At 38.1% G+C, this 288,358-nt stretch overlaps 1 protein-coding gene and 1 long non-coding RNA gene across 6 annotated transcripts; one reads left to right on the forward strand and one right to left on the reverse strand.

Moving 5' to 3' along the window:
* Positions 1–5,569: 5,569 nt before the first annotated feature.
* HIVEP1 (HIVEP zinc finger 1) lies at positions 5,570–147,015 on the reverse strand. 5 transcript variants are annotated; one of them, XM_058555256.1, is made up of 9 exons: positions 146,937–147,015; positions 140,019–140,161; positions 72,653–72,706; positions 38,758–44,726; positions 35,254–35,387; positions 34,357–34,532; positions 29,794–29,895; positions 8,999–9,510; positions 5,570–7,309 (listed from the first exon to the last, which is right to left on the reverse strand). In XM_058555256.1, exons 2-9 carry the CDS (start codon positions 140,056–140,058, stop codon positions 6,131–6,133), a joined length of 8,166 nt encoding a protein of 2,721 aa, XP_058411239.1. In that variant the 5' UTR covers positions 140,059–140,161; positions 146,937–147,015; the 3' UTR covers positions 5,570–6,130. The 5 variants fall into 5 exon arrangements, with proteins under 5 accessions (XP_058411239.1, XP_058411240.1, XP_058411241.1 ...); XM_058555257.1 differs by lacking the exon at positions 146,937–147,015 and adding an exon at positions 143,723–143,896; XM_058555258.1 differs by lacking the exon at positions 146,937–147,015 and adding an exon at positions 143,192–143,683.
* Positions 147,016–232,726: 85,711 nt separating this feature from the next.
* On the forward strand, positions 232,727–233,280 carry LOC131413511 (uncharacterized). Its single transcript, XR_009221956.1, has 2 exons — positions 232,727–232,870; positions 233,019–233,280. It is a non-coding gene; the product is annotated as an uncharacterized LOC131413511 (long non-coding RNA).
* The last annotated feature ends 55,078 nt before the right edge of the window (positions 233,281–288,358 follow it).

A 288,358-nucleotide genomic window follows, 5' to 3' on the forward strand; every position in this document is an offset into this window, starting at 1 on the left:
TTATTCTTCAGAGTGTGGAAATAAGCCCTTAATTTCTAATTAACTCTAAGGCATTACAGAATGAGATAGCTCTATCTTCTCAGAGAAAAAAAGCAAAGTAATAAGAAAACTTTGGTTATTTGTCAAGAGGACTTTTTATTTTAATTTAAAAAAGGCCAAACTACAAAATGAGCAAACTTTGAGAGAAACGTCCGCTTTGTCCTTCTCCCTGATATTAGAATGTGGGTGGATCACTGACCCGAGTCTTGGGCTCTTCTCAGCCACCTCTAGGTTTTTCCAGAGCAGATCTGGTCCCCAGCACCCAAGCTCTTGGAAGTGGTGTTCTTTCAGAACTCACTTCAGAATTAAGTGGAGGGAAGAGAAGTTAAGTATTTCCCCCTCTGACTGATCCTGATATAGCTTAAAGGATTAATGTGAATAATACTAGAATAATTAACCTCAGTCTCCCTTGAAGATAAATGTTCCTCCATATTTATGTCTGATTATTATGCAAATATGAATTTTAGTTTCTGAGCCATGAATCCCCACTAGCTGCTTGCTGTGAGGATAATCCTGGTTCTACACAAAAATTAATGGAGACGTGGAATTTCCCTCACAATAGCCCACCCTTTTTTTTTCATAATCCTTGAACTCTCTCTCCCCTACTGGAAAAACAACATTATTATTATTCTTTGTTATTATTCATTATGATTATTTTTTATTATTTCTGCTGCTGTGACTCTCCTGAAGCACTTTCTTGGCTCTCATAAGGAGCCATCCAGGTTGTCCCGCCTCCCAGCCCTCTCATAGAGGCCGTTCTCCAGGCTTGGCCTCCATGGCCTGATGGCTTTGAAATGTGCTCATTCGTCTCTGTCTTCTTCAAGCTTGGAGACCAGAAGTCCCGGTTACGAAGGATACTCCCATGATGCTCTGTTCAGGAGGGAATAGAGCGTGGCTATCTTTTACCTGGCTCTAAATAATGTATTTCTAATACCCTCAAGCTGACGCTTTGGCGGCGGTGGGGGCGGGGGAGGAGTTGAAGATGGAACATATTGAGCTTTGTATAAATGAAGCTACTACAATTTTTAATACAGTTTAATTTTCCAACACAAGTGCCAGAGCATCTGTTTTCCTGTTAAATTTTGTCTTATATTCAGCCCATGTCTCCAGTTGGTCAGATCTTCTTGGACGCTGATCCTCATCTATTTGGATCATCAACAAATGTCTCCTATAATTTTATTGAGTCCACCAATTAAAGAGAAAAGATACTGTGGCCAGCTTGGTAATGGATAATTTGTGTTTGCCTTCCATGCTCCCTGCATTACTTCCTTTTCCTCCTCATTTTTGCTGCCCTGTTATTGCCACCCCTGCCCCCAAATTATTAGCACAGTAAAGAAATGACACTCCTTTTCCTGCATGACTCTGACCCACTGAGTGCCTTCTCACATGAAGAGCCCACACAGTTCTAATCATCTTTAACTCCATCCCTTGTTCTCCATAACATTAACATGGCTTTTTCAGATGCTTGCTATATCCCCCCGATGTTGTTTATTCCCTTTGCCTCATGCTTCCTGCGCCATTACTTATGTGTAACGCTGTTGTGTCATACAATCCTGGTTTCAAATACCAGCTCCTGCACCTGCATGGCGAAGATTCAAAACATTGTGAGATGCAGGCTCCTTTTCTATAAAATGGGAGAATAATACCTGCCTTGAAGGACTAAATGAGATTATAAATGACACATAGTAGGGATAAATATTAGTTCTGCTCCATGTCCCTTCTCTCTGTAATGTCCTTCCCACATCAAAGTCCCTTCAAGCCAAGCTTAAATGCCACATGCTCCATAAGACGTTCCCTGATCAACTCAACCAGGAGCTCTTCCTCGTTTGCACTACTACTGCACTTGGTTGTACCACTTTTATGCCTCTTAAGATACTTTGCATCTTGTTGCACTTACTCTTCTACCAGAATTTAAGCTCCAAGAGGGTAAACACCATTTAATTTGTATATCCAAAGTGCTTTCTATATTGTTGGTGCTAAATAAATACTTGTTAAAGTCTGAGTGAATCCTCTCTCTTCCACTTAGACTGGTTCCCTGGCACAATTTTAAATAACATGTTTATCTCAGTTTTCATTACTCAGTTTTCATTGCTCTTTTTGTTCTACTGCTTAGCATCATCTCTATTCTAAAGTCCCAAATCCCATACCTCCTTCAAAATACAGCAATCCCTGACATACACAAATTGTTCTTTAATTACTTAAGACAATAACTTTCTTAACTCTTGAAACATTTGTAGTCTGGTATGTGGTCTAGTATTGTTCTCTAGTTTATATGGCCTGAGTCTTAAGCAGGCATGCTCCTTCAGGATAGAAAGCGTGCCTTCTAATTTCTCTCGTATCTTGCATAGTACAGTAGTTGGTTGGTACTTAAGGCATTACTGGAATTTGGATGCCTGAGAGTCTTCTTCAGGCCCACTCGATTCAGAGGACAGGGAACATCTAAGGCAGGTTATGTCTCTGCTTTAACTCTTATGCCTATAGTACCTTGCATCAAACCTTGTATATGCAAGGTTCTAGATGAACCCAATATATGTAGGTAAGAGCCTCATGATTTTCAGATTAAACATTTGTAGAGAAAAGTATTTTACTCTTCTTGTTTTAAATTTGTTCTCTCCATTTTTTTTTGTTAATGACAAGTGATTTACTATCATTCAAATATTACATATATATGCACATATATATATATATAAAATGACCTTCACTGAATATTAAGTCTCCAAAGTCATGGGAAGTTAGTTTGGGAGAAGATTGTGTTTTAGGGAGATTTAATATCCTGTGTTTAGAATTTATAGATGGTTTTGAAGCAAAATTACTCTAATGGAAGTCACCTTTTTGCTGTTGCTTAAACATGATCTCAAAACGTACTGTCAAAAACAGAAAAGCCAGGAAGAGAATTGATGTTATATTTTGACCTGAGCACGCATCAAGAAATATTAACTATCTTGACAGTCTTCCAACAAAAATAATGATAAACTCCATCATTTAAAATTCAGGTCAGAGATAAACTAATAAGAAAAGTGTTACTTATACTGTTTCTTGACAGGAAAGTCATGGCTGTACTATGAAAAAAAAATGTCTCTAGATTAAATGTTATCAGTTAATCATCATTCTGAAAGAAAGAATTATCATTGAAGCCTAAAGTTTGGGGAATGAAAGTAACTCACTTGGGTGGCATTGATTTATGTTAACTCATAACAAATGTTCATAAAACAGATATACTGTTTTTTGTTTTTTTTTGTGTGAGGAAGATCAGCCCTAAGCTAACATCCGTTGCCAAACCTCCTCTGTTTGCTGAGGAAGATTGGCCCTGGGCTAACACCTGCGCCCATTTTCCTACGGGACGCCACCACAGGATGGCCTGACAAGCGGTGTATAAATCCATGAACAGGATCTGAACCCCCGAACCCAGGCTTCTGAGGTGGAGTGTGCGAACTTAAGCACTACACCACTGGTCAGCCCCCAGATATACTAATCTTTGAAAAGTAGAAAAATGACCTTTGGTTCTTTAGCTATTTCCAACACTTCTGATGGTGACATTGCAGTGGATTCACAGAAGATATTGAAATTGTTTCACATTACACTTTTCACCTGTTTTGCCAATAACTCATCAAAGAGATTTGCTATGTCATTGCACTCTAGTTCTCCACCGACCTGGGTCTTCACGACAGCACAACAGAATCCAAGTCAAAGGGAATCTCACCAGCTCTCTGAATTACACCACTTGTGAGTCATTTGTATTTGAGAATAACAGTGCTCCTTGGGAAAAGACGACTTGGGAGAAACAGTTCAAAATTATTCCTTTATATTTTGTTCATGTACCACATTAAGGTCAGTAATATTAAAGGAATGTATATAATGTAATGAATCTTGAAAAGTCAAGAGTACAAACTAGCTTAAGGTATATTATAGGTTTATGAAATTTTCAAGGGAGCATCCAAGCATATAATATTTAGTATTTGGTCAAATGTAGGAATTCTTCAAATTAAGAAAATTCTATCTGTACAAACTAAAAAATCTCAATGTTGAAATTATGAGCATTACTTCTGAATTTAGAGAAGTCATATATACCTAAAATATGATTGTGGAATATGTTTATTATACTGCTTTAACATTTTAGGCCATAAAAGTATAATATAAAGGTATGACACAAAGTTAAAACTCACAGGGGATGGCCCAGTGGCTAGCAGTTAAGTTCATGTGTTCCGCTTCGGCAGCCTGGGGTTCGCCGGTTTGAATCCTGGGCCTGGACCTACTCACCGTCCATCAAGCCATGCTGAGGCATCGTGCCACATAGAACTAGAAGGGTCTACAACTAGGATATACAACTATGTAATGGGGCTTTGAGATTGGCCCTGAGCTAACATCTGTTGCCAATCTTGCTCAAAAAAAAAAAAAAACTTACTAATTTTGAGAAATTTGATAATGAACCTCAGTTTCAGCAATTATATTGATAGAGCAATGTAATTCTTACAAAGAAGTTTCCAGAATGTTTTTCAGATCTTAGAATATAAAATGTAGTTTTATTATCTTTGAGAATTTTGTTACTTTCATCTGTGGGGAAGTGTAAACATAAATTGAAGCATGCATCCACAGCATTGCAGAGCCATCAGAGCCTCCGAGAGATCACAATTTAGACTCGGACACACAGGCCAAGATAGCAGGGGTCTTTCCCAAAGTCACAGACATGAAGGAGGGGCTGGCTAGTAGTGGGTCTCCAAACTCCTTAGAACACTTCCCCATGCTCTGTTGCCTCACCAGCTTCACATCCCTGCAATCTTCACGAAGCAGGCCTTTAAATATGGGAATACATCGCCTTAATGATGTGCTAAATGTTAAAATCCCAACACTAAAACATTTGCTCACCAATCTAGCACCTACAATGCTTAGGTAACAATGCAAATCAGTGCAGTGGTAATTCTGCCCCCCCCCCGCCCCATTTTTCTGAATGAGTAAGGACAGTTAAGCCTCCCACAACAGGAAGTACTCATTTCTGAAGAGAGCCACGTAAGTAATTTAGAAGTCTGGATTTGCTTCTTCTGTAAATCTTCGACCCTCTGTGGTTTGGGCCTGGACAGAGCTTCTCTGGGGGTAACAAGTAGGACTGAGGGAAAGGAGAGCCCGAGGCTCGCGAACAGGCCTGGGCGAGGAGCCTGAGGCACGGGTTCATGGGCCTCACCCGAGCCAAGCTCTCAGGGTGATTGTCTTGTAACCTATTTCACATTGACCGGAAACCGTCATCCCCACATTTAGGAACTTCCCCATTTCAGGCTGGATGCTACATCTACTTACAGAAAGTATTCTTAAACACTGAATCTTCTATGTTAATAGGTACAAAATTACTCCTCACAAATAAGAAAAATAGGTCTCTCAGTTGTATGGATTTCAGGGAGATTCACATGGTAGTAACATCACTACAGCCCCCGTTTCTCAAAAATAAAGGAGGGGGTGAGTGTGGAGGAAGGTGGGCTAGTTTCTGAATGCAGGTCAGTGACCACTAGATTATAGAAAGAAGGCACAACTAAAGCAATGGTAAAGTCAGTAAACAATATTTTACTGAAACATTTCATAACACAGAAAATCTGTCTGAAGTGTAAAGTTACTGTCTTACACAAGAAGGACAGACCCATTTTCAAAGACTAATACGAATACAATAAATATGGAGTATACATACTAATTTATACACAGAAACTCTGCCCCACAGCCATAAAAATTTATTTAACAGTGCAACATATAATTTAATCATTTGATTTATTTGACAGGTTTTTCTCACTAAACACAAATAACTACCTAGTTTTCATATACATATATAATATATATATTTTATGTATATAGATATTCAACAATCTGTACAGTTTCTAAACATAAAACTCCTAAAAGGCACAATTGTCTATACAACATGTACAAAAATGGCTGGAGCTGACACAAAACAACAATTATTGGTCAAAAGTTCATGATTGCACAAAGATTAGTTATGAGTTCATGTCAGAAAAATGTGCTTTAAGGAAAGGAGGGTTTTCAAAAAAACCTTTAAGTGTTATATAAAAAAAACCAAAAACCAAAAACCAAAACAACTCTAAAAAATAAAAAGCCACTAGGTTGCTATCACAAGCCTGTCTTCGTCGTCGTCACTGCTCACGTCACTGAACTGAGTAGCGGCCTGCCTCCGGGGCAGTGCTGTGGGCCTGGGCCCCTGTCTGTCTGGAGAGAGAGTCTGTGGGCCTGAGGGCTCTGTGGAAGCTTCTGGCCGTGCCTTCAGCAGAGGCTCTGACATGGATGCTGGTTTGCCCTGGACAGAAGGGAGTTCATGCTTGAGCTTCACATGATTTACTGAGGTGGCCTTCCCTGTGTCCATTTGACTCGAGCCATCAAGCCTTGCATGGTCTCTTGAAGGGGCAGGTGGATCTAGAACTTTTTTTGCATTTTCCCTCTGGACTTGAGGTGACCCCTGAGGAGACGCGGTCCTGCTGCCCTGATTCGCGATGGCCACGGAAGTCTGCTTGGGTGGCGCCTCACGCGCTCTGCTTCGGGAAGCTGGTACTTCGGGAGCTCCCTGTGCATCAACGGTTACTTGACTAACCGAGGGAATTAAAGTAGGCAACGCTATGTTCAAGATCTGGAGGCCTGGAATGTGAGCCTGAGGGGTGGGACTGCTCTGTGAGGAAGGGTTTGCAGTCAAAACCTGCAGTCCAACAGCATTTAGAGCGAGGCCTGGCGGGTGTACCTGCGGGGCAATGTTTGCATTGGCCAGGCCTAAAATATTGACGGTTTCCATGCTCAGTGATGGAAGTGGCTGCAGGCCCGGGGTACTTAGGTTCTGAAGGCCTGGCACACGGATTTGGCCAATGGGGATACATGGCACAACACTGCTTAATTCAGCCACTCCAGGGGGATTTGTAGTGCCAGAAACTTCTGTGATCGTATCCCCAGGAGTGCCCACGGTTTGGTGAATGACATTGACAGCAGGAATCGTTAGCTGCATTGGCCCAGCCTGAATGGGTACAAATGTGGAATATGTGAGGCCGGCAGGTACCACATGGATTCCCCCGACTGGAACCATATTATAAGGTGTCCTTGACTGCTGTTGGGAATGCAGAGGAAGGTGGCTAAACAAATGAGTCTGGGGAGAAGGCAGGCCTGGAGCTGGCTGGAGAGTTATTTGCTGCTTCTGTTCTTGAGTGTCAGGCTGAGGCGAGCCCACTGAAGGAAGCCCCACCGCTGTCTGAGGGCTGCGCTCGGCTGCAGGAGGAGGAAGTCTTGCAGATGAGGCGTTCTAAAGAACAAGAGAGAACAATCCTTTTATAGCAGAGCTTTCTTAGTCACGGAGCTAAAACGCTCGCCTAAAATCTATTCTTCCTAATGAGGTAAAAGTATGTACGTTTGTATTTTATAAAAATCATAAGCTTGCCAAAAACTGTTATTTTGATTTTAAGAAATACATTTCCAATTAAAAATCAACTACCTCTTTAATCTATTTTCTAGTACAAACAACAGCAACACATTTTGTATAGTACTTTGCATTTTTCAAACAAATTTCCTGGATATCGTCTTATTTATACTAAAATTAACCCTGAGAGGTGGCCATAATTATATTCTTCTTCTGTTGTTCTTATTGCTGGCACTACCAGCTCCATCCTATTTTAGAGATTAGAAGTTACTGAGAAAGTGAGATATTAGTTGGCTATGAGTATCAACTCAACTGGAAAAGTTGACTGGAGGATTAGTCATGTATGAAATAAAGTCTTGTCATTAATAAAAAGATCTGCAGTAGTTCATTTGTTCATTCATAAGTTTATAAAATATCTACTGAAAACCAGATTCCCAGGCATGGCAGGTATTTTGAGAAAGAGAAGCTTCAAGCACAGGTGATCAACACGAAAGTAATGAAATGTTATGAGTAGGGCTAAATCTTGCTAATCCTCTCCTCCACCTAAGATTATCAGCTAAATATTAACTTTTTCTTGATAATACCTGTATTATAGAGCTACATTAATTTATATACTAATTTAACTTAAATATTAATATAATTTAAGTATTAATGTAATTTAACTAAATTATATTCATTTAGGATAGTCTCTAGAAATCCAAGCTTTCATAGTCTTTTTATTTTTCTCCAGTGTTACCTAGCAAACCAAAACATGCCACCTTTAGAAATAAATCCTACTGCGATCATCAATACACACTAGAGGTGAGAGGACTGTCAATGAGAGAAGAACATGTTCCTCACAGAAGTGAACGTTCATTCCTCATGAGCCCACCAGGGTGAAAGCCGGCGAGCACGCACAGTGCATTTAGGGTGACTTTCAGGAGGGAGGTCCGTGTCTGGCCCTGTGCTAGTTCCTGGGCAGGAAGCTTTCCCAAGCTGCCAGAGCAATTTGATCATTCAAGCAAAGGGAGCTTCTTGATACATTTTTTGGGTCACATTAACTTTGCCATAGAAACTGGTAGTTGTCTTGCCGACAGGGACAAAATGCAAAATGTTGGGATAATCTAGTGCAGACCCATCCTAGCAACGCCAGCGGAAAACAACTCAGAGTAAGCTGTGGGATAAAGAAGCCCCAAAATCCAGGTTCTCAATTGGCACATATATATTTTTTTATTTCAAGATTAAAAATAAAAAGCAGGGGCCGGCCCGGTGGCACAAGCGGTTAAGTGCGCGCGCTCCACTGAGGCGGTCCAGGGTTCGCCGGTTTGGATCCCGGGCGCACACTGACGCACCACTTGTCAGGCCATGCTGTGGTGGCGTCCCATATAAAGTGGAGGAAGATGGGCACGGATGTTAGCTCAGGGCCAGTCTTCCTCAGCAAAAAGAGGAGGATTGGCCCGGGATCCAAACCCGGGCCGCCAGTAGTGGAGTGCACGCACTTAACCGCTAAGCCACGGGGCCGGCCCTAAGCATCTTATTTTCTTAAGCCACTAGGTTCCCCATATTTAATAGGTTAAACAACAACAAACCATGTACCTGTGTTAAAGCCACAGCCTTTCCTGCCATAGAACTTCTCAGAATTTCTTCTGATTCAGGGCAATCTACAGACATCTGATGACACGGGGACCTGGGGGCAGCTTCAAGGGACCTAGAAGAGCCCATGGGAGCAGCCGTCTGATCTTCATCTTTCGAGGCAGCCTGCCTGGTCTTCACTGGAGACTCCGCCCTCTTGCCGTAGTCTGACTGCACTGTGCTCAGTACAGTCATCTTGGTGGGCAGCGCCCTGGGCAGAATGTCCATCGGGTCCGCGTGCACCCCAGAGAAGCAGTCGGGAATCCTGACGTCCTCATCAGCACTCACGGAGTCCTGCAGGCTGCTTCTAGACGGAAGATGCTGCGGGCTGGCTGTGATGGAGGGAGCTGCTGACAGGACTGACTCAGCCTGGCTGTCTTCATCGTCATCTTCGTTTTCATTATCGTCCTCATCTGCACCATCAGATTCGTCAAGATCATATCCAGACCGATCGTAACTGAATCTTTGTTTTTCATCTAACAGAAACAACCAAGAAGGTATGTTACAGAATGTTTTGCAAGTGGACAAATGCAATCTTGTATTTTTTATAAGCTTGGCAATACTGTGAGAAATATAAAAGACAAAGACTCGACCCATAAAAACCCACAATTTAGTTCAGTAGAAGGACATGGGGAAGAATACCAATTAGTCTACCAGGAATTCAGAGAAGTGAGGTGCTGACAGAGAGTGGTATGGCCAGGGCAGGCTTTGTAACGATGGGGAACATGAAATGAGCCTCAGAAGAGTAGACAGGCAGAAGGTAATACGTAAAGAAAATCAGAAATAAAGCCCTCAAATATTAGACTCATAAAGTCCCCAAAAGAAGACTAAACTATATAAAAAAAAATTTAACAAAGTGTTCAACACAACTCTTTTCCTGAACTTACTTCTTTGCATCTCCCTACTGAAGAAATTAAAACAAAAACAAAAAACTGATAGCATTTTGCATTTATAAGCAAAATAACTTTCCTTAATACTTGAATAATATTTTAGACATGTTTCCACTGTCCTCTGAGTAGTAATATTCTCTAATATTTAAGCCTCCTTCTATTATTTTTTTTACTAAGAGAGGTGCTAAATTTTCCCATCACCTTTTTCTATGATGATTCAACCCACTCCTTACAGGAAGGGGAACACTACCCACAAGTCATTCATATCAGCCTCATAACGTCATGTGCGAGTATGTTTAACAAGGAATATTCAAGACTATCCAGGGAATAGTTTCAAAATTCTCATAAGCTCGTGTGGAACTGGGTTTAAAACCTTATCTATTCAAAATCTTGCAAAATTAGAGGCTCTTTCCCTTGAAAACTAATAAATTTTATAAAGTTAAATGGGGGAGGAAACATCTACCTCAATTCCTTCTCATGGAGCTATAACGAAGAAGACATCAGACCACGTTCAGCTTAGCTGTGATACATTCTGCATTTACACGTATTTTTTGAAGAGAAAAAACGTAAATAGAGAAATAAGCAATAGGTATATTTCCTGGCTCTCCCAAATGGTCTGTATATTAATTTATTTTACTACTCTTTCGATTTTACAAAGGTAAGTCCTTAGAGAAAAGTCTCACGGAATCAACACTAAAACATTTCAGAGTGATTACTTCTAGGAGATGGAATGAACTAGAACTTTTATGTTTATCTTGAGCACATGTTACTTCTAAACATTCAAAGATAAAACATATGCATTTAGGTTCCTTTAATATGTAATTTCATAAGTTTTTCTCCTTAAGGGTTCTACTATTTCGTTGTAAAATAATAAATAAAATACTATCAATTTATTGAATTAGGAAATGTAGGAAAAAAAGGGAAAGTAAAAAAAAAAAAAAACAAAAATAGAAGAAACTGGATGACTAGGAGGAACAGGTTACTGGAGAGGGAGGATGATTTCATCAGAGAGGAGACCTGCTGCAAAGTCTAACTAGGATGAAATGTGCTTTACCTTAAAAACTATTACTTTTTTAAAAAGAAAAGTGTGCCTAACTTTAAATTTACAACTTTTTCCAAACCCATCATAAAGCTGAGATCCCAGACACTCAAATAACTCTGAGCAGAGACAGTGTCTGTAGGAAGAGAGGAGACACAAGCTTGCGTCATCTGGAGTAGATGCAACAGAACACTGGTCAGAAGAGTTCAGCTAAATAGTTGACGGATTGGCTAGAGCCAAATGTGGGCTGGCAGGATTGTGTGAATCCTCTGGGCTACACTCTCTTGCAGGCTCTATGACATGAGCCCCGCCCAAGCACTCACAGAAAAGAGTACTAAGTGTCCACTGTGGTCCAGATCTAGGGGACAGGAGCGGAAGCTACATAGGAGAGGCAAGGAATTCCACCTGGATCCACGTGCCCTCTCTCTACCAAGAACAAAAACCTTAACCTGTGAAGGGGAGGGCAACAAGCACAACTGCCCTCAGGACCCTGGTGAAAACTCATTGCAGTGGGGAAAGGGAACAAACAGGAGATTAAACACAATCTACTCCTTGAGAAGAGACAAGATTACCAGCTGAGTCCAGCACAACAGCTGAGGGAGGAGCAGGAGAACGAGAGGGCCGTAGCCCAGCAACCTAAGGACACGGTACACAGGTACACAGAGAAGACAGGCTGACTCAGAACAGAGGTGGCATCCCACCCGCCTCCTCACCGCCTACGGCCAAGCTAAAGAGCTTTACATGACAGGTAACAGCAAAATACTTCTGGGAGAGGAACAGAAGAACAAGAATGTGTAGAGCAACACTCACTGAGGAACAGTACAAAGGGAAGACTGAAAACTAGAACTGATCAGGCATTGCTCTCGTAATCCATCCTCTACTCCAAACACAAGGTATCTTTACTGGAAACTGAAGCCTCTGGTGCACTGAGGTAGCCATGGCAACATCTCTCTCAAACCCAGTCCAATTTCTAACTAGAAAAACTCTAACTCCCACACTAAAGGCCTAGAGGAAGAAGAGGTGAGCCCATTACCAGGCACAAAAACGATTTACATTATCTCTACTGTCTTACATGAGATGTCCAGCTTTCCACAAAAATTACAAGGTATTAAAAAAAGCAAGGAAAAAAAACATACTCAGAAGAGAAAAAGCAATCAGAACCAGTCAGACATGACACAGATGTTAGAACTGTCAGAGAATTTAAAATAATTATGATTAATATGTTAAAGGCTCTAATGGGAAAGGTGGACAACATACAATATCAAGTGGAAATTTCAGTTGAGAGATGGAAACTATGAAAAGAACAAAATAAAATGCTACAAATAAAAAAACACAGTAACGACGACAAGAAAACTGTCAAACCCAGAATTCTATGCCCATTAAATCATTTTCAAAGAAGGAGAAATACAGACTGTCTTAGCAAAACAAAAACTGAGGGAATTCATTGCCAGCAGACCTACTTGATAATAAAGGAAGCTCTTTAGGTAGAGAGAATATGGTATCAGAGGAGAACTTGGATCTACATCAAATAATGAAGAGCATCAGAAACAGAAGGTAATAAATAAAGGTAGAATTATTTTTAAAAATTTTTAATCACTTGCTCTAAAAGATAACTGAATGTCTACAGAAAAACAGTAACAACCTACCGTGTTTTTATAGCATATGTAAACATAAATGGTACAACAACAGTAGCACAAAGGATGGAAAGGAGGAATTGTGAATATACTGTTATAAAGTCTTTATGCTACATGTAAAGCAATGTAATATTATTGAAAGGAGACAACTGAAATTTTTAAAAAGGTATAAATAACAAGTCAATAGAGGAGAAAAAATAGAATCATAAAAAATGCTCAATTAAGGCATAAAAAGAAGAAAACATAAAATGAAACAAATAGAAAACAGCTGGCAAGATGGCAGATTTTATTCCAACTACATGAATAATAACATTAAAAGAAATGGTCTAACATATGAATTAGAAGAGAGAGATTGCTACACTGGATAAAAAAGCAAGTCCCAAATACTGTTTACAAGAAACCAATTTTAAATAAATATACAAATAGATTGAAAGTAAAGTCTGGATAAAGATATACCTTAAATCATTAACTAAAATATAGCTAGAAAAACTATACTAATATCAGACAAAGTAGATTTTAGAACAAAAAATATTATCAAGGATAAACAGGGGGGCTGGCCCTGTGGCGTAGCAGTTAAGAGTGCACGCTCTGCTGCTGGTGGCCCGGGGTTCGGATCCCGGGCACACACCGACGCACCGCTTGTCAGGCCATGCTGTGGCGGCGTCCCACATAAAGTGGAGGAAGATAGGCACGGATATTAGCCCACGGCCAATCTTCCTCAGCAAAAAGAGGAGGATCGGCATGGATGTTAGCTCAGAGCTGATCTTGCTCACCAAAAAAAAAAAAAAGATAAACAGGAACATTACATAATGACAAATGGGTTAACTCTCTATGAACATATAACAATCCTAAACATGCAGCAACTAAACCAGAGTTTCAAAATAAACGAGGCTAATAGTGAAAACAGTAATAAACAAATTCACAATTATAATTGATAACTTCAACACTCCACTCTCAGTAATTGATGGAACAAGTATATGGAGCATCAGTAAGAACACAGAACACATGAAAACACCATCAGCCACCTAGACCTGACAGTTATAGAATATTCCACCCAACGACACCAGAATATACTTTCCTTATAAGTGTACATGGAATATTCACCAATATACACCATCTTCTGAGCTACAAAACCAATCTCAACAAACTTAAATGAGTAGAAATCATATAGAGTACGTTTTTGGACGAAAACAGAATTAAACTAGAAATCAATAACTAGAAGATATCTGAAAAATCCCCAAATATTTCAGAATTAAGTAACATATTTCTAAATAACACATGGATCAAGGAGAAAGTTTCAAAGAAAAGCTAGAAATATTTTGAACTGGACAAAAATTAAAATATAACATTCAAAATTTGTGGGATGTAGCTAAAGCAGTGGTTAGTGGGAAATTTACTGTACCAAACACTTATATTAGAAAAGAATAAAGGTCTCAAGTAAATAATTTAAGTTCTCATCTTTAGAAATTAGAAAAAGAAAATAAAACTAAACCCAAAGCAAGGAGTAGGAAGGAAGTAATAAAGATGAGAACAGAAATAATGACACTGACAAAGGAAAAACAGAGAAAGTCAATGAAACCAAATCTGTTTAAAAAAAAAAAAAAATCAATAAAATTGATAAGTTTCTAGTAATACTGGCCAAGAAAAAAAGGAGAGAAGATATAAATTGCCAATATTAGGAAAGAAAGAGGGGCTATCACCACAGACCCCATAGAAAATAAAAGGACGATAAGAAAATCTATGAAAAATTCTATGCCCTACCAATAAACAACCGGAATTCAAAATTAAAAATACAATACTATTAAAAATAGCACCAAAAGAATGAAATACTTAGGTACAAATTTTAAAATGTGCAGGATCTGTATGTTCAAAACTACAAAGCAGTGGCTAAAGAAATCAAAGATGGGAAATAAATGAAGAGATATACCATATTCATAGATTGGAAGTCTTGATATTAAGACAGCATTCCTCCTCAGTTCACCTATAGATATAATACAGTTCCATTAAAAATGTCACAAGCATTTTGCATATATTGACAACTTGATTCTAAAATTTCTATGGAAAAGAACAGAAACTAGAATAGCCAAAACAGTTTTGAAAAAGGAGAAAAGTTGAAGAACTCACACTAAAGACTGTGAATGGACCTACAGGATGAACAGATCAGAAGAGAGGGCGCAGAGATAAAATCCCCACAGATGCAGTTAGCTAAATTTTGACAAAGGCAATTCCATGAAAAGGATAATCTTTGCAAACAAATGGACATCCAGACACCAAAAAAAGTATACTGACACATACTTTATACCTTATATAAATAATAACTCAGAACAGATTATAGACCTAAAGGTAAAATCCAAAACTACAAAACTTCTTGAAGAAAACTGTAGAAAACCTGTGTGACTTCGGATTAGACAGATTTCTTACATATGACACTAAAAGAAAAATCAATAAAAGAAAAAATTGATAAACTGGAGTTCATAATATTAAACTTTTTCTCTAACAAACACACTGCAAAAGAGAACAATAAGACATGCCATAGGCTGGGAGAAAACATCTACAAATCACACTTCTGACAAATTATATCCGGAAGATATAAAAAACTATCAAAAATTCAACAATAAGAAAACAAACAATCAATCTTAAAAAATGGGCAAAAGTTCTGGACACTTCACCAAAGAAGACATCTGGAAAGCAAATAGCACAGGAAAAGATGTTCAATGTCATCAATCACTAGGGGAATGCAAATTAAAACCACAATGAAATACCACTACATATCTATTAGATATTTAAAAAAAACTCTGCTGGCAAGGTTACAGAACAACTGGGCTCTCATACACTGCTGGTGGGAATGTAAAATGGTATAGACACTGTGAAAAACAGTTTGACAGTTTCTTACAAAGCTAAATGTACACCAGCCATATGACCCAGAGATTCTACTCCTAGTATCAAACCCTGGAGAAATGGAAATTTACATGCACATAAAAACCTGTACATGAATGTTTATACCAACTTTATTCATAATTGCCAAAAACTGAAAGCAACCCAGACATCCTTCAACAGGTCAGTGGAGAACAAACTCTGACACATCAATACAATGGAATACTATGCAGCAATAGAAAGGAATGAACTATTGACTCACACAACGACAAGGATGACTCTTACATGAATTTTGCTAAGCGAGAGAAGCCAGACCCCAAAAGCTACTTATTCTATGATTCCTTTCATGATACTCTGGAAAAGGCAAAATTATAGGGAGGAAAAGAGATCAGTGGTTGCTGGGGGCTGTTGGGTGGGAGGAGCTGTTGTCTGCAAAGGAGTGGCACAGGGGAATTTTGGGGGTGAAGGAACTGTTCTGTATAGAACTATGAGGTGAACATACAATTCTATGTATTTGTCAAAAACCACAGAACTGTACACCCTAAAGTGAATTTTATTGTATGTAAATAAAAACATAATCCAGCAGGATGTAGGGGGATCTGAGATGGAGTGCAAGCTGAGACAGAAGACTCTACCTGAAGTACAAATGAACCACATAACCACACTGAAGGGGACAGAGCAAAGGTCCCCCCCTACATAACCTTAACAAAGGGGTTCTTACCAGACACTGTGAAGGCTAAAGACAAAAGAACTGTACATAAACCTTGTACTGTAATTGGAAAAGTGTTGTTCACAGGTGGGTTAGGATTTCTGAAACTAGTTTATTTGTATACTAGAGTTGAACAAATATGTAAACATAATGTATATAAGACTCAAGTTTCTCACTGTAGGTGAAAGAAAAAAGGAAATGGAGAAGGCTAGAATAAACTTCGTGGTGCTGGACTGGAAGTGGAATTATCAGTATGGACTCATGTTCTCATTTATATATATGACATCAGTGTGTGTGTATACATGTATATACATACACATACACAAACAGATACAGAAATAAATACAGATGTGTGTGCATGTATGAGTTAGCACACACACATTAGATTTTCTAGCTCTATCCAATGAGGGGCTAGAAGCAGTATCAATGAATCCACTACCTAGCAGCTAGATCTTGGTTTCTAAATAACCATTCTCCAGTAAAGGGAACCAGGGTCATTAGAGACATGGTTGATTCCAGGGCTGGAACATCTTGGGGTGCCAGAAAGCAAGGAACTGCTTATGAGAACTTGAGCTACACAATAAATGATGATTGTATTGGATTATAACCCAAAGAATAAAATATATATCCTTGAGTCCATACTAATGTAAATGAGTGAATGGATGAATGAATGAATGGAGAAATGGTAACTTCTCCTTGCAGAAAAATTTCAATTAACAAATTAGAACACCACATTAATACTTACCACAGGCAAGACCCGTCAATGTATAAACAAGATATCCGCATAATTTCAAAGTATCTCCCACAAACATTTATAAAGGCAACAACAGTAAGTACAGTAGAATAGCCCTGGCAGATACCACCTTAGCCAAGTAATGCAGGCTAAGAGGACCAATATACATACTGATCTAATGTACCCCTGATATGACACACTAAGAAAAGCACATCATCCTATGGCACCTTCCCAATAACGCACAACCTCAATCCAATTATGAGCGTCTATCAGAAAACCCCAAGTTGAGCAACATTCTACAAAATAACTATCAGTACTCTCTAGAAGTGTCAAGGTCATGAAAGAAAGACCGAAGAACTCATTAGAAGAGCTAAAGAGCCATGGCGACTAAGTGTAATGTGGGATCACGAAGGAGATCCTGGGACAGAAAAAGGACGTGCACGGAAAAATTGGCGAAATCTGAGTGAGTTCTGTACTTTAGTTAGTAATATTGAACTGAAGTTCATTTCTTAGTGCTGACACGTGTTCTATGGTTATGTAAGATTCTAACATCGGGGAAGCTGGGGGAAGAGTACACGGGAACTCGCTCTACTAGTTTTGCAACTTTCTCGTAAGACTAAAACAATCTTTTAAAAATAGCATTAAAAAAAACCTATCTGCCAATGCTATTTTATTCTATTGACACCAATATCCACCTTCCCACTGTTCTTATACTCATCAAGACTTCTCTGTCCGATAAACAATAGGAAAGGAAAAAAATCGCTTAATAGAAAATTATTAATTCTTGAAACCAATTCCAACACTTCTCTTGGTTAATTTAAAAGCCCAAGAAATTTCTCCTAAATATACCCTAACCTATATATATGTTTTAAATTTTTACCACCTAAAATTGTTTTTATCTTGTATCTCATACTTATTTCTGCATTTCTTATTCAATTATGCATATGATGACTAAATGGCTTTACTCTGGTCCTGGCCATCTAGACTCTAAGAGAATCTGCCTTAGCACCATACACAGACCAATACTATTTGATCATAACCAAAACAAGGATTAATTAAGGACTTGACTTTTTCTCAATGATTCAAAAAAATGAAAAATACAGGTAATTATTTTAAAGTGTGGAGCCCACAGCTCTCAAGTGTCAGAGCGGAGACTGAAACCCAGCTTTGTCTGCCTCCCGAGTTTGTGCTAAACATTCCACATTATGCCAAATGTCATATTTAAAAAAATCTAACCGTAGAATGATCTGAAAGAAGGTCAACAATGAATTATAGTCAATGAACTAACTTATAAATATGCATGAGTTGAAATGTTTATAAGTACAGACATTAGAAGCTTCATATAATGATTATGAATAGAATATATAAAATGCAATGCTCAAGAAGAACATAAACTAGTAACTGAACCTTTTTAATTTCACAACAAATACACTGCATTTTATAGTAACTACAGAAGTTTAAGAATAATTAGTTATACTATATATCTTCTAAATTTTTTACCATATATATAAATTTTCAGTGTATGCAATTATATGAAGGATTTAAAAAGAACATTATATATTTTTTAATGGGGAAGGGGATAAAACTATTTAGCTCCTTTTAAATCTGATTTTGCCTTGATCATACCAGATTTCAGATCAAGGTTGGTAGTATGCGTGGGAAGACACACAGTGTGGCTTCCCTGGACCTTCCTTTCTCCCTGGACAGAGCCACCTGCCCACAGCTTGGAGAAGCCTTAAGAAGGGCTGGGATTCCTTTCTGTTGTGTTCCTTCCCCAAGATAAGGAAAGAATAATGTTTATCTCTCTGTATGCATTGTGTCTGGAAACTCCTGAAGGGGAAGACCACTATCAAAGTCTGAAAACCAGAAAATGAATTTTGAATCATTATATATTTGTTAAATTGGTTGATATTCTAGGGTGACAGAAAAAAAGATAAAATGGATAGCTGGCAAGGGCATCCTTTTACACATCCACAGCACCAAAACAAAGCCCAAACAACTCTGCTCTGTTTGGATTCATGCTAACAAGAGTCCTTTCATATTACTTTGCTGTCCCCTTAACCCCTAACCCAGAAAGAAGACTATTACTGAATCAGAAGTTGTGTTGATAGAAGATCCAGAAAGGAAAAGTGACTTGTCTCTGATCACCAGCCAGCAAGGACGAGAACACAGACTCATTAACTACTCCAAAAACTTACCATCTATGACTTTGTGATAGTGCTCACTTCACTAAAGCATGTTACTTAACATAATAACTACTACAGTACTATTCTGTGCACGTATTATCTCGGGGGTTGGCAAACTACAGCTGCTGGCCACATGTAGCTTACGGCCTGCTTTTGTAAATAAAGTTTTCTTGAACACAGCCAGCTCATTCCTTTACATACTGTCTATGGCCGCTGTTGTGCTATAACCAGAGAGTTAGGTTGTCAGGACAAAGACTGTATGGCCCACAAAGCCTGAAATATTTACCATCAGGCCCTTTACAGAAAGTGTGCCAACTTCTATGCTCTATTGTCATGTTTAACCCTAACATCCACTCTGTGACAGATTTGCTATCGATCCCATCTTACATGAGGAAGTTAAGAAACTTACACATGGCTAGCAAGCATCAAAGCCAGAATTTGGAAAGAGGTTTTTATGCATTTAGGAATCCTGTCATTATTCCCATAAGATATACTGACTTTTTACTATTATGTTACAATTGTTCTTTCCTTAGTGTGTACAAGATAGACTGTAATACTCCAGGAAGGTAAAGCTGTGGCTTTCCCCATGCATCTCCCAGGGACTCTAGAACAGATAAGGAATCCATACTTGCTTAATGAATTCATAAATAAACGACCCTTAAAAGTTCTATTAAATTTATGTCCTCCTAGACACATTCCCCACTCATTATAAATACATTTTTCCAATGCCCAGTAAAATTTTACATAAGCACAAAACTAATTCCCTTATTTTCTGTGAACTTAAATTCAAGAGGGAAAAAAGAGGTATGTAATGCAGCAATACTGTCTTTCAAAGGTAAATGTTTCAATAAACTTATGTCAAACAACTTCCCTAACGACGTATTTCAAAAGTCTCTCAGATCAGTTGGGTGAACTGCCCTCCCACTGCTGCCAGGCAGCGCCCCCTGCTGGAAGAGGCGGGTTCACGAAGACGGCGCCCGGGAACTCCTCAAGACGGCTCCGCTGGGAGGGCAGCCCCGGTCACCCCAGGTCACAGGATTACAACATTCTGTTGTTGTTGTAGTTCGTCTGTTTTTGTTTTTCTCACGTTTAGAAATTTTACTCTGAAATCCAGACAAACAACAACATGGGAAAATTTTTTTTAAAGCATGCTACTACTGCAGTAATAGTTTTTTGTCTCTGATTTTTTTAAAAGATGAAAAGATCATTAAGAATATAATGGGCCAGAGTTTAACGTTTGTTACCTTTAGGAAGTAAACCAAAAGACTGTCATATCCAGTCGTTCATTAACGCGATTAACACTGTTTTAAATACGAATGCTAAGACCTATTATGGTTTCATATTATGCACGGAAATTTTTCTTAAAAGGAGTAATACTGTTTTCTATAAAAATCGCAGGGACAAAAACATATACTACAGGTTTCATTTAGAAAGAATTTCATTTACAAAAATTCACTTATTTTTAAGGGTAAATGTGATACAGGTTTTAAATCCTGTGATCTAACATCATCTTCTTACACACATTATCCTAAATACTTAAACTCCAAGAAGAATAATGTTTCTAGTCACACTTTGCCATAGTAAATGGTTCCCCCAGTTTGGCAGTTGAGGGCACATATTAACATTCCTAGCGTTGAAGTCCAGCATTCTGTTGACAAAAACATTCTTTGGATCAAGGCATGAAAAGTAAATAGCTGGCAGCACGATTTTTGACACAAAAGGTGAAAATGAGAAAGTACTCACTAACACCCCAAGAATACAGGGACAAATTCCTGAGACTATGTAATGTTGCATGGCAAGAATGCAAGGGCATGTGCAGCTGGGCTGGAGGGATTAGACTTTTCATGAGCACATACTATAATTACAGCTTGAGTTGCTAGTTTTAAACTAAATGGAAACTTATTTTAAATGCCAAATGTCCAAAGAGTAATGGCTGGCTTGGAAAAATTCATAATTCCTTCTGCCTAATTCAAAACAAACGTTTCCCAACATCGCTAAGTTTACTCCATTTGAAAACCAGAATAAGAATTCATCTGCTAAAGATAAAATGGGTAGCCATACAGCCTGCTGTTGCTAAGGGTAGTGAAGAATTAAAAAGATCTTAGGGTCTCCTGGGCTTTGGTCCTGCGTCATCCCATCTTCACATTGACCTTTAATCAGCCTCTTTCTCAACCAAGGGAACATGCACATTACGCTAGGCAATGACATTCTGGGTATTGTGTGGTTGGTATAGGAGAGAACAGGTTTAGGATCCTGAAAAAAAGAAAAGATAGAAGATAATGCCAGGAAAAGAAACACTCAAGTTACGTAGGAATAAATCTGGAGTAAACTTTTGGGGAAAACACACAAAACAAGCAGACATAAGGGAATAACTAAATATAAACATAGCATAAAACGACTTGGACTTTTCCCAGGAAGCTGTAACTGACCAAAACATTACCAAATGGTGATGATGATTAAAAAATAAATATTATGATGGGATACTCTGTAGTAACACTGTCTGGCCTTTAGTGAGCATTTAATAAATTTTGTTGAATGAATGAAAGCTCAGAGATGATATTTCTTGGTAATGAGTATGTGTGTACTACAGAAAAGCTCAATTAAATGACCAAGTCTCCAAATTTGTCCTAGAAACCTAAAAACACTATCCTTAGCTTTCTGGGTGCTATTCTGCACAGTCTGGCTGGAGTTGGATTTAGAATCAGGTCTTCCATGTAACACCCTTGTGGTTTCTCCTTTTCTTTAAAAAGATTTACTCCATTTTCCAGATGTCTGAGATAATCAACACATAAATATATGTAGCACATTCTTGCATATCCTGTTAGCACTGATTGTTTACATATATGTGACTTTCATAGAAGTGTGCTGAATCTAATAGTCCTTCTTAAGGACTCCTCTACTGACATAACTACCACACTGTGGATATGAAATATGAAGTGTGACTATCAAAACCACTTAGGAATTTTATTCGGTATCTAGAGAAGGCAATGTCACACATTTTCACGCTGATCAAGACCTGATTTTTTAAAGTACCGGTTTCCTAAAAGACATGTGGCTCCTGAATTTGGCTACTTATTTTTCTTTAGTCACTGTATAATTTAGGCATCTGTAATCTATTAACATTCTTAAATGACAAATTTCAACTGTGTTTAGGAAAACCTAGGTGACAAAGGATATTCAGCTAATAGTTTCCTTGGTTATTTCAGACTTTCACTTTTCACAGAGCTAGACCAGATGTCCCTCAATAACGACAGTTGTGAAGGCATAATGAAAGGCATCTGGAAAGCCACTGTAATCACTACCTTTGGAATAAAGATAAGAAAGCTAACTGCTGTGGCACCTTACTGCTGGCCAAACCTTAGCATTTTTGTGGATTTTTATTATAGACGTGCAGCAAATGGAATCCCAGTGTGCTTTCTAGCAGTGTACCGTGCAGCAGATTTAATATCAGATTTATGTTAGATAAGAATATGAGAAATGATATCAAGACCTCCCGGATGCCACAAAAGCATTTGATAAAACTGTTCACCATTAAAGGGAAAATACAGCAAGTTATGTGTAAAAAGACCCTAACATTACACAATACAATTTTATCACTTATTTTTCATTTACTTGGCCAGGAAAATGAAGAATACACTGTTAGGCAGTAATCGCGAGATGGGTAGAGGATCTTCTGTGGCAGCTAAAATCTCAGCAGGAACCACTGCGACGAGCCTGATCCCTAAGAGGGGGAGACTGCCCTGTGTGAGCAGGGAGGTCAGGAGACTCCACAGCACAAGGAGGAAGCAGGGAAGAGAACAGAGCACACAAGATCATTCAACACCAACCAGCCTCTGGACTCCTGAGCTTCAGCCTACTAGCAGATGGACACTTCAAAACTTAAAACTGTGATACCTGAAAATATTTATTCTCCTTCCTAATTTTCTAAAAGTCAGCCACTTCATCTAATACTAATAAATGCCTAATAATTTGTATTTTTCCTTGGAAAATGAAATCGATAGTAAAATGAAACACTTCATAACACACACTGCTCCTCCTTCTAACATCCTTACGGAATTGACACGGGCAGGGTTTTAAATACAGACAGAAACGTTAAAGTAAACAAATTAAGTCCTTATCTCTTTTATGATAGTCTATTCTATGGGGAAAATTCTATACCGTAGTGATGCTGGCTCAGAGTAGAAATTAATCCCAGGGGAAATAATGCTCCCTAATTTAATAAACGAAGAGCAAGATTTCTAAATTAGTCATTATACATTCATACATATACATACAAAATTGAATGTCGCAAGGGAAAAATTGTACCAGACTTTCCACCCAAATTTGCAAACTCCACCTGGTGGAGAATGAGGAATACTGAAGTACTCCATTCATAAAAACATCCTTGCAGAAAAAGATTTTTGCTATGATATTATTTATTACTATTGTTGCTGAATAGGACCATCTACTTAATGAAATCATGGTTTTTTTTGGTTATTATTCTCTAAATTCCTATTACAAAATAAAACAGCAGCAGCAGGAAACAAACGAACAAAAAAACATCTCAGCAATGAAAATTCCAGGGTCACAGATTAAAAGCCCTATTGTATTTTGTTTCCTTGTTTCAACAATATTTGAGAAAATAATCCAGATTAAAAGACAGATGTATATGGGCCTAAAGAGGTGACGGCTTTAAATAACTTTAGACAATTAAAAAAGAAATCAGACTTTCTTAATCAAAGGAACACTATATATATCATGGAATGCTTAGAATAAAAATATTAGAAAAATCATATCTAAGAACTAATGGTTTTCAAGTGTCAAAACATCAAGAAATTAGCATGAACTGCCACAGCAGAGACTCTGATTACATCCAAGCGTGAGTATAGTTTAAACCTAGAACGACTGCTTCCCATGCTAACACTCCCTTGCACAGTATGACCTGTCCACCCGCCCCCTCCCAGGTGTGCGCCCTGTCCAACTCTCTTATCCTGTCCCAATTACCCTATTTCTCTCTCCCAACCTCTGGGCTTTTGTCCAAACAACTCCTTCGGTCCAGAATGCTTTGCCCCTCCCACAATACTTTTTCAAATAAATCAATGTATGGATAAATAAATCCCTTCTCTTTCTTCTGGGATACCCACAGCCATCCTTCTACAACCAACCAGGCCATGACCGCTCCTTCCCTGATCCCAGCCCCGGGAAGTGACCCCTGCCAGTCTGAGCTCCCTCCAACCCCACAGCCATGGGCAGGGAGCTCCTGAGGGCAGTGGGCATGCAGATGTTGAATAGTTGTCGAAGTGCAAAATAAATAAAGAATGGATCAAAAAGAGAATAACCTCTTCTTTCCTGGAACTACTGAAAAATAGAACAGATCTTTACCAATCTGAAGAGATCAGCAATGAGGAGGAAAAAATGGAACAGTCAGGTAATTTAACTTCTAGTCTTCTGATCCAATGACCAATAAATAACAAATCAAAAAACAAATGCCATCCTCACTTTAACAGTACCGATATTGGCCTTGGTCATATCCTGTAAACACTATCTATAGGTAAAGGCATTAAATATTGTATTATAGCTACCATTTGATTTTAGTGAAGAAATTAGAGAATATACCAAATTCCAAAAATAATAATATTGAATTACTTCCTGACAGATTATAGGTCATTTTTTTCTAGTCATTCATTCAATCAACAACTATTTACTACCTACTACTTGCTAGGGACAATCCTAAGGACCTGGAGATAGAGCAGTAAACACAATAAAATTCTGTCCTTATGTTTTATTTTCTAGTTGGAAGAAACGGAAAATTAACAAATACACACACACACACACACACACACACACACACACACGTCTAGTGGTGATAAGCGATATCAGGAAAAATAAAGCAGGATAAAGGGGTGTAAGTAATGCTGGCAGTAAGAGAGTGAGGTGCTTTTTTTAATAGGAAGGTTCCAGAAGGCCTCACTGAGATGGTGACGTTTGAGTGGAGTGCTGAACGAGATGATGGGAGATGTGGTGCAGTCTCTGGTGGAGGGCTTTCCAAAGAGAGGAAAGAGGTGTAGAGGCCCTGAGACAGGGGCCTGCTGGGTATGTTCAGTAAAGAGCAAGGAGGAGGGCGTGGCTGTAGCTGAGGGAGCAAAGGAGAAAGGGGTGGAGACGCGTTCCAGAGAGGTGGTGGTGAGGAAGGGTGAGCGGGCCTGAGTGCTCACAGAGTATGCAGACCAGCACTCTAAATTAGAGACAGGAGACGGCTAGAGGGTTTTAAGCGAAGTAGTGATATACTTTTTAAAAATCCGCTTTGGCTGCAGTGTTGAAAACAGTCTGTAAAGGGCAAGAGGTTGAGCTGCAGAGAGCAGTCAGGGGCTTCTCCTACAAGCAAGTTAGCAGCTTTGCCCAGGATGGGTGGCAGAGGTGGTTAAAAGTATGTGAACTCGGAACACATTTTGAAGGAAGAGCCAAAAGATTTTACCGGTGGATTGCAGGCAAAATGAGGGCCTCAAGGATGACTTGAAGATTTTTGGTCTAGAAGCTGGAAGGATGTGAGAAGATTATAGGTTTCTTAGAAGTAAGGGTAAATCGGTTTGGGGCACATCAAACTTGAGATGCCTACTAGACACCCAAGTGGAGAGGGTGAGGAGGCAGATGGATATGCAAGTGTGGAGTGAATATGGGAATCATGCCCACATGGATGGTAATTAAAGTCAAAAGACTGGACGAGATTACCGGGAGTACAGATAGAAGAGATTAGACACCACAGCCCTGGGGGACTACATTTAGAGGCTGGGGAGATACGGAGGAGCCAGCAAAGGAGGCTGAAAAGGAACAGCCAGTATATTCCAGGCTAGTGTTAGACTAGAAAAGAGTACACCCTCCAGACACACAGCATCATATGCAGGTTTCTAGGCTTTCCCCCCTACACGCATGGACATTTGAAGAACTGCTAAGCAAGATCCCATCTCTTAACTATGATCAATTTAATGGAGTAAAACTTCTTTTTAAAGAATAATAAGACCCAAACTTAAGATAGTGATCAATAAAACACAAATAAAGACAGTAGACTATTACCCATCAAACTGGCCAAAAATTAGATTCTTAAAATATTCGTTATGGTTAATGATGTGCAGACATGGAAAGTCTCTTCTAGAGAACAATTTAAAATTATAAAGCAAAATTAATTTTCTAGGTATCTATACAAGGTGGGGTTGTTCATGCAAATTTAAAATATAAACATAACAAAACCACATTCTATACATGGATATAAGCACATATGTTAAACAAATGGAAAGGAAAACCCCTGAATGCAGTTAGTGTTTTCCTCCTGGAGGCAGTGGCTGGCAGTGGTGGGTAAGAGAAATTACACCCAATGAGGAATGCCTTACTTAGCTTGTGTTTTCAAAAACACATTGAACTTATGAAAAAGACTTGAACCAAATGTGAGAAAATTTTTACAATCATGAACTCTGGTGTGATGTATGAGTGCATGTAATAAGATTCTTTGTATCTTTTTTATTTAAAAAAAAAGTATTTTTTAAAGCAGAAAAGAGAATAATAAAAGGAAAACAAGACTGTTTACTTAAAAGAACAAATTTTGACTACATTTTTACCTGTATTCCAAGCCTATAATAAAGAAAAAGTAGAGGAATATATTTTGTTGGCATATTAATAAAGAATGATCAGGTCTCTAGCATGACACAGCACTTGGCAAGATCCACCTATATGCTATAATTTACTATTCAATCAAAACGGTGAAAAAAACTTTGAGTACACTACCCATTAATACAGTAATTTTAAAAAATTAAACTGAAAGAACTACAGGAAAAACTACCTAGTTTTATCAGAAGATCTAATGTGAACAGGGAATTAAGCTATCAAGCATGAGTTATAATCAAAGACATGCTTCAAGTGCTTCTGGAATGAGATAAGAAATACATAAAAGAATGGATAGATAGGAAAGTCCATCAGTCAACCAGCCAATCTAAACACTACATGATAATTAATGGAATCTGCAATTAATTCTCCCATGCAAATTGAGGATATACAAGTACTACTTTCCCATAACAATTTAGGGGACTCTACAGACATTTTAGTTAATTTTTATAAGACTCATCTCTTGAAGAAGTAAAACATACAAGAATGTATATTATAATAATAATACCTTTTACATTTACACATTTTCCAGACATCGGTATTTTATATTGTAACCTCTACTTTGTGCCTTTTCTAGTCTGTGGGTAATAAATATACTTGCTGAAACTGTTACTCATTTTTCCTAGCTTTTTACTTCTGAATTGCTCAACTTAAGAGCACAAGGTAAATAAATAATAAAGAGGGATTTTTCCTGCACTTACATAGTTACGGTAGTTAATTTACTGCATGATTACTAAGAGTAGAAGATAAATCAAACAAACTGTTTATATTAGAAGTGAATTATAGATAAACTAATTTTATTAAATGCGTGTCTTTAAACAAAGACACCAACGCAGAATTCAATTCCTAGCAATTAAAAAATCAGCTTTTATATGTGGAATCTAAAAACAAAAACCAAACAGAAACAAACTCATAGAAAAAGAGATCAGATTTGTGGTTACCACAAGTGGACAGTGAGGGGTGCAGGGACTTGGACAAAAGTGGTCCAAAGGTACAAACTCCCAATTACAAGATAAATAAGTCCTAAGGCTGTAATGCACAGCGTGATGACTATAGGTAACAATGCTGTGTGAGATAAAGGAAAGTTGTTATGAGAGAAAATCCTAAGAGTTTTCATCACCAGGAAAAAAATTTTTTTTTGCTGTTTCTTTTTATTGTATCTATATGAGATGATAGATATAACTAAACTTATTGCGGCAATCTTTTCACAATATATGTTAAGTCAAACCATTATACTGTACACCTTAAACCTATACAGTGATGTATGTCAATTATATCTCAATAAAACTGGAAAAGAAAATCAGCTTTTTTTGTGTGTGTGAGGAAGATCAGCTCTGGGCTAACATCCACGCCAATCCTCCTCTTTTTGCTGAAGGAGACTGGCCCTGGACTAACATCCATGCCCATCTTCCTCTACTCTACATGGGACGCTGCCACAGCATGGCCTGACAAGCGGTGCATCAGATCCGAACCCGGGTTGCCAGCAGCGGAGCGTGTGCACTTAACCACTACACCACAGGGCCGGCCCCCCAAAAAATCAGTTTTAAATACATACATTCCTACAACAAAAAAGTTACACATACGTTAATGTGATATGTATTGTTAAATCCTGATAATGTCATCTTCAATATGTATCAAAACATCAAATTGCCTATAAAACATTAAAAAGCTCCTTATTGTCCTAAATTTCTTTTGATTAGCTTTTCCTTCTATTAAGAATTCATCAGTTTATTCCCCCAACAAAGTTAAAGGCAGTCCTTTCCTTGTGCTTAAAATACTGAATCATATCAACTGTACCGCTTAAGATGTGAGTCACTGGTCTAGCACATTTAGAAATAAATTCAGGCTGATTCATTTAGTGTGTTACTGGTTGTCAGGTGGAATTAAATGAATTTGATTTTTTACCTATATTTTCAATGACGTCCTCACCATTTTCTCCTTTGAAATTTTCTCTACATCAAACTAATGCGTATTAAGTAAAATACAGCAAGTAGGTAAATGTCTAACTTAGGGCATTTTTCAAAAAAAGCAGAACAACTTTTTTTTTTTTTAACTTATCTCTTTTGTTGATAAATTCTTGGGTTTAAAAAAACATCTTACAAAAAGATAATTCTATTCTCTGATTGTCAGAACAGATAAAGAGACTTTCCCTCAAAATTGGTTAGAAATAAACGCTTTTATTTGTTGAATTAACATCGTTAAGAAAACAACTGGTTAACATTTTCAAAATAACAAACATTTTGGAAAAGCAGACAAATGTTTTATTCCACAAATATTTCCAGAGCAGCTGCTATGTGCAAGGCACTGTGCTGAGGGCTGTGGGTAAAGCGAATATTACTCAGCCATGGATTCTGCTCATAATATGCTTAAGAATGTCAGTGGCAACGCAAGGTAAGCATGTAAATAATCACAAAATAAGGCAAAGTGATTCAATATTTCCAGAGAGAAAAACTATAAAATACTAGAGAAGTTCAGAGAAGGGAAAAATTGCTTCCTGCAAGTGGTGCGGGAAGAGACAATCAGAGAAGGCTTCACGACAGCAGTGGATTTGAGCTAGATCTCAAAGGAAAGTAAGATTTCGACCAGGGAGTCACATTTGTGTGGGGATTGAGGGCAGGGGTTTTAAGGGAGGGCTGTATAGGTAGAGAGCCGAATCAGTGTCATGTAAGCAGGAAATTCAAGCATTAGGGTAGGTGAAAGAAAGAAATGAGAAGGGTGAAGACTAGGTAGGCACCAGATTACAAAGGATTCTGAGGATGTAAGATCAAGCGGCTCATATTTTATCTGACAGGCAAATGGAAACCAATGAAAGACTCGGAGCAGAGGAGTAGTGTGATCAGACATGCTTCAGGAAGACTAACTTAAGATCAGTGGGGACAGAAGGGCAGGAAGGAAGACAAATTAGAGATGGGGAAACTGCTTAGGAGTCTATTGCATAGTGAAAATGAGAGGTAATGAAAACAGGAGCTAGGCAGCATCAATGGTAACGGAAAGAAGAGCATGGACGCAAAACAACAGTACATTGTAAACAGCATTTATGAAAATATGGAACAAAGCCTTACCTGATTCTTCTGTATCTTGCTCATCTATTAAACCTACTGAGACGCCTAAATCCACACATTTCTTGCTATGTGTCTTGGACTTCATGTGTTTTGTCAGATTTCCTTAAGGGAAAAGAATGTTTACTAAGCTTACATAGTATTATTTTGCTGTTGCATTTGTCAACACTGGCAAATTTCATTCCGATTTCAAGTGAAAGTACAGATTGTGGTTACACAATTCCAATGACTAAAATTTGGACAAAAGTAAATATCGGTTATCTATATGTTGTAATAATCTTGTTATTTACTAGTAATAATTTCTCTTTTTCAAATCTGCCTCCTCTACCTTAATTAATGTCTACTGTCGCCTTATGTTTTCTATTCCCCAGTTCTTATCTATTTCTTAGAACATTTGATCATACTCCAAGTCCCTTTCCGATTGCACTATGATCTGTCATTCCTGGGGTCAGAATTCTCCACCAGTTGTGTCCGCTGGTTCTCCCTCATAGTACTTTGTTTCCTTGTGCGCTTTTTAGTTTTTATTGCAAGTTTATCTTCAGCAAGATTTCTTCCATGGAGTCTTAAATACTCTGGGTTGTAGAAACATCTCTATGGGTCAGTTTTCTAATTGCTTCTGCCTGAGACCTTAATGGTTTTATTGGTTTCAGACCACTGATTCTGGACCAGTTTTTCAGTTTTGTTTTTTTTTTTCACATGGCATAGGTATATTAGCAGGTAGCTTTTTCCTCACATGGTCCCAAGTCACTGGACAGGAGAGCCAGGCTTATTTCAGAGGCCTCGGACTCTATCCTAGAATTGGCATTAAAACCCCAGGCCTGTGGGCATAAATCTGGCTTTGATGTCTTTATGGACTTTTTTTTTTTTAAATAACCATTCACCACGCTAGCTTAGAGTTTCTTTTATATCTCTGGTACCTAGGAATCTGCCTTTTAAAATTTTGAGCCTGACTTCTATTAAAAACTTCATTTAGTTGTTGTTATATTATAAACAGTATTTCTGCATGTTTGGAACATGAGAAAGAATTTCCTGCATTAATTTCACTTCACTATATTGACTAGAAGTCTCCTAACAGTATCTCTAAAGGCGTGTTTCCCTCTGGTAGCTGGTGTGCCGACCTCTGTAAGTATTACTGGGTTTACTGGGAACCACTGGGCACGCTCGCCCCAAGTGACCACGAATGCAGAGGGAGAGCTCAGATTCATCTGAGGATACCAAGCAGCTTAAGTGGATAATGCCACACACACAAAAAATTGCCGACAAGGAAAAATGATCTCTTTAGAGAAAACAAACTAAATACTGAGTTTAGTGGGTAGGGGCAAACTAGTATTTGAGAATAAGTCTTTAGAAGAGCTAAAAGTGTCTGAACCATTTGTCCAGATTTTGGGCTTGCACTAGCTGAAGGACCTGCAAAATTGCTATATTTACAGAGCCTCAATTCCACTAAAAATGCACTCAGCCCACGGAACTTGTCGCACTTGTTCAAGCCGCTTCTTGTAGTAGATAGTATGCACAGCATCCCAGAGCTTAGCACTTAAGGAGTTCAAGTCTAAGAGGGTGCCAGACCAGATAAAGTCTAATATCCATCAACCCCAGATCTCTGTGATTCTGGAGATAACACCTGGCTTAACGACTTGGTCATGTCTGACATTTACTTTAAGTACACTTAAAAAATAAAGTCTGAAGCAAATACAGCAAATGCTCACAATTATTAAAAGATGATGGGCACAATGGTGTTCATCATACATATCTCTGTTTTTCTGTATGCTTCAAAATTTTCCCATTAAAAAGTTATAAAAAACGGTTTCTCCACCTTAACATGGCTGAAATTTTCACTTATAAGTCAAAACACTTTCAGTACAAGAACAATATTACAAACCAAATTACAAGGCCCACCAATAGTTATCTTTCAAAACGCTTTTGTTTCCTAAATAGACAGTCACAGCAGGTTATTTACTTTCTATGAAGTCAATGTATAATTGTAACTAGGCAAATTTGGGAACATAAGTTTTTAAAAAGCATATTTTCTCATAACTTGAGCTATTACTTATTAACCAACTTCTTAATTTAAAAGAAACAAAACAATTTGCATTTTAAATATGCAAAACGCATATTTTCATTTTGCATATGCATATTTTGCATATTTAAAATGCAAATATCCCCTAGCAATGCTATAAACTTTGTGTATTAATTTAATAAATAAATTTTTCAATAGATTTAATAAAAATTAGTCTAAATCCTCTGGAAAGCATAAGAGATTTTGTTTCTGGGTTTCCATAGCTACATATAGTCTAGCTTTCTGTGATATAAATGGGACTAAGTCCTGCAGAAATGTGAGCTCAATGCATATTTTCTGCTGACTGACCTTTAAAGCAGAATAGTGAAAATAAATCAACTAAAATTATTTTGAAAAGATACCATAAAATAAACTACCAGGACAAATGATGAAGCATTACCATCAGAAGCATCAATTTCTAGCACTACAGATCACTCCTTTGGTAGTATTGTGCATACCCATATTTATACAGCATGCCATGATATCACTCTTTCTTTCTGTTAATAACCAGACACATTCAATAAGAAATAGAGTTGAACTAGCTAGGACAGCAAAGTAAATCAGGGCAGGGCAAAATCTACAGCCTAATCTAAAAACAGGTCTAATGTTATTTAGCTACCTTTAAAAGGTATTATGGAATCTGGTTTACATATATTCACAAAAGGTAGACTTCTACAAGGAAGCTGACCATAAAAAAATAGAACTGTCATGCTGAGAATAGGGAAATACTGAATTTCTAATATTTTCACCAGTCTCCTTAGATAGGGTAGCTTCCTTCAAATAAATATGTATCACATAATTCCAATGAATTATCTGACAAAATAAAAAAATTAATGTAAACTCAGATATGCAACATACTGGAGAAATGAAAGAAATGAAAACTGCTAACACAGAGTGCTCACCTTCCGGGGTTGCTATGCTCTGTCCACCACTTAATAAAGATTTACCTAAAATTTTACATGATGTTGTTCTGAGTTATTTCACTAAGATTAATATTTAGGGATTTATAATATTTTTCTTTGCCAAGAAATCTCTGTAGTTTCATTTGGTTTTCCCTCCTTTCTTGCCTTTATTTTATCAATATAACTTTTAAAATATCCTGATTCTTTTTCTTCCTTCTGTTGAGAAATTCCCATTTCACATTATAACTTGATCTTTTATTTGGTAACATCTTCCGTACTTGGTAATCTTATATTAGTAATATTGGCCATCAAAGCCTTCACACAAGGGCAGGAAAATCATCCTGGAATCCACCCTCCATTTCCAGGAGGAGGTTCTACATCTCAATCACAGAACTTCATAGTTAGTGTTCCTTCTAACTCCTTGGGATTTCTTCAAACTTTTTAGAAATATTCAAGGCTATCTGAAGAACAGTTTCTTGCTTTTTGCTTTTTTCCTACCATTCTTGTTCCAGGTGCTACCGGCATTTAAGGAGAGCTAATTTGAAGCTATTTAGTTGCTACATATTATAACTCTCTTTAAATACCAATAAATAGCCAAAAAATGTAATAAATTTTGCTCAAGAATTAATCTTTAAAACAAAAACTGTTAAGACAACCAATATAATCAAAAAAAGCAAATGTTAAGTCAAAGGGATAAAAATAAAGTAGCTTCTGTAAAAAAATTATCGATTACTGTTTAGACATTGTTCTTTCAAACAGATAATTTTATGGTTACACTGCTTTGTTTTAGAGAGATTCTTACTTTTTAAAGGGTGGTATATGAAATTAAATCTCAAGTAACAAATTTTATATAATGATTCATGAACAAGGAGCCTAATGGAAAAAGCAAACATTTTTTAGTAGTGTATCCATTATATGTAACAGAGAATTTGTGGAGGGTAAGGTTACCTTAACTATAATAAAGGCTTACAGTTTAAATAAAAACATATAAAGAATAAAGAGAGTACTAAATATAATTTTAATGACTAGTTCTGAGTTCTCTTTATAAACATTAAATAATACAAAAGTTAGAAAATTTTTGAAGCTGAAATTCAACAGTATTTGGGTAACAAAAAAAGCATCATGGAAAAGAAAAAGAAATGGCTATGCATGCCTAAAAGTAGATAATAAAACATGAATGTAATCATTATAAGTTTACTGTAGTTATTATTTTAAATTTTTCTTCAGAATTTTAGCACTGAAGTTAATTTACTTGTGATCGTGAAAATTTCTTTTTGTTCTTCAGCCTCAATGTATTTCAAAAATACATTTTTGAAAACGTGTTAGTCATCATGTTATACAACTGTAATTTGGGGAGTAAAATAAAGGGCAGTTGCTCCTTTCAAAATGTTATATTTATTATACACATTCTAAAAGTGTATAATTAAAAACTTTTTCCCAAGAGGTCTAGAAACATATAAAGAAATAAGACCACAACATTGACAAGATGTAATTTATATTAGTCTACTTAAGCTACTGCATCCTTGGTCAAAGAATACGCAAAGTTGGGTCTTAGTTCTACTAACTCAATGCAGATAAAAAGGACCACGAAGCAATGTCATCTCATACCTTTAGTCTTAAAGGAGAAGTTACAGTAAGTGCAGTGGTAGGGGCGGACATCTGTATGGGTTCGTATGTGTTTCTTTAACATACTAGGTTTCTTACAACGTATTCCACATTCTTCACAAATGTACTTTCCTCTTCCCCTGCCTCGGACATATACATACTCTTCATTTGATTTATATCTAATTTAAAGAAAAAAAATGAATAGGGAGATTGGATACTATGTCTTTGAGAAAATATTGACGATTAAAATTCAACCTAAAAAAATAAAACCAGGCACAATTTTTATAGTCCATCAATATAAATTTTATGCACATATGAGTAACAGAATATTCTAGCTTTTCACATGAACACTTAATATTCTAATAGCTAATTCTAATCAAACAACCTTATTCAATACCAGGTTTAATTTAAAAATATCTCCTCTTTCTAAGTCACTGGTTTACAAGTTTTCCTTATTGTTAAATTCAATCACAACAACTCTAAGTATTGAAATATTTCTGAGCTTCACTGTCACTACAATTGGCTTTTACAATTTGTTTTTCTCATAACCAAATACACAAAGACATCAAATAGGCAATGAATTCATCTCTCTTAGAGCAGATTTTCCAAGTCATTCCTTATTGTAAATCAACGTGAAACCCAGGGTTTACTCTGAAAACTTGGTTCTTAGCTGCCTTGTAGGACCTACAGTGTTTCCTAAATAGTTATCTTCTTGATCAAAATGGAATTATTTAACATAATACTAACATATATTTTGCCATGAAGATTCTGTTAATAAGCTGAGAAACCTTGCAACATTTATATAAAATTGGCACTGATAAGTCTTCATTCACATGAAAGCAAATGTACATTTAAAAAGTAAGTTTAAATGTACATTTAAGAAGTAAAATTTGTACTTGCCCTCCATCAAATATTTTAATTCTTCTTGGTTCACTTTTGATTAAGGAATTTTCTTTATCTTGCTCATTGTTAATTTCAGAGGCATCTTTATTGCTGAATTCAACTACTGTGGACTTTTGATTACCTAATGCTCTCTGAAAGGAAAAAAAAAAGAGAAACTAATTTAATAAAACTGAAAACACAAACATGCTAATGTTTCACTTGGAAATTAAAACACGGCAGAGTACAGTGCATATAGTTAACTAAATGAAATGCATTTCAAAGAAGTAACAGGTTTAAAGGTCATTTGCTTTATCTCCTCCCTTATCTTTAATATATCTGCCTACACCATAGCAAACTGATAAATCTTTTGCCATTTTAAACTACCACCACAGTCCACTGATACCCCAAATAAAGGCTTTACAACCTCCCACCCTGGTATTCCATGAATTTAACAGGAACTTCTTTTAATAGACTAAATATTCTATTATATTTGACCAACCACTCAAACTACAGTTTATTTCTTAAAGAGTTTATTCTTTGGAGATGAAAAAGAGCTAGTCACCCCTTTTGATGTAACAATGCCTCATACTCCAGAGAAACATGACTAAACCTCCTTCAACTTTAATGCCCTGTAGTTAAAGCAGCAGCCTCATTTCTCAATACTTTATTCCCCTTTCTCTCATTATTTTAAACCATAATTATGGTTTCTCTCTATATCTTCTCAAAAGTTCCTGAATACTGATAACTATGAGATAGGTCAGCTCAGAAGCTGGGTTTTGGCCTGATAACAATTGAATCTCTAGAAAAAGGTAATGAACGTAGAAATGATAAACAATGTGTGCTTTTCCTACAGAAACATCATAGTAACACCACCTTGTGACTTTATACAAGATTTTAGACAACCACACCCTGCTCAATGAGTTTCCGCACTCCTCACCCATTCCACTTGCACATATCCTTGTGAGGCAGGCAGCACAGGGGGATTATGTACCTCCCAGAGAGGAAGGACTCTCAGGGTTAAGTCACTTTTCCAAGGTCAAGGGTTAATAGCAAACTCCAGTCCTCTGGCCGAATCCAACACAAGGCACAACTTTTCTGATGAAGGGCCTCTTTGTTACAAACCTCCCTTAAAAATTACATCACCAAGTAGACAGCTATTGTACTGAGATGACTTAATATTAGTAAGTGGTAAGAGGGTGTGCGCATCATGGACGGAGGGCCTATGTGGCCTCAGAGAGAATACCCTGGGAAGCCTCTGTCCTTACAAAGCCAGGAGCAAAGAGAAGCTGCTGGCCCAAGTTTCTCAAAAAGGTAGTGTGAAGAGGGAATGACACTGACCCTGAGAGGTAAGAGTGCAACCGTCTCCTTCTCTTTTCTTGGCAAACACATCAGGGTTCTCCACAAGTTGGAATATATACACACACCGTTCCTTGACTTGATCCCTGTAACAGTAATCCTATTTCTTACCTTCTTTTCAGTACCAAATTCCACTTATCTCTCACTCACTCTCTTACTATCAAATCTGGCTTCTATTCACCAAAGTTACCAGTGAGCTAAATGCCAAAATCCTTATCATTTCCTTAGTCTTTATATGCTTGACCGCTCTATGGCATTATATGTTGCTGACACCTCATTTCTCTTAGAAATCCTTTTACTTGGGCATGTATCTGTTCTTTTTCATTCTGAATTATAAATACATTAACATCTGGGTTGTGAGTTAACAGTCAACCCAGTAGAACCCAATCCTCCGTAGCCACTTGTCCATATGACTGAAGTCTCCAGTGACATTAGAACTGCTCAGTCCAGATACCACGTTACCCTCCATCTTTACTTGACCTCTCGGCTTGAACAATTCTAGAAATATCTTCTTCCTTGATCCGTGTGATACCACTTTCTCCTAGTTCTCCTTCTTCCTCTATGAACAATCTCTTTCAGTTTCCTATGTGGACTGTCTTCATCCATTCACCCTTTAGAGAGTAGTGATCCCCAGGATTCACTCTAGACTCTCATCCATCCTTTCCACTTTCCCTGAGGAATCCGATTAATTACACCTATGCACTGAAGAATCTCTACACCTTCCACCTGGAGCTCTCTCCTAGCTCCAAATCTAGATGCATTTCCAGAGGAATTCTACCAAGGCCCTGGTACTGAAGGAGAATAGGCACTTTTCATGGGCACTTTAGGAATATTCATGAAGCTCTGTTTAAATTCGCATGATCAAGTCTCATCTTCCAAGATTCTGATTTAGTAGATCTAGAATAAAGTCTATGCATTTAAAAACTAAATTCTACAAATCGTTTGGATGCACCTCCTTCAATGAGAAAGTATCATGGCCCTCCACCACCATGAGCACTGTTTGGTTTTTACCTACATTTCCAACTTCAAAGTATGTCAGTATTTCAAACCTACAAACACCTTCTAGCCATGATGGACTCCTTGGAGTTCTTTACATGAACTAAGTTCTTTCTCCCTTCCATGTCATCTGGCAGACTATTGAAATTTCTCATTCCTGTTTGCCTGAAAAACCTCTCTCTTTTTTTTTAAGGACTCAGATAAAACATCACCACTTTTGGAATATCTTCCCTGTATCTATACCTCCTCAACCTATAGGCAGTGTTAGAGACCTCCTTCTTTTAGAAGTTGTAGATACTTCTCTTACAATACTAGTACTGTGATATTTTCTTATTGATAAGTATGTATATGTTTATGAAGCTGTATTATGTGCTTGTGAACCTGGAAAGGTCAAGGACTGACTCCACAATTCTGAATGTCCCGAGTCCAACATGACCCCCTACCTATTTATTTATTCTTAGTTACCTAAATGATTTTTCCCATTTTATAAAGCCAACAACTCTGAGACTGATTCCACAAATGACCCCAAGTATAGTTTTATCACCTTACTCTTATAAATCTTGACCAAATCAACTTAATTATCAAGTGTATGAGTTATTTTGTGCATCCTCTCTCTAGTACTAAGATGATTTCTCCTAGCTACCCTGGAAGAGAGCTGGGATCAGCACAGAGAGGGGAGAGCGGTCAGGCCTGATGCATAAGACAAGTATGAATGGCTCTCTGCTTATATTTCAAAATGAAATGTAATAAGCATCAATTATTCACACCTCTGTTTCCCTGCATTAGCAGGGACAAAGCATAAACATAATCTCCTCTCCCTAACAACAACAAAACCTCAATACAAGAGAAAGATGAAGATAAAACCATGATTATCTGTACCATTAAGTAAAGATTTAAATATTCAGCTGAGGGAAAAAAAACTGCTCCTGGAAAGTTATCATTTCGAAAATGTTTCAAGACAGAATCACTGAAAGGACCCCAGGTAACCCTTATCAGCATAACTCCCAGGAAAATTTACCATCCTTTCTTTCAAATAACTACACCCTTAGAAAGCAACACTTGTCATTCAAAATTAAAATACAACTCACAATTAAAAAATCTAAAGCCATCAAGACATGTTAAAACTAGTTTGCACAAACTATTTTTGAAGACAAATGATATCTCAAGTACCTTGCTTAAGTTGCTTTTCCATTTGCTTGAATAGACCAATAAATCTGATCTGGAATGAGTAGTTATCGCTTGACAATATAGTGATTTTCCAGTCGTCTGTTTTGAATTAAGGAGAGAAAGAGCAACTTTTGTAGGCAAACCAAGTGGATTTGGATTATTGGTGCTTACTGTCCAATCAGTGTAGGCTGAAGTTTTCTGGTCATTCTGTAGCAAATGCAATGCCTTCTGTCTCAACAGATAACACCACGTAAAGCTGGTTGTGGTCTTCAGGCTGGGGAAGGACGGCTGCTGTGTGTCTCCAGCATCAAACACTGCAAGAGTGGTGGCTGTAGGCTGACTTTGTTCTCGGACGTTCACTTTGTCACCTTGATTTTTAACCCCTGGAGACTTCTTTTCTTGGTTGTTGTCTACATGTTCCAAAGGAGAAAAGTGAGTATTTTCTGAAGGGGCAGGTGAACTTTTAACTGTAAGAGTTAGGGACGCTGATGACTTGATGTTTTCAAATTCTTGCAATTCTTTTATAGGTTCTATAACCACAGACTTAGAGGGTCCAGAAGACAAGCTATTAGCTGGTAAAACATCTTTCAAATTAATAGCCTTGCTACTAATTTCAGGGTGAGAAAAAATATCCTGTCCCAGTATCACACCTTCGAGGGGCTCTGTGGTACAAACCTGCCTCACTAAAACAGGTTTCTTCTGTTTATGAACTTCATCAGCTCTTGGACTCAATGCTTCCACTGGTCTGATATCTGTTGCACAAACAGCTCCATTTTCATCTTTAGCCCGCTTCTGGTGCTTTTCCATGGCAATGTCTAAACTATTTGCTGGGGAAAGCATCCTTTTACTTGAAGCTGAAGATTCTTGTTGGGGGGAGAGTCTACCAACAGACATTTTCTGAGTTATGGGCAAGGACTCTGATAGAGAAGAATTTTGGCCCACCTCTGAAAACACATTTTCGCAAACAAGTTCTTCCTCTGGGTTTGGCAAAGCATTCTGGTGACCTTTTTGTGATTTTGGCACAGAGTTTTGTTCTTCTCTGACTGGCACCATACTACGATTAGCCTGGCAAATTGGCTGACTGGATAGATCTTGGGTCACTAGGATTTGTGGCAGAGGTGCGACTGTGGCAAAACAGTATGCTGGAACATTACTCTGCAGGTGCACAGGCAGTGTAAATGAAGTTGGCACCTTCGGCACCTGACCACCGACTGGACCGAGCTTCAGTGGTGGCGGAGGACATGAATTAGACATGGCATCTACCAATTTGGTTGGTAATGCTAATGAAGTCGCATGACAGTCAGCCCCAATGGGATCTGAAAGAACTTGCTTTGGCAAAGAATGTACAGGATTGGAAGAGCCAGACTGGGTTGAAGTGAAAACCTGACACTGAAGTTGGTACTTGGGAGCAAAGCAATCCTCACTTTTAGAAGATACACATGAACTGGGACTTGTATCTGGTTTGACACTCTGTGAAGACACTTGCAGAGACATCTGTGTGTTTTGGTGGCTAAGGGGTGCATGGATTTGATTTAACAAATTGATACCAAAAAGCTGTTGAACAGGAAAGATGTTACTAGAGTTGGAATTTGAAGTTTCTGTCTGCAGATGTTTAACTTGAGTCTGGGAGTGCAACGTATTTGTAGGAAACTCAGCTAAAACTGTATTAGTGAGCTGAGGCCCCTGGAATGGCACTGTGTTCACGCTGGGAAGAGCAACAGTTTGGAAAGATGATGGGTTCACAGCAGACAGATAACTCTCTGGAGCTAGGTTTAAAGATATCTGACGTATCAGCGGGCCTCTCCTTCTTTCTAAGAGAGGCACGTGCCCGGGGACCCCCATACCAGAAGGGGATGTTGGAGGCTGCAATTCAACAAGCGGTGTTGTCTGAGGTGAAGTTATGCTTCCACAGTCAAACGATTTACTTCTGAAATCAGAGACCTCCATCGAGGTCTGCATGCAGTTAATCTGTTCTGATGCAGCACGCCTCATTTCCCGGTGAGTTCCAGGAACATTAAGTGTATTAGAGCCAGCTGGAATCATGAGAAACTCTGCTTTATTTAGAAAATCGATTTTGGGGGAAGCCTCAGTTTTAGAAATGTCCTCTACGTCTAACGAAGCTGAGAAACTTGATGTCTGAGATAAACTACTCTCCCGACTTAGACTCCTGGAGAGAGTGGAATCAAAACTTGATTCAGTTGAGGAATGCTCTATCTCAGCAAGACGGAGCCTCTTCTTTTTGGGTGGCAGTTTCTCTGTCGGCAATTTTGACAAGGTTTCACTACGCTGAGGCCAACTGAACTTCTCTGATTTTTCCTGATCGTGGCCTTGTGCTTCGAGGTCCCGATCTGGCTCTTCTGTGACCAGAATTTCTGGGACTTGGATGTTGTGCTGCCGAACAAGTCTTGAGGGCTGTCCTAACACATGTCGTTCACTTGAAATCTTGCTTGACCCATCCTGAAGTTCTCCTCTAAGAGCATCTGACAGTGCGGGCTGGTGAGGATGAGAAGTGCTCCGAGAAGGGGGACCTTCCTCTTGGGAAATTCCTATTACTTTCAGAGACCCAGACTTCACTGTTCTACTCAGCTCCTGGAGAGAAACTGGGGAACCTCCTTCAAAAGACTCAAGCTTGTCAAATGAACTGGGTCTGCTCAGGGAGTTTGTGTGCTGGATGACTGAGATGCCAGTTCCATGTCTCTTCAACTCTATCTTGTCCTGGCCAGCTGAGCTTATCTGTTGTTCCACAATAGTAGACAGCTTTGGATCCACGCTCTGGTCGGAGCCTCTGGCAACAAGCTGAATTTGGGAATTTTGCAACTGGATATTTCTACGCTGCTGGTCACTTGTTATGGCAACATGATGTTTAGATAAACTGGAAGCAGAGCCCAGAGTATTCTGAAAGTGAAGGCCTTCGGAGCTTTTTGGAGATGCTCCACTATCATTCTGCTGAAGTTCATCATCATCTCCAACACTCTTCATTTTCCTCCTTTTTCTTATCTGGGGTGTCTGTTCCCAGACCCCCACGGAACCAGCAACTCTGTAGTGCAGAATCTGAGGTTGAGTACTGCTAGGCAGGGGGCTGTGTTCAGGTTCTCTCATAGTCACCTTTGTTTTTGGTCCGTGTAACTCGGAACAGTAAAATTTCTTATGGTTTTCGAAATTTTCCAGTTTTCTATACCTGTTTCTACAGGTTTCACACTCAAACATTGTCCCTCGCCCTTGATGAGACTTCTTTTTTTCTAAATGTGAGCCTGGTGCCAATGGCTTGTTCCTTGCTGACACAGTTTCACTACTGGCATTGCATCCCTGATAGCTCTCATCCAAGGACTGTCCAGTACCGAGAACATGATTCTCATTTGCTGAAGAGTCTTCTACTGCTGCTTGTCTGACAAGGGTACGCGGATGTCCACTTTGGGGCACTGAAGTGTTAGGTCCTGACACAAAGACATCGTCATAGAAAGCGCCCATTTTGTCATCGAATGACTGACTTCCTCTCAGTGGGTGTGGGGGAGGTATTATGTTCGCAGGTACTGCTGAATAACCTGTGGTGGGCATAGAATTACTTCTTGTAATAGGCAAACAGTCAAGGGAAGGTACAGACAGAAGAAACACTTGCTTTGATTTCTCAGTAGGGGTGAAAGGGGACTTTGGTATATCAGAGCTGGAACTTGTTCTCCGTCCCATTGGTTTTAAATCAAACTGGAAAGAATCTTTAAATATGTATGATTTGGGGGAATCAATACTTCCTCGTCGTGAAAGAGAGGTTCTCCGTGGCTTTACACTATCCAGTTGCTTATCATCTACCAAGGCTTCATTGTCTGAGATAAGCTTTGATATCCGTTCTTCAAGTGTTTTGGTTGCCAAAGGCGGGCGCATCTGACCTGGTAGGAGCAATGCTTTTTCACCTGTTGGCAAAGTAGCAGGCGCTGGTGTACTGATACGAGGTGCAGAGGGCCCATTATTCTTACTTGAGTCTTGTTCCGTAGTGGGTAACGTTCTAGCAAAGGGAGTTGGTGGACTCACTGTTTGATCAGCACTTTCAGAACGTGAAAAGTATCCAGAGTCTGTACTTCCTAAACTTCGAGGACTCAGAAGTTTTCCTTGTTGCTCTTGGGAGTGATCGGTGGCCTGCTGCCTTTGTAGTTGGGCATGCACTGTTCCTGCATGAGATTCTTGTTTTCCTTCTGGCTGACTCATGTCCCCTTTCTGATGGGACTTCTCATCAGTCTCTAGGAAGGACGTCCAGGCTGAAAGTGACAGTACATTGGTTGCCTGAATCTCCTTCTGTTTCTGTGCACTAGAAGGTTCAGGCTTGGAATCTGTAACCTTCGGGCTGTCAACCCTCAAAGGGGACATGCTTATGGGATGGACCACAACTTTTGGCAACTCTGTCACAGCTTGTGATTCTGAAGATTTGTCCTGCAGTGACAAGTCACCGACAACATGATCTGGATTACTTGGAATGGAACTAGATTTTGGTAAAACTTCAGAATTGGATATCATTTTCATTATTTGCACAGGCTGCAGGTCCACGGAGCCCGGGTCATTCTGTCTTTCGTCAGCACCACCCTCCTCATCACTCTCCCCACTGTCTTCTACATCTGAATGGATACTAAGTGCTTTGGGGGACTCGTGTGACAAAAACAAACCACCAGCATCTGGTTGCAAGACGAGACCCAGTTTGATAGTGTGTGCATGGGATTTTTTGTGCTTGTACAGATTACTTTTAGTCTTAAATGAGAATCCGCAGGTCACACAGGGATAGGGTCGCTCTCCGGTGTGGGAGCGGATATGCTTTAGAAGCACGCTAGGCTTTGCACAAGCTCTATTGCAATACTCACAAATATATTTTCCTTGTTTTTTTGGCTTCTGATCTTTCAGAAGAAGATTGCACATTTGTTCTACGCTATGATTAACAACAGAGACGACGGGAGTTGAATTATAAACTGGCCTGGGGGGTGACTGTGTAGAGTGGGCTGGACTTATTGACATGGGTGAAGCAGAATCCATTTGCTGGTTTTGAGGAGTAACCTGAGTTCTACTGGAAGGTGAAGTCAGACCTGCTGATGACGTCACTGCTATATTATAAACTTGTTCAAGTCTGGCGTTCTCTTGATTGTGCAGGTTCGTCAGTGATCTTGTGAAACCCGAACACGCTGGAAGCTGCTGGTTATGTTGGTTAGATTTAGAAACAAAGTGTTCGTGTTGAGTATATGAATGAGAAATTGACTGAACGACTGCTTGCTCATTCTTCTCAGCATCAGACACGTGCACTGTGTGTGAGGTACAAGGAGAAGACTTTGATTCGGCAACAAACTCTGGTGAAGTCTGATTTGGGGCATCCATTGAGCTGTTTTTTAACTGAGAAGGGGGTCGTACAGTTTTATTTGGTCTCAGTTTTTCTATCTTCACTGCACAAGACGAGCCCTTTTGTGACAAGGTGCTCAGTTCTGGCTCCATTGCTTTCAGTAAGACATCAAATGCGGTGCTTGTGTACAAGGAGGAAGCAGGACTACAGTTAGAGGAGATACATTCACTATGGTCCGTCCTGGTTTGACTTGACAAAGAACTAGAGTCACATTTTCCATCTAGCGAATTGAACTTGGCAGGGTCAGAGCCTTCCGATCTCCACCTGCGCAGTTCAGATGGGTGCTGCGGAAACAAGGGCTTCTTTGGGGAGACAGATTCTTCGGATTTAGAGGCCTCGGGAATTATCCCAAGTGTCTCTCCATTTTGTTTGGTAAACTGCTTCCCATTTTTTACAGGACTATGATTCTGTTTCTTGTGAGACTCCGAAGCACTCTGAAGAACAGCGAAAGACGACTCTTCTGTGTTTTGTTTATGTTTTGCCTGAAGAGGATTTCTCAGTGGGGATTTTGGTATTTTTTTCAGGTGATTCTCAGCTACAATCTTTTTTCGTTTCACACCTTTAAGTGCTTCTGAAGTTCCTTTAATACCAGCCTCTAAGATTTCTGTTAAAAAAATAAAAATAAAAAAATTGGTAAAATGGTACACACACCAAAATGCTACAGACACTATTATGAGGGTGTTATGACAACTGAAGAAGGTAGGTTAAAGAACTCCTACTTTGGATAAAACTGCCTTCTAACATTCTGGCAATCTTAAGAATGCTGCCAATCAAAATCTATTGAAACAATCATGCAAAGACCTTAGTTCACATTTCGAGAATGCTGTGTCCTCTCTTGACTCCTCTCTCACCAAGATCCTGGAACCAGATCTGTCAAAACTAAATTTTCCTCCCCCTTCACCCTCAGAGCTGAGAACTCCGTCTGCATAATAGTCTGAGACAGCTGGCCCACAAAGAAGAAAAACCAACCTTTTAATGCAGGGGTGGGGGGAGGGGGGAGTATGTATTTGACTGTCTTATCACATTTAGTATCTTTTAAAGCAAACTTCTCAGCAAGTTTCTAAATAATAGTATTGCTCTAAAATATGCAATACTAATATTCTTATGGGAAAAAAGGGCTACTATATAATAATTTTTAGAGCAAACATATCTCATCCTATCTCAAGATGATCATGAGATATTCATTGGCAGAACCTTGAAGTATTGCTATATTAGCAATTATATCAACGAACAGAAAAATATGAAAGTAAAATAATCCCTGATTTGTGGTTCTTCACCAACAAAATTCAGAAAGTCATAATGTTGTAATGGCCCTCAGTTAAAAAAAAAAGTCACCAATTTAACTGAACAAAATATTCAATGGTGATGTTTCTTTGTCATAAATGATAGGTAGGTAGATAGAGATTATTGCAGGAGAGAAGAGATGGAACCACCTCCATTTCTGGCGGTTGGAAATAAATTAGTATTTATTTATTTATTTACATTTGCTGAGGAAGATTCGCCCTAAGCTAACATCTGTGCTGATCTTCCTCTATTTTGTATGTGGGTCATTGTCAGTGCATGGCTGACAAGTGGTGTAAGTTTGAGCCCAGGATCCAAACCCGAAAACTCGGGCTGCTGAAGTGAAGGGCGCGAACTTAACCACTACACCATGGGGCTGGCCCCTGGAAATAAATTAGCATTTAAATGGCATCAACAACTCACAATCTCTGTCAACTATTATATTTTTGAGCAATAATTACTTGCCATAATTTAGTTTGTTTCCATTTGTTGGATCCTTGGGCACACAAAAATTATTCAAGCTTATATTACTTATTTACAGAAAAGTGAAACACTACTCTGATTCCTCATTATTTTCAAAGAGCTGTTGCAACGTACATATTTGAAATTCATATTAGACCAAAATGTCTACACCATAATAACCATTTTGCATTTATTGAAGATAAAAATTTACATAAAACAAAAAATATTCTAAGCCATCTTGTGACATCAGCTTATGTGCTGTCATATATTAGTTTGATGAAAAAAACACACACTAATCCAACTAAAGACACATTTACCCCCCATAATCAGAAAGGCAAAAAAGAAAAACAAAAAGGAAGGGATCTCATAACTAAAATATTTGAGCTAAAGAATATCAGGAAAAAAGTATCAGTATTGTTGATACCTTTACAAAATAAGGTTGAGCAAATCTTTTATTCTTCAATCCACTCATTTATAAAATGCTGTTTTCCCTCCTCAAGATGAATGTAACAAAGTCATTATGTATTTTATGCCTCTAACTAATTCTATTATGCCTCTAATTAATTCTATCTAGCAAACGGGCAAAATGAAACATGATAATCCTCAGCTAGGGTGAGCAGTTTCCCACTCACTTCCAGAAAGCTTGGAGGGGGTTGTAATAAAAGTAAAAGGCACTAGGCTGTTAAAATAAATATAAAAACAGAAGAGAAACCACTTGGAGGAGCAGGAGTTCCCAACGGCGGTGACTATCAGAGTGGAAACACCAGAGATTTAAAAAGAATCTGTCCATGCCAGGCCCCAACAGGACCTCTGCAACCAGAGCCCTAGTTGGAGTAAATGTTTATTTGTTATGTTTTACATACTTTTTAGAATAGCTTTTATTTTTAGATAAACTTATTTGTAAAAAAACTAAACAATGTCTTACACTCCAAAGAAAAATGCAAAAATTCAACTCACTGGCAGAACACCCAGAAATACCACAGTAAGTTTTAAAAGGATCATTCTATGTACATTCTATTTGTTCCTTTACACAAAAAGAATAAAACGTAACTTTGTACTTAAATGAAAATGAAGCTGAAGTGAAAATAAAGGAATTACTAAATTTAAGATCCATATTTCTTTTATAGAGATACTATTTCCTAAAAACTTCTCTGGAGTTAAGAACTTGAAGAAACATATTATAAATAGATTTTTTTGAATTTTTTGAACTACATGTTTCAATTTTAGATGAAGACTGATTCATCTCTTTTTTGTCAAAGTTTACAACATTTAGATTCTATTTACATAACTGTTTACTCTTAGTTGTCTACTTGAATTTTAACACTTACCTGGTGCTACTACACCAATTCTTTCCTCCGAAACTTTGTACACTCTGCCTTCCGGCAGTGACACTCATGAGGAAGCCGGGCGGCAGCCTGACTCGACAGTTTCCCCTCCTTGGGTGACTGGCCTCTTCTGCCTGTATGTCTGCAAAATTCTTTATTTTTTAAGTGTAATGATATAACTAGGCGTCAGCTCAGAGCTGATCAATGTACAACTTTTAATTTTTTCCTAGAACACAATGACCTTCTTTTTAAGGAGATTAATTTAGTTTATTTCAGAAAACTTATATCTTAAAATATATTTTCTGGTCAATTTTTTCTTTGGGGTGGGCTTCTTTATGGACATCAATTATCTTTATGTTACACCACCCTTATGATAATTTATATTGCTTTCATCTTTTTGTTTTTTTCTTTTGCTTTCTCTAGAATTATCTAAAGCTTTTCTCTTATGTCAATAATTCAATTTTCAGGCCATTAAGTTCCTTACTGTTTCAAATTTATTTATTAGTTTTGGACTGAAGTTGCTTTGTTCTCATTTTGTTCCCTTAGTTCCATATTTCCCATTTCATCTCATTTTATTGTCTCATACTAGGTTTGAGCTCTTGCTTTAATAAATTTAAAAAAATCTCTGTTTCTGGGGTAATATTTTTTTTAAGGCTGAGTTTTTGGTCTGTCTTTTCATATTCTCTCTGCTGTTCTATTGCCTACGGTCATGGGAAATGGCAAAGGGGTGGCAATTAACTGAGAATCTGTTCCTAACAGTCTTTTTCTGAGTTGTGTTCATTCCTCTAAGATTTTGTTGGATCTCCTTTAACACAGTTCACTCTCCTTATTCAATAGATACAGCCCATTCCATCACAGGCGGTTGGATGGGGATGACCCTGGATGTTGGATCCATCTCTAAATTCAAGGACTTTGTTGTTGTTGTTAGGAGGTGGGAGGATGGTTGAGGGTATGAAACAGAGATGTAAAAACAGGGAGGGTACCAGGCACATATGAGATGAACACTGCACTATCATTCCAGAGGTAGAACCAAAGCAAGGTACATGGCTCACTACGGACTGTCACTCTCCCTCCCTTGTTTCTCAAGACGTGGGGTTGGAGTGCACCAAGTGGGTGGCTAAGCCATCTAGGAATTACAGAGAGAAGCCTCCTCTTGGGAACCAATCCCCTGGAGTATGAGGTGGCAGACCCCTGGGTCTTCAGAGAATGATACACCTGGGGTAGTTTTATAACTCATCTTAATCTTGATTAATTTAAAATCTGTCTATTAGAGAGTAACTGGAGTTACTTTCTCCTGCCCCCTCATCTCAGGAAAGAGCACAATCACCACACACTGTGACTCTATCTACAACATCTAGAAGAGTGACCACAGGCCATGGAGTTAAGAGGATGTACAGACCAGAATGCCTCAAAGCAGAAATACAACTGGGGTGGAGGGTAGGAGAGGAGCAGCTGTTTACCATCAGCTCTCATGTTTTTCAATAATTTTAAACGCAATTTCTTGTTACGGTAGACTAAAATGAAAATAAATTAGAAGAAGCAGAGAGAAAGACAGATCATGCAACACGTGGTATAAGACAGCTTAAGGAGGGTGCCTATTTAACATGCTCATTCCCCCAGCCACCAGTGCACAAACCCACCCTCTGCTTCGTATACGGACACTGCTTTATACTTACCACCTTATGATCCCAGAGCTGCTGGTTTTTTACCAATGCTAGGGTTGGACACGCTTGGTGCACATAACCCTCTCTGTGTGAAAGATGAAACACAACCCTCTTTCCTTATGCAGCGAGAACATGCGGTCAGATTGGAAAGGGGGTGAGAAAGCTTCAAAAAAGAAGTCAAGAAACTGCTAAAAATTATATTCTTGTCAGCATTCTACTGGAAATGGCTGACAATCAGGCAGAAACTCTGAGGCACTGACAGGTCAGAAATCCAAATAGAAATTCATTTGACTGATACAAATCACACTGAGGAGAGGGACCAAAATTGACCATGCTGCCACTGTCAGAATCTCTGACTTGTTGGGCTTCATAAAAAACCCAGAGTTCTCCATCAAGTAGGCAGTTGATGACAGCTTGGAAAGATCACAGAGGCCGTTTGAGTGGAGAAAGGCGAAGAGTTAGAGAAATGAGCTGAAGTTCCTAGTTCTCTGCACCTCAGGCACTAGCATTGCATTCTCTAAGGCACAAGCCTAATCCTTATTAGGCTCTTCTATTTTCTAGGGAAGAGCACCAAGGAGTTCAGAAGAGCACCGCCAGCTGGTTTCCAGGATTACTTCTACTTCTGGAGAATAACAGATTAAAAATGAGCAACTTTCCTGGCTCAAGAGAGTATCTGAGTTGCCAGTTAAGTGTAACAAAGAATATTCTCAAGGTTGGTAGTGGGTATGGTAAACTACAACCTAAGAGTATGTTTAAAATCCTGCCTTGATTGAAGGTGAATCTCTTTCAGATTTACTCAGACATATCAGTGTAAAAAACTTTAGATCTCTCTTGGGTCTTGGGGACACAAGGACAACTTGTTTTCTAACAATTGAGAGCATGTTGGGTCAGAGTCAAGAGATCAGAGGCAGGGAGACCACTGAGAAGGCCTCTCAGTAGTTCATGCAAGAGTTAAAATGCAACCTTGAAATCAGGTAGTGACAGTGGGCCTCTTGGGTGGTTCAAAGCAAGAAAGCCTGAGAAAGGGTTGCCAAAGACCCTGCTGAGGGTTCCTGACTTTATCTGGAAGGACTGAGCTAGTTTGGGAAGGGAAAAAAGTCAGCTTACTTTCTACTCCACCAGATCCCAAACTCAATATACATGTGCAGAATTATAAATTGTAGCTGCAAATCCAGGACTAGAAATTTTCAATAGGGAAATGGTTAGGCTAATTATGGCATAGCCACTTAACACAACATTATACATCCACTTAAAATAATTATGAAGATTATGTAGCAATATGAAAATTATGATATATTAAACACACATGCATATTCTTTTCTTTCCCTAGAGAGAAGTCTGGCCTAGAGACACAGACCTGGGAGTACACAGTGAGAGCTGTTTTTGTAAAAGTACATAAAAGATAACCCAGAGAGAATATACAATGGAGAGAGAAGTCTGCCATCAGAAGCTTGGGTGATTCCTATATTTAAGGGTGAGCTAGAAATGAAAAGAACAAGGGATAATAAGCAAGACAAGACAAGTGTCCAGGAAGTCAGGGTTTAGAGACTCTTAAGAAGGGAGATGGGGCCAACAGTGTTAAATATGACATTCAGATAAATAGGACTAAACATGAGAGTGCTGGGTTTGGCGGTCACTGGGACCAGGAGGACATCATTATCTCAGAGAGCAGTTGTCAGTCGGGTCCTGGGGTGAAAGTCGTATCACAAAAGGGTAAGGAGGGAGGGAGGGCATGGCGAAGCACAAGGGCCAGCAAATACAGACCACTTTCCGAGAATCTGGCTGTGAAGGAAAACAGAAAGGCAGGATGTCAGTATCAGGGGCAGAGGAGGCTAGGGGAAGGTTTAAGATAACGGGGGTTGAGTGTGCTTATAAACAGGAAGTAAAGGTCAGCAGAGAGAAAGAGATTGAAAATGCAAGGCAGATAAATAAACACACAATAAAGAACTATACTAGAGGTATAATCAAGGAAGCTACCACGTAGATGTGGGAACAACTCATTTCACTTAGCAAGCAATAGGAAACCACATTTGATTCATCTCTAAGTTCTTCCCATTCCTCATGGAACGCAATTCAAACATCTAACTTAGCCAAAAGACGCGTGGTCACCTGGCTCTGCCTACCTTTCCAACCTCCCTCCATACGACCCTCCCCTTACTCACTGAGCTCCAGCCACACTGGTGAACTTCCGATCCTCCACCAGGCCCATCTCCTTCCTGCCCTAGGACTTTGTACTTGCCATCTCTTGAAAAGCCCTCCCTACTCTCAACTCTTTAAGTGACTGGATCCTTTTCAACCTTTAAATCCTAACAACAATGTTATCTCTGGCCTCTCCTGTCCACCCAACTAAAGCAGATGCCTCCTAGTGCCCACCCTCCCTGCTCATTTCCTTCATAATTATGACCACAATCTAAAATGCCCTATTTATCCACTTACATGTTTTTGTCTACCTTATGATTAGGATATAGGATCTATAAGACCTTGTCTTTATTATTCACCTCTATATAGCCAGCCTTTAATAGGCACTGAAGAAATATTTGCTAATGAAAGAATTCTCCAAGTAAGAGAAAATAAGCTATGAATTTAATATCAGGCAACCTTGATATAATTCATCACATCAGGAAGAATAAATTAGAAATTCACATAACCATTTTGAATAGGGGTGAATGATATTTAATAAAATTCAACATCCATTCCCTATTTTAAAAAATAAAAATACGTGAGTCTGCGTCAGGATGTAGAAACTTGAATACAGTGTTGCTCCCACATTAACAATAAGAAAAAGCCAGAAATATCACAAAAATCAGAACTTCTCTTGAGTCTATCAAAAGCCAAGGTCACACGGCAATCAAACAGCCTGAACTCCAGAGAGGTACCCTGGACTGGCTCACGTGGGGCCGAGCGGGGAGGAAGATGTGGAGGAAGACATGGCAGCCATGCAAATGAGCGAGAAAATATCACCTGACATTGTAACAAACTGTTGGAGGCCGAATGTGCACTGGATTAGCACAGCCTCAGACACGGGGGAGTTCACACTCACTCCCGGGCTCTTTTCTGTGGGCCTCCACGAGGGGCCCTCACAGGGGGCAGGCGGGAGACCAGAGAAAGCAGCCCTCCACGGGCAGGCATGCAGGAGGGGGCCGGCTGCCACTGCAGCACAGGCACAAGGCCACAGGTCCTGCCTAAACACTTCTCCCATATGGCGCAAAGCCTTATGCTTTAAGCTGCTGGGAAAAGAGCGGCAGACATGTCACCCACAGGGTACCCACAGGACACAGGTAAAACCCACTGTGGCTTGGGGAAAGGTAGAAAAGGAAACCTTCTATCCCGGCAGGTAGGAAACTGTCCTGGGACCAAACTTTCATACCAATAAAATGAGAGGTCTGCTACCACGGGAGAGGGGCAGGAAACACTGGAACTGCCTAAGACTGAGGCTGGATCAGTTAACGGAGCAATCCTCACTTACCCCCACTACCAGCCCCGCCCTGAGAAAGAAGCAACAGCAGTCACCGCTGGGAAAGGGGCAAGGAGGTGGAAAGACTCCCGTCCGCACCGATGGACAGGCAGTTGAAGGCTGAGCATGGAGCCCTAACACTGAGAAAACTCCTCCAGATCCTCAGCCCCACTGTAAGCACAAGGAAATGGCAGGCCATCGCTAGAAGAATTAGAGGCCAGTGTGGTACACTGAAGACAAACACAGCAACAACGAAATCCAGACCCAGCCCAAATGCTCAACAGATGGACTCCCCGCCCGATGACCTGACAAAAGAACAGTGCCCATTTCCAGCCATTAAAAACTACGGACCTCAGTATCTACTGTCACACAGAGAATATCCAAAATTCAATAAAAATATAAGACAGATGTGCACACACACATTAAAAAGCAACCCACTGTCAAGACACAAAGAGATCAAAAGAACAAGACTCCAAGACGATCCAGATGTTAGAATTCTCGGACAGGGCATTTAAAATAACTATTATTAATATGTTAAAAGTCCCAGAGGAAAAGGTTGACAACACGCATTCACAAAAGGGAATTTAAGCAGAGAGAGAGAGGGTCAAATGAAAATGATAGAAATAAAAGACAAAGCAACAGAGATAAAGAAAGCCTTTAATAGGCTCATTAAGACTTGACAAAACTAAGGAATCAGTGAACTAACAGATAGGCCAATAAATATTAACCAAGCACAAACACAAGAAGAAAAATAGCATAAAGAAATAACAGTGCATCCAAGAGCCAAACAGCCACACGACACAGGTCTAATGTATTACTGAAATCACAGAAGAAGAAAGAACAGAGTAGTAGAAATAGGTGAAGAAATAATGGCCGAGAGTTTTCCAAAAATAAACAAAGCATAAATCCAAAATGCTTTGAGAACCCTCAAATGGATGAATAAAAATAAGAAAGAATAAGAATAAAGAAGGGAAGAAAAAAATAAGAAATGAAAGTAAAAAGAGAAAGAAAAAGAGAAAAAACACCACATAGACACATCATATTCAAACTGCTGAAAACCAAAGAGAAAATCCTGAAGGCACTCGAAGGATAGAAAATACATTATATACAAAGAATCAAGAATAAAAACTCAAGTTGACTTCTTAACAGAAACTAGGGAGTGACATTTTTACTCTCCTGAAAGAAAAAACAAACTGCTAATCCAGAATTCTACATGGAAAAATAATAGCTTGCAAAACTGAAGGCAAAGCAAAGACTTTACCAGAAAAACAAAGCCAAGAGAATTCATTGCCAGTAGACCTGTACTGAAATGTCAGAACTTTAATTTGGATCTACAAATATAAATGAAGAGCTCTGAAAACGGAAATAATAAAAGGAAATTTTAAAAAGAATTTTAAAAATTTCATCACTTTAAAATACAATGCAGCATAAAGCTGTACTGTCCCATATGATAGTGGGTATAACGGCCCTGACAAATGTCCACACCCTAATCCCCAGAACTTGCGAATACATTACACCTTAGGTGGGGAAGGGGACTCTGTAGATGTGATGAGATTATGGACATTAAAATGGGGAGACTATCCTGGATTATCACAGGACAGCTTCAAATTTAATTAATCGACAGAAAAGGCAAGAGAGATTCGAGGTGTAAGAGACTTGACCTGCCGTTGCTGGCTTTGAAGATGGAGGAGGGAAGCCACCATCCAAGGAATGCAGGTGGATGCTAAAAGCTAGGAATGGCCTTCAATTGACAGCCAGCGAGAACAGGAGGAACTCAGGCCTACAGCTACAGAAATTTAATTCTGCCAATAACCTGAATGAGCAAGGAAAGAGATTCTCCCCTAGAGCTTCCAAAAAGAAACACAGCCCTACTGACACCTTGATTATAGCTCAGTGAGACCATGTCAGGCTTCTGACCTACCAACTTATAAGATAATAAACGTTTTTTAAACTGCTAAATTTATAGTAATTTGTTACACAGCAATAGAAAACAAATACAGGCAGCCACTGGGCACATGTGACCATTTAAATTTTGAAACAAAGTCTGTGGCTCAAAAAAGTTACAAGAACATACAAAGTATGTTCTCTGACAACAATGAAATTAAACAAGAAATAAACAGCAGAAAGATATCTGGAAAATCCCCAAATATTTGGAAATTAAACAACATATTTCTAAATAGCCTAGGGTCAAAGAGGAAGTCACAGGGAAATTAGAAAAATCAAAACAAAACCTTAGTGAACCAGGCAAATATGATAAAGAATATCCACCAGGCCCGTTATATGCAACACAAAATCCAACACTAGAGAAATCTCCTCTGAAGTCTGGGACGACAAAAGGATTGTTGCAATAATCACCATGATTTTTAGTCACTTCTCTAGATGAGCTAGCTAATACAGTAAAAGAACAAAAAGAAATGAAAAACAAATGATGGTAAGGAAAAAAATAGCATTATTTGCTGATAATATAATGGTCTCCCAGAGACCCCAAGAGAAATAATTGAAAATCTACTTTATCTAATAAGAGTTGAGTAACGTGGCTGCCTACCAAAAACATACAAATATCAATCTTTTCACTAATACCAAAAAGAGTTAGTTAGAAAATATAACGTAAAAATACTCTATTTATAACAGTAACAAAAATATAAAAATGCCTAGAGATAAATTTAACACAAAATATTCAAAACATACAGAAAATTAAAACAATTTCAGACATGATTTAAAAAAGGCTTGCAAAATGAAGAAACACACTTGCTCCTGGGAGAGAATCAGTATTCTGAAGATATCAGTTCAGCAATTTTCAAATTTCTAAATTTTATACAATTTCAAACAACAAAAAATGTTTGTTTTTTTTTTAAATGTGAGATGACTCTAATCTTCATTTGGTAGAATAAACATTCTAAATTAGACAATAAAATTCTTAAAAAGAATTATGTAAAGACAACTACACGGAGAGATAGTAAATGATCAAACTGTTTTTTCTCAAAATCAGACTGATGATTAAACTGAAAACCTATAGAAAGACTCCGTCATATACATGTACTTAAAATATAAGAAAAATGGGCATATTTCAAAATCTTGAGGAAAAGGATGACATAGTTTTTAAATATGCAATGCAGCTTTCACATAAGGGACGAAAAAGTAAAGTAGATCTTAAGCAAACATCACATTCCAAAATAAGTTCAATGATTCAATGTAAGTAACAAAAACCACAGAAAGAACTAGAAAAATATAGAGGAATACTCAGCTAATCTTCAGAGTGAAAACATGTTTTCTAAGCAAAAAACAAGCAAGCAAAGGAAAAACCATTTGAATGTATAAAAATTAAACTCTCTGGGTATTTATAAAAAAACTCTTCAATATAAAAAAGCAAATGACAAATTAAGAAAAGTATTTCAACATATAAGGCAGACAAAGGGTTAATATTCCTAACATAAAAAGAATTTCACAAGAGATTTCAATTTCTATTCGTGGAGAATTAAGTAACTAAGTAATTCAAATGATCCTCCTCTCAGGACAAATGAATAGTTAAACAAAATATAAATATTATCAGCTTGAAAGCATTGAAACATTAGGAAGGTAGTGAAAAGTTACTGGGCCAAGATACAATAGAGGATAAAAGTCCAAAAAAGGTAAGACTGGCATTTGGAGTTCCTTTTGCTCAGGAAGGGTCTGCCTATCCAGAAGGAGCAGTTAAAGGCTGAGCAGGATAAATAACAATCTGAAGTATATAAATGAAGGTATAAATGACAAAATCCAGGGCATGCCATGCATGGAGTCCCCAGGAAAATCTACATATTTTCAGCTGAGAGCCTGAAGGGCTTCATTCTAGGAATGAGAGAGAACTAGATGCAGACCAAGCTTCGCATGAACTGCAACTCGCTTTTGGTGGCCCAGAAAATCACAAACGCCCAAACTGGATTAAATTGATATCAGATTGCTAGTCCTTCTCTAGAGGAAGATATCAACAATTTAGGCTTCAAACCATTTCAATCGTTTTTCAGACAGAATGACTAACTCTATTTAAAGATAACCAGGTACCTGAGAAAAGAATTCAACATGAAAGAATCAACATTACAAACAGATTGATGGGGGTTCAATGTACTGGAATTAATATACAGAGATTTTAAAATAAATGTGCTTATTATGTTCAAGGACAAGTATACTGAAAATTCCAGAGGAGAACTGGAAAGTATAAAAGAGAGATAGCACATTTGAAAAGCCAAATATAAATTAGAGAACTGTAAAAATACAATAAAATTTAGAACTCACCAGATAAATTTAAGTTCCCATTAAGACAGTTGAAAACGATAGTGAATTGGGAGATAAGTCAAAAGAAACAACACAGAATAAAGTACTGGGAGACAAAAGGATGCAAACTCCAGGAGCAATGTTCTGAAACAAAAAGGATAAACTGCAAAGGCTGGAATTGGAATCTCAGAAAGTGAGGAGATAACTAATTGGGCAGTAGCAATATTTGAGGAGATAAGGTCTAAACATTTTCAAAAACTAAGGAAACACATGAATCTACAGATTCAAGAGTGCTATAAACCACAAGTAAGATAAATACAGAGAGATCACACCTATACACATCATTGTGAAACTGCCAAAGTCAGAGACAAGGCCAAAAATGGTAAAAGTATCAGAAAAATATATCAATAATAAAAAGACGGATTACCTTCAAACAAGCAATAATTAGACTCACAAGTGACATCTCAACAGCAACAATGCGCTCAAGGAAATAAACTGCCAAGCTAGAATTCTATGCTTCTATATTCAGCAAAAGTACTTTTCAAGACAAAAAAGAAATAGACATTTTCTAATAAATGATACTTAAAATAATTTGTCACAATAGACCTGCACTAATGGAAATCTAGTTTCCCAGATGGGAAACTAGTGAGGTAAGATGAAATGAAGAGCAAAAAGTGATTAAGATGTGGATAAATCAAAACTAGTAGCAACTGTATGAAAAATAATAAAGGATGTAGAACTCAAATACATGATGATAACAGCATGTAGGTCAAAAGCAAGGCAAATGGACAAGCCCATAAAAGAGGAGAGAACAAATGCTATGAAGAGGATTCCTGAAAGCCTGGAGCCAGTCCCTGTCCCTCAGCAACCTCTGAGAGCATCACCATGCCTCACGACAGGTGTATCGAGCAGATCAGAGTGTTATTGGGCATCTGGTGAAATATAAGTTAAGTTTTACCAACCAAAATAGGTTCAAAGGGCTTGTTAACATTTCTAATGGAGAAATACACTGAAAAACTATCAGAACACAGAAGCAATCCTGAACAAGAACCTCAGCCCTGAAAAAAAATGCAAGAATGGAATATAAATTGAATTTGAAGTTAACTCCCACCCAAAGTAAGACCAAGAATTGTTTAGGTAAAGGTTTAAACAATGCAAGATACAACGTTAAACTTTTAGAATATAACAAACAGGTAACAAAATACATTAAAAAAAGAAACAAAAAAATAATTATGGGGGTGGGATCTGAATTCACCATTAACAGGCTACGATGTAGCAAAAAGTGAGGAAATAGAAAAAGAATACAGGTTTTAACGGAAAATGTAGATCAAAGACATACTAAATTTTATACTTTACAAATCTTTGTTAAAATAAAACCTTCATACATAAAGTTTCAAAAAGATTTTAGGGGCCGGCCCAGTGGCATAGTGGTTGAGTTCACAGGCTCAGCTTCGGCGGCCTGGGGTTTGCGGGTTCGGATCCTGAGCACAGACCTACACGTCGCTTACTAAGCCATGCTGTGGCAGTGTCCCACATACAAAATAGAGGAGGACTGGCACAGATGTTAGCTCAGGGGCCATCTTCCTCAAGCAAAAAGAGGAGGATTGGCAACAGATGTTAGCTCAGGGCAAATCTTCCTCACCAAAACAAAAAACACCCCACAAATTTTAAAACACTGTGGGATTGGGATTAGACATGGCACAGGAGACCCCTACTATCTGTCAGTTAAAGTTCCATATTTTTAAAGTCATCGTGCACAGGCATTATTCTCATACAAATAAATATGTAGTAAAATACTCAACCCAAAAGCAGGTCAATTAGCAAATTAAGAACCCAACAAATAGTTGCTTATTTAACAATAATTGAAAATAACATAGATCAAAATCTAGCAGATACAAACAAAATAGGTACTCAAATATTTGTGTAATTAATCATTCAAAGACAAATGAATACTGTAGAACTTTTTTATATATAAAAGAAAATTTGCTAAGCAGTCAATATATGATTTCAGAGAAACAGACTGTAGGAATATAGGAAAAACAAAATAAAAACAAAAATAAAGTCCAAAATAAATCAAACTGAAAAATTTTAAAGTAGAATAAGTAATACTTATCTTTGAAAATTTTAATTAAATAAAAAAATCAATCTAATCAATAATAAATATTATTAGAAATAAAAAAGGATATGATATAGAAACAGAAAACTATTTAAAATCATAAGAAGAGAATATTATACTCTATCTTAATACATCTGGATACTTGAATAACATACAGAATGTAACAAATTATAAATACAATTGACCTAAGAAGGTGAAAACTTGAACAGGCCTCTAATTGAGGAAGAAAATAAGAATACATTATTCAAGACCTATACATGCTCTTTTCCTTCCTCCCAAACACTCTTTCAAGTAACTTATAGTAACCTTTCATATTAAATATAAGGAAAGCCACCCAACATGATCAATTAAGTCCTGACAGATCAAAACAGAATTAACATTACAGGCCAATCTCAGCGCATAGCACGTCATTCAAGCAGCTGTCAAAACCAGAAATTACCCTAGATCCCTCCTACTCTCGTACCCACTTACGACTTCTGCTCATTCTTCCTCCAAATCATCGTTGCTCAAATATGTCCTCTAGTGGACTCTGGATACAGTGAAGCCTGGGTTAAGTCCTGGCTCTACCACTTACTAGCTATGTGACCTTAGGCAAGTTCTGTTACTGTCCCTCCTTATCCGTAAAATGCAGATAATGGCACCTCATGAGGTTGTGAGGATTATTTGAGTAAATCCATGTAGAAATAGAAAGTATGGTGTGGTGCTTGGAACTCCAATTTTAGCCCATTATCACTGATACTGTTGATGACATTATTATTATTATATCATCATCACGTTGCAATTGCAATACTAGAACAAAAGTATTGGAGCATTTACTTTCTATAATACTGAATACTAAATAATACTGAATAGCCAGGATTAACATCTGTATTTTAGCTTCAGTGAAATTAAATTTTTAGTACTAATAAAAAAATCATAAACCCGTATTTTTTTTTTTGGTGAGGAAGATTCGTGCTAAGCTAATATCCGTTGCTAATTTTCCTCTTTTTTTTTTGGCTTGAGGAAGATTAGCCCTGAGCTAACATCTGTGCCAGTCTTCTTCTATTTTGTATGTGGGTTGCTGTCCCAGCATGGCTGACTAGTGGTGTGGGTTCACGCCCAGGCCACCGAAGCGGAGTGCACTGAACTTTAACCACTATGCCCTGGGGCCAGGCCCATAAACATGTACTTTAGTTGATGTTTTGTAATAAGTTTATAAAACAGCTAACACTATTCAAATATGTTCTATGTATTAGAATATAAAATAAGAATTATTTAAAATAGATTGAACACTATTAACAAAGAATATTAAATAAACATAAAAAACCAAAATAATAATTTCTTTTAGAAGTACATCCTTAAAAATGACAAGGTAATAACACTGGGTCACAAGTGTATTTTGCTGCTAAGTTTCAGCTGCTAAAATGCTATGACTCTATCTTATTCAAAAGAAAGGAGATGAGACAGTTGTTCCAAATATATTTCTCTGCCTTTATCTTCAATACTTAAGGAGATGCTTTTGAAAAACTTTTTGTTCTTTTGGAGGAAATGTAGTCTTTAAAAAATTTTTATAGCAGGCTATATTTTTGTTTCAAAGAAAGCATTTCCAGTGGCCTTAATCTTTGTTAGTTTCTTCATGTATAGATAGAGAATCTAATATAGAATTCCTTTTATCAATTTCATAACAATGTTCATAGTCTACTTGTTTTGAAAGTCTCTGAACCATTTGTACTAGAAGTTTTGTTTTGCTGACTGCCATTTCTCCTACTCTGGGGGATTACATAAGACCAGAAGAACTTTTTCAGATATGTACAATTTTTGTTATAGATTTCTAATTTCATTCCATTGTGGTCAGAGAACAAACTTTATATTATGTCAATCTTCTTAAATTTACTGATAAATTTTTAATGGCCTAGGTTATGGTCTATCCCGGACAACGTTCCATGTGCACAGGAGATGAACAGGTATTCTGCTGGTTTTGGATGGAATGTTGTATAGATATCTGTTAGGTCTAGTTGGTTTATTGTGTTGTTCAAGTCTTTTATTTCCTCGTTGACCTTCTGCCTGGTTGTCCCATCCGTTATTGAAGGTGGGGTATTGAAGTCTCCAACTGTACTGCTGTCTGTTTTTCCCTTCATTTCTGTCAGTTATGCTTCATGTATTTGGGGGCTCTATTTATTAGGTGGATATAGGTTTATAACTGATACTATCTTCCTGATGGATTCCTGACTCTTTTATCATTAAAAAATGCCCCTGTTTATCTCTAGTAACATTTTTTATTTTCAAGTCTCTTTGCCTGATATTAGTATAGCCTCAGCTTTCTTATGCTTGTTGTTTACATATCTTTTTCCATCCTTTCACTTTCAATCTGGTTGCGTTTTCAAATCTAAAGTGTGTCTTAGTGTAGACAGCATATAGTTGGATCTTGTTTTTTTATCCAGTCTGACAATCTCTGCCTTTTGATTGGATTGTTTAATCCATTCACATGTAATGTTATTATTGACATAGCTGGATTTATCTCTGCCATTTTACTTTTTGTTTTCAATATATCCTGTGTTTTTTTTGTTCCTACACTTATCCTTGATTGCTTTATTTTACATTAAGTAAAGATTTTCTAATATAACATTTTTTTTGAGTTATTTTCTTTGTAGTACTCTAGAGCTTATCTTACATTTTAACTTATCAGAATCTACTTCAGATTTATACTAACTTAATTCCAGTGAGACATGGAAACATTACACCTATATAGCTCTATTCTCTTTTCTCCTTTTTTGTGGTATTATCATTATACTTATCACATCTATAAATATTACACTCCAACAATACAGTGTTATAATTATTACTTTATATAACTTATGTCTGTTAAAGATGCCACTAAGAGAAGAACAAGTACACACTTATAGTGTTTGTTATATTAACCTTCTTATTTACCATTTCGATAAGCATTTTCCCCTAACTTCTAAGAAGCACCTCATAGAAAGTGGTAAGAACAACCTATATTTCAAGACAGGTCCTCTTTGGCTATGCTCTAGCCAGGTTAGCAAAGAAGGTAATTGAAAAGTGACAACAATTGAGATGAGGTGTTATGAAAAAAGTACATTTTCTATTTTTATAACTTGTTCTAATGTCTTATCATACGGTTTGTACAGAAATAGTGAGTTGGAGAAGCAAAAGATAAAAATCTGAATATTGCTAACAAGATAGCTGACACTGATAATAAAACCAAATATTCTGACGCATTTTTGAAGGTCTGAGATCACCTGGTAGAAGGTTGACTCAGACTTCAATTCAAACAAGTCCACAGAATAACAGTCGTATTTCCCTGCCCTGAGGGTCATTCAAATTTATATCCTTTTGCTTCACTTTCATGAGAAGGATTCCAGGAACCTTGGTGATTTTCCTAAGAAAGTTCCTCAAATCTTCAGAACATCACAACTTTCCACCAGGTCAGCTAAGATTACCAACTACACCAAGAGTAATCTTAATCTTGGCGCTTAGACAAAATCAAAAGAAAAGATTCCTTTGTAGTAGCTGTCCATAGTCTCTATTAAAGATTAAAGAATGAAGCTTTATCTCTGTTACAAGGACATACATAAATGATTTACATATATCACTGCAGATATGTACAATTAAATTATCCAGATAATTTAATATAATGAATTTATTTCAGATATGCTCTAGGTTACAGGAGAAATAAAAAATATGTATTTAAACACACTTCAGAAGCAGAAGAAAGTAATAGTATATATTGTTTAAAAGTCCTGCCTGCTATGTAAAGGAATCCACCCTTCTCCTCCCGCAACCACCCACCCATCCATCTTCATTCATTCAATAAATATTTGCCAATGCCTACTGCATGCATTAGGAACTGTAGGAGGTGCCAGGATATGATAGTGGGCAAAACTGAACAGGAAGAATCCTGAGGAGACCTGGGTGGCAGAGGTGATCACGAGGGTGAGGGGAGGAGCCTAGTGAGATGAGGTCTTATAGGCCATGTTATGGAGCTCTGTCTTCATGCTAAGAGCCACAGAAAGCCATTAAAGGGTTTTGATGAACAGTTACTAAGTGGCTAACTGCATTCTAGATGGTGGGTCTCCAGAAATAAACACACCCGTAGCAGCATCCCTGCCGCCGGCTCCTGTGCAGTGAGCTGCACTCCCGATACAATCTGTTACACAGTCTGGTCACATCTATTTCCCCACTAGCTAAACATCAGACTGCGTACAAATGTGACTATATACACTTGTTCTCATGTAAACGTTCTTCAGTCCTCTTCCTGCCTTGCCTCACTCATCCACAGAATCTCATCTGCTACTTCTCAATCTTTTCTGGAATGAAATAGTTAATATTACATCTCATGTTTGCTGGTCAGGGCAAAATTCTAAGTTATCATCCTTCAAAATTTGATATTCTTCTTATATACAACATAGCCCAACAAAATACACTCTGAGTAGTGAAACAGTAACAAAAGAATACCATATTTTGGTGAAATGGTACTTCATGTCCTTAACTGCTTTTTAATTTTTTTAAAACTTATTTTCTAGAATTTCTCCTAGTTGTTTATCTATCTTTAATTTATTCTGCCTCCCTTCGCTTTTATTTTCTATTCTTTCTTCCTTAAAATTGTATTCCTCAGTTTCATGCAACATGTTTACTGCCTTCTCTGAACTGAGGAAACATGAAAAATGCTTCTATGTAGGCAATAAATTTCTGGGCTTGCCTTTTTTTTTCTTTTTTCTTTTGCCCCATGCATAGATTACAGCAGCAAAGCTGGAGAAAAGCCTAAATAAGTCAATGGCAACATACATTGTCCTTTTAAGTCACCCTATAACATTATTTATAGACAAAATACTGAGGCATATACATGAGGCCAATTATCCAAGAAGCAGAGAGAGTAAGTTGAACATAACCTGGGGTTTTTTTCCGTATCATTCCTCCATGAACCTCCAAGTGAACCAACACAGTAAGATCCATTCCTTTGCTTTTCACAGTCCTCAGGGATGCTGTCCTCAAATCCAGACATCATTATCTGAACTACTTCATCTCTCTTGTCAAAAACTGAAGCAGACATAAATACATACTTTATAGAATCTCCAACAACGTGTTTTGAATATTTTAATCTCCCTGAAATCATGATGCATCTTCTAATCAATTATGAGTGTGTGTCATGACTTAACTGGCAGTGACGTCTTCTAAATGGTGTATGAAATCATTGTGCATTTTACAATCAATAGCATTCTGAAGTCAATGGAACATGCTATAAAAGTGCAAAAGAATGCAAGCCTTTCTATAAATCCTATAATATAAAAATCTTGTTAGCTATTTTAAGTCTCTAATTTAATAAATGATTACTCAATAGGTAGCAATCAGTAACACTGTTAGGAAATATTGAGGATTTTTGCCTCTCATACTTTGTTGGAAGCAAAGTTTTAGTTTTTTCACTTAGACATCACGAGGACAGAATATTTAAAGACATTTATTTTACATTAATATACTAAAAAATTCTTTGTTTATTTATCATTATGCAAATCATCTTCTATAAAGCAGGCACAGTCTATCTGAAAGGCAATGATCTCTTGGGATTTGGCATTTTTAAATCTCACATTATTGACAGGATTGACATATGTTGCCTTTAATTCATATACGCAGCATAAATAATTAAAACTATACTAAATTTTCCTGTAATTCAAGCTACTAGCATTGTCGATTCCACTAAGAGAATACTTCACAAGACCTGAATATTTCAATTTGAAATTCAAAATAATATAATATTAAAAGAAGGAGTAGATGACTTTCTTTTCTAAAAAATAGAAAATCTGTTGCTGTTTTCCCAAGGGAAATTTGTTAGGCACTGCTGCCAGTCTACATAAAACCTCATGAATTTTGATTCTACCAATTCAGATTTTATGATAATTTGGGCAAGAGCTGAGTTAAAGCTTATGGGTTCCTTTAGGGTTTAGATTTTTTCTTTCCTCTCTGTTTCCCAGGGCTAAAAAGAATGGCTGATGCAAAATAAAAATTTATTGAATAAAAGAATGAGCTAACAACTTTACAAGAAAACATGATGAATTTTTTAGGGCATTTAATATTAAGAAAGAATTTATAAACATTTTTATTTAACATAAATACCCATTAAACATGCTCATTTAAATACATTATTTCCCAGTAATTAATTTATAAACTCAAGGACCATAACTTGTCAAATATATATACTTAACTAGTTAGCATTACTATAATACTAAAATAATAAAATTGCATCCCTTTAAAAATACTCTATAGTTCAGACATCTCACTAAAATATCACACTAGCTTTTCTGCTGGCTATATCAATGTGAGCTTTCATTTTGAAAATTGTTAACGCCCTTCCAAGTTTATAATACATTAACTAAGCCAACCAAGTTTTGTTTTATTGCACATACTTTCTCCCAGACTGTTTCAAAACACTTTTATCTTACCTTATATTGTATGAGCATGATTCATTTTAATTTAATAAAAATCAGTCCAACTATTTTCATTATGCCACCTAAATTTTAATCTCACTTAGGAAGGACTTTATCATACCTAATTCTAAGAACATGCTCTTGCATTTTCTTACCTATACTCAGCAGTATTCTTAAGGAAGAGAATGGCACTGGCATTAAAGCATAACCTTATTAATATAAAATATTATTCCAAATCAGCTTTCATTTTTTTTTTTATTATATGTGGTATTTAAAAAAGAAAAAAATGGCAGTATTTTTGACTCCTTGCAAGCTTACTTATAAGAGGCTTTAAAAAAAACATTTAGGAAAGTAGGTGAGCAAACTCTAGCTTTCTTATTTACACACTAATTCGAGTTCACGACCTAGTTTTCTGCTCCTCATTAATCTGTCACTCTCACTTCTGAGTTCCTCAGTCTAGTTTTACAAAGGAACCTAACTTCCCTGAAGCTTCCCCAGATAACAGGGTAATTCCACAGCATAAATTACGCCTCTGTTAACTAAAATCCCACTTGTCAACTGACTCCTTGAGCAGGTCTGAACAGCACCGAGTTATTTCAGCAGCACAGATTCCTGACTGTATTTCTTAAGCCATATAAACTACTTATATGCTTAGGACCTATTACTCTTACATACATGATAAAACAGATGATTAATAGAAATTATTTTTTAAATAAAAACTTTCTGGTGGCTGGGGCATATAATGTCACAGTGATACCACTGCAGCTGAAAGGAAACTACTGGTTTTACGGTAGTGATTTCAAGATTTTGCTGTTTGGCACAGAATAATGTGAAAAACCTGAATGCAAGTTGACCTAAAATCTCCTTTTTCTATACGCATTGTCTGAATTCTTTTTTTTCCAGAATCATCACAACATTTTTAAAGGAGGTGATTGCTAGCATAATCTCATCACTCAAGTAAGTTAGAACAAGACTAACTATACCACAGATTCAACTGTCGCTAGGAAAACAGCTCTCATTCAGTGATGATGCAGAATAATATTAGAATAGCACAACAAGACGTGGACTGAAATCTCCTTATGCCACTTTCTGGTTGTACTCCCTGGGGTAAGGTCATTTAACATCCTTCAAGTTCAGCTTTTCCATCTTTGTAAAATGCTGAATTCATCTGTAAAATGCTGAATTCTAAATTTCTAACCTAAAAATCGAGGAGCATTTGTATAGAACATACCCTGAAAATTTTGATTACACAGTATTCAGAAACAGAGAGAAAATTATTTTGGGAATACAAACTAGTTTTAAAAAACAATTAATATAACAATGCAATTAAGTCAGAAATCACTAACAAAAACATAAATAAAATCCCCAACCATGTGGGGGAAAAAATCTATCAAGTGGGTCAAAGAAGAAATCAGCTTAGAAATTAATGAAAGTAGTCAATATGAAATCACGTAAAATATAGCTAAAGCAATACTTAGAAGGCAATTCATAGCTTTAAATGATTCCAATAGAAAAGAATAAAGGCTTAAAAATGAATACGCCCAGTTTCCAACTTAAGAAATTTGATAATAGAATAAACCCAAAGAAAAAGAAGGGAAAAGAAAATAACCAGCAAAAAATAATTAAAATGAAAAGGACACTATATGAGAGTATCAAGAAAATCAGAGGTTGGTATGATAAAAAGGGAATGAAACAGACAAACCTCTGGCAAGACTAACCAAGACAGACAGAAAAGGCACAAATGAACAATATTAACAATGAAAAAATGGAGACACAACTAGAGGTCCAGCAGCAAGGAAAGAGTAAGAGGATTCCACAAATGACTTTTTTGCCAATAAATGTGAATACTTAATAAAATGGTTAAATTATAAGAAAAATATAACTTACTACCTATTAAAGAGAAAAAAGAAAGCTTGAGTAGTCCCATATTATTAAATACATTGACTTGGTACTTAAAAATCTATCCTCAACTCCTCCCAAAAGTCAAAATATATTCTGAGACTTGTCTATAAAACTATTATTTCAATAAACAGTTCTCAGATCACTCTACTGAGCTAGTACAACCTTAAAACAAACCAGGAAGAAAATGTATAAGAAAATAAAATTATAGACCACTATCTCTTGAACACAAATACAGAATTCTTCAATCAATATTAATAAATCAAATCTAGCAGTGTGTTTAAAAAGACTAAACATCAAGACCAAATTGGTTTTATTCAGGCAATGCAAGTGAGGTTTAAATACTAAAATAAGAAAATAAAGACCACAAGATCATCTCTACATTATGAAGAAAAAGCATTTATTTAAAAAAAGTGCCACTTACTATTTTTTTAAAAATCTCAACAAATCAAAACTAGAAGATAACCTCATTAAGCTATTAAAAAAAAAACTGACCCCAACCTCCCATAAAAAGACATAAAAACATTTTAATGGTGAAATATTAGAAGCATTCCCTTTAAAATCAAAAACAACTCAAGGATGCCAACACTACCATTCTGTTGGCATTTTACTGGAGCCAACTGTGGAAAACAAGAAAAATAAATAAAAGGAACAATGATTTAAAAAGGAAGAAACAAAACATTCATTACTTCCAACTGATATGACGTTTACAACAAAATCGAAATCATCTGCAGACAAATTTTCAGAATGAATGAGTTCAGCTGGGTGGCTAGATATAAGATGAATATACAAAAATATATCACATTTCTATTTGCCAACAAGAGCTAGAAAACAATTTCACAAACACACACACAAAATCAAAGAAATCAGCACAAAAATAAATAAATAAATACAATTCCAAGAAATAAATCCAATAAAATGAATACAAAAGCCATATGGAAAAAATTATAAACATTTAAGAAAACACAAGTATCAAAAATATACTATCTTTATGAATAGGAAGGTTGAAAATTGTGATGATAGTGAGTTTGCTCCAAATTCAATACAATACCAAAAACAAAGTTCCAACAAGTGTTTTAAAAAACTGATTCTAAAATTTAAATGGATGAGCAAAAAACTAAAAATAATCAAAACATTCCTGAAAAAGAATAACCGAGAATTTGCCCTACTGTATATCAAGACAATAAAGAGACAGTAAGTAACACATTGTGACATTAACACATGGATACACAAACAGAACAGAATATAGAGCTAAGAAACAAACTCATATATGTAGGGAAAATTAATATGAAACAGCAAAGGGAGAATCCACTCAATAAATGTTCCAGAAACAAATGGCTACCCATGGGGGCGAAAAAATACTGGAACCCCAACTCACAATGTATTAAAAAAAAAAAATCAACTCCAGATGGATTTTTTAATCTGAATGTGAAAGTTATTTAGAAGAAAATATAAAAAAAAGTATGTAAGACCTTGTGGTAGGGAAAAATTTCTTAAGACAAACAAAAGTTTCCCCCAAAACAAAATAATCATAAAAGAAAAAGATTAATAGATTGGTGACATTAAAATCAAGAACTTCTGTTTACTTAAAGGCACTTTAAAGAAAGTGAAAAATTAAGCCAAAAACTAAAACCCACAAACAGAATAAAGAGTTGTTATTTAAAATATATAAATATATTAAGAAAAAGACAAAGATTTTTTTTAATACATGAAAGATATCAGCAAGCATTTCAAGAAGGCAGAATACAAACAAGGACACTTTTGGCATTATTAGTAATCAGGGAAAAAGAAATCAAGAGCAGAACAAAATACTATTTTATAATCCATTCAACTAGAAAAAATTTAAAAGACCAACAATACCAAGTACTAGATAGCACAAAATGAATTCTTAGACACTGATGGTAGGAATGTAAAGTTTCCAAAAAAAAACTTTGGAAAACAATTATGAAGCTGAACATTTGCATTTCCCCATACATGCCCTAGAAAACTGACGCATGTACACCAGGATGTGAGAATATTCACAGCTGCATTGTCTGTGACAGCAAAAGGGTAGAAATAACTCAAATCCATCAACAAGAGAATGAAGGAACAAGTCATTTCACACAATGAAATATAATTAGAGCAATGAAAAGAAATAGCTACATGCAACAACACGCATGAATCCTAGAAACAATGCTGAGCGAAAAAGCTGTTAAAATTATATATAAAAATTTTATTTTTGAAGCTCAAAACTCAGGCAAAACTAAAAAGTATAGTGTTTAAGAATACATATTATTATTTTTTTGTGTGTGTGAGGATGATTAGCCCTGAGCTAACATCTGTTGCCAATCCTTCTCTTTTTGCTGAGGAAGATTGGCCCTGGTCTAACATCCATGCCCATCTTCCTCTACTTTATGTGGGATGCCGCCACAGCATGGCTTGAGAAGTGGTGCATCGGTGCGCGCCCAGGATCCGAACCTACGAACCCCAGGCCACCGCAGCGGAGTGCGCACACTTAACTGCTGCGCCACCAGGCCAGCCCCCATGTTGTTTTTTAAGAAGCACTAAAACGATGAACACAAAGTTGAGGACAGTAAATACCTCTACAGAGCAGACAGTGGGATGAAATGGAGACTAGCATGTAGGTTGATGCAACGTGTTAGCAATGTGACAGTTCTTAAATAGGGTACTGGAATCAAACATTATCATGTTGTTCTTATGCTTTACAATTTAATACCTTACATATATTAATTTATGCGTCAAATATTATGATAAAAATTTAAAACAAAGTATTAAAATTAATGCTTATTCAAGAGATAGTACATAAAAGTTCTCCTAATTGATCGACTTATTTCTTCCCAGTTTATTTTATACATATTCTATTACCATATCTGTGACATTCACTATTTATTTTATTTAAATTCCACACAATAATTTTAGAAATATCGTCAAGCACAGTGGATGTTAAGAACAAGTAAACAGCACTGTAAGGAAGAACATAATGACATTATGGAGAATTGTGTGAATGTTACATGCTATATTTACCCCCAAATTGATTAAAATCAAATTACAGTCATCTGATTTTCATTCATAAGCAGAAAGAATAAAAGAAATACATTAACATAATGTAGTGCACTTTATTCAACTGGTGTGTAATGGGCAAAGTCAGTTTCTTTGCAATGATATTACACTAAACAGATTAATCTTTCCTTAAAATGTTAGAAAACAGGAAAGATATCTTTTTAAATCTATCAATAGCAAAGTTTTTTTTTTTTTAAAATCTACCATTATGCTAGATGCTTTTGAAGATAAATTAGTTACTTGCCCTAATAGTTACAAAAAGGAGAGGGGGAGAAAGAATCTTGAATAAGTTAAGGACACAATCTCTTCAATGGAGACAAAACCTTAGAACTGCAAGCATTGTAGGAAAAAAACCAGATATGGAAAAAAGTCCAACTTTACCAAAACCATGTTGAAAAAATAGTGAAAAAGTGATCTATCCTAGATGACTCATCTTAATAAAAACAATAAATAACTCTAAAAGAAGTATATTCTTTGAAGAAAGAAATGAATTTCCTTTAATAATATAGCTCAATAAGCAAAGATTTGAGAAATCTCAATACCTTCTTTACTCAAAGATTTTATCTTATGTTGTTAAAGACAAACTGATATTATTCCTTAATTCTACTTGAGAGGAAAACTATTTTATTTTTAATTTGCCCAGAACGTGTACATAAAAATGAAAGCCAAGTAGTAATTCTAGGCAGTGAACTGCTCGGAATAATGCTCACTTGGTATTCATCCTAGGTCTTAAGTGTAGCCTGCCAAATGTAGCCCACTAGATTATTCTGAACCTCTTATCCAATTTCTTTTTCTAGAACCTTTGTCCCGTTTCCTCCTTCCTAGGAGGCATTTAGTTCACTGTTTTTAAAACACTTTGCCACAGGGGGAAGAAAGAAGGAAAAAGAAGACAAACACACATTTACTCTGCTACTTGAAGCAGCTCTAAACCATTACTAGGTGAGAAAAAGGCTGACTGTGACAAAGAAAGTATAAATCATAAGGCCTCTTATAGCCTGAGTGTCTTCAACGCTTTACATGTACAGCAATGTGGGGAAGGGATCTTTAGTCAGCCTTTCAGAGGAACAGCATGGCTATGGTGACTTCTCTGCTCTCTATAGACTCGCTTTTCTGCGAGAAGGTCATTAAAGGTTCATATTTGATATGGACCTTCCAGAGATTTCATAAAAGAAGGGGGTCAGAGGAGAGGAAAAAGAAGAAGGAAGACACTTTTAAGGTTGCTGCACATCACAGCATAACTATTCAGAGCAACCCCAAACAATCCTGGAGACTTCACAGGCTGGTCCACGGGATGGAGAACCCAGAGAGCCAGAAATTATTTCCACTAAAGACACCTAGTTAGGAATCTAACTAGATTTAAAAGATATTTTAAAAAAAAGCTTTCCATTGGAATCCTATGTGGCTAAATTACTCTGTCAAAATATTCCACTGTATTTAGAAGATATAACAAGGATGAAGACATAATAAATCTTGAAATATAAATGCCATAAGGAGAACTTCACATTCTTTTAATCGATTTTACTCATTAACAGACAATGTTGGAACTACCCACCTCACTGTCTTCCCCTCTCCACATATGTATCTTTTCATATTACCTGGAAAAATAATCACTATGCTTTCTATGACGAAAACCAATTTTTGCCTTTAAACTTTTATTTTTTACACAAAATTATACCCATTGTAACTAGTGAAAGAACACAAAGATGTATAAATATAAGTAAATCATCTTCTGCCCTTCCTCCCACCATTGTAACGTATTTGTATACAAATCTTTTCAAACTTTGTCCAATCCTATATAAGCATGTGTGTGTGTGTGTGTGTGTGTGTATGCTTTGATCAAACAAAAAAAAAAACGGTATTATATTTTACACGCTACATTGCAATCTCATTTTTCTTATTTTTCATAGCTCGTTCTCTTTTCTAATTTGGCATTATATAATAAAACAACTTTTTATTAATAGACTCAATTGTGGCTCAAAGCAACAAAAACTCATGATTTAACACTTATTTTTAAAGAATAGCTGCTATTTAGTACATTCAGGTTTGGCCGCCTTCTGTTTGCACTTTAACATAAATCCTTACAAAAGTGACCTCAAAATCATCACAGTCAATTGAAATAATTAACATTTTTAAAAAGCTGCATAACATGCCAAAATATGAAGGTACTACAATTTATTCAATTATTCTTCCACTGACTAGCATTCAGGTTATTTTAGTTGTCTTAGGTTTTTGTCATTTCAAAATAATACTGCATCCCATGAACGCACACATGCACACACGCGTAAACACAGCCAGCAGTATCCACTATACTGGTACTCCTATTGTTATGGGACAGTCTCACAAACAGAACTTTCAAAAGAGCTGCAACAATCTTTCACACGCCGACCAGCAATATACTAATATTGGGAAACAGCTATAGAACACGCTATGCAGCTAAAACATTTCACAAAGCAAAGTCCAGATACTTTTAGGTATCAATTAATTTAAGGTGATTTTTAATTTTGTGATATGCTTACATTGATTTAGTGTGGCTGCAATTATAAGGTATCTGTACAAGAATTCTGCAAGAATAAAGTCTATACTGGGGTTCATTTTAATTTACCTTTTTTTGACACTTCTGCCCCATTAAGTTCTTTTTGTGCTTCTTCAATTTTGTCTACAAAAAACAAAGAAAATTTTATAAATCAATTCATCATATACAAATAAGAACACAGTAAAACACATACAGTACTATAAACAGTGCCTGGCATATAGTAATAAATGTTTGCTGAATGAATTATTTATGAAATAAATGTGTGTAAACAGTTAAAGTAACGGTATATTCCCTTTTAAAATTATATTTATAATTTTAATCATGTCTTAGACACAAGGACCACTTCCAATTGTTTCCATAATGCAAATAATTAGTGCATTTTAAATACTGAACTATAGTTAAAAAATGTTTAGCTGCCTATAAAAATAATACTTTCCTTATGAAGACATGTAAGTGCTCCACAGGGATTTTATTAGAGAGATATAACAAATGCCTACTAGCTTAGAAACAAGTCTAAGCAAAGTTCATGGATGGCCTACAACCTAAGCCAAACATGGAAGGAAGAAAAGAAAGGATGGGACGCAAAGGGAATGAAGAGCGAAGAGCAGCATGGTACCCATCACTCTGCCAAGCCCTGGTAAGAGGACAGAGGGATCTATGAAGTGTGAGGGTAGAACACTGCATTACAGAGACTATATAAAATGAATGACTACAGAACTGTTAAATATGCACACAGTTTAGAAAGATTAGGTGTAACCCAGAAGCAACAGCTAACCCAGTTGGGAGGGCTCCCGACGGGAGAGGGAGGCAAGTATGGGCCCAGAGCCTGCAGTTCCTCCAGCTGAGGCTTTGAGCACAATTGGATTTTGTAAACAAGCACATGTCCTACTTTGATAACAATTAATTTAAATTTTATAAGGAAATATATATTTGATGACTATGACAGTAACCAAATCCAAGTTTAACACAGTGTCCTAAGTGCTTATTATAACGGTAAAAGTTACAAAATTCCCATGGATACTATTTTGTACTGAAATAAATATGCCAATAATTATATAATATTTTAGATAGTCCACGGAAGTATAGTTTAACCGCTTTCAAAATATTGGTACTTCAGCTATTTATGCCTTTGGGCATATACCCATCAGCCTCAAAATGATCTCCAATGCTAAACCTACCACAACTAGCCATGGAAGATGCAACCTCTGAAACTGCATCCTTCCCCAAATAAAGAAAAGGTTCAGATCCCATCATAGCCCTGAACACTCTGGTCTACCTGCCTCTTCCCCTATCTGTCTTGCCAGAAATGCTAGAAATTCAGATAACCTTTGATTTCCTGATCAAACTTCTTTCAATTGCATATTGACCCATCAGCCTGCCAAATCAAGGCAGAGCGGGACAGCAGGACTCAGGAAACAAGCTAGAGGGAAATATGGACATTAGACATCAGCTACAGTAAAAAATAACACGAGTTTCATCCAGACAAATGCATTCTCCACAGCAATGTCCTATTTGCTTCCTGATAATTATCAAATCTAGACAAGATTTAGGAGGATAGAGACAACCTTTAGAAATAATACAATTTTTCTTATTTGCAAACTTTAGTTATTTCTCATGAAATGATGAGTGAAACTGGAAACAGTCCTCAAAACAACAACAATAACAAACTCCTATTAAATGCAGAATGTGGATCCTACATTCAGCAGTAATTTTACTTTGAAGAGAAAAATACCAAATGCCTGGATGAAATCTATATTAATATAAGTAACAAAAGGACAAGGTCCACTTTTTCAAAAAATAAAATACACTAAGTACATTTCAGACATTCAATATGTAAATAAACAAATCACATAACTTAAATATATAGTCCTCGAAAAACATAAAAAGGCCATTATTTCTAGCCAGCAGTTCCCCCAATCGTAAGAACCATAAATAATCTATACATACATATTATATAGTCATAGTAGTAATGACTGTGTTTAAGAGTTTATGCACACATAATTTCGCATTATATAATAAAACAACTTTTTATTAATAGAATCAATTGTGGTTCAAAGCAACAAAAACTCATGATTTAACACATATTTTTAAAGAATAGCTGCTATTTAGTACATTCAGGTTTTGCCGCCTTCTGTTTGCACTTTAACATAACAAATCCTTACAAAAATGACCTCAATTTACATTTGATCACAAAATACTAGTCTTTGCTTTTAAATTTTTCAATTAAGTTGCCTTCTTCTCCGCACAGTAACAGTGTATATATACATCAGTAGATTCAGGACATCTACTATGTTAGGGATCAGCATCTACTTGAATGCTTTCACCTAAAGTTCCAGTTCAATAGGTAAGTACAACTTGCAATTAGAGAGCCTGTAACAGCCACTGAAAAGCTTCTGCTTCAGTCTTTATAAGAAGTTCTATTTATATTTAACTTATGTTTCATGATTTTCCTGGTAAAATAGGATGTTTTAAAGACACTCTCCAGGGCCAGCCCCGTGGCTTAGTGGTTAAGTGGGCGTGCTCCGCTGCTGGCGGCCTGGGTTCGCATCCCGGGCGCGCACGGACGCACCGCTTCTCCAGCCATGCTGAGGCCGCGTCCCACATACAGCAACTACAAGAATGTGCAGCTATGACATACAACTATCTACCGGGAATTGGGGGGAAAATAAATAAATAAAATCATAAAAAAAAAAAAAAAGTGGTTGATAAAAAAACTAAAAAATAAATAAAGACACTCTCCAAAATTACAGGGAAAGTAGTCATTTATTATATGCTCTTAACTGGTTCATACAAGGCAATTTACTGATATTTAAAGCAATATTTATCATTTTTTTCACTATGACCCAGAGCAAGAAATATGTTTTTACATTCCAATCAATTACACATGTGTATACAGATTATGTGTATACATAATTCAGAAACAGGCTTACCCACATTCTACTTTCTACCCTTTCCTATTAAAAATCAAACATGCTGCCTTGCCCAACTACATTGATTTTACAGCCCACTGCTGGATTGTAAACCTGCAGCTTGAAACTCACTGATATAAGGAGCAGCTCTCAGCACATCTTTTTTACCTTTTTCTTCTTCTTCTTTTTTTTTTTTTTTTTTACTCTTTTTCCATTACCAAGGGTAACACTTCCCAGCAATAACAATATATGTCATTATAAGCCTTGATGGGGGGGGGCATGTTGTTTAGAATGGGATCTCAGATTCTGAGACATCTTTCATCATGTACGCCCTCCTCAATGTCAGTGTTATCTGAGGTAACAATTTCACAAAGAACCACACATTCAGAAATAAATAGTAGTTTCTCTGTTGCTGTTGCTTAGAAACAAAAAGAGATATACACACAAAATGGACATTCATACCATGTTGGTAAATCTAAAGTAAGTGATGCATTCTTACTGTAATGAGTTTTTACTCTATTTAAATTAAGATGTAATTCTACTTAATTCAATTTTTACTAAATATACTCAGAGGAGCTGTCACCTGGAAAAGATTCCAGCAACACATGAACGGATCCATAATCTTTCCCGAGATCCAGAAGGCCCACGGCCGGAAGAATAACAGGCTAGGAGAGGGGCACTAACAGTATAGGTTATGTTCTGGTTCTGCAACTATTGAAAATTTATACCTTTTTATAGTTTTCCCTCTCTGATAGAGCACAGAAACTATTTGTTAATGGTAAAGGCTATGAACAATCTTGTATAATGCCTTACATATTTTAAAACTTTTGTTTATACAAGAAAGCAATGCAAAAATATTGTATTTTCATCATCCATAAGGAAGAAAAAAATGTTTCTTTATTTGTGTAACATAATCTGAAACAGCTGAGCAAAAAAAAAAGTCCTGGCGCCCTTAAGAAACAACCTTCCTTTTAGGGTTCTGGGAAGAAGGCTCGATACTTAAAAACAAATCACTTACAAAGATACAGCAATCTTCAGATCAGACTTCACAGTCAGCTCCTGCTCTCTGGCCACTGTCACCCCACAGAGAAGTGGAGGCGCCTCCCGCAACACTGCTTCTCAAGAGCCTTGGGATCCAGGACACCGCAGCTTGGGGAACCAACCCACTAAACTGTCAGAATTTGGTTCAACAAAAGCTGTGTGTTTTTATTGTGTTTAATGTCTACCCTGTGTCGGGTACAATAGGAAGAACTAGAGATAGAAAGAAACCAGAACGGCTCTCCTGGAGCGGCTCACAGATTACGAGATCCTTTAAACAACCATTTTAATATCAATTTGATGGTAAGTATAAAGGCCGAATTCCTCTGTGTGGCTCGCGAGATTCTTTGTGATCCCACTAACTCCTCTGCCCTCCCCCCGACGCCCACTCCTGTTTCTCTTTTCAGCTTCAGCCACCCCTAAGTGCAGGCTCCATCAGATCCCCTCCCACCCATTCCTTCTCCATGTGGCATCCTTTCAAGATGTCATCTCCTCCAGGAAACCTTCTCTAACATCCTGATTCAGAGCCCATCACTCCCTTCTCTGTGCCACCAACAAACCTGGCACATAGAACCCTGTTTCTCTATAGCCACATATCTCATCATTGTTAGCAATAATGACAATAGCTAGACCTGAGTGATTTACTGATCATATAAATGCTGACAATAACCTGCCAAGTGACACTGAGAAGCACTGATGTATTCTGAAAAAGAGAAACAGGAATACCTGCATGTAAATTTAAAATTGGCATTGGGTGATTTCACTGAAGAACCTAGCAGTTTTATCCTCTTTAACATTATAAATGATTTCAACATTTGGGAAACCGTATTAGTACACAGAAAGCACTTAAATCAACCATTTATTACTCCATTTGATCTATCTAATTTAAATGATTTCTACCTTAATTCTATTAGCTCATCCTTCTCTCTTGCTGTTCTGATAGGCACCGATAACCTCTGCTCTAACACCATAGTCTCTCCCTCTTCGCTTAGCCTAAAAACATAGTTGAAATGCTAATAGTAAAATTTTATGAAGTAGAACCTAATGAACTGCAAAAGGCACCTCTATTTACTGAAAGAGATACTATCTGACTGAAAAAAGATCACCATATGTGACTACACTATTTTTACTACTGAATAAGCATAACTCCTACGTCCCCTCATTCCACGTCAGTACAAGCTCCTTACTCTTACTGTCAACTGCTAGAGCTATTTCAATAAGACAAAATATATGACAATGACATAATGTTCAAAATGCATCCAATACCCATAGCCATTTATACATGCTCTTCTAAATGAAGATTATCCCTGTGCTCACTATTAAATCAGCAAAGTAAACTTACATTTATAAGTAATACATTTCAACCTATAAGTAACACCTCTTTCATATGTCTGGACCTGTGTTGTTCAGGAAGATGACACTACAATAATGTTGAAAATGATAATCTAGACTAGTGATATTTCAAATGGGAAAATATTGCCTGAAGTAAGTGAAAAAAAATCAGAGACTCTGCGAATGTATTTGAAAATTGTGATTAACTAGTAAAACTTCCAGAAAAACATAAAATTATTCAACTGGATCCAGGAAGAGGAAAACTCAATCAGAATAACAAACACGGATGAAATTAGAGGAAAACTCAACCAGAATAACAAACCCGGATGAAACTGAGAAAGTTACCAGAGAATAACATAGAATTACCTTTTTTAAAGGTTCCAGGCCCAAATTCTTTCCAATTTTGAAGAATAAAGCATTTCTAAACTGTTCTAGAGCACAAGGTAACAGAAAAGGAGTTCTAAATCATTTTATATAGCTGGTATGACCCTGATATCAAAATGTGACCAAAGGGGCATACAAATCAACAACACTACAGACAAGTCTCATGTATGAATACCGATTTAACAACGTAGATCAAGAAGTGTATTCACAGACTAGAAAGCCACACCCGAGTAGGGTGTAAAATAAGTATGCAAAGGTATTTCAATATTAGGAGGCATGTTATTATAATTTGTAACAGCAATAGGACAAGGGAGGAGGGAAAAGGCAATTTAAATAATGCCTGAAATACATTTGAAAGATAAACCACATCTATCTTTAGAGTAAAAAAACAAACAAACAAAAAGCCCTCGACAATGAATAGAAAAGGATACATTTCACCATATTAATGAAGTGTTATTCTAATAAACACCCTAGACAAAGAAATTAGCCACTAACCTGTTATCACTTCCTTTAGGAAGTCTTCCCTGACCCACTCCCTCAGCCCCTGGTCTGTGGCCCCCCAGCACTGTCTCAACCTCAGAGAAGCATTTATCACATGATATTCTGGGATAACTTCTAAAATACAAAAACATTAACAAACACAGTTCATTCAGTTCGCAATATATTTATTAGTCCCTGTGTGCTAGCACTAAGGATACACAAAGATGAACGATCCTACCTGTAGGAACATACAGAAGTCAACAAGCAATTCCCATACATGTGGTAACGGTGTGACTACATGCCCAGGGTGCTGAGGGAACACAGAAGGGGAGATGTGGCTGTCTTGGAAATAGGAGCAAGAGTCCTGAAATGCCTTCATGGAAGAAATAATCCATGGGCTGACTACGAACAGCAGACAAGCCATCCCACCATGGAGAGAAGATGAGGGCATTCAGGTAGGGAGCATGACGAGGTGGGAAAGGCAAAGCAGCAGAGAACAGGACTGTGTGTCAGGAACTCAAAGCAGTTTGGAAACATAAATCTGGAGAGGGCAGGTCTAAAGATACAAGATTTGGGAGCTACCTTCTTATATAACCGGTAGTTAAAACCATACCACAGAGTTGGTGGAAGCAAAAATATAACTATTCCGTGAAGTAATTTGGCCATAGGTATCAAGATCTTTGAAAATCATCTCTATCCTTAAATATAGTGATTCAACTATTGGAAATCTAGATAGACTAAGAAAGGAGTGGAATAAAAGCTATTTATCACAGTGCTTTTCATAACAGAAAAAAAGTAAATAATAGCACCTGGAATATAGGAGGTACTCAATAAATATTTGTTGAGTGAATAACAGAGAAATGGTTAAATAAATCATGATACTTGCATATGATAAAATATTACAGAACCATCATATTTTAGGTTTCTAGAAGGACATATTGAATCAAAAACTACAGAAATGGTGCCCTACATTGTACAGGTTTTAAAAACTTTGACAAGTGGTTTTAATGGGCCACCCGCTTTCAGTGAAGAATCATGGGTGGGAGGCAGCCCCAACTCTTAAGGACCAGGTAGAGTAAAAGAACCCAAGAAATGGGCCCAAAAAAAAAGGAACGGCTGAAAAAAATTAGGAGAATCAGAAATGACTTTGGTCACAGAAGTCAAGAGAACAGTGTTTCATTGTCAGATCAGTAGATGATGCAATTGATAAAGACTGAAAAAGCTTCCACTGGACTGAGCAATTGAGAGGTCCCGGTGATACTTCACAAAGCATGCAGTGGAATGGGGAGGCTGGAGGACAGAGGGCTGAGAGAGTGAAGGGACACGAGGTAGAGGAGAGAACAGAGCAGAACTGTCTTTCAAAACACTCAGCAGAGAAGAGAGTGAACTGGAGGGCCTGAGAGAAACACAGCATCAAGGGAAGGTTGTTTGGTGTGTTGCTCAAATATGTTTATAGACCCAAGGGGAGGAACCAATAAAAAGAGAGCAAAGATACAGGAAAGAGTGGGGGATATGCAAGGGCAAGGCTCTGGAGAAAGTAGACAACAGCATCAAGAGTCCAGGTGGAGGGCTGGTTTTGAATAGGAAAATACCCAAGGCTATTCTCTGAGGTCAGAGGGAAGGAAAAGAGCAAGGTATGTCAGGTGCAAAGTCTGCCGATGGATGCGTTTGAGGGAGTTCATATCCAACTGCCTCAATTTTATTGAGATGAGAGGCATGGTTGTCCATGCCATGGACATGGTTGGTCCATGTCCATGTCCAATTCCAAAGAAAAAGGAGTTTAGTGTTGGTGTAAGGGGTCTTCGAGACTGGTGACGGTTAAAGTTACTGATGAGAATGGAAGAGCTGACCAATTTTAAGGACAAATAAAAGCACTGATGACCAGCATCTAGGGATCTGTGAATGTGGAAACCCATGCATTTTTGACGGTTCCAATGTGCACAGCAGTGAAATTTACCTCAACGAGGTTTGGTAACCTGGGTAAAGAAATGAAGAAGGAAGGCCAAATTTGGATTTTTCCAGGAGGAAGGACAAAGAATTCAGTGAGATGAAGGTGTTAGAGAGTAGTTCATATGATCAACCAAATATATAAGATGGATAGCGGCTAGGAAGGAAGTGAGAAAGGGGAAGAAGATGTAGGTACCAAGAGCAGGGGAGAGGAGCTACGAGTCTGAGGCCAAAAAATCTGGCTAGAGGTTATGATCAATTTCTGATAAAGGGTTCATTCAAGGGTTTTAAAAAGATCCAGAGTGGCTTTGGGTAAAGCAGGGTAGAGATAAAGGTTAACTGGACATGAACAATCCCTTAATCTAGTATGGTAATAAGTCATGGAATAGCAAAGATTAAGAACAAAATATGCCATAATAAAATTTTAAATGTGAAGTGCCTTATCTTGCTATACTTTTATGTATACATCAAAGTATATGTTTACGTACTTTGCAAAACTGTTCATTTAACATTTTCAGAAAGCATGTTTCTACTGTGACACGAAGAAAAACTTAAAATAGTTCAAAGAGAAAAGTAGATATAAGCTCCATTATGTGTTTAAAATTACGGATCCACTAAATGCAATGTTTCTTCTATAAGAAAATCATCTTGATATCAAAACTGATCACAAAAGTAACCAAATGTACGTAGACACATAAAGAATATATTACACTGAACCACCTAAGGCTTTTAAATTATTTTTTGTCTCTTAATAACACATCACGTGGTTTCACTTCACAGACAGTTACTTAGCCCTCATCAGTAGACTGAGAACTGCATCAGGCCACTGTGCTCCAATTGTGCTTTTAATAGTGGGGTAATTATATCTGTTTATCCCTAGAGGGTGCGAGGAAGACGGCTGGCTTTCAGGGTTGAGCACGCAATTCCTAAGTAAAAAGCAAAGCATACTCCCAAAATCTTCTTCCCAAAACCTCACATGGCTTCAGAGCCCACCTGAGTCCAGCCGAGGGGTTAAGCTTGATGAAAAGCCCTTCTTTAGACAGCTGCCAAAGCAACTTGGCCCAAGGTCGAGTCCACCCTTCCAGCTCCTGGTTCGATGACTCTTCATACATTATCTAAACAGCAGAACTCAAACTTTGCTGCATATTAGAGTCACTTTAATAGAGTCGTTTAAAAATCTGTGTATCAAGGCTGCACCTCATACCAATTAAATCAGCATTTTTAAAAGTTTTCCAGGTGATTCCAACATGCAGCCAAACTTGAGAATCAACGTTCTCTAAATTACAGATATTATCAGATCAAGATTCAAAATTGTATAAAATCCAAGTGGTTAGGAGAAAAAGTCTTATCAGGTAGCTCTTCAAAGCAACTTTTTATCCAGTAACAGGGGCAGCGCAGCAACACCGTCTGCCTGCCTTATCAAAGGAGCTGCTGTGTCAGTGGATACCGTGGAGGATAAGGAAGGGAACGCTCAGTGTGCACTTCAGGCTAAGGAGGTCCAATTAAATTATGCTTCTAAAATACAAAGCCAAAGCATATATTCTTAATGAGTATTATACCAAAAATAGATTTATTGTTCATTACTAATATGAGCCCTAAACTAGAAAATAAATTTCCAGCTGAAAATGCAATGTTTGAAAATATAAGAACTATGTAAACATCATAAACTATTGTGTAAAGATGCTGAAAATTGACACAGATTAATATAGTTTTCTAATAATTACATTAAAATACTCTGCCCGTTGTGGTTTAGATATTATTATTAGAGTATGACAACACTGGTTTCCTCTTCCCATTTGATGATTTCTGATGCAGTGAATGGAAGGAGGTAGTCATGGTAACCATGGTGGGAGAGAAAGAATACGAAGACAGAGGGTACTTACCCCGAGGCTCAACGCCAGAGTCCACTGAACTTGGGTTACTAACCGAGTAGCGGATTCACACATGTATGCATGTGCACATGTGCGTCCCCATGCGTGCATGCGCGCGCGCGCACACACACACAGACATACACCACATACACACACGCTGAAGTCAGGGCTAAGGATATAGATGTAGAGATGGTTGAGAGAGGCCCAGGAGATGGGAATCTCAAAGTCTGAAAAAAAACTCTTCTCGCTTTTCAGGTTGGCTATGTGCCCCACCCCCGGTCAGCAAATAACACATCAAATTTTCTTAAAGACTCTCTTACTAAAAAAGAAAAGAAAAGAAAAGAAAAGAAAATGAAGAATTAAAGACAAAGTGCTGCTATTACCTAAAGCAAAAATATAGAAACTAAGCTGAGTGACCTCGGGCTATATGACCAACCCGAGCTGCCCACCTTCTACATGCCTGGGGGCTCTTCCTGGAACAGCCTCCTCACCTCCCCCCGCCCCCCCCCCCCAAGCCTACTCGCCATTCATTCCTCATCAGGAAACAGTTGTGCTCACAGCATTCTGGGGACTATGACAACTGTACTATGGGATGGGGTAAATAATATTTTGATATTTCAGATTTCTGGTTCCAATGGTTCCATTTTATGATCTCAAATTACCACAGACACAAATAAAGCCATATTCTCTAAGAAGTGAAAAAAAGAGAGAGGATGAAGATCAGAAATGTGAGGGAAGAAGGAAAGAAATAGTGGAAATAACTGTCCAAACGCCTTCTGGGTAGAGGAAGAGTATTTAGAGGCACCGGAGACTGGACAGGGAAGACTACAACTACATTTCTTCCAGAACTCTAACTGGAGGAAATGTCAGCTTGGGGTAAATGATATTCTGACATTTCCGTTTTCTACTACAGACTCAGCCAAGAGCTGTCACTTACGACTTTCCCAACTTCCCACCACGGGATTTATCTGCACAGTGTTGGCCTCACCTGCCAGTGAATGTCCCAGCTCCACCCTCCTCCCCGTAAGTCTGGCTGTTGTGGTTACAGTGGTTCAAGCCCTGGCGCCTCCTGGTTGATGCACAGCCTCCCTTCAGCAAGATTCACCTCTACGCAAAGACTTGAACTCCAAAACACCTACGCCACATCACAGAGACGCTGAAAAGGCTTCTCTCTGTATGACATTAAGCAGATGACTACATTCTAATTTAAAAGAAAACAAGAATTTTTCACAAATTCAGCAGACACAATACACTCATTATCTAATGTATACATATGGGCACCTCTCACAGTTCTCTTTAAGCTAATTTTATCTGATTTTGTCTTATTTTTTATTGTGAATTTTTATTTCAAAGAGCATTCCATATTTCAAATCTACAAACATGCATTTAACCAGTAATTCATATAAACAAAGCCATAAATAGAGCTATGTGGGACAACAAATGCATGTTCAAATATAATCTGATGCTATCTAAAGCATATCTGGAATCGTGAAAGCCACCAGTTAAAACAATTTTTAAAGAAATCTATTATAAATTTGACCATTTAAAAATGGACCAGTGGTAGAAAACTCTACAGGACAAACCATCTAGTTTTTTTGATAAATAATTTACCAAGAAAAAAAGAGAATTGGAAAGGGTACCTATACATCAGAAGACACATAAACCTATAAAATACGTGGACCTTATTTGTCCTGATTCTAACAAAATATTTAAAAAATTATGACTCTGTAGAGAACTGGAAATTTAAACACTGATAGGATATTTGATCATATTAAGGAATTACCTTTTTTATGGTTTCATAAAGGTACTGTCATTATGTGAAAAATATTCCTTGTCTTTCTGAGCTTATATAATGAAAACATATTAATGAAATGATATATTTGAGCTCTGCTTTAAAACATTATGGGAGGGGGAAGCGCCTAGGGGAGTAAATGAAACCAGACTGCTCCCAGCTGTTAATTACTAAAGCTGGATGACAGGTAAGTAGAGGTTTATTACACCATTCTATTTTATAATAATTTTGAAACTTCCATAATCAAAAGTTTAAAAAAGAAATAAAAAAAGGAACCCAATCTGCAATTAAAAAAAAAAAAACTTAAAATATTACCAAAGTATAATTACTGTACTTTTACAGTGTTCAAATAATAATCATAAGCAAGAAAGGATATAGAACGGTGTTAAGTAAACGAAGCAAGTCTCTAAAGGCTCAGCACACAGTGGGTACTCAACAAAGGTTGCTGCCCCCAGAAATAATCAGAGCCAAGAGGAAAGCAAATAATTTCTGAACTACCACTAGGAGTCAGGTTTGTACACATCAAAGCGGAAAAGGATAACAAAAACAACAGAAAATGGTTTCTAGAAATACCACATCCAGCGTTCTTAACTCCTTCTGCTGGGGCGTGGGGGAGGCAGGAATCTGAAGGCTGGAAAGCTTTCCCAGATACAAAGTTAAAAAGACAAACAAATCAAAAAAACAAAACGCAGCAGATCAATGTATATAATATACTTCCATTTTTGTTGAAATATAAAAACGAATGTGCGTGTGCGTGTGTGCGCGTGTGTGTCAAAGGGTGCATGAGTCACTGCTGCTTGTGCTTACAGCCATCCCTGGGTAAAGGGGACCAGGTAACAAAGACATGTATTTCACTGTACTTTTTTACTGTCTTTTCTGTTTGAATCAGTTAACATTGTGAGATTTACTTCAGTTTAGAAGTTTAAACAACAATATACGGTAGAAGAAGAAAATAATATTTCTACCCAAATTAACCACTGTCAGCATATTGGCACATTAGGTTCCAGGTTATTTTTCACACTTTTTAAAATAAAATGACACAAGAACTATATGAGCACACTGTCTTTTTTGGTTTTAAAATTAGAACATCGCCATTCTACTCCAATACTGATCCATCACTTTTTCAATTTAAAAAAAAAAAACTAGTTAATTAAAAAAAAGAAGAAAATGAAACTTTAAAATGTCTCTATTAAAAAAAAATCCTTATGACCACTGTGTAGCCTCTCCTAGGAAGCGACACACACACACACACACACACACACACACACACAGATGCATACAATCTCAGAGACTGCAGCAATCTATGGAGACCCTAAATCCTGGTTAAGAACCTCTGATATAGACCTAATTTACACCATCACTATTCTTTTGCATTCTGATAAGGATTCAAAGGTACATTTTCACAGTGATATTAAATATTAAGTTTTTTTGCATGTTTTCATTTTTTCAGTTATTAAATTTCTCCCCAAATAATATAACAATGTAGTTCTTACTAATACAAACTATTCTTATCTAGCCATATGAAAAAAAGAGAGAAAAAAGTAGATAATTCGAATGATCTGTTCCTTTTCCTAATTTACCAGTCCAATTATATTTAACAACTATTTACAGAGGAGAAGAATAGATAGGAAAGGAAAAAATACTGATACCAGTACATCAGGCATTGTGCTTGGCACAGTACATCTCATTTCATCCTTAGAACCCACCACGTGCAAAGATTTGACCTAGATACAGTGTCTTCCCTTCGGAACCCAGGCTTTAATGGAGATAAAAACACATTAACCAAATAAAATATATTAATGTATAAGTAACTATAATATACAGTAAACAGTGATAACCTCACGATAGCAAAAGGAAGAAAGGACAATGAAGCAAGCTCTCATATTACATGCCCCACTTATTATCAATCTACTTCTGCTCACAACAGCGTGTAGTGGACAGTATTGTAGTGGTGAGATCTTCCAGCAGCTCACCTACAACCAGCTGCCAGTCAACCTGGGATACCAAACTCATGAACCAAACGGATCAGAGCACTCTCTTATTCCTCCACCTTGCCAGCTTGGGAGGCTTCCCAGGGTCTCTTAACTCTTTAGATAACTATCTGCCTAATATGAAAATCTTTCACTGATAGCAAGAATTTACTATCTACTCATTTAGGACTTCTGGCTTCTAGTAATGGCAGAGTGGCTTATATGGGACTAATTATCCTGTCAATAACAATAAACTATGGACAAAATATTTAAAAAACATCAACGACAACAACAAAAAAGAAAGTACTGGAGAGTAACCAAAAGCAGGCAGAAACTGGATGGAATCTGATCCTTGAAGGATGAGAAGCAAATGAGGTAAGATTAACATTTCAATGGCCTTTCCCCAGAGGGCTATCACCAGTCCACGAAGAGCACTGCTCAAGCAGAAAGCAGTAGTCATACTAGGCTGAGGACACAGAATTAGAGTCTGGGGCTGCTACAACAGCTGGAATATCAAGGCGAGAAAATCCAAGAAAAGAGGAGACCCAGAGAAGGGAGTCCAGAATCTGTGAACAAGCCCATCAAATCCTTGGCTGGCTCCTGAATTGCTTGTGTGTGGCATAAGACTTCAAGGAACTCGAGGGAAAGCAACCCAAAGGCAGACTGAAGGAACTGAGCAAAGTATCTGCAGCTATCAGTACTGGTACAGCGGACAGGGCATTTGGAATTCAAGTCCTGCCACAATAGAGGGGCCAGGTAAACACCTTATATTTACACTGAAATCTCAGAAGGCCATGCCTTAGGATTAACATCATAGTCTTGACTCAGGGCAAATCAAACAGTCCTACTCTGAAAAGCCTATAACCAAGCCTCCACAAATTTCAAAAGATCTGATATTAATTTAACTATCTGCTGGAACAAAACTCAATAATCTTCATATGAAGATGACAGAAGCCAGAGCCTGTAAAACATGTCAACTACATTGTTCTCTATACAATAAAAAATTACTAGACATGTCAATCATGAAATTGTGACACATACACACAGAGAAAGCAGTAAAAAAAAAATCAAGCCAACAAATGTCAAAGATGTAGTAATTAGCAGGCAAGGAATTTAAACTAACTATAATATAGGGTAAATAATTTACAAAAAAAAAGAGATGGATATATAAAGGATCACTAGAAGAATATCATAAGAGATACAGAAAATTTAAAAAGAATGGAAATAATCTAACAGAAAAATACAATAGCTGAAATAAAAATTCACCGGATGGTACTAAAGGCACATGAAACACTGCAGAAGAAAAGATTAGTGAACTTGAAGACAAACCAATAGAAAGTATACAAACTGAAGCAGAGAGAGAAAAAGGAACATAGTTTCAACGATCTGTGGAAGAGTATAAGGTAATCTAACATATATGTAACTAAAGTCCCAGAAGGAGAGGAAAGAGAAAACTGGGAAGAAAGAATAACTGAAGAAACAATGGCCAAATTTTTCCCAAATTTGACTAAAAACATCAACCTACAGATCTAAGAAGCTCAGTGAACTCCAAGGAGGAGGAATACAAGGAAACTACACATAGGCATGCCATAGTGCAATGGTAGAATATTGGGGGGTGGAGGTGGCAACAGATTTTTAAAGTGCTGCAGAAAAGAAAATGTCAAGCCAGAATTTTATATCTAGCAAAATTATCTTTCAAAAATGAAATCAAATAAAGATATTTTCAGATAACAAAAGTTGAGAAAATCTGTTACCAATACCATGAGCAATGCTTAAAGTAGAGATAAACACTGAAGGAAAATGACAACAAATAAAAATACATATCTATATTAGAACCCAGCAAACTATGGCCCATAGGCAAAATCCAGCCCACAACCAGTTTTTGTAAGGCCTGTGTATTATATTTAATGTTAAAAAAAGAACAAGAAGAATATGTGATGGAGATTGTATGAGGCTGAAAAGCCTAAAATATTTACTACCTGGCCCTTTTCCAAAAAAATTTGCAAAGCCATGATTTATAAGAAGGAAGAAGGGGACGGATGAAGGGAGAGGGGGGGAGAGACGGCAAATAAAAAAGATTTGATTTTTATTTTCCTCAATTCTTTAAGACAACTCACTGCTGAAAGCAAAAATAACTGTATTATAGGGTTTATAATGTATCTATAAAATATGCAACAAAAACATTTACTCATCTAATAATGCCCCCAAGCCCAAGGTTATCCCTAAATAATGAACTCACACAACTCTGAATCTTAGTATCTTTAAACCACTTCATATTATTTCATGTAAGTGTTAAAATACTAGACTGAAATGATTATTTTTTAAAAAATACAAAATTGTATAGATGGTTTGTTCCCAATCTATTTTCCAGTACACATTACAAATAGCAAGCATAGTCACCTATGAAAATCTTTTGAAAAACTGAAAGCACCCTCTTTTTAAAAGATGTTTTAAATAAATTACTAATTAGTTCCCTTTCATCCTATTAAATATTAGTAAAGTGTGAGAGTTCATGTAAATTCCAGGGGAAGTGAAAAAGCTTCTGTGAGGAAAGAACATGAAGAAAGACATAAAGCAGGAACAAGCATACAGTGTATGGGACACAATGAGTAGGTGTTGCAGGGCAGAAAGTAAATGTGCCAGGTGAGAGGAGAATGTGGTGAAAGTTAGCATGCCAAGAAAGTAATCAGAGTCTAAAATGACACGAAGGTTCAGGTTTTGACAGCTGGACCACTGATGGTACCAGTCTACGTGTCACACAGCCAGACGATCTGCTTTCACCGCCTTCTATCCACACCTAGCACAATTTACACATATGACAGAGCAAGCATTCCACTAACATTTGGGCATCAATCGATCATTTACTAAAGGAACAAACGAATGAAGAACCAAAAATGGTCTATGAGGGATGGGAAGTCCATTTGCAGACATGATAATGAATTTGAAACATGAGACCAAGGGGATGGGGGTTTATTCCAAGTGAGATGCTTCAAGGGAAGCTGACTAGTCAAGGCTGGACACACAGATTTGGAATTAAGAGTCTAGATTTCTTATTTATTTTAATAGATTCTGGTTTGCGTTTTATCATGTTTGGTCACTAGAGAAAACAAAATACTTTGCCCTCATACTATTTCAAATGCATATTCTGTAAATACCATTATGAGTGAGAAAATAAAAAATCAGCAATAAAGTGACAAAGATACTGACCCGATGGGTAGGAATAAATGGTAACCTAAAATCATGCGGGAGGTTTGAGTGCAGCCAAATTTTACCAGTGGTCAGCTCACCAGCAGATGTTTTCCTACTGGTACGGCTTTTGCTTTCAATTTAAGCTTATAACTGCAGGGACTTGGGCAATGACTTTTTGAAGTATGAGAATCCTAAATTAAAAAAAAAAAAATTAGAGGTTCCGATCAGTATATATTACATAATTCAATTTTCTGGACATGTGTGCATATTTTAAAAGATGATGCCATGTCTGCATAAACATTTCTGAAAAAAGTGACAAGAAATTAATACGGGTGGTTACCTCTGAGTATGAGGATAAAGAGCAGAGGCAGGAAAGGGGGAAAACACTATTTTTTTTAACTGTATATGCTTCTGTACTGGTTGATGTTTTTAAAAAATTAAGTGTATGTATTACTCTTATTGAAGAAAATGTATTATTTACTCATTTAAATATATATGTATGGATAAACATGGGTAGCCAAATCAAAAATAAAACTTGAATGCCTCAATCTCCTAAAAGCACATAAGTACTTATTTATTTACATGCTTAAAAAATACATTACACATATGTGTACGTATATATAAACACATATATCTGTACATATATATGTACACATATGAATATATATGTATATGCTCAGATTCTTTTTTCAGAATTCTCACTTAAACTCTATATTATTCTATGCTTTCAAATTATCTGATCCCTGCTTCCTCCTTCCAAATTGAGGCCACTTTAACATTTACTAATTGGCAATAATACCATCATAAATATTGCAACACACTATTCTTTACACTTTCCTTTAATTTATCCAATTCAACATGCTAGTTAAAATATTCAGAGGTCAGTTAAGAAGTCTAATTTTGCCTCAAAATCGCCAATTTGCATCTCTTCCAAAGGGTAATTCCCTCACCAGCAAGAATCAGAAGGTAAAAGGATATGAAAAATTATAAGTACATGGTGGAGGGGAGAGAAACACAGTGAAAACAAAGTCTAACAGTTTTAGTCATCAACGACAGATATGATCTTTATGGGGGAATTACAGTCAAAAAAAACCAAAACACCCTAACATTCTGTAGTTCATCTAGACTAAGTCAGGGGCCATTGACATGTACTCCTGCGAACCTAATACCTTACAGACTGTCCCCCCACAGCAGTCATATTGTACTGTGAGTAACGGCTGCTTCAAGGTCTGATTCCTCACTAACCCAGCAGGCCCATGAGGGCGGAGACCAGGCAGATGCTAATCACCACTGAGTCCCAAGCACAGTGCTAGACACACAGCAGGGAAGCTGTCCAATAATCTTGACATTGGCATCAGATAAACTCCATAAATCCTAACCATTCTATACCATATAAGGCTTCCCAAAAGCAGGGAAGAATTAAAATTTAATAACCATAAGAAAAATACACCTTAAGAAAAATCCAAACTCAAAGTTTAAATTAACTACACCTTTTAAACAATCCTTATTAGCTTTTCTGTGCTTCAAGTGAATAAATGGCCTGAAGTAACTTTCCATTCAAAACTTATATGAAGAAAAGTTCCCCCAAAACAAGAACTTGTACGAGAAAAGTTCCCACAGTTTCAAAGAGAAAACAGAAACAGATGAAAATATATACCACATAAGTATTTCCAACGATACAATTTTAAATGTAAAAGATACTAACTACTGAGTGATTAACTACTGAGTTCATTACAAATATAAAATGGTAAAGAAGTGCAGAAATTTGTAGGCGGTCAGTCGTGTGATCCACAACATGAATGGTCAATCCGTGAACTTAAAAGTTAGCTTTTTATTACCAGCCAATACACGCAGAGAGACATTCCATAAATTGATTTTCTAATGACTAACACTTACAGAACACGACATTAAATCTGCTGATTAAATTACATTAAATAATATTTCAGGAAAATAAATTATTTGGGGACCATTCACATTATTGTTTGAGGCTATCAGCCTAAATAATCAAATAACAGCTCATACAATTTTGTATATGTGTGCACATGTATAATGAACGTGTGTTTGTACAATATAGTGTGTGTGTGTGTGTGTACATGTATAAAACCTTGTTTGAAATATACCCACCATGCCATTATATGTATAAACGCATATATCTTCCATTTATTGGTCTTCACTCTTTTCTAGTAATAACAGCTTATAGAGGATAATGATAGTATTGGGCCCTTAGTACATTTAAGTAGTTCTGAACAAATATTTATTTATGATACATTTTACAATGCATAAAATTCCCAATCTAAATCTTTAGAATCCAATCACTAAAAAAACTCACATGCTTTAGGCAAGTATCAGAACTGAAACAATGAGCAAATGCCATTGTTTTTACAAAGGAAGTACTTGGCTAACTCCCACACTTGCAAGGACTCAGGCCAAAAATAACAGTAATTAGGCCTGCTAACTTCATATGTATGGATCTGATCTAGTCAAGCTAAAAATAGCTTTCTGGTCATTTATCAGCTGTTGTCATTCGCTTTAGAGGCTAACTGCATCATAAGACCAAATCAGGCAAATCATGGTGAAAACACTAAAATATAACTGAACTTAAGAAAACTTAAAGCTCTTTTCAGTCATAGTATTGTAGCACATGAGAGATAACCATGATGCAATTATTTTGGGTAGCTAATAAGGTTAACTATTTCTTAAACTCCCTAAAATATATGTAAAATAAACCAGCGAAACAGAATTAACACACATACACATTTCTTAAAACTGATGGCGACATCACAAGGTATGGGTTCTAACCCATCATTAGCATCCCTCCCCTTGAATGAGCAACATTGCCCTCTAGGGATGCTCACAACACACAGCTTGCCCTTCCCCCACCACTGCTTCACACTCACATTCCTCCTTCTGAGAACTGCCTCCCAGTGCTCCCCTTACACCCGCCTCATCCTCCTTTGGAGCCTTATTGGGGAAAAATCTATCAATAACATCTAAAACATAAGTGTTTACTATGAGCTAGCACAGTTCTAAGGACTTCCCATGTACTAACTCATTTAATCCTTGGTGAGCATCCTCACCAAGAACCCACCTAGGAGGAAGGAACCGCCCTTCATCTCCATTTTACAGAGGAGCAAACCGTGGTAACACAGAATCAAACTTCACCGAGCTCAGAAGGAGAAGTGCCAGGTCTGAACCCAGGCAGACTGCCTCCAGAACGTGAACTTCTTACTACGTGATACTATTCCTCTGTATCATTTACGTACATCAAAAGGGTGTCCTGCCTGAGCTGGCAATTCCTCATCTTTCATGTCTGAGCTGGAAGATCACATGCTCTAAAGCCCTCTCCTGATTCCCGACTGGGGCCACTACAGTGTGCACCAATAGTACCCTAGCTCCTCTTGGGTTAAGTGCGTGTCCATGTACATGTGTGTGTGTGAGGCTGCTTCTTTCAAGCTTGTCTCACCTGTAAAATCATAAACTCCACGATTAAGATCTATCATAGTCACTCTATCACCCTGGCCCCCAGTATTTACAGATACTGCACCAATTTTTCATGACCAAGCTTAAATTCCAACTCTCAGAAACTTCTACTAATAAATCCAGAAAAGCAATGGTTTCTTACCTTCCTAGACACCCCACAGAACTTTATTCCACACTATTTTATGTAATAAGTATCTATTTAATGGTATATGATTGTATCCCATTTGCCCATTATTATTTGTGATCTCATTGATTCCTTAAATTCTCTATTATGTGTAAATCTCTTTTCCGTCTCTGAGATTTTTAAGCCACCTGAAGATAGGAAAACCAATCACAGCACATGTGCAATGCTGGAAACATAGCGTGTGTTCCAATGTGGTTGAATTCATATCTGTCAGAGTGAATAAACAGACGAAAAACGTCTTGACTGCTTCACTATGGCCCACAGGCAAGACGACTCAGGATGGAATATCGAGTTGAAAAAGTCCTTTCCCAGAGGAAAATAAAGCAGCCAATACTGGATCTAACTGATCAATAGCACTGGAGTGGGGATGTGGAGGAGGGGAGGGAGGAGTAAGAAATGAAGCTGTCAGGAAAGGTGGCCTCTCGCCTCTTTTCTTACTGTCTTCCCTTAGGCTAGACCTAAGGACCGACAGGCCTCAGTTCTGGCTTAGAAATGAATTTCCATTTTACGATGGTAGAAACCACTGACACGGTTAGATACACACAATCTCAACAACGTAATTTTCTGGCAAAAAAGGTCTTTATCATCACTGCTGAGGTAACTGGCAGTACAATCTTGTTATACTAGCATCTAAGTTGCAATTACAACTTTTGGTAATTTTACCCAATATTATTAACAAAAGATCACGAAGTTATGCTTATTATGATCTTACTAAAATAGCCCCAGAAAATGGCCTGTTGAGGTTGTTTGCTGCAGAACGACAGAAATTCCATCGAGTTTCCCTGAATGCTGTGCCACAGAAAGGGTCTGGAATGTTCTGTCCTTGACATCTGTTAAAATTATGGTGCACACTGCACCAACTATAGGAATGAACTGCTTTAAGAAATCTCTAAACAAATTTCCTGCAGGGGCAGGAACCCAGCAAGTAGTTGTAGTATGAACTGAGGCGTGCCACTTGCAAAATGTGGGACCCCTCATCTCTCAAGATCACATGTAATCTGGAAAGCAAGGCAGATCACTCAAGTTTTAAATACTCAGTCACTTGGCAGTCACAGACTTAAGACACATGGTTTCCAATATTCATGAGGGTCTAGGACATTCAGTAAATTTCACTGAGAAAAACACACGTGAATCCTACGCACTGCCAAGCTGGCACACAGAGCATTCACTCAGTTGGTGAGTCAGTCTTGCAGACCCCGCTGTGCCTACTTCTCAAAATTTCCTTGTTCTTTATTCCTTGTTGTCAAGAGTGTAATACTCCAGCAACCCCTAAGTCCTCTGATTCTCCCTCGAAAACCTCTCCAAACTATCCACCTCCACCACCTGGTCCAAGTCCTCACCTCCCAGACTGAGACCTCTGCCAAAGCCTCTGCACTGGCCTCCACATCTTTTCATGCCTTCCCTCTATCCAACCCACACTCCACGTGCAGCCACACCCGCCACAAAAGCCAGCCTGATCCCTCGTATTATTCTCCCTCAGAGCATCTTGGTCTTTTCCATCAACATCTTCAACACACTCTGCAATTACACTATGTTTACTTACTTGATAATTGGCTATATATCTCTGGTAGTGGTTTATAGCCAGGGGTGATTCTGCCCCCTAAAGGGCACCTAGCAATGTTTGGAGACATTTTTGGTTGTCACAAGTGAGGGGGAGGGCTTGCAGCTGGCATCTAGTGGGTAGAGGCCAGGAAGGCTGCTAAACAACCTACGACACACAAGACAACTCCCACAACAAAGAATTATCCAGCCCAAAATGTCATTAGCGTTGAAGCTGAGAAACCCTGCTGTAAACCAATAGACATTTGAATGGATATTTGAAAAAGGGTCAATATTACTTTAATCATATCCTTTACTCCTCTTTTATTCTATTAACTGTTTATAAACAAAGCAATAAAACATCATTTGGATTACTATCTTATAGTTTAACAGTATAATTAATAACACATGCTAGCAATAACTACTACCATGGGGGTGGGGGGAGCAGCCTTCACATTAGCATGAAAATTAAAGCACTCACATGTATTCCATCATTAAGTACCTAAGACAAAACTGAGGCTTGAAGAGGTGTAATTTCTGCCGTGTCACTCGGGCAAGATGTGGAAAGCTGGGATTCCATCCCAGGGCTATACATGATTAGAAAGCTTTTCCCACTATGCCCGACCATAGCTTTTACATGAAGAAACAGTCAAGGATAGCGGTCAAAACCTTACATGGGCTCAAAGCCTGGTCCACCCTTCTTATCTCTACAACATTGGACAAGTTACTTTGCCCTCTAAACCTCGGTTTCCTCATTTGTAAAATGAGTAAGAAAACAGCACCCACCTCACCAAGTTGTGTGAGATTCAGACAAGGCAACAAGTGTAAATGTTTAGAATGGTTCTTAGCTGATAGTTGATGCTCATTGAAATTTACCTCTTATTATCTACCAAATACGGAAATATTTTACAACCCAGAACCCTTTGACTTGCACGAGTAATCGAGAAAACTAATTTTGGTTTCCTTGCTGAATAGGTGTGTCTTAGAATTAATTCAAAAATTCAGAAAAATAATGACTTCATCAATATCTGTACCTAATAATTCATAAACTTTTATGCCTTTAAGTATTATATTAAAAAAGTAAAGAAATTTATTCTTAATACACAATATACCAAACACAAAAGAAACAGAAGTTTTAGTAAGCCAAATAAGGTTACCATTTAAGGAGTAGTTTCATATATATATATTCTCCAATAAACATCTATTGAACAATTTCCGAAATAACTTAACTTGAAGTAATACTTTCCAAGTAAATTCTATAATAAATTTGTACATTTTACAAATCTTTTCAGTAGTACTATGTACCACTATGTATGACACTATATCTAGATTTTACGTAACACTATCTTTATTAACAAAAAAAAAAGACTTGGTTTGGCATTTCTTTCATGGGTCACAGAGGGCAACTAGTTATCATTCTTAAAATAAATTGTAATATGCATTAAACAGCCAATGACTGTAAAACAACCTTACAATGTATTCTTCACCTAAACCATTTCTGACTCAACCACTATAAAAAAATATTAACATTCAGCTCTCATTCAGATTTCATCAGAAAACGGAGAAGCTGAACAAGCTTCTTCATATTTGGTAAATTTAACGCATTGTATGATTTCCTCAAGAGAAACATATTTTTACTTAGAAATATTTTAAACCAGCAGCTCCCAGTTTAAGTTAAAATTACCAATCACATTTGTTTTTAAACAAAGGCGTTGTCCACAATGATATCCACGAGAAAACAAAAGACTAATATAATCATCATATTCAATTTACCACTTATGTCAAGAAAACAAAAAAGCCATAAAATGATCATACTACAAACTCATTATCAACAATTTTCTATTTGATATGAAACCATTCCCAAAAACATATATTAACAGAAATGACAAAATTCCTGAAATTCATCTCTTAAGACACAAGCAGATTTATCTCAAAAGACACGACTGATTTTCTTCTACCTGTTATGTAGAAAAATTCTTACAACTTTCCTAGTTTCATTTTTCTTGTATTATCTAGCTACACTGCTCTATAACATCCGTATATTAATGATTCCAGGTTAATAACATTCATTTCTGATTACAGTTTAACCTACCATATTAGATTTTCTGAGGGTATTATTCCCATCATAATTTATTTGACTTGCTGTTTATGTCATTTATCTATATGCAAACATGCCGACTGAAGTTAGTTTCTTATTATAACAAGGGTGTACATTTGGTTTAATATGTTTAAACTCTTTTACTCAAAGCTCGAGTGTAAGAAATCACATGAAGGGTGGCAATACATACAACATTACAATCCTTTCACTTCACATAGAGAATCCACAAGCACTTCCACAAATATGTCTGTCACACCCAGGGGTATCTGCACAGTCACGTTACCAGCCATGACAGGTCAGCCAGCCCCCATTATCTGTGCCGCCGTGGCACACCTGAGCTGCCTGCCCTGCACGTCACATTCTGGAGCAGCTCTAAGACAGAATCGCTCTCACAGGCCGCGGTCCTAGGAGTCCTCCCCCACTACCTCTCCATGGCAACCGCAGCTACAGAAAAGCCAGTCCACCTCTTACGCAAATGAAAAGAGGCCACAAATGTCAGCAGTCACAACATCCTCCTTTTCCCTCCCTCCTTAATTTCCTTCTTAAAGTAACAGTAGTGCATTCTTCTTATTTTGCATTTTAGAACACCTTCTACTGTTTAATGGATGGGAAAGCAACTCAGGAAAATCAGAGTTAAAAATCCATCTGTATGACCACTTACATAACGTGATTGAGAATCCAAAGATGATTATGATTTGCTGAGTTTCTTTACCGAGCCAGTAGCCAGTATCTCAGCGAGTCCCCCTTTGTACCTGTGCATCCTAGTATTTGAGATGAGAATCCTTTAAAATGTTAACTATCCTGTAATTTGGCTTTCTTAGAGAGAGAGAGAGAAACAGACAGAGAGAGAGAAGCTATCCATTATGATTACCAAGAAACACTCAGCACTCAATACGCATTGTTTCTTTTACGAGTTCGTATTTATTTAGAAAAGTCAAGGTTATTTTTTTACTTTTTGAACCAAATAGTCAATTATCTATCAATAATCCCACAGGAGGAAAAAGCTGACATTATCCTTCAACTGTTTATCAGGTTTAGTTTGTATTGTAATTGTTTGAACAGTTTCCTTTCCTAAATACATTTTAAAGAAACAAACATAATGGCTAGTTTATACTTCATATGGCTACACAGATTGGAGAGCAGAAGTAATCGCCATCTATACACCATGACTAACAACAATTGATAAATTTTACAACGCCATATTTAAAAATACACGTTTTAACCCATGGGATACACCAAATGATCAAATTGTGTATATTTTTATCCAACATGTGATTTTCTAATAATAAGAATTCCAATTGAAATAGCATGGAGCAAGCTCCCATCAATGCTTGATGAACAATACAAATGTGGTTGCTTTAATATCCTTCAAAAGATGTATTCTCCAAGGAAAAATAAATTAGAATCTAAAATAGTTATGTTTAGGGGCCGGCCCAGTGGCACAAGCAGTTAGGTGCGCGCACTCCGCTGCGACAGCCCAGGGTCCGCAGGTTCGAATCCCGGGTGCGCACCAACACATCGCTTGTCAAGCCATGCTGTGGTGGCATCCCATATAAAGTAGAGGAAGATGGGTACAGATGTTCGCTCAGGGCCAATCTTCCTCAGCAAAAAATAAAATAAAATAAAATAGTTATGTTTACATGGAAAATAATGCAGCAGAATAGTCAGCAAAATTTTTTAAATACATCCTGGTGTGTGGGCACACTTTTTTTTAATTGTCCCACGAAGAAGGCAGTTTAAAAACTTTCATTTAATTATTCAGCAAACATTTACCAAATACCTACCAATGTGCTAGGCGCTTAGGGACAGACATGAGGCACTTCCATGCATGGCCACTCAGGGGTGGTGAGAGTAGTCCCTCAATCAGCCCTGCCCAGGGTCCCGGGAAAATTCCCTCAATCAGCCCTGCCCAGGGTCCAGGGAAGATTCCCAGAGGCGAAGCTCAGAAAGAGGTATAGGTCCACAGGAGAAGTGGAGTCAAGAGATTCCAGGCAAAGCACGAAGGCTGGAAACAGCACAGCAAGTGAGGTGAACCACGGGCAGGTAGTCAGCCTTTCCGAAGTGCCAGTGTAAAACAGGGAGCACAGAGAGGGATGTGGCTGGAGAATTAGGCAAGATCATGAAGGTCTTAGCACCACAAAAGGATCTATGCCTTGATCTTGAGGTCTGTGGTTAGAGTAGAGGATTTTAGATAACAGAATGACACATGATCAGATTAAAAACTACTCAAATTATTTATTGCTTTTGGTTCTAAATGTTTAATGGAAATTCCCTCCCCTGCAAAAAACAAGTGTGGGATAAGAAAGTAGGAATGTTTATGTATCTCAAATTAAACAGCTCTTAACTACACAAAGCAAGCAAACTACTTTTTTTTTTTTTTTATTGATGTTTTAATGGTTTCTAACATTGTGAAATTTTGGGTTGTACATTTTTGTTTGTCCATCACCCCATATATGACTCCCTTCACCCCTTGTGCCCACCCCCCACCCCCACTTCCCGGGTAACCATAGTCCAGTTTTCTCTGTCCATGTGTTGGTTTATATTCCACATATGAGTGAGATCATACAGTGTTTGTCTTTCTCTTTCTGGCTTATTTCACCTAACATAATACGCTCCAGGCCCATCCATGTTGTTGCAAATGGGACGATTTTGTCTTTTTTTATGGCTGAGTAGTATTCCATTGTATATATATACCACATTTTCTTAATCCAATCGTCAGTCGAGGGACACTTAGGTTGGCAAGCAAACTACTTTTGAAAAAGGTGCTAGGTGAAATTTTCTTTTCCTAAGCTTAACAGGTTAACCCAGTATGAACCAGATCAAGAAGCTTGTGCCAAAAGACCAGGAATGTAGTCTCAGCAACAACACCACTATTACGGAGCTGTATGCACCCAGGCTGCCTGCCCAATTGCGGGAGCCACACCTACAAAACGGGGAAAACCCACCTCCTGCCTAAAGGTTCCATTCCAGAACTTACTATCCCAAAGTAAGTTCTTTGTTCAGGTTATCTATCTTCCAGGCTAGACTGGAAGAGGCATATTTTATTCACTTTTATATCCCTAACATCTAACACAATATTTGCTCCATCAGAAATGCCCAAAAATATTTTGAACAAACACTCTCCAGGTTCCTCTCAGCTATTAAGAGTGATGATTCTAGGATTTTATTTAAGAATCAACTTCAAAAGAGCCAGCCAACTTGGTAGTAAGCCTAAAATGTAATGTACATCATCAATTGCTTTCTTTAACTTTCTTTTGACAATTTCTATTTCTCTAAACACATGACCGAGTGAATGGTATTTTCAAAAAAACTAAAATTTTCAGAATTACTATTAAGCCCTTTAAAATGCAGTAAATATAAATTTTCCACAACACTTTCCAAATCACTGGCAATACTGACAACTGGCAAATGCTCCCAGATCAAAGCCCCTCAGATTACAGCATTTTGGTTTTACAATGCTCTTCTTTCTAGAATCCACACATACAGCTTACGGATTCTGTAAAAAGGGGGAAAGGAAAACATCCAGACCTCTCAAAGACACTGAGGCATTTTTAAAAACAGATACAATAGCTATCAGAATAAATCTGATTATCTGGATTCCTTCCTTCCCACACTAAAGAGACATGACAATTCAACATGCTGGCTTCAGGATTTATTAACTCTAAATCTAATATTCTCCACATTTTACAATTACTGTATAATGATTATTGATTTTTAAGGGGAATTCTGAAGAAATACCAACTTCCCTCCCATCCTCCAAAGAATAATTAAATCTTATATTCATCATTCTAATCTATTTAGACAGGCTAACTGAGATCACCTCTTAAAGTTCTTTTTAGCCTGAGACAGTAGGATGCACAGACTAACATCAAGATTTTCTTCAAGATAACATATGCAAAACAACTAGAATGAGGGCAAGGAGGAGCATGAGGTTTGCTTTTAAGTGTCTGATTCCCAACCATTTCAAGTGTAAGGACCTCTTTTTAACAAAAAATGCTGTAGTCCTCCCAGTGACAGTAGTTATACTTGTACTATTTGTTGATTTACGAAGCATATCAATGATAAAAAACTATATAAAAGCAATACTTTTAAATAGATCTGTATTTCATTAGTCACAATAGCATCTACATTCATTGCTCTATTTAAAATACAGTAGCATCAAAATATATTAAGTGATTACAAGATCATCACTACATTGGGTTTATCTCAGGAACAGAAGGACAGCTTGACCATCAGAAAAATCCATTCCTATAATGCACTACATAGATATATTAAGGAAAAATATCACTAGAGAAGTCAAAATAGTGATAAAAATTCCATACTTATTCCTAGCAAAAAACTCAGAACGTTATGATTAGGAGATAATTTCTGAAACTACGTAAAGAATATCCATGAGGAGCTAATTACAATCACTGTATTTAACTGTGGACTTTCGGAAGCATTCCCATTAAAGTCAGAATTTTATCGTGATACTATCTAACACTTTACTAGAGGACCTGGACAATTCAATGAAAGAAGAAAAAAAATTTTAAAGAGGTATGAAAATCGCTAAGGAAAAAGCAAAATCATTTATTTGCAGCTGATATGATTATCTAATTAGAAAATTCCAAGAAAATCAACTGAACTGATAAAGAATGAATAAGAATTAAGTGGCCATATACAAAATCAACTGCAAAAATTGATAGTTTTAATGTACTTCCAAACATACCACAAACAAAACCAAAAATAGTACATATATAGAGAGATAAGGTAAATGAGGCAAGATGTTAACAGCTATGAGTTTAAGTGAAGGAAACACCAGTATTAATCATATTAATCTTATGACTTTTAAGAATATCACACTCCTTCGGTCTAAGGCACCACACAACCTGGTGAGTAAATTCCAGACCCTTCCTTCCTCTTCAAATCCTTACACGTTGCTCAGTTACCCCACTAGCAGTTTATTTATCCTGTTTTACCTCCAAATAAATTTGAGGGCATTTAAACTTATTTTCTGCTCTGTATTCACTTCTGGTTCTTCATTAACTAATCCCTTTAATCTCAGCTTTTCTTCCAACTTTTGCACCAGATCATGGTTAAATCTAATCCGGACCTCCAGAACAACTGCCTACAGCCTTTCTAACCCAATCCATAACTTCTGCTAACTAAATTGCCAAGCAATCAAATGTATAATAAAAGAACCAAATATTAACTCATCCTTTCCATGAGAATTCCACAAGTACAGTTCCCTAAAAGATGTACAATATCCTTCCATGTCTCATTGTATGTAAACAGCATTGGCTTAACAGGACCCTTGTCTTGGGCACATGTTTATCGACATCTTTTTGCTTATTTTGGGCTTAACTTGCTTCGTGAGCCGGTCAATGCTTTGTAATCCTGGTGATGAAACCTCATGCTTCAAAACCACGTTGGCTGAAAGAATTCAACCAACACCCTGAAATTTGCTAGCTCAGAAAAAATTTCAGCTCAGAAGTCAAATGCTCAACTAAAAGGATTAATGATTTCTTCTCCTCCAGACTGGCTATTTGGTGAGAGGAAAACACATAAATAAAGTGTCCGTATTGTATCCTCTGGTTTTGGCAGCTCCTCAGATCAAGCACACAGGTTTTCTATTTTCAACAGAAGTCACAAAAGACAGTAAAATTAATGACAATGATTTTAATTGAAGAATTCTCTTTCCAGTTTAGATTCCTCAAGTATATGTTCTAATAGCGCACTGTAACTTTTGGTTCACAACATTTATTACAAGTGTAATTCTATAATAATTTATGTATTTAATATTATACTTTCCCACCAGACAGTAAACTACACGAACAGGAACCTTGTCCATCTTGTTTTGCATTGTAGTCTGACTACTAGTGTGAAGACACTCAATCTACTGCATGACAGAGTGAATGAAAGTGGATCAGAGACTAACAAACATAACTTTCTTAAAATTATTACAAGATGATTACAAAAATGGAATATTAAAATCCAGAATTAGGTTCTCAAATGCTCAGACTTTTTAATGAGCAAGAAGCAAGGCATTTTTGATCAAATAATATGCTATGCCATCAAATCATGCATGTTAATTAGAAAAGTGAAGACAGAGGTGCCATGATAATCATTAGGTAAAATAGAAACAAACCATACAACAGCAACAGAATGTTAATTACGGCAAAGTAACATGATGCAATATCACATAGTCATTTGAAACTGATGTCTACAAGGAATTTTAACGACATTGAGAAATACTAGTAACAGTATTAAAGGGAAGAACCACAAAATATATACAATATGATCCCAATTGTGTATCAAAATTTACACATATATAATTATACATTCATATATATATGTGAGTAAATGTGCATGTATGTAGTCTATATACATGTATATATATACATATATGAAATATATCAAATTGTTAGTAGTTATTTCTGGATGGTACAATTATAAGTGACTATAATTTTTTAAAAGAGTACATGGATCTTTCAAATTTTCTGCAATAAACATACATTAACAAATAAAAAAATTTTTTTAATTTATCTATGGAGGGGGAGAGAAAGATGGACTATATTCTATTCTTCATATCTCATTTTCCACGGCATAAACACTGGTATCAATCCAATTATTCACACAGTCATCAGTCAAATGAGTGAACCAAATATAATACTCTAAAATACTTCAGATTGGCATCACAACTGGCAGATTAAAGTAATTGAATACAGAGCAGATACTTTTTATATGTTGCTGAGAGCTATTAACTATGAGAGCTTGAAAGCTATTAGGTTTCAAGTAGAGTAGACTACTTGAAATGCAGAAAGGAGAGGTGACACATTTTTTCTGATACTAACAAGTTGTAGCTCCTATTTCCACATGAAGAATGATGAAAATGTACATTCCCTTTCTGTTACCCTACTTGTGAGATTCTTTATTGAAAAAAATATACCTTACATAAGGAATAAGGAATAAGCATTATGCACCAAGACATTCATCATAATAGTATTTATTCTGAAAAAGAACTGGAAGCTACCACACAACAGAGCTTCGTGGGGTTTTTTTGGTGAGGAAGATCGGCCCTGAGCTAACGTCTGCCAATCCTCCTCTTTTTGCTGAGGAAGACTGGCCCTCGTTGAACATCCATGCTCATCTTCCTCCACTTTACATGAGACGCCGCCACAGCATGGCTTGCCAAGCAGTGCGTCGGTGCGCGCCCACGATCCGAACCGGCTAACCCTGGGCTGCTGCAGCGGTGCGCACGTACTTAACCGCTTGCGCCACCGGGCCGGCCCCCAGAGCTTCGTGTATTTATCTCTTGTGTTCTTATATCATCATCTCTTGTTTTGTTTTGGGTTTTATAAGGTTGGGAAAGGCAAATTGGTGTTTTCTTTTCTCTCCAAACACATCTTGGCTGAAGTAATACATGACCCCCACACACAACATCCCCCCCCACCGCCACTTTGGTTTCAGTCAAGACATGGATTCAATTCTGCCCTTACCTAGGGCTGTAGAGTCTGAGAACTCCCCGCTCCATCTCTTAAGGGCTTTAGAATATTTCCATTGGTCTTCTGCTCCTAAAACTATTTACGTTTTCTGTTATATCCAACCATTTGGGTTAATTTATAATTAAGAATGTTCTCCTTTGATAATCTTTTATTCCAGAGCTTAGAACACATTTCTATGCTGTTTCTCTTATTTTTACCCTTAGTAAACTTTATCTTCTAACTTGACCAGAAGAAAACCCCACTCTTCTTTTAAACAAACCATAAACTGACATCAGGACATCTCAACGTTTAAAGAGCAGCAAGTAAAATGTGGTCAGATATGCCACAGAACACCCCAACAAAGAACTAGCACATTAGGAAATATTTATAATAATTTTATATCTTGTCTTCTGCAAACCTGTGTTCCGAAACACCATATACTCTGGACACATATCCTCTTAGATTTTCTCCAAAATGCGTCTGTGAATTAAAGCACAGACAGTCTTCTGAGCTGGGGAAATGGAAGCTGTGAAGTATAATAGGCACACAGTCCATCTACAGGAACTATACAGCTCTTCCAATAATGAAAATCAAATTATTTTAAAAACTGTGGTGATGAGAATCCCCACCACTCACTCCAAGAAATTATTGTCTGAGAATTTGTTACAAGTCCTCAAAATGTAACATTTTCTAACCAGTTTGGCATGCATTTTTAAATCATAGGACCAATTGTTATATCAACTAAAATTTCTAGCTAACTAGTAGTTACTTAGTCTTAATCTGGTGAAATGAGATCCTTGGCTTTCATCCCAGGACAAGAAAACAAAGTAAACTGAGGCCACACTGTGCACTGTGAATAGCAGGGTTTTGTTTTCAGACAAACTGAGGCTCGATTCCCGGTTCTGCCACTTACTAGCTGCGTAACACCAGGCAGTCGACTCTAACTCTCCATACCTCAGCTTTTTCATCAAAAAAACACAAAAAACAAAAAAAATTACACAGTACCATCTGCCTCACAAGATGGTTTTGATTCCTGAAAGAGATAACTGATGTAACATACCAGACACAAAGGAGATATTCAGTATATCTTAGCTCTTACTCTTCACAAGCACAAATTTTTTAAACTGACCAAATAACTTTAAACACATAAGAGTCAGAAAAAATTATAACTGTTTCATGTACTATAGGCAGCATACTTAGAATGTTAATTTTTTTTAAAAATGATGTTTAAGAAAGTTAAAAATGTATTAATAAAAATCCTCAAATACTACATCACTCTACACAAAGCTATCCCTGGGTAGCCCTTTCAATATGTATTTCTCTACTTTGGGTGCTTCTGGTAAGATACACTGCATTATTTATACACGCATCCTTGTTGGGTGAAACATAATCTAAAGGAAAAGAATAAATACGTTCTAATCTGAACGGATAGACCATGGTTTTATACCATCAGAAGACATTTCTTTATTCACCCAAAGCTGTGTGCAATTGGAAGTTAGAATTTCCAAATGCTGCTTTTAACCCAAAGGCCTGTTTCACAAGTTCGCAACAGCTGCTGCCGTCTCTTAGCTCTGTATGGACTAACCGCACACCACGGCATGCTTCACTCAATTGGAAAGTCCCCCGGCACAACCTTTGAACGCATTTTGAAACCAGAGAGGACAGTTCCTCCTATAACTCATCTGGGCAAGTGTATATAAAAGAACTATTTTTCAGAAAGCCACAGAGGTTCTCTCCCAAGACTGCTGAAGCACAATTATGGGCAAGGGTAATCATGGAGGACAAGCAACCTAAAGTGAAGCAAGAACACACTGAGTAACAGTTACGAAGGACAAGGAATAACAACAACAAATAAAAACTTCAATCCCTCTAATAAGGCAATTTTAGAAATACTCACTCATGCACTATCCTTCCCCACAACTTCCCTGCACAAAGGGAAGAGAGAGAGAAAGAGTTACAGTCTGTATGTTAATGTGCAAAGTAAGTAGTACTAGTTCCTAGTAGTAAAGTAACTAGGCTAGCTTCCTTTCCTTCAGAAATATAAAGCATAGGTCAATGTACACATACATATACCTCCATTTTTATATTTTACCTATAAATTATATAACATATATTTATACATATATACACATATATGGTCACGCACCGCTTAACGACGAGGACATGGTCTGAGAAACGTGCCGTTAGGCAATTTCGTCGTTGTGCGAACATCAGAGTGTACTTACACAAACCTAGATGGTACAGCCTACTACACACTTAGGCTATATGGGACTAATCTTATGGGACCACCGCCGTATATGTGGCCCGTCAATGACCAAATCATCATTATGCAGCGCCTCACTGTATATACACAGTAAAGACAAAAATGGAAGAATAAACCATAATATTTTTAAACAATTATTTATTGAAGAGAGGAGGACAGAGATAGAAGCTGGACTTCTTTGACAATACCTTGTTCTCAAGATTACACTTTGGACCCATGTAAATATTTTATGTAATTACAAAATAAAAATTTTAAATAAAACCATTCCTAAAAATCAAAACTTAAATGTGACAAATAAATTCAACATGTATTGAGTCGTGGCATAACCAGAGATGAAGACGTGACATTAAAACACAATACTTCAGCTATATATCCCTAGTGGTACATACCCTAAGGACAAAAGAAAATGCAAAAAAATGCTGATAATGGTGCTGGTGTTATTATTCTGAAACTGTTGTGTGTATATCGTGAGATAAAGCAAATAAGTAATTCTATCACTCCAGGAGTCATTGAGAATAAGGTTTCTCATTGTGAGAGAAAGGAGATATAGATGTAAGACCAAAGAGGTTAAGTAAAAACCCTATAGTCCTGACTTTTGTCTTAAAATATATATGTGTATTTGTGTATGTACATACGCACACAGAAGGACTACTGAATAGGCCTAGAAACAATGGCCAACCCAGCAGCAAAGAACACACTAGCATCTAGACTGGTTTCCAGGTACTCCATCCCCCACCGTGTCTGGGCACCATCAATAGAGCATTTCAACTGGTGGAGACCCAGAGCAAGAGCAGAGCTGACTGAGGAAAAGGCTGAGCTAAGACTCGAAAAAAGAAAGGAACAGTTTGTTTAGATGAAGTACATGGCCCTGCTCGCCAGCGGGTATGCGGTGAGGGCAGCTGGCATGAGGCTGGCTGGAGGGGGAGGAACATGGGACAGCCTGACCGCCAGGATAAGCAGCTTACCATGAAAGGAGAAGGAAGCATTTTCTGATTTTTGAGGGGAGGGAGGGGGAAGCAATTCAGATTCAATGAATACCTACACAGTCCTTCCACTGGCTCCTTTTATGAATTATGGTATTCAATCTTTCACTATCCACGTGTGCAGGCACGACCTTTCTCCTCTACAGATGAGGATGTGAAGGCTTATCTATCACGCAGAGAGTAAGTAGGAAAAACAAGATTCTAAGCCCGATAGCGGTTTCCCAAACACAGAGATGCTCCCCCTGGGCTGGTGGACTAGGTGCCCCTGCAGTCAGGGCAGATAATGGTGCCAGGGTAAGGACAGGTTAGAGGCAAGAGGCCGAGCTGATCAGATAGGAGGCTTCAATCTTCTCAGGAGCAGCATGGACGGAGACACTGAGCATGTACCGACCTAGATCCTACACCAGAGAGCCCATGATACTCACCTACACCCCCTTCATAAGTATTCTCCCAGTGAACATCTGATTTCTCATCCTCATTTTATTTTATTTTATTGTTTTTTGTGAGGAAGACCAGCCCTCAGCTAACATCCGATGCCAATCCTCCTCTTTTTGCTGAGGAAGACTGGCCCTGGGCTAACATCCATGCCCATCATCCTCTACTTTATATGGGACACCGCCACAGCATGGCTTAACAAGCGGTGCGTTGGTGCGCGCCCGGGATCCGAACCGGCGAACCCTGGGCCACCACAGCGGAGCACGCACACTTAACCACTTGCGCCACTGGGCCGGCCCAGTCATCCTCATTTTAATGTTACAAACTAGTTCATTAAACTCCAACTTTCTTTCTCATTATAACAGTTACATCTAAAAAGGAAGCAAAATTTCACAAAAGAAATGTTCCCTCATTGCATAATAAAAATTGTTGAAATCCCATATAGGGCATGCTAGAAAAAGGAAGCTTATTCAATAAAACTACTCAAACTTGCCAGGAAAGTATACACTTATTAGTTAGATATCCACAAATTTAATGTGTTTTTAAATAACCTTGAATCATCTGTTATTCATACTTCCATCTTTTTTTCTACACATAAATGATGTTTATTACCTGAGGGAGCAGACAGAAAAATATCTTCTTTGGCTGCTTGTGTTGATTTGTGAACAGAGAACTGGATAAAGTTTATATAGTGAAAAGCACTCATTTGATTTTTAATATTCTATAGTCATTTAAAGAGAAGCAATCGATCCAGGCAGAGCAACTGGCACAACGGTCTGTGCAAAGCCTGACACCCTCCACCAAGCAGAGTCACCCCCACGCTGCCCGAGGAGGTCAGATACTACACCGTTGCTTCTCCCCCAATGAGGACCCACCATCAGGCGAATCTTAGAGAGACAGCGGGAAACTGAGTGAGAGAGAGGTGGGCGGGCACAAAGAGAACCCTTCAGACGGGAGTCTGCTCACGATGAGGGGCATGTGCCAGAATCACCTTTCACCTTAAATACAGATGAATTCTGCCATAATAAATACCATTAATTCCAAATTTCCATATACCAAAAAGATTCCTACATTTTTGCACCTGTTTCAAGGGTGCTCCTATTATTTGATAATCTAAACCCCATAATAAATGTTATGGTTATAAATGGTTTGGGACAACCACTCTCCCCATACACACTTTTTTTTTTTTGTATTCTCACCTGTGTTATTCTCCTTTGGATAACCAGGAGCTGGCTATACACTGGAATCCAAAATCTTATAACACACAGTGATCAGTTATTTCAACACTTTCTTTTACTGACATTCTTATGAAAGTGCAGTGAGCAGCCAGTGTGCTCAGTAGATAACACATAAACACTTTGAGGCTTCATTTTGGTTTGACTTGAGTAGACTAGTGGTGAGAAAATAATACAAAACTGTTCCTGAGCAGAAGGAACAGCTTAACCGTTTTGCTCAAAAGCAAGCCAGCGCCTGGGACAGAGTAGCACGAAACAAGCCTGCAAGCTGGGCTCACAGCGACGGAGGGTGCTTTCACGTGAATGATACTAGAAGAGAGGAAGATCTGTTTTTAACTTCTAGAGTTTCCCAACTCAACTGGAAAGATATTTTGAAAAATAAGCATTCGATTTTGAATCTTTATATTGAATTTTCAAATAGAGAGTAGTATCCAGGTATCATTAATAACAGATTCACTGTGCATGTTTTGAAATATCTTGCGAATCACAAATAACATCCCGATTACCAAAAAAAAGAAGAGTTAAGAATTTTGGGAGGGATGGTGGACATTTTCGGTTGGAAGGCTAAGAGATGTCTGTAGACAGATGGAGTATGGAAAATACAAACCAACTCTTCGAAATGCTAAGTGATCATTTAATGTCAGGGTGACAAAGTTCAGAAAAATATGATCATAATCCCTTATTCAAGGAAATTTTCATTCCCTTCTCCAAAGGAGTGGAAAAACTTAGACTCCTAGGCCTCTGTGATACGCCGTTTTCAGGAACAGTGTTAAGGCACCTTCCCGGGGCCGGTCACAAGAGCCAGCTGCTTTCACTTGTGGACTCCAAGGTCCCTAGAATTCATGACTTTTTTGGGGGAACAAATAACTGTCCAAAACGGGGGTGCCTCCTTAACAGAGAGCCTGAAAAAAGCTTAAAAACACCCACGGGCACAAAAGCTAGCAAGAGAAGGAGGTTCCAGGTGTATCATAACTGCTAAACGGGAACTCCAAGAGTTAAGCATAGAGTTTACTTACAAACTCAGAAGGTCTCCAGCCACATCCCCAAACTATGCAAACCGCTCAAGTACTCGGATTTTAAAAACCAAGGAGAGAACTATTCTGAATAGAGGAGTGCAATGAACTCAAAACGAGGTCTGAAACTCTTTCCCGGCTGGCTTACTGAGAAACCTCAGTTTCCCATGACGGCAGGTAACACTTCTTACAAGGGAGAGAGCAGTCAATCAAAATGCTGCCCATTCAGTGCATCAATAGGAATGAGGTGGCCTGCGCGGAATTTGTAAACTCAAGGATGAAAACAAAAGGAAACAGCACCCTCAGACAACGCCACCCCAAAAGCAGAGGGAGGGAAAGGCCAAACTGTGCAACAGGCCATCAGAAATGTGAGAGCGTGGGAAAAAGATGTGTCTGTCGGCAGACGACCTGCGAATGTAACAATCTACCCCAGGGGCTGAGCGACCAGGGACAAGTCACGTGAGCCGCCTGCGGCTGTGATGAACCTGCCTCCCCAGGACTGTGAGCACTAAGAGCTGGCAACACATGGGACAGTGTCTAGCACAGTGCCTGGCATCAAGTGAGCACTCAGAACAATGTCTCCTCTACTTTCCCCAGGATTCCTTCCAAAAATACTATGTCACCTGCTGACAAACTGCACAACTTCCTGCTTCCTTTGACAATGATCTTGACAAGATGCCTCTAATCATTTAAAGCTATGCCATCTCTTAGGTCCTGGTACATCACTGTACAAGGGTTATGCCCTACATAACATGTCCTCAAATTTTATAAAACTTACACATATCTCACGGGGATTCAGAATTATGTTACCATTACGTCATTTATAAATAATTGCAAAAAGTATTTGAAGAGCATTTTATGCAATTAAAAGTGTGGCAGAAGTAAGAGGAGGTATAAGGCTTTGGGTAAGACAGACCAGAATTCCATTTCCAGTCGCCTCTGCCATTCACTGCCTGCGGGGCCTGTGGCTTCTTGCTCCCATACATCTCGATTTTCCCCTTGCTGAAATGGGGACAACGCAAGTAGCAACATGCTACAGGATTTTTTTGGAGGATTAAATGAGGTAATGAGATTAGGACAGGTCCAGGAATACAGTAAGAACTCAATAAATGTTGGTCATTATCCTTAATAATACACACAAAATATTACCATATAGTTAATTTTTAAACTGCTGCTCAAGTTTAGAATATCAAAGCGTTTGCAAATACAGAAAAAAAGTTTTGAACACAACCTTAAAGTCTATAAAATCTACAAAGGTAGTTCAGATACTCAGGACAACCAAGGTAAAATTTTTCTAGTTTCTATAGTGCTAAAATTATTAAAATTCTTCTCCCAGTGAATTCTGGGTAATTTAAATTACATGTATTTCATCTCTTGGCTCAACGTTTCACAAAAGATACTTAACATTCTTTTGAAAATCACATTCATTTATAAAAAGAAACTTTTTCAGTATTAAAAATACAAATTAACTGCTGGATTTCAAATTGGTAGAATTTAAAAGGTGATTATAAAGTATGGCTTCCTGATATTTGTAAATGTTATAATCAAATTTCTTATTAGGCATGTTTGTGCCAGTACAGATGATGTAGAAAGCATTTAACAGGCATGCACTGTTAAAATTATAATGCTTTTTTTTTTTTTTTTTGGTGAGGAAGATCAGCCCTGGGCTAACATCCATGCCCATCTTCCTCCACTTTATATCAGACGCCGCCACAGCATGGCCTGACAAGCGGTGCATCGGTGCGCAAGCTGGATCCGAACCCGGGCCGCCAGCAGCGGAGCGCGCGCACTTAACCGCTCCGCCACGGGGCCGGCCCCTATGATGCATTTTTAATTGTTAATAAATGAGGTTTGAAATCTGTTATAAAAAGTGGTTTACACCCCCCGAATACCAATGCTAACACACCCTCCGAGGCTCAGGTGGGTCAACCACCACTAACATCACTCTCTCAACACAGAGGTGTACGCTTCATTAGCAAGCATTAACTCAACATGAATTTACTAAGAAATTAACGGGCTAGCTCAAGGCCGTGCCCACAGCACAATCCCAGGTGATGCTGCTCACACTGTCTTCTGGAGTCGGCAGCACAATGGCCCTGGGCCACCTCTCCAACTCTGACAGCACCTTGAAAAACGTGCCCAACTAATGACACCTGAAAGGAAGTATACAAACCCAATAAATCTCCTTTAGCATGTCAAGTAGATTCGAACATGCTCCACTTTCCTTTTACGTTAATCTAACATGTCAGCAGCCAGTGCTAATGCCGAGCAAAGCTGTCCTGCTCCTCTCTCTACCAAGCAATTCATGAGACCCTCCAAGGTCGAGGGGACGAGCTGCTTGTCTGAACCGGATGATAGATGTATTTGGATCCACATACATGTTCTTTCAATCTAACTTCTGACCAATGATATGTATAAATACGCCCAGTAGACAACCAGGGTTAGGAACAGAGAGGAATATGCTAAAAGAAAGCCAAGATCCACACAAGGTTTCATCTCCCTGGTGATCTCATTAGTCTAGGTTCCCAACAGCTCAGCTAAATAGCCACAGAAGCCCTATATCCAGAAAATAATCTGGAACCTTCTCACCAAGCAAACTCAACTTAGCTCCATGACGATTACAGGTAAGCATCACAGTGGAGGCTCCAGAATGACTGTATAGGAGGGATGTAGGGCCAATGTGCTGGGAAGGAAAGAGGAGGCTGCCAAGACATAACTGCACACTGGGTTCCCACAGCAAGCACACAGCTGCAGTCAGAGAAGTGTGGTTCAAGGGGGAACTAACAGGGCGATGTGACAGGGTGGGGGTGAGGGGGGACTCTAAAGCTTCCTGAGGTACACTTTGGTGCCCCCATTGAGTCCCTAATTAAAAAGCTGCAGTTTTAAAGTTCAACTGAAAATCTTTTTGTTTAGAAATTAGAATATATTTCCCTTATAAAAAAATTAGACATGTTGGCTGGTGTGTTGACCAGCTCATTAAAAAAGTCCATAAATTTGTCCTCCAAAATAACAAAATATTAATACAGGTGCCAATTATTCACTATAACAATGTTTTTTGCGGAGGGCAAATTCATTTAGAATTCTTATTCAGGAAACCAGAAACGCATTTTCCCTGGGTACCACTCATGGCTTTAAAATAGTAGTCACAACAGAGCCAGGCCCACCCCCTGGCATGCATAATTTATATGTGTGGGACATTAACCAAAAAAAACTTTTTATCATGGGAAATTCCAAATATATAAAAAATTGATAAAATGGTATAACTCCGTATTCTCATTCTTACCCATCTTCAGCAATTATCCCCCACCACTCCTGAGCACCACCCCTCAGATTATTCTGATGCAAAACTCTGTGGGAATTTTGTCTGTCACAGTGATTGGAGTGCCACTGGCATTTAGAGGACAGACAGAGTCATTAGAGTTGTTAGAAATCCCACAAAGCCTAGGATAGTCTCTAAATAAAAATTCTAGAAGTGCCACTAATAATCCAGCCAGGGAACACTGGTGAGTGTCTGATTCAATGGGAACCTCTTCTGCATTTGATACTGAAGCAACTAACACCTACCAAGCTATAATCAACCCAGTAAAATGGGAAACACTGTTATATGAGCACCGAATATCATATGAAATGCCTGCCTCATTAACCAATTTTTTAAGGAAAGAGAATAGGTAAAAACAGTGACTTGAGAATCAAAATTTAGGATATTTAAAGCAAACACTAAGAAATATTATTTCTTTAAAAGAAGGATAGTGAAGCCTAACTTAACCTTTTGGAATTTAAAACTCACTAAAAAGCTACTATCACCAAAACAGTATGGTATTAGCACAGGAATAAATTAGTAGATCAGGCCAGGAGTCCAAGTATATACGGGAAGTTACTCCATGGCAATTCTGTGAGAAAAGGATTCTTCATTTAGTAAACAATCCTGGCAGATTGGCTTTATTTCTGGGGGGAAAAAAAATAGACTCCCTAATTTACAATATATACAAAAGTAACTACAAATGGATTAAAAACCTAAATGCAAGAAATATCACATTACACTGAATTCAAGGCATCATTTATAACACAAACCATTATTTTACATGCCACTGAAAATAAAATGCACTACCAGTTAAACTATGACACACTATTATAAAAAATAACTTTAGGGATGTGAAAATGTTTAAAAAACTACATCTTAGAATCAATAAAATATGGTATTTCTATTAAAAATATTAGAAGAGGGTCCTGCCCCATGGCCGAGTGGTTAAAGTTCCGTGCGTTCCACTTCGGTGGCCTGGGGTTCGTGGGTTCGGATCCCGGGCATGGATCTACTCCACTCACCAGCCATGCTGTGGTGATGTCCCACATACAAAAACAATAGAGGAAGACTGGCACAGATGTTAGCTCAGGGCTGATCCTCCTCAAGCAAAAAAACGAGGAGGATTGGCAACAGATGTTAGCTCAAGGCGAACCTTCCTTACCAAAAAAAAAATTAGAAGAAACTTTAAAAGAAGATTTCTGTTACTGCGGGTTAGAATAGGAAAAATGTTGATGGATTTAACCATATAAAAGTTTTTAAATACTGTATAATAAAAAGGTACCATAAACAGAACTAAAGTAGACTGGGAGAAACATTTGTAAATAATATGACCAGCAAAGTGTTAAGACTTCCAAACAGAAAAAGTACTTCTTCAAATTGATGAGAAAAGGACTAACATCTAAGAAAGTGAGTAAAGGATATGAAGAGACAATATAGGGGACCAAAGGGAAATAACTAATAAACACACTAAGTACAAATTCAAACAAGACATCACTTATTACTCATTACAGTTAACTAAAAATAAAATCCAGTGATGGCGAGGATAAAGAGAAAAAGAAGAAAGAGTTGCTGCTACAAACCTTTCATCCAGAAATCTAGCAGTATCTGTTAAAATCTAAAACTGTGGACGTGCTTTGGCTTGGTAATTGCAATTTGGGGAATCTATCCTATAAAAATAAAAGTATAAAAAACATCAATAAATAGAACACACATACAAAGGATGTTTGCTGCAGTAGTCTGTAACGGCAAAAATAACAACAAAAACAAGAAAGCAAAATCAAAAAGAATTAATTTGTTATATCAGAGAAATAACTGAATAAACTAGATAAATTCATATCTTAGATTATATAACTAATTAAACTATGAATTAGGATCTATATGTGATGAGCTGAAGGATGTCCACATCAAACTATTAAGTGAAAAAAAGCAAGCTAGAGTGTAATATATACCTGTATATAGTATATATAGTACATATATCCTATACTAACCTCTCTAACCTACCTATTCTGACCTCTCTTTGTGTTATTTATTTCTAAAAACAGAAAGATGTAGGAGGAGATACAGCAAGCTGTTAACAGCTCGGAACGGGGACAAAACAGACAGCCAGCAAGACCAATCTACAGATCCACCTCCATCAATTAGATCCTTTCTCTCAATAAATAAAATTAGAATTCCTTTTCTGCCTCTAAAGAAGGTTATACTTTGCGAACTTTTTCCAAGTCAGAACACATAGGTCTGAGAGACTACTCTGCTTCTAGTAGTTATACGTTCCCTAAGTCTTTGGCTAAAGTTGTGTTTCTCATGTACAAAATGAGAAAACTGGATGAGATGACCTGTTTTCAATATTCTACTCTACCTTTTTTGTAAAATTGCAAGAAAAGTATTATAACCTTTAATTGTTTACATGATTTATTATTCAGTAAAACACAAACTTTATGACAAAATAGACAAAATCACAATTCTGCTTCATTTCTCTTTCTAAACACAACTCCAAAGAAGTACAATGGAAACAAAGATGAAAATAAAGGAATTCATCATCTCTATTGAACCTGAGAAAACTATTCCAAAAACTATATCGTTTGAGGCAGCATTAGTTTGGAGGTAGAACCCTCAATCTCACTCACTGGGTTCAAGGACAATCAGTAACGGACAATAGAAAAGCACATTTAATTTCCACTCCCTAAAACAAATGCATCTCTGGAAGCAAAGCACAGCCATTCACTTTAGTTACAGATAAGCCACAAATAAAGAAATGGTTTTAAGTACAATGTAGCCTAGATCATGCTTTCTTTATAGGGCAATATTGCCTCAAAGGAGGAGAAAACTGGTTCTTGGGGGACAAAAAACACCTTAGCTGTTACCATGGTTTGTGGCCTTTCAGATCTCAGCCCTACTCAACAAAATCTTCCTTAGTATTTCATTTTTCTCATTAGGCAGAAATTTAATTTAATTTTAAATTACTTAATGGTTAATTTAATTTTTCTCCTTAATACGGTGATAATGAAAAAAGTCTGAGAAATACTCATCAAGATCACATCTACAGAGTAGAGTTACAAGTAATACCAAAAAAATCTTACTTTTTGTTTTTTTTTTGTGAGGAGATCAGCCCTGTGCTAACATCTGCCAATCCTCCTGTTTTTCTGCTGAGGAAGACTGGCCCTGTGCTAACAGCCGTGCCAATCTTCCTCCACTTTATATGGGACGCCGCCACAGCATGGCTTGCCAAGCGGTGCGTCGGTGCGCGCTCAGGATCCGAACCGGCAGACCCCGGGCCGCTGCAGCATAGCACGCGCACTTAACGGCTTGCGCCACCGGCCCCAAGATCTTACTTATTAATAAGCTCTCACCTAAACTCTGGACACACAGCATGGACCTTCAGGCTATCTTTTTGGCTTGGAAGTATTTTAACTGTTGTTAGGTATAAACTAAAACTGTTACCAGCTAACCATTGGTATAAACATCCAAACTATTAAATAACCAAATCTGAATGTTAAACTACCTCTGAACTATTAAAAGTTAATCTTAGCAATGTATATTTTAAGCACCTTTGTTAACGGTGTATGCATATAATATTTAAATTTACTAAATGTATTCAAATACTTTCTCCCAAAATATTCAAAACATGTCCAAACTGAAAAACTTCCAAGTTTCTAAGACAATTCCAAACATATTCATACTCTAAATTCACTCTTATTTGTCTCTATCCTGGCAATGAAATATTTACACTCTGCTTTCAGGACCCTCCTAACATTGTTACTACCTCACGCAGATGAAAAATCTAGTTAAGGGACCTGTTCCTTTCAGCAGCCTTCCTCCCTATTCTCTGATTACAATCCTACTTGTCACTTGGGCCACATTATGAGACTATTAAAATAGCTGATACATCTGCTATGATGCACTTTCATGTTCAAAAATTTAAATAATGCAAGTTTTCTGTATCAAGCAAAGTCATAAAAATTGAGTTTCCAGCTTCAAAAAGAGCATGAAACAATCAGTATAATAAATAAAATACTACTACTTTTTCCCAGTTGTCATGGTTTCTTTTTAGAAAGAACAAAATAAAATAGTGTGGTTCAGTCTCAAAAACCTATGAATAATTTAAATCAATAGTCAAGATTTTAAAAGTTATATAAATCCACGTATTTCTTTATGAAAGACAGAAAGAAGGCAAGAATCAGATCAATGATCCTTCGTTGTTATATGGTAGAACTAAACTCTTAAGAGAGAAAATGATTTAATTTAAAATTTTTCTTTTAAGAGGATTTAACTTCTGTGAACATCATAAAAGATTTGCACCACCTGGTGGAAAAGCAAAGCTTCAAACACATAAAATCTCTTTATTACAGAGCATTTCTTAGCTCCTCTTGGATCAAAGGCCCTTTTAGGACTCGGATGAAAGCCATGGGTGCCCGTCCCTCCAAAAGCAGGCACGTGCATGCATACTTACAGCAGGTGCCCACTCAAACACACAAATAATAAGCACTTCCAACAACTCCTGGATCCACCAGTAGAAAACATTCATCTTTCTTTTTGTTTCTATTTCATCCTGGCTGCCCAGCATCAGAATCCTTGCCCCATAGTTGGGGAACCCACCACTGGGTGAGTCCTGGTGGACTTCCTTCCCCAGGGCCACAAGGCCAATGCCTGCCCTCCCTGAACTCTGGCTGTAGGGCATGGTCAAGGCAACCACTGTGTGCTCCTGCACGCTGCACCGGAGTGGGGCGCTCAGAGGGTTGGTGGTCCCCACTGCTCACTGTCCAGGATCCAGGAGTGTCCAGTGCAGCAACCTCATCAGGCTGTTCCTTGCCATGATCTTGCATGTTCTGGCTGTACACACAGCTTCCTATCCATTTTTTAAACACAAATATCCACCTGTGTTGGCAATTATGTGAGCCATCTGATATCCTTCCAATGAATTCCTTCTCTGAGTTAGAGTCTGTTTCTACTCTTTACAATCACAAACCTTGACTGCATAACTGCATACTCCTACTTTATTATTAGCCTCTGCCAACAGCCACTTACTCACCTACAATCAACCAATCCTATGGCCTTCTTACCAACTTGGAGCCAATGAGGTTTAAAGGGCTATTGGAAGTGAAGATAAGGGAGAGAGGGTGACCAGTCACAAAACGCAAGAATATCATTATTAGAATTGAAGCAGGATTCCTATGACTCAATCCCAGAGAGAGGCTTGTTTACGAGGATAGTTTCCATATTGCTGTAGTTGGTGCTTGAGACAACAGGCATGGTTTCAACCAAAGGTGACTGGCAAAGATTTAATGAAAGAAAACTAGTAAAAAAAAAAAAAAAAAAAAAAAGCTAAGTGGCATAGAAACAAAAGACAATGCAAGTTGATATATGCATGTCTTTAACCAACAAAATAAAGGTCTGTGCTTTCTGGCCTTTAGGGATGCCACACAGAGACAAGCACACCAATGCTCCTTCAGCACAGCTGACCACAGCTGACCACGCATTCCAATTTGAAAAAGGAAACCCTGATTTGCGAAATAATCTCAGAATTTTTTTAGTTGAAGTAGAAACAGACAAGTCTAAATCCTTTTAGGTTAGATAAATACATAACAAAGACCAAGAAATGATAAATAATTTGCCCAAGGACACACAGCTAGGTTCTGGCAAGAGTTAGGACCGAGGGGTAATAACATTTATTCTACGTGTCAGTTGCCCTGCCAGCTATCTGAAACAGAGCATCTATTTTAATCCTCATCACAAACCTATGATGGATGTTTCATACCCATTTTACAACACAAAGAATGAAGCACAGAAGTTAAATGCCTCATCCACAGAGCCCATAAGATGCAGAATAGAGATTCAAAATTCTGTTAATCTCTAAAGATCAACCTGGTCCCTTCCTTTCCTGGCTTTGGGGTCTGGGGGATAAGGCAAGGATGGCTTCCTTAACTTTTTTTGTGTGCTACATATGTCTTTGCAGGCTAATAAAACCTGTGAACCTCAATGTCAGAATGCTTTTAAATGCATAAAACACACAGGATAAAAAAAGGAAACCAATTACATGAAAATACGGTTGTCAAATATTAAAAAATACATTTGATAAATTGTAATCTCTGTGTTTTCTGAAATCATTAAATAAGATCTGATATAACACTCAATAACTACTATTTGCCTTCAGTAGAAAGGACATCAGTAGATCAAAACATTAAAACATAATGAATTTGCATGATATTAATGTCCTAAGAGATATACCATGTTCCTTAATTTTTCCTACACAAGATGCTTTAAAAAAAAGACAAAGAAAACAAGTGGTAGAATTTATCACTTAGATTTTATAATGTTGAAGAGTTTTTTTAAAAAAACAGCAAACACTCACTGCTATTATCAATTGCCGACACAAAACTCTTTCCTACAATATCCAATAAAACGTGTTTCCCAACCACAGAAAACTACGTCATCCACAAATATGTTTATATTCAACTATAACGTACAATTCAGAAATAAACTGCAGAAGGGAATATAGTTTCATGATTCAGGAGTCAGAAAATCTAGTTTTTGCCCCTGATTCATGTACAGTTTCAGGAAAATCATCACTGATCAATATATGAATTTTACCACGACAGCAAATACACAAAGGAGTATGTTTTGATTCTGTCCACTTCACCTGTGTTTAATGAAGAGTCAAACCACAAAAAGTGTTCAACAATTATGAGAATGGGGCACAACTAACAAGACAAATAATGGCGACCGTACTCTGAAAGAAAAAGCTGTGTAAGGTGAAAAGGAAGCTATCCTTTCCCATCCTTCATATGACATACACACCCTCCATGATCCGGTCCTCACCACTCACTGCGTGCCCTCTACACCACTCTTCCTCCTGTTTGGTTCACCCCGGAAATAAGAGGGTCCTTGTAAATACACACATCTCCCATGACTCACACATCACACCTTTATTTGCACTGCTGTCTCTGCTCAGATCACCTCCTCTCAGATAACTTAGCCAACTCCCATTCATTCTCCAAGACCCAGCTCACACATCATCATTTTTGGAAAGCCACTCTTTTAAACTGTATCATTAGCTGTTTAAGTGTCCATTTATAAGACTACCTAAAATTACCCAAGGAGCTTTGTACCCCCAGGGTATAGAGCAGTGCCCAGAACATAGCCTGACAAATTAAACTGAAGAGTCAAGTAGTAAAGGCTCAATCGACATCTGAAGTAATTTAAAACTCTCATACTGCTGTCACCCAAACAAAAGCATTTCCACAAAGACCATATAATTGTATATCTTTACTACACATATATTTTTACATATAGCAAGCATTTTTCATGTTTCTACAGGATCTCAAAAATTATCATTTTTAACATCTGCTAATACAGAGGATCAATTTACTGTTCTATATTAAAGGGCACTCAAGTCATTTCCGCTATTTTGCTATTAAAGATAACACTAAAGTGAATATCTCTGGGCAAATATCTTCTTGCCTCTGACAAATTATTTCTTTGGGATAAATTTCAAGAAATAGAACACCTAAGTAAAGGGGTTTATATCAGAGTATAAGCCACCATGTCATTAACAAATGATTATACCTGTTCCACACAACCTCAGTAGCCCTGGGTGTTATGTCTTTAAAATGTCAAATGCATTGGTAAATAAAAATTGGGATCGCCACACTGTTCCCATTTTCATTTTTTATTACTGAGAGTAATTTTTCCACATATTACTTTATCATTTGTAATTTCCTTTGTCCACTTACCTATTACCTTTTCTTATATATTAGAATAAGCTACCTTTTTAATATTAACTTTGTCTATCAGATCTGAGATAAATATTTTATATCTGTCATGCTTTTTATTTCTGAGTTCTAACTCTCCAAACCTGAGATTATAATCTCTCCAGAGGTCTGAGATCTTCTTCTTTTTTATTTCCTACTTTTTCTATATTTTACTTTTCTATATGTCTACTCTTTAAAATCTATGTTGATTTGGGAGGTGAAGTTTCAGTACTTTTCCCCACAAACGCCTACTCAGGTAATCTCAACGTTTTTAAATGATCCTTCCCTGTTTTCGTGTATTTATGTCTGTATAAGAATAATTCCAAAATTGTAAATGTTAGAAAGTAAGATTTACTTTAGAAATAGATTTTGGAAACAATCAACTTTGCTGATACACACACAAGTCCACAGAACAAGAGATATATGAAAAGTAAAATGAACTATAAGCAATTTTTCACTGAAATTAGATTTATCTAGATTTGCCTGTCAGTGGGTCCTGACACTACACCTCTCTGAACTGTTCTTATTATTTCATTAAAAAAAAAGAAAAGAAAAGCATGATTGTAATTCTTACCTAAAACAATAATGCACCTAAATTTGAAAAAGATAATGCATTATTTAAATGTTACCCTGTTTTCACTTTCAGTTAAGTCCTATGACAGAATTCTGCAGAATGAATCTGGATACTTTTAGAAAGATTAAGCTGTGACTCCACTGAACAAATATTCTCCAACTTTATTTTATTTTTTATATAATTTGAGAATATACCAAACAGCCTTCATTGTCACAGATTAAACTCACAGATCAGTTTGAGCCAAGACCACATACGCTAATGTACTCACACACAGAGAGAGCTTCTACCACATATGCATACATACTTTATGTAACTAAAAATAATAATATCCACATCCATGAGGTGTCAGTAGTTCTTCATACATTAGGTACCAAAGGCTTGATTCACACAAATGGTATTTTTCCCACATCTAACATGTGTCCAGCCCCGAGCATACTTGAGTTGTTTTTCCAGGATATTTTCGTTGAGATCTGCACTTACAGGGCTTTTCCAGGGACATGTCAGGTCAGATGCTACATGCAGCCTGGTCCAACCCTCAAGTCGGGAAACCACACCAACTGTCCAAGCTACTCTCCTTAACCAAGACTCTCACCAATGAACTCCTCTTTCCTCTCCTTCTGGCTCCCATGATGAAGAGAAAATAGATATATATGTATATAGGTTTTATGTACTAAGATACTCGGAGAATTAGCTCAATACGGACAGAGAAAGAGAATTCTTGGGGTTTAGGGTGTAGCTTTCCCACTGAACCAGAAAGCACTACCTCCTTTCCCAGTCTCTCCTGGCAGCTCTGGGTGCCCTAGGGCACTTATCAATTTGTATCTGTTATGGCCAGGGGCTTGTCTTACCACTTCTGTTGAACTGCAGGGCCACGGCAGCGGGCTGGCACTCTGGTGTCCTCCACAGCACTCAGTGGGCATGGCACCTTACACAGTTATTTTTCAAATGTTTGCTGAGTGCACAAGAAAAAATATCCAATCTACACAGAATAAAAAGTCTAAACCTTTACTTCATTTAATAAAACTCTTTTAAAATTTTTATCATAGATACTATTGCCAAAAATATGATTTTTAGAACCTAAGGGGGAAAAAGTAATCATTTTTATAAACCTGTTATAGACCTATCTCAAGAGACACGTTTGTGTTAGTGTCTAATAGAAGGGACATGCATGTATAACTTCGCACTTTATTCCTGCAACAAATGCAGGTGCTAAAAGACCACTTAACATTTAAAAAGTCCATTATTTAACTGTAGAACTTTGGCTGTATCATGTATGTCACGGGCATGTATGAGCTGTTAAATCAGACTACATTCCAGACAGCATACAGCTGCAACTCCAAGTGTGAGGTGACTGCCTATAAAATGTCTGCATAATCCGTCCACCCTGTAACCAGCGACTTCCTGATTTCACTTCACAGTAAAGGAGCTCTGAGTCCTGATTTCCTGTATGTCTAAATTCTGCAGAGTCAATATTGTGAAATTTATAGCTATCCAAGCACTTTATTTTCAAGAATTACTCTTGATAAACACATTATCCACAACAAACACATTCTTCAGGAGAAAATTAAAGGCTTCCAAGAAGAGGCAGTGTCTAGAAATTTAATTTTAAAAAATTCAATAAAAAGCATTACAACATATTCTGGCATAAACTACTCCACCAGAGTTAAGTAAAATGTTAAGAAAGAGGAATTGTTAACCTCTCGGTTCTAAGAATTATATGAAAGTATGGTTATTATTAAGAGGATCTGGATGTACCATAGTCTAATCTCATCCTCTCTAAAACCAAAGATGACACTGAAACCTGAGGTAACCAAAGTTACCACTTCCTCCGTATTAACTTAAATATCATAGGAGAGAACCTCTGAGGTTGAACAGAGTGAGCTCTGGTCCAGCAAGATCTGAGAAAATCTCTCTGTAAAAGTCTTTTTGTTTCCCAGGGAAAGATTTGCCCCGAGCTTACATCTGTTGCCAACTTTCCTCTTTTTTTCCTCCCCCTCCCCAAGTCCCAGTACATAGTTGTATATCCTAATTGTAAGTCCTTCTAGTTTTTCTATGTGAGCTGCTGCCACAGCATGGCAACTGACAGACAGGTGGTGTGGTTCCATGCCTGGAAACCAAACCCAGGCCGCCAAAGCAGTGAGCGCTGAACCTTAACCACTAGGCCATCTGGGCTGGCTCAACTGTAAAAGTCTTTGATAATCTCTACTAGAGACCTTATTTTGCCCCTTCCAATCATGTCCTGAAAATGTCTAGATAATGATCTACTTTCTTTCATTTTATAGACCTACCCACAAGACAATCTTATATATATATGAGCTCACTCACCATAAATTGGCCATAAAAAGTTTCATTGTCACTTATAAGCACATAAAATTTAGATTTTAGAAAGCAAATCACTATGATATACTGGGAACATTTGGATATCTGGAAATAGCATTCAACCAAAATGTACTCTGAGAAAAATATATTGTATGCTTCAATTACTGTGTAAAGTACCAAAATTACTCTATAAAAGGAAAAGAAAACTTAAGAAGCAAAGCTAGATAAAGCAAGAGGCAGATAATCTCATAAAGAAGTAGTTACCAAAACTACATTTCCAACCACAAACTTGTCGGGTGGGTACACCAACATTTACTGAATACCTATTACTACGTGCCAGATGTTTTAGCTAGGTTATATTTAATCTTCACAAACTCAGCAGGTAGGTTTTATTATTCACAATTTAAGGTGAGGAAACATAGATTCAGAGGGATCAAATAACATTCTATAAATCACAGACCTAGTAAGTCATAGAATCAGGATTTAATCCCAATTCCACAACTCCAAATGCCAAAGCCCTTGCTTTCTTTTTCTTGCTTTTCACGTTCAGTAATAGCAGCTTAGATATAAAAGCTATCAGTGGGCTAATATTTATATGAGTAGTATGGATTTAAAATATCAATAACGGCTGCAATAGTATCCTAAAAGCGTAATCATCTCATTTTTCTGTATCTTTTAAAAAGCAACTAGATTTTCGGCCAACTCGACGGGTCTCTATGAGTAGTCCTAAGTAAGAAGCTTGTTAAAATACCTTGTGCAACTTGATGTTCTCAAGGCCCAGGATGGTGCCTACCACAGGGGGATGCTCAGAACACCTTCAGAGGAAATGTGGCAATGACAAAATGAGGTTGACAAATCCTCTTCCCAAAACACAACTTATAAAGCCAGACAAAACTGGAAACAACCACATCCACACACTGGAAATCAATCAAAACCATACAAAAATTGAGAAGTGTTTCTTTGTGAAAAGTACTGAACTTCAGGTTAGACCAGCACAGCACAAGCCTATGGCATTTCTGCTCGGGGCTATTCCCATCCCCTTGCCCCCAGCTTTATCACTGCAATAGTTTAACCTAAAGGGGTGGGCTGAGAACACCAACAGCTTCACTGTCACTGCCAGGCCAGGCTCACTAGGTATGGAGCACTGTTAGTTAAGTGGCAATCCCATCAGCAAGAGAACACAAAGGCCGGAGGCTCTGCTAGCCTGAGGCTGAGGTCCTGTTCGGGGCAAGCAAGAGACCAGCAGACTAGCCAGGATTTAGTTGGGAGTTCTGGGAGGTGAAACAACCATAGCACACTCGATGAACTCTCTACAGATATCCTAGGTTGACCAGAGATTCCGCACGGGCATCACAGACGCCGGAGTGGGCTCGTGCCATCCACACACCCCTTGCCGACAGCCTGCACCTACAGAAACAAAGAACATGCAAAGGGGTCTGGCAGAAAGTAAAAGCCAAGGCAGACATAAGAATTGCCTGAAATTGGAATGTGCTCCCCAGTCCACACACAGATCCATCAGCAGAGAGTGAAAGCTTTACTAACTCAAGGTCAACTTCTGATCAATCTTTGACTGAACACAAAACTATGCTGCCACAAGAGTGACCCTAGGAAGCTAGATTAAAAGTAACAACAAGAAACAAACAAAAAACAAACCTGAACAGAGACATCTGCAGCCACACAATATGGGAGAGAAGCCTTCACAGATTTATTCCAGGCAACTAAACAAACAAACAAATAAAACAACAGCAACAAAAAAAACTCACAAGCAACAAGAATCAGAATCCAGAGTTGCTACGATCTATTTGAAATGCAAAATATTCAACAAAATACTTGGAGACATGAAGAGAAACAAGAACGTGTGACCCATTCTCAGGAAAAGCGCAGTCAATAGAAACTGTCTCCAGTGTCCCCAGATGTTGGATTTAATAGGTTAAGACTTCAAAGTAGCCATTATATGAATATATACATTTAAAGAACTGAAGGAAATCATGTTTGAAGAATTAAAGTAAAGTATGATAATAATAACTCAACAGACAATCTCAATAAAGAAACATAAATTATAAAAAAGAGAACCAAATAGCAATTCTTGAGTTGAAAAGTAAAATAAGTGAAATAAAATATTTACTACAGGGCTTCAACAGCAAATTTGAGCTAGCACAAGAAAAAAAATCAGTACAGCTGATGATAACTCAACAGAAATTAATGAATATGAGGAACAGAGAGAAAAAAAGATTGAAGAAAAATGAACAGAACCTCAGATACTTATGAAATGACATCAAGCTTACCAACATATGTGTAATAGGAGAAGAGAAAAGGACAGAAAAAATATTTCAAGAAATAATGGCCTAAAACTTCCCAAGTTTGATAAAAAACCAAATCACTAATCTCCATATCCAAGAAGTTCAACAAAACTCAAAATAGAATAAACACAAAGAGATCCACACCTGAACATACAGTATTCAAACTGCCAAAAGACAAAGAGAAAACCCTGAAAGCATCAAGCAAAAACCAATTCATCATACACAGAGAAAAACAACATGATAAACAGTTGACTTCTCATCAGAAACAATGGAAGCCAGAAGGCAGTGGCATGTCCAGAGGGCTGAAAGTGGGGGGAAAACTGTTATCTAACAATTCTATAACCAGGAAACTACTCCAAAACAGAAGGAGAAAAAAAAAAAGTTCCATGATTTTTTAAAAAAGAGAACTTGTTGCTACAAGACCTGCCTTACAAGAAATGCTATATATCAAGTCCTTCAGGTTGAATGGAAGTGAAACAGACAATAACTCAAATCCACAAGAAGAAATGAAGAGTGCCAGAAATGGTAAATATGTGGGTAGATCTAAGACTCTATTAATATTTTTTTCTCATTTTTTCTCTTAAATTCTTTAAAAAACATAAGTGTATAAAGCCATAATTTAACACCGTATAGCTAGGTTTATAACATATAGGGATCAAACACATATGACAATAACAGCATAAAGGAAAGGGAAAGAAAACGAGACAAACTGGAACAAAGCTTCTATATTTTACCAGAGTTCAGTTCATATTATTCCCAAGTACATAGTGATACATTAAGGTGCATATTATAATCTCTAGAACAACCACTAAGAAAATTACTCAAAAGTATAGTAAAAACAACAACAAAAGCAATAGAGAAATCAAAATTATACACCAAAAAATATTTAAGACAAGAGAAGATAGTGACATGTAGAAGAACAAAAGTATGAGGCAAACAGAAAAGAAATAACAAAATAGCAGACATAAATCCAACAATAACAAGAATTACATAATGCGAATGGAATAAACACCCCACACAAAAGACAAATTGTCAGACTGGATAAAAAGCAATTCCAACAATGTGCTGTCCACAAGAGACATTCCTTAGGTTCAAAGACACCAAAGGTTCAAAGCAGAAGGAAAGGGAGAGATACACCACGCAAACAGCAACCCTAAGAGAGCTGGGATCTCTACAACTATATCAGGTAAAACAGATATTAACAGCCAACTTGACCAAAGTGACATTTATAGAACACTCCAGCTAACTGCAGACTTGGACATGATCGCTTACAACAACATTATTCATAATAGGCAAAAACTGAAAACAATCCCAATGTCCATCAACTGGTGAACGGATAAATCAAATGTGATATATTCACATGACAGAATATTACTTAGCAATAAAAAGTAATAAAAATTCTGATACATGCTATGATGTAGATGAATCGCAAACACATTAAGCTAATTGAAAGAAGCTAGACATAAAAGACTATAAATTGTATGATCCCATTATGTTAAGTGCCCAAATGTAAAGAGCCAGAAAGCAGACCAGCAGTTGCCTGGGGCCAGACATGGGAGTGCGGATGGACTACTAAGAGGCTCAGGGAAATCTGGAGGGGGGACGGACATGTTCTAAAACTAGATTGTGGTAAAGGCTGAACAACTCTGTAAATTTACTGGATATCATTGAACCGTACACTTACAATGAGTGAATTTTACTGTATATAAATTATATCTTAACAAAGCTGTAAAAAAATATATTGTGCAGTGGTCTGACTGAGGCAATCAACTATTATCTGGAGACTGAAAAAGACACTCTTTCCATGAAAGAGCACATCACCTAATACAAACTTAATGCAAACTCTAGCGCATCCAAGATGTTAGTGTGAATGCTAAGCATGTAACTCATCACTCATATGGCATTAATTCCATCAAAACGTAACAGATCAACTTAAACCACCAACTTATAGAAGGCCAAATAATGCCCTTTGCCATGCAGTCACACATCTGCTTATATATGTTAATTGAATATTACTTATATGTTCACTCATCAAATGTTTGCACAGCTGTCTGGACTTTCATGTGTAAGCCATTATGGTCTTTATGTCTTCAACTGTAAATTTCCTAGAAGACGGGGCAGAGCTGTTGAATGCCACAATGTGTCCAACACATCACAGCAGGGCTTAAAGTCCAGACAGAGGCTTCTGAGTGATGTGGCTAAAGTGGCCCTTTGTTTTCACCTCACTTCATGACCACTAAATAACTGATTCTCATACTATTTCTGAGCCACTGCTAACTCTGATTGGCATGTACCAAAATAAAGAGGCTAATGTTCTACTGTGTCTGTGGAGAATCAGCATTGCTTTCAAAAGTATTTCTCAAACTACTCAAATAGTTATTAGGAACTCAATCGAGCCTATGCTTAACATAGAGTATTTAAACTTAAGCAAAATAAAGTAAAACAAAACCAGAACAAAAAAAATATCATGTTTTCTACTCATTCTCATCCCACTACCCTAAAACCACCAGAAATAAAGAATTACTCGGAGATTAAAGAAAGTGTTGCAGGGAATATTGAGAATTCAGATATAGAAATTTAATCATGTTCTCAAAAACCTGAGTGCAAACTGTAATGCCTAAAGTGTTAACAGCAGTTATCATTCAGGTGACCTGTCCCATTCCCCAGGTCCCCTTCTCAGCACACCACTTACAAGTGGCAGGACTGCCTCTTAGAGTCCATTTCTCAGAAAGCACTCCTCTCAAAGCAGCTCTATTTTTCTGAAGAACAATCTTTCACAAGATGTTTGGGGTACAGCATTGGAAATTGTTGCTTGCCGTATTTTTCTATCACTGTGAGTTTATTAAATATAAAGGTGACTATGGAGACACCACCATGAGAAAAAGGACAGTACTCTATCTGACACAACAGCTGGCTCCCTTCAACCTAGGCCTTTTGGGTGGAGACCCAAGATCTTGGCATCAGAACATCAAGAACAACTGAATTTTTCTGGAAAGATCAACTCAACCTTTAAGGCTCTCCCTTCATCTTAGAACCAAAAGCAAACAGACTTCTTTCCAAACAAACGTGAATTCCCTTATCATGCTTGGCAGGCAGCAGACCCTCACACGCTAAAGCAGTGCTCTAGGTTCCCCTATAATCCATTCCCCTATAGAAAAATGGAGCATTCTTGCTTATTTCCCAACATAAAGGGATTTATACATAAATAATCCAATTCTCCTCCACTTCCTAAGGGTCAGCAAATTTTTTATGTAAAGGGGTAGATAGCAAATACTCTAGGCTTTGCGGGCCATTTGCAACTACTGGACTCCGCTGCTGTAGCAGGAAAGCAGTCATGGACAATACGCAAATGAACAGGCATGGCTGTGTTCCAATAAAACTGCTTTTATAAAAACAGGTGGAAGACTGGATTTGACCACTAGACTGTAGTTTGCTGACCCCTTCCCTAGAATAACAGCTATTTAATGATAAAAAGGAAATTATAGATCAACTTCACCCCACCTTTAACCCCTGCCCACTCCTATGCCTTATTCTCAATAAAGAAACCAAATTCAAGTTATTTGCTCAAGGTCATATATTACTCTTTTGCCGGTTTGTTCATATGCATGAAGATGATTTTCTGAAATAAAAAAAGAGAGAGAGAGACTGCCTTGTTCTTTTTAACCTACCATCCTATTTCCTGGATGTCAATGAATCATACTGACCCTAGGTGGTGTTTTTGGTTTTTTTAAAAAGTATACTTTACCTTTTAGAGCAGTTTTAGGTTCACAGCAAAATTGAGCGGATGTACAGAGATTTCTCATATACCTCCTCCCCCCACACATATATTAGCCCCCCCCCACTATCAACGTCTCCCACCAGAGTGACACATTTGTTACAACTGACAAACCTACAATGACACATCATTATCACCCACAGTCCATAGTTAGTTAATGTCTATTAAGGTTCACTCTTTGTGTTGCACATTTTGTTTGGACAAACGTATAATGACACGAATCCACCACTGCAGTATCCTACAGTGTAGTTTCACTGCTCTAAAAATCCTCTGCGGCGAGGTTTTTTTTTTAATTTCAAAGTAATATAAGATAGTCCCGCAGCCTCTGACATATCTTCTGTAAATACTCAACTTAGTATAAAAGAACTCAACTGAGTAATTTTATAATTTTCATAAATAGGAACTACACATATCACATCTAACAGCTTCCTTTCCTCTTCTTCCTTAAAGTTTCAAGCTCATTGAGAAATCCACTCCCAACAAGCAAACCAGACAACAACCACTTCTACATGAGTTTCCTCCCATTCCCTCTTGCGCCAAAGTCTCAGAACAACTAAATTTCTCTGCCAATCTACCCTTCCTTTCTTTAAAAACCCATCTCAAAACTCCACTTCATTCAAGTTTTCACTGAGAAAAAAGTTTAACTCCTCCAAGCAACATTTTCCCACTGCTTTTATGGCATCCAGATTTTTTTTGCTCCATTTTCCTTTGAGAATTCCAATCTGCATGTACCACATTAATCTGAAATTATCTGTTTGTGGCTTTCTAATGCCCTTAGATCTTTTTCATGTGTTTGGGGACATAGTATATTAAAAATACTAGAAAAATTTTAGGCAAGTACGGGGCTTTATTTCTAAGCATAGTATACTAGTAGGTTCACTGTTCATAGAATTAAAATGGAAGAATAATAAAATTTCCCAACCCTGATCCCTAAAAAATGGTTCCTCATTATCCTTTACCTACATCTGCAATCTCGAAGAGTCCACATATATCTAAAATAGTACACTTTGTCTATATCCTGTACTTACTGCGTGAGGAAAAATTATAAAATGTTTCTTCTATTTTTTACTTAGAATTTTAATGTCTTCACCTTAGTTTTCCCGGACATAGTTACTAAGCCTTTCTGTCTGACATTTCAACTGTGATGCTGAGACCCCCATTTAAATACTGCCATTCTCCACTTCAAGCAAGACGTCTCTGGTGTCAACTATACATGACTAAGCAAATCAGGTACGCGAACATCTTTGATGTGACAACTCTTCTTTCTCTCTTGAAGAGCTTGGAAATTTCCAATTGTTTGCAAATAGTGTTCGATAGCAAATCCAACTTGGAGTAAGGTATATGTACACATCTCTGAAACAGATTGCCAACAATTAAAGACTTGGAAAAATAAAAAGAAAGTCCTCCGAATTCTGACCTCTTGAGTAACCTCGGCTTTAAGCGCTATGCTTGACGAGTTTTATTTCGTAACTGGGATGGAGAGCATTTCCAAGCTCTTACTAATCAGGAAAGCTCATTCTACTATCAACAGTAACAAGTATAAGCATGACAGTTAAGAGCAAAGGTACTACAGACTCCTAGCTGTGGGACCCTGGGCAACTAGCAACCTCTCTGCACCTAATTCCCACCTCTATAAAATGAGGGCAATAACAGCACCTATCTCACAGGGTTGTAAGGATTAAGGATTAAATGCAAAAATGTAAAAAGCACGTAAAATAGAGCCTAATACACAGAGCTGTGGACAGGTTAGCTCTTTTTATCATCATGAAAACTATATAACACAATCTCCCTCTTGTCACCAGCCCATGACAAACCATAACTATGAGCAGCAATATGATTAAAAAAAATTCTAAAGACCACTCCACAAATACCATCTCAAACAAGACACACATAAATGGCTCAAAGTCAGTTCACTTAAACTTCCCTGGCCAACTTTCTCAACTGTAAAATGAGGCAGATGAACTAAATGACCTCCAAGGTCTGTCCCTTCCAGCTGTAAAACTTGTATGATTCTCTTGGAGAGGCATATGAGAAACCAGCAACATAAGAGAGAAGTGCCTGACACATCCCCAGCACCGTTTAACCACATTCCAGGTCCCTGTGTATCAGCTCAGCTCATTTTTACTTAGTTTTAAACTATCAAACATTGCTTCAAATTGCATGTTTAATCTACTTCCACATGGATACTGTAATGTTAAGCAGTTGTATGCTGATCTTTTTCTCCACTGTTGAATCTGAAAGAGCTGGAAGATAAGCACGTATCAGCACACTTCAAAATGCAAACCAATAAGGATGTTTGAGTAAATTCCTACGCTAATCATTCAGGCACACAGAAATACTACATGCACATAAATACCATAAAAAGCAAGCTCTGTATCAACTAAGGAGGTATGACTCAGACTCCTATGGTTCCATTTCATACTTAGAGACTGCTACTCTAGCTAATTCCACCAGTCAACTATTTTGTAATCACTATATATTTTTTTAATACTTTTGCATGGCAGTATAGGCTTAGAATATTTTTTAGAACAAAATTCATCATAGAAAATTTCTAAGAACTTTTTGAAAACTTTTCATTTTAAATTTATTTTTTAAAAAAGTCCAAATTAATACAATGGCTGCACCAAATATAAGACTTAAGCCTAATAGTCAAAAAGAACTTCCTTCTAAAAATGACTTGAGTATTGAGAAAAAAGACCCCTATCTGGCTATAAATTTTTATGCTACAGTGAATAACAGCTACTATTACAAACATCAAGTGCTTTATAAGGATATCTGAGCATCATTTGTAATTGGCACATTATTAATATGCAAGAGTACTGATAAAATGTTTTAAAAGAGTTAAATATGTGAATGAAAAAATAAGGCATTTAATTTATTCATAAAGTTTTTTCCGATAACACAAGAATCAACTTTAGCCCAGAATTGTTCAAATTACATTGCATTCTAAATGAAGATCTTAAAAATGTATGTATACGATAGGAGATTTTATGCACATTATGTATTTTTCTATTCTATGGTAAGAAAAAATTATACCTCATCAGAACATATTTTGTGCAAAGATGTTCTAAAATAAAATCATTACTCTGATTAATCATATTATTACATTTTGTATTTGCTTTTAAAGGGAAAAAGCATTTGGTTAATGTTAAGCATTCAAAAAGCATCAAATAAGCTCTCAACATGAGCTGAAAAATAATTATCTGAAAAAAAGTGGGAGGCTTGCTATATTAAATCTATTCTCCTATTTCTATCCTAGCCAAACTAAATAATATCAGCTACTTACATGATAGCTCCTAATAACTTAAATTGCTTTTTCACCTTTAACATCAAAAACTAAATTTTAAGTTATTACTTATTTCCTTTCTACTACAGTCACATACAGAATTTTTTTTAATAAGCCATGCGGTTGTTTCCCTACAAGATTTCTGACTTCTCAAATTGTAAGACTGTCAGCATAGAACTGTTGACCTAACATTCAAATGTGAAAAACAATGCATAAACAGCTGGAATTCCACCTGAAAATCATCAAAATTAAAACTATTCTATTTATAAGATCAACAAGATAATCCCACATAACAAGAAAACATAAGATTTTATTCAGGGTAGACAATTTTATAAAACAATCACCAGAGTGGGCCCACACATTGATAGCAAATGAAAATATTCATATTAATCAGATTACTCCTGAAAACCCAGTCGGGTTTCTGTGGTCTCACACCAGGGAGCAGGGGATGGAGAGATGGTACCATCTCAGAACATCTCAGAACCCAAATCCAAGTGACGACTAGAGCACTTCACTTCAATCCCACATGATCGTGCCCTCAACACTTTCAAAAACAGCTCAATTATAAAATAGAAGACCTCACAATCGATTTCCTGAGAGCTAGATGCAGACAGAACAAATATTATGTTTAACTTCATTCAATTTTGTCAAAAAATGAGGCAAGGGGGGCCGGCCCGGTGGCGCAGTGGTTAAGTTCATGCGCTCTGCTTCAGCAGCCCAGGGTTCACGGGTTTGGATCCCAGGCGTGGGCCTACACACCACTCATCAAGCCATGCTGTGGCAGCGTCCCACATACAAAATGGAGGAAGACTGGCACAGATGTTAGCTCAGGGACAAACTTCCTCAAGCAAAAAGAGGAGGATTGGCAACAGATGCTAGCTCAGGGCCAATCTTCCACACCAAAAAAAAAAAGAAGAAGAAGAAGAAGAAGCAGCAACAGCAGCAGCACGGTTTGAATGAGTTCAGGTGTACAAACTGAGGATGCAGCATGGTGGGTAAGAATTTCCCAAATTCTTTTCTGCACTGACCTCTGTCTTCCAAATCCCAAGCCCTGAGTAGTCAGGACAAGGAGAAGACATACCAGTAATCAACACTGAGCAGAGATGCAGCCTCCTTTAAGCAGCATCAAAATGCACTTAAAAGTTTCATTTAGGTCTTCCTCAGTTTCCTCTGTTGGCAAAGCACATGCAACCCAAGAGTCTGACATAAACCAGTTCCATAGAAAGGAACAACTCTCCGTACTGAGTGTTTACCCGGTGTCAGGCATTGTGCCAAATGCTTACACTCGCCATATCATCTAATCTTCACACATTATCTCTGTTTTACAGATGAGGAAACCAACACTCGCAGCTAGCCCAAGGCCACATAGCTAGTCCATGATAGCATGAGACCGAACTCTTTATCATTACATTAACTAAATGTATTGAAGGGATAAACTCTAGGAGTCCTATGGCAAAAACTGAGGTCAAACAAAAGTTAATAATAACTACTGGGTTTATCTGTTCAGCCAATTAAAATTTCATATTATAACAGGTTTCTTAATCAGAGGCTACCAAATATCACAAGAAGCATTTGCTAATCAAGGCTCAACAAAGCAAACAAATTTCACGAGTACAAATCATCTTTCGCCTTCTAGTTTGCTAAAAAACTAACGCAAATATTCTTTCGTTGAGCAGAGACAGATGACTAAAGCAGTCTTTCGACATATAATTTATATCCAGCTAAGATGACAGATCTGCAGAAGAATAATTACGCTGCAATATCAAAAGTACAGGAAGGCACCTTGTTGCACAAGCAATGGAGGGGGCTGGGAGGTGACTGGGGGAGAAGAGAGGATCAAAGGGCAAAAAACTCAAAAGAAGTGAAATCTTCTTGGTAGAAACACCTCCCACGCAGAATAAGAAAACAGAGTGGAAATGGGGAAGGGGAAGAGATACTTTCCAGAGAGAAGAGCAAGCACAGAAATGCTGGATTTGCATGCTGAGCTCCTGAAATGGCAAACAACTATTCCTCAGATACACAGCAGAACAAGAAGGCCTCACTGTGGAAAGTTTGTCCCAGCCAAACTCAGGACTTGGACCTCATCCTATAAGGTGATGGGCATCCATAGACCCCTTGTGTGGATCTAGGCTATGACCTGATCGCCCTCCGAAGTGCCACTTCTCACATTATGATAAAGCTGGCTCTCAGAGGGGTAAAAGCTCTTGTTTTTTACAGTGTGTTCAGAGCCAAATGCACTCAAACAATAAAAATGAAAACCAGCTCCACCAAATTCTCAAAATATGTTTTGGAAAAGGTTAGAAAATCAACCTTTTTGCAAAAGGTTAATATTTAGTATTTTCCACACTGACTTCCAGTCTTAAAGTAGATGAGTCTTTGAAACCCTGGGCCCAAATTCAGCTAAAATAGGTAACATCTATTTTCTCTTTTTCCAAAGCACTGAAACACATATTCACAATGATGACTGGCATAGCACAAAAACAGCCCTTTATTTTAAGAGGACTGACATGGAACCCCTGCAAGTCCCCAGTTCCTCCATTCTGTGTTACCTAAGTCCAAGCAAAGATCTGGAAGGGGGTGGAGACAGGGATTGGTAAGGAAAGATTGCTGGGGAAGGCGGCGAGGCTCTGCTGTCACGTTCATCAAGGCCACGCACGGAAGCTCTGGCCCTGGGGACTGCCACACAGTGGCTAAGAGCCCTTCTCCAGGGAACCTAGGACAACATACACAGCCTTTCTTCTGAACACCAAGTGCTTCTCTCACGCTCTTCAGAAATTCTTATTCAACCTCACAAAGGCTATGTCAGTGTGAAACTCTACCCACCTGAATCGTGCAAACAGGCACCAAAGTCAAAGTTCTGTCTGGTTCACATGGCCAAGGGTAAGACTAGATTCAATAAACCCACTGCTACAAGCTGTACAGATCACCCATCAGCTCTAACTCTGTCTCAGTTATGCCCCAAATTCATGTCCCATCCTAAACATATCAGGTCTTCTCACACTTTTCCACTAAAGAACCTCTAACATCAGAGAAGCGTAAACTCCTTCTCCTCACGGGAGCATAGCCTATGCATGCTAGTTTAAATCCATGTAAATTTTGTATTCTCCTCCATGATAGAGCCCTGTATTGTACTTTTTATACTTGTATACTACTTTAATATGTGACTACACACACGTGTGTATACATATTTTCCCCCAAGTAAAATTCATATTCCAGAAAGTTACACTATGTTTATCCTGAGGCTTTGCATATCCATAGGACTATACCAACTCCAGCTGAAGAGCCAAGGATAAACCACAGAAAAATTATATTTTAAGAGTTAAAACTGCCATGGAAGCATAATAAACATGTAGTTTGAGATTTTTTTTAAATACAGTATAAATCTTTTATTATTGACTTCATTACCAAACACTAGACAAATACTTCGCAGACTATTTTCCAGGGAAACCTAAAAAGAGGTGATGTGCTTAACGAAAACCTGTAACGTGACAGCATAAGTAGTATGAACGACGTGCTCATCACAGCACAGGCTGTGACTCCCTTTCTGGTCTCCTGTCTTCCTCTCTCCCACTTCACAGCTAACTTTATGAGACAGGTCTTCTGTAACCAAAGCAGGGGTAACAGGTAAGCGAAACAAACATGATATTCCACTGTCACAGTGAGATACAAAATAAATGCTAAAAAAATTTATTTTCATAGCTAATCTTTACCCGCTTACTTTAACCCCCAAATTGTGCCTCGGGATAGAGTCCTCAAACACATGTTTAGAAGGAAAGCAGAAATGTTAAAAGTGTTCCACCTCAGCACTTTCTTGTCTTTGTGCCTTCCTGCCTTTGCTGACTCGGGTTTTCCCAACCAGACAGCTTCGCCCTCATCCTTCCCGCTGAGTGAGCTAATTGGCTCAGATAGCACCCCTTCCATGAATCTCCCCTCCACCCCCCCAAAGAGTCCCCTCCCCTGGGCCTGGCAAGTCTGCAGGGCCCATGGACACGGCTTTAGTAGGCTGTCTTGTGCTAATCCACTTTGATCTTTCCTTCAGTGGCTGAAAGTGCATAACTGCCTTAGTTAAGCAACTTTCAAGATTCCCACTGATAAGCCAGAACTCACTGTATTTGAAGTTCTCTTAGAAAACTTTAAAAACAACTTGGGCCAGCCCGGTGGCATAGTAGTTAAGTTCGCCCACTCCGCTTCGGCGGCCTGGGATTCACAGGTTCGGATCCGGGAAGGGCGCGGACCTACATACCGCTTATCAAGCCATGCTGTGTTCCACATATAAAGTAGAGGAAGATGGGCACAGATGTTAGCCCAGGGCCAATCTTCCTCAGCAAAAAGAGGAGGATTGGCAACCAATGTTAGCACAGGGCTAATCTTCCTCACCAAAAAAAAATAATAATAATAAATCTTAATTTCAGAAAATAAGCAAGTTTTCCTATTAAAATTTTTAACTCTACATATTAAATTTAGACTCAGACTTGATGGACCTTCATGATCTGATTCCTCTTCATTCTCCCACTCCAATCTCCTACCTCTCGCCCTCCCTCTCTCCCTCCCTCCCTTCCCCACTAAAGAGAACTTCTGAAGCTCTAGTAACAGAATAACAGAGAAGCTTGGATTTTCCAAGTTACTTCACAGGCTCCTATCCCAGGATGAAATGCACTCACCCTGCCTCGTGAGCTTCTTGATAATTTCTCAGCCCTAAGAATCCAACTCAGATGTTACCTTTTCTTCCCTTTCCTTCCCACCCTGCCCCACTCCAAACCACCCCCCACAATCAGAACAGAACATGATCCTCTACCTCTGTGCAGTCTCCAGACCTCTGCTTGACCCTCCTGCAGCAGCACAGTTCCATGCCTACCTGACTGTCTCCCCTCTTCAACTCCATGCTCCTTTCAGGGGCCAAGTTTGATTATCATTTTACCCCTACCACCCAGAACAGTGGCACATGGAGGCATTCAACAAATATCTGTTGAGTTGTATATCTGATACAGAAAGGAAAAGAGTCTACGGCCTAAAAGTCGGCATTTCTCTGCATAGCCATGTTATCTAAAATATTATAAATATATTAAATGTGAAAAATGTTTAATATTTATGACGTAATGCATCATACTTTCAGATCAATCATGTATTCATTCCTTCAACAAATAGCTGGGCTCCTATTAGCTGCCAGGAACTGAGCTGGGCTAGGGCACCTGCTCACTCCTAGGCTGCCTTTGTGCATACCGAAGCAGGGTGCCCTCTATGGACAGATGAATTAGAAAAGCTGGGCCCAGGATGCCACATGCCCACCTCAGCTGTCACCCCTGGGTGTGGAGGAAAGCATATAAACAGCAGTAAGTGAGAAAGAGCTCCCTACTTTTGGGAGCTCAGATTCCGGTGAGGGAGACAGGCAAATATACGGTCAATTGTCAACATTTCCTATGTGACTCTGAAAAATCAGACTCTGATACACAACACTTAATGCTCCCCATCTAAATCCTCACCTCATTAAACACTGCTACGATAATCATCAATTTGAACTTGGGCCGAGGCATCCACCTACGCCAGCAGAGAGTTCTAGACCTCTTTTAAGCAGGAAACAGACACTGTTTTCAGATTCAAGTAGGCCACAAAATTAATCACATTTTCAAATATCACTTTATGGTGACTGGCCAAATTTATTTCACCAAGGAACATTTTCAATTAATCTGTTTGATTTTTCAAGTCATTTCTTACCTCGCATGTGCCTGAGAATTTTTTTCCTGTAACTGTAAATATTTCATAAGATACTGTACCCAGTTTGGAATTATCTGCTTTAACAGTTCATTGCTTAACACTGCTACACTCTTATCTACTAAAGTTAAATATGAAAGATAATTGCTATTCCCAGTTGATAAAAGACCTTCAAACAATATAAATCTTTTAAAACAATAAGTAAAACAAGCTTACTTTTCTAATATTAAAAAATCTCTTCACAGTTAAGGGAAAACACTCATTTTTTCATCATTGTATGAAAATAATATTATATTCATATTTTTGACCAATCGCTGCCTCTTGGAAAGTAGGTCAGTTTGCCTCTAAGGTCTATAAATAATGGTCTCAGTCAATGTCAACTACATCTCTCTTCACTTCTTGTTAATCTAATGTATAGTTTAGTACAAAAATAAATCTCAAAAGAAGTATGGAGGAGGGATGAAAAAAATAATTCATGGTGATCCAGTTGGCAAAGAATATCCAACCATTCATTTCAGATTCCTCCATCCAAATATGGCTCCTGTTAAGAGATAGTAAATCTCAGACTTTGATACTCACATCTAATGGTTGGGAAGGCAGTGGAATTTTCTCAAATTCAATTAATTCATTCAACAAATATTTATTAAGCATTTCCTGAGAGACAGGAATTGGGCAGGGCAAGTGGAAGTGAACAAGAGAAATGGAACCAGCTCACCATGGGACAGGGTCAACAACCAACAAGTTGCCATGCCTGTCACCAAAGAGACACTTTATCATAAGATTAATTGTAAACCTTACTTCTGTTTAATGCAGAGCCTTACCTCTTAGATTTCTGGGATGAATCTGTTTAGTTCGAGGCATCGTCTTTGATTCAGGGGCCCCTTTTTCTTCTTAGAAACTGTAGGAAGAGCAGGTCACAAAAAGGTAACTCCATAAACTCAAGATCCATCAATTAATCCATGTGCTGAAAAAGAAAAAAAAAATATCCCATTTTACTACCTTCAAAGGAAAAAGACACTTCCAAAGTTATGGTTTTGTACAGCACCAACCTAAACTCAACAAAGGGAACCAAGCTGGAGACCGCTGCCAAAGATTACTTACTAACTTTTAATTAAACAGGTTATTTTGCCAATATCTGGGCTTTCTCATTAAGAAAACGGAAAAAAAAAAAATCACTGTACCTTTATCAGACAAGAGTGAAAAAAATTCATTGAACTGTTTTAAAGTTTCATTATCAGGTACAATTAAAGTATAACATCAGGCTATAAAAGGGTCACGCTGTATAGAGTACATGTCTGCCCATTCATAAGCTCTTTGGGGACAGGCACTGTGTCTCATTCATCTTTCTTACTGAGTGAATGCAGTTAATATATGTGGTGGCTATTGTGGCTGCTCCCTCAATTATTCCAGTTCTCCCTCCTGGCTCATGGGAGGATGGCACTTTCTGCCTGCCTGTGTTTAGCCAGAATGTGTGACCAGTGCTGGCTAATGACCTGCAAGTGGAGGAGACATGCATCGCTTCCAGGCTGGAGTGTTTAGTTACAAAGCAAGAGCCTCCAGAGCTCTCTTTTCCCTCTGCCATGGGACAGGCACTATTCTAGAAAGTGAGTCTGACAACACAGAGTTGAGCTCCTGCCAACCCAACATGATCATGGAGCATAAACAAGAAAGAGACGTTTGTTGTTTTAAATCACTGAGGTCTGGGAGCTATTTGTTACTGCAGCATAACCTGGTCTGTCCTAACTTACACATTTTAAAAACAGTAAACTGAAATATAATATGCCAAGACGGTAATAATCCAAAACCTAACCATCTCTCTCCCCAAATCAGGTACCTCAGTCTCCTGTTCCACGAGATCAAGGATCCTAGAGGTAAAATTTTAGTTTTAACTTCCAGCAATAAAGCTGATAAGCAAAGCCCATTATGACGGTGTTAAACATGAAATTATGTTTAACCACTAAGCAAAGACACAAGAATGGAATAGGAATGCTTTGCTTAAAACTTTTGTTATATCCAGTATTGCAGCAGAAACAAAACAATACTGAGAACCTACTGCGTGCCTATGTACTTTCTACATGTTACCTAATTTAATTCTAATAATAACCGGTAAGGTAGTTAACATTTATCTATTTTATACATAAGAAAATTAAGACAGGGAGAGGTTAACTAACTTGCCGAGGTCAACAACTAAGGAACGTGGCCACCATGTGATTCAGTCACTCTCAGTGCTTGTGTCCTCAGTGGAGATAATACCTACTGGAGGAGTTTTATTTAAGAAGCTGTATAGCACAAGTCATGACTATATATTTTGGTGTCAAACCAGACTGGGTTCCAAGCCAGGCTTTCCCCTTACTGTGTGGTATTGTTCAAGGTACTTAACCTCTCTGAAGATCAGATTTCCCAACTGTAAAACTAGGGTCCACCTCATAGAGTTGTCGTAAGAACTAAACCAAACAAAGTAGATGCTCTCTTTGCCCACTGCCTGGAGCACAAAAATACTTAAATGTTAATTCTTAAGAAAGCCTATATGAGAAAGATTATATCTAATATCTCAGTATAAGATTTTAGAAATGTATGGTTTCATTATAACAAAGAAGAAACAGAAGGAAAAAAGGCTACAAATTGCCTTCAGTATTTTATCCCTGGTATGGCTATATGTGGACATTGCACAAAAATATTTGCAATTTTTTAACTGCACGGGTAAGAAAATAAAATATGATGGCCCAACACTATGTACTTCATCTAGCACTGTGCTAAAAAGATCTATAAAAGATATGGTTCCTCAAATCCCTGCATTAAAGACGTCCACCATCCGATTCACGAAGTTTCTGATTCAATAGAGAATTTAGACGTTTAGAGCCAAATAAATTGTATGAATGCTTAACTACATTCTTGGTTAAACTTAAAGCTTTTAAATGGTCGCGACATTTGGAAGTTTTTAAAGCGTGAACTCCGAATGTAATCAATCACGTGATCCCATAAAATCAGGAGCATAAATGTATATGCAAATTCCCAATCAGTAACAGCTTTCTGCTACCCCGTTCACTGCCTACCCACTGTCCCTAGCTGTCCACCCCATGTTTAAACCCTCGTGGGAGGGAAGTGAGTATTTTCAAAGACAGCAGCACTGCAGCGACTAGGACGAGCGATAATCCGTTCCTTTACAGAAAAGAAATCAACACTACATTGGAGCAAAAACCTGACACGATCAAAAAGCGTAAAGACAGTTGCAAGGAGAAAAAACATGAATGAATGTGGAGGGCGGAGCCTGGGAAAACCCCTCTGCAACGCTACACTGAACAAAGCGCTTCGCATGCCAGGAGGAGGGGGGAATGGAAGTGCCAGCTCAGGAAGGAGCCCGGAGTGGATGCGGAGTGCAGGAGGAGGAGGACAGGATGAGGCGAGCGCGGCAGCCCTGAGACTCCTCCTCGCCGCCAGCTCCGCCACCGCCCCCTCCCCTCTCCAGCAGCAACTCCTTCCCCAGCCCGACTCCAAGGCGAGCCTGAGCCCACCCGCGCCCAAACCCACCGCCCTCTTCCCAACTGCTGCAGGCGCGTACTCCCAACCCGGAAAGAAACTACCCAGGTGGCTGGGAGTAAACAGGCACTTAGAGCAAAGAACGAAAGGAAAAGAAAGCCACAAAGCCGGGAGGTTGGGAAGCCGAGGCCTGGTCTCCCTCACCCCCCACCCTCTTGCAAAATGCGTCTGCGGCTGGAAGGCGGGTGGGGAGGCTGGGTCCCTCCGTACCTGCTCGGCTCGCAGGACCGCAGCTCGGGCCGCTCGCGCGCGGCGAAGGCGCCCAGAAGTGGCAAGTGTCTCCCGCATGCAGCCATCCCCTCTGCAAGGTCGGCGGTTGCACACACACACGCAGACACACACACGCGCGCCCGCACGCCCCCCGCCCGCGGAGGGGGATGTGGTCCTGCCCCCGCCCCCACCGCTCCCCCGCCGCCCTCCCAGCTGCAGCGCCCCCACCGCGGAGCCCGCGCCGAACCTGCTGCCAGGACGCCCGGCGGAGCCGCTGCCGCTGCAGCCGGCCCTGGAGCTGCGCTGCTGATGGCGGCGGCCGCAGCTCGGAATCTCCGCGACCCCCGCGCGGCGGCGGCGGCGGCGGCGGCGCCTGGGATCCCTCCTTCACTTGACAACCCCAAACACAAACATAACCTCCTGCTGCTGCTCCCGCTCCCCCGGCTCCGTCCCTCCTCCCCGCCGCCGCCGCCCCAGCAGCAGCCACACTAAAGGCCGGCGACTGGCACTCACACCACCCGGCGCTGAAATATTAAACAGGGGAGCCGGCCGGGGGGCGGGCGGGGAGAGCGGGGCGCGCGGGCGGGGGCCGCAGGCGCCAGGCGGGGGAGGCGGCCGCGCTCGCCGGCGCCCCGGGCCGCGGCATGATCGCCGCCGCCGGGGAGGGGGCGCTCGGGGGGCCGGGCGGCGAGGCCGGGGGCGCGCACCGCGGCGAGGCTGGGCAGGCGGCCTGGGGGGCCGTGGGGCCGGGGCCGAGGAGGGCGGGCGCGGGCTTTACCTCTCCCCGGGGCAGAGTAGGGCACGTTTAGCGTCTTTAGGGGCGCCGGGAGGAGCGCGGGCCGGGCGGCGCGGGGGAGGGAGAGCGAAGGTCGGAGGCTTTCCCGCGGGTGGGCGGGGCGGCAGGGGATCCCCGGGGGCGGGAGGCGGGGAGGCCGCCGGCTGCGACGCGCGGGCGGGGGAGGGGGCGTCCCCCGGCGGGGACTAAGGCGAGGGCTTTGCGGGGGAGGAGCAGGGGTCATCCCGGGCGCGGAAGCCCAGCGGGACGGGCGCCGCCGCCTCCCTGCCTGCCCTGGGGTAGGGGTGGGGCGGGGTGGGTGCCCCGGCTCAGGGCTCGCGTGGAGCCCGGAGCCCCGGGTCTCCCCGGAGGGGCGGGCCCCGGACCGCGCCTCCCCCCGCCGCCCGCCCGCGGCTCCGCCCGCCCGGCCACCACAGGGACCAGAGCGGGGGGCGGAAGGAGGCGGCGGCGCGGCCCGAGGGGGAGGAGCGGAGTTAGGGACGCGAGGGGCGGGAGCCCGGGGTCGCGCCGGCTCGGAGACTGGCGCCCGGCGGAGGCGGAGGGGCGGGCCCGGCCGGTCACGCGGCCCCGGGTAGGTCTGGCCGGGTCGCGCAGTTGGGGGCGGTTGGTCCGGGAAGAGGGGCGGGGACGGGCGGGGCGGTAGTTTCTTTTTACCGTCTCTACTTTCTAAAGCAGGATGTGGGCCGGCCTGGTGACGTCATGGGGTCTCCCAGCCCCGCCCCTCGCCCCGGCCGCACCGAGGAGGGGAAGGGAGAAGGGAGGGGGACCCCAAGGGGGTTTCCTCAGCAACGCGTTGAGGGAAGGGGAAAGTCATTGTGAAACTTGAAACTCATTAACTTTGAAAAACAACTTAAAAAAAACCGGGAGGGGGGCGGGGTGTCGGTTTGGAGGGTGGAAGGGGACATATTATTAACCCTGAACTGAAACCACTTTTTGGTGGCGGATGTTCTATTAAAAGATTGAGGAAAGCCAAGGTTATTCCAGAGGCCGCTCCAAAGCCCGGTGGTGGTTCCCAGAGCCGGAGCTTCGAGCGCAGTTAACCCTTTCCTGTCTGCCTGACAGCTTGGGGCACAGAGGGGAGGGGTCTCTGGGGTCAAGAAAGGGGGCTGCGGGGCCGGGCAGCTGACCCGGCACCAGGGATGCAAGGGAGGCGAGAAAGGGCGAAGAGGGAGTGGTTACCGTAAACCAGAGTTTGACCCTGGCTGCTAGAAAGCAATAGAGGAAGCAAGGAGTGGAAATCTGTGGAAAAGAAATCAGGAGGGGTTGGACCAGGGTAACGAAGGTTTTCGGAGTTAGACCTAAAGAATGTTAGAAGTTTGGGGCTCAGAAATTCCACATGTACACCTAAAGAAGCAGGCAAAAGTGACTGGTTTACGGAGCCACGCTGAACTTGGGAGGAATAAGGTAAAACAAAAATTTTGAGGAAGAAAAATTTCTTAGATTAAACCAAACTACTTTCCCCTTTTAAGGAATAAAAATGCTAAACGACCGTACACCCACTACGCTGGCCATCTGTGCAAACTTGAATTGCTTTGTTCCCTGGGGCTTCCATAAAGACATCTAGGTTTTTCCTGCTAGGGTGGACCCGGAAAATTCCCCTGAGGAAATCCTACCTCTAGCTCAGTTGAGCTAAGAAAAGCTTAACGCACCAGAATGGGAATGATTAAAAATGGAATACCCAATAATGGCGAGCTTGTAACCAAAAACAATGTCATGTAAAGGGGGGAATATGCCTATTAAAAACTAAATTTGGTCATAAGAGCAAAGATCATCCAACAACTGCCTAAATTTGAATGATGTTTAGTATACTATGCTTTCAACTTTGCAATGAAATAACGCAATTTTTTAAATTTTCGATATGATAAAATCATCTTTTATGAAATGAAATAATATCTAATGGATTGCACACAAAGTATGTAATGTAGATTCCCAACTGGGTTTTTGAATAAAAAAAGTAAACATTCATTTAAATGTGAAACTATACCTAATCTGTCAGAGAATAAAAATTAAGGTAGTTTGACAATTATTAATTCCACTTTGTGTCACATGCTAAGTTAAAAAAGCTAACTGAATGAATATATTTTTAACCCAATAGTTGTTGAACATAAATACATACTGTGAAAACAGTGTTTATATGTGATTTGGCATTGCTGTGAACTTTGTAACAAATTAAACATTCAATTTGGAGTTATCATAGATTAATTTTGTCATTTCAATTCGTTGAAGAACTCCTTTCTTAAATAGACTACTCACAGTTTAACTTTCTTGAGCAGCAAATCAATGTTAAACTTTTCTTTGAAATATATACAATACCAAAGAGTTTCCTATTTTCCATTTTCGAATTTTCTATTCCTATTTCTGTTTACTATTCCAACTTCCTCGTTATCAGAATGCAGGGAAATCCAGCTAAACTATAGTGTAGCTAGTTTCGGCTTATTTTGTGGCAAAATAAATACAGTTTTTCAAATTGTATCTTATAAACGGAACGTGGGGGAAAAAATCTCTTTTGAACCAGAAGATAGATGTGAATGGTAAACAGCAGTTTGAACTGTCAAATATCCTGGAACAATGGGAGAGGTGACTGTGCTCTGAAGGAAAAAAAACAGAGAGGGGCTCCTAGGGGCCCGTTGCTCTCTGGCTGCCTCCCCACTGGCCGCACGAACGCTTTCGGAGCCCCCTCGGGGAGTGGGGTGCAAGCGAGGGCAGTGTCACCGCGAGGCTCGACACACATTTTCCTCGCTGAGCAGTTCTGGGAGAACACAAGTCCAGCCGGGGCTTCGTCGCGCGACCTCGCCGTCCCGCCACGTCCCCCGAGCTCCGCGCCACCACCGCTGCCCGCGCGTCCCCAGCCCCGGTTCCCACGCGGCCGCCCGGCCCGGCCCGGCTCGGGCTCCCCCCTGGCGCGGCCCCGCGGCCCGGGCCCTCCGCCCTGCGCGCGGCCCGGCAGCGCCACCGCCACGCGGAGATCCCAGAGGTTCCTCCCCGCCGGCTGCCGGGTCACGCCGCCGCCCGGCCCTCCCCTCCGCCCTCCGCCCTCCGCCCTCCGCGCGCCGGGCTTTCCCGTCCACCGGCCGAATCCCCTCCTCCTCGGGGCGACCCGGCGACAAAACCTTCCCCGCACGCTCTGCCAACTCTGCCCCACGCCCAGGCTCTTCCCAAGCCAGGCGCCAGACAAAAGAACCCGGAGAAAACTTACGCGAACTGCCACGCAAAGTCGGATCCGAAGCTTCCTGGGTTTAACTTTTAATTTTAAAAACAACAAAAGCAGAAACCAAAAGCCTCCTAGGTTGGAAGTGGGCGTGAGAGGAAATGCTAGGGGGGAGGCGCTTCATTCCCTCGGCCGCTCTTGCCCCCCCTTTTCTGGCCCCTGCCTGGGGCTTTGATGTTATCTCCTGCACCGCCTACGCTGGTTTATACCGTGGGCTCTGCGCCGAGAACGAAGTACAGATAGTTGGCACTTCATATGCTGGTGTGAAGAGAGGGGAGCAGGTGGTCACGGTGAAGGATTCCCACTTCTTACCCCCGCAGTGAAAAGGGAGCATTTGCACTGGCTTCCTTCCCTTTGTTACCTGGACTGAAATGAACAACCCACCTATCTAGTAATCCTGGAGAGCTGGACCGTGGGGTATTTTCTGTTAAACACAAAAAAGGAGGCCTTCTAAATTAGATTCATTTTCCCTCCACTCCTTGCACAAACTTACAGCGAGGTGGTACTGTATGTTTTCTGAGGCTTTGTTTGCCTTTTAGATCCTAATTTTGAAAGCAGATATTATTTCCCTTCTAAGATAGAACTATAGCCTCGAAGAGACCAGAATAGTCTGGTCTGAAGAAAATAAACTCCACAGTAACATGGCTTTCGTATATTATCCTTATAGGTCAGAATTTCCGCGCACCTTCTCCCTCACATTAGGGAAGCTTGTAAATGCTGCTTCTATCTTAGTTAACTGGACACTAGCAGAAACTGGATATATTTTGACATTGGATTAGCAGTCTCAGGACCATCACAAACCAAGCACTAACAAAGAATGCTTTTTTATAGATTAGTAATCAAGAAGGAGTGTACTGTCTGCCTTGCAGCCCTAACTGTTCATCCACTTTATGCCAACACCAGACTGTGTTTGGGCCTTGCCCTCTGGGAGTTTACAAATTAATGGAGACAGGATAAACACATGGAAAAATACCTAGAGGGAAAAAAGATACAAGAAGAAGGTTATAAACAGAGCCAATTAAAGTTATACAGAGTTATTTACATGATTGCTGAGAGCTTTCTGGATTGCGTGGAGAGGAGGATTATCAGAGAAAGTTCCATCCTGAGGGTGAGTTCTGAGTAGGATTTTGAAGGAGAGAAAGTTCACGATTTTGCAATGGTATGGGAACAGCATTCTAGGCAAGGGAAATAGGTTGAAGTTGAGAGCAAGTGAGCTGCGTGTGATGGTTTTTCTGGCTAGAGCAGAGAGTTGAAGCAAATGTGAAACAAGTAGGATGGCCATATACATCTAGCATCCAAACCAGGACACTTTGAGAGGGAAAGAGACGTTATTAATACCTATGTCCAGATGAAAGACATACACCTGGACTGTCCTGGGCAAAAGAGAAAGCTGGGTACTCTAGTAATGAGCTATGAAGACAGAATGGGCAGGCAACAGATGGCCAGAGAAAAGCATCGATAGGAAGGAGAATTAAGAAGTGATACTGCAAACAGTTAGTAGTCATTGGGAGACATCTGGACTGAGAATGATCTTTTTAAGGAAAATTATTGTCACTAATGGATTTAGGATCCATCATCGTAGTACTTGTATAGGCAGAAGTGGTTAATAGTAGCAGTAGTGGTGGTGGTAGTAATTGACAGTTATTGAGACTTGACGACTTGCCAGGCTTTCCTGTATGAACTCATTTAGTCCGAACCATAAACCCATACTACAGATAAAGAAAGAGAGGCTTAGAAATGCTAAATAGTCTGCCTGCAGCTACGGAGCTAGTAAATGGTAAATCCGTGATTGGAATCCAGAGAATATTCAGATGCTTACTGTTTAAAGATTATATTTTGTGAAAAACATTACAATAACTATAATGTTCAACATCTGTGGAGCAAAGAAAAAAAAGGAATGAAAAAAGTCCAGTTTCAAGTTTTGAGAACTTGGTAGATTGTGTGATGAAAATGGGGAAGTAGGAATAGTGTGATGCTTGAGGAGGAGAAGAGAAAATCTCTTTAATTTTAACCATGTCTGGTTTTAAGAAGGATGATGTAACTCACATTTATGCCAGTGTTGATACTGTTAACCTTCAGGACATGCTAATGGAAGGTACTTTGTCTCTAACTTCACTTAAAAGCACCTAGTTCGATGCCAAGTAATAAGAGAGCTTAATGAGTATTATTTGGTATATTTTCTGTTAAAGGGGTGAAAGAAGGCCACCAGGGATTGTTAGAAGCAATACTTGCAGTTCCTAAAAGAATTCTTCATAAGCAATGTCCACAAGTAGCGTACTGGGGAACACTAGAAAGAGGCAACAGTGTTCAATTAAAACAATCCAGCCTTATCCATGATCTAGATAATCCAACCTCTATCCATGATCTATGCTGTGGAAACAAACAAGTGCAAAAATCTAAGACATTATTAGTTGGCTTGGGCTGCCATAACAAAGTACCATGAACGGGTAACTCAAACAATAGAAATTTGTTTCCTCACAGATCTGGAGGCTGGAAGTCCAAGATCAAAGTTCGACTGATTCAGTTTCTGGTGAGAGCTCTCTTCCTGGCTTGCAGCTGGCCAGCCACCTCCTCACTATGTTCCCATGTGGTATTTCCTCCATGGGTGCATGCAGATAGAGCAAGTGAGCTCTCTGGCATCTCTTCTTATAAGGACACTAATCCTATAATGGGCTCAGGGCCCCACCCTTATGACTTCTTTTAACTTAATTACCTCCAAAGACTCTCTTTCTAACTACAGTCACATTGAGGGTAGGGCTTCAACATATGAATTTGGGGATGGGGGGCAGAGATGCAATTCAGTCCATAGACGACACCAAGAGTATTTTTACATGGAATTGCAGAGTGAATTAATAACCACCTAGGAAAGGGGCATGTCAGGTGCTTGAAGATGTAATAAGTAACATGAGCTTTGGGGTCAAAGCTTTGGGGTTCCAGTCAGAGAGTACACTGGTGACAGTAGGAAAGGTCCCCCCCAACTCTTTAAGCCTCAGTACCTTTCTCCTAGGAGTGAAGCGAAAGAGAATTGACTGAAATACTAGAGGTAAATGCCTGGAACCGATTGAGTACTCAATGAATCCTAGGTACTCATAACTATCATTACTATTTTACTAATGTGGCTACATAAGAAAGTTGGAGATGGGAAAGCTCTACATTAGACTGCAACCCCCCCATCCAAGGAGAAACACTGCTGGGGCATGCTTAGCTTGGTTTTATCATAGCCTCAGAGTCCAAAAGGACTTCATGCTAATCTCTTCTATTTCCAGGAGGAATTACTCCTAAATAACTCTTAAAACGTTGTGTACTCTACTTTTTAACATTCTAGTAAAACAACTCTCAAACTTCCTGTGGAAAGCTGTTTTGGTATACACATTTACTGATTATAAATAAAACCATTTTATCGATTGCCAGAGAATTTAAGGGTCTCTTTCTCCCCATTGTATTGACAATCTAAACATATGTAAATTAGGCATTGTCTATCTATCCTATCTAAAATCTGGATATCCCTTCCTCTACCCCATACCTCTGTCTCATCTCTCCATTCATTTCCTTCATAACATCTAACATTCTGGAGTTATCGTATTGACTTACTTTATTATCTCTCAGTCCTCAAGTAGCATATGAGGGCCATGAGTAAAGGGGGCTTGATTTGTTCCCCACTGAATCCCCAGCACCTGGAACAGTGTCACAGTAAATGTTTATTGAACAAATGAATGAGAAAGCCATAACTCCTTTGCAACTGAGTGCGATCCTGCTAGTTACTTTCAGATCCTGCTTTTTTGATGGCGGGGACCTGCTGTCAAGACGGCCCCAGACTAACAGCTTTGTCGTAGTCTGAGTCCTGCTCATCCTTCAGTTTAGTTACTAAGGCTTTCATGCCAACTTTACTGATTTCGTAATTTCGCATTTTCCTTTAAATAACCTGGAATGTTTTAATTTCTGGGCTCAATGTTATAGAACATGGTTAAAGCAGATCTGCTCGTTTTATAGGCCCGGAAGCTGAAATGTGAAGTGGTCGTGTGTGTTGTCACTTACTGCCTGCTGGCAGAGCTTCAGAACTCCCAGTCAGTCCTCCTCCCCTTCTTCTTGCTCCCAATCCTTTTCCTTTTATACCCTCCCCTGATTCTCACCCACCAGCACCCCCATTGCCTTTTGCTTGCTCTTAATTTTCATTCCCGGATTTAAAAAGAAAAAAAATGTTTCTTGAAAAGCCACAGTTTTGATTGAGGGTTTCACGGCTTAAGCATTTTATGTTGGAAGGAAGGAAGGATGGAAGGAAGGAAGAGAAAAAGGAAGGGAGGGAGGGAAGGAAGAAGAGAGAGAAAGGTAGATGTGTATGTGTATAAAATAAAAATATGGCAGAGCAAGGGTTAAGAAAGTGATTTATAGGAAAAGTTATTTATTGAGTGCTCCTGGCTAATTCAGTCCACATTCCATACCTTTCTTTCTAGGTTGCTATAATTATTGAATTAAAGAGGGTTAAAAATCAGGCATATTCTTAGTGAGGAATCGGGGGGTGGGGGGGAACAACTACTTAGTAACACCTCTAGTACCCTGGAGAAAATTCACCATTTCCAGAATCTACTACTAATAAGCAGCACACATTAAGCATTTATGGAGAAAGTCGACCTAGTGATTACAAGCATGGACTTGGAAGCCGGCAAGCCTGAATTGAGTCCCAGCTCTGCCAGATGCATAATGTTCGGCAATTTATTTGACTTCCTGTGCTTCAGTTTCCTCATCTGTAAAGTGGATGTAATTGGAGTCTTCATAGAATTATTATGAGGATTAGATGAGCTGGTATTTCTAAAGCGCTCGGAGCAGTGCCTGTCACATAGTTATAAGTGCTTACTAATTCCTCATTGCGTATCCAGCACTCTTCTAATTGTGATGTCACATTTATTACCTTTTAAATACTGAAATAAGTCTCTGGAGACTGGGGAGACCTGATAACTAAATGTAACATGGTGCCGTGGATGGGATCCTGGAATAGAGAGAGCACATAAATGGAAAAACTTGGTAACATCCAAATCAAGTCTGGAGTATGGTTAGTAGTAATGTGCCAAGGGCAGTATCTTATTTTTCACAAATGGATCACGGTAACGTAAGACACTAACAATAAAGGAAACTGGGTGAGTGTATACAGGAGCTCTCCGGACAAACTTTACAAATTTTCTATAAATCTAAAATATTTCAAAATAAAGCTCATTTAAAAAAAATAACCTACTGCTACAGGTGCTGTTGTTATCCACGTGTTCCTGATAAAGGAACACAGCTTAGAGAGGTTAAGTAACATGTCCAAGGTACAACCACACATGGCCTCACCGTCTGCAGGGGAGACCACATCCTGAACCCCTAGACCACCCTGCCTCCTGGTGAGTCTGAGCTTTCCTTCCCACTCTCACCTGCAGTCTGGGACCTGGGCGAGCAGGTGGGGCCTAAACACTGTTATGAAGCAGAGAGTGTTTTTCTTCAAGTTCCCTTTCTACTCTTTAAGATTTAATTCCCACCTCGATGGCCTATCTAGTAGAACCTGATTTCAGGTTTAAATATATATATGTATATATATTTTTTATATTTCAGGTTTAAAATTATCTATCTATCCACATACACACACACGTGTGTGTATATATACATATTCCACCCCCCCGGCATATTTTCATTTTAATGGGGGTTATAGCTATAATTTTGAAATTTCAGCATCAGCACAGGGGTACACAAGGTGTGTGGACCAGGCTACAGGACAGGATTCAATACAACATTAAAGCATTTCAAGTTTCCCTTCTAAATCATTGGTTGTAAGGAACATTTCCTTCCTGTAAATAACTGCCAACCCCACAGCTCCACCTCCAGCGGCTGCACAAGTGCTCTCTTTTTGCAAACACGTCTCAACTCCCAGTGTCTACCTCCTACACTAACGTCTCTGTTACCCCATACCTTACCAGGTCCCAGACTCACCAACTTACAGCTTTTTAAATATGTTGTTGGGCTCTAAGAAGTGTTCTCTAGATGCCTGATCATTGAATGAAATTTTGCAACTGAGTTGTTTCAACTCTTAAACCTATCATTTTTTTCCTTCCCTAAACTCAATGCTGTACTATTCTCTATTATTTTGTTTAATTTTGTTTGTAAAAGCCTATGGTTTAATTTATGATTTTGAGTTTGTTGGTCTTCTTTTCATGGTAGTTCCCATTATGCCAAAATGTCTATGGTATCGACATAAAGGAACCCAAAAATCTACAGTCAAAGTCCAAATTGGGAAAAATTGGAGAAAGAGTAGTAGACAGAATGGATTTTATAGAGGCAAAGGAAAATGAAAGTAACGTTAATACACAAGTAAGAGAGATAAGCAAGAGAATGAAAGACAGGAGTAAGCCACTAACAACAGGACATTAATAGCACGTGGTAAAATTTAACATGTTTTTTGTGCTTTCTAAATTTCAGCTATTTTAATTTCTGCAAGAGGAGGTGGAGCTTGATTTATAGCAGATGATTGGACATGGAACAAGGGTTATAATAAGGCTTCTAAATAAGGCTATATATGTGTGTGTGTATGTATAGTGAATATTAACTAGCCAGATGGCTGTCTAACCTAAAGACAGTGTAGATATTATGTGTAAGATTTTTTGCTATTAATGGATTATGCACATGAGGTTTGGTAATTATAAAAAATATTGATGCAAGCAGGAAATCTTGGCACAGTCGTGGTATGTGGTGCTCAGAGCAGGAGTAACAGGACACACACATTTGTCTTCTGCTTGCGACTCATACAACTGTCGCTCCCAACTGTTGTGGAACCTTCTGGTTGCAAAATTCCATCCCTCACATAGTAACAAGAGAGTCAAAACAGTCCCTCCCTCCTGAGCTCTGAGCACACAACAGTTTTGTAACCATGTTCTCTCAGAAAGTTCCATAGTCCACCCCTCTGGAACCAAATTAAATGATTTCCAGAAAGGTAAATCAGACATTTCTCTAACGTCGATTTTCTCCTACTTGTCTTATTCTAAAAGCGTAGTTTTCCAGTACCTAAAGTTTGATTGGGGAAGGATGGTGGTTAGCTTCTGAATTTTCTTCAAAGATATTTTTCTACGGTCTCAATAACTATTCTTTTAAGTATCTGTTCTGAGCAACTGATGATCTTTTATCCATTTTGTTACCATTAAAACAAACGCGCACAATTTTTTTCACTCAAACCTCTAATGAGATTTCTTATTAAGAAATCTTTTATTTTATTATTTAGAAAAAAAAAGTCGTCTCAAAAAAGTTTCCAAACATAAGTTATTTTATGATAGTTGTCTGTGATTCATAGTCCCAAAAGGCCAAGCTGACATTCTTCCATAAATCACTAATAATAAAAAATTATTAGTGTCTATTCTCACAAATTCAAAGAGAGCCAGACTAAAGCTGGGCAGTACTTAAATGAGAAATTCTGGGATGCTGCAGAAGTAGTAACAGATGATTTAATAGTATGCATTTCTTGCTACTAAGATTTCCCTGAAGCTTGCTTGACTTTTCTGGTAATCTAAAATACGTGGGAGTATTGAGATGTCATTATGGAATGCTGACCAGTTGTGTAGCAGATAGGTCAAAGGAATCATTCCTTAGGTTAAACTCAAGGTCTAGGAAAAAAGAAAGTAATATTAATGTTTCTTATTATGGCCAAATTACAACTCAGATACATTGCTAATTAGCAATCTAAGATTAATGTGCTAAGGGACATTTTACTGTATCCTCATCTGTAAAACGAGATGATAATCATAACCTACTTTCTAGGGAGGCTTTACAAAAGAGCAATGAGTGCTTATTAAGTAACCTAGGTGTATCTACTTCTATAAAAGTATCTAACTAAATAGCTCCTTCCTTTTATCCTTCCATGATGTGTAATGTCTCCTTTATGTTACTCTGCCAAGTTTCTTCATTACATCCTCCTTTCTTTCTTAACTTACATAGCAATTAGATTTCTTCTTAAGTCAGCATTTATTTCCATACTTGTTACTACTTGCCATTCTACTGCTTTATTTTGTTTCTCAAAAAAGAGAGCAAAAAAGCTTCTGAATTTGAAGTGAATAACTTACTCTTAAACTCAGGACAATATTATTTTTAGATTCTGTGAAGTCTGTGAGTTGGACATCTGCCCTCTTAAATTCGATTACAATTACTTCTTCTATTAATATTTACAAGTCATTGAATTCTTTGGATTGAAAAATACTACAGAATCTCTCTTTTTCTTCTAGTGTGTATTGCCCTGACATCTGGCTTCTTGAGTATAGATTCTCTGACTCATTAAAATCAAAATTATCTCTTTACAAACATCCCTACCCCACAATTTTGACATTATTTCCAACCACATTTTTCTAATTCCCTCAATTTTCTCTTAACCAACATCCTCCTGCCTGTTTTCTCAATACTAATTCCCTGCTTTTTTCTCCCACATTTAGAAGATCTGGGATTTCATTATTACCCTAAGATATAGAGGTCCAACATGATACATTTTTAAATTTTCTTCCTCACTCTTCTTCAAAAGATTGCTAAAGATGAGAAGCAAATACACTCTCTATTACATTTAATGAAAAGCTGCTCAATGTTGGATTAATTCAGTGGTACTCCAGTGTTGCCAACATTAATATTGGAGGGTGTCTGGGGAGAGAGCACAGGTTTCCACCATGACATCAACTTGGAAAAGATAGGACCAGTGTCCAAACATTCCTCGCCTCTCTTAATCAGGCACACCATCCTCATTATCTCCTAAAAATAATGCTTTGACGTGTAACTGCCTTACTCAAGAAACCAAGTAGCTTTCTTCTAACTACAAGATGAAGTCCGTATCCTCCAATAAGTTTGTTGCCTCTCTTCCTCCATATTTCCACTCATTGTCATTGTACAGAATGCCTGCCTTCCTCCTCTTTGCTCATCCAAACCCTACCTATTCTCTAAGATCCAGCTAGATTGTCCCTTTTCTGTGATCACTCCATGATGTGATCCAACCGGCTTGTGTAAAATTGGCATACTCTCAATTCTTTAGTTAATCACACCAGTAACTTTAAGTGCTATTGTTGTTTTACTTTTTCTAGGTTTCTATCTTCTAGTCTAAATTGTTTAGAACCGATAACTCCATCTTATTATTCCATATAGCCCTCCCATTAATCTTCTTTATTAATTAATTAATAATCAACTCTGGATGTTATCTATGAACTATCCTTTTAGGGAAATGAGATCCATAGACTATTACTTGTTGTAGCCAGTACTTTTTGTGTGTGTGAGAAACATAGGTAAGCGATACCTTTTATTGCTAACACTGACACCGCACTGAGTTTTAGTTTTTATCTGTAAAGTGACTGTGCTGGACTAGCTCACTAAAGTCCATCCCAGGGTAAGGATTCTGGTTTTGTTTGTTCTACATCAAAGATTGGTGAATTTTCTAATTCTAATCAGGTTCTTCATGATAATATAAACTTTAATCATGGACCTCAGCTTTTTAGACTTTCTTTAATCCATTCTCTTACTATGGACTCCTTCATTCTTTTTCATCATGACCTACTTGAGATGGCATTGTCAAAACCACATATTATTTCAATATATAGTTGACAATCTTTGACAATTTTCAGTTACAATATTTAGATTGTATATTCTAGGCTCTTCTCAATGTGAGATAACATGTTAGATGTAATTGCGTTCACTATAGAATATTGATTTGAAAACAAAATTAATCTGTGCATTTTGACCTGTTCGTCTGTACTATATAATTTTATTACGCCTACAAAAATTATATGATAATTTCCCCAAACTTTACTGCATTTCAGTTAAAATTTAAATTTAAAAATATCTTTTTATGTTACTTTTCTTAGGGAATATTGAGATATGATTAGTGACAACCGATTCGAAACTTTTCATACAGTAGTACAAAAATACAAAATTGTTCCTTTCTATGATTACTTTGAAATCCTGGCTAGAAATCGCCTGCCTAGAAACAGTGTACAAATCCAAAATCTAAATGTTCACTTAATCCTTTGAAAGTTTTCCTCAACTCAAATAGTAATAAATCAAAACTATTTTCTAAGTGATATAATTAAAAACAGTAGATTAAAAAGCTATGGATTCCATAGAATGTACAACACAGAAGTGAACTCTCATGTCAACTATGGACTTGAATTAATAAGAATGTATCAATATTGGCCCTTCAATTGTAACAAATGTACCACACCAATGCAAAATGTTAATAATAGTGGAAATGAGAGTGGGAGGAGAAGGAGCACTCTGGTAAGCCTAAAACTGCTCTAAAAATACACTCTATTAATTTTTTTAAAAATCTGTCTAATTAATGTTGTATATACCGTGTATAAAACTGTTGCCTTATCAATGCAGTTTATCCCCTAATGTCTTTAAAGATAAAGCACATTACTTTTCTCTGTCTTGTTAATTTATCCAGTTTTTCACTTTTTACTCTCAACTGAGATCCAGAAAAGTTCTCCAAGGAAAATCCTTTATTTTCTTCAAGTCTTTCTAAACTTAAGCATTTTACTGTAAACGCACCTCCCTGTACTCCAATTTAACTATGATGTCTCAATTATGGGTAAGTTAACATTAAACACTTTCAACATCTCTTTTCTTCAAGGTATGATTAACCAAGGAAGCCCTGGAAAGTAGAAAAGATGACAATACGAATTCTGTGCAAACATGAAATTCTAAATATATTTAATACCCAGTTGGTGTTAGTATGGTCTCTTTCAAAAAAGTTTTCTTTATCCAATTGTTAGAAATCTGTGTTCGTTCATTGCAAACACCTACCTTGTATAATACTAACCCAAACAATATATTGGGCAACCTTGACTTGATCTCGGCCCTGTGAAGCTTTCAACTTTCTTGCTGTCCAAGGAACTATCCAAGAAAGAATACCTATTTCATAACTTAAATAGAATGATTTCCTCCCGCTAATGACCAAATATGATTCTTAAAAATTCTTATATTGTGAGACGAGAACCTAGTTGCCTTGTCTTTTTGAGCAAGTTATTTCTCTCTCAGCTTCCATTGCCTTATTTTGTAATATAGTGATAGCATATGAAGACTAGTGAGATAATTTGTTTTTTAAAAAAAAAGTGTTCAAAAAGCACAATATGTTCTATAAACTATAACTTCAGTATATCAATGTGTTTCTTTGGTCCCAACAAGCTTGGTTAAATTTAAACTTGACGTCGTTCTCATAGTAGGCTCTATATCCCTGCCCTCTGATGACGGGAAACTTGTCTGCTCCGCTCACACTCCTAACTCCAACCCTGACCTACCCACTTATCTTGCTTTTAGCAGAAACCCTAGACCAGTTTGTGGAGAAAGTTAAGACAATTAGAATGCAAGTTCCCTTAACCCCTGATGCGCCGCAATGTCTTTGTTACTCCCCCTTCCTCTGTTCTGCTCTCCTCCTCTTGAGGAGGTGGAATCTATACTCCACTTAAGGCCAATTCGCTTCCCCACTTACTGTGCTTCCTTTGATCTCTTCCCAGTCTTAGCCTATCAGTTTCCCCTTCTCTTTATTGTATATCTCTCCTACTTCATAGACTCTTTCTCCTGCTACAGATCTGCTCAAATACCTCTTAGATTCAAAAGAGCTTTTCTTAGACTAAGTTTCTCAACCCATTGAATATCCTGTTTCTAGTTTTCTCTTGACCTCTAAACTTAAAAGCTTAATCTACACTCATTGCCTCTGCATACACATAATGTCCTTTCCACTTAGCCAGTGGCAACATCTTTCAAGCTTCCGCTAAACCAGAAATGGAGTAGGTTAACTACACCTATTATTTGTATAGCTGTTCATAGTTTACAACATGCTTTCACATAATTTTGTGTATCATGGTGGATTTTTAGCTTCATTCCTAGCTATGTTTTATGTCCCCACTCTTATGTCCCCGTCTCAATTTATAGTGCCTTAATGTATTTACATACCCTTGAAAGTTACCTGATACCCTTTAGACAACAGGTGAAGGATTTAAAAAAAAAAAAAAAAATCCTGATTTTGCTCATAAGAAACTGATATTTATAAAAAAGTTTTGATGACATGTCAGGATTTTCACACACATTAAATGACAGAGACAGGATTTAAACTCAAATTTTCTGACCCTAAACTTAGTACATTTCCATAAAATCATGGCCAGATTCTACAATAACTGCTCTGTGTTTCTTCCTATCTACTTTAGTGGCTAATGAATATAATTCAGTCCTTTATTTTTCATTTCCTCCTAACTAACCTGACTTTTGTCATGTTTCCAATTTATCCTGAATTCAGCCATCAAAATTGGAACCATGACAATCCTCTCCTCAAATATTTTCTTGTTACTTACAGTCTAAATTCTAAATTTCTTAACATGGCGTCAAGGCTTTCTGTTACCAGTTTCCAATCTTATCAAGCCATGCATTGGGCAAATGTTTACTGAGTATCTATTATGTGCCGGGCAATGTTCTAGACATTGGGAACACAATGATGAATAAGACACACAAGATCCCTGCTCTCCTGGAGTTGACGTTGTCATTCCTTGTCCTCTGTTATATTGAATAATTTGCAACATCCAAACTTGCTGAAACATTTCCTTTCTTTATGATTTTGTTCATGTTAGAACTATCTGGTCTACCTCTTCTTTCAGTGCTCAATTCAAATTGCCACATCCAACAGGAAAATGTCCCCATCCTGTTTCTTTTCTACTGTCATATGTAGTTCTTTTACCTCCATGCTAGTCCTTTTTTCATTTACTCATATAAACATGTAAAAACATGTTTCATATATCTTTCCTATTTGTTTGCAAGCAATATAAGGAAGGAAATCACATTGTATTCCTTTCTATCTATGTTTTCCATGGTATCTTGCATGGTACCTTGTACAAAGTAGTCATTTAACAAATGTAACCTCACAGCATGACTATATGAATGAATTAAGAAGTAGAGAGGTGTGATCTTTGTCAGATAAGTGATCCACCTTAGCCACTTTAGTCTCCTGAAATGGTTTGCTCAAAGATTTTAGATGTATATTTTTTAACTTGACCTTTTTTCTTTTTTATGTAATTAATGTACAATTTTCATCGAAGTTTAAAGTTTAAAGAGTCAGATTCTTATAATGCATATTGTCAAAAAAAGCTGAACCTACCATCTCCATTCTCATCTTTTCTCTTAGACACAATATTTTGTGCCTTAGACACAAATATTTTCAATTCTTTAAGCCAATTCTTTATTATTTACATTTGTAACTATAAATAACATAAGCATGTTGCTAATTTTTGAATTTTCAGATTAGACATTATCCACTGACTTCACATGAGGCTTTATCTCTCTTTCATCACCACTCCCTCTATCCTGCAGCACAGTTACAATGCCTATCCCCCTATGCGCCCCATTTAGATTATACTTTTACTTGGACCAACAGTGTTTACAGGTACATTGTCACCATGACCACGTGTGTTATTATGAACACTATTCACAACCAAACCATATAATATACTATAACGCTTTTTCTTTTTCTTCATTTTCCTGGTGAAAATAGTTGCCTCATTTGTATATTTACTTGCCTTTCTATGTATTCATTAATTCAATCTACGATGGGTAAATGCCATCTTAATACATTCAAACTCACTCATTATAGTGTTAATTTGGTCTTATTGAAAAGTTGTCTCCTAGAGCTATTTGACTTGTGTTCTGAAGAGTCACTCCCTAGGCCTGACATATCACTGTTTTCATGGGGATCCCCATTACCATCATCCTGGGGATTGCCTTCTTCTGTTTCTCAAGTGGGACACTGTTTCCTGGATCCCTTGCCTTCCTCTTAGCTTATTCTTAGTTATCCTCCAGGGGCTTACTGAGAAAGGATTCATGGCTAACAAAAATTTTTGAGACTGGGAACATCTGAGAATGCATTTATTCTACTTTCACATTTAATTTATAGTTTGTCTGGATGAGACTTCTAGGATGGAAATAACTTTTCCTTAGAATTTTGGAGGCATTAATTCATTGTCTTCTGGCTTCCGGCATTACTATTGAGAAATTTCATGCCATTCTGAATCTTGATTCTTCTTATGAAATCTCTGCTTTCTAGATGCTCATAGTATATTCCTTTTATCTCCAGAATTCTGAAATTTCGCAGTGATGTATCTTAGTGTAGGTTTATTTTTATCCCTGTTGCTGGGTTTATTTTGATCTAAAAACTCATGTCCTTGTGTCTGGGGAAGTATTGAGTTATTTCATTGGTGATTTTCTCTTCTCTATTTCCTCAGTTCTCTTTTTGTGGAACTCCTATCATACAGGTGTTGGACCTCCTGGACATGTCCTCTATTTTCTTTTTCTTTTATCCTCTATTTTCCATTTTTGCTCCACTTTTGGAAGATTTCCTCTAATTTATCTTCCAATTTTTCTATTGAATTTTTCATTTCCGTAATTCTATTTTTAGTTAGAAATTAAAGGGCTCTTTCCCCAAAAAACATTCTTTTTCTAAAACAGCATCCTTTTCTTATACATGCAATAGCTTATCTCTGAGAGTATTAAAAATAGTTTTAAGTTTCAGTCTCCCCGACAGTCTTTGTTTTCTCCCATTGCTTTTCTCCTGATTATTTATTTCAGTCTCTCTCATATTAGAATCAGATCCTGGTCATCCTTGTCTGGCTACTCCCACTAGGAATGCATGCTAACAGATGACAAGATGAGTGGCTAGTTTTTATTGACTTCACTGTATGATGACCTGGCTTTGCTCTTCCTCGTGAAGTCCTCGGTGTCAGTATTTTCAGATCTTTTCTCTTAGGCTGGTCAAATTCCCTAGAGAAGACTTCCAATCACCTGGCTGGATGTGTGTGTGTGTGTGTGTGTGTGTGTGTGTGTGTGTGTCTACCAGTGTTCCTGATCAGAAAAGGGCATGAAATACTAGAAATCCTAAGCACTCAATGTGTAAACTCAATCCCCCTGTTTTTAGTATTGTATCCTCTGTGTGTCTTTCTCTAGGAAATAACTTTCTCCAGATATCTGCTGGAGTGTGTAGTTGACCTGTTGCATGGAATAGGTGGGATCTGGAGGTCCAGCTCCTTCTTAAGCAATCCCATTTGCAAGAGAACTTCTAGATGTACCTGATGATGCCTGTTCCAGAATCTTTATTTTAAATTTTTCCCAAAATATCACACTACTTTTTAGCTTTCCCCACAGCTGGCTGAGAATTTAGCTTCTTCAGATCTGCCCCAAACTTCCAAATTTTTGTTGCTGTTGTCTCCATCCTTGTTTATTTTGTGTTTGTAGGTCTGTGCCTTTCAAAAAAATATTATTGTCATTTGAGTGAAGAAATGAAGTAAATGCTAGTGGTTAATCTGCCATCTTTAATTAAATGCCCTAGGGTATCTATTCACTAGTGGAAAAGGATCCAAATTATTTTTAAGTAATGAATTATTTTTGAACATGAGCTCCCATAAAAACAGAATTTAAAGAAATGTGTAGTTATTCTTGTAATTCATATTTCCTCTGGGAAAAAAAATCTACTAGGCAGTTACCGTAAACAAGTAAAAATTCAAGAAAAACAAACAATTTTTAAAACTTTTTTAAAAACCAAGGACAAATGTTTTAAATCTTAAATTTTTGTTAATAGTGTAAAAATATGTCCTGATTCTTGTTTTAGTTAATCTGTTCCCTGTTAAACTGAGCCTTCTGGGTCTATGGCCTTTCAGCTGACTGGCATTGCTATTCTAAAATGTACCTGTGCCTACAAGGTTCCTGCAGGTGAGTTTGCTGCTGAGGAAACTGCTGTTACTAGCACTGCATTTCAATAACTTCCTGCAGGCAAACACCTGGAGGCAATTACCTGTACTTGTCTGCCAGCAGACACAAATACGCTTTAGGATAGAAAAACTATGTCTAATTTAAAAAAAAATAAGTCTAGCTCCTTTGTGTAATGTTTTACTTGTGTCTAAATAAAATGCTAGGTTATTCTATCTAGAAATTTATCCTCTAACCTAGTACATGTTGATCAACCCGTTTCTTCAGCACAGAATTTCCAAACATTAGAGATTTCCTATTACCCTCCATCTAATGTCAGAGCTCTTCTCTCTTACAGGATATGGGTCAGTACAATGAGTGAAGACAGAAGAAAAATCAGTAACCTACATTTTAATGTAAAAGGACAACATTTTAACTTGAGATTCTTTAATAATAGACTTCCCAGTCTATTGAAAGAAAGTTAGGGTTCAGGAAGGAGATAGAGAACGTGTAAAATTATATCACACTTTATTTTAATGTTCATGTGGACTTAGTAATATTTTTTATACCTAGAGATGGTCTCTAAATACCATCTTGATGATGATCGCTGCTTTAGCTAAACCATAGAAGTCTTGCACTTGAATTTAAATGTAGACAAATTACATCTTTAGAGGTAGTAGAAATACCATCAAAATACTTTTTAAAGATTTAAAATTATGTGTACTGAAAATAATGATTGAATATATGTTTACGATTTTATAGACTACTGTAGTCAGGGTAGACTATTAAATCATTTTGCATGCAAGTGGGCCTTGGTTCTTATTCAGTGTCACTTCAAAGTTTCACTTCTTTCTGATTTTATTCTTATTCGGGCAAAACTAAAAGTGATTAACAAGCTCTGAAGCTTCCTTTTTTAGCATAATCAAATTTCAACAAAAATTTCATTTCTTTCTCTCATTCCTCTTTCTGTAATCTCTCTCATTTTTACACTTAAGCATCATTTTATTTTATTTTTTAAATCCATATTTTTTTCTGTTGTGTATAAGCACAGCTTCCTAGAGCCTTTAACCTGTATTTTATAGCTATATCTAACAATTCAGTTCCCCCTAGCATATTTTCCAAACTTCTACTGTACACATTACAAATGCACAATGTTTCTGTTTTGTTTACCACAAGGCCTTCCTAGAGTTCCTATCAAAATACATTGTTGCGAGGCAAATCATATTTTCCTGTAGTTTTAGTGTTGTAATTAGATATTGCATTCCCAGACAAGGACTTGACGTTACATAAATCAAGGATATGACCAACAATAGGCTGTAAAAATGAAACTGTGACTACAACTCTCTTTAATGATTTAAATACTACAGCATTTTGTTCCAAGTTCTACAGAACTTTTGAACTGGCAGGAAGCTTCGAGATCTTCAACTTGAACACCTGGATTTCACAAGTGAGGAAACGGAGACCAAAATCTAGCGACTTTCTTGGGTGACGCAGCTGGTTCTCCACGTCCCACTTGGTGTTCTGTCAACCTTCAAGTTGCCACCTAAATACAAGAGCTTTTGACTCTGACTTAAGTTTCCCTTTTTCAGTGTCTGGGCTGATGTCTCAACACTGAAACAGGCTTCATCTCCTCCCACCTCTCATTGGAATCATTTCTTTTTTTTTTTTTAAGTAGGTAAAGATAATCTTTTTTTTTTTTTTCCTGAAGAGTTGCCCTGAACTAACATCTATTGCCAATCTTCCTCTTTTTTTTCCTCCCCAAAGCCCCAGTGCATGGTTGTATATCCTAGTTGTAAGTCCCTCTAGTTCTTCTATGTGAGCTGCTGCCACAGCATGGCAGCTGACAGATGGGTGGTGTGATTCTGCAACCGGGAAACGAACCTGGGCCACCAAAGTGATGAGAGCACTGAACTTTAACCACTAGGCCATCAAGGCTGGCTCTCATTGGAATCATTTCTTATTCCTTCAAGATTAGATGATACCCCTTTGATGAAGCATTGACTGACCCTACTTTCCACTGAATTCCTATGGAATTCACACTTTCCAATGGTACCTATCACTTTTGAGGCTGTATTACCATCATTAAAATACTTGCCTCACTCGAGGAAAGCCCCTCAGTCTGATTTATTATGATTATTTTTATATCTCTTAAAACTACTCACAAATATTAGGCATTCAATAAAGCTTGTTAAATGAGTGGCTCCAAACCGTTGTCAGACTTTTCTACTGGATTGCATGGTAGGGATAGCTCAGGGTTAAGGTGCTTGCAGTAGAGTCACCATCTGAAAGTTTCTTCTACTTTTTTGTTCTTTTTTGGAGGTCTTGTGTTCTTACATGTGCTTAATCTTCCTAGCACAATAGGTCAAATCAAACAAATGCATTATTTTCGATTAGAAAATTTGAAATGATAATGATTATACAGAACTGTGTGAAACGTCTTTATCAATAGTAAGTTTTTCCCTTCTTCTCTTGGCCACCTACTGTCCAAACAAGATTCAGTACTAGACATCTCTCTTATTGCTGGCTTGAGTTAATTCTTGAACACTCTCCCCTCTCATTTGATCTTATGGGTCACTGCAGAGGTGTAGCCTCTGTGGAATGGGCTACTAGTTCCTGGGTTCAGTTTTATCTCCCTACCTGCCAGTGATTTCATGCCATGGATGTGTTTACGTGGAAGGGCATGAGCTTTCTCTGATCTTGGAGCAGAGGCCACATGCTATAAATACTATCCTCTGGCTCACTGACTTTGTTCCAATTAACACTTTATTATTACTAGTTGAGAATAAGGCCCATCAAGGTCATTGATCAGCTAGCACTGTGCAGCCCTAGTAGATTGGTGAAACTCCCTTTTTAGACTGCTCCCTACCCCATAGATTGCTAGACCTCTAAGCCACCAAACTAAAACATGAGAAAATCTGAACTTTTTCTTTCTCCTTTCTTCTGAGTCTAAAAGTTTTAAATAGGAACTTGTGTCAGTTAGCTTTTGTTGCATAACAAACCACCCCAAAACATAGTAGCTTAAAATAACAGAATTTATTTAGTCCACAATTCTGCAGGTTGGCAGTTTGGGTGACCTATCTGGGTGGTTCTTCTGGTCTTGGGTGGGTTCCCTTGTGTGTACGGGCAGCTTCTTGGCCAGGGGCTGGTTGATCTAGGATGGCCTCAGCTGGGATGCCACATCTCTTCACATGGTCTCTCATTCTCTAGTGGGCTAGGCTGATCTTTATTTGGTGGCTCTGCTGAATTCAAGAGAAAGAACCAAAATGCACAAGACCTCTTGAGGCCTTGGGTTGGAATTGGAACATGACTCTGCTATATTTTGCTTATTAAAGCAAGTCACAAGGCCAGCCCAGATTGAGGAGTAGGGAAATAGACTTCAAATCTTGATAGGAGAAGTTGCAAAGTCATGGAGCAAAGAGGTATGCATTCAATGAGAGAAATAATTGCTTCCAGTTTTTATACAATCTACCAAAGCAATCCACAGAGCTTCTAACAAAACCCATGTAGACTACCAATGTTGGATAAATAAAGACATTCTTCCATAGGGAAGAGCTAGCAAGAAACATAACAAATCACCAGACATATGAAAAGACTTGGTGGTTCAGAAAAGGGGACAAATTTGAGACAATAAAATAAATCCCTCTTCCTCAGCAACTTCTTTTTTCACTGGAAGAAACAAAAGGCTACTTTAAATATCTCTGATCTGTATTCTCAATATGATCTGAGAGTTCATTACATCTATTAAAATAAGAGCACATAGTAATAAGATGGGAAAATTCTGAGAATAAGGCAAATAAAATGAAAGTGCTCTAGTGTTCTTGCACTTTCCTGAAAGAGAATAGAAGTTATAAATTAGTGCCAGACTTTGATAAATCAGGAATGCCTGCTCTAATTTCTAGGCTAATCACTAAAAGAATAATCAATGAGTGTATTGCTTCCAAATTAATAGAGGAGAAATCAAAGAATAAAAATAATCAGTCCAAGAGAAGTATAAAATTGAGGGTAGAAAGAAACATAAAGTAGATGGGACAACTAATAAAGCACTTAATAAGATGGTAGATTTAAAAGAATGTATTAGTAAGTACATTAAACGGAGATGGACTATATGATCGAATTAAAAGATAAAGATATTAGATTGAACAAAAATGTACCACTCAGCTGCTTAGATGAAACACATCTAAAACATAAGGGTATATAATGGTTGAAGATAAGATGACAGAAAAAGATATACCATATAAACTGTCAACCCAAAAAGCTAGTGTCCCTAGATATCAGTCAAATGAGACTCTAAGGCAAAATCTAATCTCTTTACTAAAGTGGTACACTTTAATGATAAAAGTTCAACTAACAGGGAGGATATAAAAAATTTAAACATATATGTATCCACTATTGCCCCCAAGTATGTAAAGCAAAACTGGCACACCTGTAAGGAAGAGCAGGCACATCTTCCATCCTACTCGGAGATTTTAACATGTTTCTCAATATCTGATAGAAGAAGCAGACAAAGAGTCAGCAAGAATATAGAAAATGTGAACAACATAACTGAAAAACTTGATCTGATGAACACATATGAAACAATAGATCAAATGACTGTAGATCACACATTCATTTAAAATATATGTGGAACATTTGCAGAACTTGACAATATAGTGGACCAAAAATAAGACTTGAGATATTTGGATTGAAAGCATACAGTGAATTTTCTCTGACTCAGGTGCAATTAAATGGTAATACAACCCAAAAAGATGAATTGGAAAAAACTCATGTGTTTGGAAACTAAGAAATTAAGAAGCACAAATCTACATAACACATGGATCAAAGAAGACGTCACAATGAAAATTAGAAAATGAAAATAAAATACTATGTATCAAACTTGTGGGATGCAGTTAGTGCTATATTTAGGAAGATCTTTATAGCTTTAAATACATTAATTAGAAATAAAAAAGGCCGAAATCAGTGGGCTAACCATCCACCTTAAGAAGTTAGAAAAAAGAACAGTTAATTAAATTAAAAAAAATAAAATGAAACAGAGTGGAGTTAGGCAGTGATGAAGTCACAGTAGTCATGAAGAAGATTTTTTGGTCATTGTGTAAAGAGAGGCCAGATCCCTAACCTTTCTTTTCTCCAGGGAAGAGGGCACTCAGTGGACAAACTCTAGGGTTGGAAGATCTGCAATTTAAAGACCTTTTTCTTATGCAAACTGGTTTTTGTTTAACCTTTGGTAGAAGGACAAGAATCTACTCTTGTGGAGGTAAATAAAATATGTCTAGGCTACCCCAAACTCTATCCATTTCCCCTACTCTGCACCAGCTGTACCAGGATATCTGACTGTGAATGAGTGATGAGGGAAGGTGAATCTTCTTTCCAAAGACAGATTTGGGTTGGGTCTTGTCCCCAGGGTAAATAAAAGCCCTTGGGGCTCAGAATGTCCAATGTAACACTGGGCCAGTCATCATTCCTCATCTTCAGGATTTTGTAACTGTTCCCTAACCGCGCAGATTCCAAAGGTCATTGCAGAAATCCAAACAAAGTTTCAAATTGCTAGACAGGGGCCCGCCCTCCTCAGAGCCTCTCCAAACGAAGATGAGCTCACAGCAAGCTTGTCTAATTTGTGGGGAGCGAGGAGGAGGAAGGGAGGAGTGCACAGCAAGCAGCCCATCCCGTGGTCATGGCTCCACAGCCTCCCCAGAGCTCCCTTGAAGAGTTCTTGGCCTTCCCTGACCTTACCTTCTCAAAACCATTCTTTCACCCCATCCCCAGAGCCTCTCCCTACAGCTTCCAGGATAATTGCTTTCTAAAAACGTATCATTTATTCTCTAATATCACTGAGCCCTTATTTCCAGATGCTTTTTATATTGAATTTAACCTTTTGTTAAAAAAAAAAAAAACTAGAGGGAATGAAATGACAAAAGGAAGAGCAGATATTAATGATAAAAAACACACTATAAAGAAAATCAACAAAGCTAAAAGTTAGCTCTCTGATCAAAAATAAAGGAAAGAAGGCAGAAATAACCAATGTCAAGAGTGAAAAAAAAAAGAGAAAATAATCCAATCTTGAGAAATGACAATGATTATGAGAACATTAAGAAAAACATCATCCTAATACTTTTGAAAATAGTGAAATGGAAAAATTCCCACAGAAAATCTGAAATAGACATAAGAAGAAATAGAACATCTGTGTAATCCTTTTTCTATTAAAGAAATTGAATCCATAATTAAAAGCCTTCCCATAATGAAGATTCTAAATCTTTTAAGAAAAAAAATGACACTAATTTTACCAAACTTTTAAAAAGAATAGAAAAAGAGAGACTATTCCTTATTTTATGATGCCAAAACAACCTTGATCCAAAATAAAAAACGAAGTAAATATGAGCAAAAAATTATAGGCCAATCTCATTCATGAACATAGGCAAATATAAATTCATCTTTAAGGAAACTAGTCATAGAATTGAAGTAGGGTATATGCTTTCCAAATATTTAGCAGGAGAAAAACCAAAAAACCACAACAAAAATGGAAAAGTTGTTCAATAGGAAAATTCTGGAAAAATAAAAATGATAAATATTAGATATAAAGAGGAAAACATAAAACAAGGTGACAGAAACACATAAAAATTTATTAGTATCAAAATAAACATGTGAATGGATTAACTATAATGTTAAAGAGAAAAAAAACACAAAGATTCTCAAACTGGATAAAAGACCAAATCTAATCTTTAACTCTTTACAAGACACCTAAAACACAGTGATGCATCAAGGTTGAAAATAAAAAAATGGGTAAATATATGCCAGGCAAAAATCAATTTAAGCAATACTGTTTGGCAGTAAAAACAGCAAGAAATATTGATAAATGCTACAATATAGGTAAACTTCAAAAACATATTCGGTGAAAGAAGCCATACATATTGTATGATCCCATTTATATGAAATGTCAAAAAAAGGGCAAATAATTGGAAACAGAAACTACATTATTTGTTGCTTAAGGTTGGGGATGGGGATGAGGATGGGGGCAGGAGGTTTCTTTTTAGGATGACGGAAATGTTTTAAAATCAGATTTTAGTGATGGTTGCTCAACTCTATAAATGTACTAAAATTCATTATTGTACACTTGAAACAAATTTTATGATATGTAATTATGTCTCAATAAAACTGTTTAAATTTAAGATGAGAAGCATAAGGTGGGATCCAAATAGATTAATTTATACTGATATGTTAAAACTTTTTTAAAGTCATAAACTTTTATATGCTAAATAGCATTTCATGAGAGATACACATAGAGATTATTAGAAAAATTTGCCTTCAAAGAAAATTGTGGAATTAATGTCTACAGCATGATTCCATAAAAAAAAAACCTCAATATTTATTTGTATGTATTTGTTAGAAGGAAAGATGTTGAAGAACATATCCCCAAATGCCAAACATTGAGTTAATACTTCATGAGAAGACAATGGGAGGGGACTGGAGAAGAGATACTTAAATTTTCTAATTATTTCTTATTTAACTTTTACAATGAGTTTTATTACTACTGTAATTAAAATAAAATTCTCAACTCAACAAATATGAATGAATATGTAAGTGTGTATATGTACGTATGAATATGTAAGTAATAAGTAAGTATGAATATCAAGGATCTAATAATATAAGAGTAATGATGGTTTAACGGATATAAATAAAACTCTGTCAGGAAGAGAGAATGTCCCTACTTTTCTAGTAGACCTACAGACAGAATGGCAGAACATTTGCATCAGTGATGGTGAATCAGGTCCCTGGAGGGATCTGTTAGCCAAAACCCTGGGCTTGTTGAGTCAATGCTCCTTCCCCCAGGCTGGACGTTAGGTAAGGAAGGATCTCAACTACCTCCATCCTACTGTTACGAAATAGATTAAAAAAATAAAATAAAGCTTACTTTTAAAAGTTCACAAAATTTTTGAGCAGATGTTTTTGGAGAGCTTGTATTTTTGTTTACTTTAGCAAAGCTATTTTTGAAAATATTTGTGTCCTGTGTAGGCTGCACTGTGGAATGTCCTATTTCCCAGACCAGGCCACTTGGACCCTGATCATAGCTGGAAAGACACCATCAACAGGTGGGTGAGACAACTAACTAGTACAATCAGTTCTATGGTACTAGTCATCAATATTTTACCCCATTCCTCCGCCCCTCACTGGCTCCGAGGCAAAATAAAACAGCTTGACATGCACAGGGAAGGCTTCTATACTGCTGTTTTTCCTGGTTTGTCAGCCAATTACCAGAGGGACAATTCCAAGGAAATAGGGGGTACTCTGTCCTGTTCCAAGAAGCAGAGGAACCCATACCGTTGTTGATTGTGTTTCTGTGAGTTTTGTCCCTTGAGGATGGAAGTTTTCTTTGAGGGTGGTCTCAAATTACAGTGAAGCTAATTTGATGTTGGTCATGAGAGTGTTTTTGCTAAGAATTGTGCCATTCCTAGACTCAATGAGAAAGAACTAGAGATTAAATCCAAAATCCAGGACTCTTCCCACAAAACCCATGACAACCTATTCTCCCAATCAATAACAATCTTAGTCAACTCCCCCAATGCAGAAGTGGTACAGATAAATTTTTTGATCACAGTACTATAAATGCAACCAAAGGTTTAAAATTGGAAAAAAAGCCAAAACTCTCTTTCTTCCTCTAAATCTAACTAATTGAAAATATTAAAATACTTTTCTAAGTAACATTTGTGTCAAAAAAGAAACATTATTAATATGTTTAGACACTGACCATAAGGAAAACATTTATTATCACTACAATGAAAGCTATGCTTTGAGGAAAAAAATAATTATCTTAAATGCTTTCTCCTCCCAGCTTTATTGAGGTATAATTGACCAATAAAAATTGTACATATTTAAGGTATACAGTATGATGATTTGATATATTATACATTGTGAAATGATTATTCAATCAAGCTAATTAACACATTCATCATCTCACATAGTTACCCTCGTGTGTGTGTGTGAGCGTGGTGAAAACACTTAAGATCTACTTTCTTAGGAAATTTCAAGTATAGAGTGCAGTATTTTTTAACTATAATCACCATACTCTACATTAGATCCCCGAACTTATTCATCTTACAATTGAAATCTTAAATGCTTTTTTATCACTAAATCAGAAAACATAAACTAAAACAAAAATAAGTATTTAACTCAAAAAGCTAATATCACAACAAAATAAACCTAAGAAAAGAAACAGGAAGTAATTATTAAATATAAAAGTGTAATAATAAATCAGAAGAATAGAAAATTGATCAATACAAGAGACCATGTCTTAAATAGTCCAATAAAATTGATACGTATCTGACAAGGTCAATTAAGAAAAACAAGAACAAAGCTTAAAGTGCCTAAAATTAGTAATGATAAAGAGTATTTAACCACAGATTAAAAAGAGATTTAATTGAAATTTAGGAGCGAATATTCTCCTAGTTTTCTCTAAAGTGATGTGGATGCATCCTAAGGAATGATCCATAGTGGTCTGCAAATAAAATATTGGAAAATCTACTTTTATGTATTTTTAATCTAAAAATTGAAAATAGACTCTTTTAATACTGAAGCTAATATTTTACAGTGAACCCTCACTCAGTCTGTATGTCAGGCCTGTGCCTTGTTGGTGGGCGAGGGGAGGGAAGGGGAATTGAAAAATGCAGTGATTGTTTTTCTGCCGCAAAGTAAATCTGATTTAGTTGATAGATTTGATAATGAGGAATGGCTTTGCTAATTAGGTTTCATAGCAGACATTTTCCATAAGTTGAATGTCCTAAATCTATAGCTCTGAAGACATTAATAAAATACATATTTGAAACTTGTAATAAGTTAAAAAGGATCTTTATAAAAATATTGTACTGGAAAAAGGTTTTGAAATGCAAAAGAATTTCATTCTCTCAACTCCTTTTTTAAAAATAAGCTTTTATTTGAAGTATTACATACTTACAGGAAAAGTGCATAGATCATGAATGTACAGTTTAATGAATTATCACCAAGCAAACCCACCTGTGCATCTACTACCTGGGTAAAAAACAGAACATTACCAAGGTCTCAGAATCCTCCCTCACGCATTTCTTAATCTACCAACACTTTTTAATATACTATTTGGAACAAGTTACCACTAAGCAAAAACTAAACCCCAAATAAAAACAAACAACAACAAAAAGAATAGCTAACAAATGCGATAGATTAGGTTGTTGGTCAGCAAACATTCACTCCCCAGCCCATACATCCATGAAAAGAATATTCACCCCACCCCACTGGAGCTGGGCTTGGTCATCTGACTTTCTTCGGCCAATGGAACGTGGGCAGAAGTGACAGTGCGCCAACTCTGAGCCCAGGCTGTAAGATGCACCACATGCTTCTGACCGCTGACATGAGGAGAACATGCCCACTGCGCCTTCATTCTAGACCCAAAAGGAGACACATGGAACAGACCAGAATTGACCTGCAGCTTGCACCAGAGTTGCCCCAGTTGACCTACATACTTGCCAGGGAGAGAGAGAACTGCTTTTTGTTATATGCCACTGGGATTCTGTTGGTTACACAGCAAAGGCTGGCTAATATAATAATCATTTAGTAAATTTCAATAAAGCCTAAGTGAATGAACTCTAATAACTGGGTAACATAACCATTCTTTACTTTCAACAAAATTGAAGAATGAATTAGATTTGTCAAAAGATAGCTTATTAAAAGTAATTTCACCAGTGGGTGACTTTTTGGCATATGATTGGGAAGTGGTTAAGCAAATTGAGCAGCACTGCTATAACAGAACTTCCATGCCTATCTATTTATGTGAACAAGGTTTCTCAGGGCTTACATCTAGAAACATGAAATCTATAAATAGAATTGTGAACCCTGTCTCATTCAAGCCATAAACAATATTTATTCACGGATACCTGAAAATAACCACCTCATTCATGTCATCAAGAGTTTTTTCCCCAATAATTAAAAAAATTTTGTTTAATGATTATTTATGGAAATTTGTAATATAGTTAAGTTGTTTTGACCAATTATGTTCTACTAACAATTGCGATGATAGCTCCATGCAAGAGGCAATTAACACTTAGAGCCTTATGTTCACAGGTAATTACAAAATGAAACTATCAATTTATATGCATATTCTTATTGTAGAGAATAATGGTGATTAACATAGAGTTTCAAAAATAAACATATATTAAAATAAATTTTCTTGGGGAGGGGTAGTGGAAGCAGGTTAGAAATAGAAGTCCAAGGAGAAAAAGGATGAGGTACAATTTCCTATTGTTAAATAAAACCTGATTCATATATTTTTAAAAATGGATGATGGTGGTCATCAAGTTGTTATGGTACTGGGATGCCATTGGATATGATGTGATTTCAGTTTTATATTTTAAGTGGCAGTAGTTACCAAATTCTACAAACCATCTTTGTAAACTTATAAAATTTTGATGAAAACTATGAGATGTCATCCTAAAAATCAGTGAAGAAGCACATGGGATTTCATTTCATTTTAGAGTATATCTGAGATGTAAATGTGAAAAAACTGATATAAGTTATTGGTGAGTTATGCATGAGTCCTTTATAAACACAAGTATTTCAAATTTGCTGACCATTTCTGTGAAGATAAATGGCTGTCAGTTGTGTCAACTCAGAAGACACTGAAAAAATATTAGCACAATCTTCCACTCTAAAGTAAAGATGATATTTTTACAAGGAAATAGAAAGTAACTGCTTTTAAAAGAAACTTCTGCTATGGAGATAGCATTTTGAAAATCGATGTTTGGAAATGTTTCCACCATAATGTGATTTTCCTGCTAAAAATGGCATTTGTCACTTATAATATTTCTTATATCTCCATACTCTAAACACCTGGACACAAAATGACCTAACCTGCTTTTAAAATATTCAAAATATACAGTCCCAGTGGTTTTTAAATTTATTTGTTAAAAATATAAAAATTTGGGGGCCGGCCTGGTGGTGCAAGCAGTTAAGTGTGCGCGCTCCGCTGCAGTGGCCTGGAGTTCGCCGGTTCGTATCCCAGGTGCGCACCGCCACACTGCTGTAGCGGCATCCCATATAAAGTGGAGGAAGATGGGCACGGATGTTAGCCCAGGGCCAGTCTTCCTCAGCAAAGAAAAAAGAAGAAGATTGGCAGATGTTAGCACAGGGCTGATCTCCTCACAAAAAAAATAAATAAAAATAAAAACTCAACAACTTCTGATTTATTTTAAGAGAACAACTAATTGGCTTCAGGAAAGGTGAACATTTCCTAATATTTCAATCAATATCTGTACAAGTGGTGAATGAGACTGAAAAAAGTTAATATAATGATTTGGTAAGCCTGCCCATGATGCATTTTTGTTTCAATTTGGACTCGTGTATTTGTGAGGTATCTTTATAACTAGGACAGCTTTTTAAAACAAATATCCAAATAAATTGAATTCAGAAAAAAGATCTTTGATCACTATATCATAAAGTATTAACTAAGATTTCAAAAAACTAATGAAGCCTATTAATCACATGACTCTTGCTAAAGTATTAAGACCATTTTATACCAGGTGCCTGGGGGTAGAGGATTGGGAAAGATGTCGATCCAAGAGTACAAACTTCCAGTTATAAGATGAATAAGCTCTGTGGCTCTAATGTACAACATGGTGATTATAGCTAATAATACTGTATTATATACTTGTAAGTTGCTAAGTAAGTAGATCCTAAATGTTCTCACCACAAAAAAGAAATAGTAATTATGTGATGTGATGGAGGTGTTAGCTAACCATTTTGCAATATATAAGTGTGTCAAATCAGCACATTGTATACCTTAAACTTACACAGTGTTATATGTCAGTTATATCTCAATAAAGCTGGGGAAAAAAGAGACTATTTTAGAGGAGCAAAAAGATTTTTTATTTCATTGTGGAGCTAAAAAAAGGAAAATTATTTTAAAATAGTTTATTGCATCTTTATCTTTTAAATTTTTCTATTACCAAGTTTGTTTTATAATGAACATAATCCATAAGGATAGTAGTAAATATATACAATTATTAAATAAGTAAATTGGGGTGCTTACTCAAACATTTTTAATTAATAGGATGCAAGGATAAAACATTGGGAGCCACTTTTCTATAAAACTTTATGCGACTGAATTAGAATATCATAATGAAATCGATTGTCAGCATGGAATGTATAAATAACCAAAATTGGCTCAATATGTAGAAGATCCACCATGAATAAAATTGAAAAAGATGATAATTATCCCCCCAAATTTGCCAAAACCAGATGATTTTATGGATGTTATTTTAGACTCTGAAATTATAGAGTTCTTTTGCAATTTAAAATATCCCAGAGAATAAAGAAGGATGGAAATCTTCCCAGTTTATTTTAAGCTTATACCAAAACCTGATATAATTACCACAATGAAAGAAAACTACAGCTAAATTTTACTAATCATTATGGAGGAGAAAAAAATCCTAAATAAAATATCACCAATCCAGATGTATTAAAAGAACAATGCATTACTACCATAGTAGGGTTTATTCTTGGAATTAAGGATGGTTTAGCAAGAAATCTACTAATGTAATAGATACAAATGATAAAAATAAAATGATCATATCAATAGATGTTCTCCAAAACTACCCAGTTTAGTTCAACATCCATGTTTGATAAAGTATTTTAGGAAATTAGAAAGAATATTCCTTCAACATTTCATATATATATATATATATATATATACACATATATTCACACACACATACATAAATATATACACAGGTAGATACATAGATATCTAGATGGATCTGTCTCTCGCTCTGTCTCTGTTTCAGAGGCATTCTTATAGAAGTCACAAATACTTGATGCAAACAGTTAACTACTATTTTGTGATGTTGGAATCTTAGCCAATATAACAAGAGAGCTAAATAAATTGTAAAAATATTCAGATGAAAGAGAGTATCAATGATACTAATGTTTGCAGCTGATAAATTCCTAAAATAAATAAGAAAGTTCAGTAAAATGGCCATTTACAAGACACACACACAGACATATTAATTATAAAGCAGTTTTCTGATAATAACCAACAATAACCAAGCAGAGAGCCCTTCACAACAGCAACAAGAGTAAATTACCTAGGCATATACTTAATTAGAAATACACAAGATCCATAGGAAAACATTTACAACATTTTCTAAGGGATGTGGACAACTACAAAAAGAATGGTGCTGCCAGATAAGAAGACTCAATATTAAGATATCAGTTTTTGATAATTAATTACAAATTTACCAGAATTCTAGTGGACTTCTTTTTATAACACATGACTGAGTGATTTCAAAGTTCAATTATAAAAATAAACAAACTGCAATCACAAAGAAAATTTTGAAAACTGAGAATTAGATGAGATTTTCTCTCATATTTTTTGAGATATATTATCAAAATATAATAATTAAAACAGTGGTACTGGAATAGATAGAGCAATGAACAGAATAAAAATCCTAGGATTCTGAGCATACTTAAGAACTTAATATATGTTAAGATGCCTTTGTTAGCAATGGGAAAAAATACATATTATTTAAAAATGGTATTGAAACAATTAGCTAACAATTTTGAAAAAATGTAAATTTCCTACCACATACCAAAATCTAAAATAAATTCCAGATAGATTAAAGATTTTGAACATGGAAAATAAATTGTGTTTATAGTCAAGAAGAAATTCTCTAAGCATGATACAGGGGTTGTGTCCAAGTTTTGTGGGGCTCAAACTCAATCATCTTTAGGGCTTTCATTAAACAACATAATGTAAAAAAGTGAATGCAAAATTAGAAATAAAAATGAAAGTTTATTTAGAATGAGAAAACAAAGCTGATAAATATCAGACATCACAAAATCCACAAAAAAACTTAGAAGATTTTTATTAATTAAGTGTTTGACACACTCTGTAACACTTTTCTCCTACATTTTTTTTGGCTGTATTGCCTCTTCATATGCCAATGATTTTTTAAATACCAGTTTTTAAAGAAAAAATAAAAAAAAATCCAATCATTCCTATCATGGTTGATCAAAGCACATTTGAATTGATAGATTAGAAAAGTTTCTTACAGCTTCTCAACTCATAATGGATAATATCATGTAAATTTTTAGCAACGTTGCTGAATTTGAGAAAACCTCTAACAAGTTTCTTTCATACATAAATTGAAAGGTGTTGAGACATTTCGAATTTTCTTCTGTAAGGTCTAATCTTAAGACACTTTTTGAATTGCTTGCACTCGTTTAACTAATTGTCCTCAAGGGCATTGTGGTGTTGTATTATGTTATCTTCCTTGATGCTAGTATTTCCCGACAAGTCAGCAAAAAACATAAATCTTTTTCCAATTTGTCAGTATTATTCGCTTCTCTTCCTTAACTGGAAAATCAAACAGTCCTAGGGCTTATTCACTACTTCTGTATGAAATTTCTTTCTTTTACTGAATTATGTTTTCAATATTAACTGAGGTTTTTTTACAATTTGCTTCTTAATGTCAGAATAAGCTCTATTGATATCATATAGAAATATATAACAAGTAATTTTACTGTCTGAATGTTTAAAAATTACACACACCACATTTATCATTTTTTAGTTATTTATCCACATTATCAGGAGGAAATTTGTGTTATGACTGGGCACTGCTGAGAACCAAACCCTGCGCTTATCATTTTACATGGAAAGATTTTCCACAGACTGGCTCCTGGCTCTGTATGTTTCAAACATATTGTGCCTGTTCCTGGAATCCATTCCTACAGAGACACAGCCAGCAGTAACTAAACTGTACTCAGAAATGAGAGCAAATCACGTAAATACATCCCAGTAAACTCAACATATCCTGAACTCCACTTCTCTTAGATCCCTTAAAGGGCTTTAGTCTGTCTGACGCCATTTGATGTGAAGTTTAATGTAGTGGAGAGGAAGTGAGAGTGAAAAGAGACTGAATGTGATTAAGCTATCTGATTTTTGAACAGTTTTATGACCATGTTAACACATTACGAGGCCCTCTGCCAGAACTCTGAAAAAGGCTGGTATACAAGTGAGGAACCTGGAACTTAAATCTTCATGGTAAACCCTTCTCTAAGACGAAGGGGCAAGCCAGTAGAGAACAATAGTTAAATAACATAAGCATGATGAATAACTCTAACTCAAGTATGTCATTCATAGTTATAAAGCAAATTTCAAATGGGGAACTTTTTTGCTACATATATGACAAATAATAATTATAATATAATATTGCATATAGATAATATATTTCAGAATAAAGACATCAATTAAAAAATGGACAACCACTTCATATAGATTTTTCAAGGTATCATACTTGCTTTCCAGTTTGATATTTGATCATATCTATATCCTTCCATCTATCTATCTAAATTAATGACAAACATCAGAATTTAAAAAGATCTTCTGGTACTGTAATGGATTACAGTTATTTACAATTATTTATTAAAAAACTAAAAAAGTGCTAAGGTGTGTTGCTTTTAAAATTTTCAATTACTTGAGAAATTACTTTACTATTTTGGAGTGTTTTTTTCCCCAGCTTTATCAAGGTATAATTGACAAATAAAATTGTAAGATACTTAAAGCGTACAGTGTGATGATTTGATATACATATACATTGTGAAAGGATTCTCCCCGTTGAGTTAATTAACACATCATCACCTCACATACTTAGCTTTTTTTTTTGGTGAGTACATTATTTCTTAAGCAACATGTATAAAGTAATTGATAAACTCTATGTAATAATGTTTGAACTCATTATTCAAAAATGATGCATAGAAAATGCTGAGTTTTCCAATGAGTCAATTTGAAATAAAGAAACCCAATTATCATATAGAAAACAACACATCGAAAGAGAAGAGGAAATTGACAAAGTCAGAGAGTGAATGACAGAAAATGCAATTCAGGAACACACAGAAAAAGACTATGAGAGACTGGGAAGTGAAGGAAGAGGAACAGGTGTATACCAACTAAACTAATGATGGTGCTGTCCAGGCTTGGCCAAGAGAGGTGCGCCTGACAGCAGAGGGAGGGACAAGCCTAACGAAGAGTTGTCCTGTGACATGTATGAGAAAAAACCTCACATAAAAACTGAAGGGCAAATTCTGGAAAAAGATAGGATGAGCTGGGGTAAATGGCAACATGCAGATAATTCTTTTCTTTTTCCTTTCATTGCTATTTAAGTTATTCATTTTCCTGATATTTGCTTCGGGTAAATGACTGATCCCTCCCTTGGTTTTCTTTACCATATATCATTTGAAATTGTAGGGACTACAAATGCTGAAATTTAGGGAGCTGGAGTACTCTTCTCTGATATTTCATTGTCCACCATCTCGTCTGATGGTGCTGATAACATCGCTTTATCCCACAGGGGGTTGACATGCTTGAAGAAAGAAAAATGCCAGCCAAGTTATCCTCGTTTAATTCAGTTAGTTCCATCCCATTCCACAAATACTTACTGAGTCTAAGAAGCGGCAGATCCCTTGCTAGTTTCTGGGGCTAGTCTCCTTGTCCCTGCGATGGTCACATATGGTAACCACAGTACTGTGTGATAAGAACTGTAATGGAGATATCTAATCAATGTTATGACAACCCAGATGAGGGAGGTGAGAATGCTTTCCAAAGGGCCATAGTTGAGCTGAGCGGTAAAAGAATAAGATACCACATGTCCACTAGGAGGGAGAAAGCCATACAAGAAATGGAAAATGTAGGACATACAAGGACATGGATGATCATAGTGCACTCAGGGAATGAACTGGTGTGGATGAAATGAAAAGCAATGTGGAGCTAGTCTTACTGTCCTCTGGAGTGGTCATCCTCTTGATTCCTACAGAAACCAAAGGCGCACTGACGCCACTTTCACAGAAACAGCAGAGGCCAGAGCACAGTGTTTCCTTCTCAGGGTGAAATTTCTTAAACCAGCTTCGTTTATCTTGGGCAAAGAGGGGCAAGGGAAAGAGGAAGACTGTCATTTTCTATCCAAAACCTTCTAGAGCTTTTCTTTGCCTTCAGAATACAGTCCAATACAGTTGCTTCTGAACCCGGCATACAAGTCCCTTCATAATATGAAACTAGTGCAGTATCTATTTGCTATTTTTCCAGATTCATTATGGCATGAGAATTATCATTTCAAGAACTTCTTGGCAGAAACTAAGGTAAAAAATAACTTTTATATTTGATCATGCTTGCCTTTAGTAAAAACATCAAATTCAGAAATAACATGTAATCAAACTGTGGTCTTTCAGAAGGTGAGGCACTTGAAAACGTCAGACTTCTGAAATGGCTGAAATTGGGAATGACCAGGACAAAACCACCCAGCCCATTCTCTCTGGAGACGAGAAGGCAGCGGCTGAGCACTCACAACTCCGTGAGAGCCCTGGTGCTGCGACAGGTCCCTTGGAGCACTGTGATTGATGGTGGCGTTGAGAAAAGGCCAGTTTGTATTGGTTTGTGTGTTAGCTTGGAGGCCAATAAACATTAAAGATTTGGCAAGAAACAGGCAAAGAAAAATACAACTCAGTAGAGAGCCAAAGAGATAAGTGGTGACTTTAGCCCTGCAGCAACTTAAATGTGGTGAGAGGAGCAGTCAATAGGCAGGACTCTGACCACGGAGAAGACACCCTTTGATGAAGATACGGAAGTTAGAACAGCTGTTTCGCACTCCGAGGCGACAAACAGCCACCTGCACTGAACTACAGATACGATGTCCCTTGGACATGAGTAATATGTGAATGTGTGTGTTTGTGCATGTGTTTGGTGCATGAAAGATTTCATTTCATTTTATAACAATAAGCCAAATGCCAAAAATACATGCTAACATCAATGACTTGTTTGATATATCAATTTTAGGGCTACCTTTGAGGCCACATATCCCACACCATCTTCTTCATCATTGCTAGTAACTCACAAATGAGCTCATCATCATCCTCCGCTTAAACCTTGTTCCTTGTGGGGCATTCCCATTCCCATCTCAGCACATGACTCCTGAATCTACACAGTAACTTGCTCCAGAAACCAGGAGACATTCTAGAATCTCTCTCTCATTTGCACCTTGACTCTAAGCTCCAGATTATTTTTTAACTTGTTTTTTTTTTTTTTTTTGTGAGGAAGATCAGGCCTGAGCTAACATCTGCCAATCCTCCTCTTTTTGCTGAGGAAGACTGGCCCTGGGCTAACATCCATGCCCATCTTCCTCCACTTTATATGGGACGCCGCCACAGCATGGCTTGCCAAGTGGTGCGCCGATGCGCGCCCAGGATCCGAAGCGGGGAACCCCGGGCCACCGCAGTGGAGCGCGCCCACTCAACCACTTGCACCGCCGGGCCAGCCCCTTAACTTGTTTTTTGTATGTATATTTTTATCTACTATTTTCTGTAAAAAATTGATAATATGTCTTCTCCATTGGAGTGTAAACTCACTGAATAAAAGTCTAATTCCCATTTTTGTACTTCCGAAGCTTTACACACCACCTTAAAAACAAAACAGTAAATGTTTATGAGCTGAAGTGATGTAAATGATATACTTTAAAAGCGTTCATTATGTACCACATAATCTATTTAAGCATTCCCAGAAGTTTCACATTATGTTTTTTATAAAGGTTAAGGATTTAAAATGTTAATACTCAAAGATTAACAAAACTGGCCTATATATATGATGGTTTGTTCCCTAAAGGCTGTGCAGAGTAAAGTTCTCCTGGGCTCGTTCTGGTGCTCTAGCGAGCCCTCCTCTGCTATTCCGGCAGGTCAGATGTCCATGTTCACTGGAGGTAACACCTCACAGTGTCATCCAAGCCTGCGGATGGTGCCCCCTCAAGTTGGGATGTGTTCAAACCATCTACGTTCTCAAACACATTCATTCCAATAATTACTCAACACTACATATAAGAGGGTAAAGATTAATAACTCTTCAGATTATTGCAAAGAGAATTGTTTCTAGATTTATACACCAAATTTCACTGTGTTACATATAAGTTTATCATAATCCTTATACTCAAGAATCTTCTATTATAAAAACAGTTAAGACTGACACACCTAGAGACAGTTAAGAATGCAGACAAACAAAATGAGTACTTCTGACTTCATTCCAATGGAAACATTCCAAACTAAATTAAGAAACTCCTTCTTTCTTAAAGTTTTTTTGTTTGTTTTTTTATTTGTTTATTTTCATGGAAGGGAAGAGAATCATTTATTTTGATTTTACCTTTTGATTAATCCCATTCTTCATTGTTCTTTTTCTTCCATTGTTGTCAAGGCAGAAGGAGATTAAGGGAAATTTCTCAGAGCAAATGATGATGTGGTAATTTTCCATCTAATTTTGACTCTTTTTTTTAACCTCTCATTATCACTTAGAACCATCCCCCTATTTTAATTTTTTTTGTCTTTGTTCCACTGTTCACATTTCCCTCTTGAAATTAACTTATTTTGAGAAAATGAAAGCACTAAATTTCATTCTGGAATCACATTATTGTATTTGGTTTTGAATAGTTGATATTTGCTTGTGAGTTTCTTGAGCCAAACTTCATGTGTTCAGCATAGGTTACAGATAGGATTCCTGAAACATGAAGGCATCTTCTCTCATCCTATGTAAAGTTTGGGATACCATGTTTCTGTAGGTTAACTGCACACGGCTGCTTATTAAAGGTAAATATTCAACAGGATATTTGCTTTATTGTTTATGATTGATTAACTTCCAATTAATCATTTAGACTGGAACCAGCAGCTTAGGACTGTGATAAAATAATGTTTTCATAATTTTCTAATGAGTTCAATGTGGTTATTTCTCTTTTGACGAAGTGAAATGTTTCTTTAACAAAATTGATTTGTAACATGCATTTACTGTTTTATTTTCCCTTGAATGCTTGGTTTAGCTCAGTAGTCGTGTACGTGGGAAATGCATGAAGACCCATTGTATAACTACTTATGGTGCTCTCAGTACCAATGAACAGAGACCCGCAGGTGGCTTCCTCAGAAAGAGAGGAAATGATTTGCTTTTCAGATTTGCTCTTTAGATTTGCTCAGCTTGCATTTCACTTATTCTGTAAAGAGCCAACAATGACACACACACTTCAGTTCCAATTTAACTTACGTTTAACTTACGCTGTTTGTTGTTTAAAATGACACAGTGTCTGTTCGGTTTACCAGGGGCTGTTGTACAAGGCTGGCCAGTCCTTTTGATTTCCGGTACTTCCATGCTCTGGTGAATTAGGCCAGAGTGATATTTGCCCAATGCCCCATTGTCAAGGCTGTGTATCCCTTGATACTCCAACAAACACCTAGTCTGAGGATGTGATTCTGTTAAAAACAACAACAGCAGGAACAAGAACAAACTGGGCAGTAGCTGGCATTGTAATTCTGCTTTCATGTCTGCTAACTGTCTTAGTATGGGCTCTCTAGCAAACCCGAGACAACAAGTTGGGTGGGGCTCATCTACTGGGTCATCCCACGAGGTACAAATGAGGGCATGGGGAAAGGGAGAGATGGTAGTAAGGAAGGATTGCAGGGGGAAGAGTGATGCCCAGGGTAGTTAGGGCATTCATCCCCCTGCTCCCATCCCTGGCTGGTTAACGTTGGCCAGTGGGCGTTACATCCCCACCATTCCCAGCTGCCCTGCATGCCGGCTGGACAGGCTGATACAATTTGGGCAACTGAGAAAGTCTCAGGTAAAGCAGCTGAGAGAAGCTGTCAGGAACCCAGGAATTGTCCACTGCAGATGCAGATGAGCTCAGATGCATGGAGGATACAGAGCATCTTCAACACTAACAGCATCAAGCTTCCTTGTAAAAAATCCAGGTAATCCTTGTCTTGTGATGATTGCTTTGGAGATATTGCAAAATTGGTTGTTAGCTTAACAAGGGTGCTCATCTGAGAAACGTCTATCTTGTCTTGAAGAAATAAAATAGAGATTTGGAAGAGAAGACCATTGCGTCTCCGGCAAATTGCAGACGCTGGTGAGAAGTAGTGTGGTCTAGTGGTTAAGATGCCGGCTCAGGGGTCCGACCAGCTGGCTGTGAATGCCGACTTCAACACTTGCTACCTGTGTGACATTAGGCCAGTTACCTAACCTCTCCAGTCCTGTGTCCTCATCTGTAACGTGGAGCTAGTCATAGTATCTACTTCTAAGAGCTGTTGTGAGGACCAACTGAGATGGCGAATATGAAGCTCTTAGCACACTGAAGTATATGTTAACTATTATCATGATGACAAAAATAAAGTCCTCCGCTGCTTCTCAGGTAAAGGAATGTACAGTTGAGGAACTGGTGTGAGGAACTAGTGTTCTTATTAAAAGCATATTGTTAGCCAGTCACAAAAATGTGAAGTCTGTATGATTCCACTTATACAAGGTATCTAAAGTAGTCAAATTCATAGAAATATAAGGTAGAATGGAGGTTGCCAGAGGCTAGGGGGAGGGGGAATGGGGATTTGTTGTTCCATGGATAGAGTTTCAGATTTGCAAGATGAAAAAGTTCTGGAGATTGGTTGCACAAAAATGTGAATATACTTCACACTACTGAACTATATACCTAAAAATGGATAAGATGGTAGACAAAACATTTTTAAAAAGCCTGTTGTTGGTAAGCTCCGTCAGTCATTGCTTTGACGTTATATCCAGGAAATGGAATCCACAGCCTGCTGTAAACCTTGCTCTTATTTTATAGTCATCTATTTCCACATTGAAATCTGGAAGACATTTCAGATCACTCTTCTATTTAGAATCCATGTCCCCCCAAATGCCACTTAAATGACTCATTTTGGGCAAGGGAAGACTCTAGCCAGTAAGAGAGCTTCACTCCCTGCCAGAGATATCAAAGCAGGAGTTTCTAATGTAAACACTGCCTCTAAACAGTAGGCTTCCAATCGGGTCAGGAAGATACAAGAAAAACATAATTTAGAGGTTTTGCAGATCAACACAGATAGCTCTGCCTTCAGCTCCATGGGAGTAGACTCAAGTTTCTGATTGCAAATTCAAGGATGTGGAAAGCCAATTCTTTAAGAAGAAAGACCACTATAAAACAGAAGATGTCGTGCAAATCAACCAGCATAAATCCAGGAGTTGTATTCTACCTATAGGTTCCAGGGTGAGAAGCCTCATGATCCTCTAGAACACTAGTGTAGCTAAGAGGGAAGTACATTTCAGTCACGGCCTATTATTTACCAGTAATCTCACATTCAAAGAATTTTCTCTTAGGGCTTTTTGTAATTAACAAAATCACAAAGATATCGTAGAGAGGGGCCGAACAATCTCTCTGTCCCCAGGATAGTAACACTGGGCATCATTCCCCTTTCTCAGGTTCTGGTCCTTACCCTTAAAATCTAGTTTCTTTGTTACTCCAGTTCTTTTAAATCTAAGGACCAGACCCTGGGAAATGACCATGCCTAGATATTACCATTAGGATCTTTCCTAATCATTCAGCTTCCTAATCATTCAACTTCTCGGAGAATGACTTCTGTTAATCAAATTTGTAAATGACAGATGTATAAATAATACTTCTCATTTAATAACCTGTCTGGAATTCAGACACCAATTTCTGATACCAAAGTCAAAATATTAACCAGAAAAAACTGCCTATGTACATGGAATTAGAAACAAAGAGAGTGAGATAATTTTAAGAAAGACCTCTTATGGACTGGGGAAAAAAAATCATCCTTGTCTCCCAGTGGCTTATACCTCTCTGAGTGGCTTGAGTCTCTGCTTTAGTCAGCAGTATTAGATTAACACTAACAAATTCTTGATCTCTATTATAATATCCTGTTGTTAAGCTCTGCTTCTTTTAACACCTTTGCCCAGACAGGGTTTATTGATTAGGCTCCAGCTTTCATAGTTACAATCCTAATCTTTCTCTTCTTTCTTTAGATGAAGCCTCTGACAGAGGCTTTTTGGACTTGGAGCTTACCCAAAGTCTCTAGCCATGTATTTACTGGAAATCTCTTGGCTTATTTCCGATGATCCCATCCAGGCCAGTTGGTCTACTTTCACTAAGGGGAATGAGTCCTTAGGATACCTCCCTTAAAGATTTTGAGACCATTTGAGACCATTCTGAAGTTTGCAAAGGCTTTCCCTTAGAGCAAGAACAGCAGGAAAATTGGCATATTTGTGAAATAAGAGGATTGTCTTGCTGCCTGTGGCATTTCTGGCATTTCGTGTAGTTGCCTGAAGCACAGAAGGTGTTCAATCTTTCCTGCTGCTACCATATTCATAGAGCTCACAAAATCCCTGTTCCCCATTAGTCCTGCTCCTTACGAGTTCCCACTAGACCATGGATGACAGAGCAAAGAGAGGCAGATCTCTCTCGCACTGTGCTTAGTGTCTGGTATGTAGTAGGTGCTCAAGAAATTTTCACTGAATAGAGTTAGTATAATTGTCATAGGTTCAGCAGTGCCTGTGTTAAACAAGGGAGGGGCCATCAGGAAACAACATGACAGGGTGATGCCAATTGACCTCGCTTGAGTTCTAATCCTAACTGTCACTTTACTAGGTATGTGATCAAAGATAAGTCATTTATCTACTCTAGGTCATCTCCATTTCTGCATTTGTAAAATGGAAATGATAGTAATTGATCTTATAAGGGAGTTGAGAAGAAAATTCATATGCAAAGAACCTGTGATGGTACTTGGTAGGATGTAGAAACTCAGTAATTATAAGCTCCCCACCCTAACTTCCTGTGGTTTTCCTCAACTGTCCCATGATCCCCAATCTTTTCAGTTCTCCTGTCCACTTCTTGTTGGACCGTGATAAGCCAGCACAGTAGCTCTTAGCGACGGATCCCAGTTTGACATCTACCCCTACTCTCATTCCTCCTACCTAGCCTTCATCAAGCCCTGACCTCTCTTACCCACTCATAGACTATCAGATCTAGAAGAGATTTTGAAGTCCTATAGCCCTAGCCTCTTATGATGTTTCCCGCTCAGGCTCCACTTGGCCTTTCTCAGTACCTCGCTGATCTTGGTGGTAGCAGGTGCCTTGCTACGCCATGGCCACAGATCAGCACTGTCAACTGCTGAACCTGTAGTCTAGAGGCTTCTCCACTAGGCTTAGTTGTAGCATAGCCCAACGAGATTGAAAAAATCCTATGATTTCAGGATCTCATAAATATCTAAAGGTCTATTTCTAGATATGGAACTTAAAAAATTTCTATGTCATTTCAAAACGTCAGATATCCAAGGTAAAAAAAAAGTATGAGTTTGGAACATCCAATGTCATCTCACCATTTTGTCATCAATGTTGTTGGTGTTAATTCCTCTCAAAGTAAAGAAGAGATGAGTCTAATTTAAAAACCAAAGCAGGAGTTCCAGGCCTTGCAGGGCTACTGCATATTTGCAATGCTTCCCTTCCATAGAAGTAAGCCTTGACCAGTCCCAACCATCTTCCCCAACCCCAGACAAACATGAACCCACTGTGCTCGTCCAGACTGGATTTCTGAGTTCAGGGAACATGAGCCTGGCCCTGGGGTGGGGAAGAGAAGGGAAGGTGGTTATGGGCAAGGGACTAGACTAGTCCTTGTGTGAAAAATGTGGAATCAAAGATGATTCAAGGAGTAGCAGCATTTGTGTGAGAAGCCAAAGCCCAAACACATGCAGTGTCCGTCTCAGTTAATAGTCAGAGGAGCTAAGTTAGAGGGGACAGTGTTAACTAGGAAAATAAGACCACAGGGACTGAGGGTTTGGAGTAGAGGGTAAAAGGTAGAATCCATGTTTCCCGAGGCTGCGGGAACATTCTGTAGCTACTTTCTACAAGGTATGTATCTTGTCTGGGAGAACATTCTAAAGCCCAATTGCCAAGCACCCATTGCTTTTGTTCAATGGCATCTGTATGTTTTCTATTGCTATGTAATAAATTATCATAAACTTAGAGGCTTAAAACAATACTCTTTTATTAGCTCACAGATCTGTAGGTTAAAAGTACTGCATGGTATATAGCAGGGTTCTCTGCTCAGGGTCTCACAAGGCTGAAATCAAGATGTCAGCCAGACTGGGTTCCCATCTGGAGGCTCTGTGTGAAAATCTGCTTCCAAGTTCATTCTTGTTGTTGACAGAATTCATTTCTTGTAGTTGTAGGACCAAGGTTCCCAATTCCTTTCTGGCTGTCAACTAGGGGTCACACACAGTTCCTAGCAGCTGCCTGCAGTTCTGAGACATGGCTCATGGCTCATCTTCCAGCCAGCAACAACATATCTGTGGAATCTTTCTTGTGTTTTAAATCTCTGAATTCTCCTGAGACCAGCTGGAGAAAACTCTCTGCCTTTAAAAGGCCTGTGTGACTGAGTCAGTCCCACTTGGATAATCTCCCTCTGTAAAGTCAATTGTGCCACATACAACATAACCTCATCACGGAGTAAAATCCATCATCTTCACAGTTCCAGGGATTATGCAGGATGCCTGAACTGGAGAGGGAGTGAGAAATTTTGGAGACCATCTTAGAATTCTGCCTACCAAAGCATCCCATGGGATTTGTTTCATCAATAGGACGCTTTCAGCTATTATTGATTTATGAGCCTGGGTACATTATGCTAAATAATTATATATACTTTATCAGTGATAATTCACTTGGCTATTTTGAATTTGTTTTTACCACAAAATCTCAGTTGTCACTAAATGTATCTATTCCCTTTTCAGGGGTGACGAAGGAGATCCAGGCCAGGGCTTTAGCCAAGTGAGCCAGAGTCAGGAGCAGGGCCTCAAAGTGTTGGAAATAGAACAGGACATGCAGCTCAAGGCGGCCAGGGACTAAGAGGACGAGTCCTAGTCAAAGTTACTAGGGAGTATTCAAATCCAATCAGGAAACCAGAATCCAAGTGCTAATTCTAAAGGGCCAGAAAAGGACCAAAATTTGAGATAAAGCAAAGGGCAAGAGCTTGGTGGTATGGAAATGGAATAGAAGTAGTTTAGGAGTCAAATACGGAAAGGGTCCTAGATGATTGCGTCAAATGCCACTGGGGTGTCTGTCTGTCTGGGGGAGTTGAGGCGGAAACATATGTGCCCTTTGCCTTCTCATGAAGAAAAAGGTCATCTACAGAACAGATCTCTGAACACATTAACAAAGGAGCATTTGAGGTTACCAAGGGACTAGTTCCACAACAACATTCACTTCTGCCTACTCTGGCCCTGTGAAGGCAGTGAGCCCTTCCGCAGTGTCACAGTGAGCATGTCGACTGGTACAGATGGCACATTTCTGCATGCTCTTACCGCCCTTCACAAGAGCTGAACTAGCCAAGCTCCTATGTAAAGATAACCCTTCTGCAAAAATCCCATCTGCTCTCATCTACTCCAGCAAGTCTCTCCTTTCTCTCCTTCATCCTCATTTCCCCCTTCTACTGGGTTACTCTGCTATAATTCCCCACGCCTAATGAAAGCCTTCTCTTGGCCTCCCCTCCTATCTCTGGCCCCTTCTGTTTGCTCTCTTTTGCAGCAAAACTCTTTGAGTGATTGTTAATCACTATCTTCCATTCCTCTCCTCCCGTTCCCTCTTAAATCCATCCACCCCCAATTGCACTGAGACGCCACTTGTCAAGGTCATCAGGGGTCTCCACATTGCTAAACACAATGGTTGGTTCTCAGGCCTCATTTGACTTGGTATCTCAGCAGCATTTGACACTATGGATCACTCCATCCTGATATGCTTTCCTCACTTGTTTTTCAGGACTCCACAATCTCTTGTTTCTCCCTTCCACCCTCCTGATTGCTCCCTCCTCTTTTCCTTTGTTAGTTCCTACTCTTCTCCAGACCTCTTCCTGTTGGGGTGCCCCAAGGCTCATGCCTTGGCTCTGTTCTCTATGCACACACAAGCAGTTGTTCATCTCATCCAGTTTCCTGGCTTCACTCTCTACATGCTGGTGGCTCCCACAAGCGTATTTCCAGAGATTTGTTATGACAAATGCCTACTTGACATCACTACTTGGATGTCTAATAAAGACTTCCAAATCAACATGTCCAAAAGCGAACTCTTGATCTTCTCCACAAAACCTGCTCCCCACCAGACTTCCTCATCTGAGTTAATAATAGACTCCATTTCTTCTTTCACTCCCCACATCTGATGGTCAGAGAATATTTTTGATTCTATCTGCAGAAGATATCCAGATTCTGACCACTTCTCACCACCCTCATGGCTACCACCAAAGTCAAGGTGTCATCATTTCTTGCCTGAGTTACTCAGTATCCTCTAAACTGTTCTCATTGCTTCTCCTTTTGTTCCCCTATAGTCTTTTCTCAACGCAGCAGCAGGAGTGATCCTTTGAGAACTAGGCTGGCTCGTATCTCTCCTCTGCTCAAAACCTCACAAAGACTTCATCAAATGCCTGTTGAGAGAAATGCTGAGACATGGAGATGAAAACCACAAAACAAAGTCCCTACCTTCATGGAGCTTATCCATAGGTGGTGACTTCAACAGTTGCCATCCATCTCAACTAAGAAATTATCAGGGTCTCTCCACCTCAGCACCATTAACATTTTGGGTTGGATAATTCTTTGTTGTGGGGAGCTGTCTTTTGCATTGTAGGACAGTTGGTAGCATCCCTGGACTCTACCCACTAGTTAATAGGAGCAGTCCCTGAGTTGTAACAACCAAAAATGTCTCCAGATCAAGAGAATGAAAAGAAAAGCCACAGACTGGGAGAAAATACTTGCAAAAGACGTATCTGATAAAGAATTGTTGTCCAAAATATACAGAGAACTCTTAAAACTCAACAATAAGAAAACAAAAAACCCACTTAAAAAATAGGCAAAAGACCTGAACAGACACCTCACCAAAGAAGATATGCAGATGGTAAATGAGCATATGAAGAGATGCTCGGCACCATATTTCATCAGCGAATTACAAATTAAAACAATGATGACATACCACTACTCACCTATTAGAATTGCCAAAATCCAAAACATTGACAACACCAAATGACGAAGAGGATGAGGAGCAACAGGAACTTTCATTCATCGCTGGTGGGAATGCAAAATGGTACAGTCACTTTGGAAGAGAGTTTGGCAGTTATTTACAAAACTAAATATACACTTACTACATGATCCAACAATCATGTTCCTTCGTATTTATCCGAATGGGTTGAAAATTTATGTCTGCACAAAAGCCTGCACATGGATGTTTATAGAAGCTTTATTCATAATTGCCAGAACTTGGAAGTAACCAAGACGTCTTTCAGTAGGTGAATGGATAAATTGTGGTTCATATCGACAATGGACTATTATTTAATACTAAAAAGAAATGAGCTATTGGGCCATTAAAAGACATGGAGGAAACTTAAATGCATATTCCCAAGTGAAAGAAGCCAATCTCAAAAGGCTATACTACATGATTCTAACTATATGACATTCTGGAAAAGGCAAAACTATGAAGACGGTGAAAAGTTCAGTGAGTGCCAGGGGTTATGGGGAGGGAGGAATAAATCTGTGGAGCACAGAGGATTTTTAGGGCAGTGAAACTATTCTGTATGATACTATAACTATGTATACATGTCATTATACATTTGCCAAAACCCACAGAATGTACACCACCAAGGGTGAACCCTAATGTAAACTATGGACTTCGGGTGATAATGATGTATCAGTGTAGGTTCATTAGTCATAACAAATGTACCCCTCTAATGAGGGACATTGATACTGGGAGAGGCTGTGTGTGTGTGGGGGGGCACAGAGTATACATGGGAAATCTCTGAGCTTTCTGCTCAATTTTGCTGTGAACATAAAACTGCTCTAAAAAACAAAGTCCATTAAAAAAATAAACATAGCATGTTAAAAAAAGAGTCTCCAGACATTGCCAAGTGTCCCCTAGGGGCAAACTTGCCTCTGGTGGTGAATCACTGATTTATTTATAGACAAGTTGATAAATAAAGACATTACAGCTAGTGGTGGGGTAACAAAGGACACAAGAGCACGATGTGAGTGCAAGTTAAAGGGAGTCGCTTTATGTAGGGTGATCGAGAAGGATTCTCTGAGGAGAGAACACATAAGCTGAGACTGAATTCTAGAATGAGTTAGCCATAGAGAGGGCTAGAGAGAAGGCATTCCAGGTGAAGGGGCTTTGAGTCAGGAGAGAGGTTGGTGTGACCTAGGTATTGAAAGAAGGACGGAGTGACTAGAATAGTGACAAATAGGGCGGCAGGAGACAAGGCCAAAGAGGTAGGCCTGAATCATATCAGGTCGGGCCTTTTGATCATGGTAGAGAACTGGGAATTTAAGCTGAGAGTGATAGCAAGTCCCAGAGAGTTTTAAGTAGAGGAATTATCTTTAAAAAATAAGGGATTTAAATTGAAACCTTGATGTGAGGGTCAATTCTATGTGTCTACTTGGCTAGGCTATGGTGTCCAGCTGTCTGGTCAAACACTAGTCTAGATGTTGCTATTGAAGGTATTTTGTAGATGTGATTACTATCTACAATGAGTTGACTCTAAGTAAAGTAGATTACCCTCCATAGTGTAGGTGGGCCTCATCCAGTCAGCTGAAGGCCTCAAGAGGGAAAACTAAGGTTTCCCAGAGAAGAAGGAATTCTGTTTTAAGACTCTAATGTAGAAATCCTGCATGAGTTTCCAGCCTGCTGGCCTGCCCTGCAGATTTTGGATTTACCAGCCCCTACAATTGTGTGAACCAATTCCTGAAATTAAATCTCTTTACATACAGTATATCTATCTATATCTATATCTGCGTCTATATCTATGTCTATCTATATATCTCTATCTCTGTCTCTGTCTTTATCTCTATCTCTATATCCAAATATCCTATTGGTTCTGTTTTCTGGTAAACTCTGACTGACAGGCTTGGCTGCAATGAAGTTGTGGCCAATGATTCAATTTGACAACACCTTCAGAGACAAGGCCTGTGATTTAAGGTTTCACCTCTTGTCTCAGCAACTTGAATGGAAGTAGCTGACATTGAGGGTTGGGTTCTTGGAAGGCCTCAGGGCTATAATATTTCATGGCTAGTGGGTTTGTGTAACTCAGATGTTCAAGGTTCGTAGACTTTGTGAGATTTTGAGACCTAGCCACACATCCTTGGGCCGTGCCTCTCCCTTATCCACTGCTCTGAAGTGGAATGCTCCATAGCAAGGAGAGTCTAAGGGAAACCAACTCCCAGCCCCAGGCCTGGTCCATGAAAGAGATCACAAAAAGTGCGGTACCATAGACTCATTCACAATCTGGTTATTTCAGTGGGTGGCTCTGCACAATTGTTTCTTATACTTGGTCTGCATTTACTTCAGGTGTACCATCATTTATTCACCCACTCAGCCATTCAACATATTTCTTCAGAACCTGTTATTTTTTGGTTTCTATTCTAAGTCCTCAAGGGTCAGAGTAAACGAGAGTCTTTATCTTCGTATGTTCCAGTGGGGGTGATAGGTAGAAAAGAAGTAAACTGAACAGACAAACAAAATGATTGTAAGTTGTGGTAAGTGCTGTAAGGGAACCAAAAAAGAGGCTGGGTTGGGGGTGTCTAAAAAGAGTAGTCAGGGAGGGTGTCTTCCATACATAAGCTGAAATCTAGAAAACAGGAAGAGGTTGTCCACATGAAGGCTGAGGAAGCATTCCAGGCAGAGGGAACAGGATTCGAAAGGCTCCAAGGGAGGAAGCAGCTTGTCACAGTGAGGGGTCTTGTGGAAATAAATGAAGACCAACCAAAGAGAGCAAGCAGAGGCCATTTATTCAGAGCTTGCTCTAGCAAGAGAGTCAGCACCATCACTTATGTTTTAGCAGAGACTGAAAGACAGGCAGAGGAGCAGGAAAGCTTTATCGTGGGAAAAAGGGAAGGCTTCAGGTATGCCCTGCCTGGAGGCTGTCAGCATGAGGAGGCTGTGGGCTGGCTAACCTGAGACGGGCATCCAATGTGATTGGTTAAAGGAACGTATTTGGCCTCTCTGGTTGGTCCGAAGAGGGAAGCAGGGACAAAAATTAGGGAAGCTGTTATTAATAAGTCCTGGTCATCTTGGTCCTATTGTTGAGGGGTTATTGTCTGGCTTCCTGGATTTGTTGTTAGAGATAGTGGTCTGACTTCCTACAAGTCTGACTTATAGATAGCAGGCTGGCTTCCTGGGCTGGTTAGTTAGATAATGGGTTGGCTTCCTGGGCTGGGTACTGCAGGCTGTGGGTCAGAGCTCTATTTTACATAGGGTCTGACCATTGTCTACTTGAATATTCAGTTTCTTTCTCTATTTTGGGGAGGAATATTAGCCCTGAGCTAACATCTGTTGCCAATCCCCCTCTTTTTGCTGAGGAAGATTGGCTCTGGGCTAGCATCCATGCCCATCTGCCTCTACTTTATATGTGAGACGCCTGCCACAGCATGGCTGGATATGCAATGTGTAGGTTCACGCCGGGGATCCAAACCTGCAAACCCCGGGCCGCTGAAGTGGAGCGCACGAACTTAACCACTATGCCACGAGGCTGGCCCCTCAGTTTCTCAATCTGAAAGCACACCAGTGTATTGGGGCACCTAGAGTATTGGGGAGAGGGGCACTTGATGAGGTTGGAGAGGTGGCAGGGTCCAGATCACACAGAGCTTTGTAACCCATGAATAGGTGGCTGAATTTCCTTCTAATGTAATGGAGAACCGTTGAAGAGTTTTGAATAGAGGAGTGAGGTGGTTTTAAAAGGAACACTTCTGGGGCTGGCCCCATGGCACAGTGGTTAAGTTCAGCATGCTCTGGTTAGGGGGCCTGGGTTCGTGGGTTCAGATCCTGGGTGCAGACCTACACCACTCATCAAGCTGTGCTGTGGGGGCAACCCACATACAAAATAGAGGAAGATCGGCCCAGGTGTTAGCTCAGGGCTGATCTTCCTCAAGCAAACAAAGAGGAAGATTGGCAACAGATGTTAGCTCAAAGCGAATCTTCCCTGACACACACACACACACAAAAGGAACACTTTTGCTGTTGTGTGCTTAATAGATTTGCGAGGGAAAAGTACAGAGAGGAGTTAGGAGATTGTTGTAAGAACCCAGGCATAAGACAACTGTGGCTTAGTGTAAAGTGAAGGTACCTCTGCTGCATAAGCAATTTGTGGCCAGGAATCTTTTCTGAGCTGCAGTTATCATTTGGATGTAATTTGGCTACCCGTCTCTCTCTTATAGGGAGCAATTGAACTAAACAAGGATTGAGGATCAGGTTGACTTAGTCATATTTTTTATTGTATACTAATAGGTTGGCATTGTAATATACATGTAAATCTTCCATGAGTTTGTTCAGTATGAGTCAGTTGTTGATCACCCTGGGTACACTGACAAAACTATTTCTAGACCCAATAAGTGAGGAGCACCCATGGTGGTCACATTGAGTTCATAACACACCATGTGTCTGGGTAGCCATTTGACCTCCTTAGAGGGCCCTGTATCTATCCCTGTACCATCACTTCTATCTTTAAGTTACACAAATAATTGTTACTCCTGTTAATCTTCATCTTGACAGGCATTTCCATCCTTTCAAAATATTTCTGGACCTGATTATGCTGACTTGTTTACCTATTCATTTATTGAGCACCTACTGCATGCCAGGTACTAGGCTAGGCACTGAGAATAACGAGGTGGACAGGGTAGACATAGTTCCTGCCCCCTTTGACTCTATATGGTGGAGATGTACACTAAACAGACATACACTCAAATGAATATATAAGTACACATTTCTGTAAGCACTATGAAGGGAAAGATCAGAGACCAAAATGGTGGAGGTGGGGGCTATTGTAGATTGTGTGGTTAGGGAAGCATCTATTGGTAAATATCATTTAAGTTGAGGCCTGAATGATGAGAAGGAATCCATCAGGCAAAACTTTGGGGAAAGAGAGCATGATGGCCCTGAGGAGGGATACAGGGAGAGACAGGAAGCCAGACCGGCTTAGTGATCAAGAAGAGTGATTTACGACGAAGATGGAGAGGTGGCGGGAGGCACAGCAAGTGTCTGCTGTCTTGAAGGTCACAGCAGGGCCGCCCTGGAAGGTAAGGGGTCGTAAACAGAAAGAGGCAGGACTACTTAAGTTTGTAAAAGATCACCTTAATTGCTGTGTGTTTGGGTTGGAAGGACAGGGTTGCAGGCTGGGAGAAGGGTTAGAAGGTCATTGTGGTTGTCCTGGTGAGATGTGACCATGGTGACACTAGGGTCATGGCATTGAGGATAGAATGCTGTGGAAAGATTTAAGAAGTATTTTGAAAGTTGAATTGTTGGAATTATTTTTCTTGTAGTGATGGATTGGATGTGGAGGTGAGGGAGGGGAAATATCAAAAACGACCTCCAGTTTCTGGTTTGAACATTTGGTGGATGGCTGGGAAATTACATGTTTCTATATTTTCCCCATAGATTTACTTACATTATCAGAATCCAAATGCTTGTTTTAAAATGGTGTGACTCATAGCTTCCTCATTCATTCACTGCTTCTCAAGTGTCTCTTCTAGCTTTGTGCTGTTGTATAGTCATACTCTCTAATTTTCATATTACCCAATACTTTCTTTACACCTGGCTTTGTAAACACTATATCTTTTTTCTTCTTTATTTATCCTAACATGTATTTCCATTAAGTACAAGAAATGGATTCAAATGGGTAAATTCATTTTGCTGTTACCGTTCTAATTTATTGAACTCTAGGAATCAGGCTGATTGGTTACCAGAACACACTGTATGAACAGCTCGGCTATTAACAAGAACCAGGTAGATCCCTGACCCCTCCCTCCATATCTCATCCTCCAAAATAAAGATGCAAAAATATTCCTTCCAAAAATTTACCTGACCTACAGCTCAATGAGCTGTGTTTAGGAGGAAATCATTCATATTTCCAAACCTACCAAGGAAATCTATTGCTTAGTTTAATCCAAGGAATACATATGTTTGGTTGCATATTCTACTTTTAGCCCATTTTTTTTCCTTTTAAGCGTGACCTTAAAAGTTGGACAAAATACTTATATTTACATAGAGCTGCTCTAAATCATATGGAAGCTTATTTTTTTCACTTTATATTTTTAGCTACATATGTCATAAATGAATATAGCCTCAATGTAAAAATTCAACCCCAAAATTATATGGAAACAAATGCAGAGTAAAATATGTAAGTTTTCTTCCTTTACATGTACGTATGTGATCATAATCTATTGATTGATATGCAACCTGCTTGTCACACATAAAATGTCTTGAAGACTTTTCCATATTTATACATAAACACTACCTTATTCTTTTTTAATAATTAGAAAGTATTTCAATGTCTGCATATTCTATAATTTTTAAAATCATTCCTCTTTTAAAGGATATTAAAGTTGTTTCTAATATGTTGCTATTACAAACAGTTCAAATGGTCTTTCCGATACATGCTTCCTGTGTACACATCTGACTATTTTTGATAGATTCATAGAAATTAAATTGTTGAGTCAAAAAATATGTGCATTTCATTACAGCAATAGTCTTTGTAAGTTCTTGATTTTATGTCTATTTAACCATCAATATTGAATATTAATAATGTTCAAAAAATTTTCCCATTTTTGAAAGTAAATCATTATTGTTTTAATTTGTATTTATTTCTTTATTAAGGAGTTGAGTAAATATATTTGCCATTATCCTTTTCTTTTGTGAATTGCCAGTTCATATTCTTTTCCCACTTTTCTGTTGAGCTGTCTTTATCATTTATAAGAACTCTCCCTGTATTTTATATTCTATTTTATCTTTTATAGACATTTAAATGTTTTTCAGCCTGTCTCACATCTTTTAATTTGTCTATGGTAACTTTTATCATGCAAAATATTAAAATTTTATAAAATTAAATCTTTGAATTTTTTCCCTTTGGCATATAGATTTTTTATTCTGTGTAGAAAAGATCTTCCCCAACCCAAGATTATAAAAACTATTCTCCTGTATTTTATCTTAATATTTTTATAGATAAAAAAACTGATTTAGCTCTTTATTACATTGGAAATCTATTTTTTGTATATGCAGTTGGTTAGAGATCTAATTCCTATTTCTAAAACATGTAGGTATTTGAATATTTGTTGAATAAATAAATGAACTTAATTTTTTCCCAAGTGGATTCTAATTATCTCAAAGCCATTTATTGATTAATTAGTCTTTTCATCAGTAGATTAAAATATCATTATTTAATATACTAAATTCTCACAGACAGGTGAGTCTGTTTCTGCTCTTTCCTCATGTTCCATTGATTTCTTCTTGCGCTCCTATCACACCACTTTAACTCCTGTAGATTTAAAGTATGTTTTTATATTTGCTAGAGTAATTTATTAAAATTTCCTTAGAGATTCTTGCATTTTTTTTTTTATAATTTTATTTATTTTTTTTTCCCCCAAAGCCCCAGTAGATAGTTGTATGTCATAGCTGCACATCCTTCTAGTTGCTGTATGTGGGACGTGGCCTCAGCATGGCCGGAGAAGCGGCGCGTCTGTGCGTGCCCGGGATCCTAACTCCGACCGCCAGCAGCAGAGCGCGCTCACTTAACCACTAAGCCACGGGGCCCGCCCGAGATTCTTGCATATTTTATCTTCTAGATGAACGTTAGAATTAGCTTATGAAGCCCCATAGCATTCTCTTGGGATTTTTTATTGGCAATACATAGAATTGATTAATTTGAAATATGTTCATTTTTATTATTCTTGTCATAATGCCATCATTAAAATTAGAGATGTTTGGTCTTCATTTTTGGAAAAATAAGATTTCTTGTCTTAATATTAGTGATTCAGATTCCTTAAAATAACTGGGAATGTGTGTGTGTCTGTGCGGTGCATCCTTAGATACCTCTTAGCATGGTGCCTGGCACTGAGAAGTCATTCTATAAAGATTTGTTAAATGAATGCCATTATCATTTAAAATCTGTAAGTTATTACAACTATATCATTTTTCTAGCTTTTTAAATTGGAATAATTTCAGACTTACAAAAAAGTGGCAAAGACTTCTTGTATACCTCTGCCCAACTTCTATAAACATCTTACATAACCATAGTACAATTATTGAAAGGAGGAAATTAACACTGATACAACACAATGAACTACTTCACAAACCTTAGGCAAATTTCACCAGCTTTTCCCCTCATGTCTTTTTTCCGTCCAGGATTCAATTCTGAAACCGATATGTCATTTAATTGTCATGTCTCCTTAATCTCTTTCAATTTGTGACGTTCTCTCAATCTTTCTTTGTTTTCCATGAGCTTGACATTTTTGAAGGGTACTGGACAGTCATTTTTTAGAATACCTCTAAATTTATATTTATCTGATGTTTTCTCAGGATTAGATTGGGATTATGTACCTTTGGTGAGAATGCAGAAGTGATGCTGTGCCTTTCTCAATGCATCGTATCCGGGGGTATATGATGTTAATACATCTTATTACTGATGATGTTAACTTTGACCACTTGGTTAGGTGGTATTTGCTGATTTCTCCACTGCAAAATTAGGATTTTCCCCTTTTTAATTAACAATTATCTATCTTGTTGGGAGATACTTTAAGGCTATGCAAATATTCATCTTAGTTTCTCATATGATTTTGCCCACCAATTTTAGCATTCTTCCATGGTTCTTGTGTTTGCTTAAATTTGTTGTTTTATATTTCCCTCATTTCTTTCATATTTATTAACTGGAATTCTATTGTAAAGAAAAGTAGTCTCTTCTCTCCTATTGATTGATTGGTTGATATAAGTATGGACTCGTGGATATGTATTTTAATCTATGGGTTATAATCCAATACTATCATTATTTTGTCACTCAAATTATTCCAGCTTTGGCCATTGGGAGCTCCTCCAAATTGGCTCCTGTGTTCTTTTGACAAGGCCTCATCATTTTTCAAATGCATATTTACTTTTTGGCACCACAAGATGTTCTGGGCTTGTCTTGTATGTTCCTTGCTGCAGTCCTGGAATCAATACTGTCTCCAAGTGTCCTTGGCTCTTTTTATTAGAGAATAGCATTTAGAACCAATACCTGGGCTCTAGGTGTGCTAAGTGCTACTGGGTTGTCATTGCTCTAGGCCTTCTCAGGAGACAGAGCTAGAAAATATATGTCTGGGGGCCGCCTGGTGGCGCAGCTCCAGTTAAGTGCGCATGCTCCACTGCGGTGGCCCAGGGTTCGCAGGTTCGGATCCCGGGTGCGCCACGCCGCTTGTTAAGCCATGCTGTGGCGGCGTCCCATATAAGGTGGAGGAAGATGGGCACGGATGTTAGCCCAGGGCCAGTCTTCCTCAAGAAAAAAGGTGAGGAGGCATCCAATGTTAGCTCAGGGCTAGTCCTCCTCACAAAAAAAAAAGAAAAAGAAAATATATGTCTGTATACTAACCTTTACATATGTGTATATCTATATTTATTTGTTCTAACCATCTGTATATATATTAAAAACCATGAATTCTTACTAAAACTTTTAGTTTCAATCCAACACCGTGGAGTTTATTCTATTCTCCTCCCTTTCCTTATTTGTAACTTCGTCTCCAAAAGTGAAAAACCTGACTCATTATCCACAATATATTTATGTATTTGTTCAATCCTAGTATAAACATAAGTATTACTATGGACTTTCTCAGTTAGAAAAACTCTTGAATATTATTTGGTATATTTCCTTCATTTTACAAATGAGAAAATCCAGGCTTGTGGTGATTAAGTTGCCAAAGGAAAGAAGCAAATTACTAGAAGAAAAGAATTATAAATGTCATGATTTAAAATTTTAATATTGTGTATATTGCACAGGAGGGTTTAAAAAGGACAGGAAATGTAATGTCAGGTAAATGCTAAGAAGAAGCATTATTTCACTTTTTCCCCACTATTGCTGTACAAGTGGGACCATTCTGGCTAAAAAAGTAAGACATTTGGTCACCATGGCTTGTGTATATAATATGGCCAAAGGCCAGAAAAATTAGACACACTACTCATGTGGTGTTAAGACAGCCTCCGGAAAATGAAAGAACCAAGTGTTCCATTACCATGTCTAATTTCTACAATTATGGATACAGTCAAATTCTCTGAGGTCATTAAAGTTTATGGATCTTATTACATGAAGTAGGCGTAAAGGAAGGGTTTTATTTCTTCTTTCTCTCATAAATATCATCAATATCTTGTCTTTTGTGACTATGTTTCAGTCACAGAGACTGAAATTTCTAAAGTTGAGATGAACAGAATACTAAGCCTCCTGGCAAACTACTTACTTTTGAGCCTGAAAATGGACAATTATATGCCACATGTTGAAAACCCAATCATTAAACCTCTTCTGTGTTTTGTCTCCTCTCTTGTGGAGATTTGGGATCTTTGTTTTAATGATGACCCAGGATCCTGATTTTCTTTGAGTGGCCCATTGCTAGACTGGAGAAGAGGAGGAGTTTGCTCTCATTGTTAGGGTGGCAATGGGAAAGATATGCCCTCAGCATCTGGGAATAGAAACATGGAGGTTCTTTTTCTGTAAAACAATGTCACGTGTGATGGTCAGGGTCTAAGGATCATTAGTTATACAATGTATGTATGTTGTGGGTTAAAACCTAACTTCCACATATAATGTTAGTTTTTCGGGAAAATATTTTCGAGCAATCAACTTGGAACTCAACTCATAGGCTGGTGACACCCTGTTGAGTTCTGGTGTCTATAGTAGGACAGAATTGCTGAGAATTATATTTGTTAAATTCTAAGTCTTTATTCAGACTCCCAACAGATTTCATCCTTGGCTTGGCTAGAACAAGCCCGAGGACATGGCATTGCCTTGGGCTTTGCTGAGCTCAGCAAGGCTGGTGAGTAGGTCCTGACTGTTCTTCTGTGGGAGGAAGAAGAGTACAGGAACCCAAGGGAAGTTAAAAAGACTTCTACTTCTACAGTAACCTCATAAATTGTCCTCACTATTTTCAAAATGACTACTTCTGCCCAGTTTCAGACCTCCATAGTTGCCCTTCTGAATTTTTTCTCCTTCCATTTGCACTTGATATACATTTTAATTTCGTCGTTTATAATCAAATATTTAAAAGGGGATGAATGTGTAGAGTGATTGTAACCAAGACCACACTCTAGGCATATGAATTAGTCGCATATCTTTATCCTAATTCAAGATATTTATAGTCATTAAATTAAGAGATGTGGGAAATATGCTCTCGTGTGATTTAAAGAACTAGAAATTATTTCCCAGTTGTTTGATTGAAAAAGAGATCTATAAAATTGCCACCAATTACCACCACGCAAAACGTTGAAGGGTTTATTGCTTAAACAATCATGAAATAAAAATTCTTACCACTGAGTAAGTAGTAGCCTCCTTAAAGAGGATAGTCATGTTGCAGAAGACATTACAATAAATCTTTTTCAGAAAATATAGTATTTTTTCATGTTTGAAATTTTACTGAACTGTTTTTCTTATTTATCAAGGGCAAAAATGTTTCTCAGAGCACTTCTTTTCTTTCTTTCAATCCAACAAAGTCAAAATATTTATTTCAAAGAAATAAACTTGAGATAAAAAACAGATACTGTTATTTTGAGGAATCAACCAAGAAGAATCGTGGGGAGTGGTGAAGAACGGATTCAAACACGTATATTTACAATAATAGTAGAATGAACAGCAAATTTCCCTCCAAAGAGATTACAGTTTATGTGTTTTTCTCTTTTCATATCTGTCAAGATGAGAAAGTTTCTCTTTAAACTTACAGGGATTCAGACTGCACAAATTGTTCCCATAGCTAGCATTAGCATCAATGGGCCTCATGGTGAGAAAAGAATAGTCCCCAGGGTATGTTTGAATGACATTCTGAAGTGGGTCCTATAAATTTTACTGCATTACTAATCTTCTCATTTTTGATACATTTCACATTTGAAACAAGAAATTAAGTTACGGTAAAAACATTTGTAAAAACAGTCTGCCTGTTGATGCTAAGTATAGACTCTTAAAAGAGCTAGAACAGAGAGGCCACAATTAATTGAAACTATTCAGGAGGAGAATGTGGATAATATTTCAAGTCCTACAAGGAAAAAGATTTTGACCTAGGAATTAAAATCCTGGGGATGAGAAGTCAGGTGAACAATCTACTTTTTTTAAATCATATGATCTTGTTTAAAATGTTACTTAGAAAATTCTTCTCTTCAATAGACTTAAGTGACTGAGCCTTACACAATTTATATTAAAGAGGACTTGCTGAGATTTTAACATATTTTAAATAAAATCTAACTTACTATCAGAATTTTTTCCATGGTTTAAAATGGTGGTCTCTGTAAACATGAATAAACATACAGAGTTAAGATGATCTGTGAGAAGTCACTCTTGAATCTGCACATATATTCTTGTGGGTTCAAGAGTTTTTTCATGAGCATTACATTTTTATGTGTTTATTTTAATGATATTCTAAAAAGTGACTATTCAATAACATTTGGATGACTTTTTTATAACCAAAAACTATCTCAACCTAGTGTTTCTATTTATATTTAGGATCACATTAGAGCCAACTAGTTCTGCTTCGATTGTTAAAGCAACTGAACAGAGGCAGTAGGCGATGCATTCAGGGCAAGTGAAGTCCAAGTGGTATGTAAGAAGGTTTCTTGAGAAGTGGAGCTGGGACTGAGTCATCACCCATCCACAGGAGTATAGACATGTGAAACCCAAAAGAATCTTGCACCTTCTGGTTCAAGATGGTGGACAGAGCACACCTGAGAGCCCATTAAAATGGCAGTATTGGAGTTCAGATCAAACATAGTTCTCAACCTTCAACAATAAAGACAACAAAGGGGTGACATTGAAATTAAGATATTTCAACAAACTTTAGAAAATTCAATGAAGAATGTTGACTGATGATGGACAGCAAAAGAAGCTACAGCCTAAAATACATGCAGACCTAGGTATGAAGCAGCAGAGAACAAGATATAAGGCTGAAAGTAGGGTGACCAACAGTCCCAGTTTGCTTGGGACTGTCCTGGTTTTAGAGCTGAAAGTCCCACATCCCAGGGAACCACTCAGTCCTAGGCAGACTGGGACGGTTGTGACCCTAGCTGAAAGCATGGGGTGTTACATAAAAGTTCATATACAGAGTGACCTGCTTCTCCATTTCCTCCCTCCACAATCATGCATTTAAAAGAGAGAACAGAAATATACTAAACTGAGCTGGTCTCTCAGCATTAGATGTTTGGAGAGTTTTAATTGGTTTTATGTCCTTTGGTATTTTATAATTTTTTTTTTTTTGTGAGGAAGATCAGCCCTGTGCTAACATCTGCCAATCCTCCTCTTTTTTTTTGCTGAGGAAGATTGGCCCTGGGCTAACTTCCATGCCCATCTTCCTCTACTTTATATGTGGGATGCCTGCCACCGCATGGCTTGATAAGTGGTGCTCAGGTCCATGCCTGGGATCAAAACCCGTGAACCCAGGGCTGCCAAAGTGGAGCACACGAACCTAACCACCACGCCACTGGGCTGGCCCTGAGATTTTTTAAAAGGAGTCTGTATATTACTTAAGTTTGATATACTTTTTTCCCTCCTTATTTAGGTAGCCTGACAATGTGACTCCACTAGATTTTGTTTCATTTGGTTTCCCAGCATTTGTGTCCCATGTTAAGCTGAACTTCAACATCCACCCATGTCGCAGAACAGCACATTTGCTACTTCCAACTGGATTGAACTGAAGGTTACAGCACAATTCTTTATTAAATAAGTTACCTTTGGAGGTTCTTAGTCTCTATTATGGGATGTCTGACCATCAATCACAAAATGTACCCAAGAGGTAACACAAGAGGGAGACAATCAGAGTCTTCCTACAATACCTAATAAAGATTGACATCCCAGAGTTCATGTTGCTTCAAGAAACTATTTGACTGAACAAGAGGTTGCAAGCATGCACGTTCTTAATACGAACTTTCCTAGAGCTTCTCAACAGACACTCCAGCCTGGAACACCATGCAGCCTCTGGTGTGCTACATTTTGTCCCATGTATTTAGGGACGAGTTGATGGGAAGAGGGTAGGAAAACAGCTCTCTCATGTCCTTGGGATGTTCTTGTGTCGCAGTGAATACGCCACAGTGTGGAGCAGGTATGGCCATGGTGTTGCATTTTCAAATCCAGTGATCACGGCAATGGAAACTTCATCAAAGAGTATTTTTGAAGTAAAAATATCTACAAAATCTAATTGAGACGCTTGCATATGAACTTCAGAAAGTGAGGCATATTTTAAGGTTTGGAATTTCAATGAATTAGGGTGTGAGGGCTGCTCAGCAAATTTATCTGTAAGACTGGGAGCTGAAGATATTCAGTGTTATTTTGACTGCTAGGTACTATTTAAATAGTCATACATTAGTTTTCTTGCAAACTTGAATCTATTTTAAGGAAAGTAAGAGTACTCTAGTTATCTATAGATAGAATAAAATTATGGTAAGGAATTATATAACCTGCTATGGACTGAATCGTGTTCCCCAAAATTCATATGTTGAAGCCTTAATCCCAGTGTGAGTAAATTTGGAGAGAGAGCTTTTAGGAGGAGTTCATAAAGGTAGGGACCTAATCCCATAGGACTGGTGGCCTTATAAGATGAGGAAGCGATCTCTCTCTCTCAGCTATATGAGGACTCACCAAGAAGGTGACCGTCTGCTAGCCAAGAAGAGAGGTCTCAGCAGAAACCAAATCAGCCAGCACCTTGGTCTTGGACGCTGAGCCTCCGGAGCTGTGAGAAATTTCTGTTGTCGAAGCCACCTATCCTCTGATATTTTATTATTGCAGCCTAAGCAGACTGAGACACCTTCTTTAGCAATATTTTCAATAAGTGTCCAGAACTGAAAGTGATTTAAAGTATTTCTGATGCAGCTTCTACCTGTCCGTATGCAATTCACAATTGACAGTGTAGGGCCCAGATGGTGATGTGGGCGGAGTTGGCTTTTGAAACCATGAAGCTCCAAGTTCTTTGACCTTTTGTTACCATTGTTTCTCATTCTCATGTCCCATGAAAACAAGTAGAGTTCTGCTACCGACAATTTACACTTGAGTACAAGTAGCCACTCAATGTTGTTTTTGCTTTAAATCTCTTACCACCAAATTTGTAATCAAAAACTTGCCCAATATATAATATTAGGCTAACAAAAAGTGGATGTCTTTTTTTTTTTGACAAAGTTGTGTTGTTTTGCCATTTATTATCCCTGAAATACTATTCTAGTTACAGGAAGGACTTAAGATTAATCCATGAGTTGTTTTAGCGTGGTGGGGAGACTTGGAAGACAGAAGAAATTGTGCTTATTTCTGTATGCAGATCTGCCCTGGCTCTCCCTAGAAGAATAATCTTAGGTCTAGTCCAGCTGGATTTGAAGGCCTGCTAACAGGAATAACTGGAGTGTAGAGGTGTTGCTCAATGCTTCGTCTGTTTATTTTCTAGTTCCAGCTTCAGGGTTCAGAGACTGCCTTACCTTGTAGAAGTCTTCCTGCACTGCCAGACTTTTTTGCCCTTTTTTCCCAAGCACAGGACCAGCCAACTCCTTTTACACTCGTTTCTTCCCTTCTCTTCTAAGACTCAGATTCCATCAATTAAAAATCTATTATTTTTATTTACTGTCCCCTCATCTTCCCCTTCCCTCTTCACAGCACGGAGTTATTGCTATAGTTGTCACAATTTTTCAGGGATCAGATCATCCATTGTCTCAAGCCCACTGATATCCAAGACACTAGAAAGCAGCCCTGCCAGATGGTACTAAACTCTGATGTTCTTGAGAGAAAAGACTACGCCTTACTGATTTCTCTAGGTCTGTTGGTGTGGTGCACGGCTTGTGGGAAATATTGGTTGACTGGTTGCGTGACTGATGACTGAATAAAATTAAGTGAGTGAGAAAGAGATGCTGCCTAACGACCCCCAGGAGTGAGGTAGAAATTGGATAGACAAGAATAAGCTGAGTAAATATGAGAAAACACAAGAAGTGACATCTGGGGAATGTAGGGCATTGAGGGTAAACCAAATTTTGATAGCTATTGAATTATGTAAGACCTCAGTATTTTTCAGGAAGTGTGGATACATATGGATATGTGCACATACCTACTTATGAATTATACTGTACATAATATGACAGTAATGATTACACAGAATCAACCCTAACAAAATCAGGAGAGATAAATTGCAAAATGTGGTTTAGATGAGTTAAGAGTTACATTGATTGCAGCCACTTAAGTGTCTAGTAATCTTGAAGCATAATATCATTTATATAAAGTAGCAATTTTATTGTAACCAATGAAAGAAGACTAAATTAAATTCAAGAATATGTGATTTTTATTATGTATTATGCAAGCAACATAGCTTTGTGCCATAAATTTAAAAATTTATATGGGCAAGACTATTAATAAATTTTGCATACTACAATGCCTAACACACAGTAGGTCTTATTAATTATTTATTATTAAATAAAGTTGTAGGCAATCAGGTAGAAATCTTCAACTGTGGAATTTCAGTATCAATGAATGCATTATTGTATGCTCCTTTATATCCCTAAGGAAATCACTTAGAAAACATTTACCTTAAATTAGGTACGTTTACCAATAAGATTTTTATTTTTGTGTCCTCCTGTCTATAACAAATCCATGTGAGTATTTATATACATATACATTTTTTTAAAGAACAAAGCCTGATGATTGGCCCGAATCAGGAGTTTATTTTTATGATCATCAACAGTGATCCAAAGAGGGTAGAGATTTTAAAAATACGCAACTGCATATTTTTGCAGTATAATACTTTTTGGTCTTTTCAATTTAAACCAGAGAAAAAATATTACCAAAAGTCTACTAAGTGAAAGTTGAATATAAATTAATTCCTCTGCTCACTTCTGGGTAAAAAGGATTGAAATATATGAAAAATTAACAATAAATAATTGCTAAATGCAAAAGGCTAGAAGTTCAGATTGGGGAGCCGGACCTAGGTCGCATCTGAATCAAAGCAGTGAAAGGTCAATACTAAGCTAAGAGAGTAGAAATACTGTAACCAATATGAATGGGCTGACAGAGACAGGGAGCAGGGAGCAGACTTTAAAGGCGTAGCACTGAATCATAGAATTTAGAATCCTCATTGCCTTCCTCCTTTTTCCCAGCAGATGACCTTCCTTGTACTGTACTCCACAGAGAACAGCTGTCGCGTGGAGATCCTTCAACTTCTTGTCTGTTAGGATCATCTTGTGATGATCTGAATGACTGAAAAAACACACACCTAGATATATAAAGACAAAAATTTAAAATTTCACAAAGAAAACAAACTCTGTAAGCATGGAAGCAGAAAAAAAATCCAAGTAACATACTGTATTTGTCAGGGTTCTCCAGAGAAACAGAACCAACAGTGCGTTAATTAGGTATGTATATTCAAGGTATGCCCAGAGATGAATGTACAAGATGTTCATGTGAAGATGAAAGATTAGAGCCAACCTAAATTCCAATACAGAAATGGTAATTTACAATGGCCCATTCATATAAGGGAACGTCATGCAGCTCTTGCAAGCTATATTTTGAAACCTAATTAATGATCTGATACACCACCTGCTCTATAGTATTCTCTGTAAAAGACAAAATGTAAGTCAGTCCAAATACAGTAAAGTCTCAATTTTGTTAAATATATTTACAGAGAGAGAGAGAGTTTAAGAAACCAGAAGTATATATACCAAGATATTAGCAGACCTTAATTAGAGGAAATAGGGAAATAGGATTAAAATTATTTAACTTTTCTTCTTTGCATTTTTCTATATTTCCAAACATTTCTTCAGTGGACTTGTATTAAAAAAACCAAACAAAAGTTATTTACTAAAGATTATTTATAAAAATGTCTATTAAAATTTTACCTTATTAAAAAATTCAGCAAAGATTATTTATAAGCAAATAATTTGTCCCACTGATAAACCTAGAAAGAAACAGAATATTTTCTACTGCTATTGAAGCAAGGGAAGAAGAGGGTGTAAATTAGCAAATTTTTTGTGGAACTAAGTCTAGAAATGTGTAAAAAATAGCTTCAGAAGAGCTTATTTTGACACAGCAATTCAATTTATTGGACTCTATCTTAAAGGCATAAAAAATGCACTGAGTGATTTACATATATGCATGTTAATTGCAAAGCATTTGGAACAACCCAACTGTTAACAGTAAAGGAATGGTTAAATAAAAAATAGTGGATTCATTTGTTGTAACATTGGTCACTCATTAGAGATATGTTGTCAAAAATTATTCAGTGACACTGGGAGATAATCATAGAATAAAATTTTAAGTAAAAATGTAGGCTACAAAATTGAAATAGGATAAAAATTTTATAAACATACAAATAATGGAAGAAAAAACTCCGGAATATACTTAGTAGTCCTTTCTGGATGATGAAATCACAGACATTAAAAAAAAAAAATCTTATCATACTACCTATTTTTTAAAGTACATATATTAACGTAAGAGCAAACCCCAAATCTTTTAACCACTCTCAGTGCCCTAAAAGATATCTCCAAATTCCTTAACATGTCACACAAGCCTATTGTCAATCTAGGCTCTGAATAATCTCCAGACGCATTCCCCACCATCGTCCAACGGTACTTGGTACTATAACCATCCTGGTAAATTTGCAGTTCTCTGAGCAAATTGAGGTCTCCTGTTTCATGCCTTCGTATTAGGGTATTTTGCTTCCAAGAATAACCTCCACGTTTTTTCAAACTCATTCTGGTTAACGGTTAAATAAACACATCTAACATCAGATTAAGTATCACCTTCTAGGGAAGCGTTCTAGATCCTTTCAGATGGGTAAAATGCCTTTACTCTCTCCTCTAATATTACAGTCTCTGTTCTTCTCTTATAGCACTTATCACATTGTCTTAAGATTGTTTTCTGTCTGCTTCTTTCACTAATATGCAAAAGCCTTGAAAAAGTAGGATGAGGGTTTCCTGTATATCCTACAGCAGCTTGTGTGTACTGTAGGTACTCAGTTAAATAGTTTTGAATTAATGGATTACTGATTACACACACTTTAAATTTCTAAAAATGTAATCACCCATCAAACCAATCACCAATGAAAACAATTCACAAGAATTCATTATTCCATTAAAATTTTTTTCAATATGAACTATATTTATCAACCCATGCCATATTTATTAGTGTCACAGAGCTATTTATATTCACAGGCTTATTGAACTGGATGGACTAAACAGGGTGCAAGTAAAAAGAGACTTCACTTTTCCTCACTACTGCTTCTGCAAACCTTGCTGTGGCCCATGTCTTCTTGCTCCTTGGTGAAATACTGGCATGTCCTAGAGCTTTCACCGTCTCTCTCAGTAACAAATCCTCTTTCAGATGGGAAGAAGTCCAGCCAGTTTGATGTCAAAATGCCAAGTTTTCAACCCATGTGAAACTTTTTCTCCTTCCCTAGTTCAGCTCTGATTACTCAACTGGTTTGAAACTTCTCTTTCCCCCGAGTTGAGGTCTAATTTAGTCAGAGAGCTGCAGTGTAGAGGAAAGTGTGGTCAGTTTCTTCTCATTTTCTTTCTGTCTCCCGGCTGCTGTTTGGGGCCCCTCCAGGGTTAGTGCTGGAGAGGAAGGAGCATGCAAGTTGTACTTGCTTAGTACAGCACTCATCATCTATGTTAGTGACTCGTGGGTCTCATGGAGTCCAAATGCTGATTCTTTCACTTAGGGGTTGTTCTTTGGGATTTATTGGAGACCTCCTCGCTCCTCCCCCGCCTCCGACCCCCATCTGTCTCTGAGAACCTCTCACCAGTCTCTAGTCTGGGTGATGGCTTTTCTAACTGGCTATTTGCACCCAGCCCCTTCCTTCATCTTCTGCATCTAATGATTCGCCTCCAGCCTCTTTCATGCTAAGATTATCTTGTCCCTGGCAAGACATGTTCCTAGGCAGAGTCCTTTGAAAGACAACCCATGGCTTGACCTTCTGTAGATTTCACATCTGTCTATGGAACACACACATGCACACCCCCTTCTTTCTATATGCAAAGCCCTCCTATGGCAGTCCTCTTTAATCTGACAGCCCAGTGCTTCCCTCTTTAGCCATAACCTCTTTCCTTTAGATATTTCAGGGCATGAGTCAAATGTTTGTCTCTGACTGCCAAACTCGAGGGTAACCATGCTCTTCATGTGGTTCTCGTTAAGGCCCTCTTACTCGGCTTGAGGTAAAGGGAAGCATCCTCCTCTCCTCCCCCATTTGGAAAAGGGAAACAAGCAACCTACCGACAACTCTTTCCAAAGAAATCCTCACTATGGGCCTCTTGAACCACAAGAATGAACTCTTGGCTTCCTCATATAGCCTGGAGGTGGCTGATGGGCTAATGCTAGAAGAACCAGTTTCACAATCCCTTAATACGCCTGCCCATGCGATCTAGCACCTTGTTTTAGCACATGGATGTTTGGCAATTATTGCATTACTCTCCACTTTTGGGGTCTTTATCTAAACTCTAGATAGGAAAAGTTACATTTCATATCCTACTACGTATACATAACCTCCATGTTGGTATTCTTAGTGACAACTATTCTTATGGATGATTACACAATCAGGAGTGTTAGGGAAGCAGAAGTGACAACACATGACAGCCAAAGCCCGTATAATCAACATGGGCAGCAGGAAAAAACAATTAGCAGATTTTAACATTCTGCTTTTGTCTATGTCTCTATTGTTCAGGATGATTGTGAAAGTAAAGCCCTTTGTCATGGTTATGATTGAGAATATATGAGCATTTCCTGGTTGTTACTAGTTGTTAGTCAGTGGAAACACGTGGAAAGAAATAGCTTCACTTTACCAAAGGCAAAATCAGGACCAAAACTCATTGATAACAATTTATTTATTTATTTATTTATTTGTTTGTTTTTGTGAGGAAGATCAGCCCTGAGCTAACATCTGTGGCCAATCCTCCTCTTTTGGCTGAGGAAGATTGGCCCTGGGCTGACATCTGTGCCCATCTTCCTCTATTATATGTAGGATGCCATCATAGCATGGCTTGATAAGTGGTACGTATGTCTGCACCTGGGATCTGAACCCAGGCCGCCGAAGCAGAGTGTGTGAACTTAACCACTACGCCACCGGGCCGGCCCTGATAACAATTTATTTTTGAAATAGAAGGGAAAATAATAATCCAGTAGAAATAGCAATGCTTATCATAAATTCCATGGACGTCTCTACCTTTTCCAACCTCTTTTGCAGTTGGGCTGGGGCTATGTGACTAGTTCTGGCAAATGGGCTGGAGGCAGTTAAGAGTGGTGGGAATTGTCCGTGCTCTATCTTTCTTCCCCTCATGCAGCTCCATGTTGAGATGGTAGCATCACAAGATGGTGGAATGCCCACTATTCTTGATGCCTGAATGAATCTGTGGAACAGAGTTACCTTCCAATGAGCACTGGGCACGTAGCATGGACAAGATAAATCTTTGTTGTGCTAAGCTATTGAAACATGGGGGTTTATGTGTAACCCTGGATATCTTACCTTATCTTGACTAACGTAAGTAGAACTAATGAATTAGTCTTCACTCCAATAATAATTAGCTAGAATTTGATCTGCCTGCCTTCCTTGTGTTTACATCTGTCTCCTCCCTCTGTTGCCTCACTCTTGAAATTGCATTGGCTTGTCTTTTTCTCCTTCATGGATTTCACTCCCTCAGAACTCCAATCATCAAGACCCATCAAAATTCTTTTGAATCATTCTTGATTATCTCACTATGCCCTACGACCCTGCCACGCTGTTTACCAGCACTTTTTCTTAATGCCTAGGTATTCCTAGTTATGCCTAGACATGCCTAGCTAATTCCTCATCTATCCATTGCCTTCTTTACTTTGGGTACTATACCACACAGCTTTATTTGCTCAAAAACCTATTGCTCAGAGATCTATTGCTCATGAATGTAATCTGAACTCTTCTTAGGCTGATGTTAAGGTCCTTTATATCAGTTTTGACCACACTTTGCAGTTGTAACAATTATTATCTCCTTACATGTCGCTGCTGCCTCAAATCAGGCTGATCCTCTCCTACAAGCTACATCATTTTATGCCTTTCGTCATATCAGATGCTCTCTGGTCAAAGGTCTATCCAAACCTTGGCCACCCTTTGAGTCCAGCTCAGGTGCCTCATTTTCCTGGATGACACCCCTTCCTCGGCCTTGGTGGTCCCTCCTTCTGAACTCCTCGTATGTACTGTCTAAAGCATTGACTTGATTGCTCACCTGTGTGCTGCTTTTTCACATTTTAGGGTTCCAAAACCTGCCAAGGAAATTGTGGTTTTTGTCTTCAATAAACTCTTATAGATGTCTGCGTTCAGACTCTAAGGAATAATCATTTCATCAATCCTGTGCTTTAATAACAGTCTCAAGAAATAAAGTACGTAAATCAAATCTAATTTTCTCATCTTAAGCATCAATCAACGATTTGGAAAATGTAGAAGCCTGTACAATAATACTGAATTATAAGTGTTCGTTACAAAGTTCTATTTATTATTTCAATTATGAGCATAGTTTTTCTTTTAATTGCCCTATTAGATACCTAAAATTTCAATTTTGTTGAGGGAATTAATGAATTGACCCCTCTAAGTAAAGCCAAGGCCTATGAGTTTATTTAAAATTCACTTGTATCATTGTCAATTTACTAAGTGTTGGGGTTACCAAATGCTATGGGTAAACTGTGTACCCCCAAAAGATTTGTTGAAATCCTAACCCCTAGAACCTCAGAATGTGACTTCATTTGGAAATAGTCATTGTAGGTGTAATTATTTAAGATAAGTTCTTACTAGAGTAAGGTGGGCCCTTAATCCAACGTGATGGGCCACCTTATAACATAGAGACATACAGGGAGAAGATGGCAATGTGAAGACAGAGGCAGAGATTGGAACGATGCATCTACAAGACAAGGAAGGCTGAGGATTGTGAGCAACAATCAGAATCTAGGAGAGAGGTATGGAACAGATTGTCCCTCAGAACCCCCATAAGGAACCAACCCTACCAAAATCTTCATTTGACTTCTACTGTCCAGAACTGTGAGAGAATAAATATATGTTGTTTAAGCCACTTAGTTTGTGGTACTTTGTTAAGGTAGTCCTGGGAAACTCATATACCAAGTAATCAACATAATTACGTTTAATAGTAGATACTATACCACACAGGGCAGTAAGTTATGATCAATGCATCAAATCCCGCCCATTACCATTTTTATAAAACAAGTATTATTGGAACACAGCCATGCTCATTACTTTCCGTACTGTCATGGCTGTTTGTATATTCCAATGGCAGAGTTGAGTGGTTGTGAAGAGACTATCTGGGCTGCAAAACCTAAAATATTTACTGTCTGGTCCTTTGCAGAAAAATTTTGCCAATTCTTGCTATATCTTACTAAGCCTTTAATTAAAAGACTGAAAATGTGTAACAGTCTAACCGTAGATTTTTCTTTAGCTATCAAGATTGAAATCCATCCTTATTATCTATAGTAGTCAGGACAGGCTATGCTGCAGTAACAAACATTTCCCAAATCTCAATGTTTTCGCATGGTAGAGACTTATTTCTCACTCATATAATGTTCACTGTGATCCGGGAGCCTGCTCTATGCAGTGACCTGCAATATAGGCTACTTCAATCTCGTGTCTCCACCATCTCAGACTCTTCTGTCAAAGCTGTAGATTTAGAGAGACTAGAGAATTGCTCAAGGTCTTTTCGTGCCTCTGACTAGAAGTGACATGCTTCATTCCCTCTCACATCCATTATGTAGTCCTGTCTAACTGGAAAAAGAAGGAGAACAAATAGAACATTTATGACTACTACTATCTCCACCATACCACTGCTTTGATAGTGTTAGTCTCCTAAGATTAGCACTTCAGTGACTCCTAGAACCAAAAATATACACTCTCACCATCAATATTGTTGAAGAGTCACAGATGAGTTCTACTTATAATAAGGTAATTCCTTAGGAATCTCTAGTAGCCATTCATAAATTCATGATCTTTATAAATGGTGGGATTGAGATTTTGTAAAACACCACAAATAATGTTTTCTTTTTGCTCTTGCCAAAGAAATACCTTGTGTGATTTACCGTGCATTAAAATTAATAACTCTAATGAAGAAACATAAAAATCTAATACGCACACCTTGGTGCCAGGCTGTATGCATGTTTAAGCACCATTATTAATCTCTGCTTTTTTCGTACATGCAAAAGGAACTGGGTCCAAAAGTCACACACTTTAATCATATATGTAGAGAGAGAAATTATGTATGTGGGTTTTTCCACAGAGGTGTGTAAGTTTTTTGCTGGACATAGCAAGTAAATTAAGGAAAATGAAATTCCACAAAATGATAAATCTCTGTAATCCCAGCTGTTACTCCCTAGCTGGAAGAGAATCAAGGAGTGAAATGAGGGTTCAGTAGGGTGTTGGTCCATCTACCCCTGGCCCTGTAGAGACAGTCATCAAGGAAAGAGGTCAGTGAGTGCTTGGGAGGGAAAGAGTCTTGGACAGGAATTATAGCCCATGGTGTCCAGACCCCGCGACTGCTGTGCTTATTCCCCGTGGTGGCAGGGCCTGTTCAGATGTTCTGAGGATGCAGTAACTCCTCATTCCCTGCTTTCTTGCCATTGGCGACCTTAAGTCCTTCACACCCTGTCCTAGGTCATGCCTCCACCACACTGGCTACTGCTCCCTGCTCTTTCTGAGTGCCAGCACGGCAGACCTGGAGAGGAAAGTGTGGTTCCTCATACAGTATTTCTCTGGCTATCACCAGCGTGCCTTTGTTATGAGCCGCTGTGTGATCTTTGCCTTCAGTTAAAAGGTTTTTTTGTGTGTCCACTGAGGCCGATTATTTCCCTCCAATCACCTTGGTGATATCTTAGCCTTGAGGTTTATCTGAAATGTGATTGTTGCTGATTGATTGCTTCTAGACAAGCTGATGTAGCTATTTAAAAATTTAGTGGGAGTCAGGGTTTTTGTTTTGTTTTGAGCATGGTCAAATCAGTTCACTTAAAAACATAATATACTCCAATTTTCCTCATTAAAACCTCAAAAGCATGGTGTAATCACTTGAACTATTAAACTGTATAAATATGCTTATCTAAGCAGAGTGTAAATAAAGCCAAGAAAAGAAAAATCTGGAAAAAAGAAGTAGGACCTCATTCTACATAGAAATATCCTGTGTGATAACACATAAATATGTATTAAATCTATAGATAGACACCATGAATTCATGCTTCTCACAGAAAGAGAGCTTTGAAAGTATAAAATCAATTTCTGTAACAAGTATTGCAATACAGATTTACTTAAGCCACCGAACTCAAAAGATTTTTTTAAACTGTACACATTTATGGAGCAAAAAAATATTACATGGATTTCAGCAGCAGATGAAATTACTTACACTTGCATAAATTTGACTAATCACACATGCAGAGTTATAAGAAATCAACCACTTCCTAACTCACATATAACTGATGTCAGTGCTGGAATCTATATGACCAAAATTGTATCTTTGTAAAGTTTGTCTACATACATAATCTCATCTATTTGCACTGATTCCTACAATAATCCCTTGAGGTAGGTATTATGGTCTTCATTTTGCAGGTTAAGAAACTGGGGCTTAATAGAGTTAGTGACCCTAAGATCACAGGACAGTAAGTGATCTTGGAGCCCAGGGCTCTGACTCCAAGTAGATGTTCTAAGAGGCTCAAAGAAACAGGAAAAACAACATGACTCTCAGTTCTTAATTAACAATCAGAGCTCTTAGTTCACTGAAATGTTTAGATATTTTTCTTATTTGAGTGATCAAAAATGGCTCTATTTACTCAAGAATTACTCTATAGCACCACTTGCTGAAAATTTCTCATACATAACGCCCGTGCTTACTATAGGGATCAGTCCACCTGACTGCTCCAGATATTTTGATCTTGTTCTTCGGTATGTTTCATTCGTAGAGGATTGGGGTAGGTTTTTGGTTTGGTTTAGGTACATTTTATGTGTAAAGTTTATAATCTCAAACATCGTGAAATAAGTACAGTCATGCGTCACAACGACGGGGATACTTCTGAGATATGCATCGTTAGGCGATTTCCTCTTTGTGTGAACATCATGAAGTATACATACAGAAACCTAGATGGTACAGCCTACTACACACCTAGGCAAAATGACACTAATCTTAGGGGACCCCCATGGTATATGCCGTCTGTTGTTGACCGACATGTCATTGTGCGGTGCGTGACTGTAATCTGATGATTTCTATGAAAAAGGATAAGGAAGTTTCACCTTGAAGAAGATTAACTTTTATTTTGTCATAAGATTATTTGATATTTTCCATTTTTCTACAAGTACCTAGTGTACGTTGTAAAAACAAAAAGTAATTTTCCTGTGGAGTCAATATTAATTATCTTAAGAAAAATGTGTAATTATAATTGGAAAATTCTTGAAATGCAATAAAATAATTATAAAATATTTATTAGTAGCTAAAATGTCTTAAAAGCTAGGACCCAACATCTCTGAATCTACAGTTTCTATTTCTGATGTACTTTGACAAATTTTTCTTTTACCTTGGCTGTCAGTAAGCTCAGAGTCTAATTTACAGCTTAATTTGCATTAACTGTCTTAATGCCGTTCTCCATTTCTTCTGCAAGTTTTTCCTGATACTTTGAATTTTATATTGATGAGACATACATTTTAATTATAATTTGCCTCAATTCCACTATGGAAGTTGATGGTTTAACATTATTTCATCATTTATCGAGCACTTACTATCTATAGATCTGGGGATACAAAGATAAGTAAAACATAGCCTCTGTCCTCAAGCAAATTATGAATTCACAAATAGACAAGTAAGTACGCAGATAGCATATACATAGACACAAACATAAGGCCCAGTATCCTGCATGAATCAAATATATCCTTTAGTTGTTAAGAAACTAACAGATTTCCCATCTCATAACAAAGTAGGTACTCAATAGATATTTGTTGAGTGAATGTATAAGTTAACGGCTGGTTAGAAAAACAATAAAATATAAGTATAAACAAATAATGAAAAATAAATTTCAGAGGAAACAGTGTTAGATGTTAAAAATTTAGGAAAAGATTAACTAAATCTGCTGTTCTTATGTCCTGTCTGTCCCACAGTGTCTAGGGGCTGAGCAATTGTGGAGTGCAGACCCCATTCGCAGTGCTCCAGGGTCCCACTCTATTCTCCCACATTAAATGTAGGTTGGGGTCCCTACTATACGAAGGACCTCACCTGCCTTGAGCATGTGATGTGAAATCTGGGGAAAGCTCTGAATAACCCAAAAGACTTCATTCTCAGGTCACATTCAACTAGGTTACTATATAGGGCACTGGCACACATTCCTTCATTAGCTATTTCATGAGGACCTACCATGTGAAAGATCCTTTGACATGGGGAGAAAAAGGATAAAAAGAGATAAAAAGTAATTCAGCCTAAATGAGGTCTTGACGGTTTTGACCAACTGGCTCTCTTGCGTTGCATACTTTTACGAAACTAGTGATGTCTTACAAATATGTGAAGCATGCTAAGAATTGAGTTGGAGAGAAAAAAGCTGTTTATGGAAGATGTCTCAGAATGCTTTCAGAGTGTCTACTGCTGAAAGCACAGGAAAGGCCATCTATTAAATAGATCTGATGTAGTTGGAAGCATCTTATATCTTCCAAGTATGAGCAGTGGAGTTCCTTCTTAGCAGCAAGCCAATGAGAAAGGAATTGTACATCTCATTAGGCATTCTATAATCCTGCAATCCATCTTCTGAGAGGCTCATACAAGGTAAATATTTTTGTCTTTTCCTATCTTATCTTGAGAATGGGGAAGGTTAAGGCAAAGAAATGAAAGAGTTTTGCAAAGGCACACAGATTGGGCTAAACTGAGTTCCTCCTACCTTGGCTTGTTATCAAAGCTGTCTGTGGGACAAAAAGTGCTCTTTGCCATACAGATTTCAACTTGTAAATGTATTGCAAAACCTGGGTTAAGACTTGCTAGTGCAGTCCAATCTTCTTTGTGCAATAAACATAAGTGAACGTTGAAAGTATTCAGGCAACCGAAAATCATCCCACTTAAATCAGATTTTCCCCTGTTCTCCATCTGTCCCAAATTTCACTAGACCTTTTCTGAAATGCAATAGTTTAGCTTAAAAACCATCAATATGTGAACATCCTAAGTGTTCACAGGGCATTCAGATACCTAATGCAGCCAAGGAAAGAGATAGCAGGTCAAACCCTTCTTTGAAAGCAACTTGCAATTGAGATTAATTGAAAAGATGGGGAGAGAATTAGGATTTAGCCTCTGGCTATACCTTAAACTGTTTTGCATTAAAGCTTCACTGACTCTAATTCAGGGCACTAACAGCCAAGAAAAGATTAATAAAGGCTATAAACACTCTTGGGTTATTTCTGGGTGGGCTTTTCATAATGTGCCCAGTGATGGGTAAAGGTAAATAACCAGGCCTAGTACCTTCTTCCTCTGCCTCCTGCTTCCTGTACCCCCAGGCTGGGAGAACATGCAGACACAGAGTTTCCTTCTCCAAATACACTCTGTAGGCGAAACGGTTGTTGACTTCAGATCTTCTGTCTGATTTTTTCCATGCCCACTTGAGTGCTTATTTACATGATATTTCTAGGTCTTATTTATGTGATCACTTGTTCTGACTTTTAAAATTCTTTCTGTTTATGTTTTCTGGGAGTCTTCATCAGGCTGGACTTTTGGGTATTTATCGAGTGTGCGTTGGGTCTTGACCACACCAAGGCTTAGGGCTGGCTCTAAGCAAAACTGTGAGTGGAAAATGTTGATAGTTAGCACTCTTGGGCTCTCACTTCTGGACTCTCCCTCTTCTTGCCATGATATTTCTCCCACATCATCCTCCTTTCTTTCTCTTCTCCCTCAGTCACCATTCTGAGTCTAAATACTCCCTCAAGGCTCTACGGCATCTGGGCACCTGGCTTTTCTCTCCCTGTCTGGGCTCCTGTGTGCTTGGGAGCCCCACCAGGGCCTGACTTCACTGGCAGGTGTTGGGTGCTGCCCCAGCCATGGGCTTCCCTATATCTCAAGGCACATGTTGCCTGCTTTGTGTTCCTGTGTTAAGGTGATGCACTCCAGGTCCTCCTTTCTTTTCTGGGTGACCTGCACCTTAACAGTGGCCTCCTGGAGACAGTGCGTACCAAGGATCACGGGGGTGGGGGTGGGGTGGGGGGATGGGGGGGTGGGGTTGGCAGCGGTTGTCAAAGAGAACGGATGACATGCTCCTCTAAGCCCTCTGCTGTGGGTGGGTTCCTTAGGTCTGGGATGGGGCCTGGGAACCTTTATATTTAAAAAGTGCCCCAGGTAATTCATATGCAATCAGAAACCAGATACGTATTTTGAAAGGCTGCTTTTACTCCTCGGAGAGCTCAAATAAGATAAGTTTTAGGTAGGCAGGCGGAGAAGGTGGGATCCCTTTGGAGGCATTTGCTTAAATTGCTAAAGCTTTGAGCAGGCTCAGGACGCAGGGCAAGACTTTTTCAAGAATAATATGTTGTGGGGCCTGAAGGCCCCCCACCCCTCCTGCTTTGTTTGTTTAAAGAGAGCTATAGAGGATGTTAAAGATAACATGGGGTGGAAACCAGCCCAGGTGCAGCCAACTGATAGCCAATCAAGAGGTTTCTGTATGGAAAACTCCTCTCTGAGTCATGGAACACATCTTTTTGAAACATTGTTTTGGAAAATGTTTTCTAGGGGAGAATGTTTCCAAGTTGACTGTAGTACACCCACCCATTTGTATAGTTCAGTCCTCCTCAAATTTTTTGGTCTTAGGAAGCCTACACTTTTAAAAATGATTGATGACCCCAAAGAGCTTTTTAAAGTGTAGGTTGTATCTATCAATATTTAAGGTATTAGAAATGAAAACTGAGAAACATTTTCAATATTTATTTGTTAATTCATTTAGAATGTCAATAATAAACCATTACATCAACATAAGCAACATATTTCTATGAAAAATAACTATTTTCCAAAATAAAATTAATGAGGGAGAAGATAGCATTGTTTTACATTTTTACAAATCTCTTTAATGTCTGGCTTGAGAGAGCTGGATTCTCCTATCTGCTTCTGCATTCAGTCAAATGAATTGGTTGTGATGTCACACGTCACGCAGCCTTTGAGAAATATCACCGCACTCACAAGGGACAATGAAATTTACAACAGTGAATAAAATCTTGGTATTATTATCCAAACAGTTTTGACCTTGTGGGCCCCCTGAAAGGTGGGCCTTATCAAAGGCACACACTTTGATAACCACTGGATAATTCATCCATCCCTTTCCCTCTTGTTTCTTGGTTCTACATGGACAGGATTTTATGTAGAGATATATTGGAATATTTTTCTTCGTGAACAAAACTTACCAATAGTAGTTATTAATACTGTTTTTATAATGTTCAAAAAGAAACATGTTGAAGCTGCATGTGCATAGTCTTCTTTTGCAAATGTTTGTGTGTTAAATTATCTTCATAAATTAAATTTAGTCTCCTGTTTATTCTTTCAAGGCAATATTTTATTTCAAAAAGCGTGCGCCTTCTGGCAATAAAAAGAGGAGTCTAGGAATTGGTACAATGGTACTAGAATGTGTAACACCTGACTACCTGGGGATGTGGTTACTTTGAGAAATAGGTAGTTTTGATCAATCATTGGAGATAGTGTGTCATAGAACAGCAGCTGGATTTAGCTGGTCAATAAATGTCAGATATGGATGAGCATCCCTTATGGAGTATGCATTGAAGATTAAGTATAAAAGAGTAAAATAAGTCTGTCATTGACCTTGTGGGTAAGACAGTAGTCCCCTCTTATCCATGGTTTCACTTTCCAGTGTTTCAGTTACCTGTGGTCAACTGTGGTCTGAAAATATTAAATGGAAAATTCCAGAAATAAACAAAAGTTTTAAATTGCAGGCCATTCTGAGTAGCTTGATGAAATCTTGCACCATCCTGCTCCATCCCGCCCACGACATGAATTATCGTTTTGTCCAGTATATCCACTCTGTGTATGCTACCCACCTGTTAGCCCATTAGTTAGGAAAAAACATAGTGCAGTACATAAGGGTTGGTACTCTCCACAGTTTCAGGCACCCACTGGGGGTCTTGGAATGTATCGTCTGCAGATAAGGGGAAGTACTGTATAAACACCGTGTGAAAATACATGGTGTGTGAGTGTGCGTGCACGTGTGTGTATGTGTGCACGTGTGTGTATGTGTGCATGGGTGTGTGTGAGTGTGTGCGTTGAGGGGTGATGAAGCAGTGGCGCACGGTATTGTAACACACGTTTATGATATAAGCATAATGTTTCTAGAGAAAATACAGCTTATCCTATTAAAGTAACTTTGGTCTTAGTAATATGGCAATGGCAAACCTACATATTCTGCCTTTGTTTATGGATAACTTGCCTCTTCCCTCATATTCATGTATAACCACCTTTCAGATTTGAAAAAGAGTTTCTCTGGGTCAGGTGAGTCTTATGTTCCATTCTCTGGTTTAACAGAAATCCTGACATTAAGGGCACATGAGAACTCTCCTCTTTTGAGGTCTATAGGGCCTGGCCTTTGCACTGTGTATGGCTGTCCCTTGAACAGTATTGATGACAAACACATCCTGATTGTGAATGGGTGTGTACAAATATTGGAGCATTTAGATGAGATTGACTATTCTCCCATGGTGTGGCTGACCTTTTTCTTATACCTCTGTGGACATTTAAAAACTAATTCACTTTCATGTAGAGAGAAATTAATCAGAATGTATATATTCTAACATATCAAATAAGAACTAAAATATTTTCTTTAGATTTTGAAATTTTAGTCATTCTTCGTATCTTCACAGTCAATGACCACATTTGTCCATTTTGATTCTAAATTTTAAGTTGAAAAAGTATTCCTTTGATTTTTAAAAATTTACTTCTAGATATAAAAACCCTTTCAAGAATTATAATAAGTAGACTTGATAATTATTTTAACAGAAGTACTAAATGTCACAACTATAATTTCCACTATAATATATAATCTCAATAATCTCATACATTCTTAAATAACAATACTGGCCTTGGAGCTTCCCTTGGCTAGAAAGAGTCACCTCAGCCAGGCAATTACTTCTCTACCCTGGCATGGCTACAGGATCTCTCTGTCCTTGGGGGTCAGCACTGTCCCTAGCAGTCTTTCCTCTCTTTTGGCAACAACTTCACCGTGGCCATGGAAGTCCTGAGCATCTCCTCCCCATAGCTGTGTCAGGTCCCCTTGGAAACCTTACGCGCCTCTTCATTCCTACACTTCCTAGTGCTGCTTCTGCCCACACACTCAACAGAGTCCTCTTCTGCACTTTTTCAATTTCATTGCTAGTCCCTATTCCTCTTCTTCATCTCTTATCAGAATGTGACTCAGTTTTTAATTACCCCCCAAGAGCATCTCCTCCTGGCCTCATGGCGTGCTCACTTCCAGGGCCCATGCACAATATGGGAGGCCTGGCCAGTGGACTGGTGTGCAGACTGTAGAGCGTGTGTGTTTCTGTGGGTTAGGACGCACCATCCCAGGGTGCTGATGTAATCTGCTTTTCCTGTATCCCCCTCCATCCCTGATTTCCAAACAGTAGGTACACTAGTGGCATTGTGCCACCTGACTCCATACATATCTTTCTGTTTCCAAAGATATTTCTTGGGAATAAACTCAGAAATGGAACCAAATAAGTTCTACAAGGTGAGAAGATCTTCCAAAGTGGGATATACAAGTTACATCTCTGTGTAATTTACTGTTCACAATTATGTCTATCCTATCGTAGCCTACTCTTAAATGTCTGGAAAGGATTAAAGAACCAAAATTCCAGGTTCCTGTGCTAAAAGTGGGCATGTATATCTGATGATATAGTCCTGAAGCAACATAAAGGGAGTTAATGATCTTTGTGAAGTAGGGGAGGTTATTTTCCAATTATAACAAACATTTTGCAGAGTAAACATTGTAAGCTAATGAACCTCCTTATATTCCAACATGGCATGGATTTGTATAGCTGCAAATTAGAAATAGCAGTATGTGGTGCTATAGAAAACCCAGCACAGTACTTAGAGTCTATCCATTGAGTTAATTGCATGAAAAATCTCTGCAATTATTTTATCAGCCCAGATAGTGCAAGGAAATGACTATTTCAGTCCAGAAGAGTGTTGAGGGTAGACCAGAAGACAAAGAAAGGGAAAAAAAGAGAATCCCCGAAGATGATGAGAAGTCAAATTGACAACAGAAAATAAGGATGCAGTTAGGTCCCAGCTGGAGATTTAATCATTCTTGGGTAAGGATTTTGCCAACGGCATAGCACAATATTTTGCCGATGGCATAACACAATATATTTTTTAATGTAACAATTTGTACTAAATGTGGGTTATCAATTGTTACTCAGTTCAGTTCAGTTTATTGAGCACCCGCTACACGTGCCATGGAATGCATTAGGCATGAGGGACAGAGGTACGTCAGACATCATTTCTGCCCTCAGGGAGTGCAGGTCCAGTTGAGAGGAAAGACTACCACGCAGTACAGTGTGATGGGGCAGAGGGAAGCTCCAGAGGGTCAGAAAGTAATTAGGACTCCCTGGTTCAGCTTGGGAGTTAGGCTGGCAGACAAATGGGGACGAGCTGGGGGAGGTTCGCCAGACTGAGGGACAGTGGGTGTACTTACCGGGCTGCGGACAAGTGAGTTAACACTGCTGGTGCCTGAGGTGGAAAGTAGTAGAAGGAGGGGCAGAGGGTATAGGGGGCAAAATTGGCAGAATGACTGTGACATGTGGCCGAGGGGCAGGTGGGAAGGCTGGGGCCTGTGGGACGGGGGATTCTAGCATCCATGCCTGGATGAATTCTGATGATGTGACAGGGCGAGACAGGGAAAGAGGAGGAGAATTATGGGAGTGTGATCATTGTTTGTGTGTGTTTATTAAGATTTGTGATGAGATAACTCTTTTGGGAACAGGTAGTTTATCCATACATAAAAGTTACCTGAAATCAGATCTGAAATCAAATATGATAAAGTCAAACCTATGTTAACCTATATTAAAGTCAGCTCCTATGTTAATAAGGAAGTGTTATTCCCAGAGAATTAAATTTAAAAAATGTACTTAATAAACTTACCTTTGAGATACAATGCTCGATGGTATACTTCAAGGATGTCATTCCTTTTTTCTTTTTTTCTCCTTCGTAACTGAATGCAATCAATCAAGGTTAAATCTAGTGAATAAAGAATCATTTTCAGGGGCCGGCCCGGTGGCGCAAGCGGTTAAGTGCGCGCGCTCCGCTGCGGCGGCCCGGGGTTCGCTGGTTCGGATCCCGGGCGCGCACCAACGCACTGCTTGGCAAGCCATGCTGTGGCGGCGTCCCATATAAAGTGGAGGAAGATGGGCACAGATGTTAGCCCAGGGCCGTCTTCCTCAGCAAAAAAAGAGGAGGATTGGCGGATGTTAGCACAGGGCTGATCTCCTCACAAAAAAAAAAAAAAAGAATCATTTTCAGCAGGACTAGTGATCTTCATCTTCATCTCTACTGTATTAAGTTATGAGAATTAATCCTTGGTATCTATTTGCATATGTATTTTTGAAAATTTATTTATTATTTTTTCATTCATTTGCAGTGAGAAGACCTCTTCATTTTTTTTTCTCTGAACACTGCTTTGCTCAAGTATTTTTTTTTTAAAAGAAATGATATATTACAGATAAATCTATTTATATAGATACAGGTAACATACCCTACCTATCTGATCCCCTTTCCCTCCTTTTTTCTCCAGGGAGAACCACTATCCTTAAGTTCCCTTTGTACATTTTTATACTTTAACTACAAGTCTTTGTGTGCACACTCAGTATTGTTTTGGCTTTATATAAATGCTACTGCATTAGGTCTACCCTTCTGTAGCTTACTTTCTTCCTCAATATTATATTTCTGATATTGAACTATATAATACATGTATTTTATTCATGTTAACTGTTGTATAATATTTCATTATATGAATATACTAAGATGTTTTTATACATCTAATTTCAGTACCCATTCCAATTTTTACTATTTAAAAATAGCTATTTGAACATTACAAAATCAGCTTTAATGAGTCTTCTGGCACATATCTCTTTATATACACAGGCTAGAGTCTCTCTAGGGCATATACCTGGGAGTAATATTGCTGGGTCCTGGGATATGAGCACCCTCAACTTGACTCAGTATTGTCACATCATCTCCAGGGGAGTTGATCTAGTTATACTCCCTCCAGAAATGTATGAGAGCCCTTTTAAACTTAGAATGGTCAACCATTAACATTTTACCCATTTGATGGCCATGAAAGCTGTCAGATTCTTCAACTATTCTTTCCTGCTCCTTCAAACAGCTTTCATCCATTCAAAAAGGTTTTCTTACATCTGTAAAAACCACAACAAACAAAAACAGGCTTGCATATTTTCAGGACCGGTGCACACTTTCTGTTAATGCCAAATGCAGTGTTCATTTTACTGTTCAAATGTTATACATTGCATTCTTTCTATGACCAATTATTGAAACAATATATTTTTGTGGGTGCAAATAGTTACCTTTCAATTGGGTTTTTCATACTTTCCAAAGATGGGAAAATGTGTTCTGCAACCCCTGCCTTCAGCTAAATATATGTATGAGCCTTCCTGAGAAGCATCATTTACTGCAGCTAATTTGAGCTAGGATATATTGTGCAAAGTTAGAGAATAATAGGATATCCAGGAATCTGTTATACAGAAAGTCGAATAACTGTAATTAAGAAAAATTTTGGAAATAAAATGGCCTCAAACCACAAGTGGCTACTGAATAATAACCAAATAAACTTGGGACAGCTGTACTCAGAGAAAGAATAAATACATCTGCAGCACAGCAAGTAAAGGGAGAATATTCCTAAAAGAGGGGGCTACTTTCAGTAACTTTGGGCTATGGAATAATCTTTGTGTCAGATGATAAGGAAAAGGACCTTTGGTGAGGCAGTATTTGTTGTCTACTTCTGCTAAGTAAAGTTGTCTACATGGATAACAATTTATCAGCAGTTGCATATTCAATTCCAAGAAAGAAAAATCACAAGCATTAAATGTACATGCATGGGAGATACCTGCATAATTACTTGCATAAGAAATAAGCTGATTTAAAGCAAAAAGAAAAAGTGAAAACCTTAAAATAGTATAAATAACTACTGGGCATTTAATTAATTGTCTTTTCAAAAAAAAGGCAGAATTAAAGATTCTACAGTAATATAATTCTATTGTTAAATATTTCAGTAAAAGAAAGACTTAGTGATTCTTAACTATAATTATAGTTTATCCAGTAAAAAGCAAGATGAATATGCTGAATAGTTGTAGCAGGTATGTAGTGTTCACCACCAGCCCTACCGATGTCACTACACCATTCACACATAGGCAAACACACTTGAATATACCACCACCATCACTACACGCACCCACACATACAAACACACACACACGCTCACACCCAATGTAATATCTCCAATATTTTGGAGGGGAAAAAGCAAGCAAATGGCTACACATATTATGACCTTGCAAGACTGGTATTGCCAGAATTGCGAGCCAGTTTATTTAATTACCATTGAGCATCCATTAATACATTACATAAACCATTTTTCAAAAATTGCTAAATATATTTCATTTCTTGATATTTCACCCATGTTTCACTCTGCTGAGCTTGTTTTGCAACCTTCTTCCTCCTCCATTGCTTGTATCATCCATCTTACTTTTATGTTCTTTTATAATCATTATACTTTTATTATACTTCTTATTTTCTATCATAGTGCACTTTAAGTCAATTTCTAGCCCTATTTGAAAGAGATTTAAGATATTTCAAGGTCAAAAAAACATTATCTGCTATACTGATATGAAATATTTGTAACAATGCTCAAAATTTTTCAGTAAAACAAAATGGAACTAGTGGTTTAAATTGAAAATGAAAAAGAAATGTCTCAGTGGACCCTTCATATATGATATTTTAAATACACATACATTTTATCCACAAAGAATTTTCATATATGGTTATGACAGAACAATTTTGTCTAATTTAACTGGTTTACTACTGGTCAATCAAGTTGGCATAATTAGTTGTGCTTTAGGATAATCTGTGTAGCATTTAGAAATATATTAAATGTATATAAATATACATGCACCTATGTATTTTTATAACTCCACAGGCTACAGCCCAAATTAAATGTTTCTATAAGAGTCCCTTATGTGAAAGAAAATTGTATTATTCCTTGTTTCTCTTTTCAGACTTCATGAAAAGTGGAAAATAAAAAGTTACCAAAGTTACCCATATAATTAAAATAATAATATGATGTTTCTAAAGTAGTTCTAATCTGAAAATTTATACTGTCTCATAAACATTATTTTGGATCCATTTTTACATGAAATGAAAGAGCTAAAAACCTAGCCCTCAGAAGATAGAAAATAGACTAAAAAATAAAGAATGAAGAGACAGTTACAGAAGTACCCAATTGTGTAATTTGAGAGACTGCCATGAAAACCAAGTGAAACCAGGCAAACACACAGAGAAGGCTTTAGAAAAGATGTAATCATCCCAGCAGATTTAAATTGACCTCAATACTCATAAAGCTTAGGCTGGAGAGCCTCTCCCTTACACGGGTCCCTGCGAGTCCCAGGAGCTGCAGAGTGTTCCAATTGCCTAAATGGGTCTCTGAAAAAAAGGGCTCAAATCTTCAAGGCTCTGGTAATTTGCTATGATTTCTTTTCTCATGCTAATAAATCTTCACATTTGTTCTTAATTCTGTATTCATAATTTTGTGTTTTTTTACTTAGGGTGTTCTCCAAATACAATTGCCAGATGTATTAGTCTGCTAGGGCTGCCATAACAAATACCACAAACTGGTTGGCTTAAACAACAAAAATTTATTTTCTTACAGTTCTGGAGGCTAGAAGTCTAAGATCAAGGTGTTGGCAGCATTAGTTTCTTCTGAGGCCTCTCTCCTTGGCTTGTAAATGGCCATCTTCTCCTTGTGACTCCACGTGGTCTTCCATCTGTGCATGTGTGTGTCCAAATTTCCTCTTCTTATAAAGACACCGGTCATATTGAATTAGGGCCCATTCCAATGGCCTCATTTTAACTTAATTACCTCTTTAAAGACCCTGTCTCCAAATTAGGTCACAATCTGAGGTAATAGGGGTTAGAACTTCAACCTATGAATTTTGGGAGGACACAATTCAGCCCATAACACCAGATTTAGCAAATAAAAATACAGGGCTGGCACTTAAATGTGAATTTCAGGTAAACAGTGAATAATTCTATAGTATATGTATGTCCCATGCAGTATTTGGGACATATATAATTATTCATCGTTTTTCTTTGCATTACACCACGCTTATGCACCGGTATATACAGGGAAGTAGCTGCCCCACTGAAACTGAGCATGCACACACATCCTAACAGTGAACTGTGTGTGTCCTAAGAAACCCAGGACACAGCCCAGGATGGGGTGTGTCTTGGAACACAGCACATTCATGGGGGTGGGGAAGCATTACAAGGCACTTCTGAAGCTGCTGAGTTGCATTCTTAATAAAGGACAATTCTGAAGAAACCAGAGAAGTTCTCTAATAAGGGACTTCAGGCATCAAGAAGAGCTGACTGGGAAAATCACTGCATGTGGAGAAATTTCCCTGAAAGCACACCATGTCGGGAATCCCCCACACTGCCTGAGCAGGCTGCTGATTGTCATGATAATAACAGCTAGAGCTATTATTGAGTGCTATTATTGAGTGATAATGAGTGCTTGCAATGTCACAGGCAGGGTGCAAAGTACTTGATAACACTTCTACGAGGCCGGTACTATTATCATCCTCTTTATTTAGGTGGGGAACATGGAGGCTGAAAGAGTTTCAAAACGTTGCTCAAAGTCAAGCAGGTTCACTGCCAGGAGGGTACGAAGCCACCGCACTATCTGCTGGCTTCTGTGAGCAGTGCACCACTGTCCTGTGAAGGTTTAGTTTCAGCTGTCTGGGTTGAGACATGGCAGGCCACAGTGTCTGCTCTACTCCCCACTCTCCTTTTTCACCCTCCAGCCAAACATCAGGCGGGGGGAAAACTCCAGTGGCTGCCTTAGGCCTTTAGCTCTTGGAGCATTGGGAGGGGTCTTAGGGAGATGCTCTAAAGCCTGGTCAAAACAGAAGAGTTTGGGTCTACTTCTTAAAAGGTATGTGGAATTTACACAGCTTCTTTCTCTCCATAATTTTCTAAAAAATGATGTGGGATACAGCCTCAGTGACAGAAGTGAATGAACAAGCCCCGGCATTTCAGAGCCTTTCTTTTAAAATCACATATATCCCATCCTTTGGTCCAGTGACCTGAACCAGCTGTTTAGGTGATAGAAAACACTAAATTAACTGTGACTTGGCTTAATCGTTGGGACAAGAAAGTGATCCAGCAGAAAGGCATTTCCAATCCAGCCCCATTGAGCTAACCATTTCTCCTCTTTCTTCCCAACCACCAACCTCACATGTTAGGCTCCTTTGCAAGGCTCCCCTGCAAGGATTGGGTGTAAGTGCTAGAAAACCCAACCTCCTACTCGGGTTCCTCACGTTTTTAAAAAACATGTCTTAAACCTCCTCTGTCTCTGGTTAAAACCCTCTGCTTATGATCAGTCCAGTGTACACTGTGAGTTTAAATCTATTGTGAGTTTAATGTGGTCTAATAAGCTTTGCTTAGGAAAAAACTGTTCTTGGGTCACAGAACCACATTCATTGCTGTCACCAGCCAGCTTTTAATTACATGCTTTTGATTACCAGGGCAACGAGGGGAGAGACTGAGTCCTCTGGGTGACCTCATTGCCACCAATAGAGAAACAAGGAAAATAACAGGCATTCCATCTTAAAGGGAGCGTTACTTTTATCCAGTAGGACAGCACATTTGTAGAATGACTTGATCGTGATAATCTTGCTGGATGGTAACTGTTTCCTGATTGGCTCCTGTCTCTTTTTCGACTTTGAACTACTTGAGAAAAGAGACTGTATTTTTTTCTTTGGAATTCTTTGCTCTGCCAACACACACACGAAACACACATGCACACACTCACATTCCACATTACCTAATACACTACTTTATGCTGAGTTAGGATTTATTCTTCCTTAAACCAACTGGCATAGAAATGCTAAATGTTTCGGGAAAGAAACCGGCAGTTTAGAAGCTTCCAGGGATCAGATGTAGGGAGAAGGCAGATTTTAATCTCCAGGGAAGCAAGGATTTGCCTTGAAACATTGAGATCACAGTTGGCCACTTGGAAGGACTAAGTTTTGACAACAGAAGCAATAGAGATCTCTGGATGCAGAGGAAATGTAAAGGACCCAGTTTGTCAGAAGGCCTGTGATGTCCCGTAGGAGAGAGTAGCCAGGTGTAGCAGAGGCTGTCGGTGCCCCACCCACATCCCTGGGCCTTTGCCATCTCAGCACATACGAGCCCCACATCCATAGGCCAGAGAACCTGGGTTTTTTTTCTGAGGCATTCTCTGAGTGGTGAAGGCTGCTTTGCCCACCTAGGAAACAGACCAGAAATGCCAGGAAATTAACACCCCCAGGAGCAACTCTCAACCAATGACTGACTGGAGTTAGCGTGTGTATCAGATAGCTCTGCTTCCTAAAGAAATGTGAGGCCGCTTTGTAAAACAACAATTTGTTTTTATTATTTCTCATGATTCTGTAGGTGAGAAACTTGGGCAGGGCTCAGCAGGGCAGTTTTAGTCTAGAGACTAAAGTTGTAGAAACTTGTATCACTGGCTAACGTGCCTTCAGCTGGCAGCTAGAGGACTGCATGGCCCAAGAAGGCCACCTTCACATGTGTGGCCCATGGGTACTCCTCTAAGTGGCCTCTTTCTCTCCACGAGCCTCATTCTTTAGTAGATGAGCCTATTCTTTCCAGGATGGCAGCTGGCCTCCCCAGAGAGCGGGAAACTCGAGGTTTCTGGGTCTCTTACTGGCTTGGAACTTGCCAGGCCTCATTTCTGCAGCCGCCTGTTGGTGGAAGCAAGTCACTGGCCCGCCAGCCTGCGGGGAGGAAAAGCAGAGCCGGCCTGTCTGTGAGGAAGGGCAGGCCTGCGCCTCGGGGCTGGGAGGCCATCCACCACGGGGGGTGCGTGTCTGGCTCCCTCACCCGCCAGAGCTCAGGTCGTCAGGTCGGACAAGAGGAGGTGACTCCGCAGCGTGAGTGAGGGTGTGAACTCGCTGACTTCTCCCTTTCCTGCCTCTCTCGCTTGACCGTTTCTCCTGGGATGCACTCCCAAAGAAACCGCTGGAATTCAGTGCCTTTTTGCAGGGTCTGCGTCTGAGGGAGCTTGAACCCAGACCCGGTGATCGGGGATATTGAAGGCATCAATATAAAGGCCTCCTGTTTCCAGTCCATTTTCCAGTTGAAAGGGGTAAGTAGAACCAGGGGGCAGATGAGAGAAGCTTGGAACAATTTGCTCTTTTTCCCAGTTTTACAGTTCTCAGGTTAAATTCAGTGGGTTGGGGTGAGGAATTTAAAAGAAGAAATGTTACCTGTGTCTCCCTTTCTCCCATTGACAGCTTTCTGGGAACTAGAATGTTGGCAGCACCCTGTCTACAGTCGACTTTGGAAACAGGGCACCGTGAGTCGCTCTCCACTAAGAGGCTGTGAAAGTTCACGAAAAATCCTGCTCTCATCAGTCCTTGGGTTAGAAAATGTGCCTCCCGTCCAGAGCATGATGACTAATACCTTAGGTCTGTGATGCTGGTGACAGGGGCTTGTTTTATTGTTTTATTCTCTAAATTGGGAAATGTAAATAAAGCCCAAGTGTACTATGCTCAAGAGATTGTTGTATTTTTTATATTTTAACAAATTTTTATGTAAGAAGTGAACCTCAATTCTGAGAAAACTAGTTCCAAGCAGATTGGGATGTTAGCTCCCAGGGACTTTATTTATTTCCCAGCTGCGTTTTCAGTGCTGAGAGCCGGGTCCTATCACATAGCAGGCACTCAATGAATTTTTGTTAGATAAGTGAATCCCTGTATTTTGGGGAGGGGTGACTGATGACAAGGATAACCCTTCTGTAGCTCCCTTGCCACCCACCCCCACATCATTTTACAGATAATATAGCAGGGAATAAAGATATGCTAAATAGGAATAATTATTTTCTGGTACTGATGGAGGACTCAACATGTAGAAAAAATTTATATCTACATTATTGAGATACAGGAAATAAACTGTTAAATATTTTACATAAAATTTGGAGGTAAAAAGTTAGAAAAGAAAGGAAGAGGAATATTTTCAAAAATTATACATAGCTAATACAAATCTAAAAGGAAAGTTAAAAACCACCATTGTTGAACAGACTCATATTTTCTTTGACCTTCACCGTTTAGAATTCTACTCTGTAAATTTAATTCACTGAGCTTTTTGTAGGAGAAAGGTAATCGTCTCTGAGTTGTATAACAGGAAAAACCAGAAGTAATACAGGAAGAGAAAGCGTCTGTGGTCCTTAGAAGATCAGGGTGATATATATTCCTATTAAGTAGTTCAAACCCAAGACAAAATTGTAAAGTAGGTTATTCCACTTTGGGGTCCCTCTTTCCACCAAATCCTTTCTCTCAACTCCTCTCACTTCTTGAGTGTTTGGTCTTTGCCTAGGGTCCCGTTCATTCCACATGGCTCATTGAAGATCACTGCTCACTTACTGTGTGCCAGCATTGGGCCAGATGCTGCTGGAAGTACAGAGGTGAGCAAATGGAAGTGATCTAACCCTCATGGAACTTACTAACTGGAGGGGAAGGTAGAGAATAAATAATCACAACTATAATAATATAGAAAATAAATAGCTACAAACTATGATAAGTATTGTACCTCGTTATGAGTTGCTAAAGTAATTTGTCCGCTTTCAACATTTGAACAAACTTGCATTATATACATATTAAATTAAAAATTATGTTTTATATATTAAAACATTATACATTTTTAAAAACAGTCTTGGCTATACCTACCTATCTGACTTTATGGTTCCCTGACAGGCCTAGCCAGTTAGCACCCAAAGGATTAGTCATTATCACCCAAGTCTATCAAAATATCTTCATTATATCCTAGTCCCTGGGTATCCTGTTTCCTGATAACGGAACCTATGATAAGTCTTTACTGGCTGATAAGGAGCTATTTTGTTGGCCCTTGTTCAGAGATGCAGTAGCGTCAACAAAAAGAAATGAATATTTAAAGGAATTTCAGGTTCTGGCTGAGGACTGACTGGGGATTATTCTGGGAAGAACTGCTTGACACCCTGGAAATAACATCATTCAAGTTGATGCGGACTTGGCCTACCCGTAAGAAGGTTATACTGTAACGCAAAACACTCCTTTAGTGCTTCCGCTGTGCATTCAGTGAGATCCTTGTGGTCTGAAAAGAGATAACACGGGCTTCCCAGAGGACTTGCTCCTGTGATTTTTCTGAGGGTGATCTCTCTCCACAGAAGTTCCTACACAGTGAACCTGCCAAGGCGTGTTAAGGGAAGTATGACTGCCTGACAGACAGTCGACTCTGCAGCAGACTTTGGCAGTAACCACAGAATAGAGACACACATTTCACATTTGTTCTTCGGAAATCCCGAGGCAGAAATATTCTTCTTCCTTCCTTTGGGCTCTATGAAATACTCTATTTGCCTTTCCTCTCCAGCAAGCTGTCTCCCTCACACTTTTAAATTCACCTCTCATGTTCATTTCCTCCAGAAACCTTTTCCTCAGCCAAGATAAACTCTCCTGAACTGTGTTAAACCGTGCTCATTACTCTGACATTGCAGTTCTCAGATGTCACGCGTTATTTCCCTCACAAAAATGGCCTTAATCTCCCCAGTGTGATCTGCTTGCAAGTGCTTTTGGCTTATTTATTTAATTTCAGTTTCAATCCACTTATCATTATTGTTTCTTATGGTGCTGAGCACATATGGCTACTCTCAATACATTGTAAATTAATGTTTTTGTGGTCATACCTGATTATTATGCAATTCACCCATCATCATCACTATCATCATCTCTGAATGGAGGTGTAATCATAAGAACCCTTTCAAATTCCTCAGCCTCATTTGTACTCACATATAGTTTCTTATCATATTCTTTTCTTTTTAAATAGCTTTATTGTTTTTGTAAAATTGCTGAATGTTCATTGTAAAATTCAAGCAACATGGAAAAGTACAATAAAGAAAGTAAAAATCACCCTAGATTCTGCCATTCAGAGAAAACTATTATTAAAATTTAAACGAACATTCTTCCGTACATTTCTCTATTGCATTTAACATGTACAACATGCAAGCAGTTTTACATAAATGTTACATAGCTATTTATCTGTTTTGTACATTTTATTTGAAGTCGGTATTAGACATCTTTCCATGTCAATATATTTATAGATATTCATCATTTTTAATGTTTTCATAATATCATTATACACGTCTTATACACAATGCTTTGCCATAAACATTTATGTTGTTTTGCAATTTTTACTAATCTAAACAGTGCTATAGTGAAGACTTTTGTGCATATAACTTTTTGCACTTGTGGTATTTATCTCTTTGGAGTTAATTCCTAGAAGTGGGAATTTCTGGGTCAAAGGGTGTACACAATATTACATCTTGATACATATTTTGATACACATTGACAACTGGTTGTAATCAATTCACACCAACAGTACATGAGAGTTTTCTATCTTGTCTTTTCTCATAACATCATCACTGCGTCTAAGAATCTTTTGGGGGGGCCGCTAGTTACTGAGCTGGGTGAACAATAAATTAGCAGCAATTTTTAGACATGGTTTTTCTTGTCAGCAGTGTGGAGGTTATCACCTTTCTTCTCTTGTCACTCTCTGCTCCTTTGTTTTCATCCTCTGAGTGAGATGATTTCACTGAATTATCACACACGAGGATTTTATGACAGTCAATTTATATGAGCACCTGAACCCATTATACAGCATAATTCATACTTGATATAAAGTGACAGTTGCTAGCAGATTGCGTTGACATTCCTTTAGAGAAGACAATTGCTCAACAGGAATCATTCTGAATCAATTAATCGAGCCACAGCTTGGCTGTAAGGCTGTGTGACATTCTGACGCCAGGAAAAAGGAACTCCCTGTGCATTCTGTGCCATATCTTTGTCCACTTAGTTTTACATTGCTAAGCTCATTATGGCCCTTAGGTTCTTGACAGGAATTTTGCCCATCTAACACTCTCGGCTTCCTGCAGTGGATTTGAGAAAAGATGGCTCTTTTACTTTGATTTTTGTCTGCTAAAGTGGGTGTAGTGAATTTAAAATATATATACTTCTGTGATAGGAATACAATTGGATGAAGGGTATAGTAATTCATGAAAAATATGAAATCTATCTCTGCTGTGATTATGACCTTGGGAAATTAGGATATATTAATTAACTATGAAATCTGCCTTAGGAGTCTCAGAAAATTGGGATTTGAAAAGGTATATAGGAGATGATGGTAGGGATTACAGTAAAGGGGTTGCACCTGGATGTCCAGTTCAATGGATTTTGCTTCTCTTTTATGTTATTTTTAGATCTGGTATCTTCTTAATAATTAGCTTTGCCTCTGCAATCTTGAAAATAATCTTCTCTATGGTCTTTGTCCAGCCAACTCACGCCTATGGGCCATCCATAGTCCCAATACTTATGTCTGGGTCCCACCCTCTGAGATTCTGAATTCCCTGTTCTGGAGTGTAGCCTTGACAGCAGCATTTTTAAAAGCTGACTTGAAGCAAAAATTAAGAACAACTGATTTAGATAAAGACAGACATTCAAAATGAATGATTAGGTGCAAAGTATTTTTGCAAGTCCTTCTGTTTTCTCTATATCTCATTCATCTCCAACCTTCAAAATCCTCCCGTGACTGTAATTGCTCACATAACTTTTATATTTAAAAGCAGTTACATTGCCCATAAATTAGGAGAACAGATTTTTCACAGTGATAGAAAACTGTTACATAGGTAATTTTCTTGTTGCCACTGCTGACAGGATAAATCTGGAGTAGGCATGCGTTCTCAGGCTTTACTATGCAGGGGAACCACCTGGGAGTTTATTGAAACTGAGATTACCAGGTCAAACTCCTAGAGATTAGGATTTCAAGGCTGGGAGGGAGCCTAGTAGTCTCTTTACCGTACTCCAGCGATTCTGATGTCAAGGGATCCTCAACCACACTTTGCCAACACTGAACTCAGGGGGTCTAGGCCTGCTGCAGACGGGATCATGGTCCCCCATATGGCGGAATTCCTGAAAACTGGTAAGAACAATTTAAGAAATGCGAAAAGGACTTCAGCACACTTTCTTTTGTTTTCAGCAAACAGGCTCAAACGTAAATTCTCATCTGTTCTTAGCAGCCTTCAGATAACTGCCTGAAGCTCACTGTCAAGGAAGAATTACATAGAGAGAGAAAAAAATCACATACAGCTCACATTGTGAAAGGGTAGAAGATATGAGAATGAAGGAAATAATGCAAAGAAATATAGTACATGTAAATTGATTAGAAGAGATACAAAGAAACAGAAAACAAACTTTGTTGTTTTGTTTGTCAGTGGCAAGCAGGAAGGCAAAACTAAATACAACTGGGGATGTTTTCAGGTAGTACAGTTGACGAAACACCCATCCAGAACTGGGGTAAGCAAAAATAAATGTGTTGACTCATTACTTGGAAGATAATGGGCAAGGGTAGCTTCAGGCATTACCTGCTTCAGGCTTTAAGTATGTCACTTTGCTCCCTCCCATGGCTCTCTCCTGTGAGTTAGCCCTAAACCAGGCAGCGTGTTGCTCTCAGTAGATCCAGGCTTTCTCCAGATGGTTGAAGCAGCGACAAGTGTTATATCCTCATACCATTAAATCTAGTGGAAGAGAGAGACAGTTTGGCTTTCTATCTTTCCTGGTAGACTAGCCAACACGTATTTTTGGCTGTGTAATATGAACCAATCACTACGGCCAGGGCGTGGGATTTGCTGATTGGCCTAAGGGCCAATGAGATCCCATCACTGGAGCTGGGAGAGGACTCATCTCCATCTGGAAACACGTGGACTGATGTGGGAGGGGAGTGATTTTCCAGAGGAACGGCTGTTTGGCCGAGTGTGCAATGTATGTGGTCTACTCAGAGACCAAAAACCTTGACCGTCCGCTGGAAGTAATGTTCATGAAAATCGTTTTTCCCACGGCAGTCAGTGTGCTTTAGAATACATTGAAACATCTGTGAGAATTTAAAAAGCAAGAACTACCACAAAATTGTTCCTGCACAAACAGGGTGAGGACCGAAGCAGGGAATTACGAGCCAACTCACCACTGTAACTTGTTTTGACCTCCCTGAGCAAATGTGGGATTAATTTAAATTTAACAAGAGATAGAAATTACAATAACTAAAGGTTTCCTGTTCCTTAAACTCCAGAAAATATAAATTGGCATTTCTGTTGACATTTTGAAACATGAAATGTGCACAGAATAATGAGAAGTGGTTATTGTGTCAAAGAAGAGAAGTTGATGGAATTCCCTCATAGTCTCTGCTCCTTCAACCTCCCAACCTCCAAACGGTTTTCAGAAGACAATTCAAAACAATGCATCTTCCTAATTTGTTTTCAATGAATCACTTTAAAAAGTACCTAAAGTCCAAATCAGCACATTTTTATGGGTTTTTTCATCCACTTTAGCTGTCATTTCGGGTCTTCTATCTTCATCTTGCGTGCATTGCTTCTTTTTGGTTTAAAATTTTCCTTTTGTTGATGAACTCTACAATTAGGAGTAATTTGTCGAATTCTGTTACTTGTTCTAAGAATGATTTAGAGACTATAGATTATGTAATTATTTATACCTATTAATACATTAAAACACAACAATATAAATATAAATGAAAGTGATCTAGTGAAATAAAAATAAGCATCGAGAAAGTAAAATAAAATCAAAGGAGAGGTCACTCCACAACTGTCAGGCACAGTTTTTAAAAGACCATGGATGTAGTTCTGAACTTTCTAGCATCCAACATGAAGAGAGGAGATGTGATTATTTATCTGACTCATAAAATACTTAAAAGGTCAAGACACAACTTTTCTTGGTACTATGTCCCAAAAGAAATTCCTCCCACGGGTCCTTGGCAAGAAGACTCTGTGTGACGCAGTGGATGGGGTCCTTGGTTAGATCAAGAAATTATGTCCTACACCAAATTTCATAGATTTGTTTCTCACAATGCACGTACATACAGGTTGATGCCAAAATCTCAAAAAAGAGCCTATTAAAAGAAGTTCTGTGATGCTAAATCATAGCATCATGGAAGAATGCAGGCTTCTGATGGTCTGGCTTAATCCTGGAGAAGGTTTAAGTTACTTAGAGGACAGGATGGACTGTATATACATCAGGCAATGCCCAGTAAATATTATTTCTCTTCCTGAACTTTCAATAACATTGAGTAGCATTGGTTTTGAGGTTAGCTATATTGTTCAACTCCTTATAAAAATCCTGGAATATCTTGCTTATTAAATATGGGCCTATGTACGTTAAAAGATAACCTAGTTGAGGGGTCGAGTGGATGTCTTTTATGACCTTCCAGAAGTCTATTGGAAAACTAGCTACCTGGAGTCTACCTCTATGAGCCAAAATACTCCTTGAAAAATATTTTGGGAGTTAATCTTCTTTCTATTGATATGAGCTTTTTGACAAACTTAAAAGCAGTTGTTTTATACAGTTCGTAGTCTTTAAATTCAGTTTACAAATCTTGTTTTATTTATAAGTCTAGCAAATTTTATCTGTTACTCTGAAGGCATTTTCAAATTCAGTTTGGTTATGTTTACCGATTTAGCTAAAATGTTTAAACTTTCAAACATTTTAAATTGCATTTATAAATTTGACATGTTTAATTTTGTTTTAAAGCACACGTATTTCAATTGTGCCTACAACAACAAAGAACCTTTATGAGCACTTAACTCATATACATCATGAAATTTCTAATACTAAACTAAACTTAGTAAGATTTTAATTTAAAATGAGAAGTCTGTCTCAGTTATACTTAATTATATTGTAAATTGGAGTTGCAAGCTTGTCATTCTGTTAAGTCAAATTCTCTTAAACATTGCATCAATATGAAATACTAAATATGACAGAATATTTCTCAATCTGGAAATGATAATATAATTTTTATTGTTTAAACCTTTACATACTTTTTTTTCAGGCCTTAAAGATTCATATACTCTAAAGAACACAAAATATAGTCCTGATTAACTGAAGTTATTTTGGCTAAAAATTCTGGCCAGATGTTTACCTCAAAGCTACCCCATACTGATTTTTTTCTCTCAACATATTTAAAAATTTTTCAAACACAGTGCAAAATTAGAAGACTTGTGCAGTGAACATTCCTATACCCACCAAGATTCTACTATTAACATTTTACTATACTTGTTTTATCACGTATTTATCTTTTAGCCATTCCTCTCTCCATTAATCAATCTATTTTGGTATGCATTTTAAGGTAAATTGTAGACATCAATGGATTTCCCCTAAGTACTTTAGCAGGTGTAACATTAATTAGAATTCAATATTGGTACATGCCTTCTTCTTTTGATATAGCATTTATAATCAATCAAATGCACTAATTTTAAGTGTATAATCACTGAGTTTTGACAAATGATTACAGTTGTATAACCAAAACTGTGATTAAGATATAGCACATTACCATCTCCCCTGAAAGTTTCTTCATGCCCCTTGCCAGTCAGTCCCTGCCCTCACCCACAGAGACAGCCGCTGGTTAGTCTTTTTCCACCACAAAGTAGTTGTGCCTTTTCTAGAACTTTATATTATTGGAATTGTCCAGCATGTACTATTTTGTAGAAGACATCTTTTACCCAGGATAATGCTTCTGAGATGCTTCCTTATTATTGAGCATATCAATAGTTTGTTTCTTTTAAATGCTGAACATGCATATACCGTTGTCTACATATACCAGTTTATCCATTCACCTAGGGGTGGATCCTGGACCATTTCCAGGTTTTGGCTATTAATAATAAAGTTGTTGTGAACATTCTCGTATAAGTCATTTTGCTGACTACTGAGTTCCTTTTAAGATTTACTATCTTAAAAGTCACGCAAAGCTTAAAAAGATATTAGTCTCCTACGCACTTATTACATAAATATCTGTGAACCCGGAGAAGCCTGCAACTCCTACTCACATTGGCTAGTTTTTGCATTTCCTTGGCTCTTGTGATATATTTATTTATTTTGCTTTTAACTCTAAAGACCTCTGAACTTGATGGAATACTCCTATAACTAAAATATAATCTGTGTCTGATTTAAGGGAATCTTGAATTCTTTTATATTAAGACAATACAACTCATAGGGATATTCAAAATGGAATCCAATGACTTTATCTGAGTTGGAGGTCATACTCAATAATATATTAATGAAAATAAATAAACTTCTGGGAAAAACTTTTCTAAATATTTTGAAAAAGGGAAAACACTACTTATTTTCACTTGGGGGTAGAGGATTTTTGTGTCAAAGGTTGCTGTTAATCTGTTAGTATCTGTTTTTTCTTTGTTTCTCAATAACAGAACCTCTGGCTTTTAGTTGAGCCAGGGCCACTTAGAATAAAAACTATATTTCCTAGCCTTTCTTGCATCTAGGTGTTTTCACATGACTAAATTCCAATCAATAGTAAACAAGCTAAAGTGTTGTATGCAGGTGTGTGCCACTCCAGCGAAAAGAGAGGAAACCCAAACAGAGCCAGCCAGTCATACGGAGTACAGGAAGCGGAGGTCAGTGTTCCAGAAGGCTGAGGTGACTAGGATTTGTGAATCAAAATACCAAAGATGGAACTGTGCACATAAAGAGCTTCAGAGATCTATAAAGCAGTGTACTTGAGTGTCGCTGAGTTCTGCCCTACACATGGGTAGGTCAAACTCCATGAGGACAAGGAAAGAACCACTAGAAAACAGTAAGCAAATAATTCCTGGAGGTCACACAGGGATGGGGATAATTTGCATTCTCATAAGCCAGCATGCAGAGATCTCTTAATGCAAGGGGTATTGTTAGAGTCCTCAGAGAGGTCATGGCTTAGTAGAGTGGCTAAATTAGCCCTAAAGGCTGCTCTAGACCTGACCCAAAAGCTGAAAAGGAGTCTAAATGGATAAAACTGGTGAAGTCCAGGACTCTTTAAAAAAGAATATGACAAAATCTAGGGCTCAAAAATGTAAAAATCCAAAACATTTAACATTCAACCAAAATCTACTAGACATGCAATGCAGCAGGAAAACATGACCCACAACCAAGAAAAAGAATTAATCAATAAAAGCATTGCCAGAAATGACAGAGATGATGGAATTAGCAGATAAGCACTTTAAAACAGGTATTATACATATTGAAATATTATGAATATTCTCAAGGATGTAAATAAAATATGAAAATAATGAGGAGAGAAATGAAGAAATTAAAAAAAGGCCCAAATGGAACGCCTAGATATTAAAAATACTTAAAATAAAATACACTGATTTTGTGAAAACCATAATGAGAAATACACTGGATGGCATTAATTAAACAATGTTTTCTCCCTAAAAAAATTCAGTGAACTTGAAGACATAGTGATAGAAACCACCTAAACTGAAGCACAGAGAGAAAAAAGATTTCAAAAAATGAGCAGAAGCTCCGTGACATGTGGGAAAATATCAAGTAGTCTAACGTGTGTGTTTGGGTTCCTGGAGGAGCAGGCCACAGTAGGTGAAGGAGCAGAAATTTTTGAACAAAGAATTGTCAAAAACGTTGCAAATTTGATGAAAAATGTAAACCTACAGAATAGGAATCAAACAAAAACTTAAGTAGAATAAATATAAAAATAAGAACAGTAAGTACATCATATGCAATTACTAAAAAACAATCAAGAAGAGAAAAATCATAAAAGCAGCCAGATAAAAAAAGACATATTGTGTTCAGAGAAACAAAGACAAAAATGACAGCTACGCTTTTATCAGAAACAACGCAAGCTGGAAGATCGTGGAGCAACATTTTTAAAGTACAGTTGTGCATCACTTAATGATGGGGATACGTTCTGAGAGATGCATCGTTAGGCGATTTGGTTGTTGTGCAATCACAGAGCGTACGTACCAAACCTAGATGGTAGAGCCCACCGCACACCTAGGCTGTATGGTGTAGTCTATTGCTCCTAGGCTACAAACCTGCACAGCATGTTACTGTACTGAATACTGTAGGCAATTGTAACACAATGATAAGTATTTGTGTATTTAAACATAGAAAGGTACAGTAAAAATAGGGGTTAAAGATTAAAAAATGGTACACCTATATGGGGCACTCACCATGAGTGGAGCTTGCAGGACTGGAGGTGGCTCTGGGTGAGTCAGTGAGTGAGTGGTGCATGAATGTGAAGGCCTAGGACATCACTACAGTACAGTAGTCTACACTACTGTAAACTTTATAAACTCTGTATGCTTAGGTTACACTAATTTATAAAAAAAATTTGTTTCTTCAATAAGTTAACCTTAGCTTACTTTAATTTTTTACTTTATAAATTTCAAATTTTTTTTTTAACTTTTTGAATTTTTTTGTAATAACACAGCTTAAAACACAAACACATTGTACAGCTATATAAGATATTTTCTTTCTTTATATCTTTATTCTTTAAGCTTTTTTCTATTTTAAAATTAAAAAAATTTTTTTTACTCTAAGAATTTTGTTAAAAACTAAGACACAAACACACCCACTAGCCTAGGCCTACACAGGGTCAGGATCATCACTGTCACTGTCTTCCACTGCCACATCTTGTCCCACTGGAAGGTCTTCAGGGGCAATAACACACATGGAGCTGTCATCTCCTGTGATAACAAGGCCTTCTTCTGGAACACCTCCTGAAGGACCTGCCTGAGGCTCTCCTTGAGGAGGTGTCACTCTTTTCAGAAATACGTCCATGGCGATTTGCTTGGTTCGTTTCATTTTTCTTTGTAGATTTGCTTGTAAGCAGATAATGCGCCAAGAGCATTTCTCCCTATTAATGAAAACTTCAGTTTTGGGGTCCATGTTTTCAAACTTTTTAAGGAGCTTGTTGAGGTCTGCAAAAGCTTCTGCTAAACCCTTCACTGTGAATTCTCTTGGGGGTTCTTCTTTTTCTTTTCCTGCAGTTTCATTTTTTCTTGCCTCTTCTTTAACTATGTGTTCTGTTCCAGTTTCAACAACTGCCCACTAGTCAATTCCTCAGGAACCACCTCTAGGAGCTCCTCAACGTCATCTTCATCCACACTCAGGTTAAAGTTGCTTGCCATCTCAACCAGAGCCTTGTTGATTTTTGCAAGCTCTTCATCCCCTTTGAAGTCATGGACAAAGTGCTTGAGAATCTTCTTCCAGATGCCATTCATACAATCCTTGGTGATGTTACCCTAAGCCCAAGAGAGTTTCTTGATGCAGTCATAGATGTTGTAATCCTTCCAGAAGTGCATCAGTGTCTTCTCAGTGTCTTCCTCAGTTGCAGCAGTAGCCTGGGCAAATGTCCTCCTTCAGGTAATAGGCCTTAAAAGCTGCTGTAACTCCTTGATCCTTTGGTTGGATCAAAGAAGTGGTGTTCAGAGGGAGAAACACCACTTTGTTATTGGGATGAAGATCGCCAATAAGAGGAGGATGTCTGGGAGCATTATCAACAATAAGCAGGGCCGGCCCTGTGGCTTAGCAGCTAAGTGCGTGCGCTCCGCTGCTGGCAGCCCGGGTTCGGATCCCTGGTGCGCACCGAGGCACCACTTCTCCGGCCATGCTGAGGCCGAGTCCCACATACAGCAACTAGAAGGACGTGCAGCTATGACATACAACTATCTACTGGGGCTTTGGGGGGAAAATAAATAAATAAATAAAATTAAAAAAAAAAAAGTCCCAAGCAGTGCAATAAGACAGGTGAAACAAATAAATAAATAAATAAATAAATAAATAATTGGAAAGGAAGAAGTAAAAAAAAAAAAAAAACAATAAGCAAAATCTTGAAAGATATGTTATTCTCCAAATAGTACTTCTCCATTTCACTGGCATAGCAATTAAGAGGTCATCTTAGAAGAAAAGCTGGGTCATCCATGACTTTTTACTGCTCCTGTAGTACACCAGCAGTGTGCTCACTGATATGCTTGAAGGCCCTGGGTTCTCACTCTGCCAGATCACAAAGGGCTTCAATTTGCAGCCTGCAACATTGTCCCCAAGCAAGACTGTTGTCCTGTCCTTAAAAGTCTTGAAACCTGGCATTGACTTGGCCTCCTGATGAGTGAAAGTCCTTTCAAGCAACCATTTCCAGAATAGGGAGGTTTCATCTGTATAGAATATTCACTTTCGCAAATAATTTTCCTTCACAATCAGCTTATCTAGAGTTTCCAAAAATTCTCCAGCTGCCTTCACATCAGCACTTGCAGACTCACCACTCACTTTCACATTATGTAATGAATAACGATGCTTGAATCACATAAGCCACCCAGAGTTAGCAGTAAATTCAACATCATAGCTGAGTCCAGCCTTTTCTTTCAACATAGCAAGCAAACTTTTTCTTTGGCTCTGGCCATCATGGTGCTGAGAGGGACACGCTTCTGTGTCTGGTCTTCAATCCAGGTCATTAGAAGTTTCTCTATGTCTGATATAGGCTCTTCTCAAATTTTTGTTAGTCTCATTGCCTTCAATGAAGCAGAGCCTTTAACAGCTTCCATCACTTTGTTCTTGTTCTTCAAGATCGTAGCTATTGTGGAAGGGGACATGCCTGACTCAAGAGAAATAACCATCACTGATTTTCCACATTTGTAGACCTTAATTACTTTTAATCACTGTAGTCCTTTCCACTTTGTGGTCCTTAATCACTTTTAATTTTGTTTCCAGGTCAATCACTCCATGGGGCCTGTAACTGGCAATGCTTAGGGGCCATGATGAACAAAACACGAGATTAAATCAAGCCCAAGAAAAAATGATGCAATCAAGAGATGTGGTAAACAGGTGATGTATGAGGCTGCTGCCGGCATAACACAGCATACTGTTTTGCAGTAAACTTTTTTTTTAATAAATGGCAAGAGTACGCTCTAAAAGAATGATAAAAAGTATAGTATAGTAAATATGTAAACCATAGCCATTTATTATCATTATCAAATATTATGTACTGTACATAATTGTACTTTTATATGACTGGCAGCGCAGTAGGTTTGTTTACACCAGCATCAACTCAAACACGTGATTAATGCATTGCACTGCATCACAATGGCTATGACGTCAACAGGTGATACGAATTTTTCAGCTCCATTTTAATCTTATGGGACCACCGTTGTATATTTGGTCCATCATTGACTGAAACGTCGCTATGTGGTGCATGACTAGACTGAAAAACAAAACCAAAACCTAACAAACTTAGAATTTATAGCCAGTAAGAAACAAACTGAGAAGCTCCTGCCTCCATCCAGCATCCCACTTGTAAATCAGGTGTGTCACTCCAACAGAAATGTGCCACTGTCTCTGCTTCTAGCTCCAGAACGGAGGTACAAAGGTTTTGCTCAGGGGGAGTGGCAGGCCATAAGAACAGATACCTCTATGGCTCTCTGTAAGGTGACTGACTATCTGGAATTGAACATGGGAGGCTCAAACCTAAGAGCGCTGTTGAAATCAGTAGAGATTTTGGTGGTAAACAATTAAGAGGAGGTTGGTAGCCCCATGATAGGAACAACCTAAACCATAGACCAGCTGGAAGTTTAACAGAGAGAACCAGAGAAAGAAAGCTGAGAAGAGCCCTCCTGGAGTCAGAACAAGACTCAGTGCCTAGCCTCAAAGACTACTCCTGAAAAGGGACCTGAGTCAGAATGTGAAGAAATTTATGACCCAGAACATTGTGGAAAACAATAGGTCGATCAGCCAGAAATGAGTGGAGGCTAACTGCTGATGTGATATCAATAGAGGTAGATAAACTAGAGGCTTGACAGAGAGATCAAGGAAAAAAGATATGCAAAAAGAGAACTCTGCCAAAACCACTGTCATCCCAGGATGACCCTATGCGTGCCCAAGGCTGTGTCCTCTGAGAAATAGCAGAGTCTGCGCTGAAAGAGAAATACACTTCAGAAATAGCCCCATGAAATCACTAAGCAAATAAAGAAGCAAACAAAACAATAAAAGCTCCGAGGAAGGGACGGTATCTAGAGTTGCGACAATATAGTATCTAAAATGTCCAGTTTTCAGCAAAAAATTACAAGATGTGCAAAGAAATAGGAGAAGTATGACACATACAGAGGGAAAAAAGCAGGAAACAAAAACTGCCTTGGGGAAGAGGGAGAATCCCCCTCCACCCTTTCCCTTAAGGTTCTTATGGCTGGCCAAATAATTAAAAAGACAGGTTAGCAGGAGAAAATAATACCAGGTTTAATAACATGTATACATGGGAGAAACCAGGGAAACTGAGTTTCTCAACATAACAGCGGTGATTCTCATCTTAAATACCATCTTCAGCTAAAGACAAAGGAGGATGTTGGGGGTGGTGAGGGAGACAGAAGGAAGACAGAAATCACAGTAATCAAGGGTATGCAGATTTAAGACCTGTCCTCCACACTGATAAGTTTCTAGAGAGGCCCTCTCCCCTTCCCCCCAGCACAGAAAGGGAGATACACTTACAAATCGAGATTTCCCTTATAAATGTAAATGTTTGTCTGGCAACTCTTTGCAGGGCCACCTAGAGAATGTGGCCTGGGAGAAACAGAATTTTTGATAAGATGGGCTTGTTGGTGCCTTTCCTATTGTAACATCTATTTTACATTCTATTACAGCCATCATATGATAGTAACTCCTTCCTATAACAGGTCTTCTATGTTAAATTCTTTAGGCAATTTGGGGGAGGTCAAATGTCCATCAGAAAATAATCAAGGCAAAGAGACATAATTCAGGGTGGCCAATTTTGATCTCCCACAGGGTCCAGTTATCAAAGATTTCAAAGCAGCTATTATAAGTATATTCAAAGAACTAAAGGAAACCTTGCCTCAAGAAGTAAAAGAAGATATCATGACAATATCTCATCATATAGAGAATAAAAATAAAGGGATAGAAATTATAAAAAAGAACAATGGAAATTCTGAAGTTAAAAAGTACAATAGCCAAAGTGAAAAAAATTCCATTAATAATTATTAATGGCAAAAACAGGAGAAGAGGGAATAGAACTTTATAGAAATAACATTTCTATCTCACTAGCATTAAGTTAGTAGAAGTGTGAAGTCAATTCTGATAAGTCAAAATGTATGTTGTAAGCCTAGAGCAACTACTAAGAAAAAACTCAAAAATATAGTGGAAGATCATTGCAAGAATCAAAATGTTACACTAGAAAATACTCAATGCAAAAGAAAGCAGTAAAAGAGGAATGGAGGGAAAACTCCATAGAGTTTGAAATGAGAGAATGAAAAGTAAGATGATGGATATAAATACAACAAAAAAAATGTGCCTATCAATAATGACATTAAATGTGAATGGATTAAACAATCCAATCAAAGTAGAGGTTTTCAGACTGGATTAAAAAAAAACGAGATCCAACTATATGCTGTATACATGACATATACATTAGATTGAAAGATACAAATAGGCTGAAGGTAAAAGGATGAAAAAAGGTATATCATGCAAAAAACAACCCTAAAAGAGCTGGATTGGGTATATAAATATGAGACAAAATATCTTTGAAACAAATTATATTACTAGAGATAAAGAGGGACATTTTATAATGATTAAAGGGTCTATTTATCAAGAAGATATGACAATTACAAATATATATGACCCTAACAGCAGAGCCCCAAAATACAAAGCAAAAACTGACAGAATTGAAGGGAGAAACAGACAATTCAACAATAATAGTTGGAGACTTGAATATCTCACTTTCAATAATGGATAGGACAACTAGGCACAAGATCAATGAGGAAACAGAATATTTGAACAACACTTAGCAAACTAGATCTAATAGACCACTCAACCACAGCATGATAGACATCTTTTGAAGCACACATGGAACATTCTCCAGGATAGACCATTGCTACTGGGAATGTACAATGGTGCAGCCGCTTTGGAAAGCACCCTGGAAATCCCTCAAAAAGTTAAGCATTTGGTTACCAAGTTACCGTATAACCCAGCAATTCTACTTCTAGTTATATACCCAAGAGAAATGGAAACATACATGCATACAAGAACTTGTACACAGATGTTTGTAGAGGCTTTATTTATAATAGCCAAAAAGTCAAAATAGTCCAAATGTCCATCAACTGATAAATGAATAAATAAAATGTGGTATAGTCATACAATGAAATATTATTTGGCAAAAAAAATAATGAAGAGATATGTTACAAGATGAGTCAACCTTGAGAACATTATGCTAAGTGAAAGAAGCTAGTCACCAGAGACAACATGCTGTGTGATTTCATTTATATAAAATGTCTGGAATAGGGAAATCTATAGAGATAGAAAGTAGACTAGTGGTTACATAGATCTGGGTGAATTGGGAGGAAATGGGGATTGACTATTAATGGGTACAAGGTTTCTTTTTGGAGTGATGAAAATGTTCTAAAATTGACTGTGGTAATGACTGCATAATTTTGTGAATGTACTAAAAATCATTAAGTTTTACACTTAAAATGAGTGAATTATAGTGTATGCAAGTTACATCTCAATAAAATCTCATTCCCCTTGACCAGTGGTCATGTATTGGCTAATGAGATGTAAGAAGTTTCTTGTCAAGGACTTCATTCTCAAATAAGAAGATAAAACTTCTTCCAAAGGAAGCCGTTTGCCTCTATTTTTCCTTCCTGCCTTAAATTTTTATGTGATTTGTGGAGCTGCAGCAGTCATCTTGTGACCATGAGGCAAGAAACATGAGGCTGAAATCCAACCCATGAAGGGAAGTGGAAGGAAAGTGTGGAAAGAATCTGATGCCTGATAGCATCAATGAGCAACTGAGCCAGAGCTGACAACCATCTTCATCATATATCTTGCTATGTGAGATCATTTTTAGGTTGGCTTTTCTGTTGATTGAAGACAAATACATTCCTAACTGATAAGAGAAGAAAAGATAAAAGGTTTACGTAAGGAAATGTGTAAGAACATAACTTCTTTAATACCTCCCATTAATTTCATAAGAAGGAAATGAACATTTCCTGAATATATATTTCATACCAGGGACTTTCATGTGTGTATATTTTACTTTATTTAATCTTTACAATAATATCATGAGGTATAATTATCTTTCATTTACAATGAAGGAGCTAAGGTCAATATGGATAAATAACTTGTAGAACATCACAGTAAGGAGCAGAGAGGAATTTGAACACTAGTCTGTCTGACTCTAATGGCTATGCTATTTATATTATTGTATGCTATTACTTTGTACTATTGCCATGGCTTTGTTTTGTGTATGCAATGTCTTATCACTACTATGTTCACCTCTCAATATTTACCGGTCTTTTTAATCACGGCCTTCCTTTCCTTCCTCCCTCTCTCCCTCCTTTCCTCATTTCTTTCTTTCTTTCCTTTCCTTTTTTTTTTCTTCCTTCCTTCCTTCCTTTCCTTCCTTCCTTCCTTCCTTCCTTCCTTCCTTCCTTCCTTCCTTCCTTCCTTCCTTCCTTCCTTTCTTCCTTCCTTCCTCTCTCTCTCTCTTTTTCTCTTTCTCTCTTTCTCTCTCTCTCTCTTTCTTTCTTTCTAGAAAACACTTCCCAAATTTCTGCCTCATTTCTAATCAATGCTTTAGCTGAGTCTTATATAAACTAGTAATTCAGTACCTTATCAATGAGCTCTGCCACAGGATCAAATATAAAATTGCTTATGTTACAGAACTAAGAGTATAAACATATTGGCTTACATCAGAAATTGTTTTCTTAAAGGTTTCAACATCTCTCCTAGGAGAAACTATCTCCAATTAAAATTTAAACAGAAAAGTTACTTGTTTATCTTAAAAATTTTAAATTTCAGAACCAATTTTATTTTACTCTATAAAAAGTTAATCTTTTTTTATTAGGAAGAAGTAAAATAAACTCATCATGGAAAATAGAAATGACAAAAGAGTAAACTAAATAAAAATATTCACTCATATTTCCACCTCTAACAAATACTATTTTCTTCCAGTATTTTTGCTATGCTATGCTTAGATTTGCATATGAATTTGCTTTGTTTAGATTGTGAGCTGTGATCTCACAATTCTTTTATATTTGTACAACTTTATATTCTGCCTTTTAGGAATTGTTATATCATCAGTATTGTTATATATGGCAAGTTTGTACAAGCTATACATTCCTTCACTCTCTTTTACTTCCTTCTTTTAAGGTATTAAAACACTTCCTAAATATTTAGGAATAACTGGTAGTCTTCAAAATGCTTATTAAATAGGAAAAATGCTATGATAGATAGAGATTACATGTGTGCATATTTATAAATATAGTATTTACTTACTGACCACACTTGACATACTCTCCTTTCTGCAGCTTAGAGGTTTTTAGCTGTGTTTTTGTGTTAAATTGCTTTGTATATGTTATAAAGGGGAAAATAGGAAAATGGAAATGGATAATTAGTGGAGAGTAATTTTTTTCTGCAATAATTTTTGAGGCTCTTTACCACAGTTGGACACCAGAACAATTATAGGAAAGTGGTTGAAACTATTTTACCTGTTCTTAGAATGGTACTGGCAGAACAACAGAAAGACTAGTCGCAAAATAATCCTTCTTAAGAATATGAATCTTCCTCCATTACCCCAAAGCACATAGATCACAATTTAGTCATGATGCATGATGTTGAATAAGGTGCGTTGTGATTTCCTAACTAGTACATCATGACTTTGCAGCAATTTTTAGAAGTATTTTTTGCAGATGAAGATGTTTTTAAGCCAACCGGAAAGAGCAGTGAAGGCTGATTATGTGTGTTTATGTATGTGTGTGCATGCATGCTTGTGGGCATCCCCGCACTAATTGATTTAGATGTTGTGTGTGTAGTAACTGGTGATTGAACCTCTTCCCCCTTTAGTTGTCACATGTGGGTCATAACCCAGAGATGAATGTCAATAACATTCTAATAATTATCCTTTCAATTAAAAACATACATCTGTAGCTGCACGTTTTTCTAGATGTATACATTTACATATATTAAATATAGATAATTATACATATAGTTATATGTGTATTCTATAATATGTGCTACATATAATGCATGCTATTTCAATTACACTAGGCTGACTTTTAAAAGTCAGTCATTGCTACCCTGTCAAGCAACCAAACTAATTCACTTTCAGAAATTTGGGGATAGAAATGATCTTGGCTTCCTGATGGACAGGGAAGTGCTTGATGGCAGTATAGAAAGTCAGGCTGGATAAACTGGGTAAAGTAATAAATTCTATAATAATAAAAATTGTTTATTGAACTATTTACTTTCTTAAAAAGCCTCATTCTTGTATCTTTGTAGTTATAATTGTAAAATAATCTGAATATCTGCAAACAGAGCAAATAAAGACAAAGGTAAAGAAAAGTTAATAAGGGGGTCGGCCCCGTGGCGTAGCGGTTAATTGCACGCGCTCCACTGCTGGCAGCCCGGGTTCGGATCCTGGGTGCGCACCGACGCACCACATGTCAAGCCATGCTGTGGTGGCGTCCCATATAAAGTGGAGGAAGATGGGCACAGATGTTAGCCCAGGGTCAGTCTTCCTCAGCAAAAAAGAGGAGGATTGGCATGATTGTTAGCTCAGGGCTGATCTTCCTCACAAGAAAAAAAACAAAAAAGGTAATAAGAATAACTTCTGGTTGCTCAGAGAAATTGGCAGAAAATTTTCATTACATTATTGTTTCACTTAAAAGTTCCATGTTCCTTATCAGCATTCCCACTAAAAAGGCTAAATATAAGACTGGGCATGAGAGGGAAGGAAGGAAGTCTTCAGTATCACACCATCAACCTCAGCCCTTCCTCACCTTCGTCCATGATTCTTGCTGTATCCTGTGAAGGTGATTCACTGGGGTCTGCTGTTTCTGGTCAGCACTCCCCTAGTTTTGCTTCAACTTTCTCTTTCCATCTTCCACCTATCAACCCTTCCTCTCAGAAGTCTGTACCCACTTCTCCTTTCCCAGGTGGTTAACTACTTGATGGAACCAGTACATCTCCATTGGTCTCTTAAGGTGATCTGTGATGGCTAGCTTGCCTCCTGTCTCCCATCATTTGAACTTTAAATCATTCTCAACACCTTCCTCCCTCTAATTCTCTCTCTTCTTTGATCACTCATCAAGTCTTTTTTTTTATTTCCCTTGAGATTTCCTCTTTCACTCATAGATTATTTACAAGTGTGTTGTTTAGCTTCTAAGTCTTAGATTTTTCTGTTATCTTTCTGTTATTGATTTTTGGTTGATTCCCTTGTCACTGGAGAAAACACTGTATGATTTCATGTTTTAATCACTGCCTATTCACCCATTGGTGAGGGAGGGATTCCTGCCCTAGGGTTAAGATAGCTGAGGGCCGGCCCCATGGCTTAGCGGGTTAAGTGCGCACGTTCCACTGCTGGCGACCCGGGTTCCGATCCTGGGCGCGCACTGATGCACTGCTTCTCCGGCCATGCTGAGGCCGCGTCCCACATACAGCAACTAGAAGGATGTGCAGCTATGACATACAACTATCTACTGGGGCTTTGGGGGAAAGAAATAAATAAATAAAATTAAAAAAAAAAGTTAACGTTAAATGGGGCACACCTCATTTAAAAAAAAAAAAAAACAAGATAGCTGAACTCATGACACTCAACACTGGGCAGATGAGATTGACAGCAGTTTATTATCCCATATACTCACAGACTGAGGGAAGAGGACACTGCACACCATATAGGGCCACAAGGGGTTGCACCCAGGAACAGAGTGGGCAACCACGGGCTGTGGGAGGCAGACTTTGTAGTATCAAGAGGACAGGGTGTTAGCCGGTTCCCATAGGAGGATGTGATCGGTTTGTTTGAATAATTCCACAGCTGGCAGGGAACTGAAACCTGCTACTCAGGGATATGCAGGAACTGCAGCTGTTCCCCTTGATAAAGAGGGCTCTTTGGTTAGGGGACCTTTGGCTAGGGGATCCACAATAGCAGAGTGAGGAGGGGAACTTGTGGTTAGGCCAGATGAGGCCATCTCAATTTCACCAGATGTCAAGGCAGCACATAATATGGGGCCTTAATTTAGGTCTTATGCCACATTTTGATTATTTTAAATTTGTTGAGGTGTGTTTTATGGCTCAGGATGTGGTCTATCTTGGTCTGTGTTTCATGGACACTTGAAAAGTGTATTCTGCTGCTGTTAGGCAAAAGGTTCCTAGAGGTCAGTTAGATTTGTTGGTTGATAGTGTTGTTGAGTTTTTCAATATCCATGCTGATTTTCTGTTTAGTTGTACTATTTTTTTTTTTTGTGAGGAAGATCAGCCCTGAGCTAACATCCATGCCCATCTTCTTCCACTTTATGTGGGACGCCACCACAGCATGGCCTGACACGTGGTGCGTTGGTGCGCGCCTGGGATCAGAACCTGGGCCGCCAGCAGTGGAATGTGCGCACTTAACTGCTACACAATGGGGCTAGCCTCTCTAGTTGTACTATTAATTGTTGAGATAGAGGTGCTGAAACCTCCACCTATAATTGTAGATTTGTTTCCTTCTCTTTTCAGTTCTATCAGTTTTTGCTTTACGTGTTTTGCAGCTCTGTTGTTTGGTATGTACACGTTTAAGATTATTATATCTTCTTGGTGGACTGAAACTTTTATCGTGATAAATGTCCCTTTCTGTCTCTGGTAATTTTCTTTGCTTTGCATACTTTATCTGACATTAATATCTGGTTTTTTTCCTGATTAATGTTTACATGATATATATATTTTCCATCCTTTTACTTTCAACATAACATATATCATTACATTTGAAGTGACTTTCTTGATCCATGTTGCCAATCTCTGGGTTTTTTTTTTTTTTTTTGTGGAAGATTGGCCTTGAGCTAACATCTGTTGCCAATCTTCCTCTTTTTCTTTTTTCTCCCCAAAGTCCCAGTACATAGTTGTAGATTCTGGTTGTAGGTCCTTCTAGTTCTTCCATGTGGGACACCACCCCAGCATGGCTTGATGAGCAGTGAGTAGGTCCGCACCCAGGATCCGAACTGGTAAACCCCGGGCCACCAAAGCAGAACACGTGAACTTAACTGCTATGCCACCAGGCCGGCCACAATCTCTGTTTTTTAATTGGTGTATTTAGATTATTTATGTTTAATGTTATTACTGACTTGTTAGGGCTTCAGTCTGCTATTTTAATTTTTGTTTTCTGTTTTTTATTACTTTTTCCTGGCTCCCTGTGGGTTACTAGAACATTTTTTAGAATTCATGTTTATTTATTTATAGTGTTCATGAGTGTATCTCTTTGCAAAAATTTTTTAGTGGTTGCTCAAGGTATAACATTATATACACATAACTTATCACAGTCTACTGGCATCACCATTTTACCAGTTTAAGTGAAGTGTAGAAACCTTACCTTCCTTTACATCCCTTTACCCTCCACCATTTATTATATAATTGTCTGAAATATTTCCTCTACAGGCATTTAAAGGTACATGAAACAGTGTCAAAATAAAAATAATTTTTATTTCAATTCTCAAACATGATTTAAAGGACTTAAGAGAAGAAAAGCCTATTGTATTTGCCTGTATTTTTGCTTACCGTGTTCTTTCTTTCTTCCTGACCTTCCATGATTGTTTCTTTTATTGTTTGCTTTCTATTTAGAGAGTTTCTTTTAGCCATTCTTTTAGAATAGATCTGCTGGCAACAAATTCAATGTTTTCTTCATCTGAGTCTTTTTTCAACTTAGTTTTTCTTTAACTGAGGATATCTTAATTTACCCTTTATTCCTTAAAGATATTTTCACCAGAAATAGGATTCTGGGTTAACAATTCTTTACTTTCAGCACTTGAAAAATGTGCCAATTCCTTCAGGCTACCTTGGTTTGTGATGAGAACTTCACTATCATTCAAATTGTTCTTTCCCTATAGGTAAGGAGTTGTTTCTCTCTTGCTACTTTTAACATGTTTTCTTTGTCTTCAGTTTTCAGAAGCTTGACTATATGTCTTTGTGGGAATTTCTTTGGGTTTATCTTGTTTAGGTGTCACTCAGCTTCTGTAATTTGTAGGTTTATGTCTTTTGTCAGAGTTTAGAAGTTTTTGGCCATTATTTCTTTGAGTAGTTTTTCAGTTGTACCCTCTTTCTCCTGTCTTTCCAGGACTTCATTGATGCAAATGTTAGATCTCCTGCAATAGTTGCACAGATCCTTGAGGCTTTGCTCATTTTTTCTCAGTCTATTTTTACTGCTTTGTTAAGACTGGGTAATTTCTTTTCTATCTTCAAGTTCACCGATTCTTTCTTAGGTCTTCTCCATTCTTCTAGTGAGCCCATCTATTGAGTTTTTAATTTTACTTACTGTATTTTCAGTTCAGTTCTACTTTATATCTCCTATTTCTTTGCTGAGATTTTATTTTTTTCATTTATTAAAGAATTTTTATGATGGTTACTTTAAAATCCTTGTCAAATAATTCTAAAGTCTGTCATCTCAGTGTTGGCATCTATTAATTATATTTTTTTACTCAGTATGAGATTTTCCTGGTTCTTGATGTGATGAGTGATTTTAGATTGAAACTGGACATTTTGAGTATTATGAGATTTTGAATCTTATTTAAACCTTTTATTTTGCCTGGAGTTTTTCTGACACCACTTTGGGAGAGGAAGAGTGGCCCTTCTTACTGCAGGTGGTTGTAGAAGTCCAGGTTCTCCGCTTAGTCTCTGTTGACACCCAAGGGAGGGGGCTCCTCATTACTGCTGGGTCGAGGGGGGTCTGGCTTCTCTCTAGGCCTCCACACATACCTTTTGGTTACTGTCTGGGAGGGGTAGGAGTGCTTCATTACTGCTCCCCTTGTGATCTCCACTGACAGCATGGTGGAGGGTGGGCTCATTTCAACAGAGTGGTGATGAAAGTCCTGAATCTCCACTAAGGAGATTCCCCAGGACCACCCCATCAGGAAGAAAGAGGAGTGTCTTCTTACTATAGGATGAGGGTGGAAGTCCAGGCTCCCCACATGGTCTGTACTGATACCCCAAGGAAGGCACTCATTCTTGCCCATTGGGAATGAAAATCCTATCACCCTACTCAATCTTCTCTGCCCTGACCCTTGCAGGGAGATTGTGGCATTTCATTACAGCTTGACAAAGATGGAAGTCCAGGTTCTCAACTAAGCATTTGTGGGTGTGGGTGTGGGTGTGGCCATAGTTTTTTCCACCCTTTGTTATTTGACTATATAGAGCGTTTTTTTCCCAAAAGTTTTCCATATTGCTAGACTGCCCCTTTTCTAGTCCTTTGGCTCAAGAGATAAAGCTTTTGTTGGGACTTTTAAAAATCTGTGTTTGTTGACATTTCTGGGTTGTTGACATCTCTAGTACCCAGTTTGGAATATCTGGGGCAAAAAGAATATCTAGGGAACTTATTGTAATGTCATTCCTTGGGTCCTGAGGTTCCTAGCTGGTCTACCTTTTTCTCTCTAACTTTTAGAGTCTTCTTATGTTTGTTTCATATATAATGTCCAGAGTTTTTAGTTGCACTTAGTGGGAGGAATAGGAAAAACTATGTCTACTCCATCTTTCTGTAAGTGGAAGTATCCTCATCAAGTCCTTTGATTTTATCACCTAATTACAGGAAATCCTTGATTTTCATGTGTCAGGTTCTCACGTAAGAATTCCCCAATTCTTGAATACATAATAATTATAAATATAGCATACTATAAACTATATCTATTTTCAACATATTTTATAGTATTATATATTTTACATATATAAATACATATTGTATATACATACATATACAATATAAAATATAGTATACCTTATTATTTAGTACATATATATAAAACACTAATAATACAAAATATACTATTGTGGAAGTCATGAAGGTGCTGCTGAGATCTCCTGTCATGGACAGCGGAATGTCTTAGAGCCCCAGCTGCCACCCTCTGGATCTAACACCACATTCACACCAAGGCCCTGCTTTCTGTGGGATGCTCGCAGCCAATGATTGAGCACAGTGGGGATACTATTGCAGGCCCATTCCTTGGGGTACATGGGACTCCTCTGATTGGTGATGTTGGCTCAAAGACTCCCCATCAGTCTGACTGAATCTTTCCTGGAACTTTGCTACATTCCAAAACTCTTCCTACTCAGTCTGCCTTCCTTCCCCCCTCCACAAACGTCATACTTGCATTGTGGTCTGAAGGCTCTGCCTGCCTGCTCTGATTCTCTCCCCCTTTCTTCTTCATGTACAGCTAATCTCACCTTAACATATACTTTTTGGGGAACCCAAGCTAGTACAATCATCAGTGTTTTATATATCTAGATCTAAATTTATAATCTAGATCTAGATGATCCATAGATATATAATACATAATAATATATAGTACATAAAACTATGTATGTAAGTAGAAGTGTTATGCAGGACAATTTGTTAATCACCAAATATCATTGATATGGCAATTCTGGAGGGGAGGCGGTAGGGGTGATGTGGCTCACCAATAGTTAAGTAACTATCTCTCATATATCAACCCACAGTATGCTTCAAATCCACGCCCCTGAAACATTACAAATTCTCATGTCATCAAACTTCACAGTTAATCATGAATTTTTGAAAGAACAAAGGCTTACACAGCATTGCCCAATAGAACTTTCCACAAATGTAGTTATATCCTATATCTTCGCTGTCCAATAAAGTAGCCACCAGCTAAGTGTGGCTACGGAACACTTGGCTAGTATGACTATGGAATTTTTAATGTTATTTAAAATTTTAATGTTATTTAATGATAATTAATTGGAATTTAAGTAGCCACATGTGGCGAGTAGCTGCCATATTGAACAGCGTAGGCTGTAGTAGTTCACAAATCCTTACCTCCATCCCAATGATCACTGACTGAGGTCAGGCCTTCATCTTCACATGCCTGGGCTGTTACGTTCAATAGCTTTCTAAATCTTTCCCATGTTTCACCATTTAGCCTCCAAGTTGCCACTAGGGTGTATGTTTTCAAACATAAAATCATGTCAATTTTCTGCTAGAAAGACATCCCAGAGGCTAGGGAATGTGACTTACCCTGTTGCTGCATTCTCTTCCTTTCCCCTACAGCTGGCACTATACATGCCTGGCAGCTTTTAGGTCTGATAAATGTCTATTTGGAGAAAAATGAACCTATGTTAACAGTGGGGCATTCCGGAGATAGCTTGCCTTAAATTACCCTATTTTTGGGGATTTAGGGCCATGTGGCAAGATAATAAAAAAATATTTTGGGGAGGTGACCTAAACAGGTGCCTACCCCCTATCCCCACACCTCCACTCCGAAATGCATGATCTGTACACAACTAATTACATTCCGAGGAGCAGACCCTCTTCCCAAGCAGCCATCCCAGTGTATCCAACGCAGTGGTCAGGGGGAAGAAACTCATTTCTGGACCTCTCCCAAAGTGACCCTCTGTACAACACCACCATGAGTAAACGCTAAGGAAATGAGATTCTCAAGAAGGGAAAATCACATTTGCAAAACATTAGATGCCATTTTTTAACCCAGTGAATCATTTCATTAATAAATCTATTGTTTTCTTTAGTAAAGTTTTTTTCTTTCTTCACAAGGCAAAACATAACTTGAAGAATACTGTTGATAGCAAAGCTTACTTAATTTAGATGTGATCTTTGCCATAAAAAAATATTTTGAGTATTGGCAATATTTCCATGTCTCAGGGGCAAGCACACACACACAACCAACCCTGAGTGTTTGTTTGAATACAGAAGGTCCTCAGACTAGCACATGCATTTTCCTGCCTCCTCCCGTCCAACATCCTCCTGCTTTCATCCCATCAGTGGGTCTTGCCACCAGACAACATCGCCCCCTCCAATCACAGTCTTCTCTCTGGGAGATGCATTTGGTTTCTCAGCTCAGTGAACTCTCCCTGTTTCAAGGAGGAAGACTTAATTGCAGGTTTTCACATTTTCAAAGAAAATGTTTAGACTGGGAGGGATCAGCCATATTAGAGAAATGCGGCTTGCTCAAAAATGAGTGGCATAAATCCCCTGCCTTTTGCTGGCAGGGAACTCAGAAAGAAACTCTTTGGCTCTTATTGCAATAATCCGTATTTGATTACCTTTTTTTTCACACAAGTGCTTGATTCTCTTGGAATCCAGTTGTGAGGTTTGATGCATGGTCAACCCAATCTGCAATTGCACGTGTGGTTCACATGCATGTGATGGGATAATCCTGTAACTTCCCTGCTGTAAAGTTGGCTCCTAAATATTTTTGCACACAGCAATAGCATTTAATTATTTTGTAAATTGCAGTTGAGACTCTGTTCTAAATCCTTGCCTTGCTTTATCATTAGTGACAAAGTTGTACTGTTTTAATTCAGCTCACGCATGAAAGATGACTTTATTGTTATTATTAGTATGCTTGTCCTTTCCATGACCAGAGCCCAAGGAAGTCACTTGTCTAAAAGCCAACTACAGACTGCAGGAAGTAAGATATCATCTGCAGTGGCCTGTCTATTGGGAACCCACTACTATAAAGTGTGAGGGAACAGAAATATCTGCATTAACACATCATGCTCTCATTTTCCATTCTGGTCCATCAACATTCAACTGACATATCTCATTTTCTTGTGCATGTCACTAGTTACATGCTTTAGTTTAGGGAGCAGAATTCCTCAACTTGGTCTCCCACCATCTTTTAACTTTTAGTTGTGGTGGCATAGCAAAGCTCATCTTATCTTCCTCCTTTAAAAAGGCTCAGAAGGGCCTTTCCCTCTCTCTTAGAAACCGGATGTGCTTATTGGCAGGCTGAGGCATATAATGCAGCCTTGTATACAATTATTTCCAACGTGAATTTCTTTACTTGACATATTTTGAAGAGAACAAACTGTTGCACTAGGGCAGATTAATGATTTCCTTGCCAATGGGACCATGACGTCAAAGGTTTGTAGTAAGAACATATTCGTAAAATCTCTGCATACTTGAAAAAAGCCAGATACAAAAGAGTACGTACTGTCTGATTCCATTTGTACCGAGTTCAAAACAGGCAAAAAGCATCCCAGGTGTTGGAAGTCAGGGTAGTTGTGACTCCTGAGGGACTAGACTGGGAGAGGCACGAGAGGGCCTTCTGGGGGCCGAGAGTGTCTCGTTTCTTGATCTGAATTATGGTGACATGGGTGTGGTCACTATGTGAGGATGTGTTGAGCTGTATGCTCATGATATGTGCGCTTTCTGTTTTTATGATACACTTCAACCAGAGGCTGACCTTTACACTAAAACACACTAAAAATATGCTCAAAATTTTCTTCATACAGGTCATCAGAATAGTAAGTACTTGAAGGTTTGGATCTATGAGGACCAGCATTTAGAGCACAGGATGTTACTTCTGGTTTTCTTCTTCACCATGTCTCATGACTATTAAACACCAAAATGAGACACTGTAAGTGACCAGTCGCAGTTCTTTTTCTGAGAACACGAGCTGATTGCTTGCTTTCCCAGTTCATAAACATGACTAAAATGCGATGAATTTTCTAAAAAGTATTCGACCACTCAGATGCCTCCAGGAATAAACGCCAGGGCCTCCGCTCACCCAAAGAGCCATTTTAAAGAATCTTCCAGCTACCCCCAACCCAACTGCTACCAAATGGTTGAGTTGAAGGGGAAAAACCCACACACACTGCAAAACCTGAGAGCAGGAAATCAGAAAGCACGGGTAATGATATTTACTCAGAGCTGGATTCACATCCTACTTAACTCCACGGGAATTCTCAACAGTTGGTCTTGACAACTCCAGCAATTCTGAGGCTCATTAACCTATTTGCAGGTGTTCTGCTTTCTGAGCTGCCTATGTTCAGAGAAAAAACATTCTCAAAATTCTCTGACACAGCCTGCTGCCTCAGTTCAGAGGTAATCATGACGTTTTTTAGTGCTCTTAGATAGGAAATGAAAGCTCTGGGTGATTCTGAAGTGGCGAGTTTTAAAATTAGTAATCCAATCAAACATTTAATGTGAAACCCACTGAAATTGGAGAGTAACACGGTAGGTAAACAGTTTTCTTGAATGGTTGGGCAAACCTTCCTGGGCTGCTATTTATGAAATTAGGTTGTGCTAAAAAACCCCAAATATCTAAACCATTTATGATAGACAAAAGAGAACCAGAGCATTTCCTCATGTCCTTCCTTTATTTCTTAGGACATATGTCTGTATTTTTCTGCTGAATCGCAAAGTGGGATTCCTAAGTTAAATTGTCCTGCCCAATCAGGCTAAGCTCCGGGGAGCAGGGCAACTCTTGTTCAGTGGCTTCTATTATGGGTTGCTTTTGAGAATCACATTATTTCTAAAATGCAAGGACTGCAAAATATTTTGCTGGGTACACTCCTTTTTGAAACATTTTAGGATTTGCAAATTTCTTCGAACTCTTTTCTTCTGTAAAAGAAGACTTGAATTCACCCTTCATAGTGGGGTCTCTGCTGTACCATAACTTTGTTATAACAAGGTCTTTCCCAAGATTCACAAGAATGACCCCCTTGAACAGGGGCCAAGACCAGTCTGCCTTATGCTAATGTTGGCTAGAGAAGGGTTGGAGACAGTCTCTTGGATATTAATCGACATTCTGCTCTAGTTTCCAAATATGTCCTTTCTGAGAATTGCCTTACAAATCACCTCTCTCTCAGGTATATTTAAGAGCTAACTGTTTTAACATGTTGAAGTCTAAAGCTTGCCTTGAGAGTGTATGGGTAGAAGGTTAGAGTATCCAGGGCAAATGACCGGGCCGTATTTCTGTGGGCTTGGCGTGAGGGTGGTCAACCATACTCTCTTTTTTTGGGGAAAAGACATATTCTATTTCTCAGCAGAGCAAGGACTGGGGCAGAGGTCTGCTGATTCCTATTCTGAAGATGCTGCCACCAGTTCACACTCTACCTTGTCATACACTTACTGTTGAAAACCAACCTATATTGGTCTTCTGAAAGCTAGAATAAATGATCTACGAATCCTGAGCAGTCACAGGATTACGGGGGTTAACTGTAGTGACAGGTATAAAGGTAGCATAGTATGAAATCTTAGTATTTTTCTGATAATATCCTGCAAAGATTCCTTGTTGGATTAATAGAAACATTGAAAAGCCAGAAGGCTAAGTCTTTGCTGCTATGCCTTCATGTCGGTCTCTTAGTGCTACTTTATTCATGTAACACTGACCCCATGTCCTGTACAAACAGCTTTTAGTATATCTAGTAGCACTAATTAAAGCAAAAGGTGGTGGAGCAATGTTTACCTCACCAGAGAGATAGCTTTTGTTTCATTCTAGAGGACAGTGTGAAATAGATTTCATCAGTTTTGCACCTTAAGGAATGTAATTTGACTTTGATGGTACAGCTGTAGCTTTCATTAAGAAGAGTGAAGTTCAGGGTCTGTGTGAGGGGAAAATAACTGTGTCTATGTCTAGGACTGCCTCGCCCAGAAAGATGAGAGAAGTGATGGATGTGATATTGTGATTGAAGACTGTACACCCAAGGAAGATGATAACCAGGACTACTTAGGTCCCCAAAGACATGCATGGCTGAATGACTCTGCTGTTCCCATCTACCTCGTCTAACTGCCTCATATGTGGCATAAACTAGAACTTTTGGCCACTCGTAATGTAGATGGTTATTATCTGGCTTTGGGATCCACCAAATATTTGGACCTATCTGAAGTAGCTACACTCTGTTAGATCAAATGTAAATTCATCATTGCCTTCAGATGAAACAACTTTTGACTGAAACAAACCGTTTCAGCCAAATCAGCAGAAAAACCAAAATCCTTATAAACCTACAAAATGGAATCTAATCTGGCCCCAGTGACCTCTCCCATCACACTCTTCCTTGCTCACTCTGTCTTGTCTCATAGCCCCTTCCTCAGGGTCCCAGTTCTCCTAATTGTTCTCTCTGCATGGACTATCCCTCCCCAACCTCTATACTTACCTGGCTCACTTTTTCACTTCCTTCAATTCTACACTCAAATGTAACCTCAGTGAGGCCTACTCTGCCCACCTATTTAAAATTATAGAACCTCTTTCACCACTTCTCTCCCCGCTCCTACTGAATATGGAATTGACTGCACTCATCTCCGTAACCTGCTCTAATTTTTCCCAGAGCACATTCCATATTCTAAAAAATTATGAACCTTACTTAGTCACTGTGTTTACTTTAAACTGTCTACCTTTTCCCCACTAGAGTATAAGCTGTCAAAGAGCAGAGGTTTTTGTTTGTTTTGTCCACTGATGAATCGGCAGAACCTAGAATGGTGTCCAACACAGAGCGCTTACTCAGTATATATTTGTTGAATGAGTGATTGAACAATTGACTCTGTTGGAGCATTGGTGAAGAATTGGATACACAGAAAACTAAGCAATAAAAAAGTGAGTCAATCACTACCACCTTTAGAAAAAAAGCAAAAAATTGTCTGAGAAAGAAAACATAATCTTAGCTCAGAAATTAACAGTATCTATCTAATCAAAATAATATGAATGCTGAATATTGATTAAATAAACATTTTATCTTTATTGGGAAGATGAGGGGAGAGGAAGGAAAGGTGACATTGATGTAAGAGAGCTAAATCCTGACTTAGTATAATAGAAAGTCAATAAGTAATGTCTAAAATTGATAAATTGAGAAATCTCAGAAAAAGTATGTTATTTAGAAATATGAATGTAAATACCAGAGATACAATGAAAAAGTCAAAAGTGTTGTCTCTGGGGGTGTGGGGAAGAGTGGGGTTAGGGACTGATGTTTTTCGTTATAAATATATTACTTTTTGAGTGTGTATATATTACCTTGATAAAAATAAAATGTAAAAACAACATTTCCCATAAGCATCTTTTTCAGAAAGTACTACATTTTTCTTCAAATTGTTTTTAACTATTCTCTTTGAAGAATAATTTCAGATAATTATTTCTATTTATTCTGTAAAATATAAAATTAGATATCATGGCATATTAAAATTCCTAGATTAGTAAAATATTATTTAAATTGTTTTAAGTACATTTCAGAGAGAATGGTTAAATATTTTCAATGTTGGCTGGATGTTTAGGTTTTTTAAAATAATGTATTTATGGGGAAAAGTTTCAATTTGCTATTATTAGCAGAGATGCAGCATAACATCCAAAAAAGGGGAAAGCACATTGAAGAAAAACAAATAAATGAGTTTAGAAAATGGAAGGATTGTCTTTTGTCTGTAAGTTACAAGGTCATTCAGGCTCGTCAAAGACTCATTTTGGCTATCTCTATACCTCATGACTGAACTTTATTTAAAAGAAAACAAACAATGGCAACAATAAAACAAAAGTCACTAAACACACACACATATGTATCAACATAAATATAAGTAAATTATATATGTATATAAAAATTCTTTTTCTAGAAAGTTTATTGCTTCCAAGTACAGAAGACTAAGACTCAAATTCCGTCATCCAGAAACTGTCTCATATATCATGAAAAGGTCTTTAGAGAGTCATTCAGAATGTCTGATTACCTGCAAGTGAACTTTGGATGTGCCCTCAGAATCATGAGGCATCTAACAAATAGTATATTACCATCAACTGAAAGACTTAAATGATTGCTAAGGCCATGGTAGTGACTTTCAAAGGGAAATTATATATTTATCTATTTATAGTCATCACTATATGTGTGTGTTGAGATAGTTTGATTTCTTTCTAAATATTAAGGTAAACACACACACGTGTATACAGATAGATAGATATAGATATGTGGACATGATTATATAAATATTAGGATACACACACATGTATATAGAATATGTGTATATGAGTGTATTACTTTTAGTTGTTAGCTAACAATAGATTGGCATGTGATATAACAACTTTTAATTCAATCAGCCTGGGAATATAATTCATAGATGTACATGACAGAGATTGTAAATTATTTAAGAAAATAAGTTACTTATGATGATTTCAATAGGTAGTTATACTTTATTTTGTTATAAGATCAACATTTTTATTTTTTACCTTAAAAGGTATGATGAGGTCTTTCAAATATAGCCATGTGCTTACTCCTTGCATAGCAGTCACTGCCTAGTGTTGTAATTGACTGCATTCTCAGTGTGTGACTCAGAGTTGCCATTCAATTTGTGAAAAGGAAGGGAAGAAAGAAGAAAGGAAGGGAGTGAAGGAGAGAGGGAAAAGGAAAGAAAGAACGAAGGAAGAAATGAGGGAGAGATTTCCAGAATGAACAATTTGGGTATCTTGTTTAATACGAGACGAGAGTCACATGGCTAGTAAGAAACATAAAGCTGTTACCTAACTCTGTTGCATTGAGCAGGAAGTTGTCCAGCGTGTCATTAGCAGAAAATCCAAGTGAGGAACATGTTATGTTTTTCTGGAGATTTACGGACTGACTTCTGCATTAAACAGAACGGACACAGAGAAAATCAAATTAGAATGATCTCAGGAAGGCCACTGAAACAACCTCTAAAAGAGTTCTGGAGGGAATCTAAAGCATGACTTCAATTTAATGGGGCACAAATTGGTGAGCACTGTGGCATCAGGCAGACAAATCTGGCATAAAATGGGCATCGAATATTGAAAAGGTATTTCTGATCCCACTACAAAGTTTTTAGTTATGTCCTTATATGGGTGGTTCGTACTTAACATTACTGTGTTAGGTGATTGGACAGGATATAACAGGAGTGACCCAGTCTGGGACTTCACATATACAAGATGCATTCACTCTAAATTAGATTAAGTCCACTGGAGCCTTTCAGGAATTGGGGAGATTAAGGCAGTTTTCACAGAAAAAGGAAGGCATATCCTGGGGTCTAAAGGCCAGCATTGCAGTGATGAAGGACCCAGGCAAAGTCCCAGGGATACAAGGAGTCAGGAACCTGGCAGATGGTCTATGTGAAAGCAAAGGGAAGCAACAGCAAGACTCCAGTGTGAGCCGGAACTGAAGCCTCCTGGTATGTCCATGGATCTTCCCGCGGTCTTGATGGTGCGTGTGATGGACCCTTTCTGTGAAGGACCGCAAAGAGGACCACTTGGCCAGCATTGAGGAGTGAGAGCACTAGGAAGAAGCTTTCTGAAAACTGGATCTTTGGGATCTTCTTTCAAGGTGTTGACGGCAGAGGCATAGAAACAAGGGGAAATTAAGCTGTAAATTTTTTTTTTGCTTGTAAGTTTTTTCAGCCTGTTTTTCCACCCAGGAAAAGTAGGATGTAGAACGTTCTTTAGTCATAGAGAAGCTGAACCAGATGCAGCCCTCGGCCTAGAATACCAATTCATCATGACAATTCTCTTGCTTTGCACTTGGCCCAGCAATTAGACTTCTGGAAAATAGACCATGCAGTTCTCCCTCCTATTAATAGAAGGTCCTCTTTCTATTGTACTCCTTCAACTCTTTAAGATGTATGATGGTACCCCATTAGAGTACAGGCCAGATCCTATTGCAGCAAATTCTCAGAGAATGTCCTAGAATTTGGTGGCGTTGAATACTGCTTGAAATAAGAGGGTCGTCAGCTGAATGTTGAGTCGTATTATGATGATGGCATCCATCATAATGTTATTTAACCTGTGTTAATACTGGTGATTAGTCAGAGAAACCTTAAAGATGATTTTTCATGCCATCGTTTATTGAACCTAGCTCGGTTTAACTACGTTCTTTCTTCATCCGGGATTGGCATTTTGGCTTTGGGTCAGATTTTCTTTCCAGTTTCTCAAGCACTGACTCCTTGCTATAGTGTTTGGGTTGCAAATATTGCAAAGGAATGCCTAAACACAAATAAAATGTCTCACCGATTAAATGTCAGAGTGGGGTTTGCTTCCTGACACTCAGTGAGAGGAGCCAGAGGCCTGGGCTCCATGCCCAGTTCTTCCACTGACATTCAAGGTGACCTCGGGGGGAACGATTTAACTCTTTCCTGCCCTGTGGGCTGTGACACTCGGGGGCATTGCAAACACATCCCTGAGGTTTGTGGGTTTTTTGTAGATTTTTGGCCAGTGATTGCCTAGAGTTGCATGGAGCTCTTCTCTCTTTCCTCTGCTTGTCTATACGAGCACATGAGGCCCTCCGGGAAAAAGTGTTAACAAGTTGTGCCAGATATTAGGCAGTTCTGGTATTGATGGCATCAATGATGGCATCATTTCTCAGAAGGAAAAGCAATGAGTGAACATATACAATGCTTTTTCTTAAATGTATCATATTCAAACAATTTGCAAGAAAATCTATTTTTCCTATAAAATAAGCGAAGCATGCCCACAGCACTAAAAAGCACCATTTCTCCATCTCCTGTAGTAGCATGTGGTGAATTGGGTAAGGACTTGGACCAGAGTCAGATTGCCTATGTAGTCTTACATTGGCAGGTTATTTAACTTCTCTGTGTCTCAGTTTCCTCTTCAGTAAAACTGTACCCACTGTATGGGCTTGCTGCGAGGACAAATTAGTTCATACATTTAAAGCTCTTCGAACCATACCTGGCACTTAGTAAGCACTCGATAAATGCTAGACCTTATTGTTGTCATTCTTGTCATTACTATGTTCAGCCCCAGCATAGAGCACATGCTGCTAGATTTCGAAAACAAAGAGGAATTAATTGTCTTCCTCCATGGAAGGAGGAAGAAAGTCAGCTACAAAAAAGAAAAGTGTTGCTGTAAGTCAGAAGAAGGTTGGAAGAGGAAGAGAATAGATCTTGCTCAGTCAGTGAAGCAGGAATCCATCCATGGTTAGATGCCCTCCAAGAGTCATCTGTATAACATTATACATTTCACAATATACCTAATTCTGTACTCAAGGCAGCAAGTGTCTTCTGCTATGCTGAAAGCAAGAAACTCAGCTTCAACCGGGAAGAAAGGTTTGATTCAGGTCATGGCTATAGCCTAACCTGGCAAGTGTCTTGGATGTAATAAAAAATAATTTTTATTATACACTTTGATTTTGTAAATCATAACTTCTCTTTCTTTTAATTTTGATAGATAATTTTAAATATTTTAGAAGAAAAATAACAAAATGTATGAAAATAATTTTAATTTTTTAATTTAAACACTTATTTCAATTTGCTTTTAGATGAAAATATATTGATATTTTGCATACACTGTGCACAATTACATTTTTAATCCTTTGGTTTATTCCTGACCACAGAACAAATTATTTGAAAATCTTTATTATAACATTATTAGTGTCTTTGCTGAAATAAAGGCAAGAAAAAGAAAATATATGGAACATGTAAACAATGAACAAATTATGTGTCTTTATTGCTCATCCAAATATTGTTGACCTAACTATAGGATACTAAACATGCATGATGATATTAATTCCGTTTTCTTTGGTATTACTTTTGATATTTTAGATGATAATTTTTAGTCATCTAAAAACCACAGCCTTGCACATCTTTTATTTTGTCATTAGGAATGTGCATTTATTAAGGTAGAAGGCTAGTACAGTCAATTCTTGTTATTCATGTTAGTTTTGTTCTGTACAGTCCTCTAGAACACTGAATTAGCACATACTGAACTATGGCCCTTGGAGAAATAGATGGTTATGTTCCTGTGAGCCTCTAGTCCCAAGATTTTTGTCCATCAATCAATAAATAACCTTGTTTTATGTGTGTTTCTGTTTAAAGACACCTTATTTAATATATATTGTTGATTCATTAACATTGAACTCACGGCCAATAGCACCATAACTCAGGCCTGAAAGACGTTTATTTAACACACATATTTAAGGCACATCACAGCCTTCTTGAGCTTAGAAACACTAGACAGCAGCACTTCAGCATTACACTTGGGGGGCATTTTAAACAGTGAAATCACCAACAAAAATCACAAAAATGTGAAAAACGTGGCACTAGACAGACTGTGAAATAGACACTCATTTAAAGTATGAGAACTAAAACAAGAAGGCAGAGTGTCGCCTTGTTCACCCTCAGCTGGGCATGTGCGTGTCAGGCAACTCACAGTTTTTGCTTCTCTGTGGGTGTCCACGGATGGCCGTGAAAGTGTTGAGAGCATTTGTTTTGGGTTACAAATAAATTTTAGACAGGAGACAAATTAGCAAATACAGAATTCACAAATGATGAGGATTGGATGTACTCATTTTATATAATAGTTTGCTAGCTTGATTTAGCATTTTAAAGATTTAGTCATTCTGTATATAAACTTCTGTTTGTACTTTTCGGCCCCATGAATGTGAGGAAGGGGACTGAATTAACTGAAAGTTCCTAGACAAGAAAGTTATAAAAAAAGAGAGGGGGGAAGGAAGGGCTCACTGTGTGGGTAAGTGAGTGGGGGGACGGTTCATCCTGAGAAGATCCTGGTAAATCCCTTTATTTATTCCTACTCCGTGGAAGCAAATGGCTAAATATCAGGATTCAGCAATTGGAACACAACATTTGTTGCCGAAGTTACATATTTTGGTAAGTTTGATAAATTTAGATAAACATCATGAGAGATAATTCATTTTAGAATAGATTTTTTAAAAAGAGATTAATTTAAATGCTAATGAAAATCTGCTGCAGCCAATTCTCTAACAGAAAAAGTTTAAAAAGAACCAAAAATTCACTTTGTTGTTTTTCCTACTCTATCATAAATTTCAATATTAAATGAATACGTCTCTTGACACCAGTAAAATAAGAAAGGATTTTGTATTCAAAGCAAGGAGACATATATTAGTCACTGCATTTCAGAGAGTTGTAAGCAGTTTTGTGCCGCTAGATGAGAGAAAATGATTCTGGATGCGTGGAGTGGACACGAGATTAGGCAAAGATAATGAGAAACAGGCAACTCTTTAGGAACAGTCTCCAAAGCTGTTCTCTGGCCCCAAAGAACCCCAACTTCTCAGATGATAGCAGTGAAGAAAGGGAGTTGTAAATTAGCTAACTGTTTACAGGCTAGAGGATGTCATAACCATGGATGAGTGTGTGCATGTGTGTGTGTGTGTGAGAGAGAGAGAGAAGATAGACAGACTGATAGATGGTGGGCACAGGTTGATAACTGGACAGATGTTTTTTAAGAAAAAGTCATCTGTAGTCCCATTTGTCTATTTTTGCTTTTGTTGCCTGTGCTTTTGGTGTCATATCCAAGAAATCTGCACATCAAAGGAAACAATCAACACAATGAAAAAGGCAGCCTAGAAAATAGGAGAAAATATTTGCAAGTCTTCAAGTATCTAATAAGGGGTTAATATCCAGAATATATAAAGAACTCCTACTACTCATAACAACAAAAAAACAACCTGATTAAAAAATGGGCAAAGGACTTGAATAGACATTTCTCCAAAGAAGATATTCAAATGACCAACAAGCATAAAAAACAATGTTCAGCATCACTAATCATTAGAGAAAAGCAAATCAAAACCATAGTGTATCACCTCTTCCCATTAGGAAGGCTATATCAAAAAAAAAAGCAAAACCTCAGGAAATAAGTGTTGGAGAGGACATGAAGACATTGGAACCCTTATGCACTGTTGGTGGGAATACAAAATGGTGCAACCAATGTGGGAAACAGTATGGAAGTTCCTCAAAAAATTAAACATAGAATTACCATATGACCCAGCAATTCCACTTCTGGATATATACCCCAAAGAATTGAAAGCAGGATCTTGAAGAGATATTTTCACATCCATTTTCATTGCAGCATTATTCACAATAGCCAAGGAACAGTAACGACTTGAATGTCCACTGACAGATAAATGGATAAACAAAATGTGGTATATACATACAATGGAAAACTATTCAGCCTTAAAAAAGAAGAAAATCCTGTTACATACTACAACATGGATGAGGACATTATGCTAAGTGAAATTGGCCATTTTTAAAAAGACAAATGCTGTCTGATTCCATTTATATGAGATATCTAAAGTAGTCAAATTCATAGAAACAGAAAGTAGAATGGTGGTTGCCAGGGCTAGATGGAGGGGAAAATGGAGATTGTTGTTCAATGGGTATAGAGTTTTAGTTTTGCAAGATGAAAAATTTCTGGATGTCCAGAGATGTACAACAATGTGAATCCACTTAACACTATACACTGTACCTTTAAAAATGGTTATGATGGTAAATTTTACATTGTTTGATTTTTACCACAATTGAAAATAAAAGTAGTATATAAAAAAATTTCAAGCCATCTGTAAAGACTAGGCAGTATTGCTCCACCTTCCATCCTAGTCTTTATGAAATGAATTACATCCACAGAAATCTCGTTGACCCTTAAAAAAATTTTCCTTATGTGAAGAAAGAAACAGTTTGAGTCAATATAATGAAGAACTGAGTTGTTGTTTACTGGAGATGGTCAAAACAGGCTAAAAGATCAGTTACTAAGAAACTTGTAAAAGAGATTTAGTCATGGGTGGATGATTGAAAAATAAACAGTCTTCAAGATCAACACCATCATTATCTATAATGATTCTGACTTTTCTCTTAAGTTTTTTCCTCATTTTTTGGTGTAGTTTTCAGAAATTATCTTAATACTAACTTGCCTTTCATAATGACACCAAAGCAATGCCAATTTATTTAAAAGTAATTTACAATTGCTAAACAATATCTCAGTGTGCAATGTCTTACTACCAACACAATACTGTGTTCTTCAGAGAAAACCTTCCAGTACTTAATTAGGTCCCTGTTATCTGGAAAAATTTTAAAGCAATACCAATAATTCGAATTCTTGTCTTTACTTAAAATAGTGACATTAAGATAATCTAAAGTAACTATCATACTTGGAATAAATTTCATGAAGCTAATTTTGATGTGATGGGAAAATACAATCCTAATGAAAGAATCAGGAAAATTACATTTGATGGCTATGCTTAGGAATCTAATGGCTTAGGTGGGTCAAGGTTAGTTCTCCATACCATTTGTCCTCATCCTTGGTGGTAGTAGTTATCTCCTGCTGCATATCAAAAAACCCAAAAATTTAGTGGTTTAAAACAATGTTTATTATCTTGCGGTTTCTATGGGTCAGGAAATTCTGGTCCATAGCTTAGCTGGACCCTCTGCTTCAGGTTTTTTACAAGGCTCCAATCAAGGGGTCATCTCAAGGCTTGACTAGGGGAGGATTTGATTTCAAGGTCGCTCACACCATTGTTGGAAGGATTCAGTTCCTTGCTGGCTGTTGGCTGGAGGTGCCCTCAGTTCTTGGTATGTTGGCCTCTCCATTAGGGCACCTCACATGGAAGCTGGATTCACCAGAGCAAGAAGAGCCTAAAAGAGAAAGCCAGCAAGATGGAAGTCATAGTGTTTTACAGTCTAATCTTGGAAGTGCATCCCATCACTCTTCCTGTATTCTCTTCATTAGAAGCAAGTCACTAGGACCCACCTACGTTCAAAGGGAGGAGGTTACACAGGGCATGAGGGCCACTGGGAGCCATTTTGAAGACCACCTACCATATCTGCTTTTATACAAATGTGTTTCATTTGGGCTTACATTTGATTTCTAAAGGAGAAATAAGTTTTGTAAGAGGTAGGTGGAAAAGTAACAATGGAATCAAAGGTATATTCGTGGAAATGGGCTGCGTCAAATGAATACTGAGAGAGGAGAGCTTGCGGGGCTCAGGAATTACTGGAATTCTAGCCGCTAAAAAGATATGGCTCCATAGAGAACACTTAGGGCCTGGAGAAAAGACCCATTGTCGGGAGGGATATATTAATGGTTTTTAAATATCTGAAGTGATATCATACAGAAGAGGAATTATATCTATGTTTTATGGTTCCAGAAAATAAAAACAGGCCCAATGGGTGGAAATTACTAACAGGCAAATTTCTGCTTACTGGAAAGAAGTACTTTCTGGCCAGTGGAGCTGTTGACCGGGGGAATGGGTACTGCAATGGTGGGGTGCCGCACTGCAATGGAATTGTTCAGGTGAAGGCTGGGTAGCTGCAGATAAAGGAAGGGGTGTAGGGGAAACTTGGAATCCTTTTCCTACTGCTGGTTCCTCTGTCCCTCAGTTTCTCTGCCCTGGGAGGTACCCACACAGAGGAAAACAGCCAGATGAAATGAGAGATTGATTTGTTAATGGCTGAGCAAGGACTCCATCATGCCTAAAACAGGGTTGCTCTGCCAAGTAATCTCGGAGCATGAGGCACACATAAAATGAAGCGATCAGCTCTCCTCTCCCTCACCTTCCCCCCAGGCAGATGGCTGAGACTGCAGGGCAGGCACAGTGCATTTAATTAACCAGCCCCACAAAGACCAGAATTGAGAGCGCTTCTCTGGAGGTCAGAACCTCTGAGTCTATAAATCGAAATGAAGGAAATATAGATCTACCTTATTCCAAACTATTGCTGCTTAGTATTCTGGTGTGTGGATATTTAATCAATCCACTATTGATGAAGGTGCTTTTAAAATATTGAAACAAAATAAGGTAACATTTGCATATAGAAAAAAATCAAATTACAGAAGTGATCCAAGAGGAAAATCTAAGTCTTTCATAAGAATTATTTATTGATCTTATTAGGTAATTTGGTAATATATTTACATAGTTCAAAAGGAGAGTAATGTCACTCTTATCCTGCATCTTTTACCCTATCATTCTGACCCTATAGGTAGCCATTATATTTATTGTAGTAAATATACATAACATAAAATTTACTATTTTAACCATTTTAAGTGTACAGTATGTGGTATTAAGTACATTCTCATTGTTGTGCAGCCAGCACCACCATCTATCTCCAGAATGTTTTCATCTTCCCAAACTGAAACTCTGCACTCATTAAACACTAACTCCCCATTATTCCCTCTCCCTCAGCCTCTGGCAACCTCTGTTCTACTTTCTATCTCTATGAATTTGACTCTTCTAGGAACCTCACATAAGTAGAATCATACAGTCTGTCTCTCTTTGTGTTTGGCTTGTTTCACTTAGCAGTGTTTTCAAGGTTCATCCATGTGGTAGCATGTGTCAGAATTTCTTTTCTTTTTAAGACTGAATAATATCCATTGTATGTATATACCACATTTTCTTTACCCATTTATCCGTCAATGGGCATATAGGTTGTTTCCACTTTTAGATATTGTGTATAATGCTGCTATTAACATTTGTGTGCAGATATCTGTTTCACTTCTTGTTTTTAATTCTTTTGGGTATATACCCCGCAGTGGAATTGCTAGGTCATATGGTAATTCTGTGTTTAATTTTTTGAAGAATATATAGCCACTTTTATTATTCTCTTTATGCCTTTAGTAATGCTTTATGCAGACAGAGCAAAAACAAAAATGTGTGCTCATTTCCCCCTTTTTTATCCAAGAGATAGCATATTGGATTGATAACTTATTAGCAATATTTTCTGAAGATGTGTCCTAATCAGTTATCAGAGAGCTTCCTCATTCTTTTTTCCATCTTTATTTTTTGATAGCTGCATAATATTTCATTGAATGGCTGTTATAGTTTATTTAACCAGTGCTTTACTGGATGACATTGTTTTAAGCTTTTAGTGTGATGCAAATGTCACAATAAAAAATCTTGTACATATATAATTATTTAAATATGAAGTGTATGTGTAGGATAGATTCCTAGAATTGGATTACTGGGTCAAAGAGTAAATGTATTTTTAATTTTGGTAGATATTGCCAAATTGCTCCCCATAGGAGATGTGCAAATTTACACCCCTCACCAGCATAGAATGAGTTTCTGTCATTTCACATATTAACCATGAATTTCAGATTTTTGCTAATCTGTTGGATGAAACCTGGTAACTCAGTAGAGTTTTAATTCGCATTTCTCTTATTACTAGTGAGGCTAAGCGACTTTACATGTTTAAAGGCTGTTTGTATTTTTCTGTGAACTTCCTGTTAATATCTTTTGCACATTTTTCTACTGATTACTGTCCATTTTCTTACTGCCATCTAGGAACTCCTTATACACTCGTGAGTTTAGCTGTTTGTCTGCGAAATGAGTTAGAAATATTTGTCCCAATTTGTCATTTGTCTTGTGACTTTGCATATGATGTTTTGCCCTGAAAAAGTACTGATTGTTATGTAACTGAAATTATCTATGTTTTCTTTTTTTGGTGCCTGAATTTTGAGTCATAGTTATAAAGGGCTTCTGAGTACCAAAGTTATAAAGGATATTATGTTTTCTTTCTTTTTTTTTATTGTGAGGAACATTGGCCCTGAGCTAACATCTGTGCCAATCTTCCTCCACCCTATATGTGGAATGCCACCACAGCGTGGCTTAATAAGTAGTGTGTAGGTCTGTGCCCAGGATCTGAACCCACAAACCCTGGGCCGCGGAAGTGGAGCCCGTGAACTTGACCACTACACCACTGGGCCGGCTCCGGTTTATGTTTTCTTTTAGTACTTTAATGGCTTCTTCTTCTTCTTCTTTTTTTGAAAAATTTCACTCCTAGATCTTTTTGGAGCTATCTGGAATATAGTGAGAGATACAGATCCTCTTTTATCTCGTTCCAGATGGCTACATAGTTATCCCCAAAACATTTGCTAAAAAGTCTTTCCTTACCCCATTCATTTGAGATATCATCTTTACTATGTATTGATTTTAGGATGTATTTTGTTTTTTTTTGTGTGTGTGAGGAAGATCAGCCCTGAGCTAACATCCATGCTAATCCTCCTCTTTTTCCTGAGGAAGACCGGCTCTGAGCTAACATCTATTGCCAATCCTCCTCTTTTTCTCCCCAAAGCCCCAGTAGATAGTTGTATGTCATAGTTGCACATCCTTCTAGTTGTTGTACGTGGGACGCGGCCTCAGCATGACTGGAGAAGCAGTGTGTCGGTGCGCGTCCGGGATCCAAACCCTGGCCGCCAGTAGCGGAGGGCGCGCACTTAACCGCTAAGCTACAGGGCCGGCCCTAGGGTGTATTTTGGACTATGCATGGGTCTCTGTTCTTTTTATTTTGTTTGTATTCATGCCACACTATCACACTATTTTAATTATTGAAGTTTTATAGTGTATTTTAATACCTAGCATGAATAATAGCTGCTCTTCTTTATCAAAGTTTTTATGGCTAGCTGGTATTTTTATTTGGATCATGTTACATATGTAAATTAACTTTGGCAGAATTGACATCTTCATGATATTGAGTCTTTTAACTCAATACATTGTCTTTCCATTTATTTGTTTTTGCTTTTGTATCCTTCAGGAATAATTTAGAATTTTCCTCATAAAGGTTAAACATATTTCTAGTTAAGTTTCTTCTTGGTAATTTATCTTCTGCTATTTTTATAAATATTGTCATTTTTACATTTTATTAAGGCTATTGATTTCTGATACGTTCTACTGACTTATTGAGCTAATTTATTGTTTGCAGTAGTTTTTCAGAAGATTCTCTGGGATTTTACAATTACATAAAGATGATATCTACAAATAGTGATAGTTTTGCTACCTCCTTTCCAATTCGTACTTCTAATTTATTTGTCCTGCGTTGTTTAATGCCTCCAGGAAAATATTAAGAGTAGTAGTCATAAAGGGGATTTGTATGAAGTTCTGTAGTACTATACTTCCTCACTTATCTATTTTAGACAGTACTATTGACTTCTATTACAAAAAATTAAGACTTTTGCTAAAATCCACTAGCTTGCTTACATGCACTATTTCATGACTATCTTTTGATTAGTCATGTAATATTTTATTGTCAAAGTTTATAACATTTAAATTCAATTAATAATCTTTAATTAAGCCTTATATGGTTTGTTCTTAGATATTTGTTCTAAAAGAGTACAGTCAGCCCTCCATATCCACGGGTTCTGCATCCACAGATTCAACAAACCAAGGATTGAAAGGCCTACAATGGTTGCATCTGTACTAAACACATACAGACTTTTTCTTGTCATTATTCCCTAAACAATACAGTATAACAACTATTTACATAACATTTACATTGTATTAGGTATTATTAGTAATCTAGAGATGATTTAAAGTATACAGGAGGATATGTGTAGGCTATATGCAAATACTTCCTCATTTTATGTAAGGGACTTGAGCATCCACGGGTTTTGATATCCAAGGGGGTCCTGGAACCAATCCCCCTTGGATGCAGAGGGATGATTGTATTTAACTATGGTGATTATATAAATATTATTCATATTTTAGGCTCCATAAAAAAGTAACATGAGCCTGTGCCACCAACCTTTGCTATTCCATAAAGAATGTCCAATTAACATCTATTTGATACTTTTAAAATTTGTTTCCAGCCTTGTTCACCTTTTCTGGGTCACACTTCGTTGTTATTCTTTCTTATGTCTCATGTTGCTCTCTTTTGAAAATTCCTTTATTTCTGGAGTAAGTCCTCAGATAATGTTTTTATATGGGATGTATAAGTAGTGTCCTTTTTGGGTCATTGCATATCAGAAAATGTTTTAGTTTTACCCTTGTGCTTTACTGATTATTTGGCTGAGTATACAATTCAAGAACCAAAGTCAATTTCCATCAGAATGAAGGCTTTGCTTCTTCACCTTCTAGAGTCTGCTGTTGCTAATGGAAAGTCTGATACCAATTTGATTTTCATCCCTTGGCATGTGGCCAGTTTTTCTTCTCCTCTTGGGAAGTTTTTAGGATTTTCTATTTATTCTTTGGCATTCTGACATTTCATCAGTTTAAGTCCAGTGGTGGTTTTTTTTTTTAAATCCACTTGCTTAATCCTCAGTAGATAATTTTCATCTAAAGACTTGTAACTTTCTTCAGTTCACAACAACTCTGTAAAGTACGATTATTATTTTCAATTTACAAATAAGTTTTAGAGAGATAAAATGATCTGCCCTAGGTCACTGTCTGGTTTCTCTGCTGCGTTATGCTTGTAGTGACTTGAAATATACCTGAAGGCCATAAGTAAGATTGGCACAAAGAACAAAATACTTTGATTTTTGATTTAGAATGTTGGATAGTTGCTGCCTTAATTTTGGTGTTCATGACAGTAAGGATTAATACATCGATAAGTTCATATTTGCAAGTTCTGTCTACTGTAAAAAAAAGAAAAATATTTGAATAGTTACAGTCCCATGGGCCCCCTCCCTGACTATACCTCAAGCAAATCACTTCTTTTGTGGGGCCCTAAAGATGAGAAAGAAGAGGAAGTGGTGGGAATATGATTTGCTGAGGAAGCAATAGTAGAATTTGGGGTTCATCCTGTAATCAAATCCTCCCTGTTGGTGGAGGGAAAAGGTAGGCCGAAATATACATTATATATATCAGGAATTCATAGTTGAGTTTTTAAAAATGAATTAGAATAATACACTGATACAGGCAAGACCATGTGCTCTCAACATGTGACAGATCATCAAGAATTTATGAGTCATAATGTTTTTAAGCCAGGGAGTTCCCTAAGGTCATGTTGCAAATCAGCGGTAGAGTAAATAATAAGTATTTTTTTTAAAGATATTAAATTCCTTTCCCATCATATCAACTGAAGACATATTTCCTTGTCTCTTTTCTCCATAGGCAGTCAGGAAAGTTGCCATGACTAACAAGGAAAGCACCAAATTCCCTTTAACATACTGAGCTTTTCAAGCCATAAGTCATACGAGCTAGAGTCTCCCACTCCAACTGGTGGTGAGCTCTCTGACTTAGACCCACACAGAAAGAGGGGGTGTTGTATTCTCAGGGCAAAAGGATCGCTTTTTTTCCAAAGGCCACCAGCAGCTGTTCTGGTATATTACAGACGACATGTATAGAATAAAATGCAGTGTTGCAATACAGAACCAAGATACTCCATGCTAGGGGCTCTCGGCCTCAGCACTATTGACATTTTGGGCCAGATAATTCTTTGCTGTGGGAGGCTGTCCTGTGCATTATAGGTTGTTTTGCAGCACCCCTGGTGTTTACCCACTGGATGCCAGTTGTGAGAACCACAGATGTCTTTCAGACATTGCCAAATGTCTCCTGAGGGGAAAATCGCCCCCGGTTGAGAACCACTGATCTACACAGATCTGATAGAAAAAGTTTTTTAGTAAATAACTCTGGAAAATATATAACAAGTTTTCTAAAATACATTCTGCTTTTCACACTGGAGTCTTTGAAGATCATGTGTTAAAACATAAACATTCCAGGCTCTGGAAAGAGGCAAAGAATCTTTATATAAATACAGTGAACTCTTGGGACCATCAGATAGCAATACTGAAATACACAACATAAAATTCTGTGTGGCTTGAGAAATAATTTTCTGAGCAGATTATTAATCGCAGCCCGTGTTGCTAATAGCACAAACACAGCAGTTAATCTCTCTGTGCTACATAACATCTAAACATGATCGAAAAATATATTCTTACTTTGAAAATAGAACAACTATTTGTAAAGATGATTCAGTCAGCAGGATGCTCTAGTTGGCGCTCCCTAAATTCTATTTTTGTTGAGAGGAGTGGCTGCCTTAAAAAAGAGACACTGAAACTTAGAATATGTTAAACCACTTTTGCTGCACATTTTTCCTTGGATAAATTTGCTTAATGGTCATAACTTATGCCCTGAAAGATAATCTTGTGCCAAATGTTTGGAAGGTGAATGAAGGAATTACTCAGTCCAACTAGGAGGCTGAACTACAACAATTTCCAGAAAAGTATGTGAATTTTTTGACTGTTGCCTAATACTGACATTTCTTACTTCTGCTTACTGTATTGACAATGGAATGTTGCCTATAAAAGGAATTTTCTGTTATTTTAACATTGGCCCAATCTATCTCTCATAGGTGGGGGGGTGGGGTGAGGATGGCGGGGGTGGGGGTGTGAGGGGGCAGGGTGCAGTGAGGAAGAGTAATAAACTGTAAAAAGTTTCTGGTGCTGAGCCAGCCCTGATGGCCTAGCAGTTAAAGTTTGGCGTGCTCTGCTCCGGCAGTCCGGGTTCAGTTCCTGGGTGTGGAACCACACCACTCATCTGTCAATAGCCATGCTGTGGTGGTGGCTCACATAGAAGAACTAGAATATACAACTATGTACTGGGGCTTTGGGGAGCAAAGAAACAGAGAGAGGAAGATTGGCAACAGATGTTAGCTCAGAGCAAACCTTTCCCAGAAGAAAAAAGCACCTAGAAAACCAGTTATAAAAAAGGTTTCTAGTGAAAGAGAGGGAATCTTTAAGTGAAAATGATTCATTTGTAAGTTCAAACTGTTATTCTGCATTAAGCTTTTTAAAAGCATTAGATCCTTAGACATATATAAATGAGTGGGTGTATATGTATGTATATATATAAACACACATAATATATATATACACATGTAATATATATATACAAATATGTATGCATACATGTATATATTTGGTCTCTTTAACAACATCTAGTCCTGAAAAACCACCATTACAGAGCTCCATGGAAGATGAACATTATTTAATTTGTGGGGTGATGGGATTGTGAATAAAATTGTGCTGTCTATTATTTAGTGTTTCAATGACATTTCCATAATGCCATCTGCTAAATCAGTTAGTCAATTAATTCATCAATTAACCAGTTGGCCTTAAAGGGCTTGGAGGTCTGCAGTAGGATAAGGCTCCTGAGCCCCCTGAGGGAGCATGTGTCCAAAGCTTTACTTGGGAAAAAACCCACCAACCCAGGCATTATGATTAAAAGTCTCTTCTTTGGCCAGCATTTCTGCATATTTAGGGATTCTTATTTAGAAGAGGAATAAACAAGGAATATGTATATTCCTCAAGAGATTGGAGAAGCACGAAAATCACCTTTCTAATAGCAGGACAAAAAGATGAAAAGCAAAGTAAGAAAAAAGCCAGCACGAAATGAAAGGAGGGTGTGCCTGACAGAAGTTCAAGGCTTTGATAAAATCGAAAGAATCCATTTTCAGGCCGTTGCCCTACCTAGCCTGTTAGAAAGAGAAAGTTTGTCCTTTCCTTTTTCCTGGCTCAGAAAATATAAAATTCAAAAGAAAACTTGAAACGAAGAAGCAGCAAAGGTTATGTTGCTTCTTTCATAATAGATATAGTAACTTCGAATGAGGCCTCGTGAAGAAAATCCAGAAATGTTCCTAAAAAATAAATAAACAACATTTCCTTGAGGCGTGATTGCACCATGGAAAGCAAATAAAGGAATCAATGTGTTAGATATTGGTCTTTCAAGCCAGAGCAGTTTGAGAACCCTTCAAGCTGCCTTCTGCAAGCCCCAGAAGGGAGAGCAGCTTATTTCCCCCACAGGGAGGTGTGGTTCTGGGGTAGGAGGGGGCTTCATCTTCATCTTTTAACCCTGCTCCCTCCTTTCCTCCACACCCATTCTGCACTGCTGCAGAGAAATAGAAGAAACTGAATTCTGTCTGCAAACCCCAACTAAAATGCATCTGCTTTACATACGTCTAATATTCTGAGTGTGAAATACTAACTATAAATACATGAAGGAACGGATGTAAAGCGTTTTTCATACCAAAATGTGCTATGCAAAGTGGAGTTATTAATATCGGGAATAATAACCCACATGAAGACCTGGTAGTCAAATGTTTAAATCTGCCTCTGTCGTGAGTGGGAAATGTTTCTGAAAGCAACCTGAAGGTACAGCACGGCATTTTCTGTGTGCTCCTGTCTTTGATTATTGTTTTCATTCATGTAGTCATTTGGATATTCAACCAGGTAATCAATTATCCATGTCTGTAAATAACTTTTTAAAATCTTTACACCAACAGAATTCTCTCTGGTCCTCCCATATTTTCCACCACTTCCACCCAACTCAATCCACCACTTTCTCCATACTGTTAGGTTAAGAGTAGATTCCATCTTGGACTAAGAAAAGAAAAATGCTCAGATTCCCTCTTAAAAAGACTTTTTGAAAAAAAAAAAAAAAAAGCCCACCAGAAATATTTCAGGAAAAACGGAGTATAGTCTATGATATATCTGTTTTTGCTGTGTTATATACTGTCATAAAACTTAGTGTCTTAAAGCAATAGTCATTTGTTAGCTTACGATTGTGACACAGCAATGTGAACTGGGCTTGGAAGAGCAGTTCTGCTGGTCCTGCCTGGGCTCACTCATTCACCTTTGGTCAGTGGGCAGGTCATCTAGGGACTGTTTGGTCCAGAATGGCCTTACTCACATGTTGCCTATTGGTGTTGGCTGTCGGATCGGGTGAGAGGGATCACTGGGTCAAACACTTCCAAATGCTTCCAAGATAGCCAAGGCTCATGGCGGTTTCAGGATTCCCAGGGACAGCAATAGAGAAAGCCCTGATATGCAAGCACTTTTCAAGCCTCCACTTTAGTCAAAAGGAGTCATATAGCCAAGCCCATATTCAAGGGGTGGAGAAATAAACCCTTGATGGGAGATGCTACCAAGTCATATTGCAAAGGAATGTGCATAAAGGAACAGGAAAAGTTTTGGGTCATTTTTGCAATCTACCATATATGGTTACTGGTATATTTTTTAAATGGAGGTTAGAAGGCACATTAGAAGTTCATTCAGGCCAATCTCCCATCAAAAGATTGAATAAACAACATAGTAAGTGGCATGCCCATCATTGCTGTGATTATTATAAATCCCTTGCTTATGATGAAACATGATTGTATTCGTGTAACCTCCACCTATTTATCTCAGCTCTACCTGTGAAACCAGACATACAGACCAAGTAAGATGTTACTTCCATGCCTTGCAGGACATTTGGTCCTATCCAAAATATCCATAAGACATTTGGTCCATGCCAAGATGTCTTTGATATTTGATCCTGTGCAAAAACCATTTGGCATGGGGGCCGGCCCTGTGGCTTAGCGGTTAAGTGCGTGCGCTCCGCTACTGGTGGCCCGGGGTTCGGATCCCGGGCGCCCACCAACGCACTGCCTGTCGAGCCATGCTGTGGTGGCATCCCACATACAGCAACTAGAAGGATGTGCAACTATGACATACAGCTATCTACTGGGACTTTGGGGAGAAAAAGGGGAAAAAAAGGGGAGGACTGGCAACAGATGTTAGCTCAGGGCCGGTCTTCCTCAGCAAAAAGAGGAGGATTGGCATGGATGTTAGCTCAGGGCTGATTTTCCTCACACACACACAAAAATGAAAACCATTTGGCATGGGCCAAAAATGCCCATGGACATTTTGGACAGGACCAAATGTCAAGGACCTTTTGGTGTGGACCAAATGTCTTGTGGACGTTTTGGACAGGACCGTATTTCTGCTAATCCTTCCATGTGACAGCCCTTCTGATATGTAAGATGGCTGCGTTGGCCCTTGGGCCATCCCTTTTACAGGCTGTTCATCCCAGATCTTTCCACTGTTTTTCATCAGATATGATTGCAATTCCTTAAGTATTCAACTTGCTCTCCTCCACATCTGGCCCAACTTGAAAGTCTGATGCCAACCTGAGCCAAAAGCAATATTCCGGGAGTGATCCTCCAGCATGCAGAAAAGGGACTATCCTTTCCTTCGTTCTATATTCTTTACTTCCTTTAAGGAAACCTTAGATCACCGTTGATTCAGATTGTATGGGGAGCCACAAGTTTTACCAATCTATTTACAGATGCTCTGTGGAAGAAGATAGAGATCCTTGTATACTTGTCAAATTTCATCTTACGATAATGACCCCAGTTTTTCTCAATTGTTGCATCCTCTCAGGATCTTTATATTGGCTTGCAAAGTATTTTGATGTTACAGGTGTCAGCCATGAATTTAGTCAATGTGCTTTCTGGATCTTCATTCAAGTGTTGGATAAGCTGTTGAATAGGACAGAGCTGAGGACAAACTATTAGTTTTGCGCAGGCCGCTAGGAACCTACTTTCATTTCCAAGTAATTGGCACCGAGACAACTGGTCTAATGGTACCATCATCTTGCTTTTATATGTCTACCTCATTTAAGGGTGTAGCAGTGGAGACTTTGTCATATTCATCACTAAAATCTAGTTACATGGTGTCTATCTCATTCTTGTTATTCACTAGACTAGTTAACCTGCCCCACAAGAATTGAGATGAGTGTGATTCCTGGTCAAAACAACTTCCTTTTACTAAATCTTCACAAGATATCCCTTAATTATATTGCTTCTGAGGCTGACATTAATCTAACCAGTCTATATTAAAAACCATGGTGCTCATCTCCTCTGATTTCCTGGTATTTTTTCTGTGCTCCACAGTTCATTGCCCAAAGAACACTGACAGTGGGTTCAGATGAATCTTCAGTAAGCTCTCTCTCCATCTCCTGAGATGGTATTTTTCCTAGGCCAGCAGACATGCTTATTGCTCATTAGGCAGCTGTATGCACCTTTCGCTTAGCTCAGATATCGAAGCCCTCATACAAATTTATTCATCCATTCAACATGCATTTATTTTTTATTTTTTAGCTTTTTAAATTATTTTATTGAGGTCATATTGGCTTATAACATTGTGTAAATTTCAGGTGTACATTGTTATATATCAGTTTCTGTATAGACTGCATCATGTTCACCACCAATAGTCTAGCTTTTATTCATCACTGTACATATGTGCCCCTTTGCCCATTTTGCCCTCCCCCAACCCTCTTCCCTTCTGGTAAGCACTAATCTGTTCTCCTTCTCCATATGTTTGTTTATGTTCCACATATAACTGAAATCATACAGTGTTTGTCTTTCTTTGTCCTGTTTTGCTTAACATAATACCCTTGAGGTCCATCCATGTCGTCACAAATGGCACGATTTTGTCTTTTTTTATGGCTGAGTAGTATTCCATTATATATATATACCACATCTTCTTTATCCTTTCATCTATTGATGGGCACTTGGGTTGCTTCCATGTCTTGGCTATTGTGAATAATGCTGCTATGAACATAGGGATGTGTAAATCTCTTTGAATTATTGATTTCGTGTTCTTTGGATAAATATCCAGTAGCAGGATAGCGGGATCATTTTCTATTTTCAATTTTTTGAGAAATCACCGTACTGTTTTCCATAGTGGCTGTACCAGTTTGCATTCCCACTAACAGTGTATGAGGGTTCCCTTTTCTCCACATCCTCTCCAACATTTGTTATTTCTTGTCTTGTTAATTATAGCCATTCTGGCAGGTGTGAGGTGATATCTCATTGTAGTTTTGATTTGCATTTCCCTGATAATTAGTGATGAAAATCTTTTCATGTGCCAGTTGGCCATCCGTGAATCTTCTTTGGAAAAATGTCTGTTCATATCTTATGCCCGTTTTTTGATCAGGTTGTTTGTTTTTTTGTTGTTGAGCTGTATGTGTTCCTTATATATTTTGGAAATTAACCCCTTGTCAGGTATATGATTTGAAAATATTTCCTCCCAGTTGGTGGATTGTCTTTTCGTTTTCTTCATGGTTTCCTTTGCCTTGCAGAAGCTTTTTAGTCTGATGTAGTCCCATTTCTTTATTTTTTCTTTTGTTTCCGTTGCCTGAGTAGACATGATATTTGAAAAGATGCCATTAAGACCGATGTCCAAGAACGTACTGGCTATATTTTCTTCTAGGAGTTTTATGGTTTCAGGTCTTACATTCAAGTCTTTAGTCCATTTTGAGTTAATTCTTGTGTATGGTGTAAGGTAATGGCCTACTTTCATTCTTTCACGTGTGTCTGTCCAATTTTCCCAAAACCATTTATTGAAGAGACTTTCCTTTTTCCACTGTATGTTCTTGGTTCCTTTGTTGAAGATTAGCTGTCCATAGATGTGTGGGTTTATTTCTGGGCTTTCAATTCCATTCCATTGACCTGTGCATCTGTTTTTCTGCCAGTACCATGATGTTTTGATTACTATAGCTTTACAGTATATTTTGAAGTCAGGGATTGTTATTCCTCCAGCTTTGTTCTTTTTTCTCAGGATTGCTTTGGCTATTCAGGGTCTTTTGTTGTTCCATATAAATTTTAGGATTCTTTGTTCTATTTCCTTGAATAATGTCATCAGGATTCTGATTGGGATTGCCTTGAATCTGTAGATTGCTTTAGGTAATGTGGGCTTTTTAACTATGTTTATTCTTCCAATCCATGAACATGAAATATCTTTCCATTTCTTTATGTCTTCTTTGATTTTTTTCAATAATGTCTTATAGTTTTTAGTATATAGATCTTTCACCTCCTTGGTTAAATTTATTCCTAGGTAGTTTATTCTTTTTGTCGTGATTCTAAATGGGATTGTATTCTTGACTTCTCTTTCTGCTAGTTCGTTATTAGTGTATAGAAATGCAACATTACCTTGATACCAAAACCAGACAAGGACAACATAAAAAAGGAAAATTACAGGCCAATATCGCTGATGAACATAGATGCAAAAATTCTCAACAAAATATTAGTAAATTGAATACAACAACACATTAAAAGGATCATAAACCATGATTAAGTAGGATTTATTCTAGGGATGCAGGGATGGTTCAACATCCGCAAATCAATCAATGTGATACACCACATTAACAAAATGAGGAATAAAATCACATGATCATCTCAATAGATGCAGAGAAAGCATTTGACGATATCTGACATCCATTTATGATAAAAACTCTTAATAAAATGGGTATAGAAAGAAAGTACCTCAACACAATAAACATAATATGACAAACCCACAGCCAACATCATACTTAGCGGTGAAAAACTGAAAGCCCTTCCTCTGAGAAGAGGAGCAATACAAGGGTCCTGTTCAACAAGAGCAGGAACAAGACACTCTTGCCACTCTTATTCAACATAGTACTGGAAATTTTAGCCAGAGCAATTAGGCAAGAAAAAGAAATAAAAGGGATCCAAATTGGAAAGGAAGAAGTGAAACTCTGTGGATGACATGATTCTATATATAGAAAACCCTAAAGAATCCACCAGAAAACTGTTAGAAATAATCAATAACTACAGCAAAGTTGCAGGGTACGAAATCAACATATAAAAATCAATGTGCGTTTATTAAACACCTACTATGTCTTAGGCACTGGAGATAAAAATGGACAAGACTTATGTCTGTGTGGGCTGTTGACATTGTGCCTGTGGGTGATGTTGACTCCATGTTCATAGGTAAGGGATCGTGTGGTGTGGGTGTGAGTTTCTGAGAGTATTTGGATGGTGGAGA

This window comes from Diceros bicornis, chromosome 14, assembly GCF_020826845.1.
Source record: "Diceros bicornis minor isolate mBicDic1 chromosome 14, mDicBic1.mat.cur, whole genome shotgun sequence".
In the NCBI taxonomy this organism is placed as follows: Eukaryota; Metazoa; Chordata; class Mammalia; order Perissodactyla; family Rhinocerotidae; genus Diceros; species Diceros bicornis.

Bases quoted from the DNA above. Each gene is read 5' to 3' on its own strand.
- HIVEP1 (XM_058555256.1), bottom strand. From the start codon at position 140,058: ATGCCTCGAACTAAACAGATTCATCCCAGAAATCTAAGAG. The intron at 44,727-72,652 runs GTAAATTAAAAT...TTTTTTTAACAG, and splicing joins GGCAGAAGTGTCAAAAAAAG to AAATCTTAGAGGCTGGTATT. The intron at 7,310-8,998 runs GTACATGGTTTG...CTTGTTCTTTAG, and splicing joins AGGCTGTGGCTTTAACACAG to AACGCCTCATCTGCAAGACT.